Source organism: Cryptomeria japonica, chromosome 1, assembly GCF_030272615.1.
Source record: "Cryptomeria japonica chromosome 1, Sugi_1.0, whole genome shotgun sequence".
Lineage (NCBI taxonomy): Eukaryota > Viridiplantae > Streptophyta > Pinopsida > Cupressales > Cupressaceae > Cryptomeria > Cryptomeria japonica.
This window is the reverse complement of record NC_081405.1, coordinates 119175605-119463962: the sequence shown is the minus strand read 5'-3', so window position 1 is coordinate 119463962 and position 288358 is coordinate 119175605. Positions and strand designations below refer to the sequence as shown.

At 36.5% G+C, this 288358-nt stretch overlaps 3 protein-coding genes across 3 annotated transcripts; all 3 read left to right on the top strand.

The window, feature by feature from the left end:
- The first annotated feature begins 107181 nt into the window (after nucleotides 1-107181).
- On the top strand, nucleotides 107182-234620 carry LOC131026819 (DUF21 domain-containing protein At4g14240). Its single transcript, XM_057956812.2, has 13 exons — nucleotides 107182-107984; nucleotides 127450-127526; nucleotides 151515-151598; nucleotides 151867-151980; nucleotides 189191-189277; nucleotides 189459-189530; nucleotides 226870-226937; nucleotides 227643-227730; nucleotides 227904-227977; nucleotides 228059-228443; nucleotides 228709-228755; nucleotides 233770-233851; nucleotides 234156-234620. The coding sequence occupies exons 1-13, from the start codon at nucleotides 107747-107749 to the stop codon at nucleotides 234300-234302; spliced, it is 1563 nt and encodes a 520-aa protein (XP_057812795.1). The 5' UTR covers nucleotides 107182-107746; the 3' UTR covers nucleotides 234303-234620.
- Nucleotides 234621-274325: 39705 nt separating this feature from the next.
- On the top strand, nucleotides 274326-277671 carry LOC131856648 (uncharacterized). The gene is made up of 3 exons (XM_059208503.1): nucleotides 274326-275922; nucleotides 276350-276440; nucleotides 276633-277671. Exons 1-3 carry the CDS (start codon nucleotides 274326-274328, stop codon nucleotides 277669-277671), a joined length of 2727 nt encoding a protein of 908 aa, XP_059064486.1.
- Nucleotides 277672-277728: 57 nt separating this feature from the next.
- LOC131856642 (uncharacterized) lies at nucleotides 277729-279990 on the top strand. The gene has a single exon (XM_059208496.1). The coding sequence runs from the start codon at nucleotides 277729-277731 to the stop codon at nucleotides 279988-279990; it is 2262 nt and encodes a 753-aa protein (XP_059064479.1).
- The last annotated feature ends 8368 nt before the right edge of the window (nucleotides 279991-288358 follow it).

Sequence of the window (288358 nt, the reverse complement as noted above, 5' to 3'; positions counted from 1 at the left end):
CCTTGTTTGATAGGTGTGAGCCACATACGACTTTAACTAGACAACATCAAGACCATGACCCAAGTTGATCCAAATATGTGCACCACTCTGCTACTCCTCACTCTTCTTCCATAGATAAGATAGTTGGTGGTCCATTTCTTTTGATCATGGTCAATCCTAATAATCAATATGTCAAACTGATAGAAGGGATTCCCAAGTTTTTTGCTATTATTCATATGGAGAAGGCATTGTCCTCAACATCTTTGATAGCACCATCCATATCTTCTTGTGTCCTTTTATTTATATTCAAGTTTGTCTTTTGTACATGATGTTGACAATAATTGATAGTAACATACCTTTTTTTAATCTATCATCAACAAGATTATAGTCTATGTTATTATGAGGTGGGTTGATTGAAGTATCTCCACCATTTGAGTCAACTACATTCAATTTCACACCTCTTAGTAAATAAGTCCTTAGCCTTTAATTTATTCTTTTACTTTTCCTCTTTATTGCTATCATAGTGCATAAACAAAAGGATCAGCTGATATTTTTCTAAAAAAAATTATTAATAATTGAGTTATTTATTATAACATAAACCATGTAGAATAATGTTCAATTATAATATGTGTGTCCGACCATTATTGTATATAGTTTATGTTATAACAGGTAGTACAAACACTTTGCAAATTTATTTTACTGGTTATGCAGCTAGGGATAGTAGATATGATGCATTTATCTAGTCTTGAATTGATGATTGATGTTTGAATTGTCCATTAATAATCTTTCACTCGTTATAGATTATTTCTTATAAATATATTTATATTATTAGTTATGTACTAGTATATATTATGACTATAGTAAACTATAAAGTATTTATGTAGTTATAGAAGAGGAAAGATGTTATTATTTTTTGAGTGGAGGAATAAAGTTTCTTGCTAAGAAAAATAAAGTTCTTTCTTTAATAGAATGTTTTGTGAGACATGAATGTTCAAATTTTGTGTATTTGACAAATATACTAATATTAATTGTTGATGGCTATTTGTAGCTACTATTCAAGGAATCCATCAATTTCAATTATTATTGCTATTCATGTAAAGACCATATTATCAAGCATAAAGCAACACCTATAGACTAGAAGATTATTTACCATATACTATCAAATAAATGCCATATCATGGCATATATGATAATTGTTCAAGATAACTACTCTCCAACGCTTGAACCCTTAGGCCATTTAATAGGTGACTCCACTCCAATAAGTGCTTTACAAATCGATACATTACTAACTAGAGGTGCATATTCAAGATTCACAAGCATGATATTTTTTTACATGATTAAGAGCAATGTCTGAAGTATTAGCTAGCCCTTGGCATGTGGAACCAAACTAATGGAGAGCTACTTAAATAAATGATTATTTTTATATTGAAATATTACTTGGCTAACAAAGTCTTAAATAATTTATTTATTTATTTTATACATCTTGTGTTTTGATTACAATCAAATGTAATTTATGCAGTCCACCCATACTAATAATTGTCAATTATATTTGAATAGTAAGCTATGGGGTGAAAAAAATATGCTTTCTATTATGCTTGATTTGCAATCATTGGTACAAGCAATTCACTCTAATGTTATAGGGATTATGTAGAGGAAAATTTTAAAAGATGTAAAGAAGGAAAAAAATACATGAAGAAAAAAGGGTGCATGTGTAGCCGAGTTGGTGTCAAGGCAAGTAGTGAGGCGTAGTGTTAGGCTAATGATCCCAATGCTAGACACATCAAATCCAGTTCGATTCTCACTAGGATTACCACAAACCCTTTTAAGGGTGCATGTGTAGTTGAGTTGGTGTGAAGGCAAGTCGTGAGACGGTGTTAGGCTAATGATCCTAGTGCTATGCATCAACTTTGGTTTGATTCTCACTAGGATTACCACAAACCCTTTAAAGGGTGTGTGTGTAACTGAGTTGGTGTGAAGGTGAGTCGTGAGGTGTAGTGTTAGGCTAACGATCTCGGTGCTACGTATCAACTTCAGTTCAATTCTCACTTGGATTACCACAAACCCTTTAAGCCCGAAGGGGTAGCAGAGTTGGCTTGGACCATGAGTTTGTCCCCCATTAGTCTCAATTTTGACTTTGAGATCCAAAATCACCCAATGGATCTGGCTTATGGGTGACTTGGTCCATCCCCAGGGACTAGTCTTGCCCTAAGCTTGCCCCTTCGTGAACCCCAACTTGGCAATAAGTAAGCCCAAGGCAAGGTAGGTTAGGCGTTGGCCTTGGGTCACAAGAATACCTTGAGTTACCAAAAAAAAATACATGAATGATAATATCTAGTCAAAATGTAAACATAAAAAAATGCAAAAAATCAAGTCCTATATTCTTTATAGATATGATTGTATGTAATTAGATTGTAAATGGCTTATTGATGCCATAGACTAATTTTGTTAAAAAATCCCCTCCTATTTTTATAATGTTTGATCTATGGAATTCGAATCATGAATTCTTATTAAATGATTGGGGATTTTGTGGATTGATAAAAAAAGCAATTATAAAATTCGGTGTATTAAGAGTTTGATTTAGACATTTGTATATTTATTTTACATGAATGAAGATTTGGTTGTTGAAGTCTTCAATTTGAACATTTATTGCACATTTATGATAAATGAGATGACTTGAAACATAAAAGTTTTTATTTATGTCAAGTTGTAATATAGAACCAAAAATTATATGCTTATATATTATCTATTAAAACCAAGTACGTAGTGATTTGACAGATTTGTCTATATATAAATCACTTGTAAGATTTTTGTCATAAAAGTCTTTATTTATGTAAGTTAGAGCATATTCAATTAGAGAAGACAAAAAATTGTACACTTGTATATTATCTATTAAATAGCAAGTATGTAGTTATTTGATAGTTTTGTCTATACATTAAAAATTACTTGTAAGATTGTACAAACTACAATATAATATATTATGTAATTGTGTCATTTTTTATTTTTTTTATGTCAAGTTAGAACATATTTAATTAGAGAGGACCAAAAATTGTACACATATATTATCTATTAAATAGAAAGTATGTAGTTATTTGATAGTTTTGTCTATACGTTTGTACAAATTATTTGTTAGATTGTACAAATTGTAATATAATATATTTATTATGATTTTGTCATGTTTTCATAGTAAATTTTATTTGTTATGAATAACATTAGATTTGTCTCATATGAAGAATGCAATGAATCATAAATGTTTATTCTTTTGACATTGAATAACGAGAATAGCCTAGATTTTGGTATATCAATTATATATGTTAAGTAAATTTGAAAGAATTAATTACATAATGTGCATTTGTTATATATGTCAACATTCTCGTATGAAGTATGTAATGAATCATAAATGCTTATTCTTTTAACATTGACTAATAAACAGTTGCATAGATTTTGGTATATTGATCATATATGTTAAGTAAACTTGAAAGAATTAATTACATAATACGTTTATTATATATGTTAACATTATATTTGTCTTATATGAAATACATAATCAATCATAAATATTTGTTCTTTTGATGTTAACTAACAAGTGCTTACATAGATTTTGGTATCAATTATATATAATTTAAATTTAAAAGAATTAATTACATAATACTTATTAACATAAAATAAATATTTCATAATATTTTAATGTTTAAATAATAATATAAATATGTTTTATTAATGGATCATATTATCATAGTACCCCTTAGTTCCTCGCCCAATATTTTTTAAAATTCTTTACTTCCTTCCATAGACCTACCATATTTTTAATATCTTTCTTTTAGGAAAATTTGCTATGTTCGAGGCGCCTAGGTTATGTTATCACGTGTTTACAAATTTCAAAGCAACAAACCTTACTACTTTTTTCATCGTACTCCGAACTCCACAGCCATGTGACATGCCTTTTATTATTGGCTAATTATTAATTCATGTCGAGCTAATAAACCAAATCTTTACTTATCCTAGGTAGGAGTTCCCTTTATTTTTTAGGCCCCACTAGCAAACATAAGGAATATAGAAGCAAAATAAATATAAATAAATAGGCAACACTGACTCCATTAATCAATATTCAGCTCTCACAAATGAGTAAGATATATTTTCTTTAAGAATAAATTTGTTTGTAGTAAATGAATTTTTTTGAAAAAAAGTCTTTATCATATTGAAATTTATGAGATTACACTTTGAATAAGATGAAGAAGCTTTGAAAGAGGAAAAAACAACAAAGCACAAAGAAGGCAAGGAACACAACTATAAAGAGGTGGCCAAGAAAATAAGCAATTCAACCACCAAAACAAGTGGACAACAAACAACATGAAATAAAACAAAAACAAAAGGAGTGAGCCCACCAAAAAGGGACAAAACCCCCAACAACAAAAAAGGGAGCAAGATTAATTAAACACATAAAGTGTGTTTGTAGGCAAATGGGAATCCTTCAAGTGTTCTGTAATTTCTTATCAATCTACAACCAATTGTAAAGCTTCCTTTGAATCTTTGAAAGGATATCCACCTCACAATTTTGCTCCACGGGCAAAAAAGATGCACATCCTATCGATCAAATATTTAATAGGTGAGTGAATCAAAATTTCCACCCGATAGATCTCATTTATCCATTAGATGACTTCAAAATCTCCAAAGACTTGAATATTATCTAGATTCTTGTCTATGGCCAAAGTCAACAGAAGTTTCAAGGCCATAATCTTTGAAAAGTAATTCAAACCAATGCTAAAGGAGACATAATATTTTGGATTGTAAAATAAGATGCATCTTGCCCCACAAAAACTAGGATTGTCTTGACAAGACCCATAAAAAAAACCACAAATAAGATTTATCAATCAAAAAGGGAGTTGCGGGACTTCTTATTTTCACCATTGGTGTATTATGAAAATGGGCAAAAATAGATAAATTTGAGATGAGCACTAAAAGGAAGGGATCATAATGTTTTAAAAAATTGCAGCATTTATGGCTAGCAAATATCCCAAGCAACAAGAAGAGGTAGAGTCCTATACTTGTTAAGTGACCTATTGTGATACCAATTCTCAAAACAATGCAGTAATGTACCTACATCACATACATCCCTCTGACCAATTAATATTTCCATATCACACCAAACTTTGATAGTGTATGTGCAAGTGATTAAAATGTGATTGATAGATTCCAAATCCATCAAACATAAAGTGCAATGTCCAGGACCTTGGCAACTTCTTTTTTGTAGCACATCCCAAGTCAAGACTTTATTGTGGAGTGCGAGCCACATAAAAAAAATAGTTTTGGGGGGAGCGTGAATCTTCCAAATGCTCTTCCACCACCAACAAACAACATCTTGGTCCACAACTAGAAATAAAGTCTTGTACCACAAATTAACAATGTACACACCTTTGGCCTTATTCTTTGACCAAATGAAAATGTGTTCATCATTGTTGATTCTCACATGACTCCAAATTTCACAATCATTTCTAGTCAAACCAATCTTATCAGCAATTTTCCAACCTTGTTTCCATAGATTGATAGTAATAGGATTAGTAACATGAGCAAGAGTAGTAATACCTTTTTTAAACAACAATTTGATTAAATCAACAAGGAGAAGATGAGCATCCCCACAACCAAGCCAAGGGTCAACTCCCACTTTGATATTTTTGTCATTTCCAACCTTCCAAGATAACCACTATCTAATAATAGGGAAAGAAAGAACAAAAACTTTCTAGACAATAGAAGCATTGTGATATGTTTTAAGTGTAGATATTATCCACTCAATAATGGATTTAGGAGCAATATTCTTTTGGTAAAGAACAATATATCATAGTCCTCTAGTATAAATGAGTCTCCAAACACTCTTGGTAGAAAGAGTTTCTCCAAAAAAATGTATATTCTTAAGACCTCATTCTTCCTCGTCTTTTAGTTTTGAAATAGATATCCAATTTGTAAGTGGAATACCATTTTTGTCCTTTTTCCCTTTGCATAAAAATGTGAAGCATTTTTTCCTTATTATCTTCAGCACACTCTTGGGCATGTGAGCTAAAGACAACCAATAAACATGTAAAACTTTAAAAATTGTTTTAATCAAAGTAAGTCTTCCACCAATGGAAAGCAATCTATTGCACCACATGTTAATTCAATTTTGGACCCTTTCAATCAACCATAACCATATGGTTTATAATGAAATCCCAAGTATATGAAGCCATCTTGTAGATCTAAAATATGATAAGGAAATAAATTCAAAATCCAGTTTTGTTGATCGACCTATAATCTATTGACAAAGATAGTGGATTATGTGTAATGATCACCATACCCTGTAGCAACACAAAAATGATCCAAAATATTCTTAAACTTGTTCATTTCCATCCTAGATCCATTGCAGAAAATTAATATAGCATCCACAAAGAGGAGATGAGTAAAAGTGGTGGAGCTACCAATCAAGATACCACTCATGGAACAATTTTGTTTAACAACCAGTAAAGCTTGACTTAAACCCTCAACAACTAGTTAAAAAAGGAGTGGGCGAAGAGGGAAGCCCTGTCTCAACCACCATGAAGGTCTCAAGAATTTTGAAGCAAAACCATTTATGAGAATGACATATGAAAGAGAAGAGATACAACCCATTATTCAATTTACCATCTGTAGACAAAAACCAAGATGTATCAACAATAACTAGATCTATAGGACCAATTTACTCTATCATGTGCCTTAAAACAAATTAAGCTTGAAAACCACCATGGGAAACTTCTTTCTTTTAATAGTGTGGATGCCTTTTTGTGCAACCCCAATTGCCTCATGAATAGTCTCCCTTGTAAGAAACCAAATTATTCACTAGAGATAGTGTGTGACAAAATATCCTTGACTCTAAAAGCAATAACTTTTGCAACAATCTTGTACATATGAAATTGCAAAGTGAGATAGGATGGAAGCCTTCAAGGGTTTTCAACTTGTCCTTCTTAGAATTGAGAGCGATGAAGGTTGTGTTAAAGGCCCAAATAATTTTACCAAATCAGTCGAGATTATTCAATCACATGAAGGATGTCCTAACCAAGGTAGTAGATAAAACCAAGGAAAAATTATATTGTCCAACCATCAAGACCGAGACTTTTTTTCTTTTTGAATGAGCACATAATAGCCCTCACTTCATTCATTGATATTTTTTCCATTAGTCTCACATTAGCCACCTCATCAACAAAACTCGAGAAGTGTGTAGATATACTAACAATGTCAGCAATATATACCCTATCAAGTTCCTTGTACAAACATTTGGAATGTGTGTCTCCCAAATTAGTGATCTCTTCAAAGGAATCAACCTTTGATCTATCCTCATTTGTCATTTACCAAATAGTGTTTTTTTTTCAAATAATTGGCAAGATTATGAAAGTACTTTGTATTCTTTAGCCATAGTGCATGACTTTTTAGTCTCTAGCTTGCCTCTTGATCAATTAATAGCTTCCTCTTTTTGTTTTCCAACTCCAATATCTTTAATCTAGTGGCATCATGAAAACTGTTTTAAAAATCAAAAGCATAACAACCATCAAGTTGTTCCACCAATTTTAATGTCAAATCTTCATTCAAATGTTTCTTGTTAGCCCAAGAAATGGTAGCTTCTTTAACCTGTTTGAGGTTTTTTGCAAATTGAAGACTGGCTGATAGTCTTGAAGATTCATAAAAAAGGGTCCATTTTTCTTTTACAAGGTTTATGAAATTAACATCCAATAGTCAAGAGGGATTAAATTTAAAAGAAGCAGGTTTTGGATCAGCCTTTATAAACTACAAAAGAATGGGGAGGTGATAATAATATCCACCCGTGGTCACCCAAGGTCAAGTCTTATTTGTGTAAAAGAGTATCATGAACCAAAAACCTATCAAGTCTTTTTGCCACCCACCTTGAACCAATGCACATATTCCTCCAAGTAGGAACAATCTCAATTGGGGTCAAATAAATCAACCTAGAGCCTTCCAATTTATGCTAGAAATACTTAGCCAGTGGGTCAACACGAGCATACCCGCCCCAAACCTCTTCGGTAGAAATAGTGAAATTAAATCACCCCCCAAAATGAGGTTATTATATTTAAAAGAATGCATGAGCAAAAATATTTTCCCAAAAGAATTTCTTGTTTGATGAAGGACCATATATAATTTGACAAGTGCTCTTACGGCTTTTGAGTGTTCTAGATGCAACAATGAGGTTTGTTTTACTTCAATAGGCTTTCAATAATAGCCTAATGCAAAAACCCTCAAAAAATTTCAAGGGTTTAATTGATTATGAGCTCTAATACCATGTTGGAGAATTGATGGAACCTCAGGTACAACAATCTACTAACAAAAGCCAAAGAACCTTCTAGAATTGAAACCTACAAAGAAAATTGCTATATTACCCTAGAAAATAATAATTACATAATGATACAATGAAAGAAAATAAGCTCACTTTATTAGCAAGGGGTGTTGTTGTAAATTATGTCTCATAATTGCACTTTACTTAAGTTGACTTAGGACAATGTGCTCATTGTAGTTTGCATATGAGACACTTAGGGAATTTTGCATCTATGGAAGATGGTTGTAGGAGAGATTCCATCTTTTGTGGTGCTATCTTGTTATCACCTTCTACCTTCGGTGTGTGATCCACTTTTAGAATAATTATCTAATATTTCTCTTACCTACTCCTACTTACCCTTGTATCACATTGGTCCACATGTCATGATTGTGTGCTATCATTTCCCTATGGCCTTTCCTTTATAAGCATGCTCGTGTTCATTGTATAGTTGATCGATTTTTGCATATTGATGAAAATACAGTTTTGTTCTTGTCTATCTTTGTCTCTCTTATGTTTGTGCTATTCATTGGTTTCTAGATCTTGGTTGGTATTGGCAAATTCATAGATGGTATCAGAACCATTGGAGTGTCATTGTGTAGCCTTTTTGGAGAGATATTGGTGCATTTGTGTATTAACATATTTTCAGATCTATGGAGCAACATTTTTGGGAGCATCTTATGCCAAATCCAAGCTCACTAATGCATTTGGGAGCCTGTTTCCATAAATTTTGACTATAAATTTGCCTATATTGTGCAAAAGATTTTTTTGGGGCAATTTTTTTTACGAGGTAGGTCATACAACCATACCTGCAACAGTACAATTTTTTTTCAAGAAATATATATTTATTTTCAGCAAAAAAAATGTTTCATATGTTGGCATTGAGTTGTCAATGATGTCAACATACATAGATGCAGAGTTGATTTAGGTTCATGATGCAAAAGGGAGAAGTGTTGGTTCTTCAGATTTGGCACTAATGCATGGAAGCTTTTTCATGTCGATTACACAGTGTGTTTGTCACTACTTATTGCGTGCCTAAGTTCATCAATGAAAGATCTTATTTATGCAAGATATCTTGACTGCCTAGAAGATCAATCGAGTCTTGTTGATAAAGTTTCTAAAATTAGGTTGTGGCAAACCCAATGTGTTTATCACTACATGCACAGACAGAGAACAAAGTGTGCTCACTTTTTTATTGGTCAACATGTTTTTGTTGACCAATGTAGCTGGCTAAAAGATGTGTAGATATCATGCTATGTTTATCAACATAGGCTTTCCCGCTATCCTGTGACAAGATGGACGTGGAAAATAACCTGTGGGATAACAAAAAATAAAGCAAATGAAGTTCCCCGCTATCCCACGACAAGATGGATGTGAAAAAATAACCCTATGGGATTAAAAAAAAATGAAGCAAATGAAGATCCCCGCTATCTCGCGAGAAGATGGACGTGGAAAAATAACCCTGCGGGATAACAAAAAGTGAAGCAAATGAATTTTCCCGCTATCTCGCATGCAGGAAGATGAATGAAAATGATCTAGCAAGGTAATCAGATGGAAGAAATGTTTGTTGCATCAACTAAAATGACGTGTTTTGCACCACGCCCCGCCATCCTGCAACAAGGAAGACAAGAGACAAAAGACCATGCGGGGTATTACCCCAAGTGATGAAACCAATGGTCCCGCTAGCCCACAACTCAGAAGGGTGACGAAAAATAACTCGCGGGATATGTAAAATGGGAGAAGGCATGCAATCCTGCCATCCCGTAGGTATGGTTTGTGATGTTGAAAACACGATGGGTATATCACTAGATGCTAACACAGAATTGGCTCACACTGACGTTTGACCATGCTTTGACCTGACGATGATGATAACATGGAGAACATGGAATGCATGAAACAAATTAGATACTATTGTCAAGGAACTGATGAGGCCCATTTGATAAAATCTGATCACCGTGGAAGCTACATCTAAGGAAGGTGACTACATTTAATGAAGAACCTATAGAAGATCAAGTGTGAGCCTCTAGGAAGATCAGATGATCTTAGCAGACAAGATATCACTACAGTGTGCAAGTGAAGATTACTAAAGTTAGTAATATGTACTCAGAGTTCAATCTAAAGAAGGAATAAGATACAATTAATGATGGAAGCCAATCAATTTGTTGATAAGATTTTTTGGATTCCAGAAGATCTCTCGTGAGTTATCTTTTGAAGGGAAAACCCTAAGAGGAAAAGTGGCTTTTTATTAAGTGGAGTTATTTTGACAAAGAAGTGGTTGATAATGTGGTAAGTTCCCAGTGTGTAGAGAGAGAGGTGAAGAAGCTCTATAAAAATAGAGAACACAAAACTATAAAAATTGGGCGCTGAAAAGTAGCTACAAAACGCATGGAGAACATAGTTGTGAGCAGGCAAACTTGAGTGCAATGTTGCAGATGTAAGAGAAGCAATAAAATAGAGTGTAGGAAAGACAGTGTGTATTTCACACCATGTGAAGCAGAGTAAGAGATATGCAGAGAGTAGAAAAGAGGGTGTGTGTTGCAGGAGAATAGAAAGGTTGAGGTGATGATCCGAGTAGTTGAAGTGTGTGAGGTGTAAAAGTGTAGATTTGTGGGTGTGAGTTGTAGGCGTGCAAAGTGGTGGAGGAGTTCTCTAAAAATAGAGAATATAGAACTATAAAAGAAAAGGTGAGGCAGATAGAAGCAAATACAACACATGTCGAAGACACAGTGGGAAATATGCATTGAGTGAACAAAAGAGAAGACATAGAACTAAGGCCTCAAATCAGATAGTAGAGACCTGAAAGAAAGAGGGAGAAGGAGACATAAGTGTAAGACAAAGACCAAAGACCAAATGGTAGAGAGCCAAGGCAGAGATCACAGTGGGTTATCCACACAGAGTGGAGTAGAGAAAAGGAATTAGATAGAGCTAAGTCTAGAGAGCCAGGTGCAGAGATTAGAAGAGAATAGAAGGTAGATAACAAGGGTTGATTGCAGAGATCAGAGAGTAGAAGACAAACCTTGTAAGCAGAAAAGATCATATTCCATTTCAGGTGTGTAAAACATGACTGTTACAGAACATCATTTGTAACAAGGTACTCAACTTGTAGTTGTAATTCTTCATTATTGTAAATCTCTGAGTGGGTGCTCAAAGCAGGGGTAGGTGCTCCATTGGGTTGGTTCCCATTAAGATCAGGGGTTGGTACTCCTTTGGGTTGGCGCCCATAAAGATTAGGGGTTGGTGCCCATAAATTTTGTAATCAGACTTTTTCACTGTGAGGCTTGATTAGAGCAGTAGACTCTAGCAACATTTCTCACCGAGGTTTTTCCCATCTTGGGTTTTCCTTGTATATCTTGTGTTATGGGCCTGTCCTTTATGTGTGTGTGCGGATTTGTTTAGTATCTTTACTCTTTGTGCTTGATCTTTGTTTTAGACTCTTAATCATTTGGAAAGTTCAAGTTTTGAGTAACCATTGATTCACCCCACTCTCAATGGTCCATTTGTGTTCCTTCAATTGGTATCAGAGCCTAGGTTCCCTTTATGAAAAGCTTTCTCCAACTTGGGTGGATTCTGGTGTGTGAACACAATGGTTATGTGTGAGTCATCCTCTACTAATGTACCAATGTTTGATGGCACCAACTATGTCATTTGGAGTTCTAGAATGGAAGTATATTTGTCTTCCTTAGGCTATGATGTTTGGATGTTAGTTGTAAATGGTTACTTTGTTCGTACTTGTCCTCCTACTTATCTTGAAACAAGAAGAAGATATGGTGCAATGTTGAAGCCAAAAAGACTATTCTTAGTAGGATATCAGATATAGTGTCCTCAAAGGTCAATAAATGTAAATCCGCAAAGAGCTTATGGGATAGACTAAAGAAAATCTATGGAGAAGTGTCTACCACTGCTGGAATAGATTGTGGATTGAAGAAAAATAAAGATGCATATAATTGTGCAGCTGATAAAAGAAGATCAGTCGATTGCTGCAATAGAGATGAAAAGGAAAACCATATGTTCATGGCTCAAGAGATCCAAAATAAGGAGAAGACATTAGAGTGTGACAGTGGATGTCACTCTAACAAACACAATTTATTCAGTAGCGATGATGAAGATGAAGGTGATGTTGAACTTGACTTTGGAGGAGAACTGTTATGTACCTCGAAAGAATGGAAAGAATTCAAAGATTATAAGAAGTCAACCACAAAGGAACATGATCTATTGAGGAAAATCTTTGAAGAATCAAATCAGAGTATTATTGCTCTGACAACTAAATTAGAAGAACTTAGAAAAGTGAGGAAAAAATACAAAATGTATAAAAATGTTGTTGTTGAAGAACAAGACCAGCTGAATAAGTGTCTTCAAGAGTCAGAGAAAACTATTGAAAATCTGAAGGCACAATTGGATGATGCTAAAAGGATAAATGAAGAATCAAAATTAGATTTTGATACCAAGAAGTGTAGGTGTGAGGAATTTGAGCTGTAAATGGAGACTAAACGAAAAGAGTGTCAAAATCTAAAGGATGAAATAACAAAGCTAACAATAGAATTGGAGAAATGTCAAGGTGAAATCAAGATGAGAATCAAATATGAAGGGAGAACAGAGGTGTTGAATAAGATGTTGAGAAAACAAAAGCAATCCAAGGATACCAAAGGTGTTGGATATGATGTTGGTCAATGTTATAGCAGCAAGGACACATCGAAGAAAGAGATACATTTTGTCTCTTCAAATGATAATGGTAGTAGACAAAATTTGATAGTTAGAAATGCTCCAAGGAAGTAGATTGATCTTACCACTACTATTGAAAGTATGAAAGCATAGGTTTCTACTACAAGAAAGAATAATGTTGATTCAAAAGGGAAAGGAAAGTTGAATGAAGAAGGCTTCATCAGAGAGAAGAACCCAAGAAGGAGATATAGAAGATCAAACAATGTTGCTCCACACAAGATTGCGAACAAGAGGAAATCAGAACATGTGACTATTGAAAATGAGCATCCTAGCATTAGCAACAAAGGAAGAAGGAATTGAGCAAACTAGTCAGAAAGATCTCCACACACTTGGCAAAATAAAATTGTAAGTTACAAGTCATTCTTCTTTGGTTATTGTTTTAAATGCAAAGGTTATGGGCATAGAGCTAATGAATGTAGAAAGAGTTCTAGAAAAAGTCAAATTTTTTCTTCTAAGAAAATAAATGTAGTGTGTAATACATGTAATGCATATGGACATAGTATGTCAAGTTGTAGATACATGTATAGATCTTCTCCCATCTATGATATAAAGAGTACATTTTCTATCTCAATAAATATGAATATAATTTGCTATAGCTACAATGAAGTTGGTCATAAGAGTCATGAATGTAGAAGAAAAACATATTAGTCATATGGAAACCCCTACACATATTCTTTCAACAAAAATATAAGATACAACAACTATGGTCAGCATGAAAGAGTTGGCAGAGTTTATGAGAAACAAGGATATGAATGGAAAAAAATAGAAGGGTCTATGATTTGTCAAGAAGTTCATTTGTTCCATCAACTGGTCACAAGAATATGTTTTAGAGAAAGAGAACAAATCAATTCAGCAGAAACTCCTCTACTCCTCTATTGGAATGAACACGGTGTGCTACAACTGCAACAACTCTGGCCACACTGCAATTTTTTGTAGATCAAGGGTAGTCAAGAAAAGGAATATGATGAATGCTCCCCCAAATTTTGCAAATGAGAGACAAAGGGAGATCAAAGAAATCTAGAGGAGAGAGTGCAACCAAGGAGATGAGAAAGGCAAAAATGTATTCATGAGTAGGCACTGTGCATTTCATGCACAAGTGACATCTCCTCAAGCTTAAGGAGATTAAGGACCTTAGGGGGAGAAAAATATTGGTCACATCATCCACCCCCAAATTTATAAAAAGGATTAGTGTAAGGATGTTGAAAATATGAGGAAAATCGGCTCTAACAAGAAGACATGGAGGAAGAAGATGAGATGGTAGATCTTATAGTTGATGATTAAGATGTTTTTAAATTGTTTGTAAACTTTCTCTAGTTAGTTGTGCTGCAGAATTTTATGCCTTGGCATTGATTAAGTTCTGGCTTTGTTGGCATATAGTGAAAATATCTATGATTGTGGTTGCAATGTTTTAAATAGATGAGGTTGTGTATAGTTGCAAGTGGTGGAAATCTATTGTAGACAATCCACAATACATTGTATTCGGCAAGGAAGAATACAAATCACTTAATCAATCGAATGATAAGTAGGGTGCAACATACAAGTGAAATGATAGATACAAAAACATAAGGATGATGATGAGAAATTACACAACAACAATACAGGGTATTTGGATGAATCGGGATGGACTAGATGTTCAAAATATCATTGAAGCTGAAAGGACAGTGCAAATGGAAGCAATTGTAGCTTGCATGAAATAATTTATGATGTGATATTTGCTGGCAAGTACAGGGACTACAAATATTTTGTTCGTTGCAGCATGATCAGATGGACATATGGAAGAACAAAGAAGAGAAGCTGAGAATATAAGTATAACACATCAATGTGTTATGCAAGAGAACATAAGACAAGCCAACAAGCGTGTTGATTGGTCCAAGATAATTAAAGGAGAATTGCAATAGATGTGGAATCAATAAATAAATTTGATAAGGATTTTTGCAGCAAAGAAAAGGAAGGAAACCAAGCAAGATAATAGAGACACGGGGCAAATCTTATGAAGTAAATGAAAATAAAGTATGTGACATGTAAGGGTTTTCAGATAAAGGGAGAATGAAGAGTATTTTGTTCAGGGGGAGCTCATAACCTCAAACTATATATCCTTGTATTAGTTTGAGCACTCCAAGATAGGTGGAGCATAAAGATTGTATTCTTCAAAAGGAGTCAATAGAGTTTGCAAAACAGTAACTGGTGTTACAAATGTGCAGTGAATACAAGAAAAGATATTAGTCTCTGTGTGATAAACATGGCAGTCTTCAGCACTCCAAAGAGAAGAAAATGAAGTCGACATCCATAATTTACCCATGTGGTTCTCAGAGGGAGACTATTGCTCAAAAAGAGTATCAGCAAAATTATAGCAGGTGTTGCAGATGCATAGGTGCAACAGAAGTGTATGTGATAAAACTATTGTGATTGCAACCATTTTTACAATGCAAATTGTCACAGGGGGCATGTCATCTGTTGAGAGAAGAAGTTAAAAGGGGGAAAAAATACATGATTGAGAGAGGTTGGAATTTGGTTTCCCTGCACTTTGTCATTGTTGTCAAAGGGGGTGAAGATGAATGTAGTTGACATCAATGCCAAACGGGGAGATTGTTGGCATTGAGTTGTCATCGATGTCAACATACATAGATATAGAGATGATTTAGGTTCAATATGCAAAGGGATAAGTGTTGGTTCTTCAGATTTGGCACTAATGCATGGAAGCTTTTTCATGTAGATTACATGGTGTGTTTGTCACTACTCATTCCACGCCTAAGTTCATCGATGAAAAATATTATTTATGCAAGATACCTTGATTGCCTAGAAGATTAATCGAGTCTTGTTGATAAAGTTTCTACAATTAGGTTGTGGCAAACCCAATGTGTTTATCACTACATGCACAAACAAAGAACAGAGTGTGGTCATTGTTTTATTGATCAACATGTTTGTGTTGACCAATGTGGCTGGCTAAAAGATGTGTAGATATCATGTTGTGTTTTGATGAACACAGAATACCACTGAGAGGTGGGGTGAATCAGTGGTTCCTAGATATATTACTTTCTTTGAACAATCTTAATAATGTCAATCTTATGTTGTAATCTTATAAACTATCAGACAAGTAATGTAAGAAAGAAAGCCAAAGAGCCCATGCACACACAGTCAAGCCACAACACCAAATTTACGAGGAAAACTCAATATGAGAAAAACCTCGATGAGAAAAGTTGTTGAAGTCTACTACTCCAATCCAGCCTCACAGGTAAAACACAAATTTACACAGATTTTTGGGCACCAACCCACGGAGCACCAACCCCTACACCAAGCTCAGAATTGGTGATGTATATTGAAATACTGATTAAATGCAATTAACGCTTCTTGCTCCAAATGATTTTTGCAACTCTTGAATCAATTAACTCACCATGTCTCCACACATAGTGTTGATAACTCAATGATGAAAGAATAGTACCAAACCAGTACTGAGAGGGGGGGGTGAATCAGTACAGACAAAAAAACACTCTTAAACCGGTTTGTCAAAAGACACTGTGCATTGACAGACAAACAGTAACACCAGTCCTAAAACAGAGTACAATCGGCAAAAATCCAAAATAGCTAAGACAAGCATAAACCAGTTGATACCTATCTTCTCATATACTCTAACACTTCATTTCCATTTCACCCTAATACATGAACAAGTAATCTACCATCAAATATATACATATGAGCAACTAGATCAACATGATTTACTACTTGACAGAAAACAACAAAGCATCACATGAGGAAGACATCACACATAACACACATATTTTTCACGTGGAAACCCAACTGGGAAAAACCATGGTGGGGATGAATACCCACAAGCTTGTTTTTGAACTCTTTTGAAGTCCGCTTTGTTAGGAGCCTTGTCTGGTTAAAGACTGATACAATAGGTTCTGTTAGGAACCGATCCTATTAGGGATCACCCAGTTAAGGGATGGCAAGAATACCCGGTTAAGAGTTAAACCCTATTAAAGGTTACCTTGTTAGAGGATTTCAAGAACTCAATTGTTTTGAGTCACCCTATTAAAGGATTTACAGCAAGCCAGTTAAAGCTACCCTGTTAAGGGATTTTCCAACTATTGAGGTGGTTAGAGATCAACAGGTATTACAATGATCTGGTAACAGCACTAAATGCCAATGCAGATCCACTTAAGCTCCAGTCTGCAGGTATCACTTCTCTCCTTTGGTCTGGCAAGAATCATGTATCCCTTCTCTTGGATACACACACACAAATTTTGCCAACAACCTCAGAAAGAATCACAACATCGACCTTATAGGAAAATAGATAGGTCGGTAGCATAAACCCTAAACCCTAAAACTTGTTAGGTTAAGGAATTCAAATGGTTCAATCCTGACCATTGAGCACACTACACTAAATGCAACAGTCTTGATCCAATCTCCATCATCCATTTTCCACTGATTTCATAGCGACTGATAACCCATCACACGTTATCACCATTTACAGACTTCGCACATTCTTGAGGTAGATAGGAACAATCTCCTTCATGCAAGATCCTTCAGATGCACAAGGCTTACATGGCAAAATGATCTTTTCTTCGTTACCATGCTAACTCATCACACAAAGTCACCAGTTGAGCCACATAGGCTTGAAGCACTTCAACCGAAAACCCTGAAGTTGAGACTACCAACTGGTAGTCATACAACGCTTCCATCTGTTGGTTCCCATAACCATATGCTGGTTCACCTTGAACAAACACACCGCTTCACTTTGGCACAAATGTCGGTTCACAGTGTTACACCGGTTCTCACATATGACGGTTCTCACCTCTTCAGTAAATTGACATCAATGACAACATACAATGTCATTATGTCCTCATACCAATTCACATAATGCCAACAATCTCCCCCTTTCGCATTGATGGCAATATACAAAGATATCTCTCTGCTTCACATCTTCTACCCCTTTGACAACAATGCCAAAGTGGAGGCACAAGCTTCCCTGTTCCATTATGTTGCTCCCCCTGAGGAGTAGCATCCTTCAACACATTAATCCTGAAAAAAAAATTGACTATGCAATACCTGAGTGATGTGGAGCATATACCTTTAGTTCACCTCCTAAAGGGGCAACACCCCTAATTCACCTCTTAAGTACATAAATGTAGCCTTTGGGAGAGGCTTGGTGAATATGTCTGCTAATTGCTCTTGACTAGAAACATGTTCCAGTGCAATCTCTTTGTTTTGAACCTTTTCCCTCAAGAAATGATACTTAAGCTCAAAGTGCTTGGTTCTAGAATGTAAAACCAGATTCTTGGAGATATTAATTGCACTAGTATTGTCACAAAATATACTTATTGGTTTAGATATAGGAACTTTGAAGCCATTTAATACATGCTTCATCCAAATTGTCTGAGTGCGGTTCATGAAAGCTACAACATACTCTGCTTCCACTGTAGACTGAGAGATACAACTCTGCTTCTTACTCATCCATGAGACTAGTCTACCACCGAGAAAGAATGCACCACCGGTTGTGTTTTTCCAGTCATCTATATTGCCTACCCAATCAGCATCTGTGTATACTTTCAAGTTGAAATCCTTGCTATATGGATACCACAATCCATAGTCAACAGTTCCCTTCAGATACCTAAGAATCCGCTTGACTGCAACCAAGTGGGATTCTCTTGGGCTTTTCTGGAATCTTGCAGTAATGCCAACTGCATGTGCAATATCTGGTCTGCTATGCACTACATAATGCAACTTACCAATCATTGATCGATATTCCTCCTCATCAACCAATGCTGAGTCATCTTCTTTGGATAGTTTACAACCGGTCACCATCGGAGTACCAACCGGTTTGCTATCTTCCATGCCAAAGGTCTTTAACACCTCTTTGACATACTTGGACTGAGTGATAAAGATTCCATCTTTCATCTACTGGATCTACAGTCCAATGAAGAATTTAATTTCCCCTATGAGTGACATTTCAAACTCTTTCTTCATCTCATCTACAAACACATAACTCATCTTGTGATCTCCACTAGAGATAATGTCATCAACAAATACCTCACAGATCAGGATCTGATCTCCTTTAGACTTCAAGTAGATATTGCTATCTTCACTTGTTCTCTCAAATCCAATCTTCACAAGATGGGAATGCAGACGTTCATACCATGCTTTAAGTGCCTACTTTAGAACATATAAGGCTTTATGTAGCCTACATACCATGTCACTGTCTTCAAATAGGGAAAACCCATCTGGTTGCTCAATATACACCTCCTCTTCAAGTACACCATTTAGGAATGCAGATTTTACATCCATTTGATATACTTTGAAACCTTTGAAAGTTGCATATGTAAGAAGCATACGGACTCCTTCCAATCTGGCTACAAGAGCAAATATTTCTCCATAGTCTTCTCCTTCTTCTTGAGCATATCCTTTGCACACCAATCTAGCTTTGTTCCTAATCACTATGCCATCCTCATTCAGCTTATTTCTGAAAACCCATTTGGTACCAATGACATTTTTATGCTCTGGTTTGGGTACCAAAGACCATGTACCATTTTTCTCTATCTGGTCAAGTTCCTCTTCCATTGCCTTGATCCAGTCTTCATCTTTATGAGCCTCTTTGAATGATTTAGGCTCAAATTCAGAGATCATACATGAGTTTTCTCTGACCTTTCTTCTTGTAAGGATTCCTACATCCTTATCTCCTATGATCTGCTTAGGATCATGATTCAGCTTGACATACCGAGGAATGGTCTTAATGGATTCCTCTTGCTTTTCCTCTTCATCCTCATCTCCATCAATATCAGCATCTACATCTACCGGTGTAGGAACATTGTTATTGGTACTTGGTTGACTGACAACTGGTTCCTAGAAGGTTACAACCGGTTCATTTACCACTTGCTCACTGTCGGTTTCCTCAGTTTTCTTAGAGGTTTCATCAACTCTTACATTGATGCTTTCCATAATTCTCTGAGTCCTATTGTTGAAACACTTGAGAGCTTTTCTCTTGGTGGAATATCCTAAGAATATTCCCTTATCACATTTCGCATCAAATTTTCTCTGGTGTTCACTCCTCTTGATGTAACATTTGCTACCAAACACTCTAAAGTAGCTAACCACAAGTGTCTTACTGGTCCAATACTCATAAGGAGTTTTATCCTTACCTTTCTTGATGAGTACCCAGTTCATTATGTAGACTGCAGTGCTCACCGCTTCTCTCCAAAAGGTGTGAGCTACCTTTCCTTGAATCAACATGGTTCTAGCTACTTCAACTACAGTCTAGTTATTCCTCTTTGCTAGGCCATTTTGTTGTGGATTCCAGGGGGCAGACAGTTGCCTCTTGATGCCATGTTCTTCACAATACTTGTTGAATTCACTGGAAGTGAATTCCCTCCTTGATCAGTTCTCAGGCACTTGATCCTTTTACCGCTTTCCTTCTCCACTAATGCTCTGAAATCTTTGAACTTTACAAAGGCTTCAGACTTGTCTTTCAAGAATGTGACCCACATCATTCTTGAGTAGTCATCAGTGAGAATCATGAAGTATCTATCACCCTGCACACTTCTACTTTTCATAGGACCACACAAATCAGTATGCACAAGATCAAGCAAGTTGTCAGCAGTGAAAGATTTACCTTTAAAGGTTGAGGAAGACATTTTCCCCAATCGACACTCTCTGCACAAGGTATTATCTGGTTTGCTTAGCACCGACAACCCTCTAACTACCTTGATCTTACCAGCCTTCACAATGTTATCAAAGTTTACATGGCAGAGTCTCCTATGCCATATCCAGCTATCATCAAATTTAGCCATAAGACATGTACTTATATTTGCATTCAGCTAAAATAGGTTACCTTTGGTCTACATGTCGATGGCCACCAATTCAACATTCTTTCCTTTGATTCTGCAAACTCCATTCTTGAATTCCAGAGTGAGGCCATTGTCATTCAACTAGGCAACACTCAGAAGGTTGTGTCTGAGACCATCAACCCAATACACATTGTCAGCACTACTCTTTCCATTCAAAGAGATGGACCCTCTGCCTTTGACCATGCATGGTGCATCATTGCCAAAGTGAACCACACCACCATCATAGTCTTCCAAGGATAGAAACTTGCTCTGGTCACTAGTCATATGGTGAAAACAACCACTATCAATGATCCACTCATTGGAATTATCAAACTAAGAGACAAGAGCCTTCTTGTCTAACACATCTTCCTTGACAACAACAAACACAATATCTTCATTTTCTTCATCCTCTGACTCCTCATTTGTGACACCTTCATTGACTGCCACAAAACAGTTTCTTTGGTTTCCTCCTTTGAATTTCTTGAACCTTTCCGATTTGTCCTTGTTGTCGCCATTAGGACAGTTTACAACAATATGTCCTATCCAATTACAAGAAAAGCATTTCAAAGGTAGCTTACCTCTGTATTTGTCAGTTGCTTTAGGAAGTTTCCTAGCAAAGAGAGCTTCAAATGCCATTAGAATCTCCTCATCATCCATTTCTCTGCTCTATCTTGGTTCACCACTAGTGCTAGCTTCTTTTCCTTTTCTGGATGGCACAACAAAAGCTTTAAAAGTTGATTCAGTCTTTTGAACACTACCATCAAAACTATTTAGCTTATAGGCTATCAGCTTTGCAATGATGGAATCTAGGGATACCTTAGTCTTGTCTATTGATCTCAACTCCTGAATAGCAGCAACCCTTATTGCATAGACCGGCAATAGGGATCTCAGGACTTTGCTTACCACAGTGGAATCTTCTATTTTACCACCTGCACTCTTGATATCTCCAACAATGGTTTTGATTCTTATTCCATACTATTGAATGGTCTCACCTTCAACCATTCGCATATCTTAAAACTTCCCTCTAAGGCTTTCTTCCTTAGCTTGTTTTACATGCTCATCACCGCCATAGATATTTTCAAGAGTATCCCATACCTCTTTGGGGATTTACCTTATCTTGGACATCAATAAACCCAATGTCAAATAAACTACTAATTAAGGCTTCCATGACTTGCCCATTCTCCTGCATCTCTCTCTTTTGGTCATCGGTGAGAGTACCGGTACGGGAAACATAGGCATTCTCAACATAGCTCCAGTGTTGAGCACCCATGCTTCTGATGTATATCTTCATTTTGTCTTTCCATATACTAAAATTTTCTCTATTAAACTTTCGACCTTCCCTCTTCATCATTAGACTGGGATCTTTACCTCAAGCGGTTAAGCTTATAGCACAGAGGACCTCGAGGATGCTCTGATACCAATTGAAAACTCAATGATGAAAGAATAGTACCAAACCGGTATTGAGAGGGGGTACTAAGGGGGGGGGAATCGGTACAGACAAAAAAACACTCTTAAACTGGTTTGTCAGCAGACACTGTGCATTGACAGACAAACAATAACACCAGTCCTAAAACAGAGTACAATTGGCAAAAACCCAAAATAGCTAAGACAAGCATAAACCGGTTGATACCTATCTTCTCATATACTCTAACACTTCATTTCCATTTCACCCTAATACATGAACAAGTAATCTACCATCAAAGATATACATATGAGCAACTAGATCAACATGATTTACTGCTTGATAGAAAACAACAAAGCATCACATGAGGAAGACATCACACATAACACACATATTTTTCATGTGGAAACCCAACTGGGAAAAACCACAATGGGGATTAATACCCACAAGCTTGTTTTTGAACTCTTTAGAAGTCCGCTTTGTTAGGACCCTTATCCAGTTAAAGACTGATACAACAGGTTCTGTTAGGAACCGATCCTATTAGGGATCACCCGATTAAGGGATGGCAAGAATACCTGGTTAAGAGTTAAACCTTGTTAAAGGTTACCTTGTTAGAGGATTTCAAGAACTCAATTGTTTTGAGTCACCCTGTTAAAGGATTTACAGCAAGCCGGTTAAAGCTACCCTGTTAAGGGATTTTCCAACTGTTGAGGTGGTTAGAGATCAACAGGTATTACAATGATCTGGTAACAACACTCAATGCCAATGCAGATCCGCTTAAGCTCCTCTTCACCTTTTGCACTTACACTCTGCAGGTATCACTTCTCTCCTTTGGTCTAGCAAGAATCGCGTATCCCTTCTCTTGGATACACACACACAACTTTTGCCAACAACCTCAGAAAGAATCACAACATCGACCTTATAGGAAAATAGATAGGTCGGTAGCATAAACCCTAAACCCTAAAACCTATTAGGTTAAGGAATTCAAATGGTTCAATCCTGACCATTGAGCACACTGCATTAAATGCAACAGTCTTGATCCAATCTCCATCATCCATTTTCCACCGATTTCATAGCAGCTGATAACCCATCACACGTTATCACCGTTTAAAGACTTCACACATTCCCGAGGTAGATATGAACAATCTCCTTCATGCGAGATCCTTCACGCGCACAAGGCTTATGTGGCAACACGATCTGTTCTTCGTTACCATGCTAACTCATCACACAAAGTCACCGGTTGAGCCACACAGGCTTGAAGCATTTCAATCGGAAACCCTGAAGTTGAGACTACCAACCAGTAGTCATACAATGCTTCCATCTGTTGGTTCCCATAACCATATGTTGGTTCACCTTGAACAAACACACCGCTTCACTTTGGCACAAATGTTGGTTCATAGTGTTACATCGGTTCTCACATATGTCGATTCTCACCTCTTCAGCATATTGACATCAATGACAACATACAATGTCATAATGTCCTCATACCGGTTCACATAATGCCAACAAGTGTCACTTCTAGGATGCTGCCTGCACTTTCACACCTCATTGATTTAGCACAACCGCTCTATTGAGAAAGTACCGATATAGGCTCTATTGAGAAACTACTGATACAGGCCACTCACTGGTCTATCTTTTACCTCGTACTATAACTTGATCAAAAACTCTCCTCCAGTTTCCTCTTCCTCACCTCCTTCTCACTACACTTCAGTTCAACACTTTACAACACACCAACATCATCTTTTTCAGTCCACTCTACCCTTTTCTTATTGAATAGGTTCCCACCAAAAGGCAGATTCAAAATCCGAGTGGTTAGGGTTTCTACACCATCCTCGAGGCAAATTAAATCCAATCAGATATGCAAGATCTGATCTCCTTGATGTCCACTTGTTCTTCACCATCATTTTTGTGCTTTTTCAAATATAGGAAACATGATCCTTCATTTTAGATTTGCATTTTACAGATTGCCATTAATGCTCCTGTCGTTTCCTTCTCGAGGTGATCTTTCAATCCGATCTTTTGTTTTCAATCCAGACATCAACTACTCCCCTGATCTTCCTCTTACATTCCTTCTTCCTCAAGCCACAATCAGTCTAATACAATTCCTAGATATGTGGTTCCTTCATTAATAATGAATATCAGTTTTATCAACCCAATGAGTGAAACTTCACCAACTACACCCTACTTGCCACCTCAACTTCACATGACATTACTCCAATCAAGACACGACCTTCCAGCTCCTTCACCGGTCAAGTTCTTCACGTGTTGACCGGTATGGCATCCAATACCGGTTGCACAACTTAACACTCTTCATTTTCATCTTCACCAGTTGACATCAATGACAACTTAGTGCCAAAATGCCAACATGTTTATCACCATAGGCTTTCCAACTATCCCGTGACAAGATGGACGTGGAAAAATAACCCTGTAGGATAACAAAAAAATGAAGCAAATAAAGTTTCATGCAATCTTGCTACAAGATGGACTGTTAATCTGATGAGGATCTAGTTAATACTAAGAGGGGGAGTGAATTAATATTAATACCAATTGAAACTTTAAACCAAAAACAAACTTATATCAGATCTGAAATCATTTATCAAATATCTCAACTTCTTTCACCACTTCAGCAATCATATAAATTTGATCATTTACCAACTCATTATCCTCATCTATCAAATCAAACACTTTCTCTAACAACTCTTATCAGTACCGGTAACCTTTGATAAACCTCTGATAAAACATCATAACCGATGTACTCAGAAATAGTGCATCAAATATAACTTAACCAAGAACATCACATGAAAAGCATTCCACACATGAACACCATAATTTTTGACATGGAAACCCAAATAGGGAAAAACCACAATGGGAGTTGGCACCCACAAATCATGAGAGATCATCTTGGATCAATATACAGATCATTACATCAAATGACAATGCAATATCAATAGTTGGTTGATCGTAACCCATCACGAAAATCTGATCTGTACCAAAGTCAAAACCTCAAAACACTCCACTAAGCATTTTGTTATTTTCCAAGAAATTATTCCTTGAATCATACCAAAATAGAAATCAAATCATTTCACATGGGTTATGCCATGTTACCACCTTCATGTAGACTCGCCATCGATCACTACCATAATAGAAATCATTACCGATTCGAATATTTCTTCATTAGTCTTAAACCCTACTAAAACCTTAGCAAAACTTCATCAAAAATTTGAAACATGCCTCTGATAGTCATCACAAGTTTTGGTTCCTGTCAGATACTCCTTTCCATGATACTATTGGCAAATGCACACTCCAATGAGAAATTTTAGGTGATTGAAGGTTTTGTCATTGATGGCAACCTTGCAATCATATGGTACCGGCAAGACAATATACCAGCACTGGCAACGACAAACTCTACACCGGCACACAGAACACCGTCAAAGGAAGGATACCGGCACCTTGGCCGACAGGAATTTTGTTTATAATGTATTTTGTAATTAATTGTAAAATCATTGTAAGCTGACATGGTGAGTTGTAATATGACTCATATATGTATGAGATCATTATAGAACATTTTGTAACAATGTGATAGGTGAAATAAGGTAGACCTAATATGCGAATTATAGGTTAAGGGTTTATATATGAAGCAGAGCTAAAACCAGTACTGGATCTGGCATAGAAGATGCTAAGTTGAAGCAGTACAAGACATTGGATTTGCATAATCCATTTTGTAAGTCAGTGTGACTTCTTATTTTTTAATTGAGCAGTGAGCTCTAGGCACTTGGCCTTCTTGCATGTGCAGGCCCCTATTGTAAGAGTAATATTCACTTATTGGTCAGTAAGCGAATATTGTGGGTCACAAATCCCACCGAGGTTTTTCCCACACCGGGTTTCCTCATTAAACTATTATGTTATGGAGTGCTTTTCATGTGGTTGTTGTTATTCTTGTTTACTGCATTATTCTTGGTTTACCAGTATACAGTATTGATATGCTTTACATGTTTTAAATCAAGTAAATTCAATAATCGGTTAGATACTGATTCACCCCCCCCTCTCAGTATCTTTGGGAATCCTAACAGATACAAGTTCACATTCTAAACCAAAAATCACCAATCATTATCGATCATCGAAATCAACCAAAACATCTCTATTTTACTGGTTGAAGTCCTATTTCATAGACTTCAATTCTCTGTCGGTAAACCCTGTGTTTTGGTAAACCAAATCACTTAGATGATAAAACTAAACATTAGGAACATCAGTAGTCATCATTTGACATCAATTGAACACAAATAATTGATCAAGTCATCTAATCACAAAATCTCAATCTCTTCATCGCAAATAGTATTCTATCCTCTATAGGTGCAATCATCCATCTTCAACAGCATCAAGTGCATCATCTCATTTTGCATCAGTTATGCCAAATGCCAACATTATCCCACTTTGGCATTATTAGCAACACTAATCAAATATACAATGAAAGTAACATTATCATCTGCAACTTGCTTGCCAATATCACATCATCTAACGGATCTCCTTCTTTTGTCTTCTCCCCCTTAACCAATGCTTCTCTCAATTTGATCTTCAAATCCTCCCATATCTAATTTCTTTTCTTCTCCCATATATGATTTCTTTTATTCTCCCCCTTTGACAGCAATGCCAAAGGTGTAAATGCATCACTTGTCTTCAATTTTTTTGTTGCCTCTTCCATCATCTCTGCTAATTAAATCAAAAAAATTATATCAGAGCATTAAATTAGAGCTTTACATCAGACTTGCTCCCCAAAGGAGTAGCCTGCACCTTCATCAATCCTTAGTGAAAGATAAACATTAAATCCATAGGATTGATGCATCTCCATCATTCTAGTTCTTCCGGTGTAGGAGTCTAACCCTGAGTTTACCTCTAAGAAACTCAAAGGTAGCCTTCGGTAAGGGCTTAGTAAATATATCAGCTAACTGATCTTTACTCTTCACATATTCCATCTTGATCTATTTTTCTTGAACTCTTTCCCTTAGGAAATGATACTTCAATTCAATGTGCTTGGTTCTAGCATGAAGTACTGTATTCTTAGAAATATTTATTGCACTTGTATTATCACAATAGATAGTCACTAGTTCAAACGTATATAGCTTGAATCCTTCTAGCACATGTCTCATCCATATTGCCTTCGTGCAATTCATGGATGCAGCTGCATACTCTGCTTCAACTGTAGATTGAGAAACACATTTGTGTTTCTTTCTCGTCCATGCCACTAATCTTCCACTAAGTAGAAAATCCCCACTGGTTGTGCTTTTTAGATCATCCACATTACCTGCCCAATCAACATCAGTAAAGACATCCAAAGTTTATAGGGATACCATAAACCATAGTCTATTGTGCCTTTGAGATACCGAAAAATTCTCTTCACATCCACCATGTGACTCTCCGTAGGCTCTTTTTTAAATCTAGCCACTAATCCAATAGCATGAGCAATGTCTAGTCTACTATGAACAACATAGTGTAGCTTGCCAATCATAGCTATGTACTCTTTTTCACTAACAGCAGGGGAATCATCTTGCTTGGACAACTTGCAACCTATTACCATCGGTGTTCCTACCAGTTTGCAGTCTTCCATGCCGAATGTCTTCAACACCACTTTGATATACTTGGTCTGACAAATAAAAATACCACCATTTAGTTGTTGGACCTGTAAGCCAATAAAGAACTTTATTTCACCGATTAGAGACATTTCAAATTTCTTTTTCATTATATCAGCAAAATCCATACACATATCATCATTTCCACCAAAAATTATGTCATCTACAAACACTTCTGCTATCAACATCTTGTCTCCATCAATCTTCAAATAAATGTCGTTGTCCTCATCGGTACGTTGGAATCCAATTTTGATCAAATGTGCATGTAATTTTTCATACCATGCTCTCGGTGCCTCCTTTAGACCATATAGTGCTTTATGCAATTTACACACTATGTCTTTATAATCAGTCAAGGAAAATCCATATGGTTGTTCAATGTATACTTCATCTTCTAGAATTCCATTCAGAAAGGCTGATTTGGCATCCATTTGGTAAAATTTGAACTCCTTATATGTAGCAAATGCCAGCAGCATCCGTACTCCTTCTAATCTACCAATCAATGCAAATGTTTCACCATAATCCTCGCCTTCTTCTTGAGCATACCCTTTGCAGACTAACCTCGCCTTGTTTCTTACAATTTTTCCTTCTTCATCCAATTTATTCCTAAAGACCCATTTTGTTCCAATTACATTCTTATCCTCCAGTCTAGGAACAAGTGACCATGCCTGATTCTTCTCAATTTGATCTAATTCTTCATTCATTACATTCACCCAATCATCATCCTTTAGTGCTTCCTTAACTGTCTTGGGTTCTATTGTAGATATCAAACATGAGTTCTCTCGGATCTTTCTCCTAGTTTGCACACTTGCATTCTTATCACCAATTATCTTCTTTTGTGAATGGTTCAATCTAACATATCTAGGTATTTCCTGTGTCGGTTCTACATCTTCTACATCGAGTTCTTCATTTTCTTCCTCACTATCATCGCTTACTGGTTGAGCATCTAATTGTGCATTTGTCGGCTCTTCATTATTCTTTGCCTTCAATTCAATGATCACAAGTTTTTCTTCATTATCATCCTTTTCAAGTTCTGATCTGCTTGTACCTTCAGACTTATCAGATAGATCATCAACTTTTACATTAACAATTTCAACAATTTTCTTAGTTCTCTTAGTGTAACATTTATATGCCTTACTCTTAGAAGAGTAACCAAGAAAAATTCCTTCATCAAATTTTGCATCAAATTTCTCAGTGTAGTTATCTCTCCTAATAAAACATTGACTTCCAAAAAATTTAAAATAACTTACACAAGGTTTTTTTCCATACCATAGCTCATAAGGTGTCTTATTGTTAACTCTCTTCACTAGTACCCGGTTTAAAGTGTATACAACAATACTAGTCGCTTCTCTCCAAAACATTTTGGATACATTACCCGATAATAACATGGTTCTTATAGCTTCAACTATTGTTATGTTCATCCTTTCTGCTATGCCATTTTGTTGTGGTGTCCTCGGAGCAGACATCTATCTCTTGATACCCTGTTCATCACAATACAACAAATTCATCAGATGTGAATTCACCTCCCCAGTCTGATCTTAAACACTTTAGATTCTTACCAGATTAATTATCAACCAGAGCTTTAAATGATTTAAATTTACTAAATGCTTATGATTTCTCCTTCAAAAAAGTCACCCACATCATTTTAGAATAGAATTCAGTGAAAATTATGAAATACCTATAACCGTAATAACTCTTTGTTCTCATAGGGCCATAGAGATCAATATGTACCGAATCTAAAATATTCTCAGAATTACAATTTTTTCTCTTAAAACAAATATAGGTCATCTTATTGATTTGACAATCTTTACATATCACACTATCCGGTTTGACAATTTGTGGCAATCCTCTTACAACACTTGACTTGCTTATCTTAACCAAATTATCAAAATTAACATGACAACATATTTTCTTCCATAACCAACTGTCTTCCATTCTTGCAACCAGACAATTATTAATATTATTATTCAAATAGAATAAGTTACCTCTAGTTTGCTTCCCAATAGCAATCAATTCACCATTTCCTCCAAGAATTCTACAGACTCCACTTTTAAACTCAAGCAAATAACCTTTATCATTGCGATGACCAACACTTAAAAGATTATGCTTTAGACCATCAACCCAAAACACATCTGTAGTGTCGTAAATTGTACACCCTTGTTGGGGTGGTACAATTTCACACTTAGGTTAGCACCTGCCTTAGTGTGTTTTGCATCTTGCATTTCTAGTTCCCCTTTAAGAATTTAATTAATTAATTTAATTAAATATAAGGTCATGTTTCATCACTTTACATATTATAAAGTGGGGCCCTTTACCCTAAGCATGCCACTTTTCATGTTATTCCACCAATGAATCATTTAATCATAAAACCTAATTATGTCTTATTTCATGTTTAGGCCCAATTTCGCATACCAAAACATCTCAAAATCAGTTGTAACTTTTGGATATGTTCTAATATCATCATATCTAATGGCCCCAAAAATTTGGTGAAAAGTTGGTCGGACTGCGGCGAGAATGCACATGATCCTCAGCTTTTTCCCTGAAATTTTGAGAGGACAATCCTATGATATAATAATGCTCAACCCCAAAAGATCAGCAGAAAATTGAAATCCTAGGTTGGCCTAAACATGAAATTAAGATCTAGGGTTTCATACTTAAGAGCTCTCTTTCTTCATTTGAAGGGGTCTTCTTCTAAGAATCTAAGAACATGTTTTTGGAGCATCAGAGCCTTCTTTGCAATGAAAGAGTAGATCTTTGAAGTCTTAAAAAATATTAAATATTCATCCATCAAACATTCATCAAGTATCATTTTATCAATTAGGGGCTTTTGAAGATGTAGAAGAACAATAGGAGATCACAGACTGATGATTGGCTTGTACCTCTCCCTTGGGGTTGGGTATGGTTTCATGTTGTTTTCATGTCTTTGCATAAGATTCATTTTGATTCATATTCATGCTTTAGATCTCTTTCCATTGTGGATTTAGAGCATTTAATTTGTCAATTATAAGCAATTAGGTTTACTCTTTAGGGTTGCTCTAGATTGTTTGCTTTCATTCTTAGGATCTTGCATACACACAAGATTCTTTCACACACATTTTCAATACATTATCGCCTATTTGTGGAGGTGGAAATCACCAACATGGGAGTTTGACTAAGGCAAAACCCTATATATCCACCCCAAACCCAAATTTTTAGCTTCGGGTATAGGTTTGGATTCGACCATCGCTGGAAGTTTTGGGACTAAAAGAGCACATAAGGACAGTTCTAGGTTGCAAATCTCAGCAAAAACCCCAAGGATGGGGGTGTGGCACCCTAGTCCTTCCTAGGATAGTGGCGTGGCACCATGGTCCTTCCCTCTATCAGCAGGATTTGGCCAAACAGTACCTTGCAAGTTCCAGAATCCATCTTGTCAATTCCAGCTCCAGAAGTGCAGAATCAAGATAGTGGCGTGACACCCTGGTCCTAGACATTTCTGCTCAGATTTTAGACACAAGTGCACCTCTGATTTTGCCTTCTAATCTATACTTTTCAACTATATATCAGTTATCCTTTGATTTGCATTCTAAGATTGGGGTTTGCTTGCTTACTTACATTCTAGGTTAGATTGCATTTTTGCATCATTCCTCTTTCTCATTTACAACAAAGGAATAGAAAACCTAAGAGGTAATCCACAACTCTCTCCTTCTCATAAGAAGTAGCCAAAGTGTGTTACCTCCCTAGGCTCTTTCGTATTCCATGAGTGTGTATGAGAGTCGGATTAGGGTTTCCATACTCAATCTCACTTTTTCCCCTACACATCTTTGGTGAACCCGATGTGAATCCAATTTCATTTTCATTACATTGAATTGTTAGATCTAGATCTAGTTTATTTCATTTGCTTTCAAAACATAGAAGAAAAAAAATAGATAGGTTTCTTTCATTTTCCTTGCATTGAGTGTTTAAGTTTCATGCAAATTTTCATTTCAAAATGTCAGATTTCTATTTGCAATATGTTCATACTTTTGATGATGTATGCAATTTTGTTGATTATGAGTTTAGTTTAAGGATGAATTAGATGAAGCTCTAGATGATTTTTTGAACCCTAAGCCTTCTAAACCCTCATTTTGCCAAAAAATAATCAACCATGTTACTATGCCATTTCGTGGTGATGAGAAAGATAAGTTGAATGATTCCTCTCATGGGTACATTCCTATCAACTCCTCCACTAAATATAGAAACATGGTTGACTCCCATGATTCCCTCTATGATGTTATGTCTCCTTTTGAGTCCAAATATAAGCCTTTCAATCACTATGATCATGCTTTATTAGATGATGCCCTTGATGACTTTATGTCTTTGTCTAAACTTTGAAACAAGAATAATGCATCCAAAAGGTTAATCAATATGATCAATATGAGTGAACATAGAAAACCACTTTTTATTGTCCAAGGTGCTTGTCCTTCTCCAACTTCACCTCTTCCCAATCAACCTCTTTTCATGCTTCAAGGTGGAAATAGTCATGATTCCTTTAGCATTCCAAACAAACTTATTATTATGGTTCAAGGAAGGAATCACACTAAGAGTCCTTATAGCTATGTTAGAAAACTAACTAAGGAGAGTTATAATGCAGTTGCCTATACTTATAACACAAGAAACAATATGCAACCTCACCCTCCTCTAGTTATTTTGACTCCTCTACTTGATCCTCAACTCATTGTTTGTCAAGCACCTCGTATCTCACAGACCCTTGGTAAGGAATATGATCTTGTTGAACAACTTAAAGCTTATCTTGCAAAGATATCCCTTTGGGATTTGATTCAAACTTCCTCGACTCATCATGGAATGCTACAAGATACCTTGAAAACATTGAATGTACCATCCGCAGTGACATCCAATAATATAGCTTCCTTGATTAACTCTATTACAACACCTAAGGCTCAGATTGTGTTTACACAAGATGAGTTGCCCTCCAGTGAAATTAAACAACAATATGATCCCTTAATGATTATGGTTATTATAAATGATAGTACGATAAGACGAACACTAGTAGACAATGGTTTTGTCCTTAATTTCTATAGCATTAACTTTGTTGCATAGGATCAATGTTGATACATCTCTTATTAAGCCCGATTCTCTCACCATTTGTGGCTTCGATAATGTTTCTAAATATTCATTAGGTGTCATCACCTTACCTGTTAAGGTAGGTCCTGCTACTTTACCCACACCTATCTATGTCATGTCTGGAGAGTTGACATACAACTTGTTGCTCGGGAGACCTTGGATTCATAGCTTGAAAGGTTTTCCCTCTACATTGCATAGGCAAATTAAATTCATTTACAACAATACAACATATACTTTGTTAGATGACACAAGATTCCAGGCTTGTTTACAAACATCAAGTTCTAAATCCTCTTCAATCAATTCTTCCCCAACTATCTTAGATAATTCCTCTAAAGCTTCTACTCTGATTAGTGTGACCAGTTCATCAAACGTCTCTTATATCTGAATCGATTCCCAATACTTCCTCAAGTGGACCTAAGGTTCTTGAGGAAGAGTCTTCTCAACCCGACTCTATGATTGTGAACACTTTCTCTCCTGAAAAGGTTCTTGCAGAAGATGATTGGCGACCCCTTGATTTTAATCCTACTTTTGTAGGGGAATACCGAATTCCCCCTAGAGAACCTAAGGTCGAAATTAAGAAAGAAGAAGAAGAACCTAAAAATAAATCTACTTTGTTTGGGCCATTGAGTAATAACTTTGTGGTGGCTTCTCAAACTTCATCTCCCTTAGTTTCTGGTCTAGAGGATTTTGATTCTTCACTTTTTGAAAATCCTCCTTCTTCTTCGGAAATAACTAACCTTTATGGTCCTGGTTTTCACATCTTAGCTAGGTGCGGATATAATGGAAATGAATGTGGTGCTCAAGAATAAGGGATTAAGGTTCCCTTGGGAAAAAACTTTCATGATATGACACTTGGGATTGGTTATGATCCTTTCAAGCATACTAAAGCTTCTAAGAGACCATCTATTAGTGTTAATGTCATTTCTGCTTCTCTCTCGCTAAAATATCCAAAATATATTGAATGTGACCCTTCTTATGTCTTTGCTTTGGATCTTTTTTCTACCGATGATTCCTTAGCTGAATTCTTGGGATATTATGACAACCTTCCTCGTTATCACCACAACCATAATTTTCCCTATTGTCTAAATATGGAAGCTTACTTTGGGAAAGAAAGAGATGACGATGAGATAGTTAAAAAATTTCCTCAATTAAAAGATGCTTCTCAACAAAACAATCTCCTAATAAATGACACCATTGATATCAAGATGGATCCTTGTGTTGAAGATGAAATCATCAAGATAGGGAAATGTCTTGACGGAGAAGAGCAAAAATAATATGTTGAGTTATTACATGAATTCCTTGAGATCTTTGCTTGGATATATTCTGACATGCCTGGCATAGATCCTAAGATTATTACTCATAAAATTGTCCTAAATCCTGATGCTAAGCCTGTGAAGCAAAAGATTCGAAAGATTCACCCTAAAGTGGCATTATTTGTTAAAGCTAAGGTTGAAAAACTATTGGATGCTAGATTCATTTGTCCTGTCGATTATTCCCCATGGATTTAAAACATTGTAGTTGTGGCTAAAGTTGAAAACAAGATTAGGATGTGTACGGATTTTTGTGATTTAAACAAGGCCTCTTTAAAGGATGACTTTCCTCTCCTGAATATTGATATGATAGTGGATTCGATAGCTAGGCATTCTTTATTATCCTTTATGGATGGTTTCTCAGGATATAATCAAATCTTCATTAATCCTCAAGATCAATATAAAACTGCTTTTACCACCCCTTGGGGTATGTTTTGTTGGATTGTGATGCCTTTTGGATTGAAAAACGCAAGCGCAACCTACCAGCATGCTATGAATCTCATCTTCCATGATTATATGTATAAAACCTTAGAAGATTACGTTGATAACATCTTAGCCAAATCCGTTCATCATACAAATCATGTTAAGATCTTTCGTCAAATATTTAAGAGAATTTGTAAGTATAACATGCGTTTGAATCCCCGAAAATGTGGTTTTGGTGTGGATAATGGAAAACTATTAGGATTCATAGTTTCACATCGTGGCGTTGAGGTGGATATGAAGAAGATAGATGATAATGTTAACATGCCACCTCCTAAGAATGTTTCCCAACTAAAAAGTTTGCAAGGAAAGATCCAAGCTATTCGTGGGTTCATCTCTCAACTTGCGGATCATAACTTTCCCTTCACACAATTGCTTTAAAAGAATATCAGTTTCCAATGGAATGAGGATTGTCATCAAGCATTTGAAGACCTAAAAACCTATTTGGCCAATCCTCCTATTCTTCAACCTATTGATCCTACTAAGCCTTTCCTTCTATACATTGTTGCTTCCCCTCAATCTCTTGTAGCCCTATTGGCACAATGTGATAAGGATTGTAGAGAATGCCCGATTTATTATATAAGCCACACTCTACTTGATTACAAAGTCCGATAATTTAAAATAGAAAGACAGTGCCTTGCTTTAATCTTTGCAACCCAAAAGTTGAGGCATTATCTCTTAAATGTTGAGATCCATGTTATCATCAAATTCGATCCTCTTAAACATCTTTTCTTCAAAACTAACCTTTCCGAACGCTTAGCTAAGTGGGTTATGATGTTGACTGAGTTTGACCTAAAGTTTGTCTCACAAAAGGCAATAAAGGGTCAAGTGTTGACTGACCACTTAGTCGATGCTCCTTCACCCTTCTCCCTACCTAATCCAGAGTCTTTTCCTGATGAATACATTTTTTCCACTAAGATTGATGAGACTTGAGAATTGTACTTTAATGGCTCTAAGTGTCATACAGAATCGGGGGCAGGGGTGGTCTTAATCTCTCCCAGAAAGAAGCCTATTCCTTTATCATATCATCTTAATTTCTTATGTACCAACAACATTGCTAAATATGAGGCTCTTATAGCTAGAATTAAAGTAGCCTTGGTGTTGAATGTGAAACATCTAAATATTTGTGGAGATTCTCTACTAATCATAAGACAAGTGATAGGAGTTTAGCAAGCTAAGCAAGACAAACTATCACAATATAGAGATCTAGCTATATCCTTGTTGCAAAAAAATCATTCTTATACCATGGAGCATGTTCCTCGAAAAGATAATTGACATGCTGATGTGATGGCATGTTTTGCCTCTCTTGTGTCTCTAGAGGACCCCTTGGTAGATCTTAAATTCACTATTCACAACCTCACTACCCTATCTATTGTTAATAATCCTAGTGATATAGCATATTGTTTCATTATAAATTTTGATGAATGGTACTCACATATCATGAGATATTTGAGTGATGGTACCTTTCCTGACTCTACGAATAAGAATACTAGGGCTAGGATTCGCAAATTGGTTGCTAGATACATTATCCTTTCTAATGTTCTTTATAGGAGGGGTTATAATGGTCTTCTCCTTTGATGCTTAAACAAGGGTGAAAACCCTATTGCTCTTGAGGAAGCACATTCAAGTTCTTGTGGGGGGCATTTTGGGGGTAGATCTTTAGTTCAGAGATTTCTCCTAATGGGATATTATTGGCAAACCATGGAAAAGGATTCCTTTGCGTTTGTTAAAAGATGTCATCAATGTCAGCAACATAGCAATTTGATCCATGATCCTACCCAATAACTTTGATCTCAAGTGGCGTCTTGGCCCTTTTCTACATGGGGTTTGAATCTCATTGGTAAAATATCTCCTCCTTCATCTCAAGGACATACCTTCATCATAACTTCCACTAATTACTTTACGAAGTGGGTGTAAGTCGATCCTCTTCGATCTACTACTATTGAAGTAATTTGTCAATTCATTTTGGAAAATATTATTTCTTGATTTGGGATATTGTCTTCCTTAGTTTCAGATAATGGAATGTCATTCAAAAATAAGGATGTGAAGAAGTTTCTTGAGAAATATCATATTCAACATAAATTTTCTACACCTTATTATCCTCAATCAAATTGTCAAGCTAAGTCTTCTAATAGGATTATTGAACAAATTCTTTAAAAGATTGTAAACAAGCATGGTAAGGATTGGCATACTCAATTAATCTATACTCTATGGGCTTATCACATGAGTGTACATGTTGATAAGAGTTGTACTCCTTATAATCTTGTCTATGGTGTTGATGCCATTATGCCTTTGGAGTTAGAAATTCCTTCTTTGAGAGTTTCTCTTAGGGGTATAGTGGATGATGATTCCTATAGAGATCAAAGACTTCAACAACTCAAGATGCTCGATGAGTGGCGTATAAATGCTGAGCATATTCAAGCATATCATAAAACTTTGCAACGAAGCTACAATGATAAGGATATTCAACGTTCTTTCTTAGTAGGTGATTTAGTCCTTTACGAGAATCAACGCAACGTGAATGCCTTACCTGAGGAGAAAGGAAAATTCATTCCTAATTGGCTTGGACCATAAATTGTTGTCGACGTCTATCAATCAAGTGCTTACAAGATAGCATATGTGGAAGGTATGCCTCTCAAGGAACCCATAAATGTTATGCACCTTCGTAGATACTATTGCCTGGCTCTTTGTCTCTTTCTGGTCTACTATATGTTCTCTCTCTATATATTTTTCTTCAAAATTAGGTAATATGTAAACATGTCTTCATTAAAGTATGTAGGATTAAATGATGTTATATTGCTTTGTCTATATTACTTCATTCTTGACAAGCATGTTTCATTTACTTTAATGTTTGTCTTGGATTTTTTTATGTAAATTGTAATAGATTTGAATTTCATCTGTGCTAGCATGTTATACAATTTCTTATTTGTTAAGTAGAATTACATCATGTTGTATTTAATTAGAGTTAATTAATTCACATTAGTCATATAGTTCTTACGCTTAATGTGTTCTTCTTTTACATCATCAAACTAGCATTTAATTAAATACTTAGTTATTTAATTAAATCACACATGTATCAATTTAATCATGAAGCATTGAGAAATCAATCACATGGAAATTAAAGTTAGACATACATGTTCATCACTCAATATGTTAATTTTAATCTAAGCAATGCATATATTATTTAAGCATTAAAATAACATATCCATGAGTATCATAATATTTACATCAATACATCGAGATCATCTCCTATCCCTAGAATTAGTAGCTTGAGGATGGTGGCTAGATGCCCCCTCTTGATCTGGTTGTGGGGGTACGATATAGACCGTGAGTGACTCTACGAGGAGCTCCTATTATCCCTCTCCATCATAATCCTATGGTATGTGGTTGCCTCTGTCTATGACGTTGCTAGGTCACACTCTGTCTCTCGTAATCTCTCTCGTAGGACCTCCATCTTTGTCTAAATAGGGGAGAAAAGGTCCTTGTTTCATCCTATACTCCTTTGTATCTATGTGATATTTGTGAGGAACTAGGAATGTGTGCAGTCATGATGAGGTTCATCACTGCATTCTAAATAAGAGAACGCCACTCTTGGATGGTAGCTACAAGAAAGAGACAAATTTTTCATCAGTAACATTCTATATCATCAAATCTAAAACAAGTAAGATACATAAGTTAATCAATAATAGGATACCTTACCTGGATCTCCCTCCGCCAGTAACGATAGTGGAAAGTGACCGCCTAAGACTGGAACCCGCTAGGCTCTCCGAGCTCATATCATCTCTGTATAGTGGTTGTGGGTCGATGGGGACTAATATCAAGAGCCTTGATAGCGTCCTTCTCCACTTGTAATGAGAGACTCGGTGGACCTAGGGCTATGGTATCCTCTCCAGAGTGATGAGGAACTCAAACTAACTCATCCTTGTCCTCATCCTCCTCCTCCTCCTCTTTGTCCTCCTCATCATCTCCATCCTAATCTCCTTCTCCGGTGTCAAGATCGTCTTCGTCTCTACCTACCTCCTACTCTCTTGTATCATCAACCTGATCATCTAAGCCCTCCTCGAATGTATCAAATCCCTCTCTATCACCTGACTATCTCCATGGTTTGAGACTCCCACCAAGAAAGTTTGCTAGTAAGATGGTTCCAGGATATGTTCTCCCCCACCATGTGATATACCATCGGTGCACACCTAAATCATCTCTATAGTCTGTCGCAATGTCTTGATCTGACCCATCCAAATCTGTGATGTCGATCTCATCACTGGTAGGCCTAGGAATGACTCCTAGCCTCGGCATCACACGTGACTGTCAAATGTACACAGGCACATTAGTAGGAACACACTTCTCAAACCCAAACTATCACCAAACTCAGTCGAAGTAGAGGGACATGTGGAACATCTCCCTGTGTATCCTTTCCCACATATACATCCTGAGGTAGGGTCTCCATATGACTCTGCTTGCTATCAGTCTATCTAAGCTCAACCTCTAATGCAGGAGATCGTCGAATCACCACTCTCGAGTAAGTGGATAGGCAAATACCCTAGGCTACTCTGGGACTAGTTCTATGGGGGCTCCAACAGGCCTCGTGCAGGTAATATGCTCAAACATCCATAGTTGTAGTAGCGTGCATGTCATCAGGCTACATCCCTATCTGAACACATACTCTCCAAGGTTGTGATAGAGATGCGCAAGCATGATCTGACCCCAAGAGTATACCCTCCTATGTCTCTCCATCTCTCAAATAATGTAGATGAGTCCTCTAGGCATATCTATGTCGTGCCCATTAGGGCACATAGCTAATGCAAGGGTCACAATCATGAGTCACCTTACTAATAGAACCTCGTCGGTAGGGTGTAGGAGCCAACTGACTATGATACAACCCCTCGTCTCACCGAGTATCACTCTCCCCACAGCATACACCTTCTCTCTCCTGTAATCCTCCTCTATCCAGTCAGATTGATATCTCATGGTCTCTCCCCTAATGGGAAGGCACAAATTGTGGTATACATCCTAAAGGGTGACCGTCATCTCCCCCATAGGTAGAAAGAACATCAAGGTATCTGCATCCTACCTCTCCATCAACGCCATGAGCATTGCAGAATGGAATCTGATGGCCGACATAGTCATCACATCCCACAACCCCACTGCATGTAGCAACTCCCTCTCCCCCACTGTCAACCTTGGGATCTACTCCTGAAGGCTCCAGGAGGTGAGATTGACGGTATGCTCGTGGATGTATGGCAACGTCTGCAAAAATGCAAAACATTCTATCATCAGTAATCGATCATCATCATTGTTCATCTAATTAATGCATTCATTCTATAAATTCTAAGCATTCATCACCTGATCTCATGTCACTATTGGTCACCCTAAACAGGGACCAGGGCGCCCTGAGTGGACCAGGGTGCCCTACTGGGATGGGGGTGTTAGATAGTTCAAATAATCGGAAGACAACTTAGAGGGGGGGTGAATCAGTTATCTCAAATTACCAGAACATTTAACAATTAAAACTTTAATACCGAAACCCAAAACATTAATACCGAAATGCTTAAACTAAATATCGGAATAGCAGTTAAACCAAGTAAGCATAAAAAATAATCAGAGAATAAATACCATCCACATGACACCAATATTTACACGTGGAAAACCCGGTAAAAGGAAAAACCACACTGGGAAGCCTACCCACACTCAGATAATACTTTTGCAATAAGTGTGTGAATTACAATTGAGGGGTCTGCACTTGGAGGAAGGCCAACAGACTAGAGCACACTGATCATCACAAAAGGAGTCTCACTGACTACATAGAAATCTAGACTGCAATATGGAGAAGTGATTGAACTGCAAAGATATCATCTCCTATGCCTAAGTACAGTTCTGGTTAAGCTCAATACCAGAGGACTAAATCTTCTTACATAAACCCAATTTGATCTCCAATGATCGACCAAATCCTCTACTTGAATGATATTACATTATTCTCACATTACATATCCATATCCCATACCATGATGATCTACAATAAGATCTTACATCATATATATACAAATCCTCGACCATAGATAATCAGGTCGGCCACCAGACAATAAAGAAATTACATAAATACAAAACATATCGGCCTTAGACCAAACAAATAATATTCAACACATAAGACATCGCAGAAACACATCGAGAGGTCCAATCCACACGTTACATTAAGTCGGTCCATAACCTAGATCAACCGGGACCCAATATAGGTCCACACGCTAAAGCAATGATCTCCATCCGCCAAGTCTCAAACATGATCACCATCAGCATCTTGAATCTCTACTAGAGGTTGTACCAACACCACTTATGCATATCATTAAATATCTTCATCAAAGCTCTGTCGGTGAAACCCTCCTCGGTACCACAAGCCAAGCTTCCAAGAAAATAGGATAGCATCTGATTACTAGACCAAAACCAACTTACTGAATATGAACATGAGTATCATGAAAAAGCCAATTCCATAACCAAACCATACTAGAGCATACCAGATCATGTCGGATCCAAAACAACTAGAAACCATTCATCCTACCGGGACTAGAAGGGTGTCGGTAAAGCATCCAAATTAGCTAGTATTGACATCAATGACAAAACATCAATGCAACACATAATCAATTCCTCCAAATGGCCAACAATCTCCCCCTTTGGCATTGATGGCAACACTAGATGTGAAAAATATCTAAGTACCAAGAAATACCAAACAAGTCTCCCCTAATGGAAGACAACCAACAATCTCTCGCATACAATATAGCAATGAAGTTCTGAAACAAAGACCAAATTCCCCTTGTGAATGATATCTTTGTAAAGCTCTGAATTACACATATATATCTCCCCCTAATGTATACAACTCCTTAATTTTTTTCTTTTTCACATCAATATCTCTCCCCCTTTGACGTCAATGCCAGAAATCTGACATAAATATCAAAGAAAAAAAATATAAACCACTAAAACACAAAGCTGACTACTCCCCCTGAGTAGTAGCATCCCCACATCAGTGTCAAAATCAATAGTATCTCTAATAATACATATTGAACTGATGCCAAACCACATCAATCAAGTCTCTACCGAAGGGGCAGAAACTCCCAATCTGTCTCTGAAGTACTCAAATGATTCCTTAGGCAAAGGTTTAGCGAAGATATATGCAATCTTCTATTTAGTATTCACATAAACCAGTCTAACTTCATTTTCTTCCACCTTTTCCTTCAAAAAGTTGTACTTGATAGATATGTGGTTTATCTTAGAATGAAATACCGGATTCTTTGATATATCAATAGCAACAGAGTTATCACAGTAAATAACTACTGGTCCAGTGCAATGTACTTTGATATCCTTCAACATTTGCTTCATCCAGAATACTTGTGTACATTTAGTAGTAGTAGCAACATACTCAGCTTCAGAACTAGATAAAGAGATACATGACTACTTCTTGTTGATCCATGAAACCAACTTCTTTCCAAGAAAGATACCTCCACCAGAAGTACTTTTCCAATATCAACATCTTTAGCCCAATCAACGTCTGTATATGCACACAATGTAAAGTTATCATCCTTAGGGTACCACAAACCATATTCGGATGTACCTTCCAAGTATCTAAAAATCCTTTTCACCGCACTCTCATGATTTTCTCTAGGATCACTCTAAAATCTTGATACAATAAAACAAATATTTATTATGTCAAGCCTAGTCTGATTCAAATAAAGTAGACCTCCAATCATAGATTTGTATCCTGTAGGATTTACTGGTGCAGAAACATCTTTCCTTGTCAATTTCTCATTTGTAATCATAGGAGTACTTACTGGTTTAGTATCTCCCATACCAAATTTCTTCAACAATTCCCTAGCATACTTAGTTTGGTGGATGAAAATACCTTTGTCAGTCTAAGTAATCTGAAAACCTAAGAAAAAATTCATTTCCCCAATCATAGACATTTAAAATTCATTCTTCATATTGTTAGCAAATTCCTTACACAACTTATCTTCACCTCCAAAAATAATGTCATCAACAAATACTTCAATAATCAGTATATCATCATTAGTGATCTTATAATATAAATTATTGTCAGCATTACCCTTAGTAAAATTAAGCTTCAAAATATATTTATCCAACCTTGCATACCAATCTCTAGGTGCCTGTTTCAATCCATATAAAGCTTTCCTTAGCCTGCAAACCATGTTTGTATCATCTGATAGTAAAAAACCATTAGGTTGCTCAATATAAATTTCCTCATCAAGATCCCCATTCAAAAATGCACACTTAACATCCATCTAATAAACCTTGTAGTTTTTATGGGCAGCATGGGCAAGAAATAATCTTACAACTTCAATCCTAGCTACAAGTGCAAAAGTCTCTTCATAATCAATTCCTTCCTCCTGAGAATATCCTTTACAAACCAATATAGCCTTACTCCTTACAACTTGACCATCCTCATTCAATTTATTCCTAAAATCCCATTTAGTTCCAATAACATTCTTATTTTTAGGCCGAAGAACCAAAGTCCATGTGTTATTCTTCTCAATCTGAAATAATTCTTCTTCCATAGCTTTCAACCAGTATTCATCTTTACATGCCTCAATTACTAATACCGGTTCAACTTGATAAATTAAACATACCTCATTAATTGCTAGTCTTGTTTTTGTCATCACTCCATTGTTCTTATCCCCAATGATCTGATCTTCAGAATGATTCAATCTCACATACCTAGGAGTCCTCTAACTCTTTGTTCCTCTTCCCAGTTCTTCAGTTACTGTAGAATTTTTTTATAATTCCGGTGTAACTGGTTCAACATTATGTTCTGGTAAAGGTGCTACTGGTTTAGATATAATCATTTCTACTATTGATTCCTTCTCATAAGCTCTGATTTGACTTCTATTCAGCTTATCCACCTTGACATTAGTGTTATCCACAATTCTCTGCAATCTCTTATTATAACATCTATATGCCTTGCTTTCATTAGAATAACCAAGAAATGTGCCTTCATCACATCTAGAATCAAATTTGCCAATGATATCATCTCTCCTGATATAAAATTTGCTACCAAAGATTCTAATATACTTCACTATAGGTTTATTGCCAAACCATAATTCATAAGGTGTCTTATCGGTTTCTCCTTTTATATGTACTATGTTGAATGTATAAATCATTGTGCTCGCTACTTCTCTCCAATAGATATGAGGTAGACTAGCTTTTATCATCATTGTTCTAGTAGCATCCAAGATAGTTTTGTTCTTCCTTTCCACAACTCCATTGTACTGAGGTGTCCGAGGAGCAAAAAATTGTGTCCTTATACCATGCTTCTCATAAAAGTTATTAAACTCACCAAATGTGAATTCTCCACCATGATCTAACCTCAAACATTTAATCTTCAATCCTGTCTCAATTTCCAATTTAGCCTTAAATATTTTAAAATTTTCAAATGCCTCAGATTGCTCCCTTAGAAAAGTAACCCACATCATTCTAGAATAATCATCAATGATTAGCATGAAATATCTATCACCTTGAAAACTTTTAACTCTAGCAGGGCCACACAAATCAGTATGAATAAGATCAAGAACATCATTAGATTTATCTTGTATACTCCTAAAAGAGTTTCTAACCTGTTTACCCATTTGACATTTTTTACATACCAGATTATAGGGCTTCACAATCTTAGGTATATCTCTAACTGCCTTAGTTGAACTAATCTTTACAATGCAATCAAAATTCACATGACACAACCTCTTATGCCATAGCCAACTCTCATCAATTTGTGAAATCAAACATGTCTTCTCACTGGAATTGAAATGAAATATATTACCTTTTGTGTGTGTACCGGTTGCAATCTCCAATCCAGATCGATTAATAATCTTGCATTTTCCACCCTTGAACTATAATTGAAATCCCTTATCCACCAATTGTCCTACACTTAATAGATTATGCCTCAAACCTTCAACACAATAAGCATTGTTAGTATTGTTCTTACCATCCAATGATATAGTTCTTTTTTCTTTGATCATACATGCTTTGTCATCTCCAAATCTAACCAAATCGCCATCATATTCTTGCGAAGATAGAAACTTTCCTTTATCTCTAGTCATATGATGTGAACAACCACTATCAACTACCCATTCATCCTTGTCTTCAATTTTAGCAGAAAGTGCCTTCTCTTTAGGTACATTCTCTTCCAGTGCCTGAACATATTCCTTGATAGCCAAGAAAACCCATTTCTTTCCATTTTCGGAACCACTAGCAAAGTCTTCTATCGATTCATCATCAGAATCAGTAATGCCTTCCTCATCCAATATGTAGCATGACTTGTCTCGGTTTTTCTTATACTTATACTTGTTATGATATCCAGGGTTAGGCTTAAAAAATCTTCTAACTCTTTCTTCAATCTTGATTTTCTTTCAAGACATGTAAATGCAAATGACCAATCTTATTACATGCAAAACATTTAAAAGGTGCTTTTCCTTCATACTTACTTCCTATTAGTCCTTTAGGTATGCTTCTAGCAAATAGGGCTTAAAGTTGCTCAAATTCTTCATCTTTTCTCTTCGTGTCATCCAATTATTTTGCATACAAAGCTTTCCAATCATGCTTATCGGTTACTGATGCAGATGGATGAAAAGCAAGTTCAGTCTTCATAGGTCCAGAGGGTCCAAATTCTTCGAGCTCAAAAGCAGATAATTTCCCAACCAAGGTATCTTTATTGATAGATGTATTAGCCATTGTTCTTAATTCGTTAATAGTAGTAGCCTTCATCTTATAAGCTAGTGGTAGGGTTCTTAGAACTTTAGAAACAATTTCATCTTCACTTAGAGTTCCACCACAATATTGAATTCCTATAACAATCTCATTTACTCTTTCCATGAATGTGGTAATCCTTTCATCTTCTTCCATCTTTAGGTTTTCATATCTCACCCAATAACCATCAAGTTTAGTGATCTTCACAATAGGATCACCTTCATTAAGAGTCTCCAACTTATCCAATATAGCCAAGAACACCCATTCCTTTCCATTTCTAGAACCACTAGCAGAGTCTTCTATCAGTTCATCATCAAAATCAGTAATGCCTTCCTCATCTTCTATGTAGTATGACTTGTCTCTTTTCTTCTTGTATGTATACTTGTTCTAATATCTAGGGTTAGGCTTAAAAGATCATCTAACTCTTTCTTCAAATCTTGAATTTCTTTTAGGACATCTAGATGCAAAATGACCAATCTTATTACATGCAAAACATTTAAAAGGTTCTTTTCCTTCCTACTAACTTCTTGTCGGTCCTTTAGGTACTCTTATAGCAAATAGGGCTTCAAGTTGCTCAAATTGTTCATCTTCTCTCTTTATATCATCCAATTCTTTTGTATACAAATCTTTCCAATCATGCTTACCAGTTGCTAATGCAGATGCATGAAAAGCAGGTTCAGTCTTCACAGCTCGAGAGGGTCCAAATTCTTCAAGCTCAAAAGCAGATAATTTCCCAACCAAGGTATCTCTATTGACAGATGTATTAGTAATTGTTCTTAATTCATTAATAGAAGTATCCTTCATCTTGTAAGCCAGTGGTAGGGCTCTCAAAACTTTAGAAACAATTTCATCTTCACTCAGAGTTCCCCCACAACATTGAATTCCCATAATAATCTCATTTACCCTTTCCATGAATGTAGTAATCCTTCCATCTTTAGGTTTTCATATCACCCAGTAACCATCAAGTTTAGCAATCTTCACTGTAGGTTCACCTTCATTAAGAGTCTCCAACTTATCCTATATAGCCTTTCCAGATGATTTGTCAATTAATCTCATTATTTGCTTATCAGAAAGTGCACACAAGAGGGCTTTTCTTGGTCTACAATCATTTTCATGCTCCTTAGCTAGGTTTGTCGGAGGAGGATTTTCAAATGCCAGATTATAAGGTGTAACACCATTCTGTGTGATCTCCCAAATATCCTTGCCAAGACATCTCAGATGAGTCTCCATCTGAATCTTCCATACTGTGTAATTTGTTCCATCAAGCCTAGGAATATCTCTCCAAAAGATAGCTCCAGATGAACTGGATGAACTTGAATTGTTAGTCGCAATAGGATCTTCCTCAAGCAGTTAATATTTTGGTAGAGAGGACCAATGCTTTGATACCAATTGTTAGACAGTTCAAATAACTGAAAGACAATTGAGAGGGGGGGGGGGGTGAATCAGTTGTCTCAGATTACCAGAACATTTAGCAATTAAAACTTTAATACTGGAACCCAAAACATTAGTACTAGAATGCTTAAACCAAATACCAGAATAACAGTTAAACCAATTAAGCATCAACAATAATCAGAGAATAAATACCATCCACATGACACCAAGATTTATACGTGGAAAACCTAGCAAAGGGAAAAACCACGGTGGGAAGCCTACTCACAGTCAAATAATACTTCTATAGTAAGTATGTGAATTACAATTGAGGGGCCTGCACTTGCAGGAAGTCCAATAGCAAAGAGTGCACTGCTCATCACAAAAAGAGTCTCACTGACTACACAGAAATCCAGACTACAATCCGAAAAAGTGATGGAATTGCAAAGATATCATTTCCTATGGTTGAGTACAGTTCTGATTAAGCTCAATATCGGAGGACTAAATCCTCTTACATAAACCCAATTCAATCTCAAATGATTGACCAAATCCTCTGCCTGAATGATATTACATTATTTGCACATTACATATCCATATCCCATACCATGATGATCTACAATGAGATCTTACATCATATATATATAAACCCTCGACCATAAATAATTAGGTCAGTCACCAGATAATAAATTGATTACATAAATACAAAACATGTTGGCCTTAGACCAAACAAATAATATTCAACACATAAGACATCCCAGAAACACATCGAAAGGTCCAATCCACATGTTACATTAAGTCGGTCCATAACCTAGATCAACTGGGACCCAATATAGGTCCACATGCTAAAGCAATGATCTCCATTCGCTAAGTCTCAAACATGATCACCATCAGCATCTTGAATCTCTACCAGAGGTTGTACCAACACCACTTATGCATATCATCAAATATCTTCATCAAAGCTATGTCGGTGAAACCCTCCCCAGTACCACAAGCCAAGCTTCCAAGAAAATAGGATAGCATCTGATCACCAGACCAAAACCAACTTACTGAATATGAACATGAGTATCATGAACAAGCCAATTTCATAACCAAACCATACCACAGTATATCGTATCATGCCGGATCCAAAACAACAAGAAACCATTCATCCTACCAGGACCAAAAGGGTGTCGATAAAGCATCCAAAACAACTAGTGTTGACATCAATGACAAAACATCAATGCAACACATAATCAATTGCTCTAAATAGCCAACACAGGGTGCCCTAGGACCCCTAGGTTCCCGAAGAGGGGGCTCAGACCTAGTCCTGGCCATGACATCATTATTCCTAAAACTATGAAAGCATGAAAAAGTCAAATGGACTCAACGGATGGTCAACTCACCTCATTGAGTGGTCGGTCGATGAGTATGGGCTAGTGCAAGATCTCCATCCCATTAGTTCACTTGGGTCGGTGTCATGGCATGATTGCTAGTATGTGGCCTTGATGCAGAGATTCTTGGAGTTGCTCTTAGTCACCTAGTTGTCTTTCTTGTTCTCTCCAACCTTCTAACTCCTCAAGCCCATCCAATGATACTTGGTAAGGGTTATGCTAGTTATACCTCCAAGGATTAATCCACTTTGTCTTGCCTCCAAAATATAGCCACAAATGTTTTACAACAACGCTTCCTATTGAGGATTCCACCTCAATCCCTATCACACCTTCCCAATGCTCCAACAACCGCTGTAAAGGATCTTTAATCACAAACTTGTTTCATGAGTGTAAATGAAGTTGAAACAATGTCTTTGGTGTCTTCTAAGGGTTTGATCACCTTTAAACCCATTTCCAAGCCTTCTCAAGCTCACTTATCCTATACCGGGCTCCAAACAGACCTAATTCAATTAGGCCTCTTTTTACTGTTTTCAGGGCTTAAGTTGAAATATACCCACACAAGGCCCCCAAAAAAATACATTTATGAGTACCCTTTTCCTAGTTACATACAATATTTCAGAATGGCATCTGGGTTCTCCATACACCTGGGGTTTCTAGAACTATCCTATTTTTAAGGATTTTAGGGCTACCCGGGTGACTTACAAACTTGGCCTTAGAAAGATTCACCAGTCAAAACCTTTGCACAAAATAATCATGGATTATTAGAGGGAATTAAATGGGGTCTCCAAACATGTATCATTTTTTCTCTACCAATCCATGTGTGCTCTAAAAATGCACATCTTTTGCTGTCCTAGCTTCACCAACTCCTAGCTGCGAGCCTAGGGTATCATTGTAAAACCACCAAAAAGGTAGACAAAGCCAAAAAAACCTATACTAAACATATTTAAATACCCTAACCTAGCATTCCACTAAATTTCAACCGGTGCCATCAATGGGTGCTTAGGTTAGAGCCATTTATTGCTTAAACCCTAGCCTACAAGGGTTTTGTACCTAGTTCATAGAGAATGGTTTGAATATCTTCAACAAGACACAATCAAACCTTGAAATCTACCTTGATAGAAATTAGATTCACTATTCCTTCATGCCCTATAGGTAGGTTCCTCTAATAAGTCCGTACTGGATCGTACAACACAGCAAAAAACAAGGAAAACAGTGAAAGCGGTGTAAAAACAAGGTTTTTTTCTTACAAACAAAACTTGCTCTGCATTCCAAACTCTTCCAACCCTGTACAATGATGTTGTCTTTGGATTTTAACATCATGATTAAGTTGGTTAGAACCAACTTCTTCACCGCCAACAACATAAAGTGCAACTTTTTGCAATGTTGCAAATGTTGCTTAGCATCTTACATCTTTTTTATCCTTAGGATGCAACCTTGCACTCAAGTGTACTCCAAGGATATAAAGGCCCTCTATGCATTCTAGGAGACCTAAAACAATTCATTACACCCTTATTACATGATGACTCTATTTTTAGAGTAGTGCACCTGTGAACAACATCAACATTATATCTTTCTAGGATACCAACATCCTGAACACAACAAAAGCTTGAACAACACAACAATGACTTCATTAAGTCCCAAATGGTTGGTCCGCTTATTACAACATGAAATACAACATAAAAGACTTAAGAACAAACCAAAATTTGCATGGATTGATAGGTGCCCTGCACCATACTCCCCTGGGACAAAGAACTCAAGTCCCTTGAGTTAAGAGGTTTGTACTTTCCACACCATGTTGAAGTATATCTAATTCTAACATCCACATAGCATCTCATTCAGGTAACCCTGCCCACTTTACAAGATAATTCTTTTATACCCCTTTTCTTGTCTTCTGTATTACCTTGGTGTCCAAGATACTTCCTTACTTTGACTGGTTGGCTTGGTGGCAAATCTCTCACCCAATCTTCAGTACCCTGTGATGAAGTGTCCAACTAATGTGTTTGTGATTCTCCCTTGTATGGATAGAGATCACATAAATTAAAGATAGGAGAAATACCCAAGGTGGGAGGGAGTTCAACTTTATATGCATTTTGATTATATTTATGCACCACCTTGAGAGGCCCAATCTTCTTCATCAATAGCTTAGTAGGCTACCCTTTTTGAAGTCTCTCTTTCCTTAGGTATGCTACGACCAAATCTCCAATCTTAAATTGCACATTCCTTCTTGTTTTATCAGCATTCATCTTATATTGCTCGGACTTCTATTGTAAGGTTTGTCTTACCTTATCATGCACTTATTTGATTCCTTCTGCAAAATTCTCACCTTGTGCACTCTTAGGTGTCATATAACTAAGATCCCTGAGCTCTAGTATGCCCCTACGATGAAAACCATACACTATTTCAAAGGGACTTTTACCTATACTTCGGTTAATTAAGTCATTGTATGCATATTCTACCTGGCCAATTACCAAATCCCAAGTCTGCCCATGTTGTTTGGTGAGGCATCTTAGTAGATTACCTAAGGATCTCTTTACTACCTCTATCTGACCATCTGATTGAGGATGGTAGGCATATGAAAAAGATAATTTTATGCCCAACTTTCTCCAAAGTGTTCTCCAAAAGTGGCTTAAGATATTTACATCTCTATCACTAACTATGCTGATTGGAAGGCCATTAATTCTAACAATCTCTTTGAAGAAGATTCTTGCAATGTAGGTGGCATCATTGGTGCTTTTGCAAGGTATAAAATGTGCCATCTTGTTGAACCTATCAACCACTACATACACACTGTCAAATCCCCTTGGATTTCTTAGTAAGCCTAACACAAAATCCATGCTTAAACATTCCCAAGGCCTCTGAGGTATGACCAAAGGTTGGTACAAACCTGCATTACTTGATGAACCTTTTGCTCTTTGGAAAATTGCACATTGTTCTACAAACCTTCTCACTTCTTATTTCAATTTGGGCCAATGGTAAAACCTACTAACCTGCTCCATATTTTTATCTATGCCAAAATGACCTCCTAGACCTCCTTGATGCTTTTCTTGAATAATGTTTTGTCTCATATAACAATGGTGAATGCAAAGAAGGTGTCCTTTGAACAACAAAATCTATTGTATCATATACTCTGAATAAGAAACATGTGAGGTGTTAGAAAAATCAGAGCAAACAATATATATCTCAACAAATTATTTATCATCGTTGTAGAGGTCTTTTAACTCATTCAATCCCACACTTTGCAATTGTATATGTTGCGTAGTCATGACTCTCCTACTTAATGCATCAGATACCTTGTTTGTAGTGTCCTTTTTGTGTTTGACAGTGAAGGTGTAGGATTGTAAGTATTCAACCCACTTTAGGTGTCTTTGATTCAATTTCTCTTGCCCATTAAGGAAACTAAGGGCATGGTTGTCAGTATAAACTACAAACTCTTTGGGTAGAAATTAATGACGCCACTTCTTCAATGCTTGCACCATGGCATACAACTCCAAATCATATGTGGAGTATCTTTGCTTGGCTTGATTCAATTTCTTTGAAAAGAATGCTATAGGATGATCTTCTTGACTCAAAATGGCCCCTATTTCCCTTTGGCTAGCATCACACTCTATTGTAAACAACTGACTGAAAACAGGCAATCTAAGGGTTGGAAACTCTTCTATCTTAGCTTTCAACAATTCAAATCCCTTATTGGCATCCTCTGTCCACTTAAATTGTCATTTAATCCCTCCTTTAATGGTGTTAAGGATAGGAGCACAAACATGGCTAAAGTTCCTCACAAACTTCCTATAAAAAGATGACATTCCATGAAAAATTATAACATCACTTATGCTCCTATGTGTAGGCCAATTAAGTATGGCCTCTACTTTACTTGGATCCATGTTTAAACAACCTTATGAAATGACAAAACCAAGGTGAACTAACTCTATTTTCAAGAAATCACATTTTTCAAGGTTGATTTTTAGTTGAGCCTCCTTCAACTTCTTCAAGACCATCTCCACATGCTTAAGGTGTTTCTCCTTGGACCTGCTGAAGACCAAAATGTCATCAAGATACACAATAACAAACTTGCCAATAAACTCAACTAAGACTTCATTCATGAGCCTTTGAAAGGTACTAGGTGCATTGATGAGGCCAAAAGGCATCACCAACCACTCATATAGGCCTTCATTGGTTCTAAATGTCATCTTTCATTCATCACCAGGTCTAATTCTTATCTGATGATAACTAGATTTCAAGTCCACCTTCGAGAACTAGCATCCTCCACCTAGATTGTCCAATAGAATCTCTATCCTTGGCATGGGAAACTGCTATCTTATGGTGATCTTATTAATTGATCTTGAGTAAGTGCACATCCTCCATTTTCCTCCTTTTTAATAAACCCTTTGTCTAAGAGTTCCTGCTTTTGTTTGGTAATCTCCTCATTTTGGCTAGGTGTCATTTTATAAGCAGCTTTGTTAGGCAGATTTGCCCTTGGTATCAAGTCTATTTGGTGATTAACATCCCTCATTGGAGGCAAATAATTAGGCATATCATCTCCTATAACCTCTGCATATTGCTTTAATAAACCTTTCACTTCTTGAGGCACTTCACTCATTGGATCCACCTTAGCTTCATCTTCGGGCTTTAGCACTATAGCATAGCCCTAATTACCTTCTTGTTTTTAACACTTTAAGGAACTCTTTGCCACTCATCAACATAACACTTGACCCTACTTGTTTTTCCTCCTTTGGATCAAGTAATGGATCCATTTGATACTTCTTACCTTTCTTAGTGATGAGATAACTATTCTTTTCTCCATCATGACAGGCTTTCACATCATATTGCCATGGACAGCCCAAGAGCAGATGACAGGCATCCATAGGCAATATGTCACATATAAGTTTGTCTTTGTATTCACCAATTTCAAAGTCCACCCATGCTTGTTCATCAACTAAGACATCTTGACCCTGGTTGAGCCATGATACCTTACAGGGAGTGAGATGAGGCAATCTTTTCAGTTTGAGCTTATCCACCATTTCGACAGAGACAATATTCTCTATGGAACCTGAATCCACAATCACCTTACAATTTTTTCCATGTGACTTACAAGTGGTCCTAAATAGACTTTTCCTTTGTGGTGGCTCTTGAGCTTGGGGTATTTTTAACATTGTTCTTCTCATCATCAAATTTTCCCCATCTATCACTAGCCTTGCCTTGCTGATTGGAGAGGTCACACTTTGAGTATCCTCCTCTTGCACTAACTGAGTCCTCTCACTCACGTATGAACTTTATGAACTTGAGGTTTTTCCCGAGCACTTGCTCATGGTATATCCAACTTGGTTGCAGTGGTAACACCTACCTGTGAAGACTGTACTTCCTCTCCCTGAGCTTCCAAACCTGCCTCTAAAATTGCTTCTCCCTCTAAAGGATCCTCTATATGACCCTCTTTGAGATTCCACACTTCCTTCTTGGTTTTTATGCTCTTCATTTCTTGAAGCACTCTACCCTTTGCCAAAGGTTCCTCTACCCCTAAAGTTCTTACAACCTCTATGCTTTTGATTTTTCTCACTTCTCCTTTTGATCTTTTCCTCTACTCTTAATGCCAATTGAAAACACTTGTGAACATTGTCTGGTGTGAGGATGCTTATTTCATCTTGTATGTTTTGCCTAAGACCATTCATATATCTGGCCAATTTCTCTACTTCATTCTCATGTTTCCTAGCCCTCAAAATTAGTTTGTGGAATTCCTCAATGTATGCATTGACATCTAGTTCCCTTTGTTTCAAATTTTGCAGACTCTTGAGGATTTGAACTTCATAATCCCCTGGTAGGAATTGAGCTTTAATCCTTATATTCATACGCTTCCATGAAGTTATCTTTTTCTTACCTACATGTACCCTTTCTTCTTGCATCATGTTCCACCAAACAAGGGTTGATCCCCTCAATCTTGACTTGGCTACATATACTCTTTTCTCCTCTGCTACCTCCTTATAATCAAAATGATTATTCAATGCTTCTATCCAATCTAATAACTCCTCTCCATTGAGATTTCCTCCGTAGGTGGGTAATCCATCCAAATTATCCTTGGAGATGGATTTGAATGCATCCAAGAATAGTTTTTGGTCTTGAGGCATTGCTACTATTTTCTAGTCCTCATCATCTTCCACTTCTTCATCTGTCTCATCTCCCCATTCTGTCTTAACCTTCTCCTTCTCCTTCTTAGCATTTGGGGTCCCTTTATTTCCTTACTGAGCCTTCAATTCTTCTAACATCTTTGTCACCATCTGTCGGATGGCTTCTTGAGTCATTGCCTTTGGAGGCATTGAACTTTCTTTTTATTCCTCAAATTCTAACATACACTAATGTTTCAAAGGGTGGCTCTGATACCACTCTGATGCATAGATTCCTGGAGTTGATCTCAGTCGCCTAGTTGTCTTTCTTGTTCTCTCCAACCTTCTAACTCCTCCAGCCCATCCAATGGTAATTGGTAAGGGTTATGCTAGTTAGACCTCCAAGGATTAATCCACTTTGGCTTGCCTCCAAGGTATAGACACAAATGTTTTACAACAATGCTTCCTATTGAGGATTCCACCTCAATCCCTATCACACCTTCCCAACGCTCCAACAACCTCTACAAAGGATCTTTAATCACAAACTTGTTTCATGAGTGTAAATGAAGTTGAAACAGTGTCTTTGGTGTCTTCTAAGGGTTTTATCACCTTTAAACCCATTGTTAAGCCTTCTCAAGCTCACGTTTCCTATACCGGGCTCCAAACATACCTAATTCAATTAGGCCTCTTTTTACTCTTTTTCAGGTTGCCCAAAAAAATTATATTTGAGTACCCTTTTCCTAGTTACATACAATATTTCAGAATGGTATCTGGGTTCTCCATACACAACGGGTTTCTAGAACTATCCTATTTTTAAGGGTTTTAGGGCTACCTGGGTGACTTGCAAACTTGACCTTAGAAAGATTCACCAATCAAAACCTCTGCACAAAATAATCATGGATTATTAAAGGGAATTCAATGGGGTCTCCAAACATGTATCAACTTTTTCTCTACCAATCCATGTGTGCTTTGAAAACATGCATCTTCTGTTGTCCTAGTCTCACCAACTCCTAGTTGTGAGCCTAGGGTATCATTGTAAAACCACCAAAAAGGTCTACAAAGCCAAAAAATGTACACTAAACATATTTACAGACCCTAACCTAGCATTCCACTTAATTTCAACCGGTGCCATCAGTGGGTGCTTAGGTTAGAGCCATTTATTGCTTAAACCCTAGCCTACAAGGGTTTTGTACCTAGTTCACAGAGAATGGTTTGAATCTCTGCAACCAGACACAATCAAACCTTGAAATATACCTTGATGGAAAGTAGATTCATCATTCCTTCATGCCCTGTAGGTAGGTTCCTCTGACAAGTTCCTACTGGACCATACAACACAGCCAAAAACAAGGAAAATAATGAAAGCGGTGTAAAAACAAGGTTTTTTTTCTTACAAACAAAACTTGCTCTGCATTCCAAACTCTTCCAACCCTGTACAATGATGTTTTCTTTGGATTTTAACATCATGATTCAGTTGGTTAGAACCAACTTCTTCACCACCAACAACATAAAGTGTAACTTTTTGCAATGTTGCAAATGTTGCTTAGCATTTTACATCTTTTTTATCCATGGGATGCAACCTTGCACTCAAGTGTACTCCAAGGCTCTAAAGGCCCTCTATACATTCTAGGAGACCTAAAATAGTGCATTACACCCTTATTACATGATGACTCTATTTTTAGAGTAGTGCACCTATGAACAACATCAACATTACATCTTTCTAGGATACCAACATCCTGAATACAACAAAAGCTTGGACAACTCAACCATGACTTCATTAAGTCCCAGATGGTTGGTCCAATTATTACAACATGAAAGACAACATAAAAGACAAGAACAAACCAAAATCTGCATGGACTGATAGGTGCCCTGCACCAGGGATCCTCTGTAGTGAATAGGGCCAAAAAGTTAGAAAGTGACAAATGAAGGTGTCACTTTCATATTTATGTGTTATGAACTTTTTCACTTTATGGTTTTAAGTTAAAACCATAATTTGTGCACTTTATCTTCAATCTATTATATATTGAGATAGGAAGCTCTGATTCTTGCACCGTCGGTGGCGTTGGAATCATGAGTTCACCCTCTTGCTCTGTATTAGTTCCATAGTGTGCTTTGATGAGTAATCAAGCCTTGTTGCAAACTTGCTTCATTTAAATCTTTATCACAATTCATTATGGTAAACATGATACTCTATTTCAACTCACTAATAAGAAAGTTGAAATAGGGGGCCATATAGCTACCCACGAATTTGATCACCTTCCTTAGTAAGTGTTAGGTGATTTTGTGATCTAACATGTGGTTTTGTAGGGTGTTGTTCCTAACTGTGTGTTGTCACTCAAATTGCACCCGTAATGCACAAGTTGAAAGCTCAAGCAACTTGGTGACACATGGGATAATTCTCAGGCCTATGGGTTGCCTATAGTAGAATTAACCTCCAGATGAAGGGTTGGTTCCCTATGAATAACTTTAAATTATTTACCAAGAAAAGGGATAGGAAAACTAAAAATGAAAATAGAATGACTTTGCGAATGCTAAATTAAGGTGAAGCATCAAAATGATATCTCAAAATGACAGAAATACTTTCCTAAAAACACCAATCTGCCCAAATAGACTTATGGTTCATAGCACATAAATATTTCATGCAAAGGATTTAAACTTCAAGAAATTGAAAGGAAAGAAAAAACTTTCACAATCAACCAAATGAACCAATTTATCACAATGCACAACCTGTGACTTACAAATGAGACAGAAAATTTAAAGGTTATCTAGACAATAACACAATCAACTAGCTCCCGATCATGAATAATAAAATGAACTCCAAAAATATAAGGCATAAGCTGATAATTTTATTTAGTATTCTTTCATAAAATTGCACAAGAGCTACAAGAATATATTCTCTGCTAAAACCAGCAAGAGTATGATCAAGAACTAGTGAAGAAAGATAAAACTTTTTCACTTTATACAAAAGCTTCCAAAAGGTAGAGGAAAGATGACTCCAGAATGACTGAAGATGAACTCCCACTGAAAATATATTTTCTGAAAACTGATCCTCAAGTGGAAATAAAAAGCCACCAAAATAGGCTCAAAATCATGAGAAGAACTCATGCAAACTTGCTCTCAAGCTTAAATCGGACCCCAAACTACCTGATGACTTCTCCTCATTTTGCGCATTGAGTCCACCTGGACACTACCGGTTACTTGAACATTTGACTTAATCACCTGCATTAACCATCAACACATGACAAATTAACATTCAACTGTCGGGACTGCTAACGGCTTGTTGCTATGTCGCGAGGATTAACATTCAGGCACCTTTTAATTGCGGTATAGCGACAACTGCTAGATCTTCCTTGACATGCCCACCCATTAATTTGCTCAGGCTACTCTCTCTTTTGGCGGGCATGCCATGTGTCACTTCCTATTCACCTTTGGATCCAAGTAGGTGCCACCTTAACCACCACATCATCAAGTCGCTGATCCGTGATCATTGTGAAACAACGACGACCGTTGGATCGGCTCAAACTTTCTCAACCCTTAACACCTGAGCTGCTCACCTTTTTTGCATGTGCTTTGTTGCCAAGTCACGGTGAGTATTTGGCGATCATCTTCCCATCGTGACATAGCGACAACCGTTAGATCTTTTTTTATCACTGTTGATCTTTCTCGATCAGCTCAACCTTTGGCCTCTCTGAGCGGCTCTCTCTTATGCCACGGTGTCACCACATGTTAGCCACTAGTTCACTCATGAGATCCACCTATCTCACCACTTGGACTTGCCACTGAACTTGGGCCTACCTTGGTTCGTTTGATATTATTCTTTCGGCCAAATTTCCTCCCTCCGCAAATTGCTCACATGTCTCATCGATACCTTAGTTTCATCAATATCTTTTATTTTATTAGCAGGATCTTTTATTTTATTAGCAGGACCGGTTCTGATTTCTTCAATGTACCTTATGTCAATGGAACCGATGCTTTCAGTGAATCCTTTTAGAGATCCATCAATGCCAAGGTCTGTTCGATAAGTCACTCTCTGGTTTGTCTGCGCATCTAGCTAGCCACCATCTGGGCACCACTTGTCTGCCACCTTACCAGTCACTAGGGTATTCATTCTGTGCACTTCACAACTGCGATACAATGACAGTCATGGATAGCCCCAGAATTTCACTCCACCATCTGATCTTTCTTGATCTACATGCCCTTTAACCACCTCTTTTTGACACATGCTTTGTCACCAAGTTATGGAGAGTATTCGGGGGGCATCTTTCTATTGCAGTATAGCGACCACCGTCGGATCTTTCTTGATCATCGTTCATCTTTCTGACTTTCTCGCTAGTTAATTTGCCCTTCTTCTGCAAAATTCAGGTGCCTTGAGATGCACGCGCATGTAGGGGACCCACCAACGCTAAGCTACTCCTTGTCAAAATCCCCTAAGCTTTGACACTAAGGATATATGCGGCTTTGCCTCTGAATGCAATGAATTTCCTCTGTGCGACCAATGTGGGATAAATGGTCTATGCTTGGGCCTTTCCATCGAGTCATCGGGATAACATGAAACCAGAGCTACCGATGATCGATGACTACACACACTACTTTGCACTTTCCATCAAGACATCAGGGAGACTTCAAAACCTGACTTCTGATGGCCGATGACAACTTTCCGTGCTCCGCACTTCTTATCAAGTCATCGGTGTAACATTAAATAGCTCCTTCCAATAGCCGATGACTTACTCCAGTCTATCCACTTTTCTATCGGGCGTCAATGTAGGGGAGAACCTTGCCTGCTGATACCCAATACAACCGCTCCACTCCTATGCTTGCTCATCGGGGTAAGTCTTGCCGATAAGGCAAAAAAAATCAAAAACTACAAAGAAACAACCACACAAAAGGACTAGAGCCAGTTCTTATGTATTTACATGACCACTGGAAGGTCTCACAAGCCAAAATTGGTTAAGGGCATTTCAACCCTTAGGTGCTCCTGCACCAGGGTCTCTCAAAATTGCCATCATTTTATGAGTCCCAACAGGTTTGATAAGCCACGCCATTCTTGAAAGTGCAATGGAGTATGAAAATCTCTGCGATCTATTTATCTTTGTAACACCCATCTCCATCAGCATGCTAGGCTCAACCCTCGTGGGAGCGACATTTTAACCCACATGCTATTTTTTACTTTCCCTGTATCTGCACATGAAGCAAACAAGTTAAAAAAAATAGTGCATATCTTATTTTTTGTTGATGATTTGACCTGATATTTGTTGATTTGCTTGGCACTTTTCAATATGAATGAAAGAAAGGCCTCATTAGGCCACCAAATTTAGCATGAACAAAACTTTGGTAACACTGTGTATTGCAGATACCATTGCAGGCTTCATCCAATAACTTATGGGTAATATCATTTTTCAAATGAAGTTTACTTTTATGTACTTTAGCTTGCATATGCATGTAGTATCATATGACCGCTAAAGTGGGGGCTAAATGTAGTGTCGTAAATTGTACACCCTTTCTAGGGTGGTACAATTTTACACTTAGGTTAGCACTCGCCTTAGTGTGTTTTGCATCTTACATTTCTAATTCCACTTTAAGAATTTAATTAATTAATTTAATTAAATCTAAGGTCATGTTTCATCACTTTACATATTATAAAGTGAGGCCCTTTACCCTAAGGTTTCCCCTTTTCATCTTATTCCTCCAATGAATCATTTGATCATAAAACCTAATTGTCTTATTGCGACCGTTTAGGCCCGATTTCGCATATCAAAAAATCTTGAAATTGACTGTAACTTTGGGATGCGCTCTAATATCATCATATGTAACGGCCCCAAAAATTTGGTGAAAAGTTGGTTTGACCACTGCGGGAATGTACATGGTCATCGACTTTTTCCTCAAAATTTTGGGAGCACAATCCTATGATATAATAATGCTTAACCCCAAAAGATCAGTGGGAAATACAAATCCTAGGTCGGCCTAAACATGAAATTAAGATCTAGGGTTTCATACTTAAGAGCTCTCTTTCTTCATTTGAAGGGGTCTTCTTCTAAGAAACTAAGAATAGGTTTTTGGAGCATCAGAGCCTTTTTTGCAGTGAAAGAGTAGGTCTTTGAAGTCTTCAACAACATTCAACATTCATCTATCAAACATTCATTAAGCATCATTTTATCAATTGGGGGCTTTTGAAGATGTAGAAGAACAATAGATCATCGACTAACGATTGGCTTGTACCTCTCCCTTGGAGTTGGGTATGGTTTCATGTTGTTTTCATGTCCTTGCATAAGCTTCATTTTGATTCATATTCATGATTTAGATCACTTTGCATTGTGGAATTAGAGCATTTACTTTGTCAATTATAAGCAATTAGGGTTTACTCTTTAGGGTTGCTCTAGATTGTTTGCTTTCATTCTTAGGATCTTGCATACACATAAGGTTCTTGCACACACATTTTTAGTACATTATCAATTATTTGTGGAGGTGGAAATCACCAACACAAGGGTTTGACTAAGTAAAAACCCTATATAGCCACCCCAAACCCTGTTTGTCAGCTTCATGTACAGTTTTGGAACCGAGCATCGCTAGAAGTTTCAGGACTGGAAGAGCACACAGGGACAGTTCTAGGTTGCAAATCTCAGCAAAAACCCCGAGGATAGGGGCATCATGCTTTGGTCCTTCCCAGGATAGTGGCATGGTGCCATGGTATTGCCCTCTATCAACAAGATCTATCAGAACAGTACCTTTCAAGTTCTAGAATCCATCTTGTCAGCTCCAGAAGTGCAGAATTAGGACAATGGCATGGCACCCTAGTCCCAGACTTTTCTACTCAGATTTTAGACATAGGTGCACCTCTAATTTTGCCTTTTGATCTGTACTTTTGAGCATTATATAAGTTATCCTTTGATCTGCATTCTTAGATTAGGGTTTGCTTGCTTACTTTTTCTTTTCTTTTTGGCAAAAGTGGCAAGCCACTAATACATATATATATTAATAAGATAACTGATTCAAGAGCCCAATAGGGAAAGAATCAGGAAGAAAACAATATGTCCTTGCTCAGATACAATAAGATAATTTGGGGCTATAAGAAGGGACTCCCCAAAGATCCAAAGGGAAAAATAGGACCTGCCCATAGTACAAACCTCATAGAGGCCAACGTTGAGAGTAGCGGGACAAGACAAATCTAGAAGAAACGTTAAAAAACTACCCCCACAACCAGATATCATGAAAACTTGGGGAGCAAGATTCAGGTTACTAGAACATAGTAAAGCTACCACAACCGGTTGCCAGTTGAATTATATTGAAAATTTAATATCGGTATTCCTTTCATATTTACCAGTTCAAAGAGCCTCCATTACTGGTACTACCTAGGTGGTTAACAAAATGTCTCTACTACTGGTTTTGTTGTACTAGTGGAAATAAAAGAAGAGACCAAGTTAAGCTCACACAACCAGTTGCCGGATGTATCATACCATAACTTTAATACCGGAATGCTTGTTGTATTAACCGGTTTAAAAAGAGCCTTCATTACCGGTTCAACTCAGCTGGTTAACAAAATATCTCTACTACCGATTTTGTTGAACCGGTGGAAATAAACGAAGAGACCAACACCTGTTACCTGGGATAGTTAATATTGCATGTAGGCTTATAATTTTGCAACCTAGCCATCCTCAACTGTTTTAAAAATGGAGATTCATTCGACGTCCATAGTTATGCTCATCAAAACATGTACAAAATTTACCCTTTGCTTTACTCATGCATCGGCTGGACGTTTTCATCTTGATGTTCTTGCACCATGCCCTTGTCGATTATGGGTGGAATTTGAGCTGATCCTGCAACATCATTGGAGCCTTGCAATAGCACAGGCCCTAAGGCAACATTCAAATCTAGCACTACCAGTTGCAGGGTTGGATTCACCTCGGGAGATTCAGCATTCAACAGAATTAATAGGGCGTTCAACTTTTTCTTAACCAAAGTAACCAATTCCTGCCCTATTTCCCTATGGTGTTTATCCAGAGCACTTTGGATATAAGAAAAGTTATACATCTCCAACGTATGTTTAATGTTATCATAAATTGACACAAAGACATATCTGGATAGGAGGAAATGTCGTGGGAAAATGCCTCCAATGTGGGTGTTACCCTCCCACAAGTCATATCTTTGGGCTGCAAGGAAAAGTTTATTACCAGGCAGAATTTCATGCTTGACAACTTTGGTAGCAATTAACTCAAGCATTGAAAGGGATTGGAGCAAGTCAAAAGCATTTGACAAGAAAATAGAGATAAGTTGTGAAGGGAAGATGGCCCGTCTTTCTTGAGGAAACATGATTTCTTCACCAATCACCAGCTTGATGCTCCTCCCGATCTAGTACAATTGAATTTGGAATACTTGTCCCAGAAAAATGTCTATAATGTAATCTGTGAGGGGTCTCTCCCACTCTTCCACTGCTAAGAGGACTCTGTAGTTGCATGGCAAATACTCTGTGTGCTCTTTGCGACATGTTGTGCAAGTAGAGTCCATTTGCGATCTTCCTTCTGTTGAAGTCGGTGCGCCCTAATCTGGAGTTTTGTCTGGTGTCCCTCTTCAAAACCTGTGTTATACACAAACTAGTTTAGCTTGTGAGGGAAGAATTCCTTTTAGGTGGAGGAAGTGATGTTTAGTAGCCGACTCGTCGGTCTATGTTATAATTATGAACTCTTCCTGCTTGCGAGAATTTGCATGTGACAACTTTACTAAACCATGAACGAGGTGTTATCGGATTACATCTCACATGCGCCAAGGATGAAGTCATGTACGCAAAGATGGTGAGGGACAAATTTAATACATTTTGCACATGCGGCCGTGCTAAGCAATTAATTCACCCTAGTTTGAAATCATTCCTGCAAGTGAAGTTAAATGACATTTAAGTGATTAACCATGATGGTTACCATGTCTCATCACACATGAAATCTCATCCCATAGAATGTTTTTTAATTGCGGAAAATCTTTTAACTCATGATCGTCCTTGATCGATTCAACTTGAAGACCATCGCAGGCCATGTTTGCAAGTATATCCGCCATCTTATTACCTTCCCTGTAAGTTTGCAAAATATGAAATGCTTCAAATGAATCTAGAAGAGACCAAACTTGTCCGAGAATATAGTTGATCCTCCAATTTAATGTTTTCCTCTGTATGCAGGCATTACTAATTAGAGAGGAGTCCCCTTCAACATGAACTTTTAGGTAACCCAATTTCTTTGCGAGGATCAATCCTTCCAATAACGCTTGCACCTCTATCATATTATTAGTTCCTGGAGGCAATACAGAAGATTTGAACGATTTTAAATTGCCCATATGATCCCTAATACAAACTTCAGCCCCTAAGTCACCTGGGTTCCCTCTTGATGAACCATCGAAGTTAATTTTGATAAAATCTCGATGAGGGGGTTGCCATGAAATGTTAGATCTATCAACCTTAATAAATTTATTAGAAGATGACAAGTTGGAGTTAGATGGTGATAAAATGTGCTTCCAATTCCTGATAATGGAAGAATCCAAGATGAAAATAATGAAGAAATGTTAAAGTGGGATTGAACATTAACATTAACTAGGTCTGAAACTAATTTCTCAATGACTTCCAAAACTTTATCAACAGAAAAAGATACTTTCCTAAAAACTCTTTTATTTCTTTCCCACCATATGGACCGAATGACTGATGTTGGAATGATGTGCCAAATACAAGAAAAAGTGGAGGAGGTAAATAGAGTAGGCCAGGACTGAAACAAATCCTAAATTATGTTTGGCAGAGGCAATGAAATTTGCAATCTATTCAAAATGAATAACCAACACTGTTGAGAAAATGGACACTGAACAAACAAATGGTCAATTGTTTCACTTTCCTTATTACACTAAACATAGAGAAATGATTGTGAAATTTACAACTTGACTAGTCTATGACTAGTTAAGATTTTGTTTTGAATTGCCAACCAAGAGAAGCAACCTGCTTTAGGCAAAACCTTGTTATTCCAACAGAATTTAAAATCTCTTTGGTTTTGTTGTTGTTCCATCATATGTTGTAAAGTTGCATATCCATTTTTAACTGAAAATACGCCTTGTTTGAAAGGAGCCCAAATAACTTTATCCAATTTATCTAAGAGGAATACAATCCTTTGATCCAAAAGGTTTTGTAACATCTGCTTTTGATTAATATCAGTGATAATATGCAAAAAATCTATCTAGATGACTTTTCCTTAATGTAATTCAATTCCATTGATATAGTCAATGAGTTTCTCACCCCATACATGAGTGAGAATAGGAATTATTTCTTGTAGATATTGACATTGTGCTAATGGAGGATGTCCATTCCATGAGTCATTCCAGAAATGAATTGACTTCCCATTATTAACTTGCAAATAAATATACGTGTTTACCAATTCTCTGGAGGATATCATAAAGTTCCACATTGCAGATGTTTGCTTTCTTACTTGCATTCTAGGTTAGATTGCATTTTTGCATCGTTCCTCTTTGTCATTTATAACAAAGGAATAGAAAACCTAAGAGGTAATCCATGGCTCTCTCTTTCTCATAAGAAGTGTTGGCCATTTGCAGGAATTGATTATGTGTTGCATTGATGTTTTATCGTTGATGTCAACACTAGATGTTTTATTGTTGATGTCAACACTAGATGTTTTGGATGCTTTACCGACACCCTTCTGGTCTTGGTAGGATGAATGGTTTCTTGTTGTTTTGGATCTGGCATGATCCAATATAATGCGGTATGGTTTGGTTATGGAATTGGCTTGTTCATGATACTCATGTTCATATTCAGTAAGTTGGTTTTGGTCTGGTGATTGGATGCTATCCTGTTTGCTTGGAAGCTTGGCTTGTGGTACCGATGAGGGTTTCACCGACAGAGCTTTGATGAAGATCTTTGATGATATGCATAAGTGGTGTTGGTACAGCCTCTGGTAGAGATTCAAGATGTTGATGGTGATCATGTTTGAGACTTGATGGATGGAGATCATTGCTTTAGTGTGTGGACCTATATTGGGTCCCGATTGATCTAGGTTATGGATCGGCTTAATGTAACGTGTGGATTGGACCTCTCGATGTGTTTCTGGGATGTCTTATGTGTTGAATATTTTTTTTTTGGTCTAAGACCAACATGTTTTGCATTTATGTAATTGGTTTATTGTCTCGTGGCCGACTTGATTATTTATGGTCGAGGGTTTGTATATATGTGATGTAAGATCTCATTGTAGATCATCATAGTATGGAATATGGATATGTAATGTGTGAATAATGTAATATCATTTAGGCAGAGGCTTTGGTCGATCATTGGAGATCAAGTTGAGTTTATGTAAGAGGATTTTGTCCTTTGGTATTGAGCTTAACTGGAATTGTACTTGGGCATAGGAGATGTTATCCTTGCAGTTCAATCACTTCTCCGGATTGTACTATGGATTTTTGTGTAGTTAGTGAGACTCCTTTTGTGATGAAAAGTGCACTCTAGGTTGTTGGCCTTCGTACAATTGCAAGGCCCTCAATCGTATTTCACATAATTACTGCAAAAGTATTATCTAACTGTGGGTAGGCTTCCCACCATGTTTTTTCCCTTTATCGGGTTTTCCGCATATAAATCTTGGTGTCCTATGGATGGTATTTATTCTCTGATTATTGTATGAGCTTAATTGGTTTAACTTCTATTCTGGTATTTTGTTTAAGCATTCTCGTATTAATGTTTTGGGTTCCGGTATTAAATTTTTAATTGCTAAATGTTCTGGTAATCTGACACAACCGATTCACCCCCACCCCCCCCCCCCCCCCCCCCCCCCCTCTCAGTTGTCTTTTGGTTATTTGATCTATCTAACAATTGGTATTAGAGCATTGTTCCTCTCTGCAGAAAGCTTAACTACTTTAGGAAGATCCTATGGTGATTAACAGTTCAAGTTCATCTGGAGCTATCTTTCAGAGAGATATTCCTAGGCTTGATGGAACAAATTACACAGTATGGAAGATTTGGATGGAGACTCATCTGAGATGTCTTGGCAAGGAGATTTGTGAGATCACACATAATGGTGCTACACCTCATAATCTGGCATTTGGCAATCCTCCTCTAGCAAACCTGGATACGGAGCTTGAGAATGATTGTAGAGAAAGAGAAGCCCTCTTGTGCACACTTTCTGATAGCAAATAATGGGATTAACTGACAAATCATCTGGAAAGGCTATATCGGATAAGTTGGAGACTCTTAATGAAGGTGACCCTACTGTGAAGATCACTAAACTTGATGGTTACCAGGCGAGATATGAAAACATGAAGATGGAAGAAGATGAAAGGATTACCACATTCATGGAAAGAGTAAATGAGATTGTTATGGGAATTCAATATTGTGGTGGAACTCTAAGTGAAGATGAAATTGTTTCTAAAGTTCTAAGAGCCCTACCATCGGCTTATAAGATGAAGGCTACTACTATTAATGAATTAAGAACAATGGCTAATACATCTGTCAATAGAGATACCTTGGTTGGGAAATTATCTGCTTTTGAGCTCGAAGAATTTGGACCCTCTGGACCTATGAAGACTGAACCTGCTTTTCATGCATCTGCATCAGTAACTGATAAGCATGATAAGAAATCTTTGTATGCAAAATAATTGGATGACACGAAGAGAAAAGATGAAGAATTTGAGCAATTTTAAGCCCTATTTGCTAGAAGCATACCTAAAGGACCGACAGGAAGTAAGTATGAAGGAAAAGCACCTTTTAAATGTTTTGCATGTAATAAGATTGGTCATTTGCATTTACATGTCCTGAAAGACAATCAAGATTTGAAGAAAGAGTTAGAAGATCTTTTAAGCCTAACCCTGGATATCATAACAAGTATAAGTACAAGAAAAACATAGACAAGTCATGCTACATATTGGATGAGGAAGGCATTACTGATTCTAATGATGAATCGACAGAAGACTCTGCTAGTGGTTCCGGAAATGGAAAGAAATGGGTTTTCTTGGCTATCAAGGAATATGTTTCTGGCACTGGAAGAGAGTGTACCTGAAGAGAAGGCACTTTCTACTAAAATTGAAGACAAGGATGAATGGGTAGTTGATAGTGGTTGTTCACATCATATGACTGGAGATAAAGGAAAGTTTCTATCTTTGCAAGAATATGATGGCGGTCTGGTTAGATTTGGAGATGACAAAGCATGTATGATCAAAGAAAAAAGAACTATATCATTGGATGGTAAGAACAATACGAACAATGCTTATTGTGTTGAAGGTTTGAGGCATAATCTATTAAGTGTAGGACAATTGGTGGATAAGGGATTTCAATTACAGCTCAAGGGTGGAAAATGCAAGATTATTAATCGATCTGGATTGGAGATTGCAACCAGTACACACACAAAAGGTAATATATTTCATTTCAATTCCGGTGAGAAGACATGTTTGATTTCACAAATTGATGAGAGTTGGCTATGGCATAAGAGGTTGTGTCATGTGAATTTTGATTGCATTGTAAAGATTAGTTCAACTAACGCAGTTAGAGATATACCTAAGATTGTGAAGCCCTATAATCCGGTATGTAAAAAATGTCAAATGGGTAAACAGGTCAGAACCTCTTTTAGGAGTATACAAGATAAATCTAATGATGTTCTTGATCTTATTCATACTGATTTGTGTGGCCCTGCTAGAGTTAGAAGTTTTCAAGGTGATAGATATTTCATGCTAATCATTGATGATTATTCTAGAATGATGTGGGTTACTTTTCTAAGGGAGAAATCTGAGGCATTTGAAAAGTTTGAAATATTTAAGGCTAAAGTGGAAACTGAGACAGGATTGAAGATTAAATGTTTGAGGTCAGATCATGGTGGATAATTCACATCCGGTGAGTTTAATAACTTTTGTGAGAAGCATGGTATAAGGTGACAATTTTCTGCTCGCTGGACACCTCAACAGAATGGAGTTGTGAAAAGGAAGAACAATACAATCTTGGATGTTGCTAGAACAATGATGATGGAAGCTAGACTACCTCATATCTACTGGAGAGAAGCAGTTAGCACAACGTTTATACATTCAACAGAGTACATATAAAAGGAGAAACTGGTAAGACACCTTATGAATTATGGTTTGGCAATACACATACACTTAAGTATTTTAGAATCTTTGGTAGCAAATGTTATATCAGGTGAGATGATATCATTGGAAAAATTGATCCTAGATGTGATGAAGGCATATTTCTTGGTTATTCTAATGAAAGCAAGGCATATAGATGTTATAACAAGATATTGCACAGAATTGTGGAGAGCACTAATGTCAAGGTGGATGAGATGAATAGAAGTCAAATCAAAGCTTATGAGAAGGAACCGAAAGTGGAAATGATTATATCTGAACCGGTAGCACCTTTATCGGAATAGAATGTTGAACCAATTACTCCAGCAGTATCAGAAAATTATACAATAACTGAAGAATCGAGAAGAGGAACAAAGAATCAAAGGACTCCTAGGTATATGAGATTGAATTATTCTGAAGATCAGATCATTGGGGACGAGAACAATGGAGTGATGACAAGAAGAAGAGTAGCAACTAATGAGGTATGTTTAATTTCTCAAGTTGAACCGGTATCAATAATTGAGGCATGTAAAGATGAATATTGGTTGAAAGCTATGGAAGAAGAATTAGATCAAATTGAGAAGAATAACACATGGACTTTGGTTCCCCGGCCTAAAAATAAGAATGCTATTGGAACTAAATGGGTTTTTAGGAATAAATTGAATGAGGATGGTCAAGTTCTAAGGAATAAGGCTAGATTGGTTTGTATAGGATATTCTCAGAAGGAAGGAATTGATTATGGAGAGACTTTTGCACCTATAGCTAGGATTGAAGTTGTAAGATTATTTCTTGCCTATGGTGCCCATAAAAACTAAAAGGTTTATCAGATGGATGTTAAGTGTGCATTTTTGAATGGGGATCTTGATGAGGAAATTTATATTGAGCAACCTGATGGTTTTTCAGTATTAGATGATACAAACATGGTTTGCAGGTTAAGGAAAGCTTTATATGGATTGAAATAGGCACCTAGAGCTTGGTATGCAATGTTGGATAAATATCTTTTGAAGCTTGGTTTTACTATGGGTAATGCTGATAGTAATTTATATTATAAGATCACTAATGATGATTATTGATTGTTGAAGTATTTGTTGGTGACATTATTTTTGGAGGTGAAGATAAGTTGTGTAAGGAAAATGCTAACAATATAAAGAATGAATTTGAAATGTCTATGATTGGGGAAATGAAATTTTTCTTAAGTTTGCAGATTACTCGGATTGAGAAAGTTATTTTCATCTGTCAAACTAAGTATGCTATGGAATTGTTGAAGAAATTTGGTATGGGAGATTTTAAATCGGTAAGTACTCCTATGATTACAAATGAGAAATTGACAAGGAAAGATTTTTCTACACTCGTAAATCCTACAAGATACAAATCTATGATTGGGGGTCTACTTTATTTAACTCAGACTAGGCCTGACATAATGAATGTTGTTTTTATTGTATCAAGATTTCAGAGTGATCCTAGAGAAAATCATGAGAGTGCGGTGAAGAGGATTTTTAGATACTTGCAAGGTACATCAAAATATGGTTTGTGGTACCCTAAGGATGATGACTTTACATTATGTGCATATATAGATGTTGATTGGGCTGGAGATGTTGATGACCAAAAAAGTACTTTCGACAGAGCTTTCTTTCTTGGAAATAAGTTGGTTTCATGGATCAGAATGAAGCAGTCATTCACCTCTTTATCTATTATTGAAGCCGAGTATGTTGTTGTTGCTAGTAACTGTACACAAGTTTTATGGATGAAGCAAATGTTGAAGGATATCAAAGTGCATTGCACTGGACCGGTAGTTATTAACTGTGATAACTCTGTTGCTATTGATATATCAAGGAATCCAGTATTTCATTCTAAAATAAGAACATATCTATCAAGTACAACTTTTTGATGGAAAAGGTGGAAGCAAATGAAGTTAGACCAGTTTATGTGAACATTAAAGAGCAGATTGCAAATATCTTCACTAAACCTTTGCCTAAGGAATTATTTGAGTACTTCAGAGACAGATTTGGAGTTTTTGCCCCTCCGGTAGAGACTTGATTGATGTGGTTTGGCATCAATCCGGTATGCATTATCAAAGATACTATTCATTTCGACACTAATGTGGGGATGCTACTACTCAGGGGGAGTAGTCAGCTTTGTGTTTCAGTGGTTTATATTTTTGCTTTGATATTTATGTCAGATTTCTAGCATCGATGTTAAAGGGGGAGAGATATTGATGTGAAAAAGAAAAACTTAAGGAGTTGTATACATTAGGGGGAGAGATATATATGTAATTCAGAGCTTTGCAGAGATATCATTCACAATGGGAGTTTGGCCTTTGTTTCAAAACTTCATTTCTATATCTCTATGTAGGAGATTGTTGGTTGTCTTCCATTGGGGGAGACTTGTTTGGCATTTCTTGGTACTTAGATATTTTTCACATCTAGTGTTTCCATCAATGCCAAATGGGGATATTGCTAGCCATTTGGAGGAATTTATTATGTGTTGCATTCATGTTTGGTCATTCATGTCAACACTACCTGTTTTGGATGCTTTACCGACACCCTTTTGGTCCCAGTAGGATGAATGTTTTCTAGTTGTTTTATTTCCAGCATGATCCGGTATGCTCTGGTATGGTTTAGTTATGGAATTGCCTTGTTCATGATACTCATGTTCATATTCAGTAAGTTGGTTTTGGTCTGGTGATCGGATGCTATCCTGTTTGCTTGGAAGCTTGGCTTGTGGTACCGACGAGGGTTTCACTGACAAAGCTTTGATGAAGATTTTTGATGATATGCATAAGTGGTGTTGGTACAACCTCTAGTAGAGATTCAAGATGCTAATGGTGAACATGTTCGAGACTTGGTATATGGAGATCATTGCTTTAGCATGTGGACCTATATTGGGTCCCAGTTGATCTAGGTTATGGACCAACTTAATGTAAGGTGTGGATTGGACCTATTGATGTGTTTCCGGGATGTCTTATGTGTTGAATATTATTTTTTTGGTCTAAGGCCAACATTATTTGTATTTATGTAATTGGTTTATTGTCTGGTGGCCGACTTGATTATTTATGGTTGAGGGTTTGTATATATGATGTAAGATCTCATTTTTAGATCATCATGGTATAGGATATGGATATGTAATGTGCAAATAATGTAATATCATTCAAGAAGAGGATTCAGTCGATCATTGGAGATCGAATTAGGTTTATGTAAGAGGATTTAGTCCTATGGTATTGAGCTTAACCAGAATTATACTCAAGCATAGGAGATGTTATATTTGTAGTTCAATCACTTCTCTAGATTGTAGTCTGGATTTCTGTGTAGTCAGTAAGACTCCTTTTGTGATGAGAAGTGCGCTCTAGGTTGTTGGCCTTCCTGCAAGTGCAGGCCCCTCAATTGTAATTCACATACTTACTGCAAAAGTATTATCTGATTGTGGGTAGGCTTCCCACCGTGGTTTTTCACTTTATCGGGTTTTCCACGTATAAATTTTGATGTCATGTGGATGGTATTTATTCTCTGATTATTGTTTATGCTTAATTGGTTTAAATGTTATTCTGATATTTGGTTTAAGCATTCCAGTATTAATATTTTGGGTTTCGGTATTAAATTTTTAATTGCTAAATGTTCTGGTAATCTGAGATAACTAATTCAGCCCCCCCTCCCATCTCAGTTGTCTTCCACTATTTGAACTGTCTAACAAAGAAGTAGCCAAAGTGTGTTAGCTCCCTAGGTATTCCATGAGTGTGTATGAGAGCAGGATCAGGGTTTCCATACTCAATCTCACTTTTTCCCCTACACAACATCATCAACATTACTCTTCCCATTTAAAGAAATTGAACCTTTAGCTTTTGTCATGCAAGGAGAATTATTTCTGAATCTAACAACACCTCCATCAAATTCATCAAGGGCTATGAACTTACTTTTGTCTATAGTCATGTGGTGTGAGCAACCACTGTCTATAATTCATTCATCATTATTCTCCATATGAGATACCAGTGCCTTTTCATCTTTCAGTTCCTCCTTCACTTCTATAAACACAATTTCTTCATTGTCATCTTAATCTCTAACTCTTCATTAGTCACACCTTAATCTACTGCAACATAACAATGTTTCTTGCCCTTTCCTTTGAATCTTCTAAACTTCTCTTTCTTATCATTGTTAGGGTAGTTAGCAACAAGATGACCAATTTTACTACAAGAGAAACACTTCAAATGTACCTTTCCTTTATACTTACTGGTGCCTCTTGGAAATATTTTTGCTAACAATGCCTCAAGTTCCATCACTTGATCTTCATTGTCTTCATTTCCCTGATTACTTCCATGACATGACCTGCACTCATGATTTTGACAAATATCTTTTCCTTTTCTAGCAGATGAACTAATAACAGAAGCTTTAAAGTCAGATTCATTAGTTTTTGTCACTCTATTGTCAAAACCATTTAACTCAAAAGTTGTAAGCTTACCAATCAATGAATCAATAGTTACCTTATCCTTTGAAATAGATCTAAGTTCTTGGATTACAGATACTCTTATAGCATATTAAGGTTGAAGAGTTCTAAGCATTTTACTTACTATTGCATCATCTTCCATTTTACCTCCAGCACTCTTTATGACGCCAACAACTTCTTTGATTCTCTAACCATACTATGCAATATTTTCTCCTTCAAGCATTCTCATGTCATCGAACTTTCCTCTCAAGATTTCCTCTTTGGCTCTTTGAACATGCTTATCTCCTCCATAGATTAAATCTAACTTTTCCCAAACCTCACATGCAGTTTCCAATCCTTGAACATCAATATATTATGAATTAGATAAAGTACTTACAATAGCTTCTCGAGCTTGCATGTTATCTTGTTGCTCTCTGAGTTCATCCGGTGTCAAGGGAGTAATAGTAGGAGCAACATATGTTGTTTCAAATTGCTTCCAATATTGTGCACCAAGACCTTTGATGTAGAGCTTCATTATGCCTTTCCAGATCTTGTAGTTATCCTTGTTGAACTTAGGAACCTGTTTCTTCATCATCTTGACTTCCTCAAAATCTTTCCCTCAAGCAGTTAGGCTTTATACACACAGAGGGCCAAAGCTTTGATACCAATTGTTAATCTTATGAGGATTTGGTTAATACTGAGAGGGGGGGTGAATCAGTATTAATAGGTCAATTGAATCTTTAAACCAAAAACAAACTTATATCAAATCTAAAATCATTTATCAAATATCTCAACTTCTTTCACCACTTCAACAGTCATATAAATTTCATCATTTACCAACTTATTATCCTCATCTATCAGATCAAAAACTTTCTCTAACAACTCTTATCAGTACCAGTAACCTTTGATAAAACATCATAACCAGTGTACTCAGAAATAGTGCACGAAATGTAACATAAACAGGAACATCACATGAAAAGAATTCCACAGATGAACACCATAATTTTTGATGTGGAAACCCAAATAGGGAAAAACCATGGTGGGAGTTGACACCCACAAATATTTCTATTTAAGTACTCCCTTTTAGGAGCTTAGCCCTGTTAGGAGCATACAATACACCCTGTTAGGAGCAGACCCTGTTAGGAGTCACCCAGTTAAGGGATTTGCCTAGCAGCCCGGTTAGGAGCTTGATGATCTATTAGGATCAACCTCATGAGAGGATTTAACACTCTTTTGAGAGCTTCCCTATTAGGGGACTTAAATGTTTAAGGCCTGTTAGGACCTACCCAGTTAAGGGATTTAACCCACTACAACTATTAGGGAACAACAGTGAAAAATTGATATGTTACTTGCACTTCTCAGCTTGCTCAATCAAATCCAGTTATGCTCAACACTTTGAAACTCCTGGGAAGATCTCACACTTCTCTTGGATGGCTCAACACATTCTCTTAAGACCACCAACATGATAAACATCAACTATGCCATCCTAAATAGCCATCTCAACTAGGTCAACCACTAAACCTTAATTACATCATGAATTTACAATACAAATCATAAGAGATCATATTGGATCAATATATAGATCATTACATCAAATGACAATGCAGTATCAACCGTTGGTTGATCATAACCCCTCATGAAAATCTGATCTGTACCAAAGTCAAAACCTCAAAACACTCCACTAAGCGTTTCACTGTTTCCCAAGAAATTCTTCCTTGAATTTTTCCAAAACAACAATCAAATCATTTCACGTGGGTTGTGTCATGTTACCACCTTCATGTAGACTCATTGTTGATCACCACCATAATAGAAATCATTATCGGTTTGAATATTTCTTCATCAGTTCATCGGTCTTAAACCCTACTAAAACCTTAGCAAAACTTCATCAGAAATTTGAAACATGCCTTTCGATAGTCATCACAAGTCCAATTCCTATCAGATAATCCTTTCCATGATACAAGTTCACATTGCAAACCACAAATTGTCGATCATCGCCGATCATTGAATTCAACCAAAACATCTCTGCTTTGTCGGTTAAAGTTCTATTTCACAAACTTCAATTCTCTGTCGATAAACCCTATCTTCCGGTAAACCAAATCACTTAGATGACAAAACAAAACATCAGTAATCATTATTTGACATCAATTTCCATCAATGAAAACACAAATAACTGACCAAGTCATCTAATTACAAAATCTCAATCTCTTCATCACAAATAGTCTTTTATCCTCTACCGATGCAATCGTCCATCTTCAACTGCATCACCTGCATCATCTCATTATGCATTAGTTATGCCAAATTTCAACATGGACGTGGAAAAATAACCCTATAGGATAACAAAAAATGAAGCAAAGAAATTCCCTGCTATCCTGCAACAAGATGGACGTGGAAAAATAACCCTGTGTGATAACAAAAAGTGAAGCAAATGAAGTTCCTCGCTATTCCACACGTAGGAAAATGAATGAAAATGATCACGTGGGGTAGTCTGATGGAAGAAATGTTCATCGCCTCAGCTAAAATGGCATGTTTTCCACCACGCCCTGCCAGTCCGCAGTAAGGAAGACGAGACAAAAGACCCTACGAGTATATCCCAAGTGACGAAACCAATGGTCCCGCTAGCCCGCAACTCAAAAGGGTGATGAAATATAACTCATGGGATAAGTAAAATGGGAGGTGTGAAGTCTCGTCGTCCCACAGGTATGGTTTGCAATATTGAAAACACAATGGGTATATCACCAGGTGCCAACACAGAATTGGCTCACATGGATGTTTGATGATGATGTGGAGAACATGTCATGCACAAAACAAATTAGATATTGTTGTCAAGGAACTACTGGGGCCCATTTGATAAAATTTGATCACTATGGAGGCTACATCTAAGGAAGGTGACTGCATTTAATGAAGAACCTGTAGATGATCAAGTGTGAGGCTCAAGAAGATCATATGATCTTAGTAGACAAGATATCACTGTAGTGTGCAGGTGAAGATTACTAAAGTTAGTAATTTGTACTTAGAGTTCAATCTAAGGAAGGAAGAAGATACAATTAATGATGGCAGCCAATCAATCTGTTGATAAGATTTTTTGGAGACTCCAAAAGATCTCTCATGAATTATCTTTTGGAGGGAAAACCCTAAGAGGAAAAGTGGGTTTTTATTAAGTGGTGTTATTTTGACAAAGAAGTAGTTGACAATGTGGTCAGTTGTCAATGTGTAGAGAGAGAGGTGAAGAAGCTCTGTTAAAATAGAGAACACAAAACTATAAAAATTGGGCGCTAAGAAGTAGCTACAAAACGTATGGAGAACACAGTGGTGAGCAGGCAAACATGAGTGCATTGTTGCAGATGTAAGAGAAGCAAGAAAACAGAGTGTAGGAAATACAGTGTTTATTTCACACCGTGTGAAGCAAAGTAAGAGACATGCAGAGAGTAGAGAGGTTGAGGTGATGATCCGAGTAGTTGAAGTGTGTGAGGTGTAAAAAGTGTAGAGTTGTGGATGTGAGTTGTAGACGTGCAAAGTGGTGGAGGAGTTCTATAAAAATAGAGAATACAGAACTGTAAAAGAAAAGATGAGGCAAATAGAAGCAGATACAACATGTTTCGAAGACACGGTGGGAAATATGCATTCAGTGAACCAAAGAGAAGACATAGAACTAAGGCCTTAGATTAGATAGTAGAGACATAAAAGAAAGAGGGAGAAGGAGACATAAGTGTAAGACAGAGACCAAAGACCAGAGCATAGAGAGTCAAGGCAGAGATCACGTTGATTTATCCACACAGAGTGGAGCAGAGAAGAGGAATTGGGTAAAGACGAGTCTAGAGAGCTAGGTGCAGAGATCATAAGAGAATAGAAGGTAGATAGCAAGGGTTGATTTCAAAGATCAAAGAGCAGATTCAATTTTAGGTATGAAAAACACGACAGTTACAGAACATCATCTGTAACAAGGTACTTAACTTTCAGTTGTAATTCTTCACTATTGTAAATCTCTGAGTGGGTACTTAGAGTAGGGGTAGGTTCTCCTTTGGGTTGGTGCCCATAAAGATCAGGGGTTGGTGCTCCTTTGGGTTGGTGCCCATAAAGATTAGGGGTCGGTGCTCCTTTGGGTTGGCACACATAAAGATTAGGGGTTGGTGCCCATAAAAATTTTAATCCGACTTTTTCACTATGAGGCTGGATTAGAGCAGTAGACTCTAGCAACATTTCTCACTGATGTTTTTCCTATCTTGGGTTTTCCTCGTATATAGTGTGTTATGGGCTTGTCCTTTACGTGTGTGTGCAGATTTTTTTAGTATCTTTACTCATTGTTGCTTGAAATTTGTTTTAGATTCTTAATCATTTAGAAAGTTCAAGTTTTGAGTAACCACTAATTCACCACCCCCCTCTCAGTGGTCCATTTGTGTTCCTTCATCATATTCCTTTTAAATTATTTCTTAGTTTTTATTATTGGAAAGTTTTTATTAATTTTTTTTTTTTAAAAAGTGGTTTTGGGGGTTTGTTGGTTCCCAAATCAAATCAACAAATTGCAAAACCCCAAGAATGTGCCAAGTTCTATAATCTTGTTATGCAACTGACATGGCCAAGGAACAAGAATCTTCCTCCAGAAGATTCTATCTTCTGGAGGAAGATTCTTCTACCCTTCAAGCTCTGCTAACCTTGGTGGGTGTACTCTTTTTAATGATCAAGAAAATTATATCTCCTTATAGAATTTCCAATCAACTTATTTTCAAAATGGCACAAGTGTTATTCCTTACTACTCCTATTTCTACCTAATTTGTGAAGTGAAATAAAAGAAAATTGAATCTTTAATGAAAATTGTTTTGAAATACTTGTGCCTCTTTTCAAGGCTACATAATTTATATACATCCAATTTTTTATCAAAATTCAAATTACTTGGCATTCAAATATGTTTATACCTTATATAAAAATGCATTAATATAATGTTAACAAGTTCTTCTTTTTAATCCAATTATTTTCTTCCAACTTCTAGTAATTCTATTAAATATAATTTTAATTATGTCTTACAGAAACCAATTAACGAAATACATGGAGCAAAGAAAGTTGCTTTGATAAATAAAAAATACCCCTGATAATCTGAATTAAACAATTGTTAAACTCATGCACTAGAGACAACCATATAACAGTTTATCATCCACAACGAACAATTAAATGACAACAGGAAACTTGGATTCTTCTATTATGATTTGCCACTATAAAGAAAGTACATTTTTTTCTTGCCACCACTATTGCCTCTATCTATTCTCTCTTTTCATTCGGTCTTGGTTTCTCCCTTATATATCAAAATTAGAAGAAGCAATAAGCTTCAGACCGTTACATTATAACCCTTCATAACTAATTATAGGTTTCATAATTAAGGAGAACTTAAGAAAAGTATTTAAAGAGTTTGTTAAATGAACAAGGTGTTTTGTAATTGTTGTCACAGGGATTTGCACCAGAGAGCTAATCTCGATGCTCAACAATCCTGTGAAACATGGGAACATCCTCGAGCCTATGGGTTTCTCATTGTGAGGATGAACCTCCAAATTGTGGGTTGGCTCCCTTTAGATATCCTAACACTACTGAATTTTTGACCTGAGAAAAGGGATAAAAGGATGCTTTAAAGTGAACCTACTTGACTTAAAGGTAATTTCACCAAGATATTTTGTTCAAACTAACTTTCTATTGATTACAATTATTTCAACAAAGAAATAATCCTATTCACAACTCATTTGATCCAATGGTGACCATAAATATTTTATATGGAAGCCCCTCTTTTCAGTTTGTATAGGAGATGAAATAAATCACACTACAATACTAACTGAAATGAAATCATAACACAACATACAACCTGATCTAATCATGGATTACTTGTCTAAACATTGTGTTGAAGAAAAAATAACAAAGGATTGTAAGAAACAATGAATATTTAGCACAACTTAATCAAAAAGACAAGAGAAACGAGCAGGAACAACTGAATCTTTGTTGATTATTCAAGAAGAATTTGAATTCCATACACAGTAAAAGCTCTAATTTTATACACAAAGGTTAGGAAAATGTAACACAACTGAGTACATAGAGAAATCAAAGAAGTAATGGATTCAATGTTGAAAGTACATGCTACAACTTAGAAAAAATAGTTTGCAATATCAACTTTCTGCTATCATACGAAGAAGAAAGAAGCAAGAACTCGAGAAGAATGGGAGAAGGACTTATATATATAAATAGGCTCCAAAAATTTGAATTTCAAATTGCTTGGCTCCCTTTGATGATGTTGACTACTTCTACTCCTTATAATTAGGTGCCAACTGCTTGTGACTTTGAAATCAGACTTGCTTGGGTGGATGACCTTAAAAATCTCCCAAAATCAGGGTTGGAACTGAAGGAAACTTTCTGATTTTTCTCAAAAGACTCCCCTTGACTGATAGACAACCCTTGGGGGCCCTCAAATTAGGAGTTGAACTATTGTTTAGGAGCCAAAATCCCCCTCAAAATGTGGGGTTTTGATTTGGTTGACCCCCTTGACATATTTTGAAGTTTGAACTTAGTTTTGCATTAATGACATTAGGTCTCCACATGTATCTTGATTATTTTACATTTGTCTCAAACCTAAGTGTCTTATCATTAATTAAGTTATTGCTTTTAAACTGTGAATGTCATACAAGTAATGTATTATTCATACATAACTACTATGTGACCTTTTATGACTGTGAATGATCTGATTTACTATTATTTGAGACTGCTAGGTGTCTTTGGAGATAACTTTGAACTGTCTTTGCATTATCTTGATGCTCATTGTGAGTCTTAGACTATCCTTTATGACATTCTTTGCTTGGAATTTCCTTGAAACTTTATCCAAGTGACTGTAATTTTTTATGTTGTGGGTTGTATCCAAGCTTCTTCCTTCATGCATTTTGACAAAACTCAAACCCTATAATGACATAAGTGATTACAAAACATATACCAATCTTCATTTATTCAAAATTATTCTCTACTGTTGGCATTGAGTTGTCATTAATGTCAATCGGTATTGCAGGTCACTGGTAGAGTATGTCAATTAGTATGAAGAAGATTGAACCGACATAAAGAAGAGGTATGTTCAGAGTTGACAGATGATACCATCGGTATGAGGTGAGATGCAGGAATGTGTTGGCATGCTTAAGTTATAACCGGTAAGGTATAAACCAGTATGAAGGTTGGTTGGTTGTTTGTGATGAAGAGGCAGAATGTTAGATGAATCACAACAACACCTGGTGAGCAAAATAGAAAGATTGGCATGAAGACATACCAGAAGACAAAGTTGAATTGCCAGGATGATGTGTTGCCATAAGAGTGATTGCTCAGTATATTGGATATACCAGTAAGGGTTTGTACCAGTAGGGATCTTCTAGTTTGAACTGACTCTTTGTCGGTGAGTTGAATGTATGCTGATGTGTACCATGGGGAGTTGAGGTGGCAAACATGCAGAGGTCGGTGAACTGTTCATCGACATGGTTGTCTGTGCAGTTGGTGGTCATTAAATGATAAAACCAAAAATCACAGGATAATATCTGACTGATGTGGATCAAGGAATAATGGATGACAGATAATGATTAGACAGTTGAGGAATTGTGATCGAAGCACTAATTCCGATTGCAGATTGACCTTGAGAAAGAAACAACTGGATTATAAATGGGGTAGACAAAGATCAAGGTCGTAAAGCAGGGTTAAGTTTGCTATTTTTAGAAAACATGTATTGGAAAAATAAAAATGTGTACAAATACATCTCCCCAAAGTAGTTGAGCGATCCAAGGCAGATCAAATAGGATTGGATATGGATTTGATTGAAGGAAAGAAACCCTAACCGCCCAAAGTTTGAATTGGTTTTTGGCGGGAAGACTTGTTTATAAATATATGTCTAAATCGATGAGGTTGCTGCTGTTGGATGATATGTGATGATACTGGTGAATGAAAGTCAGGTGGAAAATATTGTTTGAGTGAAAAACAAGAAAAATATTAAGTGGTTGTGTGTTGAAGGAGAAATCGGTAAGGTGTGTGTGAACCGACAGACAACAAACCGACAGAGACAAAACTTGGAAAAGTGTGGGCAAGTGTGAAGTGAATCCAATAGTCAAAGGGAGAGAAGTTTCAATAGAGTACAGACCAGCATAAAGATAGTGTTGCAGTGTGTGTGGAGGTTTCACAGACTGGTAAGATTGAAACCGGTAGAGCAGAGTATTGGAGGATTGCAAAGCTTCATTTGCAACAAGGAATTTATTTATGTATTTGAATTTTTATATTGTCTTCACTAAGTAGGTGCTTAGTTCAGGGGTTGTAGTTGTCATGCCTTTGAAATGTGATACCTGCAACTGCAACACAAAACACTCAATAGATCATTATAAGCATGGTTAGCACATTTAAAACAAAGAAAGATAAAACCATGGCAAAGCGATCTATTGCCTCCTAAGAGATGCGAGTGTGGATTTGCTCTTAGATCTGAATAAGCAAATTCTAGTGACTTGAATACACCTAGATGGAGGATTTGAAATGATAATGATGCAATTGAGCTAGAAAAGAGAATGATTAAGCTACATGATTCAACAATTATGCTAGGAAATGATCAAATTAAGATAGATCTAAGATGCAATTGCCTATAATAACAATGCTCAAATGATATGCTAAGAGCTATATGCCTATAGTAAAAATGCATAAGATGCAAATGAGATGGGATGATTATTGCTCCAAAATGGGGGATATTATAGGATTTCCAAGGCCAGGGGTGAGGTGGCAGGAATCAACGGTCAAGATTGAGTATGAAGATATCAATGGTGAAATTGGAGGAGGTTGGAAAAGAGGTTGGAGGAAAGGGAATATTTGCCATCTCTATGGTGACAAGTGTCAAGAAGCTTTGCTCATCAGAGGGAAAGTGTATAAGGAAAGGGGACATGTGGCCCAATAATGCAATGTGTCTCAAGGGAAGAGTATCCACACCATAAGAGGTTAGGATAAGGAGGTTAGGATGTGCAAGCTAAGATAGTTTTAATTAAACCCAGGGTTAGATGGAATGGGATAGGTTTAGAAGTGATTAGATTAGGTGGTTAGAAGTTAGGAGGCATGTGGGTAATTTGAATTTAAAAATTCAAATAATAGGAAAAGACTAATTAACTTTCAACAACTCATAAATTGATTTGTTTTAATTAATTAAGGATTAGAAGAATTAAATTTAAATGGGGAGGGATTAATTAATTTGAATTAATTAATCAAAGGGGACTATTGAAATGAACCTATTAAATAAATCCTTAGATTTATTAATAAGTAGATGAAAGAGGGAATTTAATCAAATTGCTTAATGAATTCAAATAAATTAGGAAGGAGGATTAATTAAATAATTGCTTATTCAATTAATTATCTTCAGACCATTTTTAGGTGTATACATTTTGCTCCTCTTTGAAGTGAGGTGTGATGACGCGTTGATTCAAAGAATAATCTTATTTTGATGATGATATTGGTTTGATAAGATGCCCCAGCTACTGATTGATAGATTGAGGTATGATGATGCCCCCTTAGGAGATCAATTGAGATAATTGACCTATGGAGTTTTCCAAAATTGATATACTGATTAGAAATGATTTGATGTCTGCAACTGTGTTTGATGAAAATGTGAGTTCTATAATCATGGTGATGTGGTTCTTGATTATTGATAAAGCTTGATTGATTAGATTGATAAGATCGAGATTTAGTCTTGTTTCAGGAATGACACCTTTTGTATAAGACAAAGATGATCAAAGCGTCTGGTTTCAGGAACGATATATCCTATATAAGACATGATCAGAACGTCTGGTTTCAGGAAAGATACATCATGTATAAGACATGATAAAATAGATGAGATGTGATCAATTGATAGAATTGGTAAGATTGATTGGATAAAGAACTGACAGTTTGTTGATATCAAGTTGCAGGAAGATTTAGATATGCTAATGTTGGTTTTGTTGGTAGGAATAGCATAAGATTTTCGCTGGGTTGACAATATCTGGATGGGATGAGTCATCAGTTTGATTGCGTATATACTCATGATGATACCTTGATGATTCATGCAATAGATTTAACCTTGGATAAAAGGAGCATGCAGGATCCCATGTAAGAATGAAATGCAAAGCTATGATCGGACCAGTCATTGGATTATTGCGCTTTGTCATCATTGAGCTTTTGAAATATGGGAAGTGAGTGCAAACATCGATGGTATAATTAAACCATGATGACCTGAGCACTGCTTTCCTCGATTTTGATATTGCAAGTTAGCATAAACATCAAAGTATAATTGAACCTGTTGGCATTCTACACTCTTATGAGAATAGTTGATGTTGTCATTGATGGCGACCAACTGGAAACCAACTGGAAATCATCTGGCTACCCACCAACAATTACCAACACCGGCAATAGACTTCTACATACACCAACAGGCACTTCACTGACAGCGGCAATAATGCATACCGACACTCAAGCCGACATGGAATAAACTTTGTTTATTGTTTAATATTGTAATTATCTTTTGTAAAAGCCGACATGGCATATTGTAAAAGACTCATATATATGTGTGAGATCTTATAGGTCATTTGCATAGAGGATAGATAAGAAGATATGATATAGATGAGATTTTTGTATAAGGTGATATAGTTGATAGCAAAGGTTTTGGTAATAGACTGAGCTTAAACCAGTACTAAACCTGACATAGTTGATGCTGATCTGAAGCAGTACATTGTATTGGATTTTGATAATCCATTTGTAAGTCAGTGAGACTTCTGTTTTGTAATTGAGCAGTGAGCTCTAGGCTGCTAGCCTTCCTGCATGTGCAGGCCCCTCATTGTAAGTAATATTTATTCATTGGCGAGTGAGTGAATATTGTGGGTCACAAATCCCATCGACGTTTTTCCCACACCGGGTTTCCTCGTTAAATATCTTGTGTTATGGTGTGTTCTCTATGTTGTCTCTGTTATTCTTATTTACTGCATTAATTCTTATTTGTCGATACACTGTTTTGGGATAAAAAGTTCTAAATAAGTTTAAATATTCTGCTAAACGTTTAGACACTGATTCACCCCCCCCTCTCAGTGTCTTTGGGACTGTCATTGATTCTAATAGAACCGAGATGACCTGAGTGTTTCTTGCATAAAATAGGCAGTATTAACCATTTCAATATGCAAATCAGAAAATGTCTTCGATGATACTCTAATGATCATGTCCCGAGAGAAATTTGCACATATTGATGATTAATTTATAGACAACAGACAAGAAAAATATCACGTTCATTCCTTGTTCCTCTAGTCAAAGACATCCTGGAGTCACTCATAAATTGTGATAGCGAAAATCAATATAGAAAAGTTGAACAATCATGTTAAAATTAATATTCAAAAGATATCATCCATTGAAAAGTGTGCACATGTGCTTATACTGACTTTGTGATAGGTTGATGGTTGATAATTTCATCTCATGTTCAACATTAGATGTGTCTCATTTTTTGCTTGATAAGGGTTGTTTAACTGTTATTCTACCTATTTGATTAAGCTCAAAATGATCAAGAAGTTTGCCCCCAGCTAAGTGCAGGATTTTGCCCCAAGCCTAGAAACAAATTTGTTATGATATACTCAATGATCCAAACCATGGTGAGAGATTAGTTAGGATGCCTATGTATGTACAAAGGCTTCTTGATGGATACGGACAACGCTGATGGAAAATGAATGCAAATGGAAAGATGCATGAACTAATAAATGGAAGAGCTAGCAGACAGATAGCGTATGTTTGTCAGGTTTTCACCATTTGTTTTTATTGGACTTTTTCTCATATTTGATTTTTTTTGGATTTTTTGCTTTTTCACTGTTTTTGATTTTTCTGCTTTTTGTTTTTTTTGCTTTTTCATTGTTTTTTATTTTTCTGCTCTTTCAGACGTAAAATTTATTCAGATGCATGCTATTGATGGGTTCATCGAGCTGATCTTTGTCTTGTGTTGATAGTTGATATGCTCCTAATCCAAATACTACTATGACCACAAACGGACCCAACCAGTTTGGTTCAAACTTTCCTTTCTTTTCTCGATCTGTCCGGTTGCATGGATTTTCCTTTAGTACTAGTTCTCCAACTTGAAATGTTCATGGTTTGACCCTGTGATTATAACTCCAACACATTCTTTGTTGATATACCTTTAAATGATCAAAGGCATTTTATCTTCGTTCATGGATTAATTCTAACTCTTGTAATCTAGATACTTGTTGTTCTTCATCTGGGATGAGACCTTTTAATGATACTCATAGAGAAGGTATCTCTACTTCTATTGGCAGTATTACTTTTGATCCATAAACAAGAGAGAAAGGTGTGGCACCTGTTGGTGTGCAGATACTGGTACGGTAGGACCATAGAGAAGGGTTAAATTGAATGTGCCAATCTCTTCCAGCATCATTCACTTTCCCTTTGAGGATTTTAAAAATATTTTTGTTTGATGCTTCTACTTGCCCATTCCCTTGTAGATAGTAGGGTGTGGAAAATATGTGTTGGATCTTGAATTTCTCGCATAGCTCTTGTACATCCTGATTCTTGAACGGTCGCCCATTATCAGTGATAATGGTCATGGGTATTCCATAGCGATAGATGATGTAGTTCAAGATAAATGCAACAATTTATTTTCCTATGATATTTGTGAGAGGTACTGCCTCAATCCATTTTGTGAAATATTTTGTAGCTACAAGGATGAATTTGTGACCATTAGATGAAGAAGGATTTATCTTTCCTACTAGATTAAGACCCCATTGGCAGAAAGGCCAAGATGTTTCTAAAGCGTGAAGTCCTTGTGCTGGTGCATGAATCAAATTCCCATGGATCTGACATTGTTTGCATGTTCTAGCTATCTGAAAAGAATCTCATTCTATAGTCGGCCAATAATAGCCCAAGCGTATGAGTTTTTTCAAAAGGGTAAGACCACTTGATTGAGTGCCACAAATGTCATTATGGATTTCATGTAAGGATTTCTCAGATTCTTCTTGTTTGAGACATCTTAAAAGAGTATCGTTTAGACCTCGTTTAAATAGGGTATCCATGACAAGAGTAAAATGGGAGGATTGGCGAATAAATTTTCTCTTTTGGTTTTTTGATAAGTCGGGAGGTAAGGTGTTATCTTTTAGGTATGTGTAAGTTTGGGTAGCACAGGAGGAATCATGCCCAACAAGGTGACAAATAGTTTGGGAATTAGGACAATCATGAGCAGGGTAAAACAACTCTTCCACCAGGAATTCATAACGTTGTTGATTTTCTTGTGTCTGAAGGAGAGAAGCAAGTGTAGCCATGACATCTGCTGCTTTGTTGTCATTCCTTAGAATCTGCTGAAAAGTTATTTCTACAAAGTATTTCTTGATATCATCAACCATCTTTGTATAAGGCATTAATTTTTCATCCTTATTTTGATAATCGTCATTGATTTGATTGACGACGAGCTGAGAGTCTCCAAAGACTTGAAGTTGTGTAATGTTCCATTCTATAGCCATTTTGATACCTGTAACCAAAGCTTCATACTCTGTTGTATTGTTGGTGCATGGAAAACTTAATTTGTATGCTTTTGGGATTGTATGACCTTGTGGTGTGATGAATAGAATGCCTGCTCCTGATCCATGTTGTGTATATGAACCGTCAAAGTATAATTGCCATGTTTTTGTGGTGACTGTTAGGATTTCAACATCGAGAAACACAATCTGTAAAGGATGATTATCTTGAAGTGGTGCCTCTGCTAGTTGGTCTGCAATGAATTGTCCTTTGATAGATTTTTTGTCAACATACTCAATATCAAACTCACTCAGGATTGTGATCTATTTTGCTAATCATCCTGTTAATGTTGCCTTGTTGAGTAAATATTTCAGAGGATCGATTTTAGCGATTAACTTGATGGAGTGAGATAGTAGATAGTGTTGTAATTTTTGAGAAGAAAAAACTACTACCAAAGATGCTTTTTCTGTTGGTGAATAGTTGATCTCGTAGCCTACTAGTGTTTTGTTGATGTAGTAGATGGCTCATTCTTTTCCTTCATTATCTTGTTGTGCAAGCAAAACTCCTAATGATGCTTCAGTGGTCGATACATAGAGATACAATGGTTTTCTTGGAATTGGTGACATTAGGACAGGTGGTTGCATGAGATATGCCTTGATCTTGTTGAATGCATCCTCACATTGGTGGTCCCACTTAAAATGAACATTTTTATGCAATAGATGAGTAAATGGTTGACATTTATCTGCTAGTTGAGCAACAAATCTTCTGATTGACTGGTGTCTTCCTTAGAGTGATCTTAGTTGACTTATATTCCTGGGAGATGCCATTTCCATGATTTCTTTAACCTTAGCTGGATCCACTTTGATACCTCTAGCTGAAACAATGTATCCCAATAGCTTGCCAGAAGTGACACCAAAGGCTAATTTCTTAGGATTTAGTTGTAGCTTGTATTGTTCTAACCTGTCAAAGATCTTTTCTAATATCCCTATATGTTCTTCTTTGTTGTATAATTTAGCCAATATGTCATCCACACAGTCTTCCATGAATGTATGCATCATGTCATTAAATATAGTTGTCATAGCTCTTTGATATGTAGCACCTGCGTTCTTTAATCCAAAAGGCATGATGTTCCAGTAGAAAGTACCCCACGGACATGTGAAAGTTGTCTTTTCTTGATCTTCGAGTGCTATTTTGATCTGATTATATCCGAAGAAACCATCCATTAAAGAAAACATGGAGTGTCCAATAGTTAAATCTACAGTGATGTCGATGTTAGGCAAAGGAAAGTCATCCTTTGGACATGTGTTATTAAGATCTCTTTTATCTGTGCATATTCTGATGCTTTTATCTGGTTTTGAAATAGGAATGATGTTGGATACCCATTGAGGATAGGCAACATGTCTGATGAATCTGACATCCAATAATTTCTTTAGTTCTGCCTTGACTAGGAGAGCAATATGAGGACGCATCTTCCATAACTTATGTTTAACTGGTTTGGCTCCTGGACTAACATTTAAGGGATGCATAATCAGCTCTAGATCTAATCCTTGCATGTCTGCATAGGACCAGGCGAAATTGATTTTTTGTCGTTTGAATAATTCCATATATTGTTGCATTTCTTGCTCAGATAGAGAAGTTGTTGGATGTAGGATCTTTGGTTGCTCGTTTGTGCCAATGTTAATTGCCTCTTTTGGTTCGATCAAAATGGATGACCTTTCTTGATAATGCTCAGGTAAAGTGTCAAATCTCCCATCTTTCGGTGCCTCGAGGAGGTTTTCACCTTTAGATGCATCCTTTCTTTTTACTTTTTCCCAATTTAATGTTGCCAAGAAATGGTTTTCAACATTAGACTTGATATTGTTTTCTTTATTTTCCTTTTTGCGACTAGGAGATTTGGCACCCACTTGACTGGAAGATGCGTTGCTGAAATTCCTAGTGAAAGTTGTTGCAGGTTCGATTGCGTTAAGATATACAAATATGGCATGGTCATTCAGAAAGGTATCAATGGCAGTATGTCCTTCATTTTCCCAATCAATAAGTTCGGGGTGGATTAGAGGTAAGGGATCTTCAAGTTGGGATGTTTCGAGGATATCAAGGGTCATTATAGATGTATCAAAGTTTTCAATATGTATGTCGATGTCTAGAACGGTACCCTCATTAGAATGACCTTGCATAAGAAACTCTTGATTGTCCTCGGTTAAGTCCAAGTCAACCGAATGTGATTCTAATTCAAGTGAACTAGTTCTTGACTTTTTTCCTGCATATGTGTGAACTACATCGACTCCTACATCTCCTTCAAAGAAATTTTCTTCAGCTGATTCTTTAGAGTGATAGGAATCCCATTCCCATTCATTAGAATTTGTATCACTTGCAGCTTGCAATCTACAGATTTGATCACATAGCATTTCTTCTGCTTTTCTAGATATATCTTTTCTTCTTTCATATTTAGCTTCTTTGGGACCGAGATTGAGTTTTGTCAATATTGCTATGAGCTCCTTTATTAATATTATGTTCATTCTTATTTTGATTGAGATTTAATGGTGCTTGAGAGGTGCTTTTAGTTTGTTTTTCCTAATGATTTGAAGCTTGCTTCTTTTCCCATTTCATGTTTGCTGGTGTTTGTTTCTTAGTTGATGTTTCTTCTCTTTCAATTGCTAGTTGTTCTTGTATGTTTTCATATTCCTCTTATTGTTGACTAAAAGATGTGTCTTCTGGTAAAGGAACTTTCCATACCCTAAGCCTGCTGAGTACGAGGTTGTATAGGTTCTGAGATACCTTCTTTTCTTTTTCCTATAGGACCTGTTCCAGTATATCCCATCCTTCGAAGAATGTTGAATCCTTTTCCATATTTTTCTATAGATATTGAGACATTGTTGACCCTTTGTTGAACTTCTTCATCTTTGTATAGCCACTGTAGCACATCTTTGTCTTTTGTTTCCTCTAATAAGGTTCCAGCACTAAGAAATGCTCCATCAAATATTAGAAGATGTTTTACAATTGGTTGTTGTTTAGAGTTTGATGGTTTTCCAAAGGATTTAGGAGAAAGTGGTAATTGTGATATTGAATATTCTCCATTCCCTCGATCTCTTAGCTGTATTTATTTTTCCATACTTGACAAAATAGAGGCAAATGATTGTTCCTCAGATTGTGTGTTCGAAGATGATGCTTCCCTATTACGAGGAATACTGACTTCTTGAATTGGTTTAAGATTACTACAATATTGAAATGGATTTGAATCTACTGAGATCATGATTTCCTGCCCATTGTAGGGAAATTTTAAGCACTGATGATATGTTGATGGAATAGCTTGTATGTCATGTATCCAGGGTCTTCCCAAGAGTATGTTGTATGATAAATCGAAGTCTAGAACTTGGCATGTTGTGTCTTTCTACAAAGGTCCCACTATGAAGGGTAACATCACAATTCCTTTAGAGGAACACTCTTCTTCATCATAAGCTTTAATGGTGATCTTTTTTGGGGATCAACTACATCTTCTGAATAACCTAGAGCATGGACAAGACTCAAAGAGCAAATGTTTAAGCCAACTCCTCCATCTATTAGGACACATTTAACTCGCATCTTATAAATGATGACTTCAATATGTAGGGGAGCATTATGGGGATGTTGCAAGGACATGTCATCTTCTTCAGTGAATGATAAGCAATGAGGGGTTGTGAGGTGTCCCACCATAGTTTGGAATTGATTGATATCAAGATCTTTGGACACTATTGTATCTACTAATGCTCGTTCAAGAATTTCTTTGTGTGCAAGTGAAAGCTTTAAAAGCTCTAAGATGGATATTTGTGCGGGTGTTTTCTGCAATTGATCCACTAGATTGTATTGTTTGGTAGTGGATCATGTGTTTGTCGTAGGACTCGACAAAACTACTTTGGCTTTGCTCTGTGTGATAGCATGAGCAAGTTCTTGATTTTGCTTTTCTTTAACTACAATCATGTTTACCACATTATCATATGTATGAGCGTAGTTTACCTTCGCTTTACCCTTACCATTATTTGTTGTTGATGATTCACCTTTCTCATAGTTTGAAAGTGGAGTTTTAAAAGCTGTATGACATTCATTTGTTGTATGTCCATCCACAGTTATTACTCCATTATCAATCAAACCTTGGATGACATGTTTCAATTGCTGACAATTATCTGTGTGATGTCCCTTGTTTCAATGGAAATCGCAATAATGGTTATCATTCTACCAAGGTGGTTTTATTTGAGGTTTGTAGTTCCTTTCTTCTGGTAAAGTAATCAATTTGTTTGCGAGAAGTGCCTTTAGTGCTGACCCAAGAGGTTCACCAATGTTTGTAAATTGCCTTCGAAATAAATTTTTGATAGTTTCTTTTTGGTGATGGTTGTTTTGTTGAGCCGTTGCTGAGTGAGTGGATAAATTAAAAACCAGTTGCTTTGGTTTCACATTGTTGTTATCCACTATTCCATCGTTGACGACATTTCAATTTTTATTCCAAAACTTTAGCTTATCATTGTGATTGTTGTTGTTGTTGTTGTTGTTGTTGTTAGGAGGATGGACTCCTTCATTGTATATTTTCAACTTACCTTTCTTTATCATGGCTTCCTCCATTCTGATTCCATTATCAATCATTTTTCTGAAACTTTGATTTCCTTGCATTTTTAAATAATAACGCATTTGATCATTTAGATTGTCAATGAATATGTCCATTTTTTCATACTCTAGCATTGTACAAGGATACTGCGAAGCTAACCGTCTCCATCATTGTAAAAATGTCATGAAAGGTTCTCCAGCGTTTTGTTTGGCATTACATAGGTCTAGCATTGTTACTTCATGTTGTATGTTGTAAGAGTATTGTGAAAAGAACTTATCCACCAACTCTGAGAATGATATGATTCTAGGTGGAAGTTTGGAGAACCATTCCATAGCTAGTCCAGTTAATCTTTTCAGAAATAATCTCATTAAGTAGATATCCTCATGTGCAAACTCCATACTCATTGTACAAAATTATCATATATGATCTTGAGGATCAGTGCTTCCATCATATTTTTCATATCTAGGAGTTTCACAACCTATAGGAAATGGCATCATGTTTAGATTTTTGTCGAATGGATAAGGATAGATTTCTTAAAGTGAGTATCTTCTAACATTTCCTATCTGCATATCTTGAATTTGTGTTTGCAGTGTTTGTAGTTGTTGTGTGAGAATTGTGATAGGATTATCAGCATGTTTTATTCTTGCATAACCATGATTTTGCATTCTAGGAGGATCTGGATCTCTTCTTGTTTCATCTCTAGTCCTTCTTGTATCTTCATTGAATTGAATGTTATTCAGAATTTCTACTTCATCTCTTTTGGGAATGTAAGTTTCTTCATTGGTTCTGGTGTTACTAGGAATTGATGTGTCATTCATTTTGAGACCAAAAATATCCTCATATTGTTCATTATTAAGGGGGAGGATTACTTTTCTTTTGTGTCAATTTGTTCACATCAAAATCTTGGGGGAGTGTAGCACCAGATTTTGCTAACATTAGGAAATATTTTTCTTTTTCTCCCTCCAATAATTTCTGCATAAATTTATCGAATTGAGGATCTTTTTTTATGTCTATGATATTTTGTTCTGTTATTTCTCCTTCAACTTGTATTTCATCTTCATGTTCCCTGCTTCTATGCTCTACAGTTATCTCCAATGTTTTGATTTGCGTCTTTGTGATTCTTCATCTCTAAGCTCTAGTTAGAACGGGCATACACGTGTGTTAGATATTGTGCTAGAATTCAACTGTCCAAAAAGTTGTTTTGATAAGTGATCAATTGTCAATGTAAATGTGATAGCACGATATGACATGAAAAGATCATTCAAGTGTTTAAAAGTTTGCAAGTTTTTTGATCTTTGGTTTTGGAGTGCAATGATGATGATTTGATAAAAATCAAGTCCAATAGGAACAATATATCCTATAATGTGGGATAGGATTATTCTGACCAAGCGTTGTAGTTTCGTGATAAAGGATGATAGATCCTAATGAGAAACTATGTTTGAGTGATCAGTTTATCAAAGAGAGTGGTAATGCACTTTGAGATGCTTAGATCTTGAACTTATTGAGGGTGAATACTTGAAAATCTTGAGGTGTTTATTTCTAAAGTTTTGATAGATGATAACTTGACCAAGTGAACAAAGGAGACAATCCAAGCACAAAATGACAGAGAACAGGTGTTTATGATCACTACAAATTGATCGAGCAACTATGACAAATCTGAAAAAGATGTGCAAGAAGACAATTCTGGACCAACAGAGATAGAAATTCGTACAACAGTTTAAGCAGCCTCAGACGACAAATAAGAAATTTCATATGACAAAGCATAGGCTCGTACGATAATTCCCCCTAAGCCAAATGATAAACAAAAGGCCTCGTACGACACAACTTAATAATCCATACGACAAAAGATTTTATGCTAACAGGCTCGTATGAAAACTCTCACAGGCTCATCCGACAAACTATATGCATCGTATGACAAAGAATAGAACAAAGAAAAGTATGCTTGTTTGGCAGAATTTTGATTAGTGAAGTTTGATTTTTTGCTTATGTTTTCCAGTTTCGAATGTCTGATTTTTAGTTTAAGGGATGAATACACAACAAACACACGATATGATTAGTGACCTTCAAGCACATTATGCTACCTATGAAGTTGGCCGAGAGAGATAACCTTTGCTTGCAAGCTTAGGTACACACCCAATAGCTAATCAGAATACGACCGTTGAGTCTCACGCAATGGATTCTCAATGCCGTATTATCCGACTCTAAACGCTAATGTGGGCACGATATGACAAGTGTCTTGGGAGAGTTACTATCTCTCTTGCACAAAGATTATCACCCTTTTGGAGGTGAATCGGGTAGCTTCTAATCTTAACTGAAACTAGTAAGGGATCTATTTGGTGTGTTGAGGTATAATACTCAATTAAGAGGTCTCCCAGGCTTGAAAACCAAAGTTTGATATACCCGAAGGTATGAAGGAAAGCTATTCCCGAGCACTGTCGTTGACTTGATTTTCATCAAATCACATTTATTTTATAGCGGGTTAGATTACTTGGTGTTAGTCATTCCCACTTAGGTTGTTCCCCTCTCACTGGCCTTAATAGCTAAGAGTTATTAGCTCCTCGGGAGGGCGGGCCCGCTAAAGAAATGCACTAATGAAGCAAAGGATGAGTCAAGCTTTCTGATCACCTAAGAAAGGTAAGAGCATACTCGCCTATCTTCAAAACATATAAAACATGACTGTTCATTTCCATTAGAAAAAATAAGTGTGCCTAGAAAGATTAAAGAAGACATAGAATTTAGTTGAGTCCTCCTCGGCAACCTACAAAATAGATGCATTAGTAGTCACGATGTGTTTTTATGCAATGAGTCTTTGACAAGCATAATCTTTGACAATCATCCTGCAAATACCAGTTAGGCTGCCAAAAAAAAACTCACAAATAGACTAGGGTTAGCATTAGTAATAATCGAATCAAAACATGAAACCCCAAAAATGCAGTCTATTTTAAAAACTAAGAAGCAAAATGTTGTACGACACGATTTACTTGTTCGTACGAAAACATTTATGAGATTGTACGAGTGCAGAACAGAGCTTGTACGACACTTTAGAAGCTCGTACGAGTCAGGATGGATTGTTGTTTCAGTTCATAAAGAAGCTTGTACGAGCCAGAAAGGAACTTGCACAAGACTATAATTCCAACTCGGCCATAAATGAAGATTTGATGATGCTTGAGAGACCAAAAATGAGATTTCTAGCCCCACGGTAGGCGCCAAAATGTTGTGCCTATGAAGTGTGATACCTGCAGTTGCAACACAAAACACTCAATAGATCATTACAAGCATGGTTAGCAAATTTAAAACAAAGAAAGATAAAACCATGGCAAAGCGATCTATTGCCTCCTACGAGATGAGAGTGTGGATTTGCTCTCAGATTTGGATAAGCAAATTCCAATGACTTGACTACACCTAGATGGAGGATTTGAAATGATAATGATGCAATTAAGCTAGAAAAGAGAATGATTAAGCTACATGATTCAACAATTATGCTAGAAAATGATCAAATTAAGCTAGATCTAAGATGCAATTGCCTATAATAACAATGCTCAAATGATATGCTATGAGATATATGCCTATAGTAACAATGCATAAGATGCAAATGAGATGGGATGATTATTGCTCCAAAATAGGGGATATTTATAGGATTTCCAAGGCTAGGGGTCAGGTGGCAGGAATCAACGGTCAAGATTGAGTTTGAAGATATCAATGGTGAAATTGGAGGAGGTTGGAAAAGAGGTTGGAGGAAAGGGAACATTTGCCATCTCTATGGTGACAAGTGTCAAGAAGCTTTGCTCATGAGAGGGCAAGTGTCTAAGGAAAGGGGACATGTGGCCCAAGAATGCCATGTGTCTCAAGGGAAGAGTATCCACACCATAGGAGGTTAGGATAAGGAGGTTAGGATGTACAAGCTAAGATATGTTTAATTAAACCCTAGGGTTAGATGGAATGGGATAGGTTTAGAAGTGGTTAGGTTAGGTGGTTAGAAGTTAGGAGGCATGTGGGTAATTTGAATTTAAAAATTCAAATAATAGGAACAGACTAATTAACTTTCAACAACTCATAAGTTGATTTGTTTTAATTAATTAGGGATTGGAAAAATTAAATTTAAATGGGGAGGGATTAATTAATTTGAATTAATTAATCAAAGGGGACTATTGAAACGAACCCATTAAATAAATCCTTAGATTTATTAATAAGTAGATGAAAGGGGGAATTTAATCAAATTGCTTAATGAATTCAATTAAATTAGGAAGGAGGATTAATTAAATAATTGCTTATTCAATCAATTATCTTCAGACCATTTTTAGGTGTATACAGTAGCTCCTTTAGGTTGTAGCTTAATATTTTTTTAGGGTTGGTGCTCCTTTGAGTCAGTGCTCATAAATCAGGGGTTGGTGCCCTAAAATTGTAATCAGATCATTTTCATTGTGAGGCTGGATTGGAGCAAAAGATCTCCAACAACTATTCTCATCGAGGTTTTTCCTAGATTGGGTTTTCCTCGTATATCTGATGTTATGTGATGCATTCTTGTGTATGTGTTATTTTGATGTTATAAAAAATCATTTCACACACTTAGTTTGCATAGTTTGGCTTACCAGTCAGCACTCTGTTTGTTTCATACTGTACCAGTATATCCCCGATTAAGAAAGAAGTGTTTAAATCACTGATTCACCCCCCTCTCAGTGATCCATTGTGTCCAACAATTACTATTAGAGCACAGGCACCCTATTTTGTTAAAGCGTTCTCTAGCTTGGGTAGATCCTATCAAGTGTGCACAATAGCAAGAACTGAATCTGCCTCCTCAAAGGCTCCTATGTTTGATGGTGTCAACTATGCCTTTTGGAGTAGAAGAATGGAAACCTATTTGTCCTTTATAGGTTTTGATGTATGGATGCCGGTTGTGAATGGATATATAGTCCCAAGTGTTCCCCCTATTGATCTAAATGCTAAGAAAGAATATGAGAACAATGCTAAAGCTAAAAATGCCTTTCTTAGTGGGTTATTTGATAATGAGTTCGTTAAGGTTATGCATTGCTCATCTGCCAAAGAAAATTGGGATAAGTTGCATAAAATATTTGAAGGTGATGCTAAAGTGAAGGAAGCCAAGCTACAAACATTGAGAGAACAACTTGAGGGTTTGAAGATGAGAGATGAAGAGAAGATTACTGACTATCTCCAAAGGATTGATGAAACAACAAATGTCATTGGAGGGTTGTAAGAAGAGATAAAAGATGAGGTGGTTTTGAAGAAAGTACTTATATCTCTCACATCTAAGTATGATACAAAGGTTTCAACAATAGAAGAAGCAAAAGATCTGAAAACCTTTAGAATGGATGAGCTATATGGTTCCCTAATTGCTTATGAGATGAGGACTGCCGGTACTGGGACTATGAAGAAAGAAGTTGCATTCAAAATATCAAGGAAAGGAAAAGAAGTTTCTGCTCAAGATGGAACCAGTGAAGATTCTGATGATATCATGGCAAACTTTGTCAGAAGACTCAAGAGGGGTTCCGGCAAACACAAAGGCAAGTTGCCCTTGAAATGTTTCAATTGTGGAAAGATTGGACATTTTGCTACCAAATGTCCCTATAGTGATAAGAGTCAAGATGATCAGCCAAGTGGTAGTAGATCAAATGGTAAGGACAAGAAGAAGAATGTCTACCAACATGGTAGAAGAGGCAACTAGAAGCAGAGCAACCTTTACGCACATGAAAATGATACCACAAATGAGGACAGTGCTTCAGATGACTGTTGCAATGAATATGAAGTTAGAGAAAACATTTTTATGGCCAAAGAGGTCCCAGCAGCAGAAGAAGGAGAAGAAGAAGAGCAAGAAGGAGAATTGGATCTTGAAGCAGAGCTCATCAGTGCCTTGGAAGAGCTGAAGAAAATAAGAAGAGATCTGAAGAAGGTGAAAAAGGCTGCAGCTAAAGAACAAGAGATGTTGGAGAAATCTCTTGAAGAATATGAGAAAACAATTGCAGATCTAAAACTTTAGTTGGAAGAGGCCAAGAGGATATGTGAAGCTACTAGTATCGGCTTGAGTGAAAAGGAGAAGGAGCATCAGAACCTAGAAGAAGAAATTGTTAAGCTTCAGAAGGAATTAGAGAAGAGAAAGAATGAACCCATGATGAGAAGCAAGTATGAAAGCAACACAGAGGCCCTAGATAAAATGTTGAGCAAGCAAAAGTCTTCAAAGGATACCGGTGGTTTAGGATTTGAAGAAGGAAAAAGCTCAAACAACAGAGACACATTCGGTAAAGAGATACAATTCACTTCTACAAATGAAGGTGAAGAGAAGAAGACATTCATGGTAAGCAAGGATACCTATAAGAAGACATATGCAGATGAAGTTAGAAACCACGACACAAACCGGTATACACAATCAATGAACTGGAGGCCATACTCAATGTATTGACATACAGATCCAAGGAAAAATGCAAGAGTTGATCATGAAGGATTCACCAAAGTTAGCAACATGAAAGGAAGACCCTTGGTGAGGCAGTCATTTGAAGGACCAAGGCAACCGAACTGGTATGTTCCAAACTTTCATGGTTATTGTCATTGGTGTAATAAGTTCGGTCATAGAATGGTAAATTGTAGGAAGGAGTTATGAGTGTAGGAGAAATGTGTAGATGTCCTACAAGAATGCCTTGAATACATCTTTCAATGCTAATGTGAAATGTTATAATCAAGTGTTTTGTATATAAAATCCTAGAATTTGAGTTTTGATTTAGTGGAGGAGCTTTGTTCTTAAATTTTAATCTAGATCCACCTCCTTTAGCTTCCCATGAAATTCTTGAGACTTGATATTCTAAAATCCATAGTAGTTGTTCATGGGAAACACTTTGGCCCTTCTCATCATATGCTTGAAAAGAAAGGTAACAACCTAAGTGTGCATTTGTGTTGAAATTGACTTGAATAATCCATTGCTAGACTCTTTAGAGATTAGATTGGAAAACATGGAATAAATCCAATAAATAGATTATGAATATCTCCCTTTTAGATGTTGTTCTTGTCATGTTTATAGAAATTTTAAAAGAAATAGACCAAGTAATGCTCCGGGGACTCCTCAATCCTTTCTAAATATTTTTACAACTAAAGTTGAGATAAAAGGGAAAGCTCTACCTCAAATATAAGAACTAGGTTTGAATGGGCCTATCCATATGAAATCTAAAAATAAGGAGAAGAATGTGAATCCTTGAAAAGGGACCTCCTAAGAGGAACATTTAATAATATGATTGACAACCTTGTGAATTTTGAAGAAGCTTAATCCACTTTGTATTAAAAGGTCAATTTTGGCTTAGGAATTTGATCTTCCTAATTCTAGTATCTTACCCAACACTATATAAATTTAGCTTCAACAAGAATACAAATGTTATCTAAATAAGGCTCTCTCTCTCTCTCTCTCTCTCTCTCTCTCTCTCTCTCTCTCTCTCTCTCTCTCTCTCTCTCTCTCTCTCTCTCTCTCTCTCTCTCTCTCTCTCTCCTTCTCTTATTGAGGGGTTCGTTTGACATTAGAAAGTTGGTAATGTTGATTCATTTGACATTAGAAAGTTGGTAATGTTGATTCTAGATCAATTATAACAAATTTTATTTTGGCATAGGTGCCCATGGAAGATCTTTATGATAATATCATGCTAGATTCTCATTAATCCTAATGAGAAAAGGATGATGGGAAGAAGGAAGATCCTCCTCTATTAAGACAAATAATAAAAATCTCAAAAAATAGGGATTCGATAATCATTTTAAGGGAGAAAAAGAGATTAGAAAAAGGTGAAGATGATAGGGGAATTACTAGAACATAATGTTATTAGAGGTTAGGTCATTAAAGGATATGTATGTATGTATGTATGTATGTATGCATGCATGTATATGTATAACACATTCATATACATACATACATACATACATACATGCATACATACATACATACATACACACATACGTACATAGTTCTAATATTAAGGTTATAAAACCTTATATACTATATGCTTAATAAGAATATCTATTTTTAAAAAATTATAAGATAACAACTATAAATTATTTATAATTTATAAATGGTAGTTTTGAATAAGTGTGACTAATACCCCTTTAGGTACATTGCCACCCCTTCCTTCGTATTTAAGGAGGTTCTTTCTTATTAACATTAATTGAATTTAGAGATGAATAGCTAACTCTATCACTATGCATAATAGGTATTATTGGTCATGTGGAAGTAAGGTGGCGTGTTTGCCTTGGTTCAACCTATATTTTAATAGGCCATTTTTTAAGTCTTTTTCTAATGGAATAATACTTTATGGGTTTTTCCACTTAGAAGGGTTTCACCCATGTACATATCATGCAATGTGTTAAATATGTGTATCTTGGAATTATCATTTTATTTTATTTGTAATAATTAGTAATCTAACATCCTAATTTATAAGACGGTATCAAAACAATTTAGATTATGCTAATCATTTTCATAAATAATGATGAATATAAAATTATTTGATTATGTGAAGAGCATGCCTATAAAAATATTTATATTCATTGTATGCTAGAAACTATTTTATCCTCATATTCAAACTCAGTAAAGAATGTAAATATAGACTATTAAATAGTCACATGCTTGAATATGAATTTGCAATTCTTCTTTGACGAACTTATGACTAGTACCAAGTGGTGCATGCTTAATAATTCTTTCATATAAACTTTAACTTGTGCTTAAGAGAGCCTGTGCATGCATTATATACAATTATTTGCACCTTTTAACTTTATAAGTCGACTTTTATAAATGCATATTTTATATGAGTACATTCAAGTTTAAGTTCCTTTGACTATTTTTAATTTTAAGGCATACATTTGATATGTACAACTTTAGGCATATGCCTTTATAAGAATTTAATATTTCAACCAACCTTATTTTATTATGACTACGTTCTATTGATGAAAGTTTTTTGTATATATATAAAATAGACTTACCTAAAAACTTGTCCACAACATGGATTCTAATGCAATCATATTTGAATCACCATGCTTGAATGTTGGAGAAATAACATGTTATAATATCCTCATTTTATGAGAAAGACTAATGGTGTTCAAACTAATATTATATAAAATACCATGGATGATGGTGGAGAGTCAAGTGGACATGATAATAGATCAATCATTTAATTATCTATATAATACAATCTATTCCAAATAAAAGGTACAAAAAATGGCTATTTTTGGCTAAACAAATATCTATTGTTAAATGTTGCAGTAATTAGAAAACATTATCTAATTATTTATTAATTAAGTTCTTTAATTACTTTTTCACTAAAGCCAAACTTAAGTGATTTTTCCTTTTATTTAATTAGTCTAATAATAGATTAAGTTGTCTCACTCATTATGACTTTGACACTTGGTGCTACCTAATTTAATCTTGCATTAGGGTTTAACATCTAGGGTTTTATTCATCCTTTTATAAGGATTCATTCATTCATTGTAATTGTATCTCCAATAACCTTGTGTGCAATAAATATAGAATTATTAGGTTGTTATTGAGAATATTTTATTTGCTTGATCTCTTAAATTGTGTGATTCCATCATCAACTTCTACATGGCATTAGAGTTCAATCTTTGCTCCTATATGGTATTAGAACATCAGATCTATTAAGTTATTATGCACATTCTTGAGGGATCCAACTTTGAGAGATTTTTCTATGCACATTGGCCTCAAACGAAGCTTGCCATCGTGTTCGCAACATCCCAAAACCCTAAGATCAACTGTCGTTTCGTCAACATTCGAGCGATTGAAGTTTTGGGTCAATTAGGCTGAGGGCACAAAAATTGAGGCAAAATCTAGGGCTTAACAAAAACATTGGGCACTTTGGAGCAAAATGGAGGTCACCATCCCTCTCAAAGTGGTTGAGAACTCTAAAATTGCCTATCAAGTCTTCGAATTTTGAAAAAGTTGATTTTGGGACAATTGTTTTTAGCTGTACAAAATTATGTATGGATCCTTATAGTTCGCATGAACCATGTACTGTACCAGGTGACGTTCTATTTTCTAGAGTTGCAAGCATAGAAAAAAATTAAAACCACAAGGTTTGAAAATTTTCTTAATTTTGTGTAGGCAAATTGGGTGAATTTTTGGGGTGACATTTTTTATTTTTTAATTGGTGTAGGGTACAATTGTGCCCTATAGACTATACCCATGGTGTAGGGATGTCCATATCAACCGACCCCATCCTTGTCGTCGTCGACACCCACAAACTGACACTTCAAATTCTTTTCCTAATGACAATCCTACGACTTTTTTTTTTGTGATTAGAATCTTCCAAGATTCTATAAAATATTTTGGTGACCTTTTTGAAGATTCTGACATTTTTTTAGTATATTCAATTTCATAGGGATCATTTTTTTTGCAGTCAATGGAATATTCCTTGAATATTATACTTCAACGTTAGCATATGAACAACCTTTGCATGCACCTTCCAAGCCCTCCAAATCCTAAATAACCTAGGTGTGTTTTTTTGGCCATAACGGGCGTATGGGCTCGAAATCCCGCAAACAAATTATCATCAAAAAGCTGGTTCTGGCGTTGATCCAATGGTGTAGATGATTTTATTAAATTTTACTATAATTTCTAGTACCATGCCTCCAAAGTTAAAAGTTTAGTTTCACACTTCCAAGGCCATAACTCGCACATCCAAACTATTTTTTTACAACCAGATATGTTGGAAAGCTCATGGAGATCTTTGTCTAGATATTGGGTTAATTTTTCTAGAATATTCACTAGGTACTTAATGATCTTAGTTTTAGTCATTTCTTGATTTTGTGATTTTGCAGCTTATACAAGTGCAAAAGGGTTTATTTTTCCTTGTTGAGGTGGTGTAGAATCATTATCTTTTAGATTACTATATTGCCCTAACCCTAGCCCAATCTAAAAACCAAATTTCAATGGCAGATCCTTCAATTGAGAAACTCACACCCCATAACTATCATAGCTAGAAGACCACAATGATTAAATTGCTTTGATCTAAGGGTTTATGGTCCTATTTAGATGAGACCCAACCCAATTTGAATCATTGGTTTGATATCACTCATCATACAAATAAGATGGATGAGGCCATGGGTTTGATTGACCTACATGTTTCAAATAGTCTCCAATTCCATATTGATTTCTGCACCACTCCTAAGACTATGTGGCTCAAATTTGAGAAAATTATTGGGGGTATTAATGAGAATTGTGCACTTCAACTTGAAATAGATTTGACATAATTGGTTCTTTATTCCTTTCCTTCAATTGAGGAATTTCTGGAGAAGTTCAAATCTATCAGATCACTACTACAAGGTTGTGGTAAGGAGAAGACTGACAAATAGTGCATCTTCCAGATTTTGTCAAAGCTTTGAGACCAATTTCAGTTCTTTACTTCATCATTTTATTCCACCATGGATGCTTTGGGTACCACACTCATTATGCCTTAATTTGGGGTGTTTTATGAGTGTTTGAAATGAGAGTAGGCCAAACTATCACAACCTAATTTAGTTTTTGGTTCAAAATCTTAAGCCTTAGTTGCTCATACTTATACATCCACAAGGAAACAAAAGAAGAAGATATAGAAGAACAAATGTACACAATCTAATTAGCTAGCTTTTGAGTCATATGCACATGATTCGGATTCTTATTGCACCAAGACAAGAGGTAATGAGTATAAATGTTATGGAAAGTAGATTGATGAGTTGAAATAACTTCTTGGGAAGAATCATATTCAACTACCTTCATCTAATACATCCTCTTTCACCACTTTAGGACCTGCACATTTTGGGTTACCTTTTGTGATACATGGTGAAGACAATTTGAAATAACATTTTCTATTTGCATTGACACAAGTTCAATCCTCCAAGTGGCTTCTTTATTTAAGAGTCTCACATCATATAGAATCATTTATGGGTATGTTCTCTTCTTTTGAGCATTGTTCATTTCCACAATTTTTGATTGGTAATAACACTTACATGAGTGTTACTAGGAGTGGTTCTATTGAGGTTGATGATGATACATTCAATGATGTTCTTTTTATACCTTCACTATCTTCCAACCTCCTTTCTATTTACCAAATTACTCACAGTGGGACATGCAAGACAGTTGAGTTCACCCCTGATTCAATCCTCATTTGAGATATGCTTAATAGAGAGCTTGTTGCAGTTGGCAGTGTTGATCATGCATCATGGTTGTATGAGTTCTCACATTTTTCTCCCATTGAATGTGTTTTCTATTGAGTGGTCCCATCTCTCATCCATCGAGAGTGGATTAGGTATCTAAGGAGATGTTTGGTCCCCTGAAGATACTCCACTTCTTGTTTCTTTAGAGATCAATTCAATTCAGTAGGTTGATTGGTCCCTTCCAATTTTAATAGGGTGGGATGAGTACTTACTAGATATTACAGTGTTGTTTGATATATCACAGACTCCAAACATTGCAACATTGTTTGATACATCACAAAATCTAGACATTTAGGACATGATTGAGGATATTTTATTCCTCCTTGATGGCAATTTGAGCATTTCTATCATCTCATTTTTAGTGCCTTTAGAGATTGTTCATCACTTTATATTTGTTTGATTTTACTTCAGTTGATCTGGCATCTTTTGATTCAGAGTGTTGGATAGTTGAGTAGTCTTCTGTGGCACACATCATGAGACTATTCCTTCCATCTTCTTTCATGGAGTTTCTTTTGTCTTGGCCCTTTGATTTGTTTCTTCCCAAGAGGAGGAACATGGTTTTCCGCTATTGGATCTTCATCAACATTTGTCGTTGAGCCTTCATCTTCACCAATGAAGCTTCTCTCTTATGGGAGATTGTCTCTTCTTTTCTCTCACGTGTGGGGGGGGGATATTGATTGTACTTATGTGATTGATTCAATACTTGGTGGGACATCTTGAGTCCTTCATGCTTGTCACATGTACTCTCTTTTTCATTTCTTCTCTCTTTTGGAGAGGAATTTTATCCTTGAGAGTTGCATTGGCTTGAACATGAGTACCTAATCAGGCCTAGTTGTCAAGACTTATTCATGCATGCATTTATATTAGCTCTTTAGCTTATCCCTAAGTTAATCTTAAGGGGGAATGTTAGAGTAATTAGGACACTTTATCTAATTATTTATTAATTAGGTCTTTTAATTATTTTTTCACTTAAAACTTAGGTACTTTTTCCTTTTATTTAATTAGGCTAATAATAGCTTAACTTGTCTCATTCATAATGATTGTGACACTTAGCGCTACCTAATTTAATCTTGCATTAGCATTTTGCATTTAGTGTTTCATTCATCCTTTTATAAGATTCATTCATAAAGTATCTCCAATAATCTTATGTGCAATCAATAAAAAATTCTTTGGTTATTATTGAGCATATTGTCTTTGCTTGATCTCTTGTGTGTGACAACTGTTTTGCTTGCAAATGATTCTTGGCTCCTCTGGTTGTATCATCAACTTCTACATGGTATCACAACTCAATATTTGATCCTACATTAAAGCTTGCTAAGACTACATGTTGCTAGATTCTTATTGATAACTCTATGTGTCCACTTCTCTTTTTTACATAATATTTGTAATATTGTTCAATAATTCAATAATCTTGTTTGAATAATATTAAAGATCTTCTTTATCATTTCTTTCTACATTTCTATTGTGAAATCTCTTGGTGACTTTCATCACCTTTTATTCAATCTTATACATATACTAGTTTATGAATCCTTGTACACCTAGGATTTGATATTCATAACTTTATTTCATTTTTTGTTCTTAATCCTAGGTGTACTTAGTCTCAGTGTGTGGATGCACACACACATTTTTCTATTTTCTATTTTCTATTTGGCTACCTATGGCGGCCAAAAGAACAAATAGAGGCTTAACCATTATTGGCAAGATCCAAAGAAATCACAACCTTTTTCTTATCCCTGGCTATATGTTGTTTGATTTATTCTTCTCACATGGAGGTATTTACTCTTCTAGTTCTCTTTTTAATCTTACTTCTTTCTTGAAAACAAAATAAGTTTATCATCATTTGACTTTGTTTTAAGTTGTTAATTCTATTTTTTGATGTCTCAAGCCATGATTGTTTCTTAGTGTGCATAATACACCACTTTTAGTCTCACAACTATATTTTACTAGTACTTTGGATGACATGTAAAGTGAAATACACCACATTGTGTGAGTATTTGTTCACCGCTATAGCATCTCAATAAGAGAGTTCCATCCTCTAATGCTAGGTTCCTTTCTTTTTATCATTTATAGTGCTAAATGTAGTTTGCAAATTTTTATTTTAGTTTCTTGTAAGTTATTTTTGCAATAAAACAATAGCATAAATATCTCCTCCTAAAACTAGATTTATATATTAGCTCAGGAAACAAGGTACATTCTTGGCTAAATAATTCTTTAACATTACACTAATAAAAATTTCTCTCAAATTACAAGTATCATGTTTTTATTATTTTTAGAGGACTAGATGTCCAAAATTATCTTGTAAATCATTTGCCTCAAGCTCTCATCACAATATAAATCTCATTTTTCTCAAGATAGAAAGGCTTAAGAAAAACAAGAATATTAGAGAATAGTGTCATTCTCATTCCCATCTTTTTAATTAGCTACACAAACTTTGCTTTGTGTATAGAATAGGTGAGACAAATGTGAAAGTTCAAATACACATTGATTGCACTTCTATTTTATGGTTTTAATCTCTTAAATGTTTGCTATTTTAAGAATCATAAGTGCACACATATAGCAGTGTTCAAGAAAAATAAAATAAAGGTACATCCAAGTCTCACGCCATTGATAATTGACAAAAATCTATTCATTATCTCTCTAAATTATCTAAGCAATAGGTACATTAACCACACTGTCTTACTATTGCATCACAACATGTATACAATTTAGGTCACCTTTACATTTGTGGGATATTTGGATGATCACATAACATATTACTTAAACAAACTCAAATCCTAGTATGTTAGACTGAATATTCAAAGTAACATAAGAAGGAAAACCAAAAGGAACACAGGAGCAAGAATACTCCAAAAGAAGTAGATGAAATCCCAACATGTTTATATAAACATGGTATTCATATATATATAAGCTTTAGCTTTGTAGTATTCCCTAAAGTGTATGCTTTCAATAGTATTATCTTATTTTTTTTCTTCTCTGGAAGTAAAAAACACAAACTAAATATCTCATGATTCTTATATTTTTAATGGGTTGCTTTAAACATTAAATAGTTTAAAAAAAGAATTTTGGTCATTAAAATATGACAATTATTTGCCATTAATTACTATTGATAAGGTGTAAAATGACCATTAATAAATGTGAATTTTGAATCTCTATGTACATGTCAATCAATTTCACAATAACCTAATTAACCACTCATCTTATTATAGGTAAAAAATTCTCCACATGAAAATAAATTTATGACTATGGTGTACACATATAGTCACATTGTGTTCATAAAATTTAGTGGCATTGCAAACATACAATGCCAAGGGCTTATCTATTGTTGTACGAAGAGTTTTTTTTATCTTTCTGATATTTAAATATCTCCCACTTTCATGAATCAATGATATCCACACATGAAGCATAGTACATATATGCTTCTCAAAAATCAAGGTTTGGACATACATACAAATTACAAATAATTCAATATTCCATTAAATCTATTATTAAGGTGCACCTACTATTCATCATAAAGATGTCAATCAACTTAATTTCCTAAATGTAATATTACAAATTTGAGTATAATTATTTTTATCTTATAATCTTAACAATATAATTTTGACTTTACAAGGTTTAAATTAGAAGCTCAAAACATAAAGTAAATAAAAATATTCTAAGAAATGCTTTCCTCCTTAATTTCAGAAATCTTGAAATGTGTAAAATGACAAACAAATTTCTATATCACAAATGCTAAAATCATAATTTGAAAGTATAATAGCAACATTATATAATTTAAGATACATATAGACAAAAGAAGAAATTCATTCTAAAAGGTTATAGCCCAAATGAAGAAGATGATAATGTGTCACCCATCCATCAAATTACAAATCTTTTGAGATACCACATTAATCTCCAAGTGTTTTAGATGGAATGGATCCTCTTGATTATGATAGCTTAAATAAAATAAATTTTAATATACATATATACTTATACAACATGTTATGACAAACACTTGAACTCATAAATGACAATAAATAAAAATTTGTATTGGGGACTTTAAATCATTAATACCTTCTTTATCTTGAATTGCTGAAGATATTCGAATTTCACCATTACAAAACTGTCACCTATAAAACTATTTCATCTTTAATAAATCATTAGAATAACATGCTGGTGGAATTCCCATGGACGGGACTGAATATACTAGGATGGATGGAATCATGAGTCCGCCATTTAAAAACTCACGCCGAACATGCGGAATAAGTAACGACGCCACCGTACAATGTTTGAAAACGATTCAATCAATTAAAAAATCAGTCATCGACATCTAGCAGACCTACTATTTGATGTTATCGTTCTGTTTGCAGTGCCAGTAATATCCCTAAATATAAACATGGATCGTTTAAACCTTTTATCGTTCTGCTTACAGTGCTAGTAATATCCCTAAATATAAACATGGATCGTTTAAACCTGTCATATATGGAGTAACCTGCAGGGGACGGGTTTCGAACCGTGGTTGATTAGTTACGGGGGGTTGCAACAATATAAAAATACAATTGCAAAGAAATAAGAGGAGTCCAGTTGTCAGTACACTTCTGAGATTGACTTTGTTTACAGATAAAGAGTCTCTGAGGCGGGTCGACTCTTGCTGCTGGCGAAATCTATTGCAGAAAGGAGAAAAAAGAGAACCAAGGAAGGAAAAGGACACGAGGACAAAAAGAAGGAATGAGGATAGTGGACAGTATGGTGATGGGCGAATTGTCCTCGTCTGCAGGCAGATTTCTAGGGGAAGAGGACATACCCTTTTTAAGTTTGTGGTGGTGCGTGTATGGAGGCATTTCTGCTCTTCTCGTTATGTTTGCAGGGATTATGTCCGGCTTGACTTTAGGATTGATGTCTCTCGGCCTTGTGGATTTGGAGGTACTTCAGAGGAGTGGCACTCCTACAGAGAAAAAACAAGCAGGTATGTGACTTTTTTCCTAATTGCGGTGATCTAGTTATGCTTATTCTTAACCATTTAAAGCTTTTTGTTTTTCGCATGTTAATACACATTCACGATGCAAATTGAGAATATGTTTTGGGTTGGGACTTCTCAGTTTCAAAGATCGTCCGTGATTAGATTGTTAGATTCGCTTGCCTTAGTGTTCTGACTTCCCAATTTGTCATCAGCATGCATCGAATTGACTAGACGTTTCGGTTGCCACTTCTGAATCTGTGATCAGTTTTGTGTTTGAGTGTGAAGTTTGTATGGTTCCCTAAATATTGTGACTTCTCAGTTATGATCAAACACACGTCAAATGACGATATGTCCTGAGTTTTCCTTCTCAATTTACCATCAAACATACATCAAATTAATGAGATGATCAGAGATGTTACTTTTCAATATGTAATAAGTTGTGCGTTGATTATAAAATTGGTTTACTTTCCCAAATATTGTGATCCTATTATCAGAATAAATTTGTGCTACATATTTGACAAGTCATTTCGGATTGTGACTTCTGTATCTGCGACCGTTTGTGAGTCGAGTATGAAATTAATTTTCTTCCTATAATATTGTGACATCTAGTTCTCAGCCTACGATTAACAGAGGTTATTTGATACAAATTCATGAAACATTATGGTTTATGCATTCTCAATCTTTGATTGGTTGCGAGTATGGTACGAATTTGATTTGCTTCCTGGAATATTGTGATCCTATTATCAACATGTTCTTAGTATAAATCTGTAAGACGTTTTGAATTTTCTCAGTAATAAGATCAGTTGTAAGCAGTGCTCTCTGGGGATGCGTTCTCTTACCCTCGTCCCCTATAAGGGATGTTTTAGGGATGCCTAGGAAACATCCCCTCATGCCCTTTTTTTTTCCATGATTTAGGAAACATCACTGGAATGTCAAAATTTTTGTAGGGTACATTAGGGGATGGCTAGAGGACGTCTAGACAATCCCCCATCTGTCTCGAGGACGGTTAGCTATCCCTTAACATCCCCAAGGACATTTTAGTTACTTTGTAATAAGAATCCCTATTTTCTTTTTTTTTAATAACTTCCAACTGAAAGTGAGATCCAATGCAACATCCTTTGGTCACTAAGTTCCCGAGATGAGCAAGGTGAGAGCATATGGTGTTCAAGACTATACAATTAATTAGAATGCTGCAACTGAAAATAAATGCACTAGGCAGCAAACCAGCCAATCTCGCTTATTCAGTGGGGTGCTTATGTAATATTGAAAAAAAAAAGCACTACACACTTGTTTAGTGGAGTGCAATTACAAATCATCTATTTATTTAGTGGGAAACAAAGGGCACTTACACTTATTCAGTGGGAAAGCAAAAATGGCACGCACACTTGTTTGGTGGGAAAGCAAACAAGGTACTTCCACTTATTCAATGGGAAAGCAAAACACAATGTAACCACTTGTTTAGCAGGGTAAGTACGTACATGAATGAGCAGTGATCAAACCCACTGGTGGTACTACCATCCAGTGTTTACAATATAAAATGCATAGAAATGACAGCTCTTTGATGGTATAACCATCCAAAGTATTACAAAGTAAGTTCACATGCATTATAAACACTGTATAAGAGAAATAAATGCTGATAATAACAGAATTGCTGTAACTTCTCCATATAGAGCCAATCTCATGAACAATCCAACTCAACTATGAAATGAAAATGAGATGCTTTGAATGAATGATGAAGAAAGATGGGGAGGTCTGCGCTGCAACAAGTCTGGACAGCAAGTAAAATTACCCAAAAAACTCAACTAGCTTGTGGCCAACACATCTCCAACAAGCATAAGCGGATTGAGCCCCTCAAAACAACTCCAAAACAGTGCCTATGAACACCAAGCAATGATTTTGCAGGTCTGAATTAGGAAACAGAGTATTTTATGCTATTGATTAGATTGTAGCAGTGACTATTGTACATGCTGGAATTGGAAACTAAAATATTATACAACTTAATTGATTCAACCACTAAACCTAGTTTTACAATGAATCCAACATACACCAATGAATAACCTAAAATCATGTAAACAACGAAATAGAAAGATTATACCTTCACATGTTTTTAAGGTTTGATCTCCATTGTTCTCCTATCTCCATTGATCTTGCTTGATATTATAGTTGCTCTTAGATTTTGTGTGCACAAGAGCTCAATAGAGAATGGATTGTGGTTGCAATTCGACAGAGTGTAGGTGCTTATGCTTAAATTCTATTTGGAAGGGTAGGGAAGAGGTCTTTTTTATAGAGAGCACCCTAAAAATGGAGGGCTAGGATTAAGAGGTGGAAGGATAAATGGTCGGCTCAGATTAAAGGGTAGGTATAGGAAATAGGAAAATATTAGAGAGGTGGTTAAAGGTAAGTTAAGAGATGAATGACAAGTGTCATGAGAGGAAAAAACTAATGAATTAATTAAATAAATAAAAATTTATTTAATTAATAGAAGAAGTAGGGCCAGTTAAATAAATAAAACATTTATTTAATTCAGGGAAAGGATAATTTAAATAAATAAACATATTTATTTAAATGGGGAAATGCTAGAAAAAGACTTTAGTAAATTAATTAAATAAATAAAAATCTATTTAATTAATAGAAGGCTTAGGATAAAATAATTAAATAAATAAAATATTTATCTAATTAGGTTAGGACAATTTTAGGTGTCTACAACTACAATCACTATGAAAATCATCGAACTCCATAAAATCCAGCAAAGTTCATCTCCAAAGGTCTAAAACCAACATGGCTAACCCACAATGCCATAAACCAACTCAGATTAAGCAAGAAACATGAAGTGATTTCATGCCCAAACTCTCATGCCTCTGTCTGGAAGTGGTATGACTTGTACTTGGCTGTACAAGGTTGCATCTACACCACCAAAACTCCCTTGAACCAGCAATGAGACTCTGCAATTAGGAGCAGCCAGGTCTGTAGAACGTTATTCAAATATTCAAAATGAATTCAAAACTCAACATGCTACAAATAAATTGCAAGTTTGTCTTGGAATGGTACAACCTAGCAAAGGGAAGAACCACCAAAGTCACCTTCAAAGAACTGAATGCTCACACATATATCAGCAAATCAATAATCATCAAGAAACATCAAAAACTTTCATTCTTGAAGCAACTCAAACTGAAACTTAACGTACATGTGCAAATGTAACTTATAGATGAAGCCATCAAACTAGCTAGGGGGGTTTTGTCCCTGAAACCAGCAACTCCAAGAGGATTTTTGTCCTCAAATTTTTTTGGAAAAACTTAGGCTCTCTCCAATACCAAAAGAAAATAACATTTCATGGCTAACCTCACAAATGAGCACTCATCTTCCTTTTATAACTTTTCGGGAGAGAAATAAGCAATTTTGAATAATAATTCCCCTTTTCCCCAAATTTTCAGAATGACCTTTTTGAAAAATAAATAATATATTTCAATGTGCAAAAAGGTCCCCAAGGCTAGGCGTCCAACTTTGGAACACACTTATAACACCTTTTAAAGAATTATTACTTGAAGCTGTAATTTTAATATTCCAAAATTATAAAACAGATTGGCGTTTGATGCCATGGGTATCACAGAAGTTGGAGAATGCAGAAGAGCAAAATTCCCCCCCGTTATCTGTCCTAAGAGTAATGATGCTATATCCAGACTCTTTTTCAACAAAGGACTTAAACTTCTGAAAGATACTAAATACATCTGATTTGTGTTTAAGAAAGTACACCCACATCTTTCTACTAAAATCATCTACAATAAGCAAAAAATATTTGCAACCAGTAACAGAAGATGTATTCATAGGACCACAAATATCAGCATGAAGTAATTGAAGTACCTTAGATGCGCGCCAAGACTGTCCATGTGTGAATGAAGTCCGATGCTGTTTGCCAGCTTGACAGGCGCCACATACTCCAAGATGCTGAGTCTGAATATCAGGTAACCCTGAAACAAGTCCCTCCCGAGATAGCTGAGAGAGATACTGAATGTTGAGATGTCCATATCTCTGATGCCACAAAGTGCTGAGAGGAGAAACACGAGCTGCCAGAGCCACTTCAGGAGAATCACCAGTGTCAAGAAGCCTGTATAGGCCATGATCCTCTAGACCAACAGCAACAGTAAGACGAGTCTCCCGATCAATGATGGAACACTTGTGAGCACTGAACACCACATCTAGCTGAGGAGAATTCCTCATAATCTGACTGACAGAGAGCAGATTAAGTTCCATACCAGGAACATAGTACACATTCAGGAAAAGGAGTCCTGCCACCAGACTGTATCTGAACAGTGCCTCTGCCAACAACTGTATACTCCTCACCTCCGCCAAATACAACAGAATCACTGAAAGATGAGAAGTCTGTAAACCAGTCACGCCGATGAGAAAAGTGACGTGATGCACCAGAGTCGATGTACCAAGCAGAAGACCTGGCATGATTTGAAGACCTCTTAGCCATAAAGGCATAAAAGGCAGACTCCTTCTGCTCGGAATGTTCAGCAACATGTGCCTTCTGGTGTGACCCTCCCTACTTCTTTTGTTCAGAAGCGAGCATCTGACGGCAATCTTTCTTCATATGGCTGTACTTGTGACAGTAATTGCACTGCACATTCTTCTTCTTAGCACCATCCTGTGTCTGAGAAGAGCCTTTTTGTTGAAAAGACTGAGAGGACTAAAATTTGCCTTTATCCTTGTGAAAGGATTGGGTTGTGAAGACATTTTCCGAGGAGGCTGACGTAGTACCACTACCAAACTGTTTGTTTCCAGCGATCCTGCTGTAGAAGTTTGGTGCACAATTCTGAAAACTTCAGATCAACATTAGTGGAAGTAATATTGAGAGTCTCAATGAAGTGTTCATACGATTTCGGAAGACTTTTCAGAGTGATTACTACCATGTCTTCTTCCTCCATAGTCCGACCAATAGCTTTGAGCTGATCTCGAATGTCCTTAATCCTCGTGAGGTGTTCCTGTAAGGACATACGTTCGTCCATCATAATGGAGAACAGCTGATTCTTTAGAAAGAATGCTCGGCTCTTGTCGGATGTCTCATGCAATTCCTTCAGATGCTTCCAGATGTCGGAAGCTGTCTTGTCGGAAGGAATCTGCGGTAACTGATCATCAGTCACTGAGAGTTTGAGAAGCATAACTGCCTCCCGATTGCGTTCATCAAACTTATCTTGATCTGCACCAGGTGTACTAGGACTGAGCTCTTTTCCCAAAACAAGCTGGTCAAGACGCCTATATTCAAAAATGGTCAACATATGCTGTTTCCAGATGTTGTAATTGTGGCCATTAAAGCGTTGACTGCCTTCTAACATCAGATTGGTGAGAGAAGCCATTTGCATGTTTCCCAATGTACTAAAAGATGAGAGAAAACCCAGAAGGAATCTGAAAACCAAATTCAAATCCGTTGGCTCAAAAATCGAGGCATGGAAAACGATGCACCCAGAAAAATCGGGCAACTACCCAGATTAGGTTTCGAAAAACCCACCAAGAATCTGCAAGAAAAATTTATTTTCGATGAAAACTGGAAGGTAAACACCTTAATTGAAAAATTCAGAGGGTCGTGGAAGCCATGAGATGCCTAGAAAAAAAAATGCAGTCGAAGGGAACTTGGTACAAGAGTCGCGTCACCAGTAGAGATATCCATGCGGGTTTTATAACCCACAGCAGTGAGCATAAAACAGTGCGACGTTTGCAGGTTGCGCATAGAGCCACGGACGCCGCCGGACAAAGGTCGTGACGAGTCTGCAGGTCGCGTGACGTCGCGTCGTGACGCCGAGGGTTGCAGGTCGCGTGACGCCGAGGGTTGCAGGTCGCGTGACGTCGCGGACACACAGAGGTCGCAGACGCACGGAGGTCGCGGACAGACAGAACACCGAAGCAGAGGTCACGCGGGAGTTACAGTGCGGGCACAAACACACAGAAAAGAAAACCTTGCGATAGCCCCCACACAAAAACGTGAATTATAGGTCCTCACACACAAACGTGTATTACAGGTCCTCACACGAAAATGTGAATTATAGGAAAAAAATCCGCCCAAGATCACTACCGCTCTGATACCATAAAACAAATGCAGAAGCATATGGATTTCAAAGAATTGATTAATTAACAGAATGAGCAAGATGCTCATAAATAATACAAGAATATTTACAAGAATAGCAAGTTTCTAATAAGAAACTGCTGAGAAGATCGTAGACGATCTAACTAAAATAGAATATACACTATTGAGCATTAATACTAAAATTAACATTATTTTAATATTCTCTTAAATTAGACAACTTAAGAGAATAATTAATTTAATTCACTCAAGTTGCGGGAAGTGCTGAAATGACATAGACATCAAACTCTGATCATACCAACATGAGATTAAAGACTTGGGACGATGATCAAAGGCAACCGAGTGACTTTCTAAAAATAGAAAACTCCTCCAAGAAGTGTGGGGAGCTCCCAAAAAGCTGGAAAATAACTTTGAAAGCATCAAGTGGCTCCTCACAACCAATTGAACTCAATGCCATGAATAACAACTCTGCTAAATTGAACCTGTGTTCTCCAAGAACTTTGGAGTTCTCACTTATATTGCTAACTAGCCTATAGGAAAACTCAAATTATAGGCCAATTGTCTCCAAACCAATTACGTTGGAGAAGGTGACGTACATACTTAAAAAACAATACTTATAACCTTTCAATGCTTGGTTTGTGTAATGCTCCCTTTTCCAATGCCTTAGTTTTTGCCCTAAAATCACAATCCCAAGTAAAGTAAGGAATGAAATAGAGATATCATTTACCAATTAGATCCTGATTGAGACCCCTCAATCATGTTAGATATAATAACAAATTTGATCATTCCTACTAGGGTTAGGGACATTATCTTAATCATTATTGTAAATTACATAATATACATGTGGGATTCCCTTAAGGCTTTTCCCAACAACCTATCCACATTATGAAGCACCATGGGAGATCATACAAGGCGCCTCAAGTCGTTCCATCAAGCCTAGGAGCACGGAATCACACCCATCACTCGGCCTCCCAGCCCCACTTGGGGTGTCTCTAGCTGAATGGCTTCCTAGTTACTTGTATTCCTCATGTGCACTTTCTCCCCTCCATAATGGGATGGCAGATTAGATGAAAGTTTTAAAGGGATTATTATATATCTATTCTATTATGCATAGACAACATAGTAGCAAGGATGACAGCATATATAAATATATATAATAGTAGCAATATGTAACCATGTAACATTCCTACTTCCTATCAAATGGAAGACAAATAACAATTCAGTCAATTCAAAATGCCATACATTATACTTCATACTAAAATATTTGACCAGTATGTAAACTGCTGTCTGATATATTAATAGTGAGACTGCAAATCTCTTGCTTGTTCAAATGCTTATTCTCTCTTCTTCGATGCATGATGCTCGATGAAAATGTGGATCTGCTTTATATACCCCTTCTATTGCACTGAAGGGTCGTGTCTTTTCCTTATGTGCAACCTTCTCCAAGGCTGCTTCTCCTCACATCTGACCCGTGCCATTTTGTTAAGACTTTGTTAACCTTAATGACATTATTCCTTAATATCCTTCACACCTCTCTAACTAAGGCAGATTTCTGATGGTTTGTTTATATATTTTATTTTGTTACTTAAAGATCTTCAATTGTTATAATTGCTGGGTTCATCTTGGATATTGTTTGTGTGTATACTAATTAGTGTGGTTGATGATGTATGCCTGTTCTTTACCCTGATCGTTGCTTTCTGTGGATCAGAAAATTGTGATGTGTTATGAATAAGACAATTTTCTATCAATTGATGCAAAGTTAATATTACCATTCAGGCAGGGACATGACAGTCCGCCCTTCCCAAGATCGCTTGTCCTCAAGCTATGATAGTTTTAACCAAATCCTTTCAATGTGAGGATTCCTAAACTAACCCTTAGATTCTCCTTGTGATATAATTAGAAACTGCTGCACAACTCTGATATTATCCCAATGCATATATCTATCTTTAATTCATTTTGGATTGTTAGTTCTTGGTCTATGTAGAGTTGTGAACAGAGTATGATATTGACTTGCTTCACTTATTTAGATTTCCATGCTTATGATTAACATAGATTTTTGATATAAATTGACAAGAGATTTTGGATTACAGCTTATTAATTTATGATCAGCTGTGAATTGATTTGCTTACTAAAATATTTTGATCCTATGATCAACATGCATTCTTGGTACAAGTTGACAAGATGTTTTGGATCACAGTGTGATTAGAAACATTGTTGTGAAAAATCTATCCATAGTTTCAGCTAGAAACACTCTTAAGCACAATCATGGATTGGAAATATCATGTCTCTTAAATATATTTTTAGATTACTAATTCTCAATCTATGACAGTTGTGAATCGAGTATTAAATTGACTTGTTTCACTAAATATTATTGCTTCTGACATAGCTTCTTCATACAAATTGGCAAGCCATTTCAGACTGTGATCCTCTTTACCTAAGATCAAGTGTCAATAGAGCATGAAATTGATTTGCTTCCGTAAGTACTGTGAATTTCCTATCTATGATCAATTAGTAAATGAAATTGGTTTACTTTTATAAATAGATGACCTTTAGGAATAACCCATTACATTCCTAAAACAAGAAAGTTTGGGGTTGTGACATCTGAATCCATTATTAGTTGTTAGTGAAGGATGAACTTGATTTGCTTCTTGACATGTCATTTTTGGCTGAATGGTTGGTTCTTGGAACTGAGATTAAATCTGAGTTATATTTCTTTTAAGGGTTCAAAGCCTTCTCTTTGGTGAAAATCAAGTTCCCAAGAACCTCTTCGGTGCCAAAATTATTCTTCAGAAGCTCATAAATGTTGAAGCAAGTGTTTGGAGCATTAGTTCTATGTGGAATCAATTTCATTGATAGAAAATTTTGGTAAATTGAGTGGTTGCAACTTGCAAGAATCATGTGAGTTCTCAATGACACAATAATTGCCAAAATTGTCAAATTGACAAACAAAAGAAGCTCAATTCTTTTCAGTGAATTGAGTAGTTCTTGGCACCTTGATTTTGGTCAACGAGGTAGTTCCAAGCAAAGAAATGGGACTCGGACTCGGCTCGGACTCGGAGTCAGACTCGGCTGGACTTGGGAAAGTGAAAAACTCAAGAAATTTAGAGATTTTTAAAGATTTAAAACTTGTTTCAAGCACCCTTTATTGAATACACCTTAAAGACACAATAACATCATCAAACTCGGCTCATTTGATTACATACACAAGTATACATCAATCACATAAGCATAAGCGCAAATTGTAGCTGAAGGAAATAACAAACATAGATATATAAATATTGTCAAATGTATACAATACTACAAAACTCATGGAATGAAAAATCCATGTCATCATATGATCATCATCAAATGTTCCACACAAATACCAAAGGTAAATACAACTACAAGCCTATGGCTCAAAGGAGCGTGTACCCTCTGGCCTCGACCCCTTGCAAAGGTGTCTAAGGTAGGTCCTGGATGATTCGGCAGCCATAGCCGCTCCCTGTGACACCATGCCATGCTCACCAACATCAGGAACATCTGTGTCACTATCAGTGTTTGCCTCTTAATCTCCTGTCTCTGCTCGTGCTCTCCGCTTCTTCTCTACCATGGCTACAGCCTCAGCCTCTATATCTACCTGGTCGATCCAATCAGTGTCATCATCACTAAAGACAGCCACAAGATCTATCTTAGTGGCCCACTCTGCATCGGGATCAACCTCATCTAGAATGATAGGAGAGATGTCAATTAATGCATTCTTTCTCATTCTCAGGCGGAGGTTGTAGTGAACAAAGACAAGATCATTCTTCTTCTCCACAGATAATCTATTGCGCCTCTTGGAGTGTATGTGCTCAAACATACTCCAATTGCGCTCACAACCAGATGCGCTGCATGGTTGGCTCAAGATGCGAATGGCCAACTTCTGAATATTTGGTGTCATTGGGCCAAAAAAGCTCCACCAATTATTTGAGTTTGAAATGAGAAAAATAAATAAAATCAATCTCATTCATAAACTCATTTAACAATATACAATAAAACTAAAATTAAGCCTTACAATTTATTTTTACCTGGCATCATAGTTGTCCTACCATCTTTGGCGATAGGATGAGAGAAGGTCTCCCCTTGTGCATTTGAGAACAGCTGTAGCTCTTGAATAAGCTCTGTTTGAGTAGTACCAGCAGGTGCCATCTTCTCCATAATCGAGTATATCCCATTAAGGACCTCCACATCAGCCTTGAAAGAAGGGATAAAATGGAATGCCGGATTCAGATAATAGGCTGCTGCATGGATGAGCCTATGAAGTTGATGATGCCCTCCTTCGCCCTATCTATGCCCTCATATATGTAGCCCATTGCGGGCTTTTCTCCATCCGCAACTCGCAACAAAACCACCAGGGGCTTAACAAACTGCAAAATTGAAAATATTGTGTAATTTAGAAAAATGAGCAAATAAGAGAATATGATGAATAAGTTATAAAACAAAAAGTTAAATTGTAGACTTTATAAAAAATTTACCTTCACTATCTCATCACAAGGGACCCAAAAGTCTCGCTCATCAAAAAGGCAGTCTGCCATATCTTTAACTGCATGGGTGGCAACATAGGATGAGGAAGACCACTCCTCACCAACAATCATACGTCTCAAGGCCGACTTACAACGAAGCATGGACTGCAATGTGATGAAGTTTGTGGCAAATCTTGTGATTCTTGGACGAGCTAACTCTTTCTGCTCTGTGTATTGTCTCATAAGAGCCAACACCCATGAATGATTATATACAAATTTGCACACATTTCTCGCCCTTTCTACACATCTCTTGACCCATGGGAGTTTTCCAATATCCTCCAACATGAGGTCAATACAATGGGCAGCACATGGAGTCCAAACTATAGATGGGTGCCTCTCCATCAATAGTCTACCTGCAACAACATAATTTGTTGCATTATAATTAATGAAGTTACAAAATAGTAATTAATTTGCAAACAAAATTAGTTTGTAACTTTGTAATCAAAAGTTTACCTGCAGCAACATAATTTGCTGCATTGTCGGTCACCACCTGTACCACGTTCTCCTCACCCACCTCATCAATCACCTCCTCTATCTGCTCACATAGGTAGGTGGCATTCTTGCAATAGGCAGAGGCATCAATGGACTTGATGAAAACGGTGCCCCCTGAAATAAAAAAAGACAGCAAGATCAATGATCATTCAATAAATCATTAAATAAAAAATAAAAAATTAAAGACTAAATGAAACTAAAATTAATCAATCACCTGCGGAAGAAACAAGAAAATTAAGGAGAGTTCTATTTCTCCTATCTGTCCAACCATCAGTCATGATGGTGCAACCTTTAGTGCTCCATATCTGGCATTGTTCACCTAATTCCTTCTTCACATCATTCACCAATTGAGTCAAAATGGGTCCCGTCAAATCAGACTTAGAAGGGGCTTTGAACCCCGCCCCGCATATGGTAAGGGCATCGACCATTTCTTGCCAATAAGGAGACCTGTCACAAATAAATTCAATGAGATAAGTTAAGTATGTAGTATGTAGTATGTACGAGAAAAAATAAAACGAAGAATCAATCTATAAAAATTAAAACAATCAAACATAAAACATTCACTTGGCTGTAAAGAATGGAACATTGCCGTAGACCCAAAACCTGCCAACTGCCATTTTAGCGGCTTCATGGACCTCCTTGTTCCAACCCATGCTCTCAAGCGACTGTTGGGACCCGGGAGTAGTGCGAGGCACAAAGAAGGTATCCAATCTAGATTTACGAATCCTAGGTCCAATGCTAACATTCCCACTACAACTACTAGTGCTAGGAACTTGAGAAGTGGCAGTGGCACTGCCACTTACAAAAGTAGAAGCGGAAGCACCAACACCAATAGTAGCAAACTGAGTGGGACGATATGGAGGTTAGGAAGAAGGGCCTCCAACACAACCTAACTGTGTCCCTCTTCCTAAAGTTGCCTCTCCCAATGGCCGCTCGATCCTGCTTTTGCTTCTTTTTTCTTTCAATTTCCTCAACCATTACAGAACAATCACGTACGGCCTCAGGGAGTGCTTTTAGGCATGGTTCGGCATCATGTCCACGCACACCAAAAATATGGTATTTCAGTCTATATATACCACCATAGAATATTGTTTTGCAAAATGTACATTTTGTTTGCCCCTTTCCTTGGCTTGGAAAATCCTCATGATATTTCCAAGCAGGATTCTTTCTAATGGGGGGTCTAGAAGCTGAAGTAGACATTGTAGGATAGTTTTGTGAAACTGGAAGTTGAGGCAAATAATAAAGTGAAGTTTGCTGCAATAAAACATTACAAATACAAAATGAAATTAATACATACATTCAAAAAAACTAAGGTAGGGTTTGTAATTTTTTTTAAAAAAAAATTGTAGGGTTTGTCAAACCCTACTTTTAAATTTTTTTTTTACAAACCCTACATACAACCCTACATAGTACAACTACATACTACATACTGCATACAAACATACAAAAAATTTTGGAAGAAAATGTAAAACTTTCAAAATAAATGAATAGAAAATGGAATTTTTGCATACAAGAAACAAAAAGATCTTCAAAAAAACAATCTTACCTCTTACAACAAGCTTGAAATGAGCTGCAAACTCCTCCTATCCAACTCTTGATGCACCAAATCCAAACACAATGCAGCCCCAATGTGATAAATGGAAGAAATCTTGAGCTTCCTCCTTGCTGGTTTTTTTTCAATGCACCCTTGTTTTTCTTCACAACTCACTTTTCTCCTCCTATTTTTCCAAATGAATGAAATGAAGTTCACTTTTAGGGTTGGAAGATAAATAACATAAAAAAAAGAAGTGAAAAAAACTTTAGAAAATGTTTTTTTTTTTGCTTTTTTAAAGCCTAGTTGGCGGCCGAGTCCCAGGCACGGGACTCGCCGAGTTTGGCGAGTTTATGCCAAACTTGCCAAACTTGGCAAGTCTGGCGAGTTTGCTCACCAGACTCGGCCGAGTCCAAGTCCGAGCTCCAGAGATTGGCGAGCATGTCTCGAGCTCGGAATCGCCGAGTTTTAAAGCCTAGTCGGCCGGCCGAGTCCCAGGCACGGGACTTGCTGAGTTTGGCGAGTTTATGCCAAACTTGCCAAACTCGGCGAGTCTGGCGAGTTTGCTCACCAGACTCGGCCAAGTCCAAGTCCGAGCTCCAGAGACTTGCGAGCATGTCTCGAGCTCGGACTCACCGAGTTTGGCGGTTTAGGGGCGATTTCTAATCTATGGTTCCAAGAACCCTACTAGTTCCCAAAGAGATAAACTTTGCCAAAATAGGATGGCATAGGGCGTTCATTGATGTTTTAGTGGTTCTTGAGCACCTCTTTGGTGCCAAATACTTTAAAAGCTCTTAATTTATGTGTTTCAGCATTCTGCCACTTCCCAAGAATCCCTTTGGCTTTGAGACAGGTGGTTGGAACCTCTTTGGTTCTCAATAGAGGCATTTTTGCTGAAGTTTTAGAAACTTTTAAGCAAAGACAATTGGCAAGTGTAAGAAAAATTTGGAGGCTTACATAAATTTAACACTTTAGTGATTTGGTTGATTCCTAGAACTCCATAATTGGTTGATAAACCTGCCCCTAACACTCTTTTGAAAGTCGATTCGATATTGCAAAGACATTATAATTAAAATGGACCCGTGCCAAAACAAAAGCTTTATAACAATGGTGTATAGATGTTGTGGATATCCTTGTGAGGTTGTCAAATATTGTAAACTCATTTCTGGGGCTTGACAATGCTATTGGAAATATTTTGTAAAATGAAAACCCAAATAAAGAGACTATTAGGTAATTGCAGGAAAGCTAACTACTTTTTCCCCTATTGTAAAGCCATATCATTGAAAAGGTTTTCGGTTCTCTCGAGGTTCAGGTTATTTTCTATGTTCTTTGGGTTCTCCTCTTGGAGGTTTTTCTCCTTTCAGCACAACCATTATACATAAATTTTAAGGAGAATTTGGATTTTCGTGAACTTTGTGTTGATTATTTTCCTTTGATTGCAGGTTTTTTTTGTATATTTGATTTGTAATCGGTCTTCATATTTTTCTTATACTTTTGACTGCATATTAAAGGGACTAATACTTTGTCCTCTGATTTGAATGAACAAGAAGAGCATTTCAGAACTTTGCCTCTTTATCTTTTTCATTTATTACAGATTATTTGTATATCTAATGTGTGATTGATTCCTCTCGTTTCCTTGATATGTTGGAGGGAGAGGCCATCAAGTATCCTCTCTCTTTTGCCAATGTTGTATGCATGAATCAAAAGATTTTGTGCCTTTGATAGTTACTAACTTACTACTCATTTTTTCTCCTTTTTCTTTTGTTGTTTCTGCTTTCTTTTGAGGAATTCTATCCAGGATTTCCCTGCCTTATTTTTCTTTTTCCCTTTTGTACTTTCTGGTTAGAAGTACAGAAAAATTCCAAAACCCCAATCATATGAAGGGAGTTGCCCCTCTTAAAAGTAGAGAAAAATTGCCAATCTAACGGTGATTTCTCTAACTGTTGGGAATGTAATAATATAGAGGGTGAGTGCGAGCAACTAGCAAGCCAAAAATTGCCTTAGCTAGATATGGTGAAAATTTTTTACAAATTGGATGGGGTCACAAACATGATAGTGCTTTTATTCTGTTGGATTATATTATACCAACATCCTTGCTGGATTACAGTTTGCCAAACTTGCTTATTTCTCTTTCAAATTTTGTAGGAATGTTTTCTGGAATCAAAGGGGATCAATAACATTTTTAGTAATTTTCAACCCTGAAAGTAGTGCAGTCAGCATTTATTGCCTAACAAAGAAAATCAGTAATTAAAAGTTAATGGTGTCAATGTACCTCAAAGCATGAATAAGAAATTGTTGAGTATTGCTTCAGGCAATGTTGGAGACACTCAACCACATACTCTCCTATGGTCAACACAACAAAAAGTCATGGCCACAGATAAAGGTAAATACAACAACAAAAAGATCAACACAAGTGAATGCTTAAAGCGCTAGTAAATGCAGTAGCAGATTCAATGCAGGTCAGATTTCTTGGTCAATGCCAGGGCTGAGGTCAACCGATTTGATTCTTTTATCGTTGCCTTCTGTCTTGGGAAGACCCATCACTTTTGAAAGTAGAAAATCAGAAGATAATGGAAGAATGTTAACTTACAGAAAGGAGATAGGTCTGAATGGGTCATGGAAAGTAAGTTCAACGTAAACTTACTATGAAACTTTTGTAGTCTCTATTAAAATTTTATTTTTCATGTAAGTTGAAACACTTTCAAGAGCCAATATACTTCTAGTATGTTGACTCTTAGAACGATCAAAGTATGCAAGTTTGCATAGGGATCTATGAAGGTTGCAGGTGTTTTTGAGGTGATCCAAAGACATTGGAGTCAAATATAGCTGAAGCAGGTTTTGAGAAATAGAGCAGAAACAGGGTATAGTTTTGTCCATGACAAAACTGCTAGAGATAGTAGGTTGGTTGGTTCACCTATGTCATGGTGGTTGCACTTGTGTCTTGGCAATTTTAGAAGTGTCATGTTAGTTTTAAATATGTCATGGCAGTCGCAGAAATGTCATGTTGGTTACAGAAGTGTCATGGTGGTTTTAAATTTGTTGTGGCAGTTGCTGAAGTGTCTTGCCTTGCCCATATGGATGTTATGATTTTCCCCAGGTTGAACAAAAAAGAAGAGGAACTTTTGGGAACAGTATCTCTTACATTTCTGATGGGTTTCTTATTCCGGATTCTTATCACTTGAAATTATAAAAATACACCCTAAGGGGTTGTATAAATAAATTCTTAAACAATTTATATTTCATATCTTTCTTTTTTATGCAAGAAAATGAGGTTCCTGCTTGATAGTGTGCTAGGGAGTTGTGTGTAGCTGAGAATTTATATATGCAGCAAGTTGTAGAGTAATTAGAGCGTAAGAGACTATAAATGTGTCTTTGGAGGTCTTGGAGGACAGTGAGCCTATAAGAATTGCAAAGAGATAGTGCAAGAGAAGGCAACTACTTTTCTCTTCTAGAGTTTCTTCCCAATTGGGTTCTCTAGGACGACCTCTTGTGTCATGCTTTGCCCCTGTGATGTGTTTAGTTCATGTTTAGTTGCAATTCACATATACAATAAATCTTTTCAAGCACTTAAATAATTCATTTTCAAGCACAAATTCATTATTTCCTTTAGTAAATTGAAAGAAAGACAATTATAGTGTCAAGTAAGGCTTCATAAGAAATTTTTGAGATCTATATCAATGAATTGCTTATGGAATTTTTATACTAGTTACAGAACAAATAGGTATTAGATAAGTTGTGTTACTTGGATTTGTGCATTTTTTGTGGTATGATCATATTGTAGATTGATGTCCATCGCTAGAACTATTGTAAGCATAGTAACAGTTCATTTACATGGCATTGACACATCATGGTAAAAGTTTAAAGAGAATTCATTTGCTTGGATTTAAAACACAAAAAGCCTAGCAAGAACTTGGGAACCTAGAAATGATATAATATTCATAAAAATAGAGAAAACATTTTGCTATATTATATAGATAGAGTGCATAGAGATTAGAAAAAAAATGGCACATTAAAAACATCCAATTATAAAAGAAGATTATGGTTTAAAAAAAATGCTATTTCCCTTTCACTTGAGAGGGTTTATGTAAAAACAAAAGGCTGATCCTCAAATAATAAATGCTACCATCATAGAGTATAAATAAAACTAGATTGTCTTCTCCCAAACACTCGACTTTATAGACGATCATTAATGGAAGCAGATGAGGTAAGAAAGCAACTTCAATCTTTGTCATATCAAGGTGTGATCTGTCCTACCACTTCTCCATGTGGCTCCCCTATTGTTATTGTATCCAAGAAAGATGATTTATGGGGTAAATGTATTGATTGCAAGGACCTTATATAAGATAATTATCAACAAGAGCTACTCTCTTCCAGGAATTGATAATTAATTGGACCAATTTCAGTATGCTAAAGTACCTCATTTGAAATCTTGGTATCAACAAGTAAGATTCAAGGAGGAAGATGTGTGGGAAATGACATTCCAAACAAACTTATGATGAGCATCTGATGCATTTGAAGCAAGTTTTGACTGGGGCTGAGAGTTCAGATTTTGAGCCCAATGAAGATCACAATCTTCAAACAAGTTTGTTCTACAAGCTGGTAGAGCTATTGCTCCTAAAGATTGAAGAGGTCAATTAATGAGGGAGGCCCATAGTTTCCAAGAAACTTTACTATAGGCATATGAATGTTGTACCCATCCTTGTACCCGTAATTCCTGGTGACTACATTTACATAGAGTAAGTTATCTCTTCATTCACTTACTGACATACCCTGATTTGATCGGCGTCCTTGTCCCTATATTGGTGTGGAACCCCTACATTTGTTGGTAACTGTGTGAGGTCCATGCTTTAGAGATTGCAAGGCCTTGACACATTTGCAAAGTTATTTGGATTGACGAAATGTGTAAGTTGATTTTGCTAAGTTTGTAAAGGAATATTAGTTCTATAGCACAAGTAAGCCTAGTAACAAAAAGTTGGGATTTTATTTGCTTCTTCTATACCATGGGGGAGCATCACCAAAGAGTGAATATAAGGTTTACCTTAATCAAGCAAGTTGCTTGATTACTTGGTTGTTTAAGTAGAATGGTTTAGTAAATGTGTATTATTGTTTGATGCAAAAAAGGTCTTAAAGAGAAATATGGATTGATTTGTTTTTCACTAATGTTTGAGTTCACTTGTTGTGCCTCGTTATATCATTTTAGATATGGATGGTAGGCTTGTGGAATTTATTTTGACTACACTGTAGGAGGTGGATAAAAATTGAAGAGATCAACTGTCTTTCATCCACAAGTTAATGGTAAAACCTAAGTGGTTGCTAGAACATTGTTGTAGCTCTTGAGGGGGTATAGTAGAAAGCATTCTTCTTACAACAAGACTTGGGATGCAAATTTGTTATGTATTTAACATTCTGGAAATAAGGTAATTCATTCTTTTACAAATCAATTTCCTTTTGAGGCTTGTCTCCATTATGTAACTCTAGTCCTTTTGATGTAGTGATAAGACAATCACAAACAAGGCGGATAATTTGGATTTAAAAAACCACTTGGTCAAGATCTTTATTGGGAATATACGGCAAACATATCTTCAAGTGCATGAGAGATTGAAGGAGTCTTAAACTAAGTACAAAGTGAGATATGAGCAGCATAAATTTGAGAATGACTTTAAAGTTGAGGACAAACATAATTTGAGTTGAGCAAAGAAATGTTCCAAGTTAAAGCAAAGAAGTGGACGCTACTATGGCATGGTCTATTTGAGATTCTTGAGCAAGTGTGCAAAACTGCATTTAGATTAGACTTGCTTCTGCACATGAAGTCATATTCGGATGTGAATGTTGTAAGAACTTATGTATCTTTAATATTTCTAGGTTGTCTTCATTGGATACCTTGTGACTAATCTTAAGAAGAGTTGGACAAGGATGTGTTATTGCAGAAGAAGTTAAGCACATCAACAATGACAGAGTAGGAAAGTTGGTAAGTGGGGTTGGAAGGAGAATTCCCAAGCAAAGTCGAGCAGTTTTTGAAGGATTAAGAGGGGAAATATTCGCTTCGTCTATTGAGTCTCAAAAGCTTATGCATAAGTAATTAATTTTAAACACTTGCAAGACAATTTCAATTAATCAACTCTTGGCAACATTAAAATATGCAATTTTATACAGTTTGCATGTAAATAAGCTAATACTAATTGACCCCACAATCAATATTCAATCTGCTCTAACATATTTTAAATATTCAGCTTTTCCTAAGATTTGTCTTTAGGGGAAGACATAATGAATTCAAATACTTTTTGAGGACAAAGCATTCAAATGTAGTAGTTCATGCAGTTCACAATTCTTCTGGCTACAGTTTAAACCTGGTTTGGTTGGAATTGTACATTAGTTGAAGAAATTTGTACCAAGTTTTGTTTGCAAACTTAATTATTTCCTCTCAAGTCAACTCTTCCATATATCTTGCAAGCATGGGCGCATCTTGAGGGCATTAGGAGCTAAGAAATCACTTGTTCAGCTTACGTGGCTTGTTCTCTGTGTTTGACATTGTTAATTTTAGCTTTGAAGGAAGCAAAATCATTTTCTTAAAGCCATCAAGTTCTTAAGATGCATTATAATATCAGATTAGAGGAGTATCTATGAGATAGTAAATACAGTGAATAGATTGTTTGTTTCACTTTTGAAGCATAATCTGTCTCAGATATTTTTGTCAATCAAGTCTGAGTTTGCGGAATCTGGTGATTATAGAGGATCCATGTTATATTGTGAACAGTTAAAAATGGTATTGATTTCAAGTTGTTGGAATTGTGAAGCACTCTAATTGTTTACTGTCTTTTGTACTATTTCCAGCTACTATTTTTCCTGTCGTTCAGAGACAACATCAACTTCTTGTCACATTACTTCTTTGTAATGCTGCAGCCATGGAGGTACTTTGATTATAGCTTTTTCTGTAGTCTATGAATAACTGTTGGAGTTACTCATTTGAAAATACATTCTTTGAAGGACCTCTTTTTTGAAGGCATAGAGTTGGTTTGAAAACAATCCATAGCTGTGATTATAGCTTTTGTTATATAACATGAATTTCTTTTCTAATTAAGTAATTTTAATATACACTCTCTTAAGAAATGTAAGGTATCTTCATGTTTTGAGTTTTGACAATTGAGAAAACCCTTGATTTACAGCACCACCTCCTCCAAGGATTACCTTGCAATATGACTTTAAAGGATGAAGTAATTGTTATAGGAACGCCAGGATACAGTCAGTTGATAATAATAATGCTCTTGACTGATGATTATGGCAATAAAAAACATGGATCTGTTTGTCCAATTATTTGGCCTCACTCCTACATGCTTCTTTACTAGTTTCTATATGAAGCAGCTTATCGGAAACCATTTGTAAAACTGTCATACTTTGCTTAGTACTTGTTCTTATGAAAAGCACCACCTATGGAAACTAGTGTGTTCAATAAGCCCTATAGGATGCAGTAAGAAAAAACACTTAATGCTACGTATTTAACCGCCAAAATATATTTTTCAAGAATATTAAATATATCATATATGCTATGCAAAACATACTCAAACAGGCTATATGCACTATAGAGCAACTTGATAATAAGGCTGATGATTATTGTTATAAGACATAATTATTGATATTATTGTTCATAGGTTGATTGCAATACTCTCCTGCTATCATATAAATACAAGGAGCATACCATCAAGCTTTGAGCACCATTTTTCTTAGATGCCATGCCCAATTTGTGTCGTTTCTGCTAAAATTTGCTTGAAACTTTCATCAAGCTTTGTCTCTATGGTGTGTCTTATCATGGCCACATTTACATGAGAAGCATGCCAGCGAGGCTTGAACCCCACTAATCATCAAAACAATTGCTCTGGCTTGCAACTAGACCAGGGCTGTTGGGCATTGCCATTTCATTATTAATTACTGCATCTAGGAGCCAAAATGGGGCCCCATAACCTGCTAAAGGATTTGCATAATGTATCATGTCTGTAATTATTTAACCTGGGTCTAATTAGTATTTCAAAACAATATCACTAGTGATGATCCTTTGGTATCATATGGTGCCATGATAACTAGATGAAGAAAACAATACTCAGTTCTAAAATTATTTCAAAAGATCGCAGTAGGAAGATTAAAAATGCACTGGAGTCAAATTAGGGACATCATTAGTTGATCATTTAATCATCTGTATCTCTACAAAAAGGATGTGCTTTTAGTTTATCATAAACTGTGACCTTCCTGACTTTGTCACTCCTTAATTGATTGATTTAATCATCCTGGCATTGACGTAATTGACATCATGCACACCCAGGTCATCTGATCACATTATTAATGAGCCTTTGCTAATCACTGTCCAGATGTTTTTGTGAAAGTTAGTATGACAGGCAGTCTAAAGTAGAGGACTTACCACCATGTGCCATGCTTTGAAGTTTGAATAACTTGAAGGATCTTTTCAGCCTCCAAAGATGAGAAAGAAAGTAGTATAAATAGGGGTGCTTTCCAAGGAGATGTGTTCCAACTTTGAAATGATCTACCTCACAGTTTATGGATGGTCATACCTGAGGGGGGAAAAGATCCTTTGAAAATGTTCTTAAATTTGTTCTCAACTTTGTTCATTCTCTACAATTATCTCACGGGAGTCATTGAGCACAAAAATCCTCTTTAGGAGTATTCCTGTTCTTAACTGCCACAAATGAAACTTGTTGAGGGCTTATCCACCATTCGCTCAAACAGTTGGCTTGTATCTAGCTCCTGTATCCCTGAAATCGTCAAATATTTTTCCAATTATGGGTAAAAAAATAGATTACAATGAAGGCATACTAAGTTGAAGGCAGATGAAAAGATGATTGTTTTAGAGCTCAAAAGGGAAATATAACAAGGGGTCTTGGGAATTGAGGAGGACATTAGCCTCTCCTAGGTAACGTCTTCAATGTTGAAGATGTAGCTTCAGTCGGAATCCTATATACTGACTCTGCAGATCAAATGTGTAAGTGGCCTATCGGCCTTACACATTTGATTAACCAATCAACCTTATTTAATTCATATTAATCATACTCTATCAGATTTTTCTATTATTACTATGCCTTATCATATTCCATCTATATCGGGTTATTAATGATTAATTATTGCAACCGATTATGTTTAAATCGGTTCAATTAATTATGGTTTGTCAATAACAATTAGGTCTTGTTTACTATCTGGTTTTACATAAACCAATTGTGTTTGAATCGGTGTATATATAATTCCGATTATATTTGAATTGGTTGGTAACCGATCTAAGTTGTGAATGGTCATTGGGTTCTATGGTGAAGAATCACAACCTTATAAGAAACCCTCAATATCATATATTAGCAGATATGTTTCCTTTGGAAGGTTACATTAAAAAATACAACACACAAGATATTGTTAATATACTACAAGCAGATCAAAGTTATTCTGAGAATAACATACAGCGACACAGTAAGAAGTATCATATATTAGCATATATGTTTCCTTTGGAAGGTTACATTAAAAAATACAACACACAAGATATTGTTAATATACTATGAGCAGATCAAAGTTATTCTGAGAATAACATACAGTGACACAGTAAGAAGTCGACATCCAGCATCCGTGAATATATATATATATATATATATATATATAGATTGTGGTGATTGAAATACACAGTCCGTAATTATTATCAACTGATAAGAAGTCCGATGCATTAATCTCTGATATATATATCACAGATTGATGAACATATAGAACAGTCTGTAATTATAAAGAGAAATTAAGGAAGTCTGAATTTGCCAGCAGAGTGATATAGATATAAACACTTAGCAAACTGATATCTACTCTGCAAATTGAACTTATATCTGAATTCATAATTGGAATTGATATTCAATTGTGATCAAAGTATTCTAAAATTAAAATTTACCTGCCTATTCAAATCTGATCAAAACTTAACATTCAAGGCCCTACAAAGAGAGGATTAGTGGGTGACCTTCAGATCTGTCATATTTTCCCCATGGTTGGCTAGGCAATCAGCAGCTTTGTTACCCTGCAGCAGGAGTAAACCCACCGAATACCTTCGACCACTGTTTACAATTTATTTTCTTCACTTGGTGCCCAGTCCAAATGCCAATGAAGATGGTCTTCTCACTTTAAAGCTCCAATTATTATTAGAGATTCACCTTCTACAATCAACTTCTTAATAACAAAGGGGTTGGCGAATATCAGGTGTTCTGCAATTTTTATTGCAGTTGCTTTATTGTTCTCGCTGACATCTACATTGATAGTATCCTCCAACACATGATCCCAGGCACATTTGATGATGCCACCAGCCTTGATGCCACCAGCCTTGACCAACTTAGGATTGTCCCAAGATGCCCCATCATAGCTCAGTTTCTTAAATCTCTGATGAGGAGGAATCCACTCAACTGAATGATGATATGCTTTGTTTCGACTTGACCCCTTTATTGAGGTTATAGGGGAGGTATTTCTAAAATGTAAAGTTCAATCTATTTTTCAAACAAAGAGAAATTGTTGGGTAAAAAAGGCTCAAAATCCTAGGAATGATACTTTAATAAAAAGCAGACACAAACAAACAAGAACCACACTACTAAAACAACCATACATAGACACACAATAACATCAAATGTGGTTTTGAGAAACCCTCATCAGTCAATACCCTGCTATTTAAGGCCTCCTGTTAAAGGGTCATTTTGACACATGTATCCCAATTTAGATGAAATAATGGGTATCTCACCTCTCTTGAAAGGAGTCAAATCTCAAAGAATGGGAAATGACTGCCCCAAGGTCCTTGTAGCCAGGTCTTGGCTCGCAAGATAATTTAGTTATTCCTTGTGTTTATTGTTTACCCAAAGGGAGTTGCACAATTGTACTGCTGGAATCCTGAAATAAGGTCAGATCTCAAATTTAGTGAGATTTATACCATTCTTAACCTTGAATCTGGTGTTTTCTGTTCTTATGAATCTGAAAATACTTTCTATTGGAAACCCCTTTTGAGCATCAGACATGCAATACCAGCGATGATTGTTCCTACTCTAAACATTGGTTATAAAAAATAGCAAAAGATAGGGTGAGATGAGAAGGGTTAGAGAAATTCTAAATTTTTAACTTCCATTGCAATTCCAGAATGCATAGATAGACAAATCTAAAGTAAACTGATTCTTACTTAACCAGATAACTCACAGTATCATAAGAATAGTGCAATCTTCAAAGGGATTCCATATCATAAAGAAAGACCCATAAACACCCAATATTGATGCAGTTTAACAAGATACTCCACAAAATGAAACAAAGTGCTCAGACTAACCACACAAGGCAAATTCACAGCAAGCAAAGTGCTAGTTGTATGAACACAAGATTCATTAGATACTCATCACATTCATACAGCCACAAGAGGAAGTCCAACTAATGTAGCCAGAAGACATGAAATGAAACACATAATATTCTGCAGTATGCCAATCCCTCTTCTACTCAGCAAATTCCAACCAGTTGATTGGAAAACGTGAAATGAAATAATACGTAAGTTACAATATTCTAGCTCCTCTTTTCTCCATAAATTCTGGTCAGTTTGGAAATGGAATTTCCAACCCCCTCAAAGAGAAAAGGCATTGCCCTCTATAAATAATGACAACATTCAACAAAAGATCTGATGGCTTAGATCATTTTACAACCAACAGGTCAGATGACAAAGAAAACAAGTAATCATCAATTAACGTTAGTTATGATTTTCTAAACTCGTGACACTGTTGTTGTAACAAGCATTCACTATGCAACTTTAATAAACAGCATTTCAACAATTGGAAAACTTGCAACAGCTAACTCTTTTAAGGCATCATTGAAAATTGAAACCATAAACAATTTTTTTTAAAATCAGAGAATTAAACTAGGAAAGATGTAATCTAATGCATAAGCTTATTTCCATCAATCTTAACAATACAACATAAGAAAAAAGAGGATTTAGAGTTTACAACTTCTTGGATATTTTCTGAACCTTCAAGTAATCTTTGCAATCCTGTTATGAGGGAAAAGTATCATCAGGGCTCTTTTCTGCCCAACCACAGACTTACTAGTCCCTCATGCCGTTTCCAACTGGAAAGGCCCGACCCTTCGTAGGGAGGTAACAAGAAGTTGAACTCATGCCGCTTGAGACTGCTGTTTAACCCAACACAATCCCTCTTTGGTCACACACCAGAGGCTACTCCTAACTAGTATGACCTCTGACTGGGTTGTAAATCTGGATTAACGAACTGATTGATGCTTATAGTAAGTGGCATCACCTTGGCCATAGGTTTAAAAGTAATTGCAATCACGCTAGTGCATGAGGTCAATGTTCAACACCTTACTCGGTTGCAACTTGAACTTCCCGGACATAGGTTCTTTCTAAGAAACTTAATTAACGGATGACCACTAGTCTTTCACTTGGTAACCAATTACAATATATATAATTCGAGTATAAGCACTATTTCTCTACTGAGTATTCTAGCTTATTTAGAAATGTAATATTCAGTCTCACTGATTTACTCCCAATACATTCCCTTTCTTATCGAACTTGAGTATCTTTAATACAAAACTTCTTCTAAACAAAGATTTAACATTTGCTTATTTCAAGAAAACATCTAAGTTCTTTCTCATTGAATTAAGATGCATGGAAGGTATGTTATGAAGTCATTTTGAAATATATGAAACATGACCTGGTTAAGTGGTGGCAAGCACGAAATCCCTGTGGCTTCCTTTGCTGAAATCCCAGCTCCTACGGTTCCTCCCTATTCTTCCATGAATGTGCTAAGCAGAAGCGCTGCTAACCAGAGCTACTTCAGGTCATGTTGCAACAGAACTAACCAAACAAAACGTAGTGAATGATTCCCGAGAATGAAAGAGTTTGACAGTATTTTTCCTCCAGAATGCTGTCTTCCCATGAATGAGAAAAGAATGATATATCATAATGCCCTCTCTTTAATTTCAAAGAAAAGATTCTATATCTCCCATAAGAAAATAGTTGGGCAAATTTGGCTAATTCCAATTCCAATTTCATTTCATTTCATACGAATTTGAGAGACATGCCATGTAATTCGCCCAACCAATATGGCGGTGCCCATCTCAAACATGGGTTCAAGTATTGCTTAATTAAGTGAAAATAATTCTTTCCAACCCATTGGCTTATGTATAATTTAAGTGGTGCTTTAATAAAAGATAATAATAATCTTATACATGAATCAAGGCCCCTGCGAATATGGCTTCCGTATTAAGCCATAATAAGAATTGGTAAAAAGTATTTTAAAATAAACTTTACGTTGCAAATGAATTAGTATATATATATATATATATATATACTGTTGGCAATTTGGAGGAATTGATTATGTGTTGCATTGATGTTTGTCATTGATGTCAACACTAGCTTATTTGGTTGTCTACCGGATTTTGGTAGAGTGGTTGGACTTTGATGATGATCAGGAGATTTGTCTTCGGTATATTCCGATTGGTGTAATTGGTTTGGCTCGGTCATTTATGTTATTCAGATGTGTGTCACATTCAGTTGGTTCGGGATATGGTGATCCAGAAGCTATCATATGTTCTAGTAAGCCTTTTGGTTACCGGTAAGGGTTCTACCGGCAGAGCTTCGTTGAAGATCTTTTGATGAATTCGATAAGTGATGTTGGTGCGGCTTCTAGAAGGTTTTCAGGATGTTGATGGTTATCGTGTTCATGTTCCAGTTGATTGGTGGTATTTCATTTGGCTTATGGTGACCGATTTTAGGTCCAGCCTTATTCTGCTAGGTTATGGACCGGTTCATGTAACGTGTTGGTGGATGCTCCCGATGCGTTACGGGTTGGATTTATTATTTGGTTAATGTTGTTTCGGTCTTAGGCCGACTTGGTTTATCATTGGTTTGTGGGTTTATGGAATGGATTTATTGTATTATCTTTTAGCTGGCCGACCTAATTGTTAAGGTCTCGGGTTGGTATAAATATGATGTAAGATCTCTTTATAGATTGTTGGTCATGGTTATGGGATTATCTGTGTGCGAATAAAGTTGTAATCATATGCAGAAGGTTTGGTCGATCATAGGTGATCGATTTGGGTTTGTGTAAGAGGTTTAAGACCTCCGGCATTGAGCTTAACCGGAACCGTACTCGGGCATTAAGAGATGCCATTCTTGTAGCTCATTCTTATTTCCGAATTGTAGTCTGAATTTTTTTTGTAGTCAGTGAGGCTCCTTTTGTGATGAGCAGTGCGCTCTAGGCTGTTGGCCTTCCTACATGTGCAGGCCCATTATTGTAATCACATACTTACTGCAGAAGTATTATCTGAATGTGGGTAGGTCTCCCATCGTGGTTTTTCCCTTTACCGGGTTTTCCATGTACAAATCTTGGTGTTATGTGTTGTGGATGCATGGTATTTGGTTTATGGTTTATGTCTGTGCTTAATTGTTATATTTGCTATTCCAGTTTTTGGTTTATGCATTCCGGTAAAAGGTTTTGTGTGCTTAAAGTTTCATAATTTGTTAACAACTGATTCACCCCCTCCCCACCCCCCCCCTATTAGTTGTTCACTGGTTATCCTAACATATACCACATGTATACATGTCGATACAAGCACGTATACGTATGTATTTATTTGTCTTGAATACATACATATATGTACTTATATATGTGTGTGTATGTGCGCGTGCGCGTGTTTATTTATATATGTGTGTGTGTGTGTGTGTGTGTGTGTGTTTATGTACTTATATGTGTGTGTGTGTGTATGTACTTATATATATGTGTGTGTGTGTGTATATATATATGTACATATATATATATGCATACATACATACTTATATAGATGTCCATATGTGTACATATATATAGATGTACATATATGTACTTATATATACATACATAGATGTACATATATATATATATATATGTATATATACATACACACACGTGCGAATTGTAGTTATATTTTTAATAATAATAACAATTAACTTCAATAAGTTCAATAACCATAGGGAACATAAAGAGTAAAGATTTGGATCTCAAAATGGTTTGGTTGAAAGAAGAGAATATCAACTCCAAACTTAAGAGGGCAAGCACCCTAATCATCTACGCTAACCAAATAGAGTTACCTAACTCACAGTGGCTAACGATAACGAGGTTACATAATGTGTCTCAATTACAAATAGGGTTACAGATGGCATAGAGTCCTCCTTTCGTTATCTCCTGACCTGATGATACTTCCCCTCCCTTCTCGGAGGACGACGAACTCCTGCACACACTAGGTCAAATTCAAGTAGTTAGTCTGAAATCCTATCATATCTCTGCCATTTCACTTATTGATAACAAAAGCAAACATATCATATTCCATCATGATTAATACTAAATCATCAACATATATGTTGTGAATCATCATTCCAATGTATTGAGCACAAGTATCAAAGCATAAAATTGTTGTCGTATGTATCTGCGGGAGTCTCCTTGGGGCCGATTTCACCAAATATGCAATTCGCCGATGGCCAATTGCATATTTGGAGTTGTCCGATAATTAATAAAGTGAGATGCATTTGTTTGGAAAACAAATATATATTTATTAAGGGGGGCGACTTTTGGAGAAGTTCACCACCCTTATGAAAGGTCGCCGTGCTCTAATGAAGGGTGGTCTTGGTTCGAAGGGAGCCGACTCTTGATAAAGAGTCACCTTTGCTCAGGTATAAAGGGAGATCGATTCTCCCCTCCTTGGCAATCAATATACACTCACAATCACAGTCCACACATTCAAGGCAGATCGAATATCACCACCAACAGTTTGTGTAACATCAAGTGTGGATTGTTTCATACATCTAGCTTCAAGGGGTGAAGTGATTTATTGTAAAGACATCTTGCTATTTGATTAATATAATAAGAGACATTTGTTGCTGGGTTTTTCTCCCTCATGTTGGAGGGTTTTCCCAGAGTATATGCTGTGAAAATTTGATTGAATTGTCTTATATCTGCATTCTATTAATCTGATCATAAAATTAACAAAAATAACATCAAAATATCTAGGACACAAGTGGGATGTAACAGTTGTAGAGGAAGTACTTTTGTGTTGATGCTTCTTATTGGCAACTAGAACACGCTGATCATAATCTAATTGTTTCACAACTAATGAGCATTCCACAATGAAAGATGGATGAAGATCAGTAGTGATTGTTTCAGTAGGTTTTAGAGAGGAAAGTTGACTAAAATAAGATTTCATCACTAGTAGATGGGAGTCCATGTGGATCACTAGTAGAACCAAATGCAGGCTAGTGTTTGGAGAATGTAGTTGTGAATGGCCATATGATTTAATTAATTGTGGTTGAGGACCAAACAAACGAGAACCCAATTTGATTGCATATTGAACTCTCAGAATGCTTCACCTAGTGGATCACTGAATCGAGAGCATATTATAGGTGCTTCAAGAATTTTTTTTAGTATCACCATATACCATGGATATTCTTTAATCCAATTCACCAACTCGAGGGAGTGATTATCTATTTCTGTCCATTGTGTAGTTTGAGAAAGAGCTAATGACAGAAGGTTGGATAGATTTAGTAGAAGAGCCATTGTTTATTTTAGCAGGATGTATAGACAAGTACTGGATTGTAGCTTGATAAATTTTTGGAGTCGTATATGGTGAACTATTGTTGTGGGTTGTACAGTCCAATGTAGGGAATGTTGGTAGCAGCTATACAATGAAAGGGGCATACTTTGTCTTGTATCTGTTGTGGTTCTTGAAATGCAAATTTTATCTTGAGGTAGGCCCATTTAGAATGAATGTGTTGACGAATAAATTTTAAATCCTAATAGTTATTCCAACTAATTTCGAAATCTTCTTGCCTATACCATATTATTGAAGTTGCTTGTAGAAGACATACCAAAAAATTGCTGTCAAGGCAGAGTTTTACAGTGAGTAGAACTTAGAAACCTTTCAGCTGTATGGTGGGCAAAGAATGAACTCCTTTCAGTCATATGGTGGATGATAGGACGGTTTGTATAGTCGAAGTCAACTAGGAAGTCGTACGATGTAGGAGTTAATGTAGCCAAGGCAAGTCATATTGTGATAAAAACAATAGATTGCTGTATGGAAAAGATAACACACAATAATTGTACAAAAGATTGCCCAGGACATATGACATAAATATGTACTTGTACAACAGTGTCTGCAATAGGTTGTATGATAGTAGGTGATGCGGGAGCATCGGTCCACTTTTTGCCCTCTTGTTTGCCTATTTCAGTTTTGTAATTTTGTTCAATTTTGGCTTGGTTGAGTGGTTTAGGAGTCAGCTTCTCTTCTCTCTACATGTTGCTGTTGCCTAAATTTGGGAGATTCGGGTTTGACGAAGGAGGATCTAGGATCCCTTATCGTCAATCATTTTCTTTTGCCGGAGGCAGTTTGTGAAAATTTAGTTATGGTTGTTGGGAAAATGATGGAGCAACGGTGAGAGTTGGCAGAACAATTTTTGATCGGGAGCTTTTCTTTCCTCGACATGGGGTTTGGAAGGGATCAGAGAAATTGATCGGGAGAAAATGGAAGGACTGATTGAGATAGTTGGAGGTGGGGCGGAACAGATTGATGGTGGAGATTTGTCATCAATTGAATAGAGTGAAGGAATTGGGTGAAGGAAGTGAAACATAGACAGAGTGGGAATAAGAGGGGGTTTTCATTTGTAGTTTGAGAGGAGATAAGATTGATTGCTGAAAGGAATCGGACGGACGAAGCGAGGTAGAAATAAGAGGAAAGAAGGATTGGCCCAAAGCGGTTTTTGGGTTTGTGTAATTGGTATTAAGGTTGCAGTCAATAAATTGTAATCATCCTTCTTTGTATTGCAGAAATATTTTTTTTTGGGTGTTCTGTTTTATGATTTGTTGTTCTTCTCAGACAGAGATGTTCTTATGTTGATTTCTTGCCTTCACATTAACGTTTAGTTCGTTGCTCTGTTAAGTTTGAGTTCCTGCCACATTAACAAAATTATTGTCTTTCTTTTTGAGTTCCTGTCATCATTGTAGGCAGAGATAGTTGCCATTATACTGGAGGTAGATAGTCATTAGTAGGATTAGAATTGATAGGTTATATTACAATATGTAGAAGGCCCAACTATAGGTCATACATGGGCTACAACATATAGTCGAACGCATCAAGTTTTGAATAAACCCTCACACTATTTGCTTTATTTTCCTCTATGGCTTCATTACTTTTTTGTCTGACCCACTTTATGATGCTTTTCCCTTTTTTGTAATTTTCTTGTGATGCTTGCCTATTTTGACTTTGATATTGTGCTGAAATATACAACACAAGTAGGTACCTTCACATTCTTTAGGATAACAAGTATTCATAGGCTCCAAATCAAAAGTTATTAATATTATTATTTTGAGATGTACCTTTATTAATTTTGGAATCTTGTACTTTGTCAAGCGCACTTAAACTATACATCTTTTCAAAGTCATCTTTCATTGGCTGCTTGTCATTGCACAATCTATGTTCATCTTGATTGATCTCCATAGCTTCAATAAAACTACATTTCGATGGAAATACTTCATACTCCATTTTCCAGTGAAATAGGCCACAAGCAGAATTTGTTTCATCTTTCAAGCATGACTGCAACTGCAATTTCAAATTACTTTCGACATATAGTTCCATTAGACCCTAATCATGCTTCTCTATCTACTCTTCTTCAGAGTCCAAATCTCATGAAACAAAGGGAGTTGTTTCCTCACTTATTGTGTGGTTTTTAAAATCAATTATATACTTCTTGCTCTTGTTTTCAATGGAGAGTATTATTTTTCTAGTTATGGTCGGATTTGGTTGCCATTGACCTACTCTGATTCAATAGTGAATTGCATGTTTTCTTCTATAATGAGATGAGCACAAAATTTAATAAAAATGTTTGAGTTTCAATAAGTACCTTTTGGATCATCAAAAACTCTTAGCATCTTAGTTCCTTGCTGGTCCCCAACCACCAATTGAAAAGTTTGTGGCTAGATGTTTGGCTTGCGCAGACTTTAACAAGTGTCTTTTAGAAGCACATTCACACCAAACCCACTATCAGCTTTGTATTAGTGATATTCCTTCCAAGGATCTCTATGTGCACCACTACTAGTTTCATTGACAAATTTCTAGATTTCCCCAAGAGTGGCAAATTTTGTCCACTTAGTATGAATGGTAGCCACATCCCAACACTTTACATCTTTTGAATAGCCTTCATGAACTTTGCTTTGACCTTAGCATCCTTCATAGGGCTAACTTTACCAAGCCTTTGCTCATACCACTTCAGGTTCAATCACAAGCAACCATGAGCAAGGGAGTGTTGAGTTTCTCTCACATTAGTTGAATGATTGGCTGAATATGTTCATGATATAATTGCAATGTGGGGTCCTCTTGTACAATGACTTTCATTTGGCCAAGCAATTTTTCGATGCATGCATACACCTGTCCAAGGCTAAGTGCATTAGTGTCTCCATATTTGGTGATTGAAGATTAGAGAAATAATAGAGACAATGTATTTTACATCAGCTCAAAAATGTCGTTTTTACTACCTAATTCACCCTCTTCTTTTGCGTTGACTTAGAATTAGGCCACCAATTCTACTTTGTTGTCATGGGTCATGACCATTAGTTGCAATGCCTCTTGCAACTCAAGTGTCATCTTGATGATAATGAAGTATGTTGTATATCTAGTCTCTACATATTTTAAAAATTCCTTCTTGAAGAAGGTTCTAAATATTGCATGTAGAGTGTGGTGTTTGTAGATAAACATTTGCACATCTTTAACATCATTAACAACCCATTTGATCCAATCAATTTTTCCCATGTTCTTAAGTGCATTACTCATGTCATGCACATAACAAGTCCATCAAACATATTTGTTAGGTTGCCTGAATCAATTCTTCTCTACCTTTGCAAACATAGGCTGCACATGTCACTACTTGCGCCACATTATTTGGCCCAACCTTCTGAGTAGCATCTCTAAAGATTTGGAACTGATAATTAACATCCTTGTGCTTTGAACAATCAACAACTATAAGGAAGTAAGGGCCCTTTATACATGTAAGTCTGTGATCATGATGATGATGAGTGGATGATGCCTAATGTTTGTCTGCCCATCCATGACCATGTTGCATCTAGTAGTGATCTATACAAATTTCATTTTGTCCATTAAAATATTAATCTTCGAGTACTTCCTATTCTAAGATTGTTGTCTTGAAGTTTGTCTCCCATGGTGGCACATATGAAGGTACTGTTCTTATTATCTTTGCCACAACCTTTTTATGATAAGGAGATGAAACCACATGGATCAGAATGCCATTAGCAAAGAATGATTTGCCAATGGCATCATTTTTCTCTTCCATATTTCGTACATTGAAAAATTTACAATTGCAGTTGGAGCATCACTAGTCACTCAGTTCCCCAGGCTTTGCTGCCCTTGACCTATATGGAAAATTAGGAAATTGTGGCTCTTGAAAATTTCTAGTACTAGTAGAGTAGGACCTCTTGGTGGCATAGAAGCAACTACAGGTGTTTGGTCATCATCCAAACATTTCAATTTATTTATTTCAGCCCCTTGTTTGAATGACAAGGCATGGGCCCACATCTTTGCCTTCAATGTGGAGGAGGCATGCATTAATTCTAATTATGTTGCCTTGAAATTCAAGCTGATAGAATGATACTTCCACAGCCTAGTGCCCCTTGATATTGCAGGCTTTGCTTGTAGTTTGGTTGCAAATTGTCTCAAGGGAGCTTATTATTGAAGGGACCCTTGGCAAAGGTTTCCAACATTGAGAAAGGGGATTTAATGTGGACTCCTGATAGAACTAGTTGCTTCACCGCCCACCACATCTTTACTCAGAGTCCCAAATTCAACCCCCATAGATTGACTCTGTCACTTTCACTCATGCCGTGAGAACTCATAGTGAGACTAAAAGAAATGAAATTCATGGTTTAAACTTTAAACCATACATATGTCATAATACAAGTGTTCAAGACACAAGGATTTTTTTGCTTTTAAACTTTAGGTCATACAAAGTGTAGAAGCAAAGGAATCCTTGTTTTGCAACCTTTGTCAAACAAAGATTTTTTTCTTACTTCAGTTGGCATGAAGAGCAAAAGTAGAGGACAAACAAAAGATAAAATTCTAAATTAACTTTTAATCAGATATTATAGAAATTTGCAAAAAAATAAAAATAAAATAAAAAAGCAATAAATAAATTTAAAAACCTGAATACTGCTGTTATAAATATAATGTAAACCCTAAATGCTGTTTATAGGGTTGTCAAACTGCTGTTTTTATCAGTAAATAAATTTTAAAACATAGATACTAGTATAAATGTAAAGTTAAAATGTAAACCCTAAATGCTGTTTTAGTTTGTCTAACTGTGAAAAACAGCAGTTCAACAACCCTGAAAACAACATTTTATAATTATCTACGATTTTATGAACAATACATTGTATTATTTGAACTGAAAACAAATGTCATGATCATAGATTTGAGATTTTGGAATGAACATTTAAAATTAAAAATACAAATACCAAAGTATGAAGGGCCAAGGCTTATCTTTACCTTTAAGGCTTGAGCTCTTGACGGACGTGTTGAACAATGAAACTTGAACAGTTGATAGATGAAGACTTGGCATTTTCCTTCATCGTGCCGTTGCTCTCTCTTCTTAATGCTCTCACTCAACCAATGAGGACTTGTTTAATGCTCTCACCTTTGTAGCTTACTGTTGTAACTTGCAGCTTTGCTCAATGGTGTTGAAACTCGATGGTGGTTTGGAGTTGTTAAAGTAATCTGATTTGTTTTCTGTTATTGCTTTGTCTATTTGAATATATTTATTAACTATGTCTTCAATAATATCGCTGAGATAATAAGAATACTCTTAGTTCAATTTTGATCAGAATACATTAGATGTCTTTGGCTTGCACTTGTAGATTTCTGTGTTTGCCATTTGAATCGATTTCATCCATATATATGTTTGGTTAGATGTCTTATGAATAGACATGCCTCATGTCTCTTCATAGACATACTTCATAAACAGCGATGAACGATTTAGTTATCGTTTTATATTAAACGCATGTTAAGTACCGAAACGTTTTAGCATAATGATCGATTATATTGATCATTCCATTGATCAATATATCGATATTCATAAACTGATTCTTATAATCAAATCATGATTGTAGTCCATATAACATAGACATCGATTTCCATGATCGATATTGGTTTAGACTTCTTAATCAATACAAACAGATTCATCGGTTTACATAATCAACTTCATTAATGGTTAAGCACATAATGATCTTTAATCGATCCATTGTATGATCGATTTTCTTTATCATTTAATCATAGATCGGTGATGATGATTATAATCGTTTCCAGAATAACATGATTTATATAATAATCATGTATGTGTATATATATATATATATATATATATATATATAGATATATATATACATGCTTATTTATAATCATGATTTAATATCATCAAGGTAAATACATCAATCAACTATGTGAAAGGATAGATATCAATTGTTCACTTGTATGACTTCATTGGTTAGATTAATATGACCGAAGCTACAATCATCAATAGGAGTGAGGCTGGGATCTTACTTTATAGCTTTTTGTGAATACTGAAAGGAAATACAAGAGCAAGAAAATGAAAAATAAATCCAAGTAAGTATGTTGATTGAAGCAATGTTACCAAAGTAGAGAGCAACTTGAGAGCAATCACCTAAAACTTGAAGAGGAGACATAAGAGCTTTTGAAAGGGGAAAAGCAAAGAAAAACCCCTTATGTATTATGAATGAAGGCAAAGCCTAAAGAGAGAGAGAGAGAGAGAGAGAGAGAGAGAGAGAGAGAGAGAGCTCATTACAATGATATCCAAAAAGAAGAATGAAAGAAGCATCTCTTAAATAGAGATGAGAAAAGGAGATACAAAGTAACTCCCAAATCTATGAATGCCACCATTCATAATATGTGTGTGCAATGTGTTAGCATCCTCTTAAAGAGGATAAACTAATACTCTTTAATAAAGGAAAATAAAAGAAATGACTTGTCCTCACACATGTACTAGAGGACAAATTAGATGTAGAGATTCCAAAGGAATATCCCAAACTAAATACAAATAAACCTAAGCCAAGTAAAGATTAAATATTCTAACACCCCCCCTTAAGCTTTACTTGGGGAGTTTACAATGAAACCCTTCAATGGGTTGCAAACCAAGATTTTTACAATGAAATTGGAACTTCTCTTTACAAAGTGGCTTTGTTAGAGTATCTGCAACTTGATCTTTGCCCTTGCAATATAGAAGTGAAATTTGCTTGTCTTCAATTTGTTCCCTAATAAAGTGGTGTTGGAGAGCAATATGTTTGGTCCTTGCATGGAAGATGGGATTTTTAGCCAAGGCAATGACACTTCGATTGTCACAAAACAAAGGTGTTGGATCTGGTTGGGGTAGCCCCAAATCTTCAAGCAATCTTCTAAGCCATAAGACTTCTTTAGAGGCATTAGTGCATCCTTTATATTCAGCTTTTGTGGAACCAAGTGAAGTAGACTGTTGTTTCTTACTATTCCAAGAAATGGATTGGGATCTCCCCCTAGATATGAATTAGTAAATCCTTTTAAAGTAAAATCACAATTTGCATCATAAAATAAATCAACATTAAGAGTTCCTTTAATATATCTCAAAATTCTTTTTGCAACTTTAAAGTGAGTTTGTTGAGGTTTAGACATAAATCTAGAAACTAAACCTACACCATAAGCGATATTTGGTCTAGTTAGAGTTAAATAATTTAAACTTCCAAATAACTGTCTATATAAAGTAGCACCAACTAATGGAGTTTGCATATCAAGCATTAACTTTGTGCCTAATTCACATGTAGTAGAAACATGATTAGCATCATTCATTTTAAACTTGTCTAAAAGATCTTGAGCATATTTACTTTGAGATAGAAAAATACCATTACTTGTTTGCCAAATTTGCATTCCCAAAAAAAATGTAAAAGTCCTAAATCAATCATTTGAAATTTTTGATTGAGTTGAAACTTAATTTTAGAAATCAAATAACTGGAATTTGAAGTTAGAATTAAATCATCTACATATAAAATAATAATCACAATGTCATCTTTGTTGAGACATGGACCAGCTAGGACTCGAACCTAGGACCTTCCGTACGCTACTGGAGTGCTCTACCACTGAGCTACTAGCCCCTCTTGGACCAGTCGATCGTCGGTCCAGGTGTGGCTTATTTCCAACACCAACACCCCCCCTTAAGCCACACCTCTCGTGTGCTTGGAGCTCCTAGCCTGGATCTGGCTCTGATACCATGTTGAGACATGGACCAGCTAGGACTCGAACCTAGGACCTTCCATACGCTGCTGGAGTGCTCTACCACTGAGCTACTGGCCCCTCTTGGACCAGTCCATCGTCGGTCCGGGTGTGGCTTATTTCCAACACCAACAATCTTCACTATGTTTAATATATAAATTTGAATAATTTTTGCTTCTAATGAAACCTTGAGAAAGAAAGAATGCATTTATCTTAGAATACCATTCTCTAGGAGATTGTTTCAAACCATAAATTGATTTCTTTAACTTGCAAACTAAATGTTCATTACCTTCCTTAACAAAACCTTGAGGTTGAGACATATAAATTTCCTCATGTAAATCACCATTTAGAAAAACACTTTTAACATCCATTTGATGAATAGGCCAATTCATATTAGAAGCTAAAGCAAGAACAAGTTTAATAGTAGGCATTTCAGCAACATGAGCAAAAGTTTCATTATAATCTAAACCTTCAATTTGAGAAAAATCTCTAGCAACTAATCTAGCTTTAAACTTAGTAACTTCATTATTTGCATTTAACTTAGTTTTATATAACCACTTACAAGAAACAAGATTTTTACCTTCAGGTAAAGGAACTAAATCCCAAGTTTGATTAGCAAGCAAAGTATCATATTCTTCTTGCCTAGCTTTTTTCCAATGAGGTTGATTTTTAGCTTGCCCAAAAGAATTAGGATCATTTAAATTCATAATAGTAGATATCAAAGCATAATTGCAATAATTTATTCGTATAGCCTTAAGTTTATCCATTCTAGCTAAATAATCATCACTTTCTTGAATCAAAGTTTTAAACCATTTAGGCTTCCTTTTAGAAGTAATAGAAGCATCACTAGAAGAAGAATCATTAGGAGTAGAATTATTATGATCATCATCACTATCACTTTTAGAAATAGATGCATTAGGAGTAGGGTTTAGAGGAGGTTTGTCGTCCACAACCACAACCTTACTTTCAACAAATTCATTATCCCGCACTTTAGAACAATTATGAATACCATTTTCAGCAATACAAACATCTCTAGCAACTTTAACTTTGTTACTGATAGGATTGTAAATTCTATATGTTTTAGAATGTTCATCATAACCAACAAATATATAAGGAGAAGATTTAGAATCTAATTTGTGCTTCTTTTGTTTAGGTTTATGCACATAAGCAATGGAACCAAAAATCCTTAAATGCTTTAATTAGGCTTTCTACCAGACCAAGCTTCTTCAAGAGTTATATCTTTTAAGGCTTTGGTAGGTGTTCTATTAATGAGATAAGTAGCACAAGCCATAGCTTCAACCCAAAATTTATAATGCGTATTCTTAGCATGCAATAAACATCTAGCCATTTCAACAATGGTTCTATGCTTCCTTTCCGCTACACCATTTTGTTGAGGTGTATAGGGAATAGTAAGCTCATGTTTAATACCAAAAGATTTCAAATAACCATTAAATGCATTATTAACATATTCCTTACCGTTATTAGTTCTAAGGGTTTTAATCTTAAAACCAGATTGCCTTTCAACAAACATATGAAATTCAGTAAAAACATCAAGAACTTGATCTTTGCTATGAAGGAAATAGATCCAAGTTCTCCTGGAAAAATCATCAACAAATGTAAGTGCATACCTTGATCCTTGGATGGAGGTATTCTCCATGGGTCCCAAAAGGTCACTATGAACGAGGTGCAATTTATGATTTGCCCTCCATGATTGACCATGAGGAATGGGCTCCCTATGCATCTTACCACTCATGCATCCTGTGCATACAATCCTAGACGAAACAATGCTAGGCAATCCATCTACCATATTTGCTTTTTGCATCAAGGCAATATTGTTTGAATTTATGTGGCCAAGTCTTTCATGCCAAACATTAAAATCAATGGTAGTAAGCAAATAATACTTTGAACGAGCAAACTCATAAAATTTGAATAAGTTATCATTGTCCATTTTAGCATTAGCAATAACTTGGTTATGCTTTGGATCAATGATATAACACATATCCTTATAGAATTCAATCTTATAATCTTGGTAAAGCTTAGCAATAGAAAGCAAATTTGATTTTAATTCAAGAACATAAAGAACATCATGTAATTTACCATTAGGAACATTGACATCACCAATAGCTTCTACTTTACAAGTATAATTGTTAGCAAGTTGAACAGGAATATTTGAAGTATCAGGATGCATAGAATAAAAAATTTCTTTATGAGAAGTAACATGTTGAGATGCACCAGAATCACTAATCCACTCGAGGCTTTGAAACACTGTAACTACAAGTAAATGCATGATAAGATGAATTACCATTATGATTATCTTTCTTATAATTAGGTTTATGTTGTTGATTATTTTGATTATTTTGGGTCATTGGCTTTTTACCATTTTGTTTCTTAAAATAATTATTAGTCACATGACCATCCTTACCACAATACGTACAATGGGGCCTCTTAGAATAATTATTCTTTTGATTATTATTAAAATTGTTATTATAAGATTTAGAATGAAATTTATTATTAGAATAATGATTATTATCATTGGATCTAAAATTATTATTATGATTTTGATTTTTAGACATAAAAGCATGTTCACTACTTTTAAGAGTACCAAACTGAATTAATTTAGCTTCCTCTTGACGTAATAAATTACGAAAAATATCATAAGTTAATTGAGTAGCTAAACTAAGAATAGCAAGCTGAGCATGAATATTAGTAATAAATTGCTGAAATTGACGAGGAAGACATTTTTTAAGAATAAGATGAATTAAACTTTTATCAGCTAGTTTAACTCCTAAACTAGTTAATTGACTATTAATAGAATCAAACTTTAATAAGAATTCATCCATAGATTTAAAATCCGTATACCTGACGTCTTCAAGTTGATCTTGAAGCTGAATTTTTCGGGATTTATTTGAACTATCATAAGTTTTTAAAATTTCCCATGCTTCGTAGGCTTTTGTACAATTTCCAATTAGAACATACAATTCAAGAATCATTGAAATACCAATTAAACCAAGTGTTTCCTCATTTTGAGCCTTCCACCTGTTTTGGTCGGCTTGAGGAGTAGTTGTAGCGGGCTCTAAACTTTTATTAGTTGCAACATCCAAAAGATGTTTGAAACGAAAAATAAACGAGATATGTGTTTTCCACGAATGATAATTGGAACTATTTAATTTAATTTCAAGAATAAAAGTAGACATGATAGCAAAATAATGGTTAGCAAAAAAATAAAATAAAATTATCCCCTTTGATTAAAAAACGAAAAATAACCTCCTTGATTAAAAATAAACTAAATTACAATGATAAAATTAAAAAATACAATTAGTTTTATTTAAACAAAAGTAATATTTAAAATTATTTAATTTTTAAAAACTTAAAAAAATAACAAATTTTATGAAAAAAAGTTTATATATTTTTTTTATCAAATTTTAATATGAACTTTTAAAATCTTTTAATATATATTAAAAACTTTATAACTTTAAAAATTTTTAATATGAATAAACTTTTATAAACTTAAAAAAAAAGTTTAATAAACTTAACTATATTACGTGAAAGTATACAGTTTTTATAAATGAAAATGTTACAGGATAGGAATAAGTTTTTATAAACTAGTTTATATGAAACACGCAAGGAAATAATATAAGAAATGTAAGGAAAGAATAAAATTGCAGTCAACTAGCAAATGTGATGATAGTAGGAAGAATAACGCTTCCTGAAGCTTCTTATTTTGAAATCGTTTATTCTTACTGAAGAAAGAACGTTGCACTCTGAGCGATATAGACAAAGCAACGCAATGGCTTGGAGAATGAGCTAAAAACGGAATAATGTTCTAGAGGCACAGAGGTTGGGACAAAAGAGAAGAGGAACATAGACGTTATATGAGAATGCAGCTCTAATTACAGTTATACGCAAAACATGCACGAGAAGACGATAATTTATATCTCCAATATCAAAAGAGATGAAATAAAATGCAGAAGGTGCAAACAAACAGAGTTTATATCTCGGACTGATAAATATGCTGTAAAATAAAACTAGTAAAGGAGATATAAATACAAAGATAAAACAAATTAGATATATCAGAGATTGAGGCTTATATATAATAGAGATAATAAACTAGAGATAGATATTTAACAATATGAAATTTCTTTTTATCAATACCTTGCAAGAAAAGAAATGTTAAAATTCTAGTAACCAAAACCTGTAAGCAAGATTAGAGAACAAATTGAGATTTTTAAAATGAGCTTGCAAATAAAACGGAGAATGGATTTGGCGGCAAGCCTTCCAACACCAAAACTCAAACCAGAAATAAAAACTTTGGCAGCAAGCCTTTCAAAGCAAGTGCAAATGAAAACTAAAGTATGCAGGAGAAGAAGTTAGCAACACTGTTTTGGCGGCAAGCCTTCCAAAACTAAAAAACAAAACAAAACTTTCTTTTAGAATCTAAATGGAATAATCCTGCATGCTTTGATTTAAAAAAAAAAAATCTGAAATCAAAACCTGCACAAAATAATTTAGATAATAATCTTCTGCTCTTCTCTCAAAGATTGCCTCCAAGAAAGGTGATCTCCAAAATGGATAATGGCAACCTTCATCAACTTCAACTTAAACAAGGATTAGTAACCTGCTTTGATACCATGAAAGGAAATACAAGAGCAAGAAAATGAAAAATAAATCCAAGTAAGTATGTTGATTGAAGTAATGTTACCAAAGTAGAGAGCAACTTGAGAGCAATCACCCAAAACTTGAAGAGGAGACACAAGAGCTTTTGAAAGGGGAAAAGCAAAGAAAAACCCTTTATGTATTATGAATGAAGGCAAAGCCTAGAGAGAGAGAGAGAGAGAGAGAGAGAGAGAGAAGCTCATTACAATGATATCCAAAAAGAAGAATGAAAGAAGCATCTCTTAAATAGAGATGAGAAAAGGAGATTCAAAGTAACTCCCAAATCTATGAATGCCACCATTCATAATATGTGTGTGCAATGTGTCAACATCCTCCTAAGGAGGATAAACTAATATTCCTTAATAACGGAAAATAAAAGAAATGACTTGTCCTCACACATGTACTAGAGGACAAATTACATGTAGAGATTCCAAAGGAATATCCCAAACTAAATACAAATAATCCTAAGCCAAGTAAAGATTAAATATTCTAACAAATACTTACGGTGTGAGTGAGGTCCATAAACTATGGAACACTAGTTAAGTCCTTCAGTGTTTCTATAGTTACTCAAATCAATTTGTGTGGAAAACTGAAGAAAAGTTGAGATCACGTCCAATTCTATTTCTCACCCACTCAGCTGTGTTGAAATGGTCCCCAATCATCCATACAAGAACAAGGAAAGATTAATACATCCAGTCACACAACTGCACCCTACATAGAGAAGATAAAAAATCCTGAAAATTAGCAGTTCAACAACCCTGAAAACAACATTTTATAATTATCTATGATTTTATGAACAATATATTGTATATTTGAATTGAAAAATAAATGTCATGATCACAGATTTGAGATTTTGGAATGAACATTTAAACTTAAAAATACAAATACCAAAGTATGAAGGGCCAAGGCTTATCTTTACCTTAAGGCTTGAGCGCTTGATGGATGTGTTGAACAATGAAATTTGAACAGTTGATAGAAGAAGACTTGGAATTTGCCTTCATCGTGCTGTTGCTCTCTCTTCCTAATGCTCTCACTCAACCAAGGAGGACTTGTTAGCTGTCACTTTTGTAGCTTATTGTTATAACTTGCAGCTTTGCTCAATGCTGTTGAAACTCGATTGTGATTTGGAGTGAGGCTGGGATCTTACTTAGTAGCTTTTTGTGAATGCTTAGGGTTTGACTGAGGCCCATAAACTATGGAACACTAGTTAAGTCCTTCAGTGTTCCTACAGTTACTCACATCAATTTGTTTGGAAAACTGAAGAAAAGTTGAGATCATCTCCAATTCTATTTCTCACCCACTCAGCTGTGTTGAAATGGTCCCCAATCACCCATACAAGAACAAGGAAAGATTAATGCATCCAATCACACAACTGCACCCTACATTGAGAAGATAAAAAATCCCTAACCTTACTGGCAATTATGATTGCTGACATCTGGTCTAGACATCTTCCTGTAATAAGAAATGAGAGTAACTAACCAAGGGGAACCGTTAGATTCTTGTTTGAAAGGCTGATGTTTCTAGTGTCAGCCATAGTCTTGCTAAACAACATTTGGTGATTTGATGGAGACACAAATATTAGAACAAGGTAAGTTATATGTATCAGTGCTATTTGATATATGAAGCTAAGCTTTTTGCAAAAAATAATTCCTCCAAGCAACTGGTTACATAAGTATAGTTGTGTGAATCTTGAATCAGATATTTGTATTGTTCTTATTTGCATGTATTCTGGTATTTATAATTGCATGGCAAAAGCCAATTACTGTGTTTATTAAATCATATTGGTGTTGTTATTTTGATCTCTTTCTGCATTCTTTCATCTCCTTTCCCTCTCTCTGTACTTTTTCTACTTTTGTTCTCAATGAAGAAAGGATGATAATAAGTCGTTGGTGTATTTGTTCTTGCAGGCTCTTCCAATATTTTTGGATATGATGTTCCACCCTGTTGTTGCAGTGATTCTCTCTGTAACCTTTGTCCTAGCATTTGGTGAGGTAAAATATAACTCTATATTCCTTATTTTTTGTTATGATCAATAGAAAAGATAGGTTCCTTCTTTTGCAGATGTAGTACCTATGTACTGCATTTATTTATATAGTAAGCACTTTGTAAGATTATGATACTGTTTATACTTCGTAGACTTAGTGATGGTATTGGATTCCATGGCATACTTGTTTTAACAACATTATTGAATCTATGCTGTTCTCTATTTGGTTACTGGAATGACTTTAAGCATTCATGTGTGCTTGCATTATTTTGCAGGTTATCCCACAAGCAATATGTTCACGATATGGCCTTGCTGTTGGTGCAAATTTTGTTTGGCTTGTACGTGTGCTTATGATTGTTTGCTATCCAATCGCCTATCCTGTTGGGAAGGTAATCAATATTGATGATGTTACATTGACTCGGACATAAAAATTACAAAATAATTGTTTGGTTATAGTTTGTTTTCTGATTTTAGGTCGCAATTTTGAAAAAAAATCAGTGAAGAGCTTTACGAAATTGTGGAAGTTAAGACCATTCAGATTTTGGACCCAGTGCAGAAACACAACACATTTTATTGAAGTTTAGATCTGTAAATGCAATTTACACTGAACTTTGGAGAAATTATTACAAATGTAAGTTTCATTCATCATGATGGACTGTATCGAATTGAACAGGATGCTTGTCCTTTAACCGAATTACTTATCCAGGCTGTGCTTGACAAGGGGAGTCTGCAAGTTATTGTTTGATGTTGAGGATACACTTTCATGTGTGAAGGAAGGAACCTGAAATTGATTCTTAAGATTTGTACTTCTTTAATAAGTTAGGGGATAATTCCAGTTCTGAACCTGGTGATTCTAGAGATCACTTTATCTTGATATAAAAGCTCTTACCTGAATGTGGTTGAGCTGTGAGGAATTGTTGGCACAATGTAATAAGCTGCTTGTGTTGGTCCATTAACCTTTCATGTTGGTAAGATGACAATTTGAGTGTGACGATAAATTCTCAGGTTGAGCATTGCTTGGCTATTGTGAGTGATAATTCTGGCCAAAAATCCCATTGATTACATTGTGAGTATGGTGTTGGGGGAATTGGTGGCATGGGCAAGTGGAGAATTGGAATAGCCATGGGTGGGATTATGGAAGGGGCAATTGTAGATGCTAGCATTGAAAGGGATAGGATGAAAAGTGGAGCCAGGCACAGCAGTGGATGGTTGATGAAATGGGAAATATGGTGAGTTTGTGCTTAAACTTGTAGGGCTTTATCCTCTGTTTCACTAGTGGGTTGAACATTGTTGATGGTATGTTTCTGCTGAACTGGGTAACGATATGGATTGTTTACTTGCTATCTAGATATGCAATGATTTAAGCATAGTAAAATGATTTATATATACATGATTAGTTCACATGAGAATAACGGAGTATTTCAGAAGATATAACAGTTGTTTCTTTATTCATTCAATGCTCCAATGCTCTTACACAATAATGGGGAAGGGAATGTATTCCAACTACAAGGTCCCTTTTCTCTACCATAGAAAAGTATATAAACTTGCCAATGGTTACCAAGGAATTCAACCATCAGCAACCACCCAAAAATAATTCAATTAGTCAATGAGACATAACCATTCTTGCGACCAACCAAAATTACAACATAACTAATAACCTAAGATACCAGTTCTTCCCCTTTTGGCCTGGGTCTGGATCCTGGTTCTTGCCCGGTCCTGGTTCTCATCAGGTTCTCCTTGGGTTCCTCCCGGGTCCTTCCCAGGTGGCCGGGTTCCCTGTGGGTCCTGCGTCGCAATAATCTCCTAGGAATTAGTTAACATTTTGTAGATGATTGTTAATCTTCAAGAAGGTGAAACCATCCCTCCACAAGAGATTATCATACATTTCATAATCAAAGCAAACATTGATTGGGAAGATCATATTGCAATAAGATTTTTCAAAAAACAAAGTTATTTTCTGAGAATGGGACAGCCCAAATTTCTTGTTAAGCTCTTGACGACTTTGAGGTATGCTCCATTGAGAATGTCCTTGAAATTACTAACTCCTTATTGTTCCAGCATTTAGTAATGAATCCTTTCAACAAAGCAAGAGGTTTTTTCTTCACTGTAGATACCACCATACTTACCTAAAGCTATAGATCTTATTATTCTTATTTTTAAGCACCGCAAAATTTAATCTAACTTCTCACAAGTTTCCAAGCTTTCCAAATACTTCCAAACACATTAGTGCTGGATGGAGTGACAAAAAATCTACCAAAGAGGATATTTCCACTACCTAGCCTTATTTGGAACAGAATTTTGATTATTATTTTAATAAGAATTTTCTAGGGCTCATCCCCAATAAATTTTTTAAATATCCACGTTGTTGTGAGAGCAACACCTTGGGTTTTCAAGTCCTTTAAACCAAGTTCACCTTGGATTTTATCCATACAACACTATTGTCGATTGACTATATTTCTCTTCTTAGTACCTTTCCCATCTGACCAGAGCAAATTCCTAATTATCTTCTGATCATTTTTCTATTACCTATTGAAGAGCCAAACATAAACAAAGCCTTTTTAGTTTGCACATATCTCAATTGATGCTTTAGATTAGTCAATCTATTTAACAAGTCATCATTTGGATCAGACTGAAGAAGACCCTCAGCTGAACAAAGGTCATCTTGGAGTTTACGTTCATGTCTTCACTCATCCAAGAAAACTTATTCCCCAAGGTTTGAAACAAACCTTTCAAGCTGTTAACATTAACATTCCACTTCTCAATATGAGGTGAATGATTGAGAAGAGATTTGTTGATCTCTCTTATGGTGAAAACTTCATCATCGCAATCTTGAATATTCAGAAACACATATTCAGTTTGACGAAATTCTCTCTTTCAAGTAACAGCTGAAGAATCATTTTGAATAAAGATTTTAGCTTCAATAGGATGATGATCCAACGAGCAAGGGTAAACTTTTATTCTATTGGCACTCTCTAATGGTTCAAATCTGCAAGAACCTGTCAAGTCTGTAATAAATCCTTTTGCCATCATTTTGGTTATTACACTGCGTATGCCAGATGTCACTGCTATTCTTCTTATCCTTATCCAGGAGGTCAATGAGGTGTAAGTTTTTTTTTATTCTATTCCAAAAAAGTAGTTCATTACATTTCCAAGCCACCTTTGTATCTCCACTTTTGTCCTCTTTATGGTCAATCATATTGAAGTCTTCCCCCATAATCCAAGGGATTTTGGGGAGAGCTCATTGTTGATAAATTTTGTCATTGATGTTTGCCCGCTGGACGAACAGTTTAATGCATGCAGATGGAATATATAACAAAGAACAACAATGCCGTAGATTCAGATAAACACAGTCATAATGTATTAAGTCACACAATGTATATCAATTGCTAGCCAATAGAACGGATACCATTCCATTCATAACCGTCATAATGGCAAGTTACATCACATGGTATATAAAGGTATCAAGGGGGTGCAAGGGACAACCGTCGCACCCGTAACTACCTACCCTCGGTTACATCACTAAACAAAGTACTTCCTAATTACTTAATCACTTATTATTCCCATACATACAATATGCCGCGAACATTATCCCCCCCAAAAAACAAGGTCGTCTCCTGACGACTGACAACAAAAATGGGAGGATCAAAAGAAAAAAATCAAGACTGAGAATGGGGCTGAGGAAGCGTCCCTGGTGAGGAAAGTGCTGATGCTCGTGGTGTGGCTGCCAGGCGTGCCCGTAACTTGTAGACCTGCTCAGTCCTCAACTGCAGGTCCCTCTCCGCAACCATCTGTCGCTCCATAGCCGTCTTCACCATCATCGCGGCTTTCAGGACTTCCTTATCCTTCTTCTCCACCATCTCCAAGGCACTAGCGAGACGGTTCTCCAACATAGCTCTTTCCTCCTGGGCTTTCTCCAACCGTGCCCCCAAGGCATCCTTCTCCGACCTCTCCTCTGCCAACTCTACTTCCACGGTAGTTCTCTTCGCTACCCACGAGGCCTTCTCCCAAGCCAACTGCTCCCTCTGCGACTCCTCCATTTGCTGGAGTCAAGCAGCCAACTCCTCCCTCGTCGACATGACCTCTTGCCGCTGGGTCTCTGTACCCTGAGCAATATGCTCTGTCTGCCTCAGCTCATAGTATGTCTCATGGAAGACTTGCTCAACCCTCTGCAACATGGACTGTGTGCTGGTCTCTCCAACTTGCTCTCGGAGACCCCAATCTTCCAGCATCTGCAAGGTCTCCGTAGCAGGCCACCCCCTTGACTCAAAACACTCGGCAAAGTGTGTCGTGCAACCGTTCCTCATAAACCGAAGCAATTGCTCCAACTGTTTGGCTGCCTTGGCATATATCTGGGACCGTGCCGAGGTTACAATCCTCCGGGCTCCAGCAACCATGTCCGCAATAAATTGCTCCAAATCCATGTCACCATCCACTCTCGGAGATGTGGGGACACCTTTCTCCTGGGCATCTTGGTGAGGACTCTGTAGTAGCTCAACATGAGGGGGGCTTTGTATCAACTCCTGCTCCTGCCTCGGACTTAGCACAAACTCACGAATGGGTGAGTGGTCTCCCTGCATTGTCTGCGAGTTCTCTGGTGAGCTATCTTCTACCAAGTCTACAATCTCATGGGGGCTCGACAACTCACGCTGTGGAGAGAGGATAGATGCTCCAACCGGTGCCACTGGTGCCATCTTATACCGACTTAGCCAGGCACTCGGATCTGCTTGAGAAGGGGTACCGCTCCCTCCAAGGTGCTTTGATGCTATCGCAGCCTCACTACCAACCATCTCCCCACTGGTCCCTGCCGCCACTGCTGCCGTGGGAATCCTGCCTCCTACCGTTTGGGCCTCGAATCCTCGTTGGGCCACCAATGTCGTGGCCATGTGTCCCGGGATCATAGTTACTGATGTCCGAGCCTGCCCAAACTCAGGAATAGGCACTACCAATACTGTTGCTCCAGGTGGTAGAGTCCGAGGGGCTATTGTGGCACCTGATGATGCTGTCTGCTGGGGTAACTTACTCCGTGGAGGTGTGGCTGCCGCTGCCTGCGTAACTGCGGGAGGTGTCGCCACGGTCTCCTTGACCTGCTGTCCTTCTCTACCTACCATCCTGAAACTACCCTCCGTGGCTTGTGACATATCTACAGAGTCCTCCTCTGCACTCTATTCCTCACTCTGGCCACTAGTCTCGAGCTTCGACTCCAACTCGGAATTAGACACCACCACCCTCTGCTTCCGTTTCTTGCCTGTTTGTATGTCTCTGCTCTGTGCCAAGGTATCTAAATGGACTGAATAGAATATAGGCGGCTGTCCAGGATGTACACGGTCGTGTGGTACGAAGTGATGTGTCTGGGGCAGTATCTGAAGATGCACTGCATCCAAGAAGAGTCCAATGGCATGGTACGACATATAGAAAGTTCTGTGCTGCAAGGTCATAAATTCCTCCATCCTATCAGCGAGCACAAATGCCCAGTCATATACCACACCATTGTGGATGCCATTCATCAATACAACTTGCGCCATGGCAATGTCTGAAGCCCTACTGGCTCCCATCAAGCGGCTCTTCAACACATCCAAGAGGCACCGCCACTTTCCCCCTCGTAAAAAAAACTTCTTCAAGCCTCTTCCCTTGCTTGCATGCTGGAGGCTATCGAGCTCGGCCTATGTGAGGTCGTCCCTACACATCAACTTCAAGAGTTTATCCTTGAAGTCTGGAGATATCTTTTGGCCCTTATCTACTTTCTTCCCTTGCGTCCCTGGGAAACCAAAAACGCTCGTGAACTCTATGGAAGCCAATCATAGCCCTCAACATGACCTCAAAATCTTTGATGCAAAATATGGGCATCTGAATGGCCCAGTGGACCTGTGCTTGCCTCAGCTGTGCCTTCACAGGATCATCATGCGGGGTCTCAGTCCACCATTTTCTACAGTCAGCTCCACTCAGACCCTCGAAAGTAATGGTGTTGACGGTCACATCATCTTTCGCTGCAATTTGACTCTGCACTTTAGGTCGTACCTTTTTGCCCTTGCCTTTGCTGTTGTTAGCCATGCTGTGTCGTACTTTGACACCTGAAGGCAAAATCCGAATATCGTTCTTGTTGGCAGATGGTGACGACACAGTAGTAGGGAACTGTTGCAACTGTATTTTCCAGTTCTTTCCTCCGCTGGGGTCCATTGACTGCTTCCTGTTGTCTCTTGTGCCCTTAAATATAAAAGAAAAATAGGGTTAGGGTAACAAATTTCAGAATGTGCTTACTCCCCTCAATACGTGGGACCCTGCTTCCTTCGAATGCCACCCCATGTTTTGCCAAAAAAATTCCCCTCCGTGTCGGTAAGCCTGGCCTCAGTGTCCCACGCTGTGTATTACCTTGTATGGATTTGGTTGTTTAAGTATGAATTTCCGCTATGCACGATTCCTTATGTGATGTACGGATTAAAACTCCTACCTCTTGTACGAACTCCTTCTTGTTTGTACGGTACTCCTGATCGTGCTTCAACCGTACAAAATTCTCTTTCCGATAGTCGTACGAAAATATCCTGGCAGTGTACGGATTGTACTCTCCTTGTGCCGATACGACCCTTTGCCTATGCCTGATGACCGTACGAAATTTTAGTCGATGTCAACGTACAGCCCTCTGTCTGTCCTTCAGCCCTACGACCTCCTCGTCACCTGTGCCCATACGACGTTCCTCTCCTCCTGTAGCCGTACGAATTGCGATTTGCTCCTTCGAACCGTACGAAGTTCAATGTGATCACTTTTGCCAATGTACAAAATAATGTTTTAATCTGTACGTACGGTTTTAATGACTTGACTGTACGAATGTTTTTCTATTTCATTTGTACGGTGTTTTTAATATCTCGGCCGTACGATAAGTTATCTAATTTTTTTAAATTTTTTTTTAATTTTTAATTTTGCCTAAGTATCTCCACGGGAAGATTCTAGGCCATTCCTCTGCCTACGCTCATTATATGGTTTTAGTTTCGACCCATTGACGCTCTCTGGAACTTTCCGTCCATCCAGTGTCCACAATTTAACTGACCCGTTCTCATCCACTTCTCGAATTTTATGCGGCTCTAACCACCTTACCTTGAATTTGTCGGGTTTAATCTCGTTGCACCCATTGTACTTCAACACCAGTTGTCTCGGGGTGAGCCTCACTCGCTTCAAGTGTTTGTCATGCCACAACTTCCTCCGTTGCTGAGCTGCTTCGGTAGCCCATTGAGCCATCATCATTTTCTCGTCCAACTTGTTCAAGACGTATAACCTTTCTCGTAAACTGTCCATATCCCCGAGTCTATTTTCAATGGTGATGCGAAGACTTGGCACCATGAACTCGGCTGGTACAACAACTTCCTACCCGTACATGAGTTGAAATGGCGTCTGGCCTGTAGTCACCTTGTACGTGGTGCGATAGGCCCACAAAACATAGGGTAACTTTTCTTCCCAGTCTTCTCCCTCGACACTGCACGACTTATAGATCACTCCAACTAGAATCTTGTTGGTAGTCTCAGCTTGGCCATTGGCTCGTGGGTAATAAGGGTTGGACAATGAGTGAAATTTTTTGAATTCAGCCGTGAGTAATTTGATGACGTGGTTCACAAAGTGTCCACCCCTGTCACTGGTCAACTGGAAGGGGATGCCATATCTTGTGATTATTTGTTCATAAATGAATTTTGTGGTACTCAAGGCCGAGTTGTCAAGCAAGGCTTGCGCTTCTACCCATTTAGTTAAATACTTCATGGCTACCACAATGTAGCGGCACCTCTTGGCACGACTGGCCTTGAGCGGCTCAATAAAATCCAGCCCCCAACGCTTGAACAACTCTTGAGCATGCGAGGGGTTGAGGGGCATGAAATCCCTCTTCAGTGGCTTCCCGACTCTTTGACACGTATCACATCCTACTACCCACTCTCGGGCGTCATTATACAATGTGGGCCACCATAAGCCTGCAAGTAGCACCTTTCGTGTGGTAGTATCGGGTCCCATATGGCATCTTGTGGGGCCCTCATGTGCCTCCCTTAGAACACTTGGCACCTCTTCCTCCATTACATACCAACGCAACGCCTGGTCAGGCCCCATTTTGTATAGCAATCCATTAATAAACTGGAATGTACGGCTTCTCGACACGAGTTTCCTCCGTTCCCCAGGTGGCATACCTTGCGGGAACACAAAAGTGGAGAGATATTCCCCAATAGAAGTATACCATGATGGCAATACTGCGATCTAGAACAGGTGAGCATCCGGAAATTTATCATTAACCCCCTCTGGCGACTCCCCTGACCTTATCCTTGATAGTTGGTCAGCTATGACATGGCTTTTTTCGGGCCGCACAATGATAGTGAACGTAAACTCCTGCAACAGGAGCAACCATCTGTTGCTCCTTCCTTGAATAATTGGTTTATTGACCAGATACATAAGTGCCTGGTGGTCCACGTAAAACGTGAATGGCGTCGCCAGAAGATAATGTCTGAACTTCTGCACGACATATACCATCCCTAGTGCCTTTCGCTCCGTTGTGCTGTAATTCTTTTCAGCCTTAGACAATAATCTGCTTGCAAAATAGATTGGATGGTCCAATCCATGGTCACCCACCTGAGCTAATGTGGCACCAATTGCGAAATTGGAGGCATCTACGTGGACATGGAACTCCTTGTCCCAATTGGGGTATGCAAGGATAGGGGCCGCCACTAGCTTGGTCTTCAACTCCTCAAAAGCTTCGCCTTCTGGGGTCCCCCACGTGTACTGCTCACCCTTCCGAGTTAGTTTATCCAAGGGGTAGGAAATCTGAGCAAAATTCTTTATAAACCTTCTATAGTAACCAATGTGGCCCAAAAACGATTTTACCCCTTGGACATCTATGGATGGCTCCATCTCCACAATCACCCGGACCTTGTCAGGGTCTGTCTTCAACCCCGCTTTACAAACAATGTGCTTGAGTAGTTTGCCTTGCGGCACCATAAATCTGCACTTCTTAGGGTTGAGTTCCAATCTTGCCCTCCGACATCTCTCCATGCAGTCCCTTAGGGCCACCAGATGTGTGTCCTGGCCACTGTAAATCAACCAATCGTCGAGGAAAGCCTTAAAAGTTTCCCACGGACATCTTGTCAAAGATGTGGAGGATGATCCTTTGAAAAGTGGCCGGCGCATTGCATAGACTGAATGGCATCCGGTTATATGCGTACACACCATTCTCCACCACGAAGGTGGTCTTGAGCTTATCCTCCTCGGCGATCGAGATTTGGTTGTATCCTGAAAACCTGTCCATGAAGGAATACATTTCATGGCCAGCTACCTCTTCCAATATGCTATCCGTTAAAGGAATTGGAATAGAATCCTTGATAGTGACTGCATTCAGGCATCGAAAATCGACACAGATCCGGATTTGATTGGCCTCTTTCTTTAAGGAAATGACAATCAGAGACACCCATTTGCTGGTTTGGACCCGGAAGATGATGCTAGCTTCCAACATCTCTATTTCCTCATTGACCCTTGCAGCATAGTTTTTGTTCATCTGGTACGGCCTCTTCCGCATCGGCTAGGCTCCAGGTACCAGTTGAATGCGATGTACACACATCTCAGGGGGCACTCCTTTCAGAACTTTATATGTCCAAGCGAAAACATCCTTATACTCCAAGAAGATTTTGAAAGTTGCTGCCTTTAACACGGGATCCCAATCGTCCCTTACCAATATGTTTTTGGGGTCTTCCTCGTTTCCTAGGTTGGTCACCTTCAACTTGGACTCTTCATACTTAATAGGTTTGTCTTTCTCAAACTGATGTGCAGGAGCGTCATCCACTCGGGCCTCCCCTTCTCTGTATTCTCCGTACTCTGGTGGGAACACATCTTTCTCGTCCGGCTCTTCTATCTGGATCATGTTGCTTTGGAACAACTCATAGTCCTCCATCTGCCAATGGAAGAGTCCATTTAATGAGCACATGTTGTCCTCTGAGCAACCATTGAGTTCCAACACTCCTTCACTATTTGGTTCTGTTTATGTGAAAGTGGATGACAACAATATTGAAAGACTAAATGAATTCAACCACGAAACCCTTGTTGGTTGAAAATTTTGTACACTTGGGGAAATATACAAAATTGTGGTTTCAACCACAGCGTGTGAGTAAAACTCTCCTAATTAAGGGAAAGCTCCCCCTATCTAACTACAACTTTGGAAATAAAATAGGATGGGACAACAATCTTTCTTCTTCTTTCAAGAAAGACAATATCCTTTTTTCTTCACAGAAAATGATAGCGATTTGATATAAACAACAGTAACCACTTTCAAAATGAAATGAGAGAAAGGAAATGAAGTTTCCTGAAAGCGCAAAGACTTCCGTCACTGCCTTCGGGATGAAACAACAATATCAAGCTCAAAGACTTGATTATGTGAAGTCCTATCTACCCTTTTCTATACTAATTCTATCAAGAACAAATTATAACAGCTCAAAGACTGGAATATCTTATTCTTTTCTACTTAAAACAATGGGAAGTAGTGTAAGCTCAAAGACACAACTATTTCTCATAAAATCTACTTCTAAATTCTCTTAAGAACAAGTGAAAGCACAAAGACTTACAACTTTTTCCCGATAGAACTTCTACTTTAACTAAATTAATCGCCAATATTTGCAGCCTTATCAGATTTGATTAAGTTCTCAAAGAAACATTTGCAAGAAAGGTATTTTGGAATACAAACTCAAGAACGTAGCACAAAGACTCAAAGCTAGAGTGATTTTCTTCTATTCCTTTCAATTCTTCAATTTACACATAAAAGCTCAAAGACTTCTTTGCTGCAAATTTGGTAGAGTTTTTGCTTGCTTTCTAAAAGATAAAATTTACAATAGACCCCTCAAGTATTTATAGAAGAGGACCCTTGAGAAAAGGGTGGGAGGATCCTAACTAACTTGAGAGATTCTCTCAACCACCAAGACTTATTCAATAACTAACTAAGATTTCAATAACTACCTAAGACTTATTCCAACTACAATCCTAACTGAACACAACTTGTAGTTGCTTCACATGTAAATACAAAAGTGCAAGTAATAACTTAACTTGCATTTTACAAAAAGACTTTTACATGTAACTTGGCAAAAGAAGAACTACAACTAAAGATTACAAACGTGGAAAAATACAACTAAGTGTTGAAAAACACTTAAGTTGCAGCACTTGAAGACACAAACCCTTCAAACTTTTGGATGATCATTTGTACTTCTTCGGGATCCGGTTCATGGGTGTTCTTAGCAACAACCATGGTCTTCACAATAGTATCATGACACCGGAGGAGTGTAGAGCTGTTTTTATCTAGGATGGACTGAATTTCATGCAAAACGATTTGGTGTTTCATCAACATTTGAATTGAAGCAGTCGAGAATTGTTCGCTCCTCCATTCATTATGTATCCTCATCTGTAAATCAGCAAGAACTTCTTCTTCTGGAATCAACTCTCCATCTTGACTTAGTATATTGCAAGAGGCCTTTTCACAATGTGAGACAATATCTTGGAAAACTTCACCCCGAAATCTCATTGCATCACCGATCTCCTCAATGAGGGATTTAAGAACAAGGGCCTTGTTTTCCAGAAGCTCTTCAAATTCCAAGTACATGACCCTGGAAGAGATGATGGCATGCTCCTGTAGAACACTCAACTGTTGTTGGGGCATGGTACGCCAGATTGTCAAACTATCTTCAACACTTTCCAGATTCTTTTTGAAAGTATCAGAAGTCTGATCTAGTTTTTCTTCAATAGTTTCCAACTTAGACATCATCTGAAAAATGTCCTTCATCACTTGTGCACATAGATCATGAAGCTGATCAGCCCAGGAATCTAATACTTGTACCTTCTGAGCAGCCCTTTCCACTCCACGAATTGATTCTTGGGAACCTGAAGAACCTATGGAGTTACTTCCTTCAGCAACAGGTTTTGTGATTTTATGAACAACTGCCATAAGTTGTCGGTTTTCCTTTTCTAGCTTATCTTTCTTTGCTAGAAGTTCATCACACCGTTGTACCAGTGAAGCTACAGAAAATTGAGCATCATGTTTAATTACCTCATGCGTTTGCTTACCCAATTCTACCCTTGTAACTTTGTAATCAACAACTGACATTTCTTCAAGTGGCTTATCTGCAATGGGTTCAACAATTTCAGCTACCTTCATCTTGTTGCTGTCAGCAGTTACTCTGGAGATAGTCTTGGCCTTATTAGCAACCTTGGATCTAGACTGTTTTAATTGCTGATAATCAAAGGCATCAGGTGAAATTTCTTGCATCTTCCTTTTTGGAGTAAAAGAACTAAGCCATGGAGGTAAAGTCATCAACTCCCCTTCAGTAGCAGCTGTAGGCAAAGGAGAAGCAGTTTCTGTTTGAATAACCGTGGTCATCCTGGGAGGAATATTTGTTTGGATGGCGACCACGGTTTTCTCAGTTACCAATGGGCATGAAGATTGTCTCATAAATTCTTCAAAGTTAGAAGTGGAGGTATCAATTTCTGACAGTTGGATACAAGCAGGATTATCCCCAGGAACTTTCAACACACTCTCTTGTTGATGATCAGGAGGTGGCTCGTATGCTGAAATAGGATTGGCATTTTGAGGAGATTCATCTACAAGAAAATCAGGAGGAGAAATGGGCGTCTCAATGGAAATTGGGGGAATGATCTCATGAAGTGAGTCTGAAACTGGAGATTTAGGAGCATCATCAGATTGCTACCTTTCTTCTGGATTGTCTAGATCAACCACCTGAACATGAAAACGTGATTTTTCTTTCCCATGAACTATTGCCTCCTCAGGAGGAAGCACTACTGCCCGACTAACTCGCAATTTGATCTTTGTGCCCAAAGATGATGCACCTTCCTTGTTGTCAACCTGAATCTCAGACTTACGTCCAAGAGGCCCCGTAGAATCATCTTCTTTTCCAATCTTGATTTTTATGAGTCTAACAACATTACTTTTCAGCCAAGCATTGGTGTTAGCCAAGATAGGCTGAAATCTCTCAAGAATGGATATGCACTCCTTGTGTGACCATTGGATTAAAGGAAGTGGAGCTTCCTTAACCCTTCGTGAAATATATTCAGGATCAAGTACATGCCCATCATCGATCATCCCTTGTGGAATATCCACCAAGTTCAAATAAAAAATTTGCTCAACAGTGAGCTTGCAGTAATCCATTTTTAGAACCTTGACCTCTGTGCGGAGATCTACCCAGATATTCTCAATGCGATGCACATGCACAAAGGATTTCTTGATCTTCTCCTTCATACCCCAGTAATCAAAATCAGCTCTGGACTTAAACCTTTTGAGCTTAATTTCCTGCATTTCGGTCTCTATGGCCTTAGCTTTAACGGATGTGACAAGAGAATACCGGCCAATTTTTAATGGGTTTGTTGTAGAGATTCCCATTCCAACCTTATGTCTAGCAGACTGATGAGTGTGGACAGCTATGATCTGTCTTCCCAACTCCATAAGTATGATCCTATCAGTTGGATATCTAGGGAGCATATAAGGTTGCCCACTATAGCATTTGATTCTCATATAGTTGAAGGTCGAGAACTGTAGAAACAAGCATCCATACTCACTCACCCTTTCCCATGCCTCATCTGATACCCTTTTGTTCTTTAGAGTTCTGTCAAACTGACAAATGAAGTAGCCGAAGAATGCATCTTGGACTCTTCTGAAATGCAATCTGCTGGGTCTCAAAGGCAATTGATCATAATATTCCCAAACTGGTATAAGTGAGCGATCACCCTTGGTAGAAAGACCTGGAAAATGTCTAAGTGACGCTGCCAAGTACACCAAGTATGAATTCATATAGAAAGTCATGGTGAAAGGGACTGCGGCAAGTTGTTCACACAAGGCATCGCTGATGACTTCTCCTCATGATATATGATGGGAATTCCTTATGAACATGATGAACTGGTACATCCAGGGCTCAAAAACATTAGAATGGTCAAGGCCCATTATCTTGCTGAGGAGAGTTATGATGTCTCCTATTTCCTATTTGAAGTCACAGTGGTACAACTTAGCCCACCTTGAGAAGGAGGCACGTGGCTCATGGATCCACCTGTTGATATGTCGTTTACAATCTCTTTCCCTTTTCACATAATACTCAGTTGCACTTTCTTCGGAGATTTTCATGTAAACAGGTGCGGGAGGTATTCTGAAGACCTTGTCAATTGTGTCTACATCAAGGCGGATTATTGGTTCGCCATCATCATTTTTAATGATTCTCGTCTTTTTGTCAAAGTGATGCGCGCAAGCGAGAACAAATTCAGGTTCTAGGGCAGCCACCGGGAAAGAAGATGCGTAATGGATATGGCTGTCCAACAACCGCTGCATATTGTTATCTTGTGGATCCTCAATCCTCTTGACAAATTCTGACATATCCACATGCCCTATTTCTGTATCTCTGATATGATCCAAAGGAGAGGAAACTTGGGAAGGCGCAACCTCGTTTTGGTACTTGTCATATTTGTACTTCATCTTTTTTGGAATTGGAGATGACGGCAAATCTGACATTGATGGACAACCTAGAATACTGTGATGAAGACTTAAAAGTGTTAAGGCAACATCATATTCAGCTGCAAATAACATTCTTCCTTCTTCAAATGGAAAAACTTCGACTCTTGAACTTCACGATTTTGTGAGAGAAAGAGGGGAAATAAATGGAAATGGGAAAACTTTACTTTGACCAATTTCGGATCTTGGGGAAACTTTCGCAAGTATACAAGTTGGAAAGGGCATACATGCAATCGGACTTTTAAAACCCGAATGCGAGTACACTTGTAAATTTGCAAATGGAGAAATGGATGGAAAATGAGAATTAGACTTGCGGAAAATGATGAAAATGGAAAGTACGGATATAGGTGACATGAATGAATAAAAATGGGAAGATCTGGGAATGTCATTTTCATGAAAATGGGAAAAACTTTTCAACATGTAATCCGGTTTTTAAAACCCGATTTTGAAAGGAAGAGTATTTCACATCTGTTCAACTTGGAATTTTAACCAAAAATGGTTAAATTCTTTAACCGTAAGGGAAGAACAAAGATTTCCAGTCAACTTGTAATTGGGATTTAAAATCCTGAATGCAAGTGAAGAGGGAAAATGGGGAAGAACAATGCAATCCAAAAATTGCTTATGAAGGGGAAAAATCTCTCACACAAAACCGATTTTTGGGGGAAGAACAACATATTTACAAAATTACAACTAGAAAGGAAAACTAAGAAAACAAGAAAATAAGAAAAAGAAAGAAGGAAAGAAAAGAAAACATACCTTGGTTCAAACTGAAAATGCCTCTCCAAAAGATGCAACAATCTTGGAATGAAGAAGACAATCCAATAAATAGAGACAATCCATAATGCCAAACCCTTGCCACGTTTTTACAAAAACGCCATTTGCATAAAAACGTGGTAGCAAATCCAAAGGAAATGGCGTGGAAAGTGGCCAAATCTCCCTCTAACCTACCAAATAAAGCTAAGTATAATCTTCTTGTTAAGAGACTCCTTCAAATGAGAGAGGAAAGGTTTCGGTTTTCTTGATAAGGCGCGCTTTCAATGTTCACAAGCTTCACTCAACCCAACACTTCCTCCTTGAGTTCTTCCCATCATTTGTTCATACACTTGCTCAACTCAAACTACCATGCTCTCATTCCTCAACCTTTCAACTTCAAAACCCTAATACCCCTGCTCACCACACATTGTTTATACTGTTTCTTAGTGGCATTTATCTTCTCAAAAGGTTTAGACAAGGAGTTAAGAACTTACTCTTGGTTTTATTCTCAAAGACCTAGTTCAAGCTCACTTGCTCAACACTTACTCAAACCCTTTCTATAGGTCTAAATCCCTAATATAGTAACTCTGCTCAAACTGAGGTGTTAGGAGGCTTTCTTGAATGTTTTCAAATGATATCCTATGGTTCTTCAAGACCATTCAACCTTACACAAATCGGGTTCACACTTTTTACAAAACAAGGCTAAAAAGGGCTACTAGCCGAGTAGGGCTAATTTAGGTGAAATTTGTTCATACTGTCCAACGATGGCAAAAGAAACCATGGATCTTGATTGGGATAGTCTATTTGGGGTCCTAGCTCATAGATTTTTCAAGTTTTAAACCTTGGTATGGTCGAATAGTGACTGTCCACATTTATAGCCATAAAGGTAGGGTTTTGGAGGGTTTTGAACCATATAGCATTAGAAATCACTTCTCTATCTTGTGTCAAGATTCCAAACTGTCAATGCAGCTCTGCCACACTAATTAGAACTCACCCCTATCTCTGTCCTGCAAACATTTCAACAAATACTTGGCAAACAAACACCAAGAAAGTAATTTTTGACAGCAAATTCACTGTTTACTGCTGCAACACTGTTAAATTTGCCCATTGAAGGAAACACAACCTGGTTTTCTTCCTTCACAGTGCAAAACAACTTCACAACAACACAACAAACCTTCAACGAGGAAGATTGACAATTAAAACTCATTAGAAGTTGACTGAGACCATTTACTTGCTTGCTTCTAAACGAGTTTCCACCATGCACTCGCCTAGAACTTGGTCTCATTCATCTTTTCCATCATGTCTGACAGTAAAAACTTAAAATACAATATGTACAAAGGTCCAACTTGGTCTCCAAGGTTCATTTTTGCTTGGTTACCCATGGAGACCAAGTGTTTCAATCCATTTTCTTCAAAACCCCAGTTCAGGGCAGTCAACTGGCAAAAACTAAAAGATTTTATTCGATAAACCAAAATACAGTAAAAGCCCTAACACAAAGAATGAAAAACCTTCATACAACCATGACACAAACTCCAATGAAAGAACAGTATGGAAATAGTGCTCTGTACGGACTGTTTCAGCAGATTAAGCTTAAAAAGCATGAAAAACAGTCATTTTTCATTAACTTCCTCTTGCTAATACAAGCCAACCTCTTTACAATGTTTGAAGTGTCCTTATATAGGCACACTCAAACCATTCCAATCATTATGGTGTCCATAACTACCTTGTAGAGTGATTTTACAACTTTTCTCACTTTTTGTCAAAATGTTGCTCGACAACATTAGCAATTTTTGACTCTTAGTGCATGTTTGGCCTACAAGACAAGTATCTTCCACCTAACCGTTTGAGATGGTGTCAAATCAATAAATGCACCTACTCCAATTCCTTTCTAGGCTTGTTACAAGGTTTTTAACACATTTTCACTATAATGCCATTTTTGGCTTACAAGGCACTATGGGCCAAAACTGGAAAGAAAATTTGAGAAAAACTATCTAAACAACTCTAAGATAAACTTAAACTATAATGAAACCTAAAACACACACTTGGACTCTTAGAATAGTCCTTTATTCAATTCATGATCCCATCAGGGTCAAACAAGCCAAAATTGTGAAAGTGCTCCTGCACCATACTCCTCAAAATTGAAAAAGTTCCAAGTCCTCTTGGAAATGATACCTGCAAAACATATAGGCTTCATCTTGACCTTTGGCATGTACTTGTCTTCGGCTTCATCATGCATGGCCAAATGAAAAGCTCGCTCCTTCATCTTCACTCGAGGCCTTGCTGCAAAAATCAACATCCACCAAAGCTGCAGCTGCTCACAAGGTGTAAATGACACCATCAACTGCCATTCCAGTAAACTCTCAGTCCAAGAACAATTCCAGGAATAGATATGAGAAATCTCAATGAACTTCATCTCAAAGTGAGAAGTGCTCATTTGTGGGGACCAATATAGGTGCTTGGTGTCATGCATCAGTAACCCAGGATAGAGCATTGCCCCCTTAAAGGTCATGACACCTTCATAAAGACTAATACCAATCTGATAGTGTTCATGCATATAGACCTCTGCTCTCAACATAATGATCAGTAACAACTATCTCTGTATCTGGCCTGCCAATAGGCTTCTCAAGTGCATGTGACCCTTCTACCATGTCTTCTTCTTGTCCAATCTGCTCAACAACTCCATCATCAAGATAAAGACTATGTGCTCCAGCCACATTGGTCTCTAACCCTTGCTCATCCGCAAGAACCTTTGCCATATAAGGTTCCTCTTCAACTCTTTGCTGCTCACTCTTCTCTTCAGCATGCATCTGCTGCTCAAAGTCACTGAATGGACTGTCTACCTCTTCAACTTCATCTTCTATGGTACTTGGGGTCACTTCTTCTGCTAAACCTTCATTGTGTACTGCTTCACCATTTGCTTCTTCAACATCTTCGTCCTGGTGATTCTTATGCTCAGGGTATTCTCTCAACCAATCCTAGACTTCTTGTTATACGCCATGTAGGATCATCTTCTTCCCTCATAGGGTTCAAGGTAAAATTTATGCCATCCTTAGAAAATTGATACACATTCCTATACGCATCATACATAGTGCAATTGTCATATTGCCATGCTCTTGCCAAAATCAAATGGCAATCTCTCAAGGGCATAATATCGGATTCCACCATCTCATAGTAAGGACCAATATTGAAACAAACAACAGACTTCTCTAAGACATCAACCCAGTGATCATCACTCAAACCAAATGCTCTGTAAGGTGACTCATGTGGTATTCTTGGTAGATTCAGCTTTTCCACCATTTCTATGGAGACTACGTTGTCAAGAGAACCACTATCAACTATAACCTTACATACTTTACCCTTGCATTTGCACTTGGTTCTGAAAATGGCTTGTCTTGGATCATATCTTCTCTCCATGTTGTTAGGAACTTCTTTCTTCAACTCTCACAACTCACAACTAACTGCAAGGATCTACTTCCTTGCTCTGATACCTTGTGATGGTCGAATAGTAGGGTTTTGGAGGGTTTTGAACCATATAGCATTAGAAATCACTTCTCTATCTTGTGTCACCCTTCCAAACTGTCAATGCAGCTCTACCACACTAATTAGAACTCACCCCTATCTCCGTCCTACAAACATTTCAACAAATACTTGGCAAACAAACACCAAGAAAGCAATTTTTGACAGCAAATCCACTGTTTACTGCTGCAACACTGTTAAATTTGCCCATTGAAGGAAACACAACCCAGTTTTCTTTCTTCACAGTCCAAAACAACTTCACAACAACACAACAAATCTTCAACTAGGAAGATTGACAATTAAAACTCATTAGAAGTTGACTGAGACCATTTACTTGCTTACTTCTAACCGAGTTTGCACCATGCACTCACCTAGAACTTGGTCTCATTCATCTTTTCCATCATGTCTACCTCAATGCCTTAGCATGAGATGCAAAAACGACTTGGGAGATTGCTGCTGCGTGGCATCCTTGAAGGAGAAAAACATGGTTTTTGGTAAAAACGTGTTTGCTGTCATAAACCAAGAAACCAGCAATCTTAACCTCCAAATGGCGTGAAAGGTGTCTACCAATGCATGAAAATAGGAAGGAATCCTAAACGCCTTCTTCCTCCAAAAAATTCTCCACAAAATCTTGCTTAAAATCCTCAAAAAAAACGTTTTTTCTTGCAAATCGGGTTTTTGGGAACAAATAGCAAGTTCGAATTTGCATGAAACAATGAAAATCGGGTTTTTAGAAGAAATAACAAGTTCAAAATGCACTTTATCAACTATAAGGCAAAAATCGGGTTTTTTAGACCAAATAGCAAGTTTAAAATCTTCAAAAATGCACTTTATAGGCAAAATCGGGTTTTTGGGAGAGAATGGCAAGTTTAAAATTTCACTTTTTCTCATTCCAAGGCAAAATCGGGTTTTGGAGAGAGATGTGCAAGTTTAAAATCACTTGTAAAGGGAAAATAAAATCCTTACAACAAGTTATAATTCACTTGCACACATGTAATAGGGGTTTAAAATCCCTATTACATGTAAAAACCATTAAAGTAGGGGTTTTAGAAAAGAATTACAATTTTACTTGTAACTTAACCAAAAAATCCCTATTTTAACTCAAAAAACCAAAAAGCATCTAGGGGGAAATAAAAAGCAAATTACAAGTTTTTATTTGTTGGTAAAGTGTACTTGTAATTAGCTAAAAATTTCCCTACAAAGACCAAAACAATGGAGATCATTAAAACTTGCAGTTCAAGGAAAATTCTCCACCTCTCGTCAGGGAGAAAAAACCCGAAATTGAAGAAAAGACATAGCAAACGAATCCAGAATGCGACGAAATTCGAAACGTAGTTCGAGGATGGACTGAGGATTAAGCCAGTCCAAGGATTAGTCGAAATTTTGCCTCGGGAAGCGTGCCATAGAGTAATTTAAAAATTTTTTTTCACAAAATTTTTATGTAATGGTCCTTCATTTTTGAAAACAAAAATGAGGACAACAACCCTAGCCTAACAACAACAAAGATCCACCATAACATATGAAGATTACCTAAGACAATGCAAATCAAATAAAATCACAAAGATTATACCATCACATTTTCAATAGGGTTTGGATCTCCCTTCTTCCTATCTCCATTGATCTTGCTTGATATGTTTGCTCTCAGATTTTATGTGTGCACAAGAGCTCAACAAAGAACGGAAATGTGGTTGATAGCTTGATCGCATATGAAAGTTCTAATGCTAAAAGGTTTCAAAGATCGATTAGGATGATTAAAATGATTAGGGTTGATAATGAAGGAAGCATCTCCTTATATAGAAGACATTATAAGAAATGGAGGGATAAGATTGAGAGGTGTAAAAGATAAATGGTCGGCTATGATTAGAGGGTAGGTAAAAGAAATAATAAAATAATGAGAGGGTAGGTAGTGTAGGAATTAAGAGATGAATGACATGTTGCATGGGTAGAAAAGGCTAATAAATTAATTAAATAAATAAAGATTTATTTAATTAATAGAGGAAGTGGGATCAATTAAATATTTATTTAATTTAGAAAAAGGATAATTTAAATAAATAAAAGTATTCATTTAAATGAGAAATAAGGCTAGAAGAGGATAAATGAATTAATTAAATAAATAAAGATTTTATTTAATTAATAGAAGAATTAGGATAAAATAATTAAATAAATAAAAATATTTATTTGATTAGACAGAACAATTTTAGGTGTCTACAGGTTCCATCGGCTCCTTCCCTTCATCCACACCCGTCGTCTCTTCCTCTGATTCAGACTTCGAGGAAGACGCCAACTCCTCGCTTACCATTTGTGTGTGGAGATCAATGACATACTTCTGCACACCTTTCTCCATGGAGAGGGTGTTCCTCTTCCAATTGTGATTTGCTTTCGCTGTCACCAACCACCCTCTCCCTAAGATGGTGTCGTAGCCCTTCTTCTTAAGGGGGATTACCAAAAAATCCAATAAGAAGGGTTGTGTGCCAATGGTCACTTGTTGGGCCATCAGGGTGCCGAGTGACTTAATACCATGCTATTCTGCTCCCACCAGATTGAATGTGGGTGGCCATAGTGTCGTCTTTCCTAGCTTCTTCCATGTTTCCTCCGGCAACACGTTTACTCTAGATCCTCCGTCCACGATGGTACTGTAAGAATGGTTCCAAGGATACCCATCTCTACCACCGCGAGGTGCCGAGCACTATTGACGACCAACAGCATTGGGTCAGCCGAAGCGTTGACTGAGACTTCCAGTTGGTTTGATGATGTGTAGGCAAATGTGTGGGCCGTGCTATGCACAGAGCTCAGGATGGCAGTCCTCAGTTGTGGCATTGTTTCGAGAAGGTTTTGCACCTTTACCAGTACCTCCATCTGCAAGACTTGCTGCATAATATTTTTCTTCGCCTCCGTACAGGATGACGTGCTCACCGTCTCTTTCATTGCCCGTCGTTCTGTCATCATGCCTCATTCAATCTCACCCTTTGTGTCCAGTGCTCTTTCTTTTTCTGTTTGAGGGTTCGGGTAGGTGGCCTTCTTTGCTTGTGCCCGGGTGAGTGCCAACACTTCCTTTTCCTCACCAGGTTTCGCAATATTTAATAGATTCACTCCAGGCTTGGGGCAATTTGTATCGTCGTGGTCGCCAGGACCACACCATCTGCACAAGTTCTGAGGGGTTTCAGCCTTTTGGCAATCCCATGTAAAATGCCCCCATTGGTTGCAGTTTCGACATTGAATCATTGGCCGTCCTTTAGCGTCGTACAACATTCGACTCTGGTTATTGTTGTTGTTATTGTTGCCTCTTCCTCCCCTTCGGTTACTTCTGTAATCGCCAGATGATGCCGTGGTGTTGGCTTGGGGTTGGGATGTGCTTGCTGTAGCGGATGGCGACGACTGCTCTTGGGTGAAGAGCACCAGATTCCCTCGTGTCTTCATATTGTAGGGACACTCTTCAGTGGAGTGTCCCAACACTTGGCAAATTTCACAGAAGGCCTTTTTAGGATAGGTGCCTTTTGTATGACCTTCCTCCTTACACTTAGTGTGTTGAAATGTGGCGACTGATAAGCAAAGTATTGTACACTCAGCAAGTAATTTACAGAAAACCTCGCTCCGATACCAATTGTTAGGGTTTCAAGCAGATCCGAAGCAAATATGAACTAACAATTGGTATCAGAGCGAGGTTTTCTGTAAATTGGCAGGACTTTCAGATTTGAGTGGGAGCAATGGAGGATTCCAAATTCAAGGTCAAAAAGTTTAACGGCCAGAATTATCAATTATGGAAAATGCAGATGGAGGATTACCTGTATCAAAAAGATTTGTGGCGGCCATTGGAAGGAAAGGCAAAGAAACCGACCACAATGTCAGATGAAGAGTGGGACATTTTAGATAGAAAGGCACTGGGATCCATTCGATTATGCCTTGCGTCGTCTGTAGCATTCAATATAACAGAAGCAAAAACGGCTGTAGATTTGATGGCAACATTGGCTAAGTTGTATGAGAAACCCTCGGCTTCGAATAAGGTATTTCTTATGAAGCATTTGTTTAATTTGAAAATGAGTGAGGGAGGATCTGTAGCGGAGCACTTAAATGAATTTAATACAATTACCAGTCAATTGTCTTCGGTAAAAATTACCTTTGTAGAAGAGGTTAGGGCTCTCTTGATTTTATGTTCTTTGCCAGAAAGCTGGAATAGCTTGGTTATGGCTGTAAGTAACTCTGTCTTTGGTAAAAATACTTTGGTATTTGATGATATTGTTGGTGTTATCCTAAGCGAGGAAATGCGAAGGAAAAGCACAGGTGAGACTCCAACATCATCGGGTAGTGTTTTGAATGTGGAGAACAGAGGAAGATCAAAGGAAAGAGGAAAAGGCCCTGTATTGTTTTTGTTGGATAATAAGAAAGATTGGATGACTGTGTATGGTGGACGTAACTCATTTTGGGTGAACCACGTTAAATCTCTGTGTTATCTGTGTCCTGTTTTATTTCTTTATCTTTTGTATTTAAATTTGCATATAATTGTTAGTTCATATTTGCTTCGGATCTGCTTGAAACCCTAACACGGTGTACCACACTTCCTCATTCTTGCTCGTGCTTCCCTTCATACTTTTAAATTCTTTCATCATACGGTGCATGTCCTTCTGGAGGGCTTGCACCTTCTTGCTGGATCCCTCATCATTGCTACTTCCATCCGAGGATTCTTCGTCACCAGAGGACTTGTCTTTCTTCTTACTAGATGTCTTGCCTTCACTTTCTAGGTCCAGCGCGTGGTTGTAGGCATCTTCATAGGACGTGGGTGGTACAATTTTCATTTTCTTTCTGAGGGATGATTGTCCATCTTTCCTAGTAGTTCCTTCAATTGCCGACTATATGCTCTAACTATCTCGTGTTTTCCTTGCTTCGTACTCAGGATTTCCGCGAGGATTTCATTGTTGTCTCGAAGGAGTCGAAACTCCGTCTGGAAGGCTTTCTGTAACTCGTCCCAAGTTCCTACCTTCGTCTTATTTGTATTGGAGTACCAGTCGATGGCTACCCCGTGTAGGGTGGCAGAGAACTGCACCACCCATTCAGCTTTTTCGACTACTCCATTGGCCGACTAGATCGTCTCACATGTCTGACAATGCCGTATAGGATCTTCCTTCCTGTCTCTAGTGAATTTAGGCAACTTCTGCCTGTTCACCATTATGCTTCTTGGCTGTGGCCCAGTCTGCCCTCCAGAACTCGACCCTCCAGAAACTGGTCCTCCAGAAAGTGGTCCGTTGAGATTTGGTACATTGGGTCACACCAGGTTACTTTGACTACCAGGGTGTGATGAGCCTGAACCGAACAGTTTGCTTCTACTACCATGCCCTTGTGTCCTCTCGACACCTTCGGTCGCACTGGTATCTCCCACTTCTCTGTTCTTGGTTTTGGTCTCCTGGTCTTGTCACCTCTAAATGGCATGTATGGCTCTATCGTACTCTTGTCGCCAATCTCCAACGTGAGGGAAAGGTCCCCCAACCGCTTCCTAGTGGATTCTATTAACATAGAAACTTGGCCTTCGTCACTCGAGCCATCATTGCCATTACCGCTTCCTTCTTCAACAATTTTCTTCAGCCGTCTCTGACATTCGGCTTGTTGCTCCAACCTTAGTGCCCTCGCTGCGGCCTCGTGCTCGTCTTCTTCTTGTCCCTTCGGCACACGGTTTCTGTCCTTATTCAGCGTCACGGACATCAATTCCTTCGTTCCGTGGGATTGAAGGTTCGCCGACGACTTTCATCACGTTCTTCCTCGTCGCGCCAACTCGGGGCAGATAAAGTGAGTGAGATAGAGAGAGCGAGAAAATGTTGATAGGAGCATATTGATTACTGAAATTTGACTAAGTTTGAAAAATTGAAAGATCTAAAACCTAGAATTTGCATTATAACTCCTAGAGATCTGAAACCACTCTCAAACATCCTGCCAATATATACATGAAATATAACTTAAAGTATAAGAAAGAAAAAAGACATATTGAAATGCCACTTATACTTAAATGTTATATTTCATGTATATATTCTGATGAAGAGAATGAAACTGACTTGAAAAAACAAAAATAGATAATTTTTTGACGTGTTTGGGCCTCTTTTTTTTAGTGTACCCAAGTTTTTTATAGAAGCTTGCCGAGTTTTTGCAAAAAACTTGGTCCAAAAACTTGGCGAGTGGGCGAGTTTTTCGGCGATTAAAAGTCAGAAAAACTCGCGAAGTGCTCTACGAGTTTGCCGACTATTTACGGATTGGTCGTGCCCGTGTGCTTGTTGCATTTTGCATGGTTCCATACGTACGGATGGCTCATGTCTTCATGTGAATTCCGTACGGTGTATAGATAGTTTCTTCTTCCTCCTACATATGGTTTTTTTTCTTTGTTCCCTGCCTGTGTCAATATGCTTCTTCACACTTCAACTACTGGTAAAGAGAGATGACTTTGGATCAATTTAGGGAACTCATCTCATCTTCAGAACAATCTTCTAGTTCGAGCACCCCTTCATCTTTAGGTTCCATGCCTTTCCTCCCTTCATTCGTACCTAACTCTCCACCCACGGACTCTGAGTCGGAGGACGCCATTTCTTTACTCACCGTTTGATTCCTTAGGTTGATGACATACTTCCTCCTATCACTCTCGATTGAGAGTGTATTCTGCTTCCAATTATGATTCTCCTTGGCCGCAATCAACCATCCCCTCCCAAGGAGTGCATTGTACGCCTTCTTCTGCAAGGGGATGACTACAAAGTCTAAGAAAAATTGTTGTGTCCCAATCATTACTTTTCATGCCATCAATGTTTCCAATGGCTGGATGCTATGTTGGTCAACACCTACCAAGTGGAAGGTTGGCGGCCAGAGTGTCGACTTCCCTAGACATTTCCACGTGTCTTTTGGCAATATGTTTACTCTCGAGCCTCCATCGACAATGGTGTTTGTCAGCTTCTTCCCCATTATTTCCATCTCGACGATTGCCGACTTCTTCTTGATACTCATCGTCAGCAACATTGGATCACTAGCTTCATTCCCTTCAGGTGGTGGTTTAACTCTCAATTCCTCCTCTTGTGGCTTAGATTGTTTCTGGATGATTGTGTCGTCATTGACCGTGTTGGCAATTGCCATTCTCAATTGTGGCATAGTTTGAAGAAGGTTCGCCACCTTGATGGGTATGGTTGTTTGTAGCACTTGCTGAACTATGTTCTTCTCTGACTCCCACAATGATGTACTTGCAGTTCCATTGGAGGTTACTCGTTTCTTCGCTAGCACTTGATCTACTTTGGCTTTGGCTTCTTGGAGTCGTTCCTTCCGTACAAGAGTTCGAATACATTGCCTTCTTTGTCTATGCTCTCGTGATTGCCAAAACTGCATCCTCTTGTTCCTCCACATCCAACATATTAATACCCTTTTCTTCGGACAGTTGGTGTCTTCATGGTCACCTAGTCCACACCATTTGCACAATAATTGTATGTTGTCTTTCTTGTTCTGGTAGTCTCTTGCAAAGTGTCCCCATTCACTACATTGTCGGCACTATATGATAGGATGTCCTCTAGAGTCATACTATATTGGTTTCACCCTCGTTGATTTCCATAACCGCTTGGCGATACATTCAGTGGTTTCGATGGGCTAGACTCCCTTTGTGTAAAGAGTACTTGTGTACTTCTTGTTTTCAAATTGTATGGGCACTCCTTGATTGAATGCCCTAGCACTTGGCAAATCTCACAAAACATATTTCGAGGACAATTACCTTTTGTGTGCCCCTCGCTTTTGCAATCAGTTAACCATAGTTCATTACTTATTTATTGGTTCCTTTCTTAGCCTTCAATTCTTCATCATTCGCAACATATCTCGTCGAAGGGATTGTACGGTTTTGGATTCTTTGTCACTGCTACCTTCGGTGCTCTCATCATCGTCAGTCTTCTCTCGGGAGGAGGTTTTGTAAGCATCAGTGTACGAGGACAAAAGCACTACTTTCATCTTCTTGCGCAACGAAGGGATCAATCCCTCAGTGAACCACCTCTTCTTCAACTCGTCAGTTGGCTAGTTCTCCATCTTGTTCAACAATTCTTTGAGCCTATGGTCGTAAGCACGTACACTCTCATTTTTACCCTACTTGGTATTATAGATTTCTGCTACAATCTCGTTGTCATCCCTCCGGAGTTTGAACTCTTCTTTGAACGCCTTCTTTAGATCAGTCCATCCCGCCTTGGACTTGGTGTCGAGGTTCTTGTATGGGTCAATGGCAATTCCCCAAAGGCTGGTGGGAAATGCCTTTAGGCAGTAGTCTTGGTCATCTAGGCCATTCGCCTCCCATATCGTTATACATGTTTTGCAATGGTGTACGGGGCTCGTAATCTTCGGGAGTTTTTGCTTCTCTTGGGTGTTCATCATTGTTTTCACTTAGAAGGTATCGTGTGTATTCGCCTTGTGTGTCGGACCTGGATGGACTGTTTTGACTGCTACGCTCCGGTGCTTTCCCTACACTCTCAGCCATGCAGGTGTACTCTACAGATCCACCTTCAGCGTCCCCAACACTCCGAGTACTTCCAAGTGTGTCAGACGTGGGTGGATTGTTCTGACCACTACGTTTCGGTGCTTTCCTTGCACTCTCGGCCACGCTCGTGTCCTCTACATGTCCACCTCTAGCATCCCAACACTCTGGGTACTTCCAGGCTTTGACTCCTCGTAGTGCTTCCTCCGGTCGAGGGTTAGTGGATCATCTAATCGCTTAGTGTTGACCACCCTGTGGCCTCTTCTCACCTTAATTGGGGTCTACGGGCATGAATCACTCAAGGCTGACCCGATTTATTTTAAGGCAATGACGCCAAAATGTTTACCGCTACAACTGATAAATTAAGTGCAGGAAATAATAATGTACATGACAATGCATACCAGACACGACAGTAAAATATATCTTTATTTGCACATGCAATTATTATAGAGAAGAAGACCAGAGATGGTCTTCCAAGGATTACAATAGATTCGATTATACCGTATTACCTTCCTTGGCGGAACACAACATATTTAAAGGACCTGGCGGTTGCTGAGAGGTACACAACCGTCAACCAACCGACACATTAACTACTCAAGAGTGACAACCCACTTAATACAAACAATTAATGCATTGGCAGATAACAAGTATTATTGAATATAACCATAGGCATTTTATGCCAACTACAGGGACGTTTTGGAGATTTGGGGAAACCTCAAAAACATCGTCTTGCCCTTCCCAATCAAAAATAAATTGGCCCTAAAGTAGTAGAAATGTGTTGGAAATATGTGGGTTTCTTGGAACCCGAACTGTCCCAAGGACAGCCAGTCATCCCCTTTTAATTACACTCAATTTTTTATTAAAGGCCCAAAAATATTTAATTTAATTTTTTTTGTTCTTTTCTAGGCCCGAACATCAACAGATTTGATAAACTGCAACAATAACAAAGATAACAAACGAATGGAGGGAAATTTGAATTCTGCGAATGGAGGAAATGCGCGGTTGGTTTTTCCTCTGGTTCTGCAGCCTCTGTAGCTCAAGGACAACTTGTCTCTTTGGGATCTACGGGGGATGATGAGGATGGACGAAAGGATGGGGACCCACGACATTGGGATCCTCCTCTTGACTTTAAAAATACTGAAGATTTTACAAAGTTGGGTCACGAGATCTTGAACACGGAGCTGGAAAAGACGGCTGGAGACAAGGTGGTCAAATCCTGTAACAGTTTCTTTGCAAACAAGCCTACTGGTAAATCTACCTTTCCATCTGTGGAAGATATTTCTGATAGAAAGGTAGGCAGATTAGCTATTGCTATACCGGACGTGGTCATAGATCACATTATTTCTCTTATGGCATTTTCTCTTGTGGGGAAATTTGTTGGACCCAGACCTAATATTGAAGTTGTTAGGTCTTTTGTGAAGAGAAAATGGAGGGTGAAAGGACAGGTTGATGTTTCAGCCCTGTCAAGGGTTTTTTTTGTCTTTTCCTTCTCCTGTGGTGAAGAATTGGAAATGGCTCTGAGCGGAGGACCCTGGATGCTTGGGAAGTCTTCTTTATCTTTAAGAAAATGGTCTCCAAAAATGGAGCTCAATGACTCCTTTTTTGAATCTGCTTCGGTCTGGGTGCGGCTCCCTGGTTTGCCGCTTGAATTTTGGTTGGAGGACGTGTTTTCAGGCATTGCTAAATCCTTCAGGGAGCTTGTGGCTATAGATTCTATGACAGCAGTGTGAAAGACGTGTTAATATCTCTCAGAACACGGACCTTCCTATCTCTATCGAAATAAATTCCAAGCTAGGTAAGTGGGAACAAGTCATAGAGTTTGAATCCCTCCCTTTTGTGTGCTTTTCATGTAAGAAAGTTGGACAGTGGGCAAAGGCTTGTCCTAGTAACCCAAAGAATGCTCAGAAGAACAATAATCATGTTAAACAGATCTGGAAAGAGAAGCTGAACAAAAATGAAGAGGGTAGATCGGAAGGAGGAACTGGATTCCCTAGTAACTCAAAAGATATAACAAGGGATGAAAGGAAAGCTAGTCCTTCCAAGGAGATTCCTCAGAAGGAAATCAGAAAGGATGAAGAGAATGTATTTGAAGTTAAAACAAGCAATGGCTTTGAAGCTTTACAGATTCAAGAAGAAGAAAATGTAATTATAGAAGAAATTCTTGAAGACGGTGAGATTGGAGACTCAAATGAATCACAACATGAGATTCCAAAAGAAACAAAACAGGAATGTAATAAAGTGTGTTCAAAGGACTCTGAAGCTCCTGATGTAATCTTTGAAGAAAAGACCTAGTTTAGATCGCCCTAGGTTAACCTTAAATCTCTATTCCAGAACTTTGGGACTGATTCGCCCACCTCATCTCAGTGAAAAGGAGAACCTTGGAATAGTAAGAAGTCTACATATAAAAATGAAGAAGATGAAGAGTTAATAGAAGTGGGAAAAAAGAAAAACAAGAAAACAAGGTGTACTAATGGGGTTAAAACTAGAAGTAGATCTAAGGCGGATATTGGACTTTCCAAATTTCCATAGGGGTGCAAAACTATGAAGTGGCACAGGGACCAGGAGAGCAAACAAAATATAGCTGATGGAAGGCAACGAACCATTCAGGAATTCTGCTCCCAGGTTTCCAAACGAAGGTAATCTCTTGGAACATTAGAGGCCTAAATGGTCTCCATAAGTAGGATGTGCTCAGGAATTTTATCAGAGATCATATGCCGGACATTATCCTGGTTTAGGAAACTAAAATGAGTAAGGAAAAAGTAGAAAAATTAAAATTCTTTAAACTTGGGGGTGTGTGTGGTAGTAGTTCTAATGGAGCGTCTGGTGGGGTTGCCATATTTTGGAATAAGAAAACTATTGATGGAGACCCTGATTGATGAAGATGGTAATATCATTTCTATGAGAGTCAAATGCATTGCTGAAGGACAGGATTGGGTGGTTACCAACATTTATGCCCCCGACTCTAAAGCTGCTCGGAGCAAGTTTGGGGACAAAATCCAGCTGAAAAGAGGGACTTTTACCCAGGATAGTTGGCTTTTGATGGGAGATTTCAACACTATTTTGCAGGAAATTGAAAAATTTGGTGGAACCCAAGCTCAACTGGATAGCAGGATTGATCTTATTGACTTTATCAATGCCAATGCCCTCATTGACGTTGACCTTTCTGGAGCTTCCTACACTTGTTCTAATCGAAGGGATGGAGGAGAACTTATTCAGGTAAGGCTTGATAGATCTCTTATTACACCTGACTGGGTCCTTAAGTATAGATGCTCTCTATCTGTTATTAACAGAATTGTAGCAGACCATTGTCCTATTTCTTTTGTTGCTGATTCTATTAAGGGCAAACGCTGCTTTCCCTTCCGGTTTGAAAAAATGTGGATCTCACACCCTTCCTTGGAAGCTCCATTTCTAAATGGTGGAATATAACTGTGGATGGTTCTGCCATGTTCAAAGTTGCAATAAAGTTAAGAAATATCAAAGATAACATCAAGGTTTGGAATAAAAAGGTTTTTGGGGATATTTTTGAATCTAAGAGGAAGCTCAAGGAGGAATTAGAACAGATTCAAAATTCTATTCAGAAACATGGTTATAAGAATGTCCCCAAGGCTAAAGAAGATGAGGTTCTAGCCAAATTACACAACACTATTTCAAGAGAAGAAATTTATTGGAGGCAGAGATCCAGGGCAATTTGGTTAGAGGCTGGTGACAAAAATACTAAATTCTTTCATATGACATCAATGAAGCATAAAGCGGCAAGTAGAATTTCTAGATTGATTGTTAATGATAAAACTCTTGCCAAAGATGATGATATAGCTGATGAAGGTGTAAGATTCTTCTCTAACCTTCTGACTGGTAGCAAGGAACTTGACCTTCTTAAGCAACAAGATCTGGTTGAAAATATTCCTAAGATTATTGGACCTAATCAGAATAGGATATTATCTGCCATTCCCTCAGTTGATGAAATTAAAAGAGCTGTTTTCTCCTTCCAAGGGGATAAGGCACCGAGCTCGGATGGCTTCCCCATGTCTTTCTTTCAGGAATATTGGCACATTGTTGGGGCTAACGTGGTCAATGCTATCAAAGAATTCTTTGGTTCCAGAAGAATTCTTAAAGAAATCAACTCTACCTTCATTGCTCTAATTCCTAAGGTGGCTGGAGCTGATTCTATGGGTAAGTTTAGGCCAATGAGTCTATGCAATTCTTTTTACAAGATAATCTCAAAAGTCCTGACTTCTAGATTGCTGGCTGTTCTTCCTCTTGTTATCTTTGAGGAGCAAAAAGGATTTGTCCCGGGTAGGGAGATTTTGGACTCTATAATTCTTGTGCATGAGAATATCCATTCTCTTAATGCTGCAAACAAAGAGGGATTCCTCATAAAGCTGGATTTGGCAAAAGCCTATGACAGGGTTGAATGGCAGGTTCTTTTTTGGATCATGGAAGCTTTTGGATTTGATGAGAAGGTTATCAAAATCACTAGAGAGCTGATATCTACGCCAAATTTTTCTATTCTTGTTAATGGATCTCCTTCTAGATTTTTTAAGTCTTCAAGGGGTCTCAGGCAAGGAGATCCTATTTTGCCCATTCTTTTCACTATTTTGGCGGAATGTTTGAGTAGATTGATTCAAAAGTTGAAGGAGAAAAGGATCATCAAAGGATTGCAACCCTCTTCAGCTAATTTCTTTTGCACTCATCAACAGTTTGTTGATGATACTATATTATTGGGATACTCTTCTGTGAGTGAAGCTTCTGCCTTCAAAAATGCTCTCAGCTCTTATTCCCTTGCTACTGGCCAGCAGGTTTACTAGGAGAAATCTGCTATTTACTTCATCAACACTCCTTTGTTGAGGCAACAGAGGATTGTTGACATAATTGGCTGTAAGGTTGAGCTGCTCCCCTCTACTTATTTGGGCCTACCTCTTGGTTTGACTCCTTCAAACTCTTTTTGGAATTCTTTGATAGATAAGTTCAACAAAAAACTGGTTGGATGAAAAAGCTCTATGTTGTCGCAGGCTGGTAAGCTCGAGCTTCTTCAAGCTTCCCTTCAAAATCTACTTGTTTATGCTCTTAGTTTGTTTAGTATACCAGTCAAATTTGCAAAAGCGTTAGAAAGAATTCAGAAAAGATTTCTTTGGTCTGATGTGGAAGATAAGAAAATGATTGCTTTGGTTGCTTGGGATAAAGTCTGTGGTCCTAAAAGTAGTGGGGGGTTAGGTATCAAATCCCTTAAACCTTTCAATAAAGCTTTGTTAGCCAAACAGGTTTGGAGGGCCTATGGTATTAAGAGAGATTGGAGTAGGGTGTGGTTTGACAAATACATCCATAATCGGCCCATTCATTCCCTTCTCTATTCTGAAGATATCCCTGCTGGATCTTTTATTTGGAATAGTATGATAAAATCTATTAAAGTTGCTAAAGCTGGAGCTGGCTGGGTCCTTGGCAAAGGTAACAAAATCAGATTTTGGGATGATGTCTGGATCAAAGATGAGCCTCTTTTTAACCAGGATTGCAGCCATATCATTGAAGATTGTAAAAGGAGGTTTGGTTCTATGGTCTGTAATTATTGGGAGGAGAATAAATGGGTTAGACTTGATGCTGTTTATGCTGGATTCTCTTCGCTCCAGCATGATGTGCTGTCCTTTTCTGTCAGCAAAGACTCAGATGATGTCTTCTTATGGAAGAGTAATCCTAGGGGTACTTTTACTCTTGCTTCTGCTTACAAAATGATATCAACTCAGGCTTGTAACCCTATATGGACTAAAGTTTGGAATAGATTTCTCATTCCTAAAGTTAATATGTTTTTCTGGCTTGCCACTCATAACAAGATTCTCACTATCGATAATCTGGTCAGAAGAGGATTTATGATCCCTAATAGGTGTGAGTTATGTCAAAAAGAGGCCGAGTTTGTGGATCATTTGTTCATTCACTGTTCTTTTACCTGGGAAATCTGGGGTAAAGTCTGGACGCAATGGAAAGTTGATTGGGTTATGCAGAATAGTTTTAAGGAAGTCCTTTGGCATTAGATTTTCCCTACCAAGCTTCCCATCATCAAGACCCTTTGATCCTTTCTTCTTCCTATGACCTGTTGGAATATTTGGAAGGAGAGAAACAATAGAATTTTTAGGGAGACTAAGTGTTCTTCTCAGGTGGTCTTTGAAAAGATTTGTAGGGCTATTAAAGAAAACATCAACACCATTCACAAAAGCAACAAGCAGTCTAGTTATATTTATATGAATGATAATGATAAAAGGATTCTTACAGAATGAAAATTATTGAATAGGGTTTGGAAGTCTGACCTGAAGAGTAGAAGAGATAATGTGGTTTGGAGGTTCCCTCCTCATGATTGGGTGAAGGTGAACTTTGATGGTGTAGCTAAAGGAAATCTGGGTAATGCTGGTGGGGGAGGTGTTATAAAAAATTCTCATGGCTTTTGTGTTGCTGCGATTGCTTCTCCCTTTGGAATTCAAAACAACCATGTTGCAGAAGCTCTGACAATTTTAAAATGTCTTCAGCTTGCTCAAGGTTTCAATTTTGAAAAAAATTGGCTGGAGGGGGATTCCCTTAATATAATTCAGGTTATTAAAGGTATTAGTTCCCCTTCTTGGAATATCCAAAATATCATTGATAAGGCAAAAACAATGTTAGATTCTTGTGATAGTGTGGTTATTACCCATACCTTTAGGGAAGGTAATAGGGTAGCCAATTTGTTAGCTAATGAGGGGGTCCTTTTAGCGAAGATGCTAATTATATCGGAGAGACATCATGTAAGAACAAAGTATGAGAGCAATTATTTTATGATAGGATCAATGGTACATATTAATCTCGTCATTACCCTTTTTGGTTCGGACTTCAATGACAAAGTTTGGAGTGAGGCGGATTGTCAGATGATTAATTTGCATGTTTTAAAGGGCTACTTGAAAAATAAGATAATTACCTTGGTTTTCAATTTTAGCTTCTCTGTTCTTCAACATCTGGTTAGTTTGTGCTCCCCTGAGGGTTTCGATTTGAACTGCTTCTACATTATGGTTGGAAATCTCAACCGTAATGAGCCCACCAGCTGTGATAGTTGGAAGGGTGAAAGGAAAATTTGGAGAAGGCTGCATAAAAACAGCTTCACTGATTATATGGAGAAATTGCATGGGAGCAAGAAGCCCGTTTCCCGTGGTTCTGCCAAGAGTTGGAAAAATAATAGAGTTACTTTGTTTGGTTAGACCTGGAGAGTGGATGAAGATTTGGTGGCCGAGGTGACTGGTTTGCAGAAGGATGACATCAAGTTTTATAGATATCGTAAGTTCTCAGTGGAAGCCATAAAAAGTTTCCCCAAGAATGAAGAAGAAAGGGCTCACCTTGCCAAAAAGGATAATATTTCCTATTATCTCCCTAACCAGGTAAACTCCTTTTGGCATAAAATGTTGAAAGTGTTAATGGAGTATCTTACTGTTGATGATAGGTTCTCGTAAGTCTATAATTATCACTTTGTTATCCTTAATCACTTTGGCCATGGTTCTAAGATTTCTCTGCCCTTCTATCTGGCCTCCTCCCTTAATGACAGTCTGGCTAACCATGCTAAGAAACCCAATTCCTACCCCATTGCCCACCAAGGTCTTATTCTGTTAATTTATGAGCATCTTAAGGATAAAGTTAAGGCCAATAAGGATGATCCCCTTGTGGAGAGTGCCCATATCTCTAAGGATGGTAACGGTTTTGATTCTGATGAGGATTCTACCAATCCTCCCCCTAAAAAGAAATCGAGGGTTAGTAAGAAAGCTGAAGAAGACACTGAAGAGACGGTTGATCCTGAACAGAAGCAGGAGAAGGAGGTAGAGAAGGAGGCGAAGCATGAGTAGGAGAAGGAGGTGGAGGGTGAGAAAGGAGACAAGGATAATGAGTAGGGTAAAGAGGATTTTGATGAGTCAAAGGAGAAGGAGAGTCCCTATGATACAAACAACAGGGATGAGGTTCAAAATTATATGGAGGAGGGCAACCCTAGCCCTGAGGATTCTGCCCGGGACATGGAGGATGCAGATACTACTCTGAATGTTGTTAGAAACAACTCTCTGGAAATGTTTATTAATGATAAAAGAAAAGAGGAAAATTCTGAGGATAATAGTGAAGTAGAGGATGAAAAAGATATTCCTGACTGGTCGAAGGGTGAGATCATAAAGGGAGATGTGAAGCACTTGGAGGATGTGGTGAGGACTCTCAAAGAAAAGGGTGAGTCCGATTATGAACTGATAAACAACAGGGTTCAAAAAACCGAGAGTGCTTTGAGGAAAATCATGGAGCATAGCTTGGCTGCGATGAAGGTGACTTCCCAAAATATGAATGCGCTAGTTGCCTGCTTGGAGAAGGATAAGCAGAACAAAGATATTGTGATTGTTGATGATGAGCCGGGTTCTAGCTCTGTCTAACATTCTTCCAAACGCAGAACTAGGCAAAATGCTAAAGAGTTGGAGTTGAAGACTAAAGGTAATCAACAGGTGAAGGAAAGCAAAGACCTTAAAGAGGCAGCAAATGCAATGATGATGCTTGTCAAGGATGCTGAGGAGATCGTAAAGATTTTCACCTGGATGTTCTAGTTTCATTTTAGGTGTGCTAGTATCTTGCTGGTCTTTTGCTGTTCTTTTCTCTGACTGTTGTCTTTTGTGCTGATCTTTTGCTGCCTTTCTTTCTTCGTTCTGTCCTTTCTTGCTTCTCTAATGCTTTTCTTTATGATATTTAAGTGGGTTTCGGGTCCCTTAAAACCTGTTTTTCCTTAATCAAAAACATCACTCAGCACTAAATGAGAGATTTTGGTTTAAAAACAATATATTTCAAGCTCCTTTATGGTGTATGATAGTCACATGTTATCAAGATCGTCTTTGTAAGATTTGAAAGTAGTTTTCAACCATTTCAGGTGGTAAAATAGCAGGGTTTTCAAGATAAAATGAGGGAAAACAACACCTAGGATTTCAAGATCCATTTGTATCTCTCAAGGTGGTGTTTCAATCCCAAGGTAGTGACACTGAAAACAATAGTTTTTAGTTGTTTTTGCAGTCCTAAAATTGCAGGTTTGCAACATAGAGTGGCAAAGGTTTCAGTCTTATTAAGGCAGCCAACTTTCCACTCTCAATACAAATCCAAGAATTTCTTGTCTCTTTTGTCAACCCCTACAATTCTGAGACAATGGAGATAGGCTCATACATTGCACATGTTCTTTGCAAGTTCAGGGGTAGCAATATATTTTCTATGTTTTTGTCATTTTGTAGTTGGAACTTGCAGCCTTTGAGAATTATGTTGTAAATGTTAAGTATTAAGGATCTAGAATGTGTATGATGAATGGCTTATCAATTTTATGATATGAATATTTGAAATTTCCCTATTTTTTAATAGCTTCTCCCTTTGTCATCCCCTAGCATCCCCCTAAAACAGCCTCCAAAAAGTCCGTCCCCAAAATTTGTTACCCCATCCCCTACTGTCCCCATCTTGGAAACTTGGTGGAACAGAGAAAAATATCAATTCCAAAAGACTGGTGGTAATCAAAGGCAACTTGACTCAACCCAACTTAACCTAAAAAACAAACCACAATATCAAAGACCACCAAAAAGAGGACATAAACACATCAGATGCGGCTAAGAACACTAATCAGAGTCAATTCCAGAAGGAGGAGCTCCAGATTGAAAATGGAGAATAATTGTTTGTCTTATTCCAAAATCTTAGAGCTCCTCTCCTCTCCTCCCTCTCAAAGAATGTTTTTAGTTTATATAAACCCCCCTTGGCACATTTTGTTGCCGGGCAACAATAACTATAATTAGCTGTGGATCGTTGCCAGTTTTTGCTACCATACATTAGATATTGATTCATTTTTCACATTATTCTTTGTAAAGGAAAATCTAAAGCTATGAATAACTTGCAGGTTATTGGTGGGATTTTTTCAAAAAATATCAAATTTTCAACCAAAAAATGCTATTAAACAAAAAACTGGCCCGACTGTTTGACTTAGCATGATTTTGCTGCTGAGTTTATGATTATATATGGGTAATTGCCATTTTTTGCTATTATACATTAGATTTTGACTCATTTTTCACATTATTCTCTGCTTTGAAATTTCAAAGCGAAAGTAGATGAAAGTGTGAAGTGAAGCAATCACGGTGGTGAAATGTAATATCCTTCCTTTTGTTTCTTTGTTCTTAATTGTATTACTTGTATGATTAAGTGCACATGGATTTTTTTATGTTGTTTAAATCTTTTTCGTGTGCATCATATATTACTGCTTATGTACTAAGCAAACCTTACTGATCATCCCTATTGCAGCTTTGATTGTCAAATTGATGATAAAAAGTTGTTTAATTTAACCTATTTTTCCTTGTTAAATTCAAATTTATAGGTATTGGATTTCGTTCTTGGGCATAACGAGTCTGCTTTATTTAGGAGGGCACAACTAAAAGCTCTGGTTTCAATTCATGGCCAGGAGGTAACTTAAAAGGAACATTTTCTTATGCCCTATTGTTGTAGGAAGTTTAGATTGTCAAATAAATATCTAGGACCCATGATGAAGAAGTTTCTAGTCAAAAGCAATTTGTTTCATACTGAAGTATTATAATCTTAGAATCTCATTTTACTTAACAATTCTAGTGGTTGGATGCGAAACTCAGGCAGGCAAAGGTGGGGAGCTTACGCATGATGAGACAACAATAATAAGTGGAGCACTTGATCTGACTGAGAAGGTCAGCCTGCTGGGAGGCAATCATATTTCCCTTGATCTTTTATTGTTAAGATTATAGTTGTGTCATGTTGAGGCATTTGGTTTGCTTATATATAATAAGTGTAATACTCATCCATGACATTTTGGTTTCATTACTTATGATAGATTCAGCTGGAAGGTTGGGTCAATATGCAAGCAACAACCTTGTGTCCTTTGATTTTGATTGAATATATAAATTTGAGAGCCTGAACTAATTACTTTTCTCCATGTAAAATATTAGTTCTCAAATTGGTATCTTTAATACCTCTTCTGACCTCTTCTACGGTTTCTTTTATAATTTATGTTCAGGGTCCTCCATAGTGGGGTAATTTCCTCAAACTATTTATTATCACATATGGTTGTCTGTGTTCTAGTTGTTGGGGTCATGAATTTATTTTACATTGAAAAAAGATATTATATCCATAATTTTTCTATTTTGTTTGAGTTTTGAAATATCTGGTTGGGCTTAGGTTTTCTATATATACCAAAGTTCCCAGACTCGGACTTGGCTCTGACTTGGCAAGGCTGACTCGACTCGTAACTCGGCAATGACTCGGCAAAATAAGAAAACCCTTGAAATTTAGAGATTTTTAACGATTTAAAACTTGTTTCATGCACCCATTATTGAATTAAGCTTAAAGACACTATAACATCATCAAATAGAAGCTAGTTTGAACTTTGATCACATACATAAACATACATCCATCACATGCGTAGAAATGTAAATAAGGTGACTTGCTAAACATAAACTATGATCTAGAATGATAGTGCAGCCACAATTCCTAAAGTTTGATTCATTGACATAAAATGGTATGCAGAAAATAAAGGTTACAGCAGACTGTCATTAAGACAAATAATTGGCAAGCATCATATAACACTGTCTAAATGGACAGCCTTATAACTCCTTCATTAATGAATCAAATAGGCTCATTACATAGCTGATTTACATCAATTATATTGACCAACAGACATGGACACTTTCAGATTGTCTGAGAACATATGACAGTTATAGACTCACACATTCAAACTGGAAATGCAATGTATTTGATAAGCAAAGAACCTGGTAAGAGTCGCTTTGATGAGGTGATGAAGAATCAAGCAATATCCAAAATATTGAGGACTTCCTAATGCCCAATCGAACTGCTCACTGTCGTACCTTGCTGCGGATGTGAAAAGTCTGAGATGACAATGAGGACTGCAGATAAATGTCTCAAATCACCTACTAGCTGGTCGCGCTCAACCCAAGAGGAAAACACTTCACCAATTGATGTGTCCTCGATGCCAAATCATGAAATATGCTTCAGACACAGAATGGGTAATTCAATACCAATCTGCTCTTATTTTGAACCATTGTAATTGGGAAATGTGAAGTATGAAGTTTATAATTTATTTGAACACATGTTTTGACATGAAAACTTTTGGATCACATGCATTATGCCGGGTCACGACCCTCGGACTTGGAGAGTCAGGGCGTGACTCTCCTGACTCGGCGAGTCAGGCGAGTCATGCCCCCTGACCCGTCCGAGCCCGGGTCAGGGTCACCGTGACCCGGCAGGGGTCATCCGGCCCGCTGACTCGCGTGACTCACGTGACTCGCCGCGAGTCACAGAACTCTGATATATACACACATCACTTTTGTCCTCATACATTTATGAAATTTACAGGTGGATGATTTTGTTTGCCAGTGCTCACTCCTATTTTATACAAAACATCTTCATTCCATTTAATATGATTTAGCTAGTCAAGCTTTGAAATATCCCTTAATCTTGAAGACAATGAGGTAGGCATGTACATGAGAATAGTTACGTATACATAAGGCATACAATACAACAAACCTTAGATGATGAAATCATGTTTGATTATTGCCTCTGCAAGAAGAAAGAACTTGAAAACATTGCAGAGAACACATAAAATTGCAGACTATTTAGTTCAGTTATCGAGCTTCTTAGAGTTGTTCCAAAATCTGTCAGCCTTGTTCTTCCTTATAGAAAAAGTAAGAATTCTGACCTTGGGTACTAGAAGTGAACCTATAATGCATCATCTTTGTCTATATTCAAAATTCAAATCCTGTTTTGCACAACTGATTACATCCATTTGATCTCATTGGTTGGTAAAGTTCCAAGCTTTGTTGCCAGAAACAGGACGGCACCCAGCCGTTTCCCGTTTCAACGAAGGAAACCCGTTTCAACGCTGGAGAAATGGGTTTCTGGGCAGTGCCAGCATTTGGAATGATTTTATTTTATTTTTTTAAATAGATTTGTTAACTTTCTATTTTAATATTCACTAAATGTTTCTGCACAGGATGTTTCTAATATTCATGAGAGTGGGGGGTTTGGGAGTTTGATTTTTTCAATTTTTTTCTAAAATTAACATGGTAGATTATGAAGAAGATTTCTCTGCAAATTATTTTAGTTTAGAAATTTACTATATTATTTTCGTTTTTTCTAAATTAATTTAGAGATTTATTATTTTTTTGTTTTTGTAAATTAATTTATAAAATAATTTTTATATACATAGTTTAAGTTATTTAGAAATATTCTAACTTTTGATGATATATTTTGATATTTTTAATTTTAATGATATAATTGCAAACATTATGATATATGTATTTTCATTTTCTACCTAGAATCCTTTTTAAATTATGTAGAAATGATCTATAATAGTCTTGATCCTTATTTTGATTATGTTTTATATTTTACAAATTATATATATATACACACGTTTCTTATACGCAACTTTTAAATATTCGGTTTCTCGTTACGTTGTCGTTTCGGTTTCGTTTCCCGTTTCTCGTTTCTGGCAACATAGGTTCCAAGTATGTGATCATTAAAGTATACACTTAGAGTAAATGAAGATCAAAGATGCTAACTAAATGCAGTTTTCTGTCTCACATTCTCTATTCTTGGACTTTGTTGCATGCTTATTCACATTTATATCATCAAAATTGTTTTATTTTGATAGGTTAATTGTGTGTTCTATAGGCTTCCATGTCCATAAGAGGACAAACTTAAAAATGTAAAAGGCTTAAAAGCTGAAAATAGCTTGATTGGCTACTACAAAAGCCCTACAACATTGGGGCAGCAAGTATTGCGTGCAAAAAATGTTGGAATTTTTGTCATTGATGTCAAGGTTTATTTTGAAGTTTAATTGAGCTGCTCGCCTTCTTGGGTGCTTGAGGTGACTAAGCTGCTTGCTTGGCTGTCAGCTTGAGCTGCGTGTATGTTTGCAAGCAGGGTGTGTGCTTGCTTGTCATCATTGTCAGTTGTTGCATCAGCCCATGTGCCATGTCATTCTTTGAATAGTCAAACAAGTTGAATCGAAATATGTCTAAAGTTTTTTAATGTTATTTGAGGAGGCTGACTTTTCTTTTACATTCGATTGTAAGCTACAGTTGGCATTTGAATCTTTATTTATCATCGCTGTGATACTCCAATACATACGCTATTTATAGTGTATTTCTTCTAACAAGGTTTTGTGGCTTCAAAATTTCTTTTTAGGAGATAGTGGTGTGGTGATCTATCATTTCTCGTTAGATGCATATCGAAATTCACTCAAAATGATTTATTTCAGATAGAGTCGTGGAGGCTATTTTTATATTGGAAAGACTTACTTTGTTTTTGGACAACCACGATTGGGCATTCAATTTTTTTTTTTTGGTTTGAATTTTTTTGAGCTGAGTTGATGTGTGCAGATGGTACACTAATATTTTTATGCCTTCTCAGTATGGTGTTTGATGGAAGGAGTGAGGAATTTTTTTTTTTCCTCGAGCAGGTTTCGTGAAGATTTTGGTTTGTGCTGCTCAGAGAAGATGTTTCTTTCTTCAAGCACGTATGGGTTTTGTTCTCAGATACCGGTTCTCCCCTATTTTGGCTGGGTCCTGGTCCTGGTTCGTGCCCGGTCCTGGTCCTGGTCCGGTTCGCCCTGGGTCCCACCCGGGTCCTGCCCAGGTATGGGTTTTGTTCTCAGATATCGGTTCTCCCCTATTTTGGCTGGGTCCTGGTCCTGGTCCATGCCCGGTCCTGGTCCTGGTCCGGTTCGCTCTGGGTCCCACCCGGGTCCTGCCCAGGCGGCTGGGCAGGACCCGGGTGGGACCCAGGGCGAACCCAGGAGGACCCGGGTGAACCCAGGAGGACCCGGGTGAACCCAAGCCCGTGGGTTCCCAAAAACGGGGCCCACGGGTTAGCAAGCAATTAAAAACAATAAAAAAACAATAAAAAAACAATATTTTTAATCTTATAATTACATCTACTGAATATTTATTGGCATTGGCAATTATGGATTTATGATTTATGATTTATCTGTTATCATTTATGTATCATTGTATGGGAAAGTTACATTGTATGTTTGATGTTTCATATTTGTATGTTTGAACTATGAACATATATAATTTTGATGTTTGAAGTTTGAACATATATATATATATATATTAAAAAAAATTAAAATATATATATATATGTACGGACGAACCCGTACCCGTACCCAATTTTTTTTTTTTTTTTGCCGAATTCGCGAATCCGTACCCGAATCCGAACCGGAACCGGTAACTTAGGTTTTGTTTTTAAAATTTTAATTGTGTGCTGTCAGGGGTGATGGTGGAGTGGTGTGTGATACTTCTTTTGCGTGGTGCTGTCATGGTTAGGGAATATGAAGAGCTTTATTTTGTTGTGTTGCACTACACAATACGTGAGACATTGTAAATTTTGTTTTGGGACCATTTTTCTAAAAGTATTGGCAGACGGTTTGCGAATTCATAGTTTCTCTTTGGCTTTTCATGTATGCCATTGATAAAATTGCTGGTGTTAGGAATTGTGTTCATGGTGTATGAAATTGAGTGATCCAAAACGGGAATATGAAAAGGAGCAGTTCTTGTGTGGAGTGTGTGAATATATATATTCTAAAGTGTGTATGCTGAAAGGGTGAAGGATATACGAAAAGGAAAAATCTAAGGGTGTTTTCTAAAAATATTTTGGAGTGCTAAACAAATATGTGCAGGTCCATGATGCAGTATATGAAGTGTTCTTTCTGAATATAATCTGAGTAATAATGGATAAGACAATGATACTCTTCAAGTAGTTTCATATTGAATATTGAAGAAATTTTTGTTCTCAGGTTGCAGCAAAGTGTTCATTAATTCACTTTTGAGTTATTTCAATCATAGTTGAAAATCTCGGACTCGCCACGGACTCGGCAAACCAAAAATTTGGACTCGGACTCAGACTCGTGAAAGACTCGCGAAAGACTTGGCGAAAAAAAAAACCGTAGTTTTACAAAAAACCATAAAGAAATTAATGCATTTAGAGAACATAAGAGCCATAATTGAAACATTACACATTTCATATGATGAACAAACGCGCAATATTTGAAATTTCATCATTCATACTCATAGTTTCAAACTTTCAACTCTAAAATGTATAATACCAAGGTTTCATGAAGATTTTGGTTTGTGCTGCTCAGAGAAGATGTTTCTTTCTTCAAGCACGTATGGGTTTTGTTTTTAAAATTTTAATTGTGTGCTATCGGGGGTGATGGTGGAGTGGTGTGTGATACTTCTTTTGTGTGTTGCTGTCGTGGTTAGGGAATATTAAGAGCTTTATTTTGTTGTGTTGCACTACACAATACGTGAGACATTGTAAATTTTGTTTTGGGACCATTTTTCTAAAAGTATTGGCAGACAGTTTGCGAATTCATAGTTTCTCTTTGGCTTTTCATGTATGCCATTGATAAAATTGCTGGTGTTAGGAATTGTGTTCATGGTGTATGAAATTGAGTGATCCGAAACGGGAATATGAAAAGGAGCAGTTCTTGTGTGGAGTGTGTGAATATATATATTCTAAAGTGTGTATGCTGAAAGGGTGAAGGATATATGAAAAGGAAAAATCTAAGGGTGTTTTTTAAAAATATTTTGGAGTGCTAAACAAATATGTGTAGGTCCATGATGCAGTATATGAAGTGTTCTTTCTGAATATAATCTGAGTAATAATGGATAAGATAATGATACTCTTCAAGTAGTTTCATATTGATTATTGAAGAAATTTTTGTTCTCAGGTTGCAGCAAAGTGTTCGTTAATTCACTTTTGAGTTATTTCAATCATAGTTGAAAATCTCGGACTCGCCACGGACTCAGCAAACCAAAAATTTGGACTCGGACTCGGACTCGTGAAAGACTTGCGAAAGACTCGACAATTAAAAAAACCGTAGTTTTACAAAAAAACATAAAGAAATTAATGCATTTAGAGAACATAAGAGCCATAATTGAAACATTACACATTTCATATGATGAACAAACGCGCAATATTTGAAATTTCATCATTCATACTCATAGTTTCAAACTTTCAACTCTAAAATGTATAATACCAAGATTTCTTCAATGCTAATTATGTTGTTATATGGAGCCTAATTAGACTCGGAGGTTAAATTTTCCCTACTTCCATCAGCGCAGTTTCCCCCTATATTTTTTGACAGGGGTTTGGGGGCAGCGCCCCCAAGTTGGGGTCAAGGGGCAATGCCAAATGAAGGCTAAAAAAATGAAAAAAAAAATGAAAAAAAAACTTATTTTTAAAGCTTGCCTCTTGGTTTTTCTGGGTCGCGCGAGTCCATCTGAAAGACTCGCGAGTCCGTGCAAAAGACTTGCGCGAGTCCTTGCAAAAGACTCGCGAGTCTTTCAAATGGACTCGCCTCGCGAGTCCTTGGTGAGTCGACTCGTGGCTCCCACGGACTCGCAAGTCCGTGGCGAGTCCATGAGTTTTAAAACTATGATTTCAATCAACTTGAATTAAGGTTTTGTGAGAGTCTGAGGTTGGTGCCTCAATCAGGTGGAGTGGGTGCTTCATCTTTTCTGAGAGTATTCTTTAGAGAGGTGGTGCTCTTTGTAAATTGATTGGTCTTTTGTAATCTGGGTTGGTGCCCATTTATGGTAATGAAAGCTTTTTGATGCCATGGTTTTTCCATGAGGAATCTGGTGTATCTGTTTTGATGTTTTCTTTTTCATTTTTCATGTGGTTTCAAGTTTTTAAAAAGTTTAAAAAATTGCAATACTAATTCACCTCCCCCCCTCTCAGTATTGCTTGTTTTCTCTTCAATTGGTATTAGAGTCAATACCTTCGACAAAAGCTTAAAAGCTTGAAGGTTGATTTTGTTTGGTCATAAGATGAATACTCTGGAAGGTATTGCAATGAATAGAGCTCCTCTGTTTGATGGCTCTAACTATGCAATTTTGGTGTGTCAGAATGCGAGCATGCTTGATGTCTCTTGGATTTGATGTCTGGAATTGCATGTTGATTGGCTATACAGTTCCTCAAAACCCACCATCCTCTGTTGATGAAAAGAAAGCGTTTGAAAGCAATGGAAAGGCTACGAATGTTATACTGTGTGGATTGTCAGAATCTGAATTTGTTAAAGTCTTTGTGATACTGCTCAAGCTATGTGGGATAAACTCAAGAATGCTTATGAAGGAGATGAAAAGGTGAAAAAAGCCAAACTTCAGACTCATAGGATGCAATTTGAAAGTCTGAAAATGAAAGAAGATGAGAATGTTGCAGCCTATTTTCTAAGGGTAGATGAAGTAGTGAATTCTCTTAAAGGTCTTGGTGAGAAGGTTGAAGATAGTTTGGTTATTCAAAAAATCTTAAGGTTTTTCCCTTTAAGATTTGATGCAACGATTTCAGCCATAGAGGAGATGGTTGACCTTGATAAATTGTCCATTGACAAACTCCATGGTATATTGATTGCATATGAGATCAGGACAAACACAAAGTCATCAAAGAGGGAGACTTTCTTCAAAGCATCAAAGAAAGGCAAGCAAAAAGAGCAAAGTTCATGTGATAGTTCAGATGACGATTCTGATTCAGAAGAACTATCTGTCATGAGAAAGTTAAGGAAGAATAAGAAGAAGATGCCTCACAAGTGTTTTAACTGTGGAAATGCTGGACATTTTGCAGCCAAATGTCCATATGAGAATAATAAGGATAGCAGCTATGAAAAGAGGCCTAAGTTTAACAAAAAGAAGTACAGAAAAAAAGATAAGAAGACGTGGAAATCCAAAAAGAGTATATTCAAAAGAGGATAGTGATTCATCTGAAGAAAGTGATGAAGAATCTTAGAGGGCTCTAGAAGAAACTCATGCTGAAAATCAAGAGGATGAAGATGTTTTTGATGAAGAGGATGGAGAAGTGGATCTTGAACAAGAATTGTTAAGTGCTCTAAGTGAGATTAGAAGTCTCAAAAAGAAAAATCTAAATTTGAAGTTGCTCAAAGAAGATAGTGAAGAAAAAATGAGGAAATCACAGCTCTTGATGATGCTGAAAAACTCATAGATGACTTGAAAATCCAGATTGAGGAAGCTAAGAAAAGTGAAGAAGAACTTAAAAAGCAGATCAAGCTAAAAGTGGTAAGTTGTGAGAAACTTGAGGCTGAGATTGTCTCTTAGAAGTTTAGATAAATCTTCATCATTGCTGAACCATGAGTGTATAAATCAGAAAGGTTCTATGTCATTGGATAACATTTTGAGTTCACAAAGACAATCTAGTGATAAAAGTGGAGTTGGTCTTGAAGAAGGTCAAAGTTCTATCTCTACAAAAGATGGACAACAGAAGACAAATGTTGGTGGTATAATGAACTCATCATCAAAAGTTAAAAATAATGCTTTCAAGAGGTCTCCTATCCCAAGGCAAGGACATATGAAAAGGTTCTATAATTTCTTTCTCCATGGTTATTGTTTTTCTTGCAACTATTTTGGACACAAAGTCATCAGTTGTAGAAGGTTTATAAGGAATGATTTCAGTTTTAGGAGTAGGAATTCTTTTATTCCTCCAAGAAATTACAATATAGTATGCTATAAATGTAATAAACTTGGTCACATTGCAAAAGTTTGTAAAAATGAAATGGCAGATTTTTCTCAACATAGTAAGAAGGATGAGAAAGTGGACAAGGCAAAGAGGTTGCTAAGGTTTGGAAGAAGGAGAAGGAAGTGCTAGTGGAATCTCTGATTGTGCAAACAATCTCCCATGCACAAAATGAAAAAGACAAATGGTATATTGACAATGGCTGTTCTAGGCATATGACTGGAGACAAAAGTAAGTTTCTTATTCTCAGAAGAACTAATGGAGGTATGGTAAGATTTGGTGGTAACTTTTCAGCAAAAATCAAAGGCATAGGTACACTTGTTTTGAATGATGGTGTGACAAAAATTGAGAATGCTCTATATGTAGAGTGTTTGAAGCAAAATCTATTAAGTGAGAGCCAGTTGTGTGATCAAGGACAGTTTATTTTTTATTCAGATTGTTATGAAGTTATAAGAGATGGTAAACATATTTCGAAAGCTAACAATTTATACACTCTTGATGATATCAAAAAAGGCGAAGTTTGGAGTGTTTCCACTCTATCATTGAGCTTTCTGCTTGGACTCAGGGAGAGTTCTTTCATTGTCACTCTTTCAGCCCCATTTTTGTTTTGTAGGATGGTTTTAGTTTTTGTAGATTGGTTTTGTCATTGATCTCAAAGGGGGAGATGCAAGTTAGGGGGAGCAGTATCTCAGGGGGAGAAGTATTGTTTTCTTGGTTTCAGGGATTTGTAGAAGGAGATGGAATTGCCATCAATGACAAAGGGGGAGTTTGTTGGAATTTTTGTCATTGATGTCAAGGTTTATTTTGAAGTTTAATGAGTTACTTGCCTTCTTGGGTGCTTGAGGTGCTTAAGCTGCTTGCTTGGCTTTCGGCATGAGCTGTGTGTGTGTTTGCATCAGCAAGGTGTGTGCTTGCTTGTCATTATTGTCAGTTGTTGCATCAGCCCATGTGCCATGTCATTCTTTGAATAGTCAAACAAGTTGAATTGAAATATGTCTAAAGTTTTTGAATGTTATTTGAGGAGGTTGACTTTTCTTTTACATTCGATTGTAAGCTATAGCTGGCATTTGAATCTTTATTTACCATTGCTGTGATACTCCAATTCATATGCTATTTTTAGTGTATTTCTTTCAACAAGGTTTGGTTGCTTCAAAATTTCTTTTTGGGAGATAGTGGTATGGTGATGTGTCATTTCGTGTCAGATGCATATCAAAATCCACTCAAAATGATTTATTTCAGACAGTCGTGGAGGCTATTTTTATATTGGAATTTTGTATTGGAAAGACTTACGTTTTTTTTGGACAACCACAATTGGGCATTCAAATTTATTTTTTTTGGTTTAAAATTTTTTGAGCTCAATTGACGTGTGCAGATGGTACACTAATATTTTTACGCCTTCTCAGTATGGTGTTTGATGGAAGGAGTCGGAATTTTTTTTTCTTGAGCAGGGTTTGTTAAGATTTCGGTTTGTGCTGCTCGGAAGATGTTTTCTTTCTTCAAGCACGTATGGGTTTTGTTTTTAAAATTTTAATTGTGTGTCGTCAGGGGTGATGGTGGAGTGGTGTGTGATACTTCTTTTGTGTGGTGCTTTCGTGGTTAGGAAATATGAAGAGCTTTATTTTGTTGTCTTGTAGTGCACGATATGTGAGACATTGAAAATATTATTTTTGAGACCATTTTTCTAAATATATTGGCAGACGTTTTGCGAATTTGTAGTTTCTCTTTGGCTTTTCATGTATGCCATTGATAAAATTGCTAGTTGTTGTGACCTTTTTCACACATCACCCCATTGCAAATGGGGACCCTCTCTTTTCCTGCTTTCTAGAGTTTCTGCTAGCGCCCATGATCTTTCGCTTCAAATTCACCAAGCCTTACTCAGTTTTGAACAGTTCAATCCCGGACTTTGGAAAATTAATTGTTGCAAATCATACGATTCCAGAGTACAAACTCCCTCAAAGTGCTTAGGGATACCAAAGAACGAAGATTGCAATCGATTTGGATCAATTTGGACAACTTTCTATTTTTAGAAAGTTTGCTTTTTTGCTTTTTCCTATTTTGTAGGAAGTTTCGTTTTTGGCATTTTTGGCCCAATCCCCGGTATGTCTATTTTTAGAAAGTTTTCCCTATTTTTTAGGGATGTTTGCTTTTTGCTTTTTCGGAATGCAAACCTAGGGTTTGCACTTGCACCATCGACCAGCTCCGACCAGATCTCGAAAATTCCAAGTTTTGATCTAAAAAAGCTAAATCCCTAGATTTTAGGCTTTTTGCTTTTTCCGAGATGCAAACCTAGGGTTTACACTTGTACTACTGGTCAGCTTCGATCAAAACTCGAAAATTCCAAGTTTTGATCTAAAAAAGCTAAATCCCTAGATTTTAGGCTTTTTGCTTTTTCGGGATGCAAACCTAGGGTTTACACTTGTACCATTGACCTACTTCGACCGCGATCCAAAATTTTCAAGTTTTGACCCAAAAAGCTAAGTTTGTATATTTAGGGGGTCATGGCACCTTCAAAGGATAATCGGCTCGAAAAATCATCCTGATCCTCAAATGTCCTGAAATTTGGCTAAGTTTGGAATGTCATCCTGATCCTGAAATTTGACTAAGTCTGGAAAATTGGAGAATCCTCCAAAAACTAGATTTTGCATTATTAGTCCTAGAGGCCCGAAACCACTCTCAAACATCCTAACAATATATATGAAATATAACTTAAAGTATAAGAAATACCACTTATACTTAAATGTTATATTTCATATATAGTCCGCCATGAGTTTGGAGGTCATGTAGGAGGCTACTCTAAAGTCCGCCCAGCCATGAAGAGGTCACGTAGGAGGCTACTCTAAAGTCCGCCCAGCCATGAAGAGGCCATGAAGGAGGCAAGGTCAAAGTCTGCCCGGCCATAAAGGAGACCAAGGAGGAGCATAGCTTGAAGTCCGCCCAAGCCATAAAGGAGACCAAGGAGGAGCATAACTTGAAGTCCGCCCAAGCCTTAGGAGACCAAGGAGGAGCATGGGTTAAAGTCCGCCCAAGGTAAAGGAGACCAAGGAGGAGCATGGGTTAAAGTCCGCCCAAGGCTTAGGAGCCATGAAGGAGGAGCATGGGTTAAAGTCCGCCCAAGGCTTAGGAGCCATAAAGGAGGCAAGTCAAAGTCCGCCCAAGGCTTAGGAGCCATAAAGGAGGCAAGTCAAAGTCCGCCCAACCAAGGAGGAGCATGGGTTAAAGTCCGCCCAAGCCTTAGGAGGCCATGAAGGAGGTGAGCTTGAAGTCCGCCCAAGTTTGATGGAGACCATGAAGGTGCTAGGCCTAAAGTCCGCCCACCTTAGGAGACCATGGAGGTGCAAGACTTAAAGTCCACCCAAGGCATAAAAGAGGCCATGAAGGAGGTAACTCCAAAGTCCGCCCAGCCATGAAGGAAGCCACGAAGGAGTTCTAGACAAAGTCCGCCATACCTCAGAGAGGTTGGCTAAATTCGCCAAAATTTGAAAAAGATAGAAATAAAATTCGGAAAATCAACCTACACATGGAAGGTCAAACAAAGTCAACATGATGTCACAAAATCCATAGAGAATTCAAAATTAAATTCAAAATGAAGAAATATCTAAATAAAAAAAAAATCCAAAATGGAATGTTTTTTTGAGAATATTGAGGGAATATTAAATTTTTATTAAGATATTAATTCAAAATGGAAAGTTTTTTTTGAAAGGGAATATTGGAGGATTAATGAATATCTTTGAACTTAAATCAAAATGGAAAGTATGAGTTGGATGATTTTAGGGGTTTTTCTTAAAACTTGTCTACAAATACTTCATTATCAAATTCATTATTACACCAAGAAGTTCAAAATTACTAAGGAGAGCTTAGTAAAGTATGTTAGTTTGAAGATCATCTGGAGGAAATTCTAGATATTGCTGGAAGTCGGATAATATTTTGGCAGAAGGCTTATAGATTTCTGGAGAAAGGCATCTTTTCTGAATTTTCTCAATATTTTGGAGAAAAGCCTAGCCAAGTCAGAGGTAAAATTAAAATTGTGAATTTTCTGGATATTTTTCTAGAATTTAATAAATGATTTTGGAGAAAGAAAATTCAATTTTTTGGCTAAGTATAAATTTTTTTCGAAAGTTTTAACACTTGATGGGGACTTCAACCAGCTTCAAGGCTGAGGGTTTGGAGATGAAAATTCAATTTTTATGGCTAGGTATGAGAGTGAAAAAAATGGAAAATTTTCCAACACTTAGCCATTTCGCGGCCCCGTTATTTTTTTTCGAAATTCTACAAAATTTTTTCTAACTTAAAGTTTTTATCATTCATCTGCAGGTCTTGAGCCCCATGAAGTTCTAGGTGGATAAAGATGCTCCTCCAGAATCAAGGATGACTTCGAAATGGAAGAACGTCGGTGACACCAACCTCGGACATATCAATTTGAGGGAGTTCAAGAAGCGAATGTTTGGCCTGGACAACCTTGTGCCTACCATCGTTGCGTGAAAGATGATGAAGAGGGTATTGTACGTGCTACTGGCTTCCTTCCCACCATGCAGTGTAATGAACTAGCGGTTGAGTGTGCCAAGCATTACAACCCTGCCAGCAAGGACATCATCGCACCTGACGGGAGGATACTGGCGAACATTAGTGATGAAGCCATCAGAGAGGCCTTCAGGATCTCGAAGTATCACAACACAGTGTATATGGCTAAGGACGAAGCAGATAGTTTGTATCAGGACCACTTGGAGGAGTACGATGCCATCATTAATCATTCCTGGCTGGATAAGCTAAGGAAGGGAGCCTTCAAACTTCAGAGGAAGAGCCTAGCAAGGGCATACTTAAAAGAGGACAAGTTCACAGGCAAGGCTCATCCGGGTGTGAAGATAGCCAAAATTTGGCTAAGTATGGGAAATGCTTCACAAAGAAAATTCCAATTTCCTCAATTATGATGAAGGCATGGAGAAATTCTTCTCCAAATGTCAGGATATCGGGGAGGACATGATCACAGCGAATGCCTAAACAGCTTGATCCCATCATTTCATATTTACAAGGGGTTATCTAGAGCTTTTACCCTCCTCCCACGCAACATAAAATGGCAACTGAAGGCAGCATCATCACAGAAAATACAAATGGAGTTTCAAGCCAAATTCAAAATTGAAGACGGGACCACAGGCAAGGTTTGTTCGAGTATAGAGAGGGCCAAAATTTGGCTAAGTATGAGAAAAACTTCACAAGGGGATTTCTATTCCAAATTCAAGGCACTTGAAAGAATCTCAAGGCATCAAGAAAGAAAAGTTCTCAGACTTGGTGAAAATATGGAAAAGTTAGATAAACTTCCAACTTCTTGAAGGATTTCATCTCCTGAAGAGGACAAGCTCCCAAGCAAAATCAAATGGCGACAAGAAGGAATCAAATTTCCATACTTAGACAATTTCTTGACACAAATTGAAGAATTCAAGGAAGACATCCAACATGTTGAGATGGCGTCTCGTCATCTTTTCGACCAATCAGATTACTCCAAGTTAGCATGTCCAGGTTCAATGAACCTGACTTATCCAGAAGCTTCTAGAAGGGCACACTTCACAATGTAACAACCTTCTATTTTCGTTAAAGGTTTATTTTTAGCAAGAAGGACAAGTGTCCCAAATGTAATTGGTCGAAAGTAGTATTTTGGGGAAACCCTAATTAGGGTTTGTGATTATCGATCTTGGCCCTTGATCATTGTTCGATCTCGACCATTCATTGATTTTCAAGAAACTATATAAGGTTGCCTCCTCTCATTTGAAAAGGGTGAGGTTTTTGATGTATTGTTGCTTAAGGTCATTTCCAGATAATATATTGCATGTGCGCTGCTTTGTAATCTCTATTATTTGAATGATTTGCATGGTTTCAATTGCCTCAACACTTAGTTAAAATTAATCTAGATTTGCTTTCATTGTTGTTAATTTGAATGAAGGATTTGATAAGTATCAATTGATGGTGTATTTTTGCTCATACTTTTGGTAAATGGATGATGTCCATTCTATCGTGCAAAGTTAGTCTGAGCCCATCCCTTGTGCATCCCAACATCTCGATCATAAGCACAACCCATTGAAGATTGCATTGGCCTTGTGTAGTTATCCCTAGTGTGGCGAAGCAAGGTTTGGTTTCTCGAGAGCACCTAGTTGATACCGTCTCCTGAATTCGTAGGATTAGATTAGCCTTCCTGAACCCTATCTCTTTTTCCCTTTCTTTTGAAAGTCTAAATCCCAGAAAATTCCCCAAAAAAGAAGAGCCTAAAATTGCTAAATCCATCGAAGTCCAGCAGTTTAAGAATACTTGTCAAACGTAAGTCCCCCTTGAAAATTTCAGCATACACTACCCAAGAAGCTATTCCACTAAAGTCGCTTGTTCGCACATATAGACCTTGGAATCAGTAGTGATTTTTCAGGAGAGGATAGAATACCTTCGGGTATCCTATCCTAATGTTTGGTAGATGATAAAACATACACCAACACTAGTGTCGAGAATTGTGTTCATGGTGTATGAAAGCGAGTGGTCCAAAATGGGAATATGAAAAGGAGCAGTTCTTGTGTGGAGTGTGTGAATATATATATTCTGAAGTGTGTATGTTGAAAGGGTGAAGGATATACGAAAAGGAAGAATCTAAGGGTGTCTAAGTTACCGGTACGTCTAGGTTTTCCCCCAAATCCGGATACGATTCGTCTTGGATTCGGATTCGGATACGATTCGTCTTGGATTCGTCTAGGTTGACTTTCACGGAAGGAAAATGGGTTATTTAAACCCTAAAACAAAAACAAAAGACGTATTTACGATTTCTCTTCGGCGACGGCAGCAGACAGAAAACGCATTTCTGATTTGTCTTCGGCAACGCTTGTCTTCGTTTGTCCTCGGCTCACGACAACGGCTCATGGCTCACGATAACGCTCAGGCAACAGCTCACGGCAATGCTCAGGCGACGGCAGTAGTTTCTTCATTTGTTCGAGTTGAACAAAAATGTTTTAGACAAATGTAGTTTGTGCGAATGGTAATAACCATGACGGAATCCATGGATGCTGCCGCAAACCTTCATCGTTAATAATGGAATATACAAAATAGATTTTTAAAAATAATTATACATTATCTTAATATATTGTCCCGTAACCTATATAATTAGATTACAAATTTAAAATAATATAAATTTTATAAGATATATTTAATATTAATTTATAATTAATATGTTTAATTTTTAATAATGAATATATAAAATAGTTTATTTTAAAATTATTATACATTATATTAGTATATTGTTCGTAAAACTATATCTTAATAGTTATATAATAAAATTATAAGTTTAAAATAATATTAAATTTATAAAGTATATATTTAATATATGTAATTTTTAATATATATCAATATTTTTTTAATTTAGAATTAATATATTTAAATTTTAATATACATATTTATGATTTTTATATGTTTTTTATACCAACGTACCCAAAACGTACCCAACTCCCTCCAATTTTTTTTGCCGTACCTGCGTACCGTACCCACGTACCCGATTCCGATTCAGATTCCGATTCGGTAACTTAGAAGGGTGTGTTATGAAGATATTTGGAGTGCTAAACAAATATGCGCAGGTCCATGATGCAGAATATGAAGTCTTCTTTCTGAATATAATCTGAGAAATAATTGACAAGATAGTGATACTCTTCCAGCAGTTTCATATTGATTATTGAAGAAATTTTTGTTCTCAGGTTGCAGCAGAGTGTTCGTTAATTCACTTCTGAGTTATTTCAATCAGCTTGAATTAATGTTTTGTGAAAGTCTGAAGTTGGTGCCTCAATCAAGTGGAGTGGGTGCTTCATCTTTGCTGAGATTTTTCTTTAGAGAGTTGGTGCTCTTTGTAAATTGATTGGTCTTTTGTAATCTGGGTTGGTGCCCATTTATGGTAGTGAAAGCTTTTTGATGCCGTGTTTTGTTTATCTAGAAGGGTTTTCCACGAGAAATCTGGTGTATGTGTTTTGATGTTTTCTTTTTCATGTTTTATGTGGTTTCAAGTTTTTAAAAAGTTTAAAAATCTGCAATACTGATTCAGGCCCCCCCTCTCAATATTACGTATGTGCTCTTAAAAAAAAAACCTACTGCCACCACCTTTAAATGACCAAAGGGACCTAGACCAACACCTTCATCCCGATTCTTCCACCTTTACCTCAGGCTCCATAAATTCTTTCCTAGTGTTTCTGATAATGCCATGCTTTTAAAAAGGGAAGGAGAGTAAAGAGGCCGAAAGTTTCCAAAATCCATATTGAATAGTCTTGGAGAGAAATGCAAGAGATTTGACAACATACTTGGGAAGACAACACAATCAATTCATAGTGGGGCTTCTAATTTGGGATTATATTAGGAACATATTGTAATCTCCCGTTTTAGGACAACTTGCGAATTTGGAATAATTAACCAATACTTAATTTACAAGAGTCTCCTTTCTAAGCAAATATCTTAAAACTGAGAAAGATGATAGTATTTGTCACTTATAATGAGAAATGGTAAGTATGATCTGCTATATGAATATATTGATTCCTGTGAACTTGTACAATTGATATCTTAAACAATATATATGATCTGTAACTATTATTCTGGTACAATGAATATGATATTCAGGTTTGCAGTATATAATCCTTACCGATTCGATAAGATGGAATATCTTTTGCTATGTCTGATATGCCGATGAAAACTATGCACTGATTATACTCTGATCTGTGTTTGATACTATGAAGAGATCTTTGCTGTCACTGATTTAACAGTTTGAGCTTGCAGTGAAGCGAGCTGTGTCTGATAAATGATCCGACATTATTTGGCCTTTGGCTGTGTATGCTTCACGATAGTTGTGAAGGTGTAGATAAGAAGAGATGCTGTTTCTGATTTTAATATGAAATGCTTGCATTCAATGCTGCCTTCTCGGGTTTAGACTATATTCTTCTGCAACTGGTTCTGGACGCGAGTCCTTGCTCAGATTGAGCTATCCCACATGATACACATAAAATAGATAATACACATACACTACTCTATTAAATCAAAATAATAACAAACCAATGGAATGGTTAGTTTGATAATCGATTTCCTTGATTAATATTTGTTAACACTGAATTGCGATTAAGACTTAGTCCTCTTGGAGGCATATGATCGGACCCTCCTTTGGTATGAGTGTTTAAACTTTACCTAGATCATATGCTGGCCGCCATCTGATGATGTCTTTATTCATGGCTTAATGCCATTGGTATCCTTTGATTTGGATGTCTCCTCTCATGTGTGCTATTTTGGATATTGTATCGGCTGTTCATATTTGGAATTTGACTAGAATGAGTCATAAGTCAGAGTACAAGTTTGTCGATTGTGAGGATGCCGCTAATCCGGAATGATCTTCTCATGACCCTATCCTTTTATGCACTGATGCTTCATGATATAGAAGGGTATGATTGTGGGCAGGTGGACGGAAGAGGGTAATCCTTATGTTTGGCAAGCGTGTACTTGTAGGACTCTATTTATTTCTATGGATGCTTGCAAATCTTTATATCATGAAGCTAACTATCTTACTGCAGGTGTATTAAAACTCATTTATGGGTTCTTCCTATTGGAGTATGGCTTTTATTTATTCTTGAAGAGTTCTTTATGTTTCATGGTGGTACTGTCATCATTCTTGCTGAAAATAACATTCATTCCCTTATTTATTTATTATACTTTTTGGAGAAGATGAACTATGTAACTAACTAACCTATAATTCCTATACTGAGTTAATTCTTATTGCTCGGTTAACCAAGACTGCCACCCCTGAGCATCCATCTGTAGATGTTGTATTCTTGTGTTCTTGTGATCTTGGAGATGCTTGTCCACAAGCATGTCGAAGTGATTCATTTCCTCTTTTAAAGTTACTAAACTTTACCTTGTCTCTTTGATCATGAGACTTATATATTTCAAACACCCTTTTAAGTACCCGTATAAACTTCCTCCTAGCTTCTTGAAGAATTGGATAAGTGTGATAGTGAGGGATTCACCCCTATCTTACTGCTGATCCTTCCTTTTAAGATGTTTGCTGAATATGCCACGACCGGTACTTGCTGATTCCTTGTATAGGTCTTCATCTTGTGATCCTTCTAGGACAATTTCACCCTCATGAACCTTGAATTTCAAAGTCATAGATCTAAAGTCTTTGGTGAATGGGCCAATGGAATGCATCCATTGTGCTCCCAAGATCACATCAATGTCTCCCAAGTCCAACACATGAAAATCATCACATTATTTGTAGTCCTCAATGGTGATCTCAGGCCTTGGTGCTATGGTATGACACTTCATACTTGATCCATTAGCTAAGACTATAGGGAATCCCTTTTGCTCATATTTAGATATCTCTTGTGTTTGTTGGAGTGAGGAATTTATGAAGTTATGTGTAGCTCCACTATCAATAAGAATTATAATGGAATGTAGGTGAAGGTATCCTTAGACTTTGAATGTGGAAAGATCTTGGGATCCTCTAATGATGGCTAAGGTACCATCCTTCTTGGATGGAGACGAGGGTCTATCCTCTTTTTCTGATTCATTGTTATTGAGGATATCATATTCTTCTTCTCCATCGTTGTTTGGCCTTACTTCAATATAGTGGATTTTTCCCTTCCCCATACATCTATGGCTGGGTTCCCATGCTTCTTTGCATGTGAAGCATAACTTCTTCCTTCTTAATTCTTGGCGAGTTGCCTCATCTAACTGATTCCTTCTAGGAACCTCCCTTGTGTTTGGTGGATCAGACTGTTCTTTTGGCTTTGTCGGTTCTTTGAAGAATGTTTTATTCTTAACTGTTCCTTGATCCATATCTCTGGATTTCTTGATAGCTTCTCAAAGAGTCTTTGGATTGAGTGCCTTTATCCATCCTCTTAATGGATCCGTTAGTCCATCCATGAATAGGACTATTAGCCTTCTCTCGGACATATCAGTAACTAGAACTGACAAACGTTGGAACTCCATGATGTATTCATCAATAGATCCCTTTTGTTTATGTTGTGCCAATTCATTGAAGTGAAGTTCCAGGTCTTTGCTATCAAATCTCTCAATTCATCTTTCTGTGAATTCCACATCAGAAGTAATTTGGGCATGCCCCATGGTAGTCATTCCAATGTACCACCATTCATGTGTTGTCCCTTCCAGATGTAAGGCTACAAATTTAATTGCTTCTTCCATCATAGGGTTTAATTGGAAATATGTATCAACTTTATGTATCCATGCTCTACCCCTAGTATTACTTGACCCACTGAAATAAGGTAGTTGGAGCTTCCCTATCATCTTTCTTAGTTCTGAATGATGTCCTCTTTTTTGGTAGATGTTCCATCTGTAGGTCCATGTAATCTTTGAGAGCAATTCCGGTTTGCAGTCTGTTGTTAATCCAATCTTGGTAGAATTGTTTTTGCAGTTCTACTAGTGTCGGCTCCATGTTGCTTGAATCCTTCTTTGTAGTGAAAGTTGGAATCATGGGTCTAGGATTTGTAGTACGGTGTTCTGATTTTCATTATTGATTGTTTTGTGACCCTTTTTCACGGCTTGTGCCAACATTTGTAGCATGTGTGTCGTTTTCTAGTTGTGTGTTGTATTGCTCTTCCATAAACTGGTCTAGTTTGCTGTTGAATTCTTCCATTTGATCCTTACACAGGCTGGCAGGATTATGTTCTCTGATACCACTTGTAATGTCCCATTTTAGGACAACTTGCAAATTTGGAATAATTAACCAAGACTTAAATTACAAGAGTCTCCTATCTAAGCAATTCGCTTAAAACTGAGAAAAATGATAGTAATTGTCACTTATAATGAGAAATGGTAAGTATGATCAGCTATATGAATATATTGATTCTTGCGAACTTGTACAATTGATATCTTAAACAATATATATGATCTGTAACTATTATTCTGGTACAATGAATATGATATTTAGGTTTGCAGTATATAATCCTTATCAATTTGAAAAGATGGAATATCTTTTGCTATGCCTGATATGCCAGTGAAAACTATGCACTGATTATACTTCGATCTGTGTTTGATCCTATGAAGAGATCTTTGCTGTCACTGAGTCAACAGTTTAAGCTTGTAGTGAAGCGAGCTGTGTCTGATAAATGATCCTTTTATGATATGCTACATTATTTGGCCTTTGGCCATGTATGCTTCACGATAGTTGTGAAGGTGTAGATAAGAAGAGATGCTGTTTCTGATTTTAATATGAAATGCTTGCATTCAATGGTGCCTTCTCGGATTTAGATTATATTCTTCTGCAACTGGTTCTGGACTTGAGTCCTTGCTCAGATTTAGCTATCCCACAGGATACACATAAAATAGATAATACACATACACTACTTTGAGAGTGTTTCAAACTTGAACTTATACTTGTGAGGAGACACGGTGTTTGAAAGCCATGTCTTTTGGTGGGAACACACTCCTCCATTAAATCGAAATAATAACTAACCAATGAAATGGTTAGTTTGATAATCAATTTCCTTGATTAATATTTGTTAACATTGAATTGCAATTGAGATCTTGGAGGCATATGATCGGACCCTCCTTTGGTATGAGTGTTTGCCTTGATCATATGCTGGCCTCCATCCAATGATGTCTTTATTTATGGCTTAATGTTATTGGTATCCTTTGATTTGGATGTCTCGTCTTATGTGTGCTATTTTGGATATTGAATCGGCTGTTCATATTTGGAATTTGAGTGGAATGAATCATAAGTCGGAGTACAAGTTTGTCGATTGTGAGGATGCCGCTAATCCGGAATGATCTGTTCATAACCCTATCCTTTTATGCACTGGTGCTTCATGATATAGAAGGGTATGATTGTGGGTAGGTGGACGGATGAGGGTAATCCTTATGTTTGGCAAGCGTGTTCTTTTACGACTCTATTTATTGCTATGGATGCTTGCAAGTCTTTATATCATGAAGCTAACTATATTACTACAGGTGTATCAAGACTCATTTATGGTTTCTTCCTATTGGAGGTATATGGATTTTATTTATTCTTGAAGGGATCTTTATGTTTCATGGTGGTACGGTCATCGTTCTTGCTGAAAATAACATTCATTCCCTTATTTATTTATTATACTTTTTGGAGAAGATGAACTATGTAATTAACTAACCTATATTTCCTATACTGAGTTAATTCTTATTGTTCGGTTGACCAAGACTGCCACCCCTGATCATCCAGCTGTACATGTTGTGTTCTTAAGTCACTGATGTGGATATTGTTGAGACATGGACCAGCTAGGACTCGAACCTAGGACCTTCCATACACTGCTGGAGTGCTCTACCACTAAGCTAGTGGCCCCTCTTGGACCAGTCCATCATCGGTCCGGGTGTGGCTTATTTCCAACACCAACTTCCCTCCTTAAGCCACATCTCTCGTGTGCTTGGGGCTCCTAGCTTGGACTTGTCTCTGATACCATGTTGAGACATGGACCAGCTAGGACTCGAACCTAGGACCTTCCATACACTGTTGGAGTGCTCTATCACTGAGCTACTAGCCCGTCTTGGACCAGTCCATCGTCGGTCTGGGTGTGGCTTATTTCCAACAGCAACAGATATCACACATTTTAGGCCCATTGTGACATAGTAGCGAAGCACTATGAAAACCTTGGTTGATATGGAAGCATATGTGGCAAATCCGAAGTGGTATGCATCAAGGGCTAGAAGTGTGCTTCCTTGTGATGATGAAGAGGTGAAGGAACGGTTAATGAAGGCTCTTTGAGAGTTGTATAGCATTGAGGAGGCAACTTTACTTTCAACATGGTGGATTTCCTTTGTCAATCTTTGGGGTCCAACATTCATCAAACTAGAGTTAAGGACAAATAGATCTATATTGGCTTAGTGGATGTTGAATATGGCTTTGGAAGGATGCGGTATTGTTGAGGATGCTTGCCACTCGCTTTCTATTAGAGATTGTGTAATGTCCCCTTCTCACTAGTTCGCATATATTCATGGGATTGGCCTATCACTTGACCCTCGTAGGCCAAGGAGATTGATTAGGGGATCGACTTGTAGTGATTTACGGCTTCACATTTTGTGTCTACTGCATTTTATGGTGAAATAAGGAGATTACACTTTGTGTGCACTTTAACTATAATGTAATAATATTTTAAAAGTGCAATTAAATTAATGTGTAATAAAATAATAAAGTGTAAAAAAGGGATGATAATTGAATCATTCTAGAAGGAATGAATTGATTGGATGTGAAGAGAATAAATAGAGGAGGTTGGTTCAATGTTGATCATGAGTTGTTTTGGATATCTCTTCTTGTGTAGACTTGTGGAGCCAAGGGTTTTTGCAGACAATCATTTGGGAACGAAAACTCCCTATGATTAGCATAACTGAGGAGGTGAAAGATCTTCTGAGGGGTTGCAATTGAGAGTGGGAGACAAATCAGTCTTCCATTGTGTGCTTATTGAGTTTGCTACATTTCCATGGTGGATGGGATTCATGGTATTTTCAGATTGTCAGATTGAATGCCCATTGTGTATCGATTTTGATTGAAGTAGGAAGCCGATCCTTTTGAAGAACATTTAGAAGCGAATTTGTGGGTTTGCTGATTGAATTACAGGTCTGAAACCAAAATCATGTTCCTCCTCCAAACCCACGATTTGGGTCATATTGCATCATTGAAGCATCAAATCTTCCTTAAAAGGACAGTGATAATTTTGGAGAAAATAGGCAATCCCTTTTGAGGGATTTTGAGGTGTGTTTGTGGTGAAACCAGTGCCTAATCAGTCTGAGACAAAATCGTGGCAGTCTACTATTTCCTTCGATTTTTGCTCATAACTCCCTATATTGGCATTGGACATCATTAAGAAGGTTAGCGCTACATTGGAGAGGCCAAGGAGATCTTTTTGGGAGAAAGATTGGAGGCTAGCAGCAGGCTGTTAATCATTATCAGTCCACTCTACTATAGCAAGGGGCGATTTCTGAAGACAAGGTTCGTTCAGCTGATTGGAGGCTTCTTAATCAACAATATTGCTTGCTTCTTCAAGGATTGAGTTAGGCGATCCTTTCCAGGTTCATTACCAAACAATCTTTGTACTCATTTCAGTTAGTTGAATTAATCATGGCTGTCAATAGTCTTCAGAATTTCTGAGTGTTAAGGGGGTAGAGTTTGATCATAGTATCATCATTGTAATGTCCTATTTGATCATCATTTGAAATAAGAAAGGAAGGAGTGAGGTTTGCGTGTTGATACATGGTTTTCTGAGGTTGTATGTCAACTGATTGTCATAATGTCCGCTAGCTGTAAGTTCATGATTGTGGGCCTAATTTGATATAGCACATCATAAAACAGTTGTATATGCATTCTTAGCAATCATTCTATCATTAGTAGTTGTTTATAGTTGTGCAAACATGAGAAATATGTGGCTGCTAACATCTACAACAATCTGAAAACTTCTGAGACAACATATCGGCATAACATGCAAAACTCAAAACTGCGTAACACGCAGATTGGAAAGTCAGATTGTCAGCAAATATCCCTTGTATTTCAGTTAATACATGACTGGGGATATTTCAGATTGTTATTTCTTTTGTCAAAGAGAAGAATTGGTCCACATATGACTTTATTTAGTTAGTGAAGAGGAATAAGCTTACCTTTCAATGAGTGGAGAAGTTAGTGGTTGTGCATAATGCCTTGTGACTTTATGTTCAATAGACTCTAGCTTTATGGTGGGATGTTGATCTTGATGATGCCACATAGATTGTGTTGTCCTCATTTTTGTTTTAAAAAATGAAGAACCATTACATTTAATTTTTGTCAAAAAATGAAAATTTTACTCTATGGCATGCTTCCCAAGGCATAATTTTGCTTCACCCTTGGACTGGCTTAATCCTCAGTCCATCCTCGAACCATGTTTCAAATTTCATTACATTCTGGGTTCGTTTGCTATGTTTTTCCTTCAATTTCGGGTTTTTTCTCCCTGACTGCAGGTGGGAAATTTTCCTTAAGTTGCAAGTTTTAATGTTTTCCTTTGTTTTAGTCTTTGTAGGGAAATTTTTAGCTAGTTACAAGTGCACTTTATGAAAAAAGAACTTGTAATTTACTTTTTATTTCCCCCTTGATCCTTTTTGGCTTTTTAAGTCATAATAGGGTTTTTTTTTTGGATAAGTTACAAGTTAATTTTAAATTGCAAATTTAAAAAGTCACTTGTAATTCTTTTATAAAGTTCCTATTTTAGTGTTTTTACTTGTAATGGGGATTTTATTCCCCTATTACATGTGTTAAGTTATTAAAATTTGTTGAGTGGATTTTATTTTCCTCTTACAAGTTATTATAACTTGTATTTCTCTCTCAAAAACCCGATTTTGCCTAGAATGGAGATAAAGTGACATTTTAAACTTGCAATTGAGTCTCAAAAACCCGATTTGCTCCATGAGTGAAAATAAAGGCATTTTTGAACTTGCAATATGGTCTTAGAAACCCGATTTTGCTTTGTGCAAGATAAAGTGACATTTTAAACACGTAATATGAAGTCAAAAACCCGATTTTCATTGTTACATGCTCAAATTGAAACTTGTTCTTCACTTCCAAGAACCCGACCAGCCAAGGAAGGCGAATTTGTTGAGAGTTTAACCTTTTTTTGTGCAGATTTTTTAGGAAGAAGAGGCATTTTGGATTCTCATGCTATTTTCATGCATATTCAAAGTCTTTCCATGCCATTTGGTATATTCATTTGCTGGTTTGAAGGCGAGTTTACAGCAAACACGTGATTCCTCCAAACCACGTTTTGGTTGATTCAAGTGCCACGAATCTCCTCTCCTAAATCGATTTTGCTTCCTTCACCTAGGTGTGGGGTTTGGATAGAGATTCAACCCATTTTCTTGCATCTTGAAACATGTTTTTGCTGTTATTCTCCAAATCCGAGTTTGGAAAAATGTGGCAAGGGTTTTGGAATCTTTTTCTATTTAAAGGATTGTCTTCTTCATTCAAAGATTGTTTCATCTTTTGAAGAGGCATTTTGGATTTAAGTAAGGTATGTTTTCTTTTCTTCTTGTTTCATTTTCTTGTCTTCTTGTTTTTCCATTCTAGTTGTAAGTTTGTATATATGTTGGTTTTTCCCTAAAATCGGTTTTGTGAGAGAGATTTTCCCCTTTGCAAAGCAATTTGTGAATTGCATTGTTCTTCCCCATTTTCCCTTTTTACTTGTATTCGGGATTTTAAATCCCGATTACAAGTTGGATGAAAATAATTGATCTTCCCTTATGGTTATAAGACTTTAACCATCTTTTGTTGAAATTCCAAGTTGCAAAGATGAAAAATACGCATTCTTCCAAAATTGGGTTTTTAGAACCGGATTGCATGTTGAAAGTTCTTCCCATTTTCTTGAAAATGACATTCCCAAAATCTTCCCATTTTTATCCATACTCATTGCCTATATCCGCACATTCCGTTCACGTCATTTCCCACATGTCCAAATCTCATTTTTCACTCATTTCTCCATTTTTCGTTTTACAAGTATACTTACATTCGGGTTTTAAAAATCTGATTGCATGTTCGTTCTTCCCCACTTGTATACTTGTAAAACTTTCCCCAAGATCCGAAATTGGTCAAAGTCAAGTTTCCAGTATTCCCATTTATTTCCCATCTTTCTATCACAAAGTTGTGAAGTGCAAGGGCTGGAGTTCTTCCCATTTGAAGAAAGAAACATGTTAGTTGCAGCTGATTATGATGTTGCTTTAACACTTTTAAGTGTTCATCGCAACATATGAGGTTGTTCTTCTATGTCAGATTTACCATCATCTCCCATTCCAAAGAAGATGAAGTATAAATATGACAAGTACTAGAATGAAGTTTCACCTTCACAAGTTTCCTCTCCTTTGGATCATATCAAGGATATGGAGATAGGGCATGTGGACATGTCAGAATTCATTAAGAGGGTGGAGGATCTGCAAGATAGTAATATGCAGCAATTGTTGGACAGCCACATTCATCATGCATCTTTTTTTCCAGTGGCTGCCTTAGAACCTAAATTTGTTCTCGCTTGCTCTCACCACTTCGACAAGGAGACGAGAACCATTAGAAACGATGATGGTGAGGCAATAATCCGCTTTGATGTAGATACTATTGAGAAAGTCTTCAGAATACCACCAACACCTGTTTATATGGAAATTTCAAAGGATAGTGCAACTAAGTACTATGTCAAGAGGGAAAATGATTGCAAACACCGCATTAACGAGTAGATTCATGAGCCACGAGCCGCCTTCATGAGGTGGGCTAAGTTGTACCATTGTGACTTCAAGTGGGAAATTGGAGACATCATTACTTTCCTCAACAGGATGATGGGTCTTGAGCATTCTAATGTGTTTGAGCCTTGGATGTATCAGTTTACCATGTTCATAAGGCAGTCCTATCATATATCATGGGGAGAGATTATCAGTGATGCTTTGTGCGAACAACTTGCAACAGTCCCTACTACCATGACTTTCTACATGAATTCATACTTAGTGTATTTGGCGCCATCACTCAGACATTTCCTTGGTCTTTCTACCAAGGGTGATCGCTTGCTTATACCTATGTGGGAATATTATGATCAGTTGCCTTTGAGACGCAGCAGATTACATTTCAGAAGGGTTCAAGACGCATTCTTTGGTTACTTCATGTGCCAGTTTGACAAGACTCTAAAGAACAAAAGGGTGTCAGATGAAGCATGAGAAAGAGTGAATGAGTATGGGTGCTTGTTTCTTCAATTCCCGACTTTCACTTATGTAAGAGTCGGATGCTACAGTGGGCAACCATACTTGCTTCCTAGATATTCGATCGATAAGATCATTCTTATGGAGTTGGGAAGACAGATCATGGCTGTGCACGCTCATCAATTTGTCAAACATAAGGTTGGAATGAGGATTTCTACAACTAACCTATTGAAGATTGGCCGATATTCTCGTCACACTCGTCAAAGCCAAAGCTATGGAGACTGAGATGCAGGAGATTAAACTGAAAAGGTTTAAGTCGAGGGCAGATTTTGACTACCGAGGTATGAAGGAAAAGATCAAAAAGTCCTTTGTACATGTGCATCGTATTGGGGATATTTGGGTAGATCTCCGTACAGAAATGGAAGTTCTCAAGATAGACTACTGCAGGCTTACTATTGAGCAGGTTATTGATTTGAATCTGGTGGACATTCTGCAAGGAATGATTGATAATGGGAATGTACTTGATCCCAAATTTGTCTCACGAAGGGTTGAGGAAGCCCCACTTCCTTTAATCCAATGGTCACATAAAGAATGCACTTCCATTCTTGAAAGATTTCAGCCTATCTTAGCTAACACCAACACTTGGCTCAAAGGTAATGGTGTTAGACTCATCAAGATCAAGGTTGGAAAAGAAGATGACTCTACAGGGCCTCTTGGACATAAGTCTGAGATTTAGGTTGACAACAAGGAAGGTGCATCATCTTCAGGCACTAGGATCAAATTGCGGGTTAGTTGGGCAATAGTGCTTCCTCCTGAGGAGGCGACAATTCCTGGAAAAGAAAAATCCCAAATTCACATTCATGTGATTGATCCCGATAATCCGGAGGAAGGACAACAATCCGATTCTGCTCCTAAGTCACTAGCTTCAAAGTCACCTCATGAGATTCCCTCCTCAGTTTCCATGGAGCTGCCTCTATCTCCTCCTGACATAATAGTGGAGGAGTCTCCTCAGAATGCAGTTCCTATTTCAGCAGTTGAGCCACCTCTTGATCATCAACAAGAGAGTTTGCTGGAAATCCCTAAGGATACTCTTGCATGTATCCATTTGTTAGAGATTGATGCCTCTACTTCTAGCTTTGAAGAGTTTATGAGGAAATATTCATGCCCTTTGGTTACCGAGAAAACCACAGTTGCCATCCAAACATATACTCCTCCCAGGGTGACCACGACTGTTCAAACAAAAACTGTTTCTCCTTCGTCTTCGGTAGCTACTAGTGGAGAACTAGTCGTTTTACTTCCATGGCTTAGTTCTTTTACCCCAAAGAGGAAAAAGCAAGAAATCTCTCCTGATGTCTTTGATTATCAACAACTCAAGCAGTCTAGGCCCAAGGTTGCTAAAAAAGCCAAGACGATCTCAAGAGTAACTGTTGACAACAACAAGATGAAAGTGGCATAAATTGTTGAGTCCCTTGCGGATAAGCCACGTGAGGAAATGCAAGCTGTTGATTACAAGGTTACAAGGATAGAATTGGGTAAACAAACGCATGCAGTGGTCAAGCATGATGCTCAACAATCCGTAGCTTCACTAGTACAGTGGTATGATGAACTTTTAGCAAAGAAAGACAAGCTAGAAGAGGAGAATAGGCAACTTGTTGCAGCTGTTCATAAAATTACAAAACCTGCTGGTGAAGGGAGTAATCCTACAAGTTCTTCCGGTTTACAAGAATCAATTCGAGAAGTTGAAAGAGCTGCTCAGAAAGTACAAACGTTGGATTCTTGGGTGGATCAACTTCATGATCTATGTGCACAGGTGCTGAAAGACATTTTCCAAATGATGGTTAAGTTGGAGACCATTGAAGAAAAGTTGAATCATACCTCCGAGACTTTCAAACAGAATTTGGAAAGGGTTGAAGGTAGCTTGACAGTTTGGCGCAAGATGACTCGACAACAATTGAGTGTTCTTCAGGAGCATGACATTATCCCTTCCAGGGTCATGTATTTGGAATTTGAAGAACTTCTAGAGAACAAAGCCCTTGTTCTCAAATCCCTCATTGAGATGATTGATGATGCAATAAGATTGCGAGTTGAAGTGTTCCAAGGTGTTGTTTCCCACTGTGAGAAGGCCTCTTGCAATATCATGAGTCAGAATGGAGAGTTGATAACAGAAGAAGAAGTGCTCGGAGATTTACAGATGAAGATTCATAATGAGTGGAGGAGCGAACAATTTTCAGTTGCCTCAATTTAGGTTTTGATGAAACATCAAATCTTCTTGTACGAAATCCAATCCACTTTGGAGAAGAACAACTCTATGCTTCTTCAATGCCATGACACCATTGTGAAGGCCATGGTTGTTGCCAATAACACCCACGAACTAAATCCTGCTAAGCTACGAACGATCATCCAGAAGTTCGAAGGATTCATGTCTTCACATGTTGCAACTTAAAGTGTTTTTCAACACTCAGTTGCATCTTTTTTGAATTGTAATCTCTTAGTTGTAGTTTTTCTTTTGACAAGTTACAAGTAAAAACATTTTGTAAATTGCAAGTCAAGTCTTTACTTGCACTTTTGTAATTACATGTAAAGCAACTACAAGTTGTGTTCAGTTGGGACTGTAGTTGGAATAAGTCATAGTTAGTTATTGAACAAGTCTTGGTGGTTGAGAGAATCTCTCAAGTTAGTTAGGATCCTCCCACCTTTTTCTCAAAACTCTTCTTCTATAAATACTTCAGGGGTCTATTGTAATCTTTATCTTTGAGAAAGCAAGCAACAACTCTGCCAAATTTACAACAAAGAAGTCTTTGAGATTTCATGTGTAAATTTAAGAATTGAAAGAAATAGAAGAAAATTGCTCAAGCTTTGAGTCTTTGTGCTACATTCTTGAGTTTGTGTTCCATATTATCTTTCTTGCAAGTGTTTCTTTAAGAGCTTAATCGAATTTGGTTTGCAGTTTTTGTGTTGCAAGTATTGGAGATTAATTTAGTTAAAGTAAATATTATTTTGAGAGAAGCTGTAAGACTTTGTGCTTGCACTTGTTCTTAAGAGAATTTAGAAGCAGATTTTGTAAGAAATAGCTGTGAGTCTTTGAGCTTGTACTAGTTCTTACTGTTTTACGTAGAAGAGAATAAGGTATTTCAGTCTTTGTGCTGATATAATTTGTTTTGAATATCATTAATATAGAAAAAGGGTAGATAGGACTTCACATAACCAAAATTTTGAGCTTGATATTGGTGTCCCGTCCTGAAAGAAGAAAGACTGCTGTCCTATCCCATTTTAGTTTTAAGTTGTAAATAGATAGGGGGAGCCTTCCCTTAATTAGGAGAGTTTTACTCACACTGTGGTTGAAACCACAATTTTGTATATTTCCCCAAGTGTACAAAATTTTCAACCAACAGATTGATGAGAAGGCATAGTAGGTATTTAGGGTTCAATTGGATGAGGTTGTTTCTCATATTGGTAGTGAATCATATTTAGACTTTGATTTTGATTTAGGCAAAGATGAGGGAAAGGTATAGTAAAGGTAGACCTAGTTGCCTACATTTTTCTGTTTTGTAGTTGGAGCCTTTTGACCTTTTTATTTTGTTGTATATGCACATTGGTAATAAAAACTCAAAAGATAAGACATTGAATTTTTGTTAATTTGTATGTCGACTCATGTGAATTCCCAAATTAGCTCAAATGTTTCATAATATGGCTATACAATGAATATGGTGAATGTCTCATATGAATATTTGAATTTTTTTTTTATATTTAAAATTTTCCTTTTTATTTAATATTCATTCCCTAAAAAAGGCTTCTCATCTGCTACCATCTTGGAAATATTGTGGAACATAGTAAATACTTTTCAAAGATCTTATATCCTCTATATGTTTGATCATTTGTGAAATAAATTTAACATTTTTACAATACTAGATTAGGTCTTGGTTACTTGCCCATGTAAACAAGCATATCTTTTCTTCATCACTTGCTAATGTTTGGCTTGCCATGTTCCTTTTTGGTTGCCCTAGTGGTATCGTCCTTTGATACAATAGACTTTCCCTTGGATACGCACCATGTCTCCTCATGTTCATCACTGAGTGTCTCCCCACAATGGGTTTATTTACACTTTTCTCACCCCTTTTGATCATACTCTTGTTAAACTAACCACTTTGTCCTTGATTCCTTGCAAATTTGGCATTGTTGTCCTCAATAGTCTATTTTAGTCTTGTAGTATTTATTTCATCTTTATCATAATTGGGGCCAAAGTTTTCCTCATCAAAGTTCAAGTATCACTAGGTTCATTTATTTGTTTATTCATTGTCCTTAATAATTTTCATGGCTACACTAATTGTCCTAGACAGTGCAACATCTTTTCAAACTTTTTTCCACAATGGGATAACACAATTTCTATTTGTTCTAAACTTGAAATTCTTAAATGCCCTTGACAACATCTCTTTCTCTTCCTTGTTCTTTCTGTTCACATTATCTTCAGTGTGCTTGTGAATGCACTCTCTTAATAGTTTTTTGTTGTCATGCCTTTTAATGTCTCTGAGGAGAATCAAATAGTTTGGCAAAGGGCCAAGCATCTTCACCATATAGTTGTATCAAACATGATTATATACTACATGTGTGAGGAGATTCTATGTGCCCTTAGACTCCTTGGCTGCAAAAGCCTAGTGCAACCATACTTCAGAATGAACGAAGGTTTCTTCTAGCTTGTAAACATCATCTCTCATGAAATTTGGATTTTCTCCATTTTAAATTTCTTTGCCTATTTTCACTTCCCAATGCAATCTAATGCCCAATTATTAATGGACAACGTTTAGATGGATTACTTATTCACAAATGGATGCGCGGTCAGGAATTGTGGTTGGTAACAATATGGAATAAACATAGACACTTTGCAATATATAATCATCATGTCATAACACACAACACAATAAACAAGAATATGTTTTGTCCATTGCTCATTTTCTTGATGTATAACAACACGATACAGCCTAGGCAAGGAGTCTTATGAAAGGCAAACTAACCTAGCAACCACTCACAATAAGAACAAATCACATGCCAAGTGAAATAAAAACAATGCTACGCTCATTACATTAATGTAGAATCTGCCCTCACAGTCTACAATAGGCTAATAAGAAGCTTAAATTCATTGCTCACTCACAACCCGACATGCTCTACTAACTATGGCTTACAATAACCATTCAACATTGTAGTGTTGCTCCAAATCCACACATGAATGCAATTCAATGCTCAATAGTCCCTTCCACAAATCTATGCATAGACCTCTACTTGTAGGCCCCTTAGATGGCAGCAATTTACATTATCTCCTATTAGTTTTGAATGCTTTCCATAGGGAAAATCGAGGTTTTTTTTTTTTTTTTATTGTAACTTTGGAGCTGCTACAATAACCACCAATTGTTTCTTTTTCCCTCCTGATCGAATGCCATCTATTCTACCTTGGATAATGGTTCCATCATTCTTTCTGCTAGGCAATAATTTTGAATGATTTGCATGGCCACTAATAAATAGGTCCGATAGAAAACACTTGCCCACACAATTATGAATAGCCACCAACCTACAAAAAGTGAATGGTTGTGATCCATAGAAGTGTAACTATCGTGGTAATGAATGAAGAGCAATTGTCCAAAAGAGAACGGTTGAAGCCCTAATGTCGACCAAATGGGAAAGTAAAACACATGTCCTTGATAAGAATTTAAATGATTGCCAATAATACGTGCAAGACAAAAATTCATGTGATCTGTAATGATAAGTAGGAGACATTAAGTAGTCAATATGGACAAAGACAAGGCTGAGTGTCTTTTGGAGTCTATGTGATCAGGAATCATCATTGTTAGTTGTCATTGATAGCTTGCTGCGAAAGTCATCTCAAATGTTGCTGAAGTCATCTTAGATGTTGTAGAAATTGTGTAGGTTGATGTTGACAAAGTCACACTTAGGCTGATGCTGGTGAAGACATACAATGGGTATTATTATTGAAGATGCAATTGTGTTCTCTTTTTCTGTAGAAATCAGTTGAAACATTCTTAGATTTTTAGATTTATGAGCATGCCTAGAAACCCATACAAAACCAAAAACTCCTCAACCACCTTTATTCTATTTTTGGTGACATAGGATTGCTTGTGGACTAGGATGCTCTTGTAGTATAACATAACATACAAATGTAAACTATTATGGACTTAAGTCAAATCCATACCAATTCAATGCATTCAAATAATCTAAATACTATTCTCTAAATAGGTACATTGTGACTAACACTTATGAAAGTTGTCCTCAATGAAAAATTTAACCTCATACTATGTCATTGCATAGCATAACATTAATCTTTTGTTATTAACTTCGCCTCATTTCTTTTGTGTATAAAATGTATACAATGCTTATATTTCCTCCTACACGTGTCCCTCATTTTACATGAGGCATTGCCCTTGATGACTACCAAGATGGGAGGCGAGAAATGGTATTGTACTGGTGATGGTCTTATATGCTTTTAAAGCAACAATCTTAGTAGGAGGGGATGTTAGAGTAGATGATGGTGACATAAATGGATGAAGTCTTTGAGTTTGGGATGGAGATGGTGAAATTATTCCCTTGTATTCCAGCAACTCTTTAGCTAGAAATTGTTGTCACTACAAACATCACATTACCATGAAGCTTGCCAATCTTCTCATTGTGTAATGCTTTCAAAGAACTACAATCTTCCTTTTTCTTCGATCTCTTTTCTAACTATACTTTTAGGCAACCAAACCCTAACATAGAAGAGCAGACAGCGTGGGGGAGTGGGGGTTGTGTACGAATATATGGATGGGGTACTAAAGTGGCAATAGATCTCTTGTCAACCCATGAATCATATTCACGCTTGACTTGTAAATCAGATACTCCTAACCAGCATCCCACCTCCTTGGTATTGTTCCATTAGGTTGATCATTCCTATTATAGATTGGAAAGTTCTAGTTAATCTCAGGTAGTATATGATAATGTGGGGGATGCTGAATTGAAAACCACAATGTTTTGGCAAGTATCTTGTATAGGGGGACATGAGGACACAGTTTCAAGGATGGCTAATTTTCCTGAATTTTGGCAACGGCTGAAATTTTCTTGAATTTTGGGGATGGCTATTAAAATGACTAAAACAAACTATAAGCAGCCGAAATTTATAAAAAGTAAATACATTGTGCTGAATTAATGACTATTCTCCTCCTTTTAGTATTTTACCATAGTAACCAAGAGATAGTTATTGGTACACCATTCTCAAAAAAGGTGAGGATATCTTTAAAGAATGTTAAATACTAAAATGCTTAAAATTAAAAGTAAAACTAACACTCTAAGTATTGAAGTAGATTAATTATTTTATATTTGATTATCATCATCATGATAATTTTTTTTTAAACCGTAACCATTTGGAGATAACAAGAAACTAGGAATCCCATTTTTTTTAAAAGATAGTATGGGAAACCTTGGAGGTGACTATATTTTCAATCAATTGATAAAACTTCTATGCATGCACACATCTTAAGTTGTAGTATTGTTTGCTTCATATTCTTACCTCTTTGGGATTTAATATGGAAAATATCACCAAAAAAACTTGTAAAATTTAATGAAAAAAAGAAAAGAAAATTACAAGTTTATTAGTGTTTTTGTTTAGTTATTTTAATTTTTGTTAACCAGTTAAGCAATTTTAGAAAATCCGATGTAATTTATGTGATATATTTGAAAAAGCTCTATTGGAAGTTTCCTCATTTTCAAGGGATGCTTATAGGAGACAAATAAAATTCACATGAAGTCTCCTACTATTTGGAGATGTCTCCACATAGGTCTCTGAGATGGGGATGTGTTTCCAGTACAAGAGACAAGTACGGGAGGTTAGATTACGAGTCTCTTGGTAATTGTGCCTTTTACCCTTTTAGGGGGGGTTTTAGCATTTTTTTCTTAAAAATTTACATTTTTTATTTTTATGACTAAATGTAGTGGAAACTATCTAGTCCTGAAAAAGGGATGTACAAGCCCCCAAGTCCCTAGGATGTTTGAGATGTTGGGAATGTGATCTAGACCCTCGGGGATGTGTCCCCATGGAACATTGGAAAGCCAAAGTACAAGAGTTGCCAAGTAAATGCTAAAGAAAGGCTAGAAGGGACAAAACTATTCATGCAGCCCAGTAACCAGTTCCATCTTGATTTTCTCTACTCCATTGAAAGCAACATAACATTGCTTCAGTCCAGCTGTTCTTAATTCATTTGAAAATGGAGTAACAAATTGTAATTCTACCTCTATCTGGACCACACTCCCAATCTCCTTACAAATGGTTTTAAATGTACTTTTACTATGGTCCCAGTGGCCTTTGTTTAGTTCCAACTAGATAAAGGATTAGGTTCATTTCCACTTGTTTCTCCATGAGCTATGTTATCTAAACGCTTTTGCAGCCCACAAACCTCCCCATCCCTTGTTTCCCTGAATTTGATACTCAGAGATGACTAGGAAACTGCAGGAAAAGGATAGGTCTTTCCATTTCCCCTGATAGTTTAAAATGCTTCTGTATGTTGATTAGGCTTCCAAACCTATGATTCCAAAGGCTTCTTCCACTTCCAGAACACATTAGCCCTGGACTATTTATAATGTTTTCATTTTCCAAATTGTTGAATTTTCAGCTGATTTTTGTTTTTGCATGTGGATGTGTAAAGATGCTCCAGTTCAGCCTCATTAGCTCAAGTTATAATAAAAGAATACCAGAGAATTTTTTCTTTTTTTGATGGTTCAAATGGCATAGTGTTGATCATGAGGAGAGATGTGTCACCATGCTTCAGATTCAAATTAAGGCAATTTCAATTACATGTTACCAAAGTATTGCCAAAATTCAGTCAACTAAAGAACTGGTGGAATTTTGAGTAGAAATGTGGGTGGGGTAGTTTGCAACTTGATATGGGGTTTATTCACACCTTAACATGTCATATTCAGTTGGGTATGGCAGTGCGCCTTGATTTTTTGCAGGTCATTTTCTTGCTGTTCATGGTAACCCAAGAGGGGATCATGGTGGGGCAAGAAGATCTCCAGTCCAAATGCCAGAAAGTTGGGGGTGGGCAGAAATGGATCTAACATGTTGGACACATCTCATTCCCCACACAGTTGAGAACTTGGGATCAACAATTATCGAGCCACAGGTTCTTCCACAGTAACCTTGTGTTGACTTATCTTTCCTCGAAATGATATGGTTCAAAGAATTTTTCAATAGGTTGCCATCATGAATGAAATTTGTTTGATACAAGGAGATTATGGTATACCTGTTTCCACCACCATGGCCTTCTTGTGTCACGATGATGATATTCAAGTTCATTGGATATCCTGAACAATTAATGATTATTTTGGGTTAGTGCTTGGGTTCCCCTTCAACTACTTGTCATCCTTTTACTGTAAAATGCAAATCTCTAGTTAGAGAATAAGCAATTCATGGAAGAGGATCTGTTTATCCAAAGCATGTGGTACTTCACACTTTACAATTAAAATAAGGAACAGTTTAAAATATCAGTTTTATTGAGATTTTATCACAACACCATCATCTTGCACCATTCAGATGTGAAATTCAAAGATTATACTTTGAACAGAGAAATTTAATGCATGCAAATCTTATTCCTTGAATTATTAGATAAAATGAAAACAAACATTTGTTCTGCTATAAGCATTGAACAGATCACGTCTTTGTTATAAGGTAAGATATGTGCACAGTGCAGCAATACAATGCCTATTTTAGATGATGAGATGGTCATATTAAACCAGTAGTTTTTATTGTTCTCTAATTAAAACTCTGTTTTCTCTATGATATGCAACTATCAGACTGCTCAGGAGGCCATGACACCAATTGAATCAACTTTTTCATTGGATGTCAATTCTAAGTTGGATTGGTAAGTTCATTCCTTCCCAATCGAAGTAATTAATAGCGTGAGTTTTCATCTACTTTTTTATTATCTAATTTTTACCATTGTATTTTCACTTGGTTTATTGATAGTTTGGATATCAAGTTGATATTGTATTGTGACACAGCCAGTTTAGAGAATCAAGTGACTGATATCCATCTTTAGATTCAAGTCATTGTTTAACTATAAATGGTTGTGTATGAGAAATTCTCACTATTGGATAATGAAGTTTGATGGAATTATAGCTAATTATTGGAAATTAACAGGCTTTCTCAAAAAAAAATTGTTCATGTATTGATCTAGGTCCTATTCCATAATTTGCACATGTTGAAGCTGTTAACACCCATGCTGAGATATAAAATCTCAAAGTTCGCATTCATAATTTCATATAACTAACATAATAAAATGCTTTTATGAATTCATTTATCATTCTTGATTATGAACAAGAAATAGAAAGGAGTGTTAAGTGAGAGATTTACTCAAGATTTTCAGAAGACTTAACAAAATTGAAAATACTTCGAACCCTTTTCATTAATTTCAATATTTGTCCTTAAGTATTTCTTTCAGTGGTTTTCATTTGCTTTATAAAATATTTCATTTGTAGCAGTCTTGTATAGCTGTTGCAACCACCTTTTGATTGTAATATATTGTGATATTAGCTATATGAACAGTGACACATTTTGAGCTTGGCAGGGAGGCAATGGGGAAGATCTTGGCTCGAGGCCACAGTCGGGTTCCTGTGTACTCTGGAAACCCTAAGAATATAATAGGGCTTCTTTTGGTATGATCATATGTATAAGCATTAGGAATTTTTAACATTATTAGGTTTTCAATCATACAGATTGTTGGGAAAAAATGGTTTTTGTTTCTAACAGAAACCCCTGTGCATTAACACTTCTGCATTCTAAGCTGTACTTTAAGTCTTGAGAGTATTGGTACTGAATATGTTGACAGGTTAAGAGTCTCCTAACAGTGCGTGCTGAAACAGAAACTCCTGTCTCTGCTGTGTCGATTAGGAGAATACCCAGGTTATTTGATTCTTACATATCTTATTATACAAAGCTTTGTGTGTAATGCATTACTAATTTGATTTTAACCCGATGTTGCAGGGTTCCAGCAGATATGCCACTTTACGATATCTTAAATGAATTTCAGAAAGGAAGCAGTCACATGGCTGCAGTTGTCAAGACTAGAAAACAAAAGCCTCAACTTGGTGTTGGTGAGAAGTCTCAGGAGAGTCTCAAGAAGAGAACAGAAGACTCAAATATGAATTCTTCTATGGTGCTGAATCAGGTTGAGCCAGCTGCAGACATTGAGAAGGGTCAAGTTGGAAGTGCAGTATTGCCTACCAAGTTTAATGCACTAGACAAGCCACAGCATCTGCTAGGCAATGATGACTGCAGCACTGGAGAGAACAAGATTCTAGACGACATTGAAGAAGGGGAGGTCATAGGTATTATTACACTTGAAGATGTTTTTGAAGAGCTGTTGCAGGTAAGTGGATGTTTTTCCTTATTTTATTTCACAATCGCACCTTTTTCTCAAGCTTTCTATGTTTGGAAGTTAATTTGTTAACTGATGCTTATCACATCTCATTTTACCAGAAGTAATGTCTTTCAGATCTCCAGGTTTTAGATTATGAAAGGGCGTCAACGTAAAGTCTTAACATTTAATGCAAAATCAAGTCAGACAAATATCAGATGTTCATCTGAGTATTTATTGGTTTAATTTTGTGCATTTTCTTGAAAAAATCCTGCAGGAAGAAATTGTGGATGAGACAGATGAATACATTGACGTCCACAAGAGGTATAAATGAAAGCTTCTATATTGTGACAGTTTTTTCTTCTTCACTTCAAATCTATCTTCTCATAACTAAGGTTTGACATTCTACTGACAACTTGTGTTTGGAAAGGATAGCCTGCAGCCAATTGAAAATTATCTTTAACCATATCCATAAAAACTGCAAAATTGTAGGATGAAAGTTTGTTAGGAAGCCTACTTGGGAAGTGTTGTTAACCTGTAAGGCAGGTGAAATTTAATTGATATATGCAAATCAAAATGACCTATGATATTCATAAAAATACTATTTTTTTTCTTAATATTGCATTTCAAGTATTCTCATTCCATATAATATCAAATACAATAGTTGTGCTACAAAATCCAATGAAATTTTCTTTCCCAAATACATGTCCTTAGCCAGGCACCTGCCTTAAAAAAGAGTTTGATTATTCTTTTGAATATTCCTTCATAATCAACTGATATTTTTTAAATTTTAAAATAATAAATGCTAAAAGATTGAGAGAAGAGATTTTAGCACACACTGCAACGTGTGAATGTTGCAGTTATTAATCTACTAGGAAGTTACTTTGGTGGTTGTTACATACATTGTGTAAGTTATATAATGTACTAAACTGCATCTCTTTTGCTTTTTGTAAGTTCACAATGGACAATGCAGGTAACCTTAACACCTTTTGATCACCAAGATTCTGATGTGGGTAAGGTGAAGCATATGGTGAAATGGGATAGATTGATTATTATAAAATAATGCTTGTTGGTAGCAAGCTGCACAACTCAATATAGCAACAGAGGCAGAAAATTGGAAGTAATATAATATTTTCTGGCAGCAAGCCTTCCAGATTAAATACAAATAGTACATTTGGCAGAAAACCTCATAGATTATTGTTAGAAACAATAATGGTGGAAAGTACATTATTTTCTAGTGTTGTGGTGGCATAGCCATCTAGACTTACTAAGCAAGAATCAACTTCAAAACTTATAATATTTTTTGGGGTAAACCAGAAATTCACAATGAAAATATTATTTTATTTATTAAGCTAAGTTCCTGGTTCTGGTATTTGTTCAGGTTCGGAGGTTTGGTTTGTGGGTTCAAATTTGGGTGTTTGGTTCATGGGTTTGGCTAAATTGTGGTCAGCTTTGGCTACTATCAACCATCCTTAACCTAGCAATGCATCGTACACCTTTTTATGTAAGGAGATAACTACAAAAATTTGAAGAGAAATGACTTCCTATCAGCACCTTTTGGGCTATTAGGAGCTCTAACACTTTAATTACTTGTTGGTTGGTTCCCACCAATTGGAAAGTTGGTGGCCTTATGGTAGGTTTACTGAGGCTCTTCCTGGTATCTTTTAAAAGTATGTTCACTCTTGACCCTCCATTAATGATTGTGTTTGTTAGATTATTTTCAAGAATCTCCATATGCACTACGGTAGGTTTCTTTGCTACATTAGTTGTTAGCAATATGGGGTTTATTATTTGATCACCATGCAATAGAGGCTCTACTATAAAATCTTGGCCCTTCTTTTGGTCCATTCTTCTATCTTTTTGGCTGTCATCTATTGTGGTAGTGATTGCGATCCTTAGTTGTTCTGTTAGGGATTTTCCAGTTTGATGAGTATGGTAGTTTGTAATACTTGCTTTGCAATATTTTTATTTGGCTTGAGTCTCATGGAAGTCCTTGCATTTCTATTAGAGCACTGTCATTCTCTTTCCATAAGAAAAGGGTGGAACTACCTTCATTTTCTTCTATAGTTAGGGAGTAAGGCCTTCAATGAGCCATCTCTTCTTGAGACTGTTAGCTGGTTCATTTTCTATCTTTACTAGGAGTTCCTTTATCCTACGATTATAGGCTTTGACATTCTTGTGTTATCATTGTTTCGTGTTATAAATCTTTACTACAATTTCATTATCGTCCCGCAATAATTTGAACTCCTCTTCAAAAGAATTTTTCAATCTCTACCAAGAAGAACTGTAGCCAATAGGATCTATTGTCTTGACCATTTGTTGTCTAGATTGTTTCACTATTTTTAATGCCTCTAAATGCCTCGTAGGATCTTTTGACCCATTACTTGTGAATTTAGGCAACTTCTACCTTTCAATACCGAGATTTGATGGGGGAGTCACCATATTTCTATTCTAATGCAACCTCAATGCCTAGAACCTACTTACAAAGGAGTTTTGATTCAATTGCTCTAGTGCTTCTCTTTCACTCTCAGCCATGTGAGAATCTTCAATTCGTCTTGCTTCCTAATTCTGCACACTTGAGTTGCCTTAAGGATCTTTCTTATACACCTTTGGCTGAGGAGTCTTTGGCTCAGTTCCTTTGGTCACCAGTACTTTGATACGTTGAAGATTACTCTCATGTCTTTGTCAACTAGAGTTTAGATTCTATTTCTTAGTCTTTTTTGTCTATTGTTTGTTGTACTTGATCAAAACGATCTGCCCATGTTTTGTTTGGTAGTAGTAAATGCATTGCTATTTCTTTCCACTCTTTTCTTGTATGGTTCCTTGTAGTGTAAGTGTTTTTGTTTTCGTGATTGGGGCTTCAACTTGACTCTATTTTGGGATGGGCTTTGACTTGGGACTTGACTTGGATACTTCTTTTAGCCTTTTTCTTCGTTCTCTTTGCTCTACAATCCTCCAGGATTGCCCCACGTCTTGTTCTATTCTTTGATTTCTTTTTGGTGTCTTTTGGTTCTTGTTTGGGTATAAGAGCATTAATTTCGAGGGATCAATGTCGATTTGTATTTCCTTTTTCTTCTGATTGTCTACTTTTATCCTCATATGGCTACTTTATTTGTTGTCTTTGCACCCATGGTCCTGTTTGTTCTTGAAGTATTAAGAGATGTCTTGCAAGGAGTGTTGGCAAATGATTGAGGAGCATGTCTACTTCTTTGCTTACTCTTAGGTTAGCACAAATGTCCTCTTGGGGGATTTACCTTCATTCGATGTCCTTCCATATGTGTTCTTTCACCGATATATCCTATAGGTTTACCAAGTCTTGTGTGAGTTTGTCTTCTCTTTCTTGATTAGAATCTATAGGTTCTTCAACCAGCTGTCCCATTATATGGCCACTTCTGTAATGTCCCTTTTTGGGATATTCCTCATTTTTGCCCTAAAACGATAATTCTTACTTCAAAATGATAATGACTTCATCAAACATCAGAAATTCAAGATAATAATCAGATTAGCAAATCAAAGCACAATCCTCAAAATCAATCAAATTGTGAATTCTTTGGGAATCATCACTCCTAGCCCTAGGGCATGAAAGTGTCCTCGTACCTTGCAACTCATAGTCCCCAAGCACAAAAGGGTTTTCGTCCTTCCAACTCCTAGGCCCTAGAGCATGAAAGAATTACATCCTTCCAACTCCTAGCCACAAAGCATGAAAGGATTAATGTCCTTCCAACTCCTACAATACACTTCCACCAATTCAAATTGATTGTTTGATTAATTTGCTTGATTAATACTGATTGATATTTCTTGATAGATTGACAAGTTAATTTTGAATGAAGTTCAATAGTTTATGCTTGAATGAGTAATTTATCTTTGCTGCTGTAATTAAGATTCTTCTTGCTGATTGTTTTAATTTCCCTTGGCTGATCTTTGAAAAGTGGTGATTATGGCAGGAGTAAAGGTGGTTAATCCTTTCAGTTGGAATTGAAGGAAGTTTCTTGTAGGAGTTGGAAGGACGTTAATCCTTTCATGCTTTGTGGCTAGGAGTTTGCAAGGGTTGAACCCTTTCAAATTGGGTGCTGCCTTGATAGGTTAAATTTATTTAATCTTTAATTATAGTCTACCCCTCAACTAATCTCAATCGGCCAGATAATAAATTCCTACCATTCAATTCTAGTCGGCCTTTTTCAATGAAATGCTATTATATTTTAGTCCCTTGCCTAGGCTTTTATTTATAAAAACTGCAATCTGTATTGTGAAGGCAGTGATGTCTTGGCGGGGGAGGGGGGAATGACAATTTCAACCTGACTTCTTTGAAGACAATGGTGCCAAATGCTTACTTGTCTATCTAGTCATGTAATCACTTAAGCACAATAAACTGGTTTATACATTCATGAGTGACTCATACAAGAATAACAGTGTATTTCAGAATGTATAACAATTGATCCTCCATATATTCAATGCTTCAGTGTTCTTGTACAAAGATGGGGAAGGGAATGATTTTTCAACACTGTCCCTTTCCCTGTTACAGAAAGAGCATATAAACTTGCTGACAGTTACCAAGGAACTCGAACCATCGGCAACTACTCAAAGCTACTTCAATCAGCCGATGAGACTTAACCATTCTTTCTGACTAACTGAAATTAGAACATAACTAATAACTAATATATGTTTTATTCTATCTACAAAATTTAAAGAAAAGCTTTTTGTTAATTTCAACAAAGCAGTTTAGAGCTGTCCATGACAAAATTCTCCAAGAAGAAAGAAACATTTAATAAGACAACTCGAGTGTAGGATGGTGGACTGGTCCTTTGCACTTTAGGCTTGAGCTACTAAAATAAATAAATAAATTTGTAGTCAATGCCTTTCATTTCACAGTTAAACTCCTTTATGGCCCATGGTCTAGTGGCAAGTTGGTGTACTTAGTAAAAATGATTAAGGTTCCACACCAAGTTGGTGTGCACCAGTCCTTTTTTTAAATTTCTTTTTTAGTGAATCCTTTTGCTTGGCCAGAGAAAGTCTAGTACTAGAGAACCATAGAGATTTTTCTTATACAACACATGTAACAAGGGTATGCTAAGAGAATGGAATGTAGGCTGACAGTTGATTTGCACTGGTTTACTGCTGGTCTAAAGTTGAACTTCCTAGTATCCGGCAGTGTTGATGTGGTTGTTCCATTAAGGCCAAGGCTGTCTGAGCCCTTATTTATGACTACAAACAAATAAATAAATAAAAATGAAAAATGGCTACAGGAATTGCTACTATTTCTGTTAATGTTCTTTTCTTTATAAATTCTTGCATGTAATGTTTTTGGATTAATTAATTTGTTACTGCCATGTATTTTCAGGATCCGAGTTGCAGCAGCAGCAGCAGCATCTTCAGTGGCACGCCATCCTTCTGTTCGTCGCCTTACAAATCAGAAGGCAGCTGTAAGTAAATGCATCATTCATTTCTCCTTCTTCACTATCTCATTCATGATGCTTTTCATGTATACTTTCGTGTGTGTGTGTGTGTGTGTGAGAATGCCAAGCAAGGGTACTTCCTAGGCAGGAACCTAAAAAATGTCTCACACACGTTTAGGAAAGGAAAGTTTCCTTATTCCAACAAGGAAAGTTCATAGGTGAAGTGGCTTAGCAACTTTTTTGGGGAATAAAAAATCTAAGTAGAAATTACTGTCTCATTTTATGGAGTTTTAGTGAAGCGCAATTGAAAACGATTGAATTTTTTGTACAGGGAGGACAAGGGCGTCAAGGCCATTCAGCTAATGTATCTCAACGAAAGTTAACTGAGGAAGACACAAACAAAACAGAAAACATGAATTCTGCGAGTTCAAGGACACCAGAAAGCCTCACAGAACCATTGCTTGGAACAAAAAGATAATACTCACATCAAACGGGAGAGAAAGAAGCATTGATTCTCCGCAGAGTGACGAATGATACCAAATCCATTTAAGTGATTTGGGGTTTTCTTCTATTATACGTTTCACCTTCTAGTTGTGAGCCTTCGGCTTACGCTTCAGTATTAGATTGTTAGGACTATTTTTACTTGATTCAAGGACAGACTATAGATCTACAATTAAAGGTTACTTGAAATTTTTCTATTTAACATTGAACATTTGTAGGCAATGGCTTTGTGTAAGTTATCATATTGGAAGAAATCATTTGCTATTTATTAATTTTTCATGAATTTGTGCGATTATCTGCAAGAAGTCCAAGTAGAACGCATATTCAACTGTTTATTTTAAGGGGGCTATTTAAAAAATCAACTTTACTGTTTCATCTTGACACGATAGGTTTTATGAGTATAGAGCTTAATATACTATATTGAGTTATAAAATGTAATACCCTGTTATTTTCCCGGGGTGGTGTTTTTTCTCAGCGAATCAAATTATTTTATGTGTGGTCAGGATTATGGTATGTATGCTACGCAATTCAATCCTTATAAAACATCACAAAATCCTATTATTTTATCACTCAATGGATGTTCATATGAGCTCAATCAATGAACCTGCCATGGTGAAAGAGAAAATATTTGAATATTCCTATATTAACACTCAAATGATTACATTTATGAGTCCCTTTGTAAAACTTTTGTGATCCTTCATAAAGGCAAAGGTAGCTTCTGTTCATGAAGCAGTGGCTTACTGGCAAGATCATGCTTCTCTATTTGCGTTGCGTGACTTACATTCAGTGTCTTCCTAGGCTATGCTCCACCAAGTTTCGGGGACGGGGGATGTGTTTCCGTAGGGGATACTTTTGTGCCATTTTCTAGGGGATGTTAAGGGATGGCTAATAAAAAAAAGAGAAATTTTTAAAAATATAGAAAAATTTCAAATATTCATATCATAACAATGTTAAAGCATTCATTCTAGACATTGTAATAGCTTGATACATAACAATAGATTTCACTTAAGATTAACAAAATTTAAATGCTTTCAGCATCAATGTGCATACATATTATACAAGAATTATAACAAAATGTCCAAAGGTTCCAAGTTTCAACTATAAAATGATAAAAACAGAGAAAACATATGATTGTTTTTAATCAGCAATGCAATTGGTAGGGTTGTATTAAAATTGGAGCTCAAGTTTAAGTCACTACTAGTATAAGAGGCTGTCTTAGGCAATGAAACCCAAGTCCCTAAAACATTTTGAGAATGGGGATGGGGGTACCAAGGTAGGGGACACATCCCTGTGGAGAATAGTTCCAAGGGACGTGTAATATAAGTGATTATGTACCCTTGGCATAAATTAAAAGGAACTCGATAAATTTGAAGAATAATATTGTCGAGGAAGATCTATAAATCATTATAAGCATTGGGTATCTATTGGATCATAAAAATATCATCCTATTATCATATATTTATTGGATGACATATCAATTGAACTACTAATTATATGTTCATAAAGAAATCAAACTATTGAAACAAATTTTAATTTATATTATACATTTCCAAAAAATCATACTATAAAATATTAAAAGCAGTCAACATTAATGTAATAATATTGAAGCAAATTTTAATTTATATTACACAATCAAGGAAATGTATAATTAAACAAGTAAACACACAAACTAGTACACATTTCAAAAATTGAAATAATAGTTAAAATTTAATTAATATAAATAAAAAATTGTGATATTTGAACCTTAACTATTTCTATTGTAACAATTCATAAGACTACTCAAAACAATTATACATGACAATTCAAAAATTATATTCAGCAATTTTTTGGCTTTGCTTTTATCTTTACATTGATGAGATTATGAACTCATATTTTCAAGTTTATTTGCAATCCTTTTTTGTTGACATATATGTAATATGAGTTTAAATGTTTTTGAAATTAAAAAGCAACAAAACAAGGGCGTTGTCCCTATAAACAATAGCCCAACGGGCGTTAAGTTAACATTAAGAGCAGTAGTAACACATTAAGAAACACATTAACAATTAGCTAATATAAAAAAACTAACTATCAATATCATATAAAAAAGAAATAACATCTATAGAACCCTTGTCCAACAAGCTATCTATCCTACTTAAATTCTTAATTAAAGGCTGCCTACGACTATAAACATAAGCAGTATCTATATAAGTAAAAGTCTTAACAAAGGGCTGTCTACGACCAGAAACAACCTTAACAACATTAACATAAAAAATTAAGGTAAAATAACCCCTAGCTACCATCCTTGAATTTGCAACTAGCTTGGTGAAGGACAATGGACTAGTCTTCGGTAAGGAACTTAAACAATTTCTTGTAATTACCCTCCTCTTCCTTGTCAACTCCCAAGATCTTCTTTTGCATCAAACACAAGGAGGTGGCGGGACTATGCTTAACCTTCAAGCTAAATCGGGAGACACTCCCCAATTTCCTCTCGAGTTCTGAGACCTTGGCTTTAAGCTTCTCCTACTCATTGACATTCATTTTGCATCTTGAACATGTCCCTTCTAGTTGGGAGTTTAAATGTTGATACAAATAAAACATAAGTTTTTTTAGGAACTATTTTTAAACTCATAAGATAATTTTAATTATATTTTTATATTACTTTAATATCAATAAGACAAGTTGATTTAATTTTTTAATTTTTTTTTAAATATATATTTTTATCTTTCGTTATTTAATGTTTTATATTATTTAGTTTGAGTGTTTTTACTTTTTGTTTTTTGTTTTTGATACATAGATTTAATGTGAAGTTTTCTTATCATAATATTATATTTGGGTTTAGTGTGAGAGAAGTTCATATTTTGTGCAGGTTTTTTGTATGTTGGTGGTGTGGTTTGAACTTCACAATGTGTTTCAATGTGATGTTTAAACAAAGTTTGCATAGTATAATCTATTTTGTTATGGTGTGTTTTAGTTGTTTTTAGTAAGACTAATGTTGATTTTTTTGCATAAAGTTTCTATTTGTAGGTAATACACAACACTTGACAACATGCACCATTATTGTTTTGAAACATTTCAAGAATGCTAAGGGCACCTTTGAGGTGGTTGTCAAATGCTTTAGTATTTTATCCAACAATACATACAATTTTAGATTTGAATGCTAGTACTTTGGATATTGAATGGGGCTAAGAGTTTGGGCATGTTGAAGAACGTTCATGGTTGGAGAATGACAAAAGGTGTAGGTGAGTCTATCCTACAAAAAAAAGAAACTTAACACAAAAAGTTTGGCACATAAACATGTTAATGGCTTCAAGGAGATCCAAAGAGAAGATGGGTCTAGGATTGAGTCCATTCAAGATATTTAATTAGATTTTGTTTCTAACTTTCATGAGTTGTTCACAACCCCCATTTTTTTCTCTACTAATAATAGATGTATCATTTTGAATTGTATTCTTAGACTTATCTCCTTTGAAGATAATTCCTTCCTAACAACCCTATCTTCATGGATGAGGTTTTTATGATGAAAAAAGATAAAAACTTAGGTGGGAATGGAATCCTCATGGGTTATTGTCAAAGGTGACAATTTAGAGGCTACTAAGAAGTTACACACTTCTAAACAAATGTTAAAGCTCCAAAGAACTCTTTTTTGGCTCTAAATTTGATTTTTTTTGATGTCTAACCTACATCTCTTTTCAATGCTATCTATAAAGTTTTCTCCAAAAGTATTGTTAAGCAATTGAAATGACTCCTAGCATTTCCTCAATACAATGGGACTTGTAAGACAACAAATCATTGATGGTATTGTTATTGTCTAGGAAGCTATTCTCTCTTTGTAAGACAAAAAATTTCATGTTCAAGAAACTTGTGCCTTTGGTTTTGACGATAATGTGTTGAATGGATCACAACTTGCCACACATCATTTTCTATTTCTATAATTATAAATGGTTCTTCTACCATTTTCATGTTGAAAGAGGATTCTGTTAGGGGGGTCCTTTATATTTCTCTTTGTACTTGCTTCTCATTTTAGTAGAAGAGCTAAGTAGGTTTTTAAAGCACCTCAAGTGTTTTGACTCTATTTTGTTGGGATTAAGGTGTCTCAACCTTTGCAAGTCCTAGCATTTAATTTGGTATTTATTTATTTATTTTATCTTAATGTTTATTTGCCTATTATGTCATGTCACTTTGTGGAACTTAGTGGTGAGGTGACATCTTACAAGTCAGGTGATGTCATGACATGCAAGCACAAAATGTGAAAATAAACATTCCACTTGGTGGACCCCAGTAGAGGCTAATTTGGTGGTAATTTTTATGTTGTAAGTGTTAAGTCTATGACAGATTACAACAACATGTTACGTCAAGTTATGATTTATTATGATAGTGTAAGAGTCAAGTATGACAAATTATGTGTTGACTATGATAGGTGGGCCCCATGTAATACTGGCTCCTATTCATGCATGTAGACACATTACATGTTTAGAAGGTTCTGTGTTTGAGGAGGGCATTGAAAATGATAATTTTTTTACTTGTAAGTGTTGATTATGATACTGCACTTAATGCAAGGTTGTTGCATGCAATATCTATGTAAATCTAGGGGACTCAAGAATGGCATGTGTTATTGGATGTGTGCCATGTGGAAATCTTGGTATACATCTTCCTGTGTTGGAATTGTATTTATTTAACACTCAGCCATTTGCATTGTGTCTATGGGAAAGGTGATCCTAAACTAACATATGCATTAACCTAAGTCAATCCTTCTCCTATACAACATTACAAGAGGTGAGTGGGCTTGGCTTGCTATCCACAAGGAAGAGTCAATGATGTGAAGCCTTTTACTTGCTTTTCACACAAAGTGTTGATGAAGTCTTGCAAGTGCTAGCACATAACATGGTAGAAAATAAGAAACAAAATTACATCAATTGTAGGTGACAACATGCTTGATAGTATCCTTAGACATCTCAATACTTGAATGACATTGATAACTTGATAAATTTGAATAGAGTTCATAGATAGATTGGATTGCTAGCATGGCCACGCTTTCAAATGAGGTAGGAAATCACCTTTATATGTTACTTACACCTTTTCATTGAATTATACCCAAGAGAGGCTAGCAGTCACAGATTGATGAAATGGAGTGAGATCTCATCGAAGTAAAAGGGGTTTTGATGAAAACAAGCTATCGAGTAAGGCATTATAGTGCATGGCGAAATGAGACCTTTCATCGAAGATCCAATATTGATGAATTCAATGGATAACTCATCAAAATATGGTTGTCGATAGAAAATGCATATCGATAAAAGGTGAAAACACTTGAGCGAAGACAAAGTTTCATAAAAAATAAATAAAATAGTGTTGGGTCTATACTGAAGAGGGGCATCGATGAAACTAGGGTGTCAAAGAACAAGCAAAGAAAGTCATCGAAGGGGTATGTTTCATCAAAGTAAGAGTTGCCTTCGGGAAATGTGGCACGCTCATGCATCAAAAGGCAGAAATCAGCAAAAAAGCACAATCAATCCATCGGGAAATATTACACGAATCCAAATGAGTCACATCATCATAAATTCAACACACATTTCTTAATTGCCGTTGCAGTACCAGAAGTAATCAAACTACTCGGATACCAAAATTGTTTAGGCAGATAAATTCATCAAGGAAAGAAGGAACTAGTGCAGTAGGGGTCACAAAATTCTTCACGAAAAGAAGTAAAAACTGTAAGTGCTCGGAATTTCTCTTCTTCTTTTGAATTGAACATAAAGATGGAAGCTTCATCATCTAGGAAAGATAGAACAAAGAAGAACAAAGAGCCTCACCCTCCTGAAACCAAAGAAGAAAATCCAAAATGACAGAAAAAGGAAGGCCAACTCTTAGACCAGGACCTAATAGACCAATTCCCTCTCTCAAGTCACCGGTCTAGAAAGATTAAGAACGATGATGAGGGATTGGAAGATAGATTTGAAAACTTAGGGGACATTTGGATAGAGGTTCGAGGGCATGAGTTGTTCATTTTCAGCTATGCTAGAAGGTTTGCACTAGAACCAATGTGCAATATTTGGAAGCTGAATCTAGGGACACTTGTCGTTCCCAATGTTTTTGTGAATGTAGAGCTGATAACAGTGTTGGTAGACAGGTATGACCCACAAATGAAAACCATCTGTGACTATAAAGGGAACCACCTGTTGTCGATTACTAAAGAGTACATTGAGAAAGTTTTCGGTCTGGAATGGGGGTATGAGGATGAAGTTGATGCCAAAAAGATGGTGGATGAGTATTTAAACATGGAGAGAATGTATAAATGATGGAGACTCCCACCACACAGACCAAAGATCGAAGGAGCTGTGACTTTGTTTGTAGATATTGACAAAGCCCCATTTGATGTTAACTTGTTTTCACCCTACTTTAAGTTCACCTATTATTGTACTACACAAGTGTTGGGCATGGAAACCTCCCCATTAATGTACATTGTTGCTATGGTGATTTATGCCAACATCTAATCAAAGGACCCAAGGACCTTTGATTATGCTTCTTACTTAGCTCGTGCCATCAATCATGGGTTAGAAAAATTAAAGGGAGACATGGTTAATGTGAACTTCATATACTACTCTCACCTTATGCGTATGTTTCTATACGTTGGTCAAGATATAGGGTTGTGGACTCAAGGTCTGTCCATTAGGGAGTATGATAGAGCAGGAATCCGCAAGCCAGTTCAATTATGGTTATCATCCTGGGACCAAAGATACATTAACGACTAGTACATGCACTTTGAAGAACATTTTGTGAAACCATTATACAAATTGCTTGGACATCCATGCGATTTTTCACTTTCCCCTCAGGTTAAGAAATTCCTTCAACCTAAAGATTTTGATGAAGAAAGCCACATTACCCATAACTAGGGGGATTGGTATTGTTTCTTGGTTTACACAAAAATTAGGGTGTATGGGTTCGAGGGAGAACCTTACTTATTGCCTATGACTATCCTAGACAAAATTTCTTATTTGGAAATCATTAGGCAATTGTTTATAGCCAGTGCCAAAAATCTTACAGATCGTGGGAAGCAGTCAATTGTTCCTGGCTTCTTGTCATTTTCTGATTTTCTTGTTAAGAGTTCAAAAAATTATGGTTTACTGCAAAATAAGTAAGAATATTTCCACCTTGTGAAAGGAGACCCCAGGCCCAACTTTGATCCAGAAGGATATATGCGGGGGGATAGAATGTCACAGATTAGTTATATATATTTGTTGCATTCTAACAGTCTGTTTTGCAGGACAGTGATCTCTAAACTAGTAGGAACACTACAGTGGTATCAGAGCTATGATCCTGCCATCCTGCAGGGTAAAGATGAATCATTGAATCATTCTAGTCAATAAGAAAAATATGACAATGCGTGTATTCACATGTATGCTTCGTGTTTGAAATTATCCATGTGCATGCTTTGTGTTTTTCATGTGTATGCTCCGTGTTTTTGATTCATATTGGGAGATAACTCAGTTTGAGAAAATTGTCAATTGCTTGAGGACAAGAAATTTTGAGAAGGGCGAACTGTCATATTCCCTCCTTGATCATTATATATATCCTAAATGAAGTAATTATTATTATTTAATATAATAATAACAACAAATTACTATTTGAATTTTATTTATTTATTGAATGTATTATTTAATTAATATTTATTACTAATAATATTTCAGAAATATTCAAATAAAATAAATTAATATTATATTATAAACATAATTTATATATTATAAATTATAATCATAATTTTTTTCTAACCATAAACAAGTGCGACGTCCCTATCTAGATGCTAGAACTCTAGAACCGAACAACTAAAGGAAAACTCTTTTATATATAATATAAGGCATCAAGGAACTCATACAAAGACATATGAAGAAGGAAACAATTATGATAGTCTCGTTAAAGATGACTCTATGGTTATTAAAGATTATAGATAAGAAGACACAAGTAAATGTGGACAACAATACATGCTTACAGCCAATCCATGAGAATAGACGTACAAGTTTAATATCGACCAAACAGGCGAATAAGATATCACAATCACTCTTATATGCATCCTTCCAAAGGCTATCTATATCAATTTAATAGTCAACCAATTATTATGATACTAATATGTAGCATTGCTGAGACATGGAGCCTTGTATTATCATGGAGGATGGAAGATACACCGTAAAGAATAAATAAACCAATTGAAGAACATTAATCGAGGAATGATAGTATGAAAGGAAGACCAAGGTCGATATCTTCAAAAGACATAGAGAAGATAGAATCACATACGATGACATAGTTCCACGTAATCCCATTGGCAGAGTTGGACCAAAGACTATCGTGGGTCATCAACCTATCATATTATGATGATATAAAACATTAAAAACATCAACAACCATAAAGAGGAAATGACACGGGTATTCTAAACTATTCAACAAATAAGTATTAATATAATTTGTAGAAGTATTGGTATTGACGAAGGAGCGGATATGAAAGTACAAAAGGATAGCAACAATCACGTTAAAGACAAATGATTATTATTATTGCTATTTTATTTAAAACTTAACTAATGTTTGGTTGATCAAATCTCTTAGTAGACGCCACAACTATTTAAGGTCTATTAAGTCAAATTGTTAAAAAGGAAGCAATAAGGTGAATCATATGATTAACGTACAAGTGTATTGCTTGTGAAAAAGTATGCCTTTCAAAGTTAAAAGCAAGATATAAAGGTCATATAAAGAACTTCATAAGGGAGGGGAGTAAGGAGGAAAACAGAAAGGCTGTACCATAGACAACGAAAAGGTAAGCGATCAGTTTGTAGGTCACAGGGAAATATATGTGTGTGGATGTGTGTGCCATACACACACATATATGGTATAAATAGCACTATCATAGGTGATTAACCATAAATCACGTTGACAGAGTTGTAGTCTTTTAATAAATCTGTTTGTCTCAGGTATACGTACCGGTATATATATATGTATGTATGTAGTATGTATATATAAGTATGTATGCGGTATTTATATATGTATGTATGTAGTATTTATATATGTATGTATGCAATATAGATATATAAATGTATGTAGAATATTTATATGTATATAGGATCAATAATGGGAATTAAGGAATATGTAAATGTAGGCATAAATTATGGATTAAAAAATGGCAATGAAAGATAGAATATTATATGAATAATGTGGCTATATGATGGAGGCTATTGGGAGGAAATCCCCTTAGCCTAATTTAGAGATTATGATAATCCCTGGTAGGCAGTATATACTGAGTAATTATATGCATATATGTTAAGGCTTGGGTGTCAAAGGCTCACCCAAGAACAGACAGATCTAGCCGGTCCTCTCTGGTAGACTTGGATGATAAGACGTATCATCCAAGGCAAGGAATTGATCATGTATGATGATCTTCCTTAGTAGGCTTGGATGTAAGATGTTACATCCAAAATAGGAATCAAATTATCCATCGATTTCCTGGTAAGGCTTGGAACCATGATGGGTTCCAAGAAGGCGAGCATTACAACTGCATAAGGACATGTCCCAGTTGTGTGCATGTCAAATTCATCTTATAAAATATCAATTAGGAGAAAAGGGAAATCATGAATCCCTATCTAATCAAAGAATTCTAACAAACAGACAATGAAATAACACAAAACATCAAAATAGGGTTTATAAATGAAATCAATTAAAGGCTCCCTATTCCGTGACTGTGTATAACTTCCATTGCTCTTCTCTTCTCTGTGGTATGATAGCTCTCAGATATTGCGCTGGTAACCTACAAGTGACACAAAGATTCAAAGTTCGTGATTGTTGAGAATGAAGATGAAATGCTCAATTTATAGATTTTTGGAGAAGATTGATCGAAAGGTGGAACAAATTGATCAAGAGGTGGAACTTAGGTGAGCTCACATGCTGATTGATAGTTGAACTGCTGACTTGGAGGTGAAACATAATAGATTGAATAGATTAATTGAGTTAACTGATTGAGAAAAAGATAACTAAAAAAAGAAAAAGAATGATTGGAGGAAATAAAGAAGATGACAAAGAGAACTAGAAGATGGAAATAGAGATTGGAGAGATAATTGATTTAATTAATTAATTTAGCATGTGCTTGCATTTTAACTTAGATTTTCAATTTAATCTTTGCATGAGATTTTAATTCAAATATTGAATTTATTTTAAATTCAATTTGGTATTTGAATATATTTAGAACTTGAATTTGATTTTCAATTTGATTTTTGAAATCATGCAAATGTAATTGAAATTAGAAGAAATTAGAATTAGAAGAAATAATGAAATTAGAAGAACTAATTAGTTAATTATATAATTTAAAGAATCTATTTAATTATTTAGAAATTGAAGAATTAATGAAATTAGAATTTGGGGGTTTGGAATTGAAGAATTAATTAGTTAATTAAATAATGTAAAGAAACTATTTAATTATGTAGAAATGAAATTTAATTAAATAATAAAGATTATTTAAATTAAAGGAATTAAATCACAACTAATTAAATAATAAATATTTAGAAAAGGGTTAATGATTAATTGATTGGAGATAGAAATTGAGAATTAATTTATTTAAATAATAAAGATTATTTAAATAGGGGAATTAATCAAAATTAATTAGCTAATTAAATAATTTAATTAACATTAGAAAATGGTTAAAATGATTAAATGATGAAAGAATAAAAATAGAACAATTAGTAAGATGATGAGGAAATATGAAACTAGAAGAATAAGATTAATTAGATTAATTAAATTAATTAAATAATTAAAGAAATATTTAATCAATTAGAGGAATAATTAATACATGATCAATGAGACATTTTTAGGTGTCTACACCAGTACTGCATTTGTATCCTTTTTCTAAAGAATTGATTCTAGTTTTAATTAAGTAATTGAAGTTTAATTGCAAATTAGATTAGTTATATATATATATATATTTATTGCATTCTAACAGTCTGTTTTGCAGGACAATGATCTCTAAACTAGTAGGGACATTATAGAAGCAATCAATTGTTCCTGGCTTGTTGTCATTTTTTGATTTTCTTGTTAAGAGTTCAAAAAATTATTGTTTACTACAAAATAAGTAAGAATATTTCCACCTTGTGAAAGGAGACCCCAGGTCCAACTTTGATCCAGAAGGATATATGCAGGGGGCTAGAATGTCATAGAGATTGAAAGCCATAGAACATGTGCCATTAATGATTGATGACTTCATTAGGAATGTGGAAAGGGAGGAAGCAATCAAGAAGAGGTTGATGCACTATAAGGTAACTAAAGCATATGAATGGAAAATGAGGAGGGGCAAGATCAACGAAGAAATCCTAGAAGGAATTGACGATCCCGTGGCCAAAGCAAACAAACTAATGTCTCATGAATTGGAGATTCTAGATGATGTGCCATTGTATGTCTTTAGAGAAAGGATTAAAGATCCTAGGAAGATTACTCCCATTGCTCGCTTATCCCCTGAATCCACTGTTGAATTTGTTAACATAGAAGAAGATGTGCCACCCCTAGGGTTTGAACTTGATCACCACAGGGATCTAGCAATAGGACAACCCTACGAGATGGAAATTGATGATGTCAAAATCCTTGAGCATGAGGAATTTGTTTCAGATCAAGACTTTGTTAACACTTCTGAGTGTGAAACCTTCTTACATCAATACAAAGGTACGATGATCAGGCATTAGATGGGAAACATGACAGAGGAAGACACTCTATGAATGTTGCAGGAGGAAATCAATGCTGAGAAAAGAGAAATGACCCTTGAAAGATGAAGACAACTCCTCAAGGACATTGGTGTGATAATTTATCCTGGGTGGGAAATGAAAGCTGCTATTATGTTTTGACAGCTTCAGGAGAAAGCAACACAATGACAAGTAATTGTTGCCAAAGGAGGTTGATATGATCTTTATAGGTCCAGGGTAAGGCCTTGTTGCTATGGGCTTTATATCCAAGAGACAAGAGACCCCTGTTGGTAGACAAAGATGAAGCATTTGGCCACCTCATGATCCATCAAGTTGGAAAAATAGATCCTAGGATCACTGCCCAGTTAAGCCTCGATGTTGCAAAGATAAACAAAGAACACGTTGAGTTCTTGGTTAGGGAAAACCAAACTGTCAAAGGCCTTTATGAGAAAGTGCAAGAAGAGAAACAATATTGGCAGGATAAGGAATTACAGTTGGAATAGGCCCCAGGGATTACAAAGGTTAGAATCGGTACTTATGAAACTAATAAAGATATAGTTCAAACAATCCAGGACGTGTCATAATGGAGGTATAAGAGAGAGAAGGAGAATAGATTGCTCAAAGCTACACAGGCTTGCACTGTCAAGCTTGCTGATGACATAGTTGATGCTCGTTTTAAGGTTATGCTAAAGTATTATGAAGACTTTTGGAAGATGCACACTAGTACCATCAAAGCATACATATAGCATATGAGGTTGCATGAACGAATCCAGGAGATCATGACCACTCATGACTCTATGACTCCAGAGGATAAGAATGAAGCAGATACCCTGCTGAAGGCACACAATGAATTTGGGGACAAGTTGAAAAATGCCATCCAATTTCTGGCGAATGAATAATTGATCCAATTGCTAGCCATGTTCCATGATGGAGAAATGATGTCGTTGGGAGGCTGGTAAATTGAGGAAAGCCAGAGGAGGAGTCGATGCGGATGGGGATCTAGCTCCATATGTGATCCAAATGATATAGAGATCCTATACCATGGAGAGCGCAATGAAGAAATGGACCTTAGATTTCTAGTGTTACCAGGATGATGATTATATCAATCATATTGGCATACTTAATTTGTTTATGTTTAAGTTTAACAAACGATAGTTGTTTAGTTCAAAAGGGGTGCACCCCTTCATTTCAAAAGACTCATGATTCTCATATACATGAGAAGGTTTTGTAATACTAGTCATCATCAGATAGTTTTAGATCTTTGCAAGAATTTATCAAGACTTTGTTAATGCAATACAATAGACTTTGCTTTCTTTTGTGCAAGCTATAGAACATATTATCGTGGGTATCAATTCCTTGTGATAGTAACTACAATAGATAAGGTTGCTTGAATTTCTTGGTGTGGAATGCTGGTAAATGTTATCTTTAATTTGATTAAGTATTCAATTTGATCATCAAAAGTATGCTGGCACAAAATAAAAAACAAGTACTAAAAGACAAAAGAAAAGTAAAAGTTTTATAGCACTGATCTCAAGTTCAACACAATTACTACTATGAATATCATTCACATACTGCTTGAATACATCATCATCACTATCAATATAGACAAATCTATTGGCATCAAGGTATTTTTGTTTTATTTGTTTCTTTGATAAAATTTCTCTGTATGTAGTTTAAAAAATTATCCATATGAGGAGTAATTCATTTAAAAAATAGTCAACAAAAGGCAAAATTTCATAGATTCACTGTTCTATATATGATCAAAATACTTTTGCATACATATTCAAAATATAATATAAAGATGATATAGGTGAGAATCAAAATATTGAGGGATAGACTCTTACCTGATCTGAATCCATGGAATCACAGTCATTCCATGCAGAAATTATAGGCTTAACAGAGGCAACCAACTACGAAACTTTCTCAGTGAGTCTGTGTAAGCAACTCATTATATATTGTAACCCTTCATTTGAGTTGACATAATTTTGTGAGGCTCTTAGTGGGGGTTCAATAGATGGATGTTAAATCTCTGTGGATGAACTAGATTTGCATTTCATACTACCTGCTTATCTATTACTATTTTCCACCTAAAATACAATGTCAATTTTAACATATAGTCAGTCCAAAAAGAATTTAATTAAATAACACAATATAGATTGAACCAAAAAGCCATACACTTACTCCTAATTTGTCTATTTTGGCTTGCAACCTGCCTCATCCAAATGACATATATTCATCACTCACATTATCTCTTGCTTTCTTGCCTTTGTGACTCATTGTCAAATATTTTTCAAAATGCATGCTTTCTTTCAATGCCTCCCACTATTTTGGAGATAGAGTGGAGTAGTCAGACCTCTCTTTTCCCTCCATGATTGCTTTTTTGAAATTGTCTCTAAATTGTTCATCAAAAGTCTCATCTTGTTTTTATAATATTTTCTTGAGATTTGTCCACCAATAGTGTCAAAGGCATTTTTTCCATTTTTTGAATAACATTTTTCACACTTTGTGGATCTTGGTCTGCAAAATTTGATTTACAAATATTCAAATGGGCCCTACATCTTATGCCCAACTCAGTGGCCCACCTTGCAACATTTTTCCCAATGGGTTCAACATCTCTTGACACCTCAACCAAGAACGCCTTCTTCCCTTCTAATTTTCTTTCTTTTGCATTCTTCTCTACAAATCTATATAAATCTTGACTCAATCTCTTTCTTTTAACAAAAGCGACCACATCTTCTCTTAAACCACTACCAATATTTCTAGCTGATCCAATACTTCCATCAAAAGTTGCAGATGCAACAACTTCACTTTGAGCCACTGGAACTTCATGCTCCTTTGCCACATTATGTGTGGCATAAGTAGATAGATCAATAGTGGCCTCTACAGATTTCATTTCAAACACATCCTTTAAACTTGAATAAATCATCTGCAAATTCATTGTTCCTTTGCTCTCTTGTTTTTCAATAATTTATCTTAGACTTTGTGTTAAGAGATCATTGTGTGGTATATCAGGCTACACATCACCATGTGGTATATCAGGTTGCACATCATCATGTGCTTTGTTAGATTGCACATCACCACAACTATAGTTTTCACCAAGTGCATTTGTTGAGTCACAAAAATGTTGGCTTCTATGAGTTGGCCGCATTGTATCTTTACTTTCTTTTTGTTTTTTCTCTTCTTTTTCTCTGCACTATTTTTCTGTTAGGGTTTCAAGCAGATCTGAAGCAAATATGAACTAACAATTATATGCAGATTTAAATACAAAAGATAAAGGAATAAAACAGGACATAGATAACACAGAGATTTAACGTGGTTCACCCAGAATGGGTTACATCCACCATACACAGTCGTCCAATCTTTCTTATTATCCAGCAAAAATAGTACATCAACCTTACAATGCCTTAAGCATCCCAACCGCTTATAACATGTATTTTTAGGGTAAAAACAAAGTCGACCTTTTTAGGGTTTTATTACAATGTCGGTTTTCATAAAAAAATACCCAAATTTTTTTTTCTCGGGGGCTCCCGCCCTCGAACCCCCGCTTTTCTCGGGGACTACTGCCCCCGAACCCCTGCTCGGGGCTAGGCCCGGCCCCGGACCCCGACGAGGATACGTGCTGAGTGTACAGTACTTTGCTGATCAGTCACCACATTTCAACAATCTCCCACTTGGAGACGGATCAGGCTCCACACCGAACAATCTCCCACTTGGAGACTGATACTACACGACACCATTGTACATGCAGCATCCGCTAGATAAAACACTAGGACTCGACTGGTATAAATTCCACAATTATTAGTCCTTGATTGGTATAAATTCCACAACTATCAATCAAGAAGACCAACAAAAACCGATGAAGAAATCAGCTTCTCCTATGGAACTACCTTCGTGAACATATCGGCAGGATTCTCACTTGTGTGAATCTTCTCAAGCTGTAACTGACCCTCCTCCAAAACAGTCTGGATGAAGTGGTACCTGAGTTGAATGTGCTTTGTCCTTGAATGAAAAGCAAAGTTCTTCGCAAGATGAATGGCACTCTGGCTATCAGTATACAATGGGCTATCCTCTTGTGTTTGACCCAATTCCTCCAGAAAACATTGTAACCAAATCATCTCCTTGCTGGCTTCTGTAGCAACAACATACTCAACTTCAGTGGTTGAAAGTGCAACAACCTTTTGTAGCCTAGAAATCCAACTGACTGCAATTCCCCCTATAGTAAAAACATAGCTTGTAGTACTCCTCCGTGAATCAATATCACCCGCTAGATTAGAGTCAACAAATCCACTCAAAGCAACATTAGATCCTTTGAAACATAATGCCTTCGTAGTAGTTCCTTTCAAATACCAAAGAATCCATTTCATAGCATTCCAATGTTCCATACCCAGATTACTCATAAACCTGCTCACTACTACCACTACATGTGCAATATCTAGCCTTGTGCATACCATTGCATACATTAGAGTACCCACTGCTAATGAATACGAGATGTTAGATATTTTATTAACCTCTTCCTGTGCCTTTGGGCACATCTCCTTAGTCAATTTGAAATGACTAGCCAAAGGTGTACTAACTGCTTTTGCATCCTGCATGTTAAATCTTTTCAACACCTTCTTTATATACTCACTTTGGGACAAATTCAAGGTTCTATTTTTCCTGTCCCGTGTAATCCTCATACCAAGAATTTGCTTAGCTGCACCCAAATCCTTCATAGCAAATGACTTGGCTAATTTCTGTTTAAGATCATTTATATGTTGCATGTTAGACCCAGCAACAAGCATGCCATCAACATAAAGCAACAGGATAATATAACTGCCATTATCAAATCTCTTAAAATATACACAATGATCAGAATGACATCTATGATAACCGTGTTCAGCCATGAAACTATCAAATTTTAAATACCATTGTTCGGGTACTTGCTTTAGGCCATACAAACTTTTCTTCAACTTGCACACCAAGTTCTCCTTACCTTTGACCTCATATCCCTGTGGTTGCAACATGTAAATTTCCTCCTCCAAATCTCCATGGAGAAAAGCTGTTTTGACATCTAATTGTTCAAGATGTAAATCATCTGCAACCACAAGACTAAGTACAATTCTAATTGAAGTCATTTTTACAACTAGAGAAAATATTTCATCATAATCTATACCCTTTTTCTGTGCAAAACCTTTTACCACAAGTCTGGCCTTATATCTTTTCTGACCTCCTTCCTCCTCCTTCAGCTGATAAACCCATTTGTTAGGCAAGGCTCTTTTTTTGGCAGGTAAAGGGACTAAGTCCCAAGTCTTATTTTTTCATCAAGGAGTCCATCTCCTCTTTCATGCCTAGCTCCCACTATTGTTTGGCATCCACCTGCATTGCTTCTTCATATTCTTCTGGTTCACTAGAATCCGTTAATAAAATAGAATACAAAGAAGGAGAAAATCTTTTAGGGGGTCTACTTGTCCTTGTAGAATGTCTAACACTTGTAGGAGTTTGTGGGACAATCTGTTGTTGAAGAGCATCAAGTACCTGTGGCATTTCATTTTCAGGAATCTCATCCAACACCACATATTCTTGTTTGTCCTGTTCATGCTTCTTTTCCTACATCTGTTCTTTATACATAACCTTCTCATTGAATATAACATCTCTAATTCTAATTATTTTTTTATTTTCAAAATCCCATAACCGATAGCCATATTCATCTATCCCATATCTGATGAAGGTACATTTATGAGATTTAGCATCAAGCTTGGTTCTGTTTTCTTTATCAACATGGACAAAAGCTTCGCAACCAAAAGTTTTTAGAAAAGAATAATTTACCTTTTTACCAGTCCATGCCTCCTTTGGAATACCACCATCCAAAGGGGTTGAAGGTCCTCTATTTTTCAAATAGACAGCGGTATGTACAGCATCTGCCCAAAAATGTAAGGGCAATCCAACATAAAATCTCATGCTCCTCGCGCGTTCCATGATAGTCCTATTCATTCTCTCTAACACACCATTTTCTTGTGGAGTTCCTGGAACTATCTTCTGCTTTCTAATCCCATTTAAGGAGCAGTAATCTTCAAATACTTTGCTGCAATACTCACCTCCATTATCCAATCTGAGACACTTCAACTTTTTTCCTGTCTCATTCTCAACCAAAGCTTTCCATTTCTTAAAAGTTTCAAAAACATCTGATTTTTGTTTTAGGAAATATACCCATGTTTTTCTGGTTGAGTCATCAATAAAAATAACATAATAACAAGAGCCACCAAGAGATGATACCTGAGCCGGTCCCCATACATCTGAATGCACAAGCTCTAGCTTCTCACTCTTCTTCTCTTTCCCAACCTTGAGAAATCTGACTCTTTTCTGTTTGCTATAAACACAGTTTTCATAGAACTCTAAATCAATCTTCTTTAGTCCTGGCAATATATTTTTGGAGTGAAGGATTTTCATCCCTTTCTCACTCATGTGCCCAAGCCTATGGTGCCACATTATTGAATCTATTCTTGCAACATTTATTGTTGTTGTCCTTGCAGTAACTTTATCTGTAGCAGCTAAGGTAGAGTAAGTGTTACCAGTACACAGATATAATGTGCCTACCTTCGCACCTTTAGCTACTACTAATGATCCTTTAGTGACCTTCCACATACTATCTGAGAAGGTAACTATGCAACCTTCACTACCTAGTTGCCTTGCAAAAATTAAATTTCTTCTTAAATTAGGAACATGTCTTACCTCCTGTAGAAACTAGTCATTACCATTCTACAACTTGATCTTTATCTTTCATTTTCCAACAATTTGACAGGGCTCATCATCACCCAAATATACATGTCCAAAATCACCTTGAACATAATCTAAAAAATATTTTCTATGGGGTGTAGCATGAAATGAAGCCCTAGAATCTATTACCCAGGAATTATTAACATTATCCAAATATAAGATTAAAGCATCTTGTAAAGTATTACTTGCAATATTAGCTTCCTTACTGTCATTTTTATTTTTGTCTCCTTCTTTGTTTTTCCGAGACCAACAGTCTTTCTTTAGATGACCAGGCTTTCCGTAGTACCAACAATCTTTCTTTCCTCTAGATTGAGAGCATCCTTTCTTTGACTTACCTCATGACTTCTCATTCCCAGGGCCTTTTCCTCTTTCCTTTGATCTTCCTCTATTCTCCACGTTCAAAACACACTTGATGATGTTGGAGTCTCACCTATGCTTTTCCTTCGCATTTCCTCGCTTAGGATAACACCAACAATATCATCAAATACCAAAGTATTTTTACCAGAGACAGAGTTACTTACAACCATAACCAAGCTACTCCAGCTTTCTGGCAAAGAACATAAAATCAAGAGAGCCCTAACCTCTTCTGCAAAGGTAGTTTTTACCAAAGAAAATTGACTGGTAATTGTATTAAATTCATTTAAGTGCTCCACTATAGATCCTCCCTCACTCATTTTCAAATTAAACAAACGCTTCATAAGAAATACCTTATTCAAAGCTGAGGGTTTCTCATACAACTTAGCTAATGTTGCCATCAAATCTATAGCCATTTTTTCTTATGTTATATTGAATGCTATAGACGACACAAGGCACAATTGAATGGATCCTAGTGCCTTTCTATCTAAAATGTCCCACTCTTCATTTGACATTGTGGTCGGTTTCTTTGCCTTTCCTTCCAATGGCGGCCACAAATCCTTTTGATACAGGTAATCCTCCATTTGCATTTTTCGTAACTGATAATTCTGGCTGTTAAACTTTTTGACCTTGAATTTGGAATCCTCCATTTCTCCCACTCAAATTTGAGAGTCCTGCCAATTTACAGAATACCTCGCTCTGATGCCAATTGTTAGGGTTTCAAGCAGATCCGAAGCAAATATGAACTAACAATTTAAATACAAAAGATAAAGGAATAAAATAGGACACAGATAACACAGAGATTTAATGTGGTTCACCCAGAATGGGTTACGTCCACCATACACAGTCATCCAATCTTTCTTATTATCCAGCAAAAATAGTACATCAACCTTACAATGTCTTAAGCATCCCAGCCGCTTATAACATGCGTTTTTAGGGCAAAAACAAAGTCGGCGTTTTTAGGGTTTTATTACAATGTCGGTTTTCATCAAAAAAATACCCAAATTTTTTTTTCTCGGAGGCTCCCACCCCCAAACCCCTGCTTTTCTCAGGGGCTGCCACCCCCGAACCCTTGCCCGGCCCCAGACCCCCGCGAGGATACGTCCTGAGTGTACAATACTTTGCTGATTAGTCGCCACATTTCAACATTTTCTTGGCTGAAAAACAAAAAAACATATCATATCATGTCTTATCTACATAAAATTTTTGCCTATAAAATTTCATTAAACAGTATTAAACAAATAATATACTATTTAGTGGATTTACAACTTACCTGTTTGTCAAACCTAGATGCGATAAAAAATCATTATTTTTGGCCACACGTTCTTCACGAGAGTGCTCATAATCTGTGATTGGAACTTCAGAAATATGATCGCTATCATATAATTTGTGCCTTAAATTATTTTTCCTCATTTCCCTATGTCCAAATAAATAATAATGTATAATTATCTCATCAAACCGAAGAGATCTGATTACTAGAAAAAAGAGCTTCATTTAATTTAGACAGTCACTCACACACCACAAATAATAATAGTCTGCAAATAAGTTTGTATAGTGAGAATTAACTATCATAAAGACAATTATATTGTAAACCAAAAGCATATCATTGTCACGAAATACAATCATCATGCTTATAAAGACTTTAATAACTTCATCAGAACAAAGCCAAAGGGGGATTATTAATGTCAAAGATCTTCATTGAATAATGCGGCATCGATAATACAAAGCAACAATGAACTTTTTCAGCTCATAAAGCATATCTCAGTGAATCATCTAGAGCAGGTATAAGGATATAACAAACCATACCATGATAGTCATAGAGGTAAAATATTATCATTATATAGCGGTCCCAATAGATGCAGAGCAGTCCATGATACAAAGATAGAGTAAAATACAGTCTAAGATAATGACTATCTATAAAGGCATTTTATCAAATGCTTGTCTTGTAGTCATTACTATTATAAGGAACAACTGACAGTCACAGTGTAGCATGGTAACAAAGATTAAGATAACATATTAATATAGAAACTTTTCTCAATATTAAAGCTTTCGAACAAGTATTAGTTAGAAGGTCTACATCCTTACAACATAAAACAGTCTTAAAACAACATAAAAGTCTTAAATAAAAAGTCATAAAATGGGGCTCATCAATAATCATCTGCATTGCCAGCGAGATCAGAATCTTGATCACTAGTGTCTGTATCTGCTTGATTTTCGTCCTCGTCCTCATTTGAGAAATGTAATACATTCTCTCTCATAATTTCTTCATTTGTAATCAAAATTTAATCTTCAAACAGTCCCTCAGTTTCTTCATCCACTTCTTCAAATGTTTCTTGTAAATTAGCATATTGCCCATCAAGCATTACATCGACAACTTCCATGAATTTTTTGTTTCGAACGAGACTCTGTTTGAATGACATAAGACCATCTCGGGCTTCTTACATCATCAATTAGAAATGACTGGTTAATTTAAAGAGGGGGAACATACGGCTCATCTGTCTCTGATAAAAATTGTCGTGTATTTGCACGCACAAATCCATACTCATCAAATTGTACCACAGATGGTCGGATCCACTTACATTTTAATAATATAGGACTATTTTCATCAAAATCCACTTGAAAAATATCTTGGATGAATCCAACATAAAATTTCTTCTCATTCCATGAAGAAATTCAGCACTAACAACACAATCACAATTAGTCTTTCCTTTGTCTTTTTCTTCCACTCTTAAGTGACTACCATAGGCCCACATTGCACTAAAACACATAGCCCATAAATGTGGAGATTGTGAAAGTTCACTTTCCTTTGTTGTTATATTGTGACCTCCTTGTTTTGCATCATTGATTGCATTAGCAATCCATTCTTCAAATTTTGGAAAAGAATCACCTCCGATCAAATCATGACGTTTGCGCTTTTGAGGTCGATTTTGCATCCAAGTTTGATTCTCTTCATATTTTTTACATAAAATAATGACGTACAAATAGTAAGATTAATAATATGAATGTGTAAATGTAATTGAGTAAATAAATTATTGTGTAATTTCTTTTTTACTTGCCCCACTTATCGAACGAAGATGTGTTTTGAAGAATAAAGGCATGTATTGCACTTCTTTCTTTATATGATAGCTTGAAGCGACATCCATTGCTTTCTAATACTTCACTTGCAACTCTATCATCTTCATCATCATCCCATACACGTTGATCGACATTTTTAAAATCTTTCATATATTCTATACAAAATCCCATGGCCTCTTGCATTGAATATCCCTCAAACATGCTGCCTTCTGGTTTTTCCCTAGTATGGACAATTTTTTTCAAAACCTTTATATATCATTCTATAGGATACATCCATCTCATTGTTATTGGGCCACAATGCTCTAATTAATATTCTAGATGTATCAAAAGATGCATAGAAATGTTAAATATTGCTGGTGGAAAATCTCATTCCAATAGACAAAGGACTTCAACAACCTCCTCCCTCAAACTATCAAATTTCGAAGGATCTAATACATGTAAGCTCATTCTCTTTAATATTAGGCCCAACCTTATAATTTCCTATCTTGGCCCCTTTGCCAAACTTGATATATTTATCACAATAGGTAAGATATTCTCGATTATGATACGATAGTCATGGGTCTTGAGGCCTCTTAAGCTATTAATGTCAGTTTGGATTTTAATGCTACTACTTACATATCCGGTGGGAAAGCGATTCTAAGACATCAACTGTAAGAATTGTGCATGTTGTTCCTTTGTCCAGACGTAAGCAACACCAGGTTTTGTATATTTTTCATTATCATATTTTTCAACCTAAAGATTTCGATGAATCTTTATTTCTCGAAAGTCTTCACATGATGAAATAGTACCTAAGGCACCAAAAAGAGTTTCTATAATATCATATGCTATATTTTTCTTGGTATGCATAAAGTCAATAGTATGCCTAATGGCTATATCCTTAAAGTATGACAACTTATACAATATGCACAACTGTTTTACACCGCTTTCATTACATGGACCATTTCCAGTATCTGCAATCCCATCATTTTCAATAAATGACATTCTTTTCTATCCATACTTAATAATGTAATCACCCGTTATTAGCAACGACGCTTCACAATTCTCTTCTCGACTGTTGAAACATGTTTTTTGTTGATGATATGGATGATCCATTTTAAGGTAAGCACGATGTCCACAATAAATACACTTACACAAACTTCTTGAGTGCCTCACAAAATCCTTAAAGTTTCAAGAAGGACATCCATGGTATCCATGAACAAAGAGACTAGATAATGTGCCATACACATGAAGATCATGAATCGTAAACAATAAGGAAGCTCTTAAAGTGAATTTGATTGAATGACCATCCCTTAAAGATTGAATTGCTTCAATTACTTTCCACAATTCCATTAGCTCATCATACAATGGCTCTAGATAAGAATCTATTATTTCAGAAGTCACACTTTTCTTTCCTGGTATAATCAGTGATAACATTAAGAAAAATGTTTTAGTTGCTAACCATGGAGGCAAGTTATAATTTATTAGAAACATTGGCCAAGTTGACCATTTAGTACTTTGATCTGAGAATGGGTTCACCCCATCTAGAGCCAAACCCAACCTTATATTATGAGGATCTTGAGAAAAATCAAGCCATCTATTATCAAATTCTATCCACGTCCTTGAATTAGGCATGTCATTGTTTTCCATCAGTGCTCTTATTTTGGGCATTCCACTGCATAAGTTCAGCAATGTCTCTGCACCTATACATTTAGAGTAATCATGGGATTATCAAAAAGTGGCGAAGAAATTTTCTAGGAACCACAATTGATTACAACCCTTGTCTATACCTCATTTCATGACATTTCAGACATTCACTGTCGCTTGCAAGATTTTTGTGAAATAATACACAACCATTCACACATGTGTGGATGTTTTCATACCCCAATCTGAGCTTACTGATTTTATTTTTACATTGACTTCATTTTGTTGGCAACTCGGATTCAGTTGGTAACAATGATCTCAATAATTGTTGAGACATGGACCAGCTAGGACTCAAACCTAGGATCTTCCATATGCTGCTGGAGTGCTCTACCACTGAGCTACTAGCCCCTCTTGGACCAGTCCATCATCGATCCGGGGGTGGCTTATTTACAACACCAACACCCCCCCTTAAGCCACACCTCTCATGTTCTTAAGGCTCCTAGCCTAGACCTGGCTCTGATACCATGTTGAAACATGGACCAGCTAGGATTTGAACCTAGGACCTTCCATATGCTGCTGGAGTGCTCTACCACTGAGCTATTGGCCCCACTTGGACTAGTCCATCGTCGGTCCAAGGGTGACTTATTTCCAACACCAACAATAATGCTAATAACTGATCTACACTCTCATTTGTCCAACCATGCACCACTTGCAAGTTAAGAATTTGAAGGATTGTTGTCAAATGACTTAACTTACAATTAACATAAATGGGCTTTAAAGCATCCTCCATTGACTTGGCCCAATCATCTCTTAGACCCTCATTCAATATTCTATCAACTTCAAACCCTTCGTCAAACATTTTGCGTCTTCATCTATGTTTGGTGCCACTTCATTTATGTTTGTTGCCACTTTGTCTATGTTTGCTACCTCTTCATCTCTCATAGTCTGCAATTCGATCATATCTTCATAATAATTGTAATCCCAAGGGCTTATACCACTATGACCACAACTTATCATATGTCGATAAATCACATTTCTTTTTTCACCTTTCCACCAAGACAATCATTACATAGACATGGATATTTGTCCAAGCTCCTCTCATTAGCTACTCTTTCATCATGTACATGATATTGCTCCGTAGTCAACCTTCGACACTGATCCATCTGTAATATTTTACATTCTAGTATTAATTTAGTTTTTAATTCCAAGAAAAATAAATAAATTTAAAAATGGATATGCCAAAACATTGTTGAAAGTAGTCACTTTTAATAGAGACCATAATAGAAAGAAGAGGATACGATGGGTCATTGTTTTGAGATCTATCTTACATTCATTTGAAGTTTACCTACTAAGAATGGAATATGTGTGTGTTTCCTATCAGCTTACTTTCAACAATGAGGGTTTCAAATTACCTCTGAATTTGCTGCAGAGGGCCTCGCTAACTTCAAATTCATTGCAACAAAATCCGATTTCCTTGCCCACCTTTTCAAAAGTCTCCAGGTCCTATCCAAACAAGCTTTATTTCCCATGCAAGTGCTCTAATACCTATCCATGACAATAACAAACATAAAAAATAATCCAAAGATGACACATTCAAGGCACATTCAAGTAACTAGTGATATTCAATGATGACACATTAATGATTTATACTTTGATGCAAAGAAATTCAAATACAACATAATCATGAAAGTTTTGTTTACTACACAAATTTTTACAAGATTGAAATCACATTTTATATATGTTACTATCGACATAACCATTGCATTTTATTTGGTGCAAGTGCTAGTTATTATACTTAAAATATCTTTGTCACAACAGAAAGATGACATTAAAATAGAATAAGTAAAGATTTGTAAATTCAAAAAATAACTCATCTACGAATGACATACCCTATTAAAAGAATATTTATCCTAAACTTCTCAAAGAAGATTTATCATAAATTGACAAAATTCAAATTTCTTTATAAAGTCAATTTAATTATATTTTCTTTCGGTTCGCCCTCATTTCACTAATATGATAAAAATAAGATAAGATAAGATAATCCACGAGGCTAAAGAATAGCCTATGGGACAACCTGCCAAATTAAACCAACTTTAGTAACTCATTTCTTTTCTTGTGCAAGTTGACGATAAGGGCACCCAACTTCTCAATATTCTCCTCGTTGAATAAGCTGTACCAAGAGCAATTAGATAAGATATTAATAAATTTGTCCCTGTTGCCCATGTAAGCCTCACATTCTAAAATAAAATGTTGTTCAGTTTCCACATTCCCAGAATGGCAAAAAGTGAAAACTCTCTCTTCCCAAGCCTCTTTTGGCCTCTTCCAACACCCGGTCTCACAACGGAGTTGATGAGAGTTGGTTCTCAGTTGGGCGATAAAGATTTTAGCCCTCCATGAAATTTTGGCCCCGATGTACATTTTTTGAAGTTGATTGCATGTGGGATTAAACTCATTGATATAATATATTTTCTTCCTTCCAAGCCCACTTTTCCAATTCCTCTTGTAGAATTTATCCATAACAAAGACCTTGATGTCTTTGTTATTTGTGGGACACATATTGAGATGGATATTCCAGTTACTCATCCACTTGATGTTTTGTTGCATCCACGTCCTTTTTCTTTTGCATAATATATCATTGAGGACCACTTTAGGCCATCTACCTTCTTCCATTTGTTTGGTTCTTTTTAGATAGCTTATGAGACGAACCATACCAAGTTCCTAAATAGGGGCAACCCCCATTTCGCTAAGCAATATATCATACGGAACACTACTTTTGATTTTGAACTTGGTAGTGATCATATGTTGTTTTGATTTAGAGCCGACTCTTGGATTGGTTCTGAACATAATTTTTGAAATTACAAATTTGTGGGAATTGAAATGAAGATATGTTCACAATGAGTCAATTGTGTAGGCACAGATAATGGGACATCATGGAGTTTGGTCACGTTATAACTCCATATCTGGATTTTGTGGATGACTAATGGAAAGAAGATGAAAGCTATGCACTTTACAGAGCGCTTCCAAATGTTTGATGACCACTCCTTCTAAAATCAGAAGTGACAAGAAAAGTGCAGAGTGGATTTTAGAGTACGTTATCAGGCATTGCAATGAGGATTGGATTATTTCTGGACTCATCAGAGCTCTTCCTATTTCAAATGAAAATTTTAAGCTCAAGAAAATGATGCTGCTAAAGAGTATTTCCTCAAACCTTTCGAAGGACATCATTTCTGAGAAAACCCTAGGAACTCTACAGTCGCTCAAGGATCTTAACAAGCAAATATGCAGAGATTCTAACAATGAAAAATTTATGCAGGAATTGTGTTGCAAAGTAGATGTGGAGTATACTATAAATTTTTTGAGGAGACCTGAAAAATCAACTGGGATGGTTATAACGATGCTTTATGTATGCTATGGACTTATCACACCGAGGAAATGAAAGATATAGAAATGGACGACATGTTTATTGATGTAAAGAAGGAGCTTCTTATGGTTGCTTCTAATTCTAAGCTTCAGGAAATGCTTATCAAAAAATATAAACAAGATGATGTTTTCAAGTCTTTCCATCATTCTAAGAAATTGTAGCTGAAGATGTGGTGCAGGGAAGGTATAATCCCATAGCTGGACAAGATTCGAATCATGGTGTCATTACTGCAAGAATGACAATTCCTTCATGTGAAACTGGGGTTCCTGCATGTAGAGTGTCTGACAACAATGAGGAAATCACTTCAATGTTTCCTCCTCCTAGGGCTAGTACGCGATTTGATCCATTCACAATATTTTTGTGCTTTTGTTTCATGTAATTACTCTTGTTAAATCACAACCCTTGGGTGTCTACATGCCATTTTTCATACATGGGTAGTTTTTATGGGCTCTTTGTTCACAATTGTCTTTCTTTTCCAAAAGGTTTTCAGTATCCAAATATTCCGCCAAAAAGAATTAGCCAAATTACAAAAGCAAATGTGGCAAAATTTGAAAACTATGCATCTGCATTGGAGATGTGAAGGTCATTGCACTTGGGAGCAACTACTACAGTTGTCAGGTGAAAGAAGTGGTAGAGATTGGAAAATATACTTGGATATTGAATAGATATAATGATTTTTGTTTGACACTTAGGAGAGAACTTATTGATGGATTGTACATTTTGGGGAATGGGAAGAATCTTGATGACTATTCTATGCATGTTAAAAGAATTCCATCCCTTAACTATTACTTCTATTCTTGACACAATTTCTGTCAAACTTGATTAATTTATCTGAACTTGTAAAAAAATGTAGAGATTCCATAAAGTAGCTGCACCTACAAATATTACAATTTCAAAATATGGAGTGCTTAAGTCTTAAATGACACAAAATCAATGATAGAGATCATAAATAGACTTGCTATGATAGTCATGATGGAAAGCTACAAAGTATAAAGGAGACATATCATAGTCACATGGCAACATACAAAAAATGTAGTCATGCTTCACATAAGAATCAAGGAAATCAATTCATTATTACATGGGGCGACAACATGATCAATGATCACAACTAAAAAGCAACTATACAAAATAGGGAGAAAAACTAAGAAATAGTTATGAAGGTTTGAAGAGTTTCCTCCCTCAAAAATAATGTTGTAGAGAAACATAGTCTAAGCACAAAGAAGCAATCAAAATCAGTTTTGGCAGTCATCCATAGGTAGCATCTAGGGGCATTAAATGATAATCCTTATTGTTGAAAGTCAAGGAAAAGATATGAGAAGATTGATCCAAGATCTTGCTGGTAAACATAAATTCAAAATGACAACCAAACATCAATGTGATAGAGCTTAAGGCTCAAAGATCACAATGACTTTAATGATAGTCTTTGTCAAAGCATGATATGAAAAACCCAAGAGGAATTGTAGTCATAAAAAGTATTGAGACACAAAGAAGTTAAAGCTCAAAAGGGTAAGGCAAATATAGTCATAAAATTCATCTATCCAAAGGAGCAATAGAGATTCCAAGAAACACAAAGCCACCATCAATGAGCTTCCAAAGACCATTAAAATGCATAAGGGTCACATGTAGTCCTATTATGACTTTCATTATGGTCCTTCCAGGACAGACCCAGTGGTGACAAAAGAGATATATGAGGTCATGATCAAGTCTACTCAAGGTGTAGACAAGGTTAGGATAGTATTAGGACAAAGTTACAACCATTAAGACAGTAAGAGAAACCATAGAACGATCATAAGGGAGATTTATTCAATGATTTAAAAGAAGCACTCAGCCCCACGAGACAGAGAAGAAATAGTTAAGATATCAAAGAGAAGAACACTCAGTTAGCAAGAAGAAGGAGATCGTTATCTTTATAGAATAGAGGTCATAGAGAAGCACACACTTAGGTACGATCAAAGACACTCTAAACATTGAAGAACAAAGCCAATGATCAAGTAATGAAGGTCCAGACCTAAAGAATCTACATTGGACATCACAACTAAAGAGAAAAATAGCTAAAGGCATAAAAGAGATATGTATTGCAGTGCATACAGGGGTAGTTAAGCCGATTGCTTAAGAGGGACAAGCAATATAATCATGGTAGTAATGGTATATTGATTTACAAGTCTAAAATGTTTACAAGATAAAAGTAGTCAATCATTTTTATTGAACACTTGTAAACAATAGAGACTGTCTATTGATTTTTTATATGAATGTTTTAGTAAGGTCTCTTTGTTTGAAGGGTGGACTAGAACAATCTAGAGCAAGATTGAGCAACAATGCCATAAGAACAAGGATTGCAATAGTCATTAAGATGAAAGACTCTTAGTAATCTTACAGTCGTGAAGCCAAAATGACAATAGAAAAGGACAACTATTTGCAATCAACGCACAAAATAACAATGCAAAGTCACAAGGGATTCTCAACCTTAAAGAGCAGCACTGTCAAACCAAAAGAGAGTAGCACACTGAAGTTTCTAGAATTAAGTAAGAGTTTGATATTTACATAAAGAGTCTGTAGCGTCGTAAATTGTACGCACTCGCTAGGGTGGTACAATTTCACACCTAGTTTAGCACCCGCCTTAGTGCATTTTACATTCTGCATTGCATTTCTCCTTTAGCACTTAATTAATCAAATTAATTAGGTCTAAGGTCCTATTTCATCATTCTCTACATCATAAAATTGGGCCCTTTCACTAAAGCGCGCCCTTCGCATTTTATTCCTCCAATACATCACTCAATCAAAAACCCTAATTAAGTCCTATTTCAAACTTGGGGGCTTGGTTTCGGGGTCAAAACATCTCGAAATCACCTGTAACTTCGGGATTCTCTCTAAAATCATCATATCCAACGGCCCTGAAAATTTGGTGAAAAGTTGTCGGGTCCGTGGCGCCCGGAGTGCACATGGTCCCAGACATTTTTCCCGAAATTTTAGGAGCATGATCCAATCATAAAATAAAGCTTAACCCCAAGAAATTGGTGGGAAATTCAATCTCTAGGTCGGCCAAAAGATGAAATTACGACCTAGGGTTTCCTACATAAAAGCTCTCTTTCTTCATTTGAAGGGATCCGATTTTTATTTTCAGGAACTTCATATGCAGCGAAAGAGCAGATCTTAGAAGACTTCAACAACATTCAACATCATTCTATCAAGCATCTATCAAATTCATTCATTCACTTATGGCTTGGAAGACATTGAAGAAACAATAGGAGATTACCGACTGAAGATTGGCTTGTACTCCTCCCTTGAGGGTTGGGTATGATTTCATATTGTTTTCATGTCTTTGTATAAGCTTTGATACATCATTTATTCATGCTTTAGATCACATTGCATCTTGATTTAGAGCATTTACATTATCATTTACAAGCAATTAGGGTTTACTTTCTAGGTTGCTCTAGTTTGCTTTCTTGCATTTTAGGACCTTGCACACACACTAGGTCTGCACACACAATACATTTTACAAAACAACTTGGCTATTCATGGAGGTGGAAATCACCGAAGCGGGGGTTTGACTAAGGCAAAACCCTATATAGCCGCCCATACACCCTTTTTCAGATATCATTGCAGGTTTCGGGATTCGGACGACGCCGCGGGATACAGATCCGGAGAGAGAAGGTCGAGACAACACTCTGTGTCAAGTTGTAGACCAGAAGACTGGGACAGGGGCGCTGGGCGCCCTAGTCCCTGGGATAGAGGCGCTGGGCGCCCTGGTCCTCCGGACAGACAACTTACAGACAGCTTCTCGACAGTGTTTCAGAGTGCAGAACAACAGTTTCCGGTGCAATTTTCAGGACAGTGGCGCCCGCGCTCCCGTCCCGAACATTTTTAGTCCGATTTTGACTTCGGGTACACATCTGCATTCTTATTTCATCCTTGTATTTATAGCTGTTCATTGTTTAATCTCAATTCTGCAATCTTGTTATTAGTTCATACTTGCATTTTGGGATTAGGGTTTGAACTTGTATCATTTTAGCTTTCAATTTCAACAAGGGAATAGAAATCCTAATAGATATCCCGTGGCTCTCTCTTCCACCAAAAGAAGTAGCCAATTGTGCGATATCTCTAGGCTCTTTCATATTCCGTAATGTGTGTCAAAAGGTAGGATTAGGGCATGCTAACCTAGTCTCGCTTTTTCCCCTACATAGAGTCATACTTATCAAGATAGTAGCCCAAATGATAGTCTAACACATAGAAATAGAGCCTTCTTAAACTGTAGATATAATGGTTCTTCTTGTCAATAACAAGAGCATTCATGGACATATAGCTATTTCATGTCATGGTTAGATAAAGAGTAAACATAAATGAGCAATTACTATTGTTTTTATGGTGGTATTGTTTTTGGGGTTTGTTGTTGCCCTACTATCGACTATGGATAGGGGTGGGTGGATTCAAAGATCCTTCCCTGATTCTTCTCTCCCAAGACCTTGACTCCCTACTTCATAAATTGAATTTGAGGGAACCCAACTGATATAGGAGGGCGTGCCAATGATCAATTTCCTCTCTAGGTGGCTAGTTTATCTGATACAAAAATTTCATATTGAATACAACCAAAAGATACAAAAATTTTATTCGAAGTTTTATAATTAAAAAACACAGAAATGTACGGTCCCTGTGTTTGTCAATGTCTTCCTTTGGTCTTCTTCTACCGTGCATAGTCTGTAGAGTGTAGATAAAGACCACTTTCTGCTTTCCTATTTTTTCCATAGCAAAGTTTTGATTACAACATTCCATCTATTGGTATGGTTTCCATAGCTCCTCTTACTCCCGTCGATCGAAATTTTGATTTCCCACTATTTTTTTTCCTTGGTGGGAGTCATTTTTTTTTGGAAACAAATTAGCCTCTATTGAAATCATTTACTTGACATTATGGTCTTAGGCTTTAGAGGTATTTTTTTAATTTATTCTTTAAAGAATTCAAAACCTTTTAAAATTTCCATTATGACCTTGAAATCTATATAGGTTATTTTTAATCTAGATAGATGAAAAATGGGTGACAATTAAAAAGGGGCAATCTGCAATAAAAAATATAATGCAATTTTGATAAACAGTAAGATGTATATATACATATATATTTATTAGAATATATATATACATATATATTTATTAGAATATATATATACATATATATATACATATATATACAATTAGAATATTTTTAATTTTTAATTTAAGATAATATAAAGAATAATTTAAATATTTAAGGTAAAATATTTATTTTGTCTTCAAAAATTGTTTAAATCCAAGTGAATTTGTTATACTTTTATTCTCATTATATTTTAATAGAAATAAAAATATAATATAATACATCTGCTAATAAAATAATTCATTGTTTATAAATTAAAATTATATTTAAATAATAAATAATTTACAAACAAAAATATTAGGATCAATTTTTTATACCATTTCCACAAGTACCTAATTTCTTTAAGAGAAGAGCCAGACAATTATCTAGTCATTTATTTAGTCATTTCTCTATCATCTATCAAATTAGTCATTTATTTGGTCATTTTTATTTGTGTGATCTCACTCGATGACCAAATTAGTCATTTATTTAGTCATTTGTAGCTTTGTTGTAAAAAATGACTAAAATTTGGTCATTTTTACTTGTCGTGACTAATTTTTTTGGTCACGTAGTCATTTACTTTCCATATTTCTACTAGTGATACATGCAAGATACAAGGCATACATGTGAGACACATTAAAAACATGCAAGACACATAGAAGACACATAATCTTGACACACAAAGGACACATAGAAGATATGCAAGACATGGAGCAATTAGAAGACAATCATGATTTGTATATACTAAAGAAAACAAATACTCCATGTCAATGAGGTAAGGAGAACTCAATATGAAAATAAATCTCAATACAAAGCATTATCCCTTGAATATAGAAAACACAATGAGAAAATTAATCAATACATATAAAAAAATAGATACAAGAAGACATATGTGAGATATCCAACAAACACAATGCATGAATATAATTGATGCAAACAAATGATGTGTACATGATTGGCACTATCTTGCTTTGTTGCTAGGTTTCATGCACATTACAAAGCCCCCATGGATATTACAAGTTGTGTTATCCTAGATGACCATTGATGCAAAAACATGTCTATGAATTCCACTGGCCAACAAGTTGTGTTATGTTGGGTGATCCATAAACTAACACAAAACAATCACAAACTACCAAGTTGCATTATGCTAGGTGATCAAGGTGAATCATATGAATTCCAACAAGCCGCATTATGCTATATGATCACAAATTATCAAGTTGCATTATGTTATATGATTAATTTGAACCATATGAATACCATTGGTCAACTATTTGTGTTATGTTGGGTGATTTATAGACCACCAATGCCTTAGGGAGCATAAAAAACAATAACAATCACAAGCTAGAAAGTTGTGTTATGCTAGGTGATTCATAGACCACCAACACCTCAAGGAGTGTTTTTTCAACACAACCCCACCATAAAGGGGGTACATCAATGAAAACAACAAATAAAAAGGAGTTCATATACCCCCTTAAGATTTTAGCATATTTCTATGTTGATATCTTAAAGAAAATAAGGGGATCCTTAAGAAATACACACCTTCAAACACCAATTGTCCTTGCCCCCTAGTGTATAGGAAAGGACAACCACACCATAGACTATATGTTTCTACCTAAGATAAAGTATGATTTCACATAATATTGTACCACCATGAATGACAATAAGCCTCCATATAGAGCTACAAATCTCACATAGTGAGGAGCAACATAATAGACAAGGGTTTAATTGATGATGATGGGCAAAGAAGAAACTTAGTATCACTTATCATGTGAATGATACCATCATTAAGGAGGTCCTATGTTTGAGGAGGGATTTGGAATTTATTTATTTATTTATGTCTTGACTATGATAATGAACTTCATACAAGGCTATTGCATGCATGCAAAATTTGTGCAAATCAAGGGGACTCAAGAATGACATGTAGGGCACATTAGAAGCCTATTGTGTGGAAATATTGGCACTCACATTTTTTGTGTTGGAGTTGTATTTACTTAACACAAATATGGGAAAAGTGATCCTATACTAACATATGCATTAACCTAGGTCAATCCTTCTCTGATACAACATTAGAGGAGGTGAGTGGGCTTGACTTGTTGTCCAGAAGGAAGAGCCAATGTTGTCCTAAAACTAGTTTTTTTTGTACGTATTTTATATGGATTTGATTGAGTGTGTGCAATGAAGTAAGCTAGTGATGATAAAATTGAACAAGTTCACTGGAATGTAGAAGGTACAAGATAGAAGTGTAGAAGAGAGAGCCATATTTGGGAATGGAATGTTGAGAAAGAATCTATGAGAGAAATTACGAGTTGATTGGGTAGGATAGAGGAATTGGGTACTGGGGTCAAGAAGGTTGATGCAAAAGGAAGTGTCAAAAATCATATCAGGAGGTCACTAGGTTGTTGTCTTTAAAATATGCAGCAAAACCAAGAGAAACTAGCGCCTAGCTCTAGTGTTTGAGGGTTTTTCATTGATCTTGAAACATAAGATTGTTTGTTAATGTTTTCTCTATATTAATTTTTAACTTTTGATCATCGTCAATTTTTAGATCCAAACTTGTACACACAAAAAGAGGGGGGGAAATGATGGTGTTGTATAGGGGCTTGCCTAAGTCGAACCCCATGTTGGAGTTCCCACCTCCACAACAATAATGATGATTGATAAAAAAAATCATGTACTTCCTGAAGAGTAGAGGTAAATGACTAATGATGATGCTAAAATAACAATGTTTACCTTAGGTGTGAAGCCATTTGCTTCCACACAAGGCATTGAATCATTGATGAAGTGCTACAAGTGATAGCACATAACATGATAATAATAGAAGCAAAATTACTTCAATTTTAGGTGACATCATGTTTGATAGTGTCCTTAAACTTCTCAATACTTGACTGATCTTGATAGCTTGATATATATAAATAGATTGCATAGATAGATTTGATTTCTAGGGTTCTTAGGCTTTCAAATGAGGTAGGGAGTCACCTTTATATGTGACTTGTAAAGACCTAGTACTATATACCCTAAAATAACCTTTATTTTTTGTTTATATCGAAACTTTACTATCTTATTAATGTTTGATAGTCTCAATTAAATACTCAAGTTTCACAATACCAATTCAATCTCTTCTATCTTTTAGGATTCACTTGTTCTCTTATAGAACATTTCAAAAACATAATCATACAAACAATGCCTCCATACTTCAAAGAATAGGTAACATATTGGCTATATGGGCCAAATGAGGACATGAGTAAAAATATATACTTTGGCTAGAGACTTCGACTCAATAAGACTGATTCAAGTCCCAAGTCACAAAATAGTCACAAAATGCCCAAAGTATTGATTGGGGTTTTTTTTGTAAGTCTAAAAATATCTTGTATCCTTCCCTGGATTTCAAGCAACCATCTTGTTACAAGATCACTAAGGATTTTGAAAATACTAAAGGACCTTATATCATTTCTTGGGTTTGGAACTTTGTGCCAAGTACAAGTCCAATCCTCCTTGAGGGTTCTTACAAGTATCTAGAGACTACCATATTTTATCTTGATATTTATTTTAAAACGTTCTTTTCTTCCATAATCAAAAAATTCTCTTGAATTATTAAATCTTGTATTATTAATCTTTCTTAGACATGCCCTAAACCCATCCCTGAATGTTTGGGTTTGAGAACATCCTTCATTTTCCAAACTACCTACATATCCTACTTGAAAATAGGATCAATGCATAAAATACGTAGTTCTATTTTTTACTCTAAGTTTGATGTGAACTGTTGTGTGGGTGCACAACCCTTTCTAAGGCCCTTTTCTGAAAAAAATTCGTTTGTGATTGCTACCCATGAGGGGAAGCAATAAACATGAGTAAATAGTCACGATGACTGTTACTCATGTCCTAAAATTAACTAATTCCTAGTTCCTAAAATGACCTTACAAATGACAAATAAAATCATTTGAAATCGTTTTGCATTCCTATCACTTTACTAAGTTTTGACAAGTGTGATTTAGTTCATTTGATTCAATATTTTTAGATCATCAATTCAAGGGGGATTACACACCCCTTGGATTTATTAACAACAAGATGTCCCTTATCTCTCCCCAATGATTTAAAGGGACAATGCCATTAGTACTATTAATGCAACTTTTTTAGGCTATAGATGTAGTAGCTCAAGCACAATGATATTAATTGTAAACATGAGCTTGGGACATCATTTATACTGAAGAGTGCTAATTTTCTATTTCAATCTCTTGTGTAATTGTTCTAATTAAGAAATGAAAATAAATCATACTAAAACTAAATTCTTGAAGAAAAAATCTAACTACTTTGAAAATATTAAATTCAATGATTACTAAATGCTGAAAATAAATTCTATTAATACAAAATGTTTGAAAAAGAACTAGTGACTTGAAAGGATAAAAAAATTCAGTTGAAACTAATTTATTAAAAACAAATTCAACTAGAATTAACCACTAACAAGAAATTAGTTTCGAAGTGACCACTAACTATTAAATTTTAAGCATGGGAAAATCACTCATTACTTGGGAATTCTCTTTGGCCTAAGCTTCTAGCTTTCTAATATGTGGAGCTAGTTTATTTCAAAGCTGAAAAACAAAATTTGGAATTGGGGAAATAAATTTATGTCTCTAGCTAGCAAAGTTCAAGTTGTGAACAACATATTCCTTGCCTCTCATATTTTTTATTCATCTTGTTGGATGCCTTCCAAGAAGGGATATGAGGACTTAAATAAAATCAATCGTCAATTTTTGTGGTCTAACAAGGATGGAAAAGTTGGTTTCAAGGCTACTTCCTAGCTACATTTCATTTGGCCTAAGGCAAGGACACAAAGTATTTGTCTTGTTGCTAAATGGATTGTCGGGGTTTTTTCCAGAGATGAACCTTGGAAATGTTTGATCTGACATTGTATTAATCTTGCTGGTATCAAGAAGAAAGGGTATGATGTTATATGGGTTGATAAAATACCTCTTGCTCCATATTTTTGTTCCAAAGCATCTTTTCCTCTTCAATCCATTTGGAAAGCTTGGCAAATAGTTTGCAAGATTTTAAATTGAAGAGATTGTTCCTTGTAATATGGGTTCAATTTTGCAACTTCTTCCATTTGGTGGATTAGGCTAATTCAGTACCATGATCAACCCCTTGTTGTTTCTTTCCCTAGACAAGCTTATTACCCTTTTAGAAAAGGAGTTAATCACTTTGGTGACTTATGGGATTTTAATTCCTTTGACTAGTTCTTTTGGGAAAGGTCTAAAAGTTTTTTTTAGCTTAACAAGAAATTTTAAAGTTTTTTTGATTTTTGTGATATCTTTGGTTCCATTGGATTTGGTTATGAAACTTTGCACTCCCTTACCATGTGATTTCTGCAAGGATTGGTTGTGGTTGTCCAAGTTCCCTTTCTATTTTTTTCCTCTTAAGTAAATTCATTTAAACATCCTACCAAGCATGGCTTTAAATCCAAGATTGAATAAAAAATGGAGATGTAGGCTCCATGAAAAAACTTCGTGACGCTGAGTAATCAAATATGGAGGTCTCGAGCTAATGCTAATGCTCAAATGTTGGCTAGGAAAATCCTACATTTCAAACTACCGGTTGGGGATAGGTTGAAATGTATGATCGTTCAACCAATCAAATGTCCATTTTGTCAACATAAGGAGAGCTTAAAACATATTTTTTGGGACTGTTCTTTTGCTAAGATGAAATGGAAGGCTATCTTCAACTACTTCCCTGCTTTCTTTGAGCTTGGTTTGGTCTAAAAAGTTGCTATTTTGGGTCTAGGCATGTATAATAATGTGGTAGAAAATATTATAACACTATGTTTTACTTAATATTTGGAAATACATTTTTTTTGCAATTTTCTCTACTCAATTGGTTCACCAAGAGACAAAAATTCTTAATTTTTACTCAAACTTCTTGTTTCAAGTTGTCTCACTTTGTTATTAAATACACTCCAAGGAGTTGGCTAAATCCAAATTGCTATTGGACAAAATTAAACTTCAGATTCTCAGGCTTCATAAAGAAGACTTTTTCTATTTAGCCCGATTGCAAAGATACATTAAATTTTGAATGTACGCTTTATATGTTATGTTGCCCATTTATTGGTTATGATTATGTGAAGAGGTCTATTTTGAGTTGCAAACTTGGATTTTTTTTTTTTCTTTCTATTATACCTTGTTTGAATTTGTACTCTTGTATAATGTCTAAACAATTGTAATTATTGTTGGCTATGAGATATTTAGTTGTTCTTGCAATTGTTTTAGTGGACAACTGTTTTGATATTGATGGTAGCCTCTTTACTACCGTCTTATTGTAACTATTTTCATTCTTGCATTGTTTTCAATTAAAAAAAACTATTAAATTTTCTTGCAACATAATTATAATGAACATTTCTTTCTCTAAAATAAAATTAAACCATGACTAAATATCAAATGCCTTATCGAATTAAATTTAAGTATCTAGTACTACTTATTTGAAAGGGGTTCTAATTACATTGGAAAGATAAAAAATTAACAAATAAGTCTAACTACTTTTGTAATCCAACTAGTATTAAACACTTGCGAAAAACATTATTACTTATAAAGATAAAATTCAATGAATACTATTGCTTGAAATAAATCTAATTACTTCAGAAATAAATACTAATTGAAATTGAGCTAATACATAATAAATAAATGCTAAAAGGCTAAATACTTGCATATAAAAACTTTACCTATTTCATTTCTTAAAAATAATAAAAAATAATTTAAGTTAATCTACTTTTATTTGTTTTTGGAATTGAATATTTTTTCTATTTTAAAAAAAAATTATAACTGATAAAATTAACTAATTCTTTTATCTAAATAAAGCTAACTCCTATGAAATATTAATTAATCTAATTCAAATTCCTGCAAATAAACTAATACTTTGCGCGTGAAATTTTTTTAGTACAGAGGGATTTGAAATAAAACTTTATGAAAAAATAAATTCCGTTAAAATTATTTATTTTTCTAAAATTTCCTTTGATTAATAAGTGATTCATTCAATTTCCAAGCTAAGATTCATTAGTCACTTACAAATAAAAGATGGCTAAAACAATAAAATTTTCATTTAACTTGAGAAGTACAATCTAATGTACAAAGGTTTTCTTTTCCTAAAAATTCTTTGGGTTTTTTTAGATTCATTAATTTTAATATCTAAGGTCTTGAGTGAAGTTTTCATAAGTTGGTTTCCATTCATTCCCAGTTTTAAGAAGAAATTAATTTTGAGTTTTTTTCTAATTAGATAATGTTCTTAATGCTCATCCAAAGTTTTGATCCAATCTAATTTTCTTTGCATGATAAATTTAACTAATAGTAATGCTTTAAAAAAAATCTAACTTATTTATCTTTTTAATTTTTCAGTATAAAATTCTTGAAGATTATTTTTGTAAATAAATGTAACTTACACAATATATATTTAACTAATTATAAATGAATTAAATGATACTAATTATATAACTTAATCATTCAATTTACTTTTGCAATACAAATCTAGTTAATAGTAATAAATTCAATTATATTTATTTTGAGAAATAAGGCTACAAATAAGTGTAACTTAAATAAATTAAGTGCTTTTAAGACTAATAGATTCAACTATGCCAAACTCTTGAAATCACCTTTTAATATAAATTTAACTATTATTAGATTTGATTAATTTTCAATTGCCCTTGATAATTAATATTTCTTAAATTTTTATATAGAATCTATTAATCTTAAATTTCTTTTTCAATATAAACTTAACTAGATCATCAATTATTTTAAAAATACCTTATTTCTTTTCTTTAGTTATTTAATTTTTTTTAACTCACTCTAGTTACTTATTGATTTATTAAATTACTTTGTTAATATTATTTATCTTTTAGAGATTAAATCAATTCTAAAAATTGAGGGAAAAGAGGTATGAGGAAGAAACTGTGCGAAAAACGGAGCGAATTGTGCGAAAAACTGCAGAGCAAGTTTGAAAAAATCTTGACGTCTATCAGGCAAGTTGCCTGATGGTGGCGTCACCACCTGCGGCCGCGGGTGATCCCGACGGCTCCGGGCAACACCTGGCACCTCGGCCCGCTTCCCCAGCTCCCTCCTCTACGGCGCGTTATGAAGACACAGGCGATCATAATGGATCGCGCGTGCAGAATTTACTTGATGGTTGCAATGACGGTGAAGCCGGTATTGCACCCACCATTTCTCGACCTAAATCGTTTTCTGAGGCTGTGGCTTCCACGGCTGGTTTCAATGGTAAAGCCAGGTTTGATGTTATCTCCCCTAGCTCGAATGAAGCGCCATCAGAAGCTAGTAAGAGCCCCTCGGCTCCCTCTGTATCTCTTTCTATTATTCCTAACTCTGATATGCTGGATGAAATATTAAAGGAAAAGAATAGGCTGTGTAATCTCGCAATTTTCTTTTCGGCCACTGAAATTGATAAGTGCCCGCCAAGGAAATTTATGGATGATTGGTTTCACAATTTCTGGAATAATAAGCTAGGTTACCATATTTTGTTCTGTAGACAGATTCAAAAGGGTCTGTATGTTGTATTTTTTGTTAATTCGGAGGCTCAAAAGGAAGTCTTGAAAAGACAATTCTGGTCTGTGGGTGCATCAACCTTTAGGGCTCTTGCATGGTCGCTGGATGTGCTCCATGACGAGGTGCTGGCTTTAGCTGCCCCCAGATGGGTATTAGTTAAAAACGTTCCGCCCTTTCTTTGGCATTTTTTGCCTCAGTTGATGGAGCCGCTTGGAAAAACGATCCGTATGGACGAATCTGCGCGGCTTGTCCCCAATATGGACGCTAGACTGCTCATCTCTCTGTTACCTGGCAAAGAAATCCCTGAGTCTATTGTGGTTGATATTGCGAATGAGTCTTTTACCTGTCCTCTTGAGGTCTTGGGTGGTCTGAATGCATGCTTCCTTTGCCGCAAGGAAGGCCATCTTAGGCGTGATTGTCCTATTATTAAGAGGAATCTTCCTAGAAACCCTAAAGTCATCCATACTACCCCACCTGTTAATGATGGAAGCCCTTCTGGCGTCCAGTGTACCCCTCCTTCCAAAGAAAATACTGATGCAGGTACTAAGGTTAATAATGCATCCACCCCGACCAGTGCCGTTGACAATAGTAACCCTGTGTGTTCAACCTTGTCACCGGTTTCCGACAATACGCCCCGTGATGTCTCTGGCCCCACCGTGGAAACCCAACCATCCCTTGTGGACTTTTCTGGCATTGATCTTAATTCCGATGATGGTTTTATTTTGGTTCACGATAAAAAAAAGCGGAAAGCAAATCATGGTTCAGGGATAAGGAAAGAGGTGAGTACTACTAAGAACATGCATAATACTAATACCCACCTGGGGGCTGTCTCTACCACTAACCGTCATGTGAGTGCGGGTAATCTTGGAAGTAACAATATCAATTCGGGGAAAGAGACTGTCATCTCGCTTTCTGCTACCCGATGTTCTGGAAAGAAAAAGGAGACTCCTCAAATTTTTTTTAAAGAGATTGAGGATGGATACATGCTGGAAGTCATTCCAACGGGTCCACCCATTGAAAGCCAAGCTGTTACTCCCTACATGGATGTTGACTCTGGTTCTGTTAAAGGCGGTAATTTTGCGTCACCTCAGCTTAACTAAGTTCCTCATGAATTGCTTATCTTGGAACATTAGGGGGCTCGAGTCTCCTGACAGGAAATTTGTTATTAAGCGGGTTTTATCTTCTCAGCAGAACATTGATTTTTTTATGTTACAGGAAATTAAATCTACTGGTTTTAAATTAGATACTAATCTTAATTTCATATGGAAGGATGCAGTTAAATTTTACACAAATCATGATAGAGGCAGGGGGGGAGTCGCCATATTGGCTGACCCTAAGTGGGAAAAGTCCATCGTCCAACATGGCTGCTCCCCATGTCAAAGGGCGGTGTGGTGTATCCTTGAACAGGACCACCTCCCCTTTGGCATATGCTCTATTTATGCTCCTAATGATGCCAAAGAAAGAGGTAATTTGTGGGACTGGTTATGCTCCCTGCCAGAAATCCCCTGGTTCTTTGGGGGTGACTTCAATATGATAGAATCGCAGGAGGATAAAATTGGTGGTAATTCGTTTAATTGGAATAATAATGAGTTGGATCACTAGAATAGATTCATTAGTACCAAGAACCTTTTCGACCCGCTGACTGGTAATAAAGCCATCCACCAAGGCCTTTGGCACACCTGGTGCAACTTTCAACAGGGTCCTTCCAGGATCTATTCTAGACTTGATCGTTTTTATGCGAACAAATTCTTTTTTACCTTCATTCCTTGTGATTCTGGCAGCATCGTTAAAACTATTGCCACTACTCTTTCTGATCACCACCCTATTCTTGCTCGTGTTAACTTCATTTCTACTCCTACCAATCCTTCCCCCAGGAAGCACAAATTCATTCTTAATACCAGTCTTCTTATGGACGATGACGTCCTGGTTGCATTGCAGATTATCAATGGTATTAATAAACTTAATTTTCGGAATTGTTCTAAGTTAGATATGTGGCTATACAATATTTCTACCTGGACGAGCTTCCTTCAAACGATTGGCCAAAAGAAGGCCAAGGACTTCAGGTTTGCTGAAAAACAGTTGAACATTAACTTGCAAATCGCTGAGTATAATGTGCAGGCCAATCCTTCTGATCCCAATCGGCTATCCCAGGTTCTTGCAGCCAAAGATGTGCTTAGAAATCACCAACAGATTAAGATTAGGGGAGCTAAGATTAGGTCTAGGGCGCACTGGTTACAGGTGGGTGACAAAGGTTCTAAGTTTTTTTTTAATCTCCTTAAGCACAAGCATTGTAAAGAATACATTGATATGCTATCCATAGATGACCAGGAGATCTCCGACCCTTATGCTATATCATGTGTGTTTGCTGACTACTATAAAACTCTGTTTTCTTCTGATGATTCGATGGAGGCCGATAATTATAGATCCAAGTGCAGGTCGCTTATCCCCACTAAGCTTGATCCTAATGATGTCACCAGGCTGGCTGAGCCTATTTCCTTAAGTGAGATTGAGGCTGCGGTTCTTGCCCTGAATAATGATAAGGCCCCGGGTCCGGATGGTTTCCCTGTGGAATTCTATAAGGCTAACTTAAACTGGATTAGTAAAGACCTTCTGGATTTATATAATGAAGCTATTTCTAAAGGCTCCCTAGGACCAGATATTAATAAAGGCACTATCAAGCTGCTCCCTAAAGAGGGCAATAAGGCTCTCATCAAAAACTGGAGGCCCATTACATTGCTCAATGTGTCATATAAGGTTCTTGCCAAAGTCCTTGCTCTTAGATTAGTCGATATTCTACCTAAATTTATTAATCCCTCATAGACCGGCTTCATTAAAGGTAGGTATATTCTTGAAAATCTGATCACCAGTTGGGAAGCCATGGATTGGGCTAAGGCTTCCCAACAGAACGCTGCTATGCTGCTTCTTGACTTTGAGAAGGCATATGATAGAATTGAATGGAAATTCGTCTTAATGATGTTGGAAGCCTTTGGATTCCCCCCTTTTTTTTGCCTTGTTGTTCAAACCCTCCTGAAGGACGCCTGTGCTACTGTTGAGGTCAATGGTATTCCCTCCCCCTCATTCCCCCTTAGTAGGTCTATCCGACAGGGGTGTCCGTTAGCCCCTGCGTTATTTGTCATTGCGTCTGAAGCTTTATTTTTTATCCTCAGAGATTTTTCTGTTTCCCCTAATGTCAGAGGTATCTGCCTTCCTAATAATGAAGAGCTCCTGAATTGTCAGTTTGCAGATGACACTGCTCTTTTCTTCATTCTTACTGAGAATAACTTCAATGCTCTTAAAGGTAAATTGGATCTCTTTTGTTCTGCTTCGGGAGCTCGTATATCCCATGCCAAGTCAATATGTCTTGGTTGGGATGAGTTTCCTCCTGAGTGGTTTGCTAGTTCTGGCTTTTTATGGGGTGGCCCTAGTAAAATTGTGAAATATCTGGGGATACCCTTTTCTGTGGACCCCTCCCTCAAAAATATGTGGCTTTGGAACAAGGACAAGATCCTCAATAAGCTTAATAAATGGCACAATAGAACTCTTTCGCTAGCCGGTAGGATCCAAGTTTGCCAAAAAATATTATCATCATACAGTATATATTACTCGTCTGCTTGGTTGTTTAGCAACTACCAAATTCAAGAAATTCAAAGTGCTATTAGAACTTTCCTTTGGTCTGATGGCAAAGGTGTTAAGAAGCATCATTCTGTTAAATGGTCCTGGTGTCATGTTGATAAGATTCTCGGGGGACTTGGCCTAAAGGATCTCAGAATTCAGGGTATCGCTCTCTCCTCTAAATGGATATTTCACTCCCTGGAAGGTAATAACCCTTGGAAGGTTCTTGTTAGACATAATATTGAGAGAGGGTTCCCCAGGAAGGCTAAATTTTGGAAAAATCTCCCGTTAGGTGATCTTCTTCTTGGTGACTTTCCTGTCACTATTCAAGGTTCGGCTGTGTTTAAGTCAATTTGGAAGGCTTGGGATATTGCTAAGAAACACTTATCTAATAAGGACAGTTATTATAAGGACCAACTGCATGGTGAAAGGTCTATTTGGTGGAATCTTATTGTTCATGGGAAGCCCCTTGCTCTTTCGCAAGGATGCTCTGCCAAGGCTTGGGCTATGAAAGGGATCCAGCTGTTCGCTGATCTCTTTGAGTCTGATCACCTTCTATCCTGGGAGACTATCAAAAACAAGTTTAACATACCTGATTCTCAAAAGAAGACATACAGTATGATTCGATTGGCCGTCAGAAACATTCCTACAATGTGCCATGTCGACTCTCATAGATATCTCCATTGCAGGTGGCCGAATGGTGTGGTCTTGTCAAAAATCAAAGCCAAGGATATTTATGCTGTTCTCAATCAGTCTCATGATATCATTAATCATGTTAACAAGGTTTGGTACTCTTCTTTAGATGTTAAAGTTTGGAACAAGCTATTCTCTCTCTTATGGAGGACACCTATTGAGCCAAAAATTAATTGTTTTAAATGGCTGGTTTTACTTGATAAGCTCCCCGTTAAATTTTGCAACTCTGACTCTGATTTGTGCTCATTGTGTAGACTCCCCGAAACTGGGAGGCATATTCTATTTGACTGTCTCTTTGCCAAAGAAATATGGGGCATGTTTGGAATTTTCTATCCGTTTTCTGCTAGTATTCTTGATATTATCACTGGTCATATTTCTGGTATTCCTAAAGTTGCTAATATGTTCTGGAACATGCTTTCTTCTAATATTTTGTGGCAGCTTTGGATGTGTAGGAATGAGGAGAAATACCAAGGTAAGCCAAGGGCTCTTACGGAGTTTTCCAGGAAACTCACACACTTTAAAATTTTCATGCAGGTTCAGGTTTCTATGATTATGGAGAGGAAGAAGTTGAAAAGGTTTCTCAAGGCGGGACAGGCTACGTTCTATTACTATGAGCTAAAGAATGGTTATATGTGGCGAAGAACCCTTGAAGACTTACGGGCTTTTGAAAGTGCGTGCAATAAACTCAAGGAAGAAATCAGAAAGAGTGCTAATATGAGGATGGATGAGATTGCTTTACTCTCCCAGGTGCAAGCTCACAAAAGTATAATCTGGATGGAAGGCCCTCTCGGTTGGACTGCCTGGGTGGACAATTTCTGGGATGCTCCTCTTTAAGTTATATTTACTTTTTCTCCATATATGTACTAAAGTGTAATTTCCGGTGGTGACTCATTTTTTGATGTACTCGTTCTGAGCTGTTTTGGGCTCCTCTGTTGAACTCCTTATTATCAATATAAAAAATTCTAAAAATTGTGAAATAACTACTAATTCATTTTGTAATATAAATCTAACTAATAAATTTAATTATTTTAGTCTATCCATGAGAATAAGATATTTTAAAAATTACTTTTACAAAATAATTAATTTTAAGAATACAAAATTAAAATAAAAGATACTTCTAATAAACTTATTATATCTGTTTCCATTGTTAATAAATGCTTAATTCCTTTAAAAATAGAGTTTTAACTAATAAATTTTATATATGCTTTTTCTAAGGAAAAAACAAACAAACAAATAAATTGCTATTTATGTCTATTTTCCTATGGAAAATAAATCATTCAAATTTAAATCTTCTAATAACTAGAACTAGTACTTTACTTATTAGAATTATCATTAAAATGTGTGTGTGAAAATGAGAACAATAAAATGAAAGCTATTTAACAATCTAACTACATAATCAACAAGCAAAACACTCAAGATTGGATGATAAAAAGAAAGCTAAAAAGATAATTAATGAGCAAGAAAATGCAAACTTAATAGCTTCTTTTGATGAAGATTGTCATTTGATTTGGTTCGATGTGTTCTCGATTTCTACAATTCCAAGGGTGCTTGAATGTGCTCCTTGATTATAAGTATGAAAATTAGGCTAAAAATGGATGCAAATGGATGCTAAGTGGGTATGGATGTGCAAACAATGAGTAAACAATTCAACATTATGATGGTATGAAAATGAAAGTGGATGGATTTGTGAAGGAAAATGAGGGGATTAAATAGGCCAAGTTAGGAGAAGAGGAGGCATGAAAATGAGACACTTGTCCTTGAGATGGGCAAGTGTCATGAATGGAAATGAAAATTGTCGTTGAGAAGGGAAAGTGTCATGGAAAAGAATGACATGTGTCCTTGAGGACACATGCCTATTTGGGAGAGAGACACCCAAATAAGAAGGTTCCCTTTCAAATATCAAGATAATTCATGGATGGAAATGACAAGTGTCCTTGAGAAGGGAAAATGTCATGGAAAAGAATGACAAGTTTCCTTGAGGACACATGCATATTTGGGAGAGAGACTCTCAAATAAGAAGGTTCCATTCCAAATATCAAGATAATTCATAGATGGAAATGACAAGTTTCCTTAAGAAGGGCATGTGTCGTGGAAAAGAATGACAAGTGTCATTGAGGAAACATACCTATTTGGGAGAGACACTCAAATAGGAAGGTTCTATTCCAAAATAAAGATATTCCCAGATATTAGGATATTTGAGATATTTTCCCAAATTCTAAAAGATTTTCCAAAATTTTATGAAATTCAAGATATTTTGGGAATATGCACACATATGGGAAGGGAAAGAGGATAAGGTTGACTAAAACCTATGGTTAGCCAATGGGTAAGGTTTTAGAGGAAGGGTTAGATGAGGGTTAGAGGAGGGTTAAAATTAGGAGACATGTAAGAAAATAGAATTAATTTAATTAATTAATTACATAATGGGAAAAGGAGGAAAGGGACAAAAGATGAATTAAATAGTCAAATTATGCAATTGTATTTAATAGAAGAAGGAGGTGGATTTAATTAATTAAATGATTATGATTGACAAATAATTAACTAAAGGAAGACTATAGCATAATTCATAAAATTAATTAGCTAGAAAGGGGAACACCAATTAATTAAATAATGCGTAATTATTTAATTAAAGGCATTCGAGATAGTTAAACTAAATTAATTAAATTAATCAAATTTAGGTGTCTACATTTTGCTCCTCTTCGTGGTGGTGCAAAATTAGCATTAGTGCAAAGACAATAAGACACCAATGACTCAAAGAATAGAGAGCGAGAAAAATGCCTGGGTTGAACTGATGATGGATGAAAGGTGGGTTAGTGACCCCCCATAAAGCGAAAAGATATGTGAAAGAAGAGTGAATACAAATGCAACAAATGATATGCATGAAATGATCATGGAGCATGAGCACCCTTGAAAATGGGTTAACATGCAACAAGCACTTATTCTGATTTAGCATTGTATATGATGCACTAGGGTATGAGGAACCAATGTGAGTTCATAACCAATGCATGGATTGATGCAACAAACAAACACAAAAAGTTAGACCAAAACCACACAAAGTTACAAAGAACTTTGTGGGAGATGATGCTATAAAAACCACAAGCAGAAGATATGCCCCAGTGTAACATGAGATAGTCGAGACCTCATGAGAGAACAACATGGGACACATCAAGAAAACACATACAAGCAAAAGAAAATAAGACCATGCCCCAAGTTTCATCACTCACAACGCACAACAATATAAAGGATCGTGGTGACCGTGAGGAGACAAAACTTAGAAGCTCAAAAAGATAAACAAAGATAAAAAAGAAATCAAAGCCAACTTGAGTGCCTCAAATATCTTTTGCCAAAAGGATAACTAACAGACTGGATTTGATGATGTTTGACTTGAGGAAGGATACATCCTGTGTAGATTGATGATTGGATAGAAGGACATGGAAAAAAAAGATACTTGGGACAATCCCAATGATAAAGATTCTCAAGGATGATTGTTGAAGAAACAATTGACGGGACATGATCTTGATGACACATGACCGACTGATACAAATGATGAGACCTAAGGACACATACATACAAGTGGATCTATATGGAGACACATGAACGATGCTATGCACAAGACACTATTTACAAGATGCACAAGAGCTATGGATGATGGATGAAGATCCAAGGACATACATGATGTTTCCCTAGTCAAGATGAAAAGCCATGTGAGATTGATAATTGATTGGGTGTTTCTGATGTGAGAACGGTATATCCCAAAATAACACCAGGATTGGATTGATGGTGGATGGAGTATTGTTGATGTGGGAATGATATATCCCAAAACAACACAAGTATTGGGAAGGATGCATCTTGATGATGATGAATTGATTGTGATCAAGGTGTGCATCAAAGCTGGAATAAGACTATTGATGTGATTGGATGATTTGATTGGTGCTTAACTTTGGATAGTTGAGGGAGATGGATAGGATTTGCATGTGATGGTGGATTTTGAGGAGTAGATGGATTGATTGGATGGATGCCATTGGATTGTGTGGGGGTAGCCTAGAGCTAGATACCAATGCCAACGGACATAAGAGGTGATAGAATGATATGATGAGAAGGACTGAGAAATGGAGGATAAGATGAAAATGATTTGGAGATGGAATGGGGTTGGGAGATGAAAGGATGAGTGACTAAGGGATAGAGGTAGATGAGGATTGGGAGAGGATCAGGTTATGGATGAAGGGATGGAGGAATTGGGAGATAAGGATTGGTGGATGGATGGATTAATGAATGGATGCTGGGTGTGATAAGGTCTCCAGGGACTATGTCACAAAGGGATAAAATGCCCCTTTTAGAATATGTCATCCATGATGAGGCATTAGGAGGGATATGATAGGATCAATGATAAGAGGATAGGAAGTTGAGGGAAGTGGATGGAAGATATGATAATGGGTGGATAAGGATTATGAAGGTATACAGAAGGATTACATGGAAGGATGGGTGGATAGGAAGGAAAATGGAGGAAAGGTTTGATGGGGAAATGGAGGCCAAGAGGTGTCTAAAGCATGTATACATGTTGGCCTTTTCTTTTTATCAAGATCCAAAGGAGGAGGGAGGAAGTGAAAGGGATAGGATATGATGGGTATGGTAGATAGATGAGATGGAGGAGGTGATGGATGGATGGCTAAAAGAACTTGCCCCCAAGTGTGGAGAACAAAAAGATGGAGGGAATTATGTCTATTTGCTAGGTTTCATCATGGTACTTGTCCAAGACACCTATTTGCCAAGTTTTCACCATTGGACGAATTTTTCTCTTTACTTTTTTTTTTTGTTTTTCTCTTTTGAATTTTTTTGCTTTTTACTTTTTTTTAATTTTTAATTTATTGATTTTCTAATTTTTGGGAGGAAATTTATGGATGGAGATGGATGAGGATAAATGGATTTGGAAGATAGGCAATAAGGGAGATGGATTGAGGACTCAAGCATCAAGTTTCATGTCATAACCCTCTTTTTGGACCTTGATATGACTTGCTATTATTAATATTAATGTTACTACTACTAGTATTAATATATTTATTAATTTAATGAGCACTGTTAGTTGGAGATGGAAATTGAATAAAGATGGAATTATTTTAAAAAGAAGAATTAATAAGTGGTGACTCGCACGTGAGGTCATAATTTACTTGGAAATTATTTATTTCCTCAATATTCTAATTGAGCACATGGTGTAGGAGAAATAAGAAGATTCTAAAAACAAATTTCAAATTCAAATTTTGCATGGTCAAATGTAACCCCCACTATGACAATAATCATTTTGCATGGAAATAATTTTGGAAAAGAATCTCTAAAATAATTAATTTCTTTTGTAGTGGGAAAATGACTCTCTTTTCTATATATTCTAGATTTTTGAAATGGGGAATTCATTATTTTTCTTTGTGATAAAGTAGTTGTTTATCAATTCTTGCAATCATGTTAGTTGTAGGAGGAATTTGGTAGGCATATGGTATTATAGGAGATAGGATTTTCTAGGGGCTTTGGAGGAGATCTATACTAGAATGTAGGTCAAGGATCGAAAGAAGATAGCTGGGCAACACAGGTTGATTCAACAACAACAAATTTACTCATCTAGCATATCCAGGTTCCCTCCTTTCTTACTTCATGATTTCTTTTCAAATGAGGGTGGGGATTCATATTTGCATGCGTGTTACTTTTTGATATTTTTTTTTTAAAAGAGAAAAGAGGGGAGGGGGATTTCTTTTATATGCATGTTGCATAAAGAAAATTATGTAGTTAGAGGAAAATGATTTTTTATATTTTGTTTAGATCAGGAAAAGAGACGGTTGAATATTATAGTTTTGCATTTTTCTTTGTGTCTTTCAAATTTCGTTAAGGAAATATATATGCATGTTTCTTCTTTGATTTCATATTTGTTAGAGGAAATATATGTGCATAGACGTGTATATTTCATCAATAACTTAGAGCTTTCTTTTCAAAAATTTGAGAAACCCTTATCTTTATTCTCCTTCAAAATAAACAAATAAACAAATTGTAAACACCTAAAATTGTCTTGTCTAATTAAATAAATATTTTTTATTTATTTAATTATTTTATCATGTCTTCTATTAATTAAATAAATTATTTATTTATTTAATTAATTCATCAATCCTCTTCTACCCATGACACATGTCATTCATCTCTTAATTCTTCTCTTACCTACCCCTTTATCATTTAATTATTTTCTCTACCTACCCTTTAATCCTAGCCGACCATTTATCTTTACACCTCTTAATCTTATCCCTCCATTTCCTACAATGTCTTCTATATAAGAGGATACTCTCTTTCATTATCAACCCTAATGAGCACTCTAATCATCCAATCAATTTTATGCAATCAAGCCTTCTTGCAACCAAGCTATCAACCACATTTTCCTTCTTTGTTGAGCTTTTGTGCACACATAAAATCTGAGTGCAAATATCAAGCAAGATGAATGGAGATAGGAAGACAATGGAGATTGAAACCCTAATAGACATGTGAATGGTGATATTGCTTTATTTTGGTTGATTTACATGATCTTAGGTATCTCTATTGGTATTGGTGAATGTTTCATTGTAGGAATTAGATTGTTCGTGGTTGAATCTTTATGGTTTTACAATAGTTTATCATCACTTTTCACCATATACATTTTGGCACGCCTGGTGGGACATGAATTTTTGTTAGATCTATGTTTTTTTGCAGGTTTTTCTAACTCTATATTGCTGTTTTGTAAAACAATTTGGAGAATAACCTTGTGCAGCTAGGGTTTTGGACACAAGATTAATATTTTGGAGAGATTCGATCTGATCTTACAAACAACTTAGAATTTTTGTACCAATTTTTTTTTTCAGGTTGGGGATAGTATCACGAGTGTTCAATCCGAAATTCAAAATTTTTGGAGCATATTTGATCTTTTTATGAATTCTTTTATGATTTCATAAAAAAATAATTTTTCAGAGCAAATTAGCGAACTTTTCAGATTTTCTTACATTTCTGGAAATTTGTTAGAATTATACAGAGGGTCTATTTTTTGTGATTTAAATTTGGGTGCAAAATATTTCATGAAAAATCAGATCTTTAAAAACTAGGGTTTTGCATTATTTTGATCAGATCTCATAAAAAACTTAAAATTTTTGTATATATTTTTTTTGACAGGTTGAGAATAGTATCAGGAGTTCTCAGTAAAACATTTAGGATTTTTTGAGCATATTTGAATTTTTTATAATTTTTTATGAAGTTTCATAAAAAATTAATTGTGAGAGAAAATTAGCGAATTTTTTAGATTTTCTTACATTTTTGGAAAGCTCTCATAATTATACACATGATTTGTTATTTATGGTTTTAATTTTATACAAAATTATGTGTGCAAAATCAGATCTTTAAAAGTTAGGGTTTTGCAATATTTTTATGATATCTCACAAACTGCTTGGAATTGATCAATGGATTTTTTTATGCAAGTTGGGAATGGTATCATGAGTTTCCAATAAAAAATTTATGTTTTTTTGATCAATTTTGAATTTTATATGAATTTGTTATGATTTTTCATAAAATAATAATTTTTGAAGCAAATTAACAATTTTTTTGGATTTTCTTAGATTTAAGGAAATGCCTTGAAATTTTATAGGTGGTTTTTTTTATATGATGCAAAAGAACTCGTGGAAAATCAGCTCTTTGAATTTGTCAAAAAACACATTGTCGAAGACCCGTATTTCACAAAGTCTTTTGGATCTAAAATTTACCTTACTTGTGTGCTTGCAGGAGGGGTATTATCTCAAAACTACTAACAAGTTTGGTGCAGGAATTTTGGAAAAGATTTGATTTTAAAATTGCGTGCTTTTTCTTCTTTAGTCTAGAAAACACTTCCATTGGTGCTCTAAAATTAACAAGTGTCTTTTGTGTCTTGAGCAATAGGCTCTTTTTGTTTCTTTTCAGAGGGCCTACCTCCCGAGTAGCCCATAAGGCCAAGTGAGAGGGAACAAACCAAGTGGTAACAAGCTAAAGCCAATCTCTTCCAAGCCACTATAAATAAATATGTTTGTGATGAAAGTTGCAAGCAACGAGTGCTGATTAGTTCATACCAATGACATGTCTCCCCATAAACCTTATAGAGCGCAACCTCTATAGGCTGGGAGCCTTCCTTAACGGAGCATACGCCACCACATGTATGCCCACTCGAGCGGATGCCCTTACTAGACATCTTTTGTGTTAGAACCAAAAAACCTTCTAGTTGTTGGTGCAAGAAGTTAGACCTCTAAAGCGGCTCACATTCTTACAGTTCTTAGTAGAGATAAAAAGTTCACTATGGGGAGTTTTCGTGGGGACTGGTGCTTGGTAACCCCCCAAGTGAGATTCAACAACTATTATCTCGACCAGCCCTAGGATTTGTGCTTGCATGATAAAAACACTCAAACATTTTCAATCAAAACAAAGAAACATTGTCTACAGTGTTTTCAAGTGTATGCAAAAACATTTCACATTATACTTCACATTTGGAATTTTTTTTGATCCTTTGGACAAAAACACATTCACACATTGAGTCTTCATGGTTATTGTGTCTTCTTGCCACTAAAAGTCAAAACATTAAGATTTGGTGCCATTCAACAACTTCGCAATTAGAAAAAATTGTAAAACATTTTCAAAATCACGTCTGGGTTTACTTAAACTATGTCTATGTTCAGAACTAAGAAATTGCAAAAGATTTGTCAAGCGAAAAAGGCCTTAAGTTTTTTAGATTCAAAGAGCTTCTAAGGTTGCTTCCTATAGGGATTCATTCTTCAGTCAACCTATCTTGGTCACACATAGTCAATCATTTTCCTTCACTTGCATTGCCCTCATACATATTTTTCAAATTTGAGTTAGAATGTTACTTTGCTTGTCCTCATCACATTTTACAAACATACTATAACACAACACTAGGTGAGTCATGCATCAAGATCCTGTTAGAGTATTCAGGTATTTACTTGATTAATTAAACAATATTTGTTTAATTATTTAAGTTCCCTTTATCTCTTTTACATTAAGCTAACTTTAGGTGCATAATAATTGATTCTTTTATTAATTATTATGTGCAAATCTAGGTTTTCCCTTTTAGGGTTTCTTGACCTATTAAAGGTTGAGTTCTTTCTTTTCATTATAAGAAGAAGGATTATTACATCACACATTTTTGTGAATATTGAGCTCTCTCTTTTTG

Bases quoted from the DNA above. Each gene is read 5' to 3' on its own strand.
- LOC131856642 (XM_059208496.1), top strand. From the start codon at position 277,729: ATGGATTGGGCTAAGGCTTCCCAACAGAACGCTGCTATGCTGCTTCTT.
- LOC131856648 (XM_059208503.1), top strand. From the start codon at position 274,326: ATGGTGGCGTCACCACCTGCGGCCGCGGGTGATCCCGACGGCTCCGGG. The intron at 275,923-276,349 runs GTAATTTTGCGT...GCTCCCTGCCAG, and splicing joins CTCTGGTTCTGTTAAAGGCG to AAATCCCCTGGTTCTTTGGG. The intron at 276,441-276,632 runs GTTGGATCACTA...TGATTCTGGCAG, and splicing joins TTTAATTGGAATAATAATGA to CATCGTTAAAACTATTGCCA.
- LOC131026819 (XM_057956812.2), top strand. From the start codon at position 107,747: ATGAGGATAGTGGACAGTATGGTGATGGGCGAATTGTCCTCGTCTGCA. The intron at 151,981-189,190 runs GTAATCAATATT...TCAAATTTATAG, and splicing joins TCGCCTATCCTGTTGGGAAG to GTATTGGATTTCGTTCTTGG. The intron at 228,756-233,769 runs GTATAAATGAAA...ATGTATTTTCAG, and splicing joins TACATTGACGTCCACAAGAG to GATCCGAGTTGCAGCAGCAG.